The sequence below is a fragment of the Lytechinus variegatus genome, chromosome 12 (assembly GCF_018143015.1).
Source record: "Lytechinus variegatus isolate NC3 chromosome 12, Lvar_3.0, whole genome shotgun sequence".
Lineage (NCBI taxonomy): Eukaryota > Metazoa > Echinodermata > Echinoidea > Temnopleuroida > Toxopneustidae > Lytechinus > Lytechinus variegatus.
Window position 1 is genome coordinate 34611427 of NC_054751.1, and position 288358 is coordinate 34899784.

A 288358-nucleotide genomic window follows, 5' to 3' on the forward strand; every position below is an offset into this window, starting at 1 on the left:
GTAGTTTTGAGAACTAGAAATTTAGCATTATGTTAAAAAAATAACCTTAATGAGTTGCGTTGTATTTGTATCATCAAAGGAAATTCGATAAGCAATTCAAATTTGGGAAAAAACATCCATGTGTATGTATGAATATCCATACCCTTTTTTCACTTCATGGAAAATTATGGGGTGATTCCCCTGCCCCCCCCTTGGCGCCAGCCTTGTACCACATATAGTGTCGAGGAGAACATACTACTTTTATTACAATACTACTACTACTACTACTACTACTACTACTACTACTATAACAACCACTACAACAATAATGATAATAATAATAATTCCACTTCAAGTACTACTACTCCTAATAACAAAAGTAAAATTGAAAACACAATAGAGAGTAATCACAGTAAAATATTCACAATGATTACAATGCTGGTAAGAAATACTTTTAACTGACACATTTTAATAACCTCATCATTCATCCATACCAGTGCATCCTATTTAGATTCCATCTTGTTCTTCTTGAACACCATACTTATCAACACCATTGACGTTCCTCGATAGAAGAAATACGTCAAACGTTGTCTCAGGGTTACCGAACACATATTAACCTCCTTTTTTTATGTCAAAGACTCCAAGGCCATTGTGTTTCGTCATATTACACCACAGTGTGGACAACGTTTGCACAATACTTAAACTAGAAAACAGATGAAACAAGGTGAAACTAAAGCAGAATAAGGCAAACAACTCAATGTGGGAGAAAAATTCCAGTGTGGGGGAGGGGGAGACAGGATTGACGGGGGGGGGGGGGTGCAGTAATGAATGATTGGCAGGCAACCATGAACAAAAATTAACAGGTTATTGGTCACCACCGTATAAGCAATTAGCGAATGATATTGATAACCCTTGCCCCCTCAAAATAAAAAGTGGTAAAAGGCTACTAATGCCCTTTTTACACAGGATTTTCTTAACCCCGGACTATCGCTAACCCCGTACTTTCCTTAACCCCGTACTATTTTTTTTTCTATTTCACACATGCCAAATTGTTATTGCTAACCCCGGATAAGGAATGCTTGCTTTTTACACACGAAACTCGCTAACCCCGGACTAGTGGTTTTTGTCGATCATTCGTAGTACAAGTGCTTCACTCGTACACTTTTTACACACGCTACAATTTCCTTTACCCCGTACTATAGGTAGGGCCAAATTGCCATTTAGCCCCACCTATAGTACGGGGTTAAGCTTAGCCCACTTTCGTTTTACACATGCGATCTTAACCCCGTACTATTGCTCTTAGCACCGCAATTGGTGGGATAACCCTGCTTTTTTGCAGGGCCAAATAATCCCGTACTATAGGTGGGGTTAGCCCACTTTGCAAAAACGCTGTGTAAAACGAAAGTGGGCTAAGCTTAACCCCGTACTATAGGTGGGGCTAAATTGCCATTTAGCCCCACCAATAGTACGGGGTTAAGGAAATTTTAGCCTGTCTAAAAATAATTGATCTGAAATATTGGCAAGCAAGCAAAAAAAAAAAAATGATAATAAAAATAAAATGGGGAGGTGTGGGGGGGCGGCAAGGTCACCTAAGACCTCTGGACCGGTATCTGTCTGGATCCGCCACTAAAAATATATTTCGATTTCATAAAAAAAAGTTTCGGCAAGTTGTAAGCTATAGGCCTATTTGTCTTTAAGAACCGTGTAGTGAGAAGCACAGTAAGCGTTCTTTATCATCTCATTAACGACGTCATAAATAGTTCCAAAATACACGTATGACGCTTGCCAAGAAGACGATATAATATCCCAGTCTTCCTCTTTTATAGAATTCCATCCAAGATACATTACAAGGTACATCCTATTCTAGCACAATTTTTTTTGGAGGGTTTTGACGTAAAGTTTAATCAAGGCACCGTTTGTCTAATCTTAACATTGTTTCAAATTATTCATTAAAAACAACTAATGTACCAATTACAATAAAAAGTATCAAATATCTCTTATTTCAGGTTTCTGGCATATTTTGCGTGTAGAAAATGAAAAACCGCAAAATACCATTTAAAATTATCGAAGGATTGTGAAAGTATCCAAAATTATGAAACGAAAAAGAGGAAAATGATTAAAATACAACGAGAGATAACGAAGGATCTCTTTTAGTACTTTGACAAAAAAGTATTCATGTAAAATGAAAAACAAAAAAGATAAAATTAAGATTCCGCAAAGATTCTAAGATTTTTTATTTCTCACATGTATTCAGTTAGCTGATAGTGTCACAAATCTGTCACATACGTTTTGAATGAAGCAAAGTGTGAAATAATACTCTCCTAAAAACGAGGAAAATGCATATAACATAAAATAATGGCATTCATGCTACTCTGGACAAAGTTTGCAATAATACTCTTTTGTTTCTGCAAAGCTGCTCTAATCTATTTTACCATAGTATTTGATTATAAATTGCACTGTTATTAATGTTTGTAACATTATGAATGGTCAGTAACTTTATAATAATTACTGCATGAGGTTTTTTTCAAATCATCTATTGATCATATAGACAAAGGTAATGAACGTAAAACCCGGGTTAACGGTTCTTATTGAACACGATACAGGGTGACAATACCATGTATAATGATAATACCGCTAAAAACGACAGCAAATAAGCTTCACGAATATAATAGTCGGTTTCCATTGAAATAATTATTTAGTCTTCATAAATATGCATCAATTAGTTCAAAGATATACACTTGCCCTTATAATAATTACATAACAAATTGCAAATTGAACCGTCGCTCTTTACGAAGAAAAGAGGGTTTCTATTGTAAGACGTGGGACTGAACAAAATGTTAGATTAAATGAAACAAGTGAAATTAGCCGTTTACTTTTAGCCAGGCTTAAGTGCCAATGCACACATGATATCTCGAGAAGTGCCAATTGGGTAAACCTCAAAGCCCAATAGCAAATAAAACAAGCTCACGAGCCCATATTAATTTCTTTGCATATATGAAATATTTAGGTGCTGAAAGTAACTCTGTGCAAAGATTTGTGAAAATGACATGGACTTTATTTCAATTGTGGAATGTCCTTAACAGTTCCCGCACGCCCGAAATTTTATTGACACACACACACACACATACGCTTGTCCTATGAACTGGTACGTATAATTATTGTTGATTTTTCTTTGATCATAATTGATCAAGAAATACCCAGTAAGAGTGTGTGGTTGTTTGGCCTTAGGTTATTTAATCAATTCTCATGACATTAATTTGAAGAGATCTTTCCTAGCTAATACCCTGGTATGAATGTACATGTATTTTGATGTTGGGTTGCGAGTATAGGTCTAGATCTAAGTTAGATCGAAATCGATGTAACTTATATCTAGATTATAAGTCATTTTAAAGTCAAAGAGATGATAGAATATCTATTTCTAGTCATTTAGACGTCATTGTTTAAATGGATTAAGATACATTGATCCGTTGCCAAATAGAGTTAGGCCTAAAACTTGAGGCTTAACTTAGATCTGGAATCTACTCGCAAGCTCTCTGTAACCGTCTGTGGTGAGTCCATGCAACATCAAACGCACAATACAAATTGAAAAAGGTCTTTCAAATGTAAATATTGTAACAAAAAATACTCAGTTACTTTCATTTATGGTTTGTTTTTTATTATTAGCTTGAGGATTTTTTTTAATTACAGTACAAGTCCAAGTTGTCTGGGAAAGGAAAATTTAAATGAATTACTATAGCCAATGGGCTTACCTATTATTTCATCATAAATGTTGTCCCACTATGATATAAAATAAACTTAAAGTTGATAGAGTTACATAATATCTTCTTTATTAGCCAAACGATATATATTTAAGATATGTGTGGCATTTGTGTAAAAAAAAGGAAACAAAAAAGTTGTACACAGGCAGCAATGCAATAGTTTCAACTAATCACTTGAAAACTGACACATCGCACGATAATGATTACCATAGTGCAAGAATCCACCGGAATTGGTGTCTAAGGTGTCTTAAATTGGTTTAGCTAAACAACCAACCTAGAGTGTTCCACAAATAGTTAAGCATATAAAGTGCGACAATAAGCCAGGCTTAAGTGTCAAAGCACACATTGCTTAGTACGTCGCGTCCCGCGAGCTACATCTGACTAAGGTAGTGAGGGGTTATTCATCAATCGCTATTGCGAATTTAGGTTTTATTTTTCATTTTCAAATCACTCTGCGACATTTTTGAAACGCCCCTTTGATATTACTGTTCTCTGCCATCTAATCGACGCGTCGGTTTATCAATTATAGAATAAAAGCCAATGGAATTGATTCACCATAATAGATTTCAGACGTCAAATTGCACTTCCCACAATCATATTGAATTATCCAATCATACTATCATTTAAAAGAACACAATTCAGAAAATGAGACGTAATTGAATTAGGGGAAAAATAAATAAGGGTCAGATGGTAGGAAAGAAAAGAGAGAAGATAAATATAAAAAAAATCAACTATAAAATAAATCATGAAAAACGAAATTTAACAGAGAAGTCTGGCATTTTGTCAGTGAACAAAGATGGAATAGATCAGACAACTCGTAGAAACCGTAATTTCTTTTTTTACGGTATGGGGCGGGTAATCTACTCCAATTAGATATTGGCTAGATGGAAAAGATCACCAAGTGACTCTGAAGTTTTTTGTTTGTCATTTGAACAATACAGTTCTTGACACGGAGATAAACCCTACAACAAAGTTCTTGAGTCCGGACGTTGTTCAGTCCGTGCCATACATCAGCGGACTTTCATCGCAGCAATCTTCGATCCCTGATCCGTTATCGGAGAGAGTTTCAGCACTCTCATCCACATGACTGCTAGATGGGACATCTCGAGGAGAGGTACAGAGGTCTAAATCGCAGGAGCGGCTTTTATTGGATGCTTTTAAGGATTCTCGAGGGAGGGATTTATCAGTTACTCTTGACGGCCTTTCATCATCGGATGAGCTTTCTTGAGAATATCGAGCAGGTATGCTATTCACAGAGCCAGATGAGCTAGTTGATGAAGAGAGCATCGGGGCTCCTGCACTAGCTGATGCTGAGCAGGTTGAGGGCGCTCCCTGGGCTGAAGCAGATGTCTCAGAGGTGCTTGACGAACTACTCGCGACTTTTCCTCCGTGGACATTCGACAACCAAGGTTGTAAATTCTGAAGGGCATTCAGAGACGCGTTATGTGCACACAATGGGTCTGGTGGTGGTGGGTCTTGCATGTTCTTCATCATCATTTCATGTTGAAGGGAAAACATAAAACGAGCTGCAGCCTGTCTCTCAGCTTCACGCTCTTCTGCTGTTTGTCGCCTGTAGAATTTGAAACAGAAAGGAAGGACACAAAAGTAATCACATTATAGTTTGTTCACTATCATGATTCTCGTGAGGAATTATTAAAAGCAACATCATTTTGGTCAACGAGTACAAATACCATTGGTCAACCACTAGCCAATTGAAATGATGAATAAAGGAAATATTGGTTACAACTACCAATGTCTTTGCCATTGGCTACCCGATCTAAAGTATGATACTATACTAAACAAGAATTATGTAGGGGCCGCGGAAGTGGGGGGGGGGGGGTTCTTCAGCCCTCCACTTTTTTTCCCAAATCGTGTACAAAAACGTAAAAATGACCATATGATTGGGATTTTTTGCATGGTCAACCCCCAACTTTTGGCTCAGCCCCCCCCCTTTGAAAATCGTTCCGCGGCCCCTGTTATATATATGTCATAGGTGATATTTGTTATACTTCACAGGTCCATATTAAATTTGTCGCTCGTCTCTGTGGATTCTACCTTCATCTCGTAGAACATAGATATATGCGAGAGAGAAACTTTTTTTTCATCCGATCGCTCTTTTTGTTATAAAATACCATGTAAAACTCCGATATTCTAAGAAAACCCCATCCTGAAATGATAAATATATACGAAATGGAGTTTGAACATTATTGAACAAAATTACAATAACAATTAGGTATAGGTGTTGAACTAACATCAGGAATTTAAGATTTAATAGTTTGCCTGCCCAATTTGTTTGGACACTTTTGTTTTGTGCTCTTCGATTATTGAAAAGCTGTCGATTCATGCATTCCTATACGAGGATTATGTTTGGATTAATTACAGAGCAATATCTTAGGATTAGTTATTAATCATGGATAACTTCCACTTTTAAATGTCGATTAGGCATAACGGCGATAATCATGGTCATAATCCGTTTGCAGTCCAGTAAAGTGTCACTCTAAAATAATAACGAACAATGGGTGATTTCAAGTACGGTGTTCGGTGTTGGTGTTGGTGTTGAGAGCGTAAAAAGTCCGCTGAACCGAGCTCCAACACCGAGCTGAGTTCAGAAGAACGATACCGGTTGCGTTTATCGATATCACATGACGTCACGCCTCTGCGCTGCGCTGCTAAATCATCTCAACTTCACGCGAGAAGTCTCGATGACAAAAATGAAATCGGAGAGAAATGCATTAAATTCTCATCGTACAGAATACCGATGCTTTAATTAATTTAAGAATTCGAAAGAGTGAACATCATTCTTCATCAAAATACAGTATATAAAGCTAAAATAATTTGAACTCATCTTAATTGTAAAAGCTTATTTTACGGGGATGTTTCATCGCGTTCGCCGCCTAATCACGAGCTTAAGATTGCCAACACCAACACCGAATTTGAAATCATGATTTTCCCAATCCCTGGGGGTTGGTGTTGGTGAATGGGAGAAATTGCACGTAGATCGTCAACACCAGCCGCAGTGCTGGGTATAGCAGACGACATTTAACACCATTCTTCAACACGAACTGCCGGAAATACGTCATATTTTTCGAGGTCAATCCCAACACCAGCCTGATTTCAAGTACCGTGTTGTGGCTCGTGTTGGTGTTGTCACAACACCTACACCAGATTTCAACACCCTACTTGAAATCACCCAATGTCTCTCTATTTGGGTACTATAATTTTTCACAAAGCATTATGTGATTTATCGAAGGTAACAATGCAGATCTCTTTTTATAATAAAAGTGTATTAATTGAATAAAGATTGATATCTGCATTTGCAAAAGTGCTCATCTATTATTGGTAAGAGCCATTAAGCCCACTCAGGAAATCATTCGCTCGTCTTTGAATAGTCTTTTTGTATAATTAGATACCATATTTTAAGTACAGCAGACATGCGTATTGGTCATTCCGAATAGAAAGACATTTGGCATGGTTTACTAGCGATATTTCTCCATAAATGAAGGCAAAGCTGAAAAAGTATGTCATTCTGGTTGGTATTGTTTATGGTTGAAAAAGATGTAATAGGACAACGATAGAACATAGATGTTGCGTGTGCGCGAGCACGGATGCGTATGTGGGTAAGGGTTATTGTGTGTGTGTGTGTGACTGTTTATAAATGAAAGATACGATGGGGATGGATGACATGGAGAAAAAAAGAATGAGCAGGGAAAGTGTGGAAAGGTTGATAATACATGACTTAGCAAAAGAAAGACAAAGAGTGATTCTCTAAACCGTAAGAGATGTGTGCTACTTTTTTTTAAATATGGAAGATGGGGGCGGTGGCGCTGGGTTAAGGGTAAGGGTGAGGGTAAATAGATGCAAAGTACTCGAACTTTATTTAGAGCCTGTTTGGCTTAGGTTAGAAAAATATTTGATTGGGTGAGTAAACTGGTCTGTCTTTCTAAAATTCCAATCACTAAGATAGTTCTAAGATCCTTAAAGGACAAGTCCATCCCAACAAAAAACTTGATTTGAATAAAAAGAGAAAAATTCAACAAGCATAACACTGCAAATTTCATCAAAATCGGATGTAAAATAAGAAAGTTATGGCATTTTAAAGTTTCGCTTCAATTTACAAAACAGTTATATGCACATCTCGGTCGGTATGCAAATGACGAACTGATGGCATCACTCACTCACTATTTCTTTTGTATTTTATTATATGAAATATTGTTATTTTCTCGTCATTGTCATGTGAAATGAAGTTTCATTCCGCCCTGAACACGTGGAATTCCATTATTTGAACATTTTGTGCTTCAGGCAAGGAGGTCCCAATCGTCAAATTCGTAAAAATTGAAATATTGTATAATTCAAACAATAAAAAACAAAAGAAATGGTGAGTGAGTGACATCATCGACTCTCTCATTTGGATGTAAATGGCTCGTTCGCATAACTATTTTGTTAAAAATAAGCGAAACTTTGAAATGTCATAACTTTCTTATTATACATCCGATTTTGATGAAATTTTCAGCATTGTGTTTGTCTGATTTTTCTCTATTGATTCAAATCAACATTTTACTGAGGTGGACTTGACCTTTAATAATTATTATCTTTAAATTTATGAACACAAATCAACCACATCTTTTTAGAAGTAGGCCTTTATCTTATAAGTAATTATTTAACATGTAACTGTGTGATTCCTTGATACTTGAAATTGCTCATAAAGATGTTTTCATATATATTTTTCATACGAATTTAGTTATAGAAAATTCATTCTGTTATATTTATAATATCTGATTTATTTACTTGGTTATACCTAATTCGACTTTTATGACATATTAAATTTTATTAGACTAAAGGCATGGTCACACCGCCCGATCGTTGTTGGAGCGGTCGTGGAGCGGAGAGAAAAAATCATCACCGCTCGCTATCGTTCACTATTTTTTATTTCGATTTTTTTTTCTTTTCGATTTTTTCCCCAATTTTGTGAGCGAAATTCGACCCTCTTTCCCTTCCGCTCCACGACCGCTCCAACAACGCTCGGGCGGTGTGACCAGGCCCTAATGTGATTGTATTTAGTGATTCCGCTGCATTCGCTATTTTCTTCGTAAATATTTCAGCTCTTTGCTGCAAATGATTTGAACTTTACTACTACTACTACTACTACTACTACTACTACTACTACTACTACTACTACTACTACTACTACTATACTACTACTACTACTACTACTACTACTACTACTACTACTACTACTACTACTACTACTACTACTACTACTACTACTACTACTACTACTACTACTACTACTACTACCACTACCACCACCACTACTACTACTTCTACTACTACTACTACTACTACTACTACTACTACTACTATACTACTACACTACTACTACTACTACTACTACTACTACTACTACTACTACACTACTACTACTACTACTACAACAACACTACTACTACTACTACTACTACTCCTACTTCTACTACTACTCGTATATAATACGACGTAAGCCCACACGAAGGATGTATACCGAAGTCTGTGTTCCATTTAACGTTCGACAAAATGGTTTTAAACCTAAAGTGACATAAAAAAATCACCCTTTTAAAAATCATATTAGCTGTAATATTCGATCATGAACATTAGACTTGAGATTGCGTCGTTTCATTTTATCTGACAATGAATTCAACGGGAAGATTAATAATCTTTAGATATATCAAAACTAACTACAGGCTTTAAGTAGTTTTTGAAGTCAATTCTACGACTGGGTGGCCAGTGTTTCGTTCTTATCACCTATATGTCTATTTGACAAAGTACCCGTTACCCTAAGATGACTCCGTTCAAGAGCAGCTCATCATCATCCGCATTTGAAAATGACGTATGTGACGTTTCTTTAAAGAGGACTTGGATCTTCCGAACACCAACGAGTGTAGTCTGATGGGGTCAATGTGATCTATGACCCTTGAACCTTCAGATGAGACGTTAGAAGGTGATATCACCTGTCTTTACCACCCAGGATGAAAGATTGCCTGTCTCCTGGATAATGTACGTACTTTAACCTGGGGAGCATGTAATCAAACCAATAGTCAATTATTTTCATTGACAATTTTACCTTGGACCAATCAGGTTTCAATCGCTTACTGTATATATCATGCAACGCACTCCTCTAATACTCCAGGTACTGCAGATTTACAGAATCTTTAACCAATTAGATGAAGTTAGGTTCCTGCTCAATCACTGTACGTAGATATTATTAAGTTGTTTGGCGTCATTATTTTCATGTGGTTGCATCCGTTAAAGATAAATTGTGTTAAACCATTTTAAAGCGGGGGAGACGATTACTGCTAGAACTACTACAACATATCTTCCTACTATCACACCAGTAATACTATTAAGAGGTAACTCACTTGGGCCTATAAAATGTATATGCTGATAATGACACCATTATCCACATCAGTTAACAAGGTCAGTTGGTTTAGAGCAAGATTTTACATCATTATTCACAATTTAACAAGAGAGTGCAAAGTACATTATGACGTATCACGCTTCTTGACGAATGCCGGTATGTAACCTTGATAGTCAGATTATCTCGGATTCTCGGTTATCGGGATCGAACTATGTCCTTCAAACTGAGTGATCGAGAAATCTCTCTAAACTTCAATGTTTTGAGGATCTCCAAAACATGGTAACCCGATCCATGTCGATCATGGCATTGTGACGTTTTTGGAGACGGACCTTGATTACCCTGCCGAACTGGACTTTGATCTAAAGAATCACTGAAAAAATGGCTCGTTCAGGACTGATCCGGGGCTGATCAAGTTAAAAGATCGGATCTTAAAACCGAGTGAACATTTCGAATGGATGTAATATTTTCACGGTTTAAAACTAACCGCGTTCTAACTAATGGCACACATCTCTGTATGCGAGTATGTGGTCTCTTTGCTTCACACACCATAAATACGCCATGAAAACTCTTCCAGTGTATGTATGTGTATAGTTTCCCTCATAATGTAAGTACATAAATAAGTGAAACGTTGCTTTGGTCAAATTAACCGATACTGTATACCGAGTTACGATTTTTGTTGATACGGTGAACTTATCAATTATCAAGGAATTTTGGTTCGAGTGAAAGAAGTGAATAAAAATCCACAATAATTTTGATGAATAATTAATATCATCATAGAAATATTTTCATAATTCAATATTTATTTCATGAAAGGTTAAAATATCAGCAGTAATTTTGGTGAATGTTAACTGAATCATAGAACATTTTGTAATTAGCATTTTAGTATTTGAAACAAAATTTAATGATTGTTCTCTAAGCTTCAAACAATCTTAAGGGCCCTTGTACAATGGCAAATTATGCACTAAACACAATCATAATTTTCCTTTTCAGAATTATTATTTTTGATGCTGAATGAATGTTATTATTGTTTGACTTTGTTTAGGAACTTTGCTTACTTAACCACGATACGTTTACAAAACTGTTCTTTCCTGTACAAAATTATTTCAAACACATACCGCTTCATGGGTTTCGATTGTCAATTTTCAACAAACCGAATAGATTGTACTTAGGCAATTCGAAATCAAGATATGTATTTAATTTGAAATTGAGCTTGCTGAACAGTGAATGATAATCAAAAGTGTTTAATCACGAACATTACATGCATTTTTTTCATAAACACGCCTGATACCCCCGAATGACCAAAATACCGTGTCCCTTTTTATGCTCTTTAACGCAGAACTGGATGGATCAATTTCACTTCACATATTATTATCATTATTATTATTATTATGAATAGCTGTTGCGTAGTAATACTCCTAGATTATTTTTCTGAAAACATAATAATATGGAAGGCTAGTTTAAAAAAGGGAGCGAACTGTTTACCGTGGTCATTTAATTGAGAGAAAACTGCTCTCCTTTTTAAATAGTTGTATGTTTTATTGAACAAATCTGAAGAATCGATTAAACGGCTCGCATTTCTTCGAATCATTTTTTGTTTTTTCTTTGTAATTCCAAGCTTTCGGATAATCTGAAATTATTCATGACACCAAAGAATGAAAATTACGTATAATAGCCCACCCCCCCCAAAAAAAAGAAAAAAAAAATGGCAATGAATTAATCAGGGGAAGTAGCATTTAAATGTTTGTTAATGGTAACAAACGTCTGCTTTCAAAGACCAGAGCGAGCGTTACAGTAACTTAATAAAGTAATAATATCGATATCCGGCTTGTTTGCATGGGTAAATGAATTGTAAAGTGTTTGTGAATTATTAAACGCAGATAGTTTTTTTCCAAGTTAAAGAAGGCGTTGGAGATAATTAAGAGCACATTGTACTAAATTTTCAGAAATTAAGTTCTAAATATCTTATTTAAACATCAAAGTGGCAAAACCAATAACACGGCTCTATCATATTAAATACAGATTGAACAGGCGCGCCAATCAAATCTTCCATTACACTTCTTTAATATTCGATTGACGAGATTTTATTTTATTTTTAATTGATTTGCGGTGATTATAATCTGGTTATAGTGATAGCGAATATACACGTGTTACTTCTGCACGCTTCATCATTGATTTCATATTGCAACATTCGTTTTTCAGCTTCCTCGATAGCCAAGTTTTTTCTTCCTTTAGTTTCGAGATTTTATCAACCACATCTCTTTTATAACCTTCATATCAAAAGGTAGGTTTGGGGTTCAAACTGTAGTTTGAGAACACACCATTGGGAAAGTAACGTGACCAAGTGGCGTACCATGGGATGGGGTAACTTCCAAATTCGTCTATTGCCAACTAGTCCACTCATCACATGGTATACCGTCATTAATTATAATGCAATACCATCCATCAACATTTCGTCTAAAAACCATTTGGTCCAATAATCACTTCGTCCATATACTCACCAGTTCGTCTATGAACATTTTGTCTCGTAAAAAGTTGGTTTAATACCCAATTTATGTTCGTTCGTTTCGCCCAATTAACACTTTAGTCCAATTATACCAAATGGTATGGAGACTAAATTGCTATTGGACGGACTTTCGTGTGTCTATTCAGGCACCTTAGACCACTCAGCTACCTCACCTCTAACATATCCAAAAATGAAGCATACGGAATTAGTCCATCTCGTTTTAAAAGAAAAGTTGGTTTTATCACTAAGAATGAAGGAAATTATATACATGCCATTGGAGACTGCACTTAAAATAGGCAAAGCATAAAATCGGGCAGTTGTAATAAGCCAGTGAGGATATAATGCTGTTGTACAATATTTATATACATTGAAGATATTTTTGTGCTTAGTATTTTCAAATAGAGCATTTAGCAGAAAAGGACTAGATTATACCTAAATTTCTTACGGTTTTGGTGGAATGTTATTTATTCAAGAATCAAATATCATGTAAATATGGGTGCACTTTAATAAAATTAATGACTGGTTACTTCTATAACTATACAGAGGCAAATCTAGGATTGACCAGAGGACATTGGTGCTCCAAATAATTCTGCCCTCCAAAAGTACGAAGGTTACCACCAGAGCCGATTAATTGCCAAAGAATATTGAACCAGAAAAATGGGGTAAAGGTGTGGGCCTGGATCGACCACTGCAACCATACTCCTATGAGCATAGCTGCTGTACTAAAGTTATGGGAAGGCAACATGTATATTTCTTATGTTTACTGTGATCTTCCCTCTTGCTTGAATGTTGAAGAAAACCATCTTATGCCAGCCTGACACTTGCACGATTTTGTGTCACGCATTGGCACGACTCAAGTCGTGCCAGTGCGCAAACTAGTCGTGAACTGACGTGAAGTGTGCGTAAACACGTCGTGACATGTCGTGACTGCGTGCCATGTCGGGACGAGAATTTTGAAATGTTCAAAATTTTGGTCACGACAAAATTTAGCGACCGGGTCGTGAACTATGCGCAGACTGTTCGTGAATTCGTCGTGAACTCGTCGGGATGACGCGGGAGGATGCGTGCCAGTGCGTGGCAGTGCGCGCCATGCCACGACTGTCACGAACAGCTCACGTTGTGTTCACGAATAGTTCAGCACGACACCGTCCGAATTACGCAAACTCGTCGTGCCAATGCGAGAAGTGCGTAAACTATGCGCAAACTATGCGTGAACTCGTCGCGCCAGTTCGTGTCAATGTGGACACTGACGGGCACGCATTCGTGAACTATTTGTGAACTCGTCGTGAACTTGTCGTGAACTATGCGTGAACAAGTCGTAAAACAGTGCGGGAGCCTCCCAGTTTGTGCCCTAAAATGGCACGACTTGCCACGACAAAATCGTGGCCAAAAGTCGTGCAAGTGTCAGCCTGGCTTTAGTTATCATTCCCAGACAGCTCTGGATGACGCGAGTGCGTGTCCTGTTTTGTCTTTCCGTTAATGCCCACAATCCTTATATTGATTATTGTGACAATTTAACGTCAAGGTTGACTTGACCTGAATATTTTTGCCAGGATTGGCAAGTGCAATACACCGGATGAACACCCTACTCTTTGACGAATAGTGTATTGGTTTTAATGTACATAGGTTGTGACTCTCCATTTGCTTTCTACCGATGGACGGAGTATTTTCCAACTGCATTCACAACTGCACTAAATAAAGCTTACAAGCAACGCTCGGTTGAAACTTGCACGCACGTTCCCGCATAGTTTGTGCATGGGCACGCACTCTTGCGGTCCAATGCGCGAACTATGGGTGCCAGCTCTTGCGGATAGGTGGTGGCAGTGCGTGATATGCGTGCAAAAATTTTGAACATGTCAAAAATTTTGGCACGCATCACAAATTCGTGAACTGTTCGTAAACTATGTTCAATCCAGTCGTGCCACTGCGTGTCATCGAAATAGAAATTTCTTTGCGCAAAAAAAAGAAGGCACGCCCCCTGGGGGAAGTGGCACGCAGTTCATGAATAATTCACGATAGAGGCGCGCATATTTTGCGCATAGGCTAAGCATACTTCACGAATGATATGCGTAAAATTATGAGTGCAGACCACGTGATCAGTGTAATTCTTCCTAATCACCGAACGGAAAGGGCGTCAACACCATAACCGAGGAATCTGCGCTAGATACGTCACAGAATAGAGTGTCGAGACTATTTGCCAAAGCACTTCGGGACAGTGCGTGAACACTGCGTGAACTATGCGCAAACTTGTCGTAAACGTGTCGGGACAATGCGTAAACTGATACAGCCTAGTCGTGCCATAAAGTGTCCCGCAATGGTACACATCAATTGGCGACAATGCGGGCACACAATGCGTCCAAGTGTCAACCGACCGGTTATGCAAGGCTGACATTTGCACGACTTTTGGTGACGATTTCGTCGTGGCAAGTCGGTCCATTTGGTAGCATGAACTCGGATATTCCCGCACTGTTCACGACTAGTTCACGACGAGTTCATGAACAGATCACAAATGCGTGCCCATCAGTGTTCACATTGACACGAACTGGCACGAGTTTGCGCAATTCAGACGGCGTCCTACCGACTTGGGCACATCATTTGATTGGCTGTGGAAGAGACAACATGCTGAATGTTAGGGACACAAACATTGTAGGGAAGAAAAGATGCCTGTACCCGGCCGCTGCTCCAGCCATTTTAGAAGAGAAGCAGGAATGGGTGGAAGAGGCAGAGGAGCAAGATAAGTCAACCCCACCTCGAAGAAATCCACAAAGGAAATAGTGGGTCAGGGAATTAATGACTAGAATGCACGAGTTTGGACAGTATGACGGTCTACTGACCTGTTCCAAGAGATGGCTTAGAAGTTAATCACTGCAAACAAATAATAAAGAGAAAGGGAAACTTAAAAAAGAAACAGAAAGGAAAAAAAAGACACACAAAAAAAGAAACAGAATAGAAAAGGGGGAGGAGAAATGAAAACGAATAGGCCCCTAATAAAAGAAATTAAATCCCCTACACACAAAACAAAATGGGGAAAACGAAGAAATGAAGCAAACGAAAAGAGAAATGAAAAGGAAGAGAAACGGAAAAGAAAAATTAAATGAAAGAAAGAACAAATTGATTTCAATTTTTTTGGGGGATGTTGGTTTTATTCGTTGTCCTTTATTTTTTCGTTTCTGGAATTGCGAGCAGTGTCCAGGAAGCCCTATACCCCTTGACCGAAACGAGCGCCACTGTAGCGCAGTAGTCCTGAACTGCTCGTTAACTCGTCGTGATGCTCGTGTCATGCACAAACTATTCGTGAAATGTGTAAACTAGTCGTTAACTGATTGAGCATCAACGTGTGAAATTCAGTTTGATTCAACCTAGGCTTATAAAATTTTGTGTGTATGATACAAGCATAAATCCCAGGAAGCCTCTTGATTTTAAGGGCAAAAGATCAAAGGTCAAGGTCACAGTGACATGTTTTCATCTTACCCTTCTGCAGTCCTTGTAAACGCGATAATTCAGTTAAATTTATCCTAGGCTCACAATATTTGGTGTGTGTGATGCTAGCATATATCGCAGGGAGCCTATTGATTTTGAGGTCGAAAGGTTAAAGGTCATGTTCACAGTGACATGCTTTCATTTCATCTTTTCGAAGTCTGTGTAAACGCGATAAATTCAGTTTAACTTATAACCTAAGCTCAATTTGGTTTGTATGATACTAGCATGGATCTCAGGAAGCCTATAGATTTTTAGGTTAAAAGGTCAAAGGTCAAGTCGCCACGTTTCACTTTTCTTGCTTGATTTGCCAATCATCAATTCAATAAAAAAAAAATGAAAATTATTAATCATGATATCGTGAAAATTAATATTATTCTGGTCAATACTGCAAAATAAACATCTTCCGCAGCTCATATTGGAATGGTCTTCTTGGACATGGCCGTACGCACATTTTCTTTTTCTCGGCGGGAGGGGGGGGGGCAAGATGCCTTTTTAAGGACACTCAAAAGCGAGAGAGCGAATCAATCAAACTTGTCATGGGGGACTTTTGCATTTTATAAACTAAATCTGAATAATATATTACGTGTAATCTGTTCTTGGATTTTGTGAAAACAAAAATCAACATTTTCCTTCCCGATGTAAGCGCTGTACAAAATATATCATTATTATTACTTGAACATAATCATTTCAAAGAGCGTGTATATGAATGGATCGTAATCTTCTGCTCTCGTAATAGGATCATCATAAACAATGCAGTTTACATACAAGAGCAAACTCAATCAGTAATAAAATGAGAGAGTGAATATTATACATTCTCCTCCTCGAATGGGAGAAATTGAATACACATAATTTTCGAGAAAAAAATGATGGAAGCCTTTGAAAAAAAAGTGCATGAAAGGTTTTTTGTGGACAAATAAATTTTAAAAATCTAGTTAGAAAAATTGATTTTGCATATCAGTAACGTACATCCAGTGAGAGTTCAAAGCTTGTATGCATAAAGCTTTAGAAAATGTTTTTTTTATGTGAACTGCATTTATTGTAAAATAAATTTACAAAATATATTTATTGACATTGATAATCAATATCCAATGATTGATTCTTCATATAAAAAAAAAATCGATTTAAACAGCTGATCAGATTTACGGCTCATACTTAGTTATCTTTCGTAATAAAATGGACAAGAGACCTTAAGTCATCTTATAAATTTAGTCAAAAGATTGTACATGCTTTTTGTTCTGATTTTTTTTGTCTTATCGCTTAAGAATTTTTTTGCACCAATAAGAGAAGAAAATTCCTTGGCATTCGATACTGTATAGATCCCATCTTGTTCGCATATACTAATAAAATGATTTCAAACTTCAATAATGAAAAATATATATTTTTAGCAAAACGTATTAAGTGTTTAAGAAAAACTGCACTCGCAATGACCGATATAGCTCTAGAAATAAATGACCACAAATATCATCAAAAAGTGATGGTTTATTGCACAAAATTTTATGTTATTGCATCATTTTTTTTTTGAAGGGGTTGCCTCATCACAATATTGTGCTTGTACATATTTCTTATTTATATTGGGTGTTTTAGAAATTTGCAGATTTTATAATTGTTTGCCGTTTCCTCGCTTACATCCCTAATATGCTGTGCACTTGAAATACTACATTGATATAGATTTCTTTTTTGTTCATGATTCATAAAGATTGTTTTTCATATGAGCGCATATGAAATATTATATCTTTCATTGCACTGGTAAAGTCATTGAGATTCTCTAGAATTGCATTATCATGATTATATACACTGTGAAAAATACTGGGTAAATTTTTAACCAGCACGAGGGTAATTATGTGTCCAACCAATTTTGGGCAGTACTTTACCCAATGTGGGAAGCATATTGTCCGATAAGGTTAAAAATAATAAGCAGCAATTACTTCAGAATTGGCAAAATTTTCATCACACTGAATAGATAAATAAAAATGCACAAAAGAAATGCCCAATGTTGGTTGGACACATAATTACCCCATGGAGAAATTTTACCCAATATTTATTAGAGTGTAGGGTTTTATAAACGTATGCCATGTAATAAATAATAAATCTTACAGGAATAAAAATGTGAAAAAGGGTATTCAACTTTCAATATGTTTCTCTTGTTTTGTCAAATGCAAAGTCTGTTGCCCTTCAAAATGACAAGTTATTTAAAAGAATGAACATTAAAAAAAATATATTCACAGTGAATATTTTTAGATTTTATTCATTTTCATTCAACAGAATGCAATAAAAGTAACAATACATAGTGAAAATATCACAGTTCTATGGTAGTACATAAAAAACATGAGAAAGTTAAACACGACCTGAGGTGAACTACAGTGATACTTTATGGGCAGTCTACAGGGCGGTCCAACAAAATGTCTCTGTGACCATGATGACATACGGCTGAATCATTTCTGAAATTAGGTGTATTCTCTATTAAAAATGAATAAATAGAAAACCCATTTTATGTTGTAACATTTCATTGGTCTCGCTTCAGCAATCATCAACAAACTTCATGCTGGACACTTCTTCCGTGATTTAATGAGCTTTGATCAGATCAGGGAAATTTTCCGATTCAGATCCTTGATGTTAAAATGTGGTTTATCATACTAGATTCAGCAGTGCTGTAAACTTGGAATGCATGGGCTGAAATGCACCACTATTACATAATCGAATGTGTATTCAAAACCGTCGAAGCGAGACCTATTAATTTTTCATAAATAAGAAAATGAAACGAGCTTTCTAGCTTTGTGCATTTAATTGAGAAGAATAACATATTTTGGAATTTTATTGAGCCGTATGCCGGAGGAACATTTTTTGGGACGCGCTGTATAATTATTTTTAATAAAGATCTTTTGCCCAGGCATAAAACATAAATAACGCTATAATGAAGTAAAATGAAATTCATCCATTAATTAAAAATTTATGAAATTAGAATACACTGAGTACATTGCCCTTGCTTGGATTAAGTCATAAAACGAATCTTCTCGGTTTTTACATTTTCTGAAAACAAGGTTACCTCCCATCAAGACCCCTCTCCTGTTATATAGGGCTATAAGATCTGAATTATGTATGCGTCTAAAATATAACAAGGATTAAATTACAACAATGTTCATTGTCCCCTAGGTTTTGCCTCGTATTAATGAGCAGAAACAGAAATTAAGGGAGATGGAAATTGATAATTACACCTTCATCGATATCTCTTTTACTTTACCTTTAAATATATTTGAGATATTCAGCATGTTTAGAGTTAAAGGATTGCTTTTTCCTATTTTTCTTTTTTGGTAGAGGTTAGAAGACCTGATTTCAGTACAACACTAATTGTAGAAGCATCGGCAACAAAATATTATCCTCTTGACTATTCACTGTTTTTTTTAAAGCGTTTTATCTTATACTTCCTACAATTAACGCAATTACCATTTTCAAATGAGGTGAATCAGGTAATTCATTTCTATATCATCGACAGTAACGTTTGTCTAGATACTCCCTTATTTTATAATAATGATGGATATTTGAAGGCTATTAATCAGTATTGTCATACTTTACCACGCTAATAAAAGTAAATGTCGTACCGCTGACATATTTGAATACAATCTGTCCGTTTAGGAAGAGAACAATAAAATGGCAGTTTGATCGATGTTTTTTTTAGTTATTGCACGATGTAAATAATGCAAGTCTCGTGCCTTGTGTCATCGCTTGTATTCACCACATAATCGGTATCTGGGTTTGGTCTAACCACTTGATAAAGAAATTTAATATAGGTTTTTGTTTAAGGATGATAATCTTTTCTAACATAAGGAAAAATAATATGTAGGTTGCAACATATTGATAAAATGTATGGCAAAGAAGATATCCGGTATATGAATATTTGTCTTTCAGTAATTTTGATCGTCTGTTTTATGAGAATTGATTTATGTGATGTGATACTTAGTGAGGATAATAAAGAAATGTCATTCTAAAATTGTCACGGTTGTTGATTCGTTGTGAAAATGAAATTTATCTCTACTTATATCTTCATCGAAAAACAGTATTAGCTAACGACAATCAGCGTTATTTTAAGTGTGTGATGAATCCAATGTATCATACCTTGGAAAATTGTCCTCAATTGGCTTGTGATGTAAAATCAAATTTGAGTGTTTCCTAGAAACCTGTGATGGCTGGTTTGTCATCTAACAAACCCAACCACAAAATATTTCTCTACCTTTCGCATTCTCCACCATCCTTTTAAATGATAATAATAATCATTTAAAAAAACAATTGACAATGAAATTCTTTCTGTCTTACCTCCATTTAGTGCGCCTGTTTTGAAACCATGTTTTCACCTGAGCATCTGTCATTTTGAGGGATAGAGCAAGGCTGGCTCGTTCGGCGGAGGCGAGGTACTTCTGCCGGTGAAATCTTTTCTCCAGCTCGCAGATCTGGAGCCGAGTGAATGAAGTCCGCGGCTTTTTGCGTTTGGACGGCGTTCGATTCTGGTAAGGGTGCCCGATCCGACGCGGTACCACTGCCATGGGAATCCGGTGAGGATGGGTGGAATGGATGAGATGGCGAAGAGGAAGAAGGAAGAATACATTATTACATCTAGTAAGAGTGATTCTATTGATGTGTTTTCTCCCTATCAAAATATTGGTTTGATAATACTAGACAAGTTTATCAAAGGTTTCTACATTTATCTATAACATTTCTGAGTCTGGATACATTTTAGTAAGTAATAAAGGTGAAATCCAGGGGTACCCATTTTTTCTGTCGGTTAAATAACAAACTAGATTATTTTCTTCTCATTTCAACTAACACATGGATTTGCGATACTAATTCTTCATTCCGATTGAATGTTTCACTTAACTATTATAATTCTAGAAGAAAATACATGCTTTTAAATGTTTGGAAAGAAGTAAATGGTCATGAACACAAGATGTCCGATTTAGATAAACGAATATATCATTTATTTAAAAGACATGAAATCAAAATGTGAAAAAACGTGTCTGTCAATAACTGTGTCAAACTATAATAGTCAGCTCAATTAAGGTTAATGTATGCCTCTAAACATAATCAACAGAATGGGATTTCAACATAACTAGCAATAAATAAACTCATAAGATAAATGTTTGGCGCGTTTCTTTGACAACATTTGTTCAATAAACAAATCACAAACATAAAAATATAACCTAAATATTATTGCACACTTAAAAAATGTCTACATCCTCTGCCTGCAGCAGATTAAGAAGAAGTGCTGGGATTTCATTTTAAACTAAAATAAATGAAAGAAAAGTTATTGAAAACCCAAGTATCCCAGTGGTTTGTGGCTTGAAGATTCGCATTGATATAAAACAAATCTATCAACACATAGCACTCTGTGGACTTATAGACAATAATGTTTAACTGTTTTTTTTTTTACTGATGTTCTGATCGAATGCAGAAAACTTTCAGAATGTTTCGGTATTTGTTTTCCTGTAAAAAGATATATGTTTTAACAGTGAACATGCGTACTCATTTTCATAGCTTGCTTACACGAGATGATGGATAAGGAAAATATCAAAGTTCATTACAAATGAAAAGAAATAACATTAATTGTACGCTATTAAACATCGAAATAGACATGAGTAAATCAACAATTCATGATGAATTCATTGCTTATACAACATTGACAAATGGTTTTGAGGTAGAAGACTAAAATAGAGACAAAAAGATGAAGATTATAAGGGTTTGGAAATTCCTAGAGACTTCCTAAATGCTCTGGGTTTCATCTAAACTTTCCCATATGATTCCCATAATTCCCACAGCGTTTCAACCTATGACACAGGAAGTAATACGCTCTTCTGTTTCTGCTCGAATTAAATGTTCTTGGATGCTTTTGTAGAGTGCGAAATGAGAAAATTTGTGGAATATAAACCTATATGCACTTTGTGAAGCGAGCGTTCAAAATAATGACTTTATCTTGCCATATTCAGAAGATATTACATAGTACCGGCCATTGTTCAACATGTAATTTTCTTTATATCTTTTTAGATGAAAAGCATCGATTTCACTCATTTATTTTGGCCGACTTGTAAAAACATTTGACATTTTATCTGGTTTTCGTTTTATTTTTTTTTCCGCAATTTTCGACGGAACTAAATAGGAGGCACAAAAATGCCTCCAATTTCATTTCAGATGGCAAACTTCTATCAAGATAAATGATTTATGTTAAAGAATTACAGATACAAGTAATTATTTCATTTCATTTCTCACAAATGATTACCAAACTATACCTCTGATTTCTATTTCTACAACTATTACTTCTGCGAGTGGTATTTCTCAATCATCACCACAGCCACAAACATTGCAAGTTCGTACAAATGCATCATCAACAACAACAGCAACAACTACTACCACTACTACTACTACTACTACTACTACTACTACTACTATTACTACTATTACTACTACTACTACTACTACTATACTACTACTACTACTACTATTACTATTATTACTACTACTACTACAACTACTACTATTACTACTACTACTACTACTATTACTATTATTACTACTACTACTGCTACTACAACTATCACTATTATTACTACTACTACTACTACTACTACAACTACTACTATTACTATTACTACTACTACTACTACTACTACTACTACTACTATTACTACTACTACTATACTACTACTACTACTACTACTACTGCTACTACAACTATCACTATTATTACTACTACTACTACTACTACAACTACTACTATTACTATTACTACTACTACTACTACTACTACTACTATTACTACTACTACTATACTACTACTACTACTACTACTACTACTACTACTATTACTACTACTACTACTACTACTACAACTACTACTATTACTACTACTACTACTACTACTACTACTATTATTACTATTATTACTACTACTACTGCTACTACAACTATCACTATTATTACTACTACTACTACTACTACAACTACTACTACTACTATTACTATTACTACTACTACTACTACTACTACTTCTACTACTATTACTACTACTACTACTACTATTACTATTACTATTACGACTACTACTACTACTTCTTCTACCACTACTTCTATTGCTATTTATACTTCTACATCTACTACTAGGCCTATACTTTTTTTTCTGAAACTACTACTTCTAGGCCTTCTCTCTTCTACTTTTGGAGAGAAAGTGAGCTTCTGTGGATTTTTCGATTTTAAAAATTGAACTTTTTTATGAAGAAAAGAAAGAACGATAGTGATGCCCACAGTTCTCGGCCTAGAGAAAACAATATTGAGAGGGAGTTCTTATTGAGTATTTCTATGATAGTGGAGATATTTTACCACACAGTTTTGAACATGTCATATTTTAAACATTTCAAGGTCAAATAAGTTAATATTTTTGAGAGATCGTACAGATAAAATTAGGACCAAAGACAAAGTAATTTTTCATTGTACAAGGCTTTTTATTGGAAAAATAGTCAATTTGAGGACACCAAAATTTGACATGCTCAAACATGGTATACATGTGATGCAACTTATTTCATATATATTTTGTTCTCATTTGTCGTAATGATGTTGCTACCATGTCAGGTATGCAGGGAATTGCAAAAAAAAATAAAAATAATAATGCACATACGTTGTAACTAAAGGTTTCAAAATGACTGATTTTCCATAAGTGGAACACGCGTTACTTTTGGTGTCCACCTTGTTTTTTGGTAACAAATGTTCCGCAGCACAGATAGAATGGTATAGCAATGGGTGATTTCAAGTCCGGTGTTGGCCTCGGTGTTGGTGTTAGTGTTGAAATTTGGATTGCTTTCCCTGGCTCTAAAACTTATTTTAGAGTTCGCAAAACTGATCCAGTTCACATTATTAACACCTAAACAACTAGTGAATTACTTTTCAGGAGCATCTTCATTTTATGTTTGGTGTTATAATCGTGTGAGAATTTACTAACACCAACACCAAAAGGTCAACACCGTACTTGAAATCACCCAATGAGATACCCAAGAGTAAACATTTCTTCAATTCTAAGAACTCACTGAATAATGAATAAACAATGGAACATTGCTTTCAAAATCTACTAAAAGTAATGAATTTTGGGTACTTGAAATTAGGGGAAATATTTGGTGTCCATCGTAACACGCGTTCTGCAGGCATTTCTCAGGGGTCATAGTTCTGTCATTAAGTTTATAACTTGCAATCAATGCTCATAAACAGAAATCTATAGCACAAATGTCTATAAAACAGATGAATAAAATCAATCCAAAAATATATTTTTACAAAATGTGGCAGCCATTTTCATTCTGGTGTCCACGTTTGGGAATTGTTTAGCAAATGTTTCATGCATTTTCAGAGGTAGGAGAAATCTGCAAAGAAATGAACACAGCCATGTTTAACTGACAGGATATAATTATATGTAACCAAAAACTGAGAACTTGGAGATGTTGAAATTTGCATAAAGAAAATACGCTAATTCTCTAGCTTAACATTATGGTGGATATCAATCATATTTCATAAAATTGCCAATAGAAACTCATACGTAAGATTTTTTTAAAAATTATGTTCATATCATTGGGGACTGTTTGAATTGTCTCCTCTGATAATATGGATATTGTATGAATGTTTATTGATTACTCAGTGTGTTCAGAGCATTTCATAAAGGAATTTATATTTTCAGTTTGATGTCATACTTTCCCTTCCCAGTATTGTAAAATCACTCATATAAGAAAGTTCAGGAAGTAAAAATACACAAGTGAAAGACAGGTATAAATAAAAAGAAAACAACCCTTGCCTATCAAATCGATAAGGTAATAATGTACTTTGGTTTTAATTTACCTATACCGATATGCCAAAATGTAATTCAACATTACGATTGTCGTTTTTTTTGTATGCTACTGTAGTCAATGCTTTTCCACGTCTTTGGATAAGTTTACTGATTAAGTTGATCAAACTCATTGAAGACTTCTCATGCTCAATTTATTCACTTCCAATCAAATTCAATTAAACATTTGTTTTCCTCAATTTCACAAATTTCTACGCTTTTGGAAACATAAATTCATACCAAATCAATTTATCGTAAAGAAAATAAAAATGTGCAAAAATCATGTGTAAAATGAATGGGTGCGCAGACATTTGGCACCATTTTTTTGTGTGTTCAGTCAGAAAATGACCACCTGAGATTTTCCCAAGAAAAAAATAAATTTCTTTCATTTTTTAATGAGATATCTGGCACAATCACTCATAAGAATATACATGGGGCCCCCTATATACATGCTATGTTTATAGAATACACTAAGAGAAAAGGCATGTGGTGGGATACGCCTGTATACATAAATGCAATACGGTAAACAATTTAAAGAAAATATGAAGGGCTAGAAAAGGGCAGGTAGCAGAAGAAAATAATTCAGTAGTTTACAATCCCATGTTTGTATTATTTACAAATGAACATTTGTGTAACTTTTCTCTGATCTACTATGGTTACTGTATATGCTTTCTTTTCTTTAGTCTTATAGGTGGTCTTATTTAGTCACAATTCGCCTATTTCTTCTTGTTTCATCAACCTATTCCAACTCATTTCCATCTCTCCATCCCATGGTTCATCATTAAAAAAAACATATCTCTTTCTCTTATCCTCTCTACCTCCTTCCTTCCTTTCTTTCTTTCTTCCTTTCTTTCTTCCCTTCTCTCTTTCTTGAGGCTACTCTTTCCAACCTTTAATTGTAAGTTGTAACGAGACTTAATATGTACATCACTGAATTGAGTCTATTATTGTTCGACTCTCCAAATGTAAATGTCATTGTGTAATTGATGTTGAATCATTATCAATGAAAACTTCATGAATTTCAGCCTTTGGGCTTTCATGTGTTGTTTGTTCGAATAAATACAATCTAACTACTTAGGCCTACTACTAACTATTGCATTGTTATTTTTTCTGATAAATGCCATTACGACATGAAATCCGCCATCTTGAATGAACTCATATAATTGATATTCAATAAATAGCTTGCTTACCTGATAACCTGTCTCGAGGGAATCGTCTTGTCTCCATCCATGGAAAATATGTCCTTGGGGTCAGTGGGATTGGACGATGAGCAGGGACTCGTATTAGGGTCCCGGAAGAATGAGAAACACTAACGCTATTCATTCCCTCAGATTCTAGAACCATAGACGAAGGTATAGCAGACGTCGTCGAATGGGTCAACGATCCCGAGCCCCTGCTCCCGCCTCTACCGCTGTTAGCACTCGGGACGGTCTCGGGCGGCCGTCGGGCTACATTATCGGAGGTGGTACCGATACGAAGAGATGAATAGTTACGATGAAGTGGGTTATTGTTTTGGAATGTATAACCAGGGAGACCAAGTATCCGATCGATACTGAACGCGAGTGGTCTTTCTGCTCTAGGAGCACCGGGTCTTTCCACATCCATCTCGCGCCCTTCATCATCGTCCATGTTCTCATTCTTTTCTCGACCAGCAGCCCCTTCACTCACAATCTCTACATGAGCTCCATCATCCCGATCCGTCATCTTACAAATATCCATATCAAGGCCTGAAAGCAACATTTATTCTCACCGATTCCTATATTTAGAACAAAAACATAGAGAGTGCGTTTTCCACTCAAGTTTTTTTAATCGCTCTGTTCAACTTTCTCTCCTGATTTTCACCGCTGTTTTTTTCTTTTTACCCTTTCACTTTGCAACTCACGCCTCTTTCTGTTTCCTCTAGAACCCCTGCTACCGATTTAATCCAATTGATAATGTTTAAAAACTTGGTATATGGATAAAAAAGATGACGTGAGCATCACGTTGAGTTTTAGCCACGTGTGCCGTATGTGTCGCTCATCCTTGTGTGTTAGCCGCGTAGCGTGAATCTTCCGCACGAGGAAGAAACCTTTCTGAGTGGTCTTGCTAAGATCACGCCTCCACATAATAAGAGACACCAATCAGTGATTTAGGAGTACCGTTTTATCAATGAAACCAACATCATCCTTACATCCCTGACGCACACACAGTAGACGGCGCGTAGTATTGTTTTCAACAACATCATAGCAAAATGTGATGTAAGAGAAGAATTAAATGCTAGAGAGAGAGAGAGAGAAAGTAGAATCGAAGGAGAGGGGAAATATAGTATGCTTTTTTCCTGATATAACAACGGATAAGCATCCAATGGCTAAAAATAGCAATACTTTATATAGTTAATCGTCTTCAGTTGAAATGGGGATCATATTTGTTTATATTCTTTATAGTTAGTAACTAATAGTTACTAATAACAAGCTGTTATTTTTGTTCACTTGGTAGCATTACCCAACCTACTTTGATTGAATATACAGATGTCCATAACTTGTTCAAATAAGAGAACCAATGTAACTATGCCTGAATTGTAAGCATATATATAAGAACGATATAACCATTTCATTTCTTGCCGTTATCATGTGAATCAATTAATGTGTTTTTCGTTTAATTTTTGTATCACAGTTTCTGTTTCTGTTTATGGTAACTCCCGTAGAATTTGATTTTGTTGGTTTAAAGCCAGGCTGGTATATAATCGATTTTATAGGAAACATTTTACGACTTTAAAAGGTCCCCTGACATACAGTTCATGTCATCTTCGGTTAATGTGTACGATTCTCGACTTCACTAAATCATTACCGCTTGAGTTTAGATGTGTATCATATAATTTTTAAATATTTTTTCATTTCATTTGTATTATACTTAGCCCCAACCCATGAAAATCCACTCTGTAATTTTTTGCCTATTGTGATGTCACAGGAGGCAGATATAAGCATAACAATGCACAATGGTATACAACTTGCATCTACAACACGAGTGCCTACAGCAACCAATCAAACTGTCATTTAGTTACTGCTTTTGAGGTGGTATTGTATGAAGACTTGTAATTGTAAGCAATGGTAGAAAGTTATGGTAGGTTACATTGCATTGCGTATCGTTATGCTTATTACTGCCTCCTGTGACATCACAAGAGGCTACACTCTAAAAAATGAAGTGCTAATTCAGCTCTTAAAGAGCGTGTATAGTGACTGCACATCGGAGTGCTGATTTTTCTCGTTCAAATTTGAACTAGACAAATCAGCACTCCGAAGTGCAGTCACTATACACGCTCTTTAAGAGCTGAATTAGCACTTCATTTTTTAGAGTCTAATAATGATCTAGTGGATTTTGAGGAGGCGGGGCTTAGTATACTGCAGAGAAGTGCAAGAAAAATGAAATGAAAAAATACTGAAATCATATGATGCACATTTAAACCAAGCTGGACATGATTTGGTGAAGAAAGACTCATACACATTGACAGAATCATGTATTCAATATTTTCAGTGGCTTACTTAATTAGTGACAGAAATTACTCTCAGCTCATCAAAGTGGAGACAATGGCCGAGCGAGATATTGAACTTACAACCTTACAATTATGAGTCCAATGCTCCAACCACTATACCACACGACCCGTGCTTCAAAATGAAATATTATATATATATATATATATATATATATATATATATATATATATATATATATATATATATATATATATATATATATATATATATATATATATCATGTATATATTTGATAATTGTCACATAATATGAAAATAAAAGCAATTAAAATAATAATGTAACTACCGACCCTTGTATTTATAATGAAAAGCTGTACAATAGAAATTTAAAAAAATAATTAGGGAGATGAGAAGGAAGAGTAGTACATTTAATTCTTTTAAAAGATTTTTAAAGATTTATTTCTTGTATATTTTGCATATTATTATGTACTTTATAATTTGTATGTATTTGATTAACAGGGCCCGATTGCAAACCAGCTTTTTATCTTTGTTAATGTTTTTTATCGTGTATAGCTGAATTGGTTACCCTGTATAAAGATGTAAATAAATAAATAAATAACATCAAGATTGAGCTTAAATTGGAAACATGAGAACATTGGTGCGACAAAGAAATAAGAATTGATAAAATGTGTATAAACTATGATACGTATCATTATGATGATAATAAACAGAAAGAGAATGGAAATGTGTTTATAAATGCTATTTATCTGTCCTTGGACTCTCAAGTTATAGCATATTTTAATTTCCCTTTTTTAAATAGCAACATTAATAATTCCTTTATGTCATAACCAAGAAACTTTCAATGTTTTATGGAAATGCATCATAAAAAAGAGTTACCAACACTTCCTAATATTCTGACACATGCTGAACCTTATGTCACCATGGTTACATGTATTTTACTTATGTAATTCAGTAACAAGACTGATGTTTGTTCAAAATGATTCGACCTAGTATGATTGGGCTGCTAGGGATACTTGAGCACCAACATTCCTAGATTTAAAAAAAAGGAAAGAAGGAGCAAAGAAAGAAAAGGAAGGGGAAGAGGGTGAAATGTAATATATTCTAAATATTAAGGCATAATCTATCCATATATTAGATTTTCATTAAAAAGAAAGCATTTCTTCATTTAATCACTTTGCTCGCTCGCGACGAATAGGAAATTTTGCCCAATAAGTCACGTTGCGCGTCCCTCAATCTTTTGGTCAGATCCGTTTACATTATTATACACACTTAAAACGTTTGGCAACATACTGTCCACTGTGTTGGATAATGTATGTAGGTAATATATTTTATATTCTGGGCAATTATTATCCAATTTAGAAATTTTGATTACCCAATTATTAGTTTTTATTATCAAATTTGGACATGTAATAGTTGTGTAGACAGAATGTTGGCCAGTGATGGTTAAAATCTGGGTCTTTTTAAGAGTGTAGCAAGCAGGGTTAGTACAGTCAAATGGGTATGGAATGAGAGCAAAATATAGAGTGAGTCTTGTTTTTACAAGATTAATGCAAAGCGATTCTAACATTTGTTTGCATTTGTGCGGCTGTAATCACGAGGCCTGTAAACTTTCTTGACTGGTCACTCCCAGAACAATCTGTAGACCTACATTCATTCATTCATTCTGATTTCTGATTCAAGATTTCTACCTCTGCACTGCAAAAACTATGGTGTTGATTTAACTCCAGCCCTGAATCTATACACCAGAGAAGTGTTAAAAAACACCAGTTGGTGTTTATACAACACCAATTAGTATAAAAACAGCATCGGTTTGATTCCAAACTGGTGTTGTTTCAATACTTCTCTGGTGTGGATATATATAAATTTAGATTCCGAGCTGGTGTTAAATCAACACCGGAGTTTTTGCAGTGTGGTGTTGAAAGAATACCGGACTTTGCTTCCAGACCTTTCCTTATTTTGTCCTCGCTCTAATAGAAGCCTATCTCTAGAGATGAACCACAAGAAAAAAAACCTATATAAACTTAAGAACAGCATAGAGGATGAGAAAAAGCAAAGACCCCTTTGACCTCAACGACCTTCTAGGCTGCGGACAAAATCGTGGCAATTGACATGATAAAAAGTCAAACCGAGTTAAACCGAAGATGAAAATCGCTATAAGTTATACCCATTTGAAAAATGGAGATCAATTAGTTACTAATAATTACCCGCTAATATCTTTGTTTACTACGTTCTCAAATTTTTTGAAAGGATAATCTATGAAAGGACAGTTGCTTTTCTATAAAGATAGTATTATATGTAATAATTCGGTTTTAGAGAGAACATAAAACAACTCATGATATATTGACATTAATAAATAAGATATCTGCTTCTTTTGACAATTCTGATCATACCGTTGGGTTGTTCCTCGACTTCTCAAAAGCGTTTGATACAATAGATCATGAAACACTATCATATAAGCTATCAAATTACGGAATCTGAGGGACAACTTACAATGGTTAAGGAGTTATCTTACTGATAGAATTCAGTTTGTTACCCGTAAATGAACCAGAGTCTCTGATAGGGCCAGTTGCCTGTGGAATTCCACAAGGTAATATTCTTGGCCCCTTGCTATTTTTACTTTATGTCAATGACATAAAAATTCATCTCATGTTCTCTCATTTATTCTCTTAGCTGATGACTCAAACATTTTCTACAATTTGGCAAAGATAGTCATTTTAGTAACTGTTTGAATTAGCTTTTTGTAAATCTTTTATACGGGGAACCAAAAGTTGCAATTATGAATGACTTATCCTATACACACGATCCACCATTTCTTTCCAGTTTGTGCCAATAAATTATTGCTGAATTAAAGGTAGAGTTAGAAATCACTGACTCTGATTTTGTGCATCGCAAAAAAAAATCCATAACCACCTGAAAATTTGGCCAAGCCGATGAAGTGGACGACCAGGCACGGGTACATCCTGATATAGGAAAAATCGAGGCAAGTTGGATCCGTGGCCGTCTTGATACGTTCAACCTTTACAGTTGCAGACTATAGATATTACACTGGGAAACTTTGTATCTTTTTGGAAAGATACAACTTTGTGCCTCTCTTGATAGTGCAAATAAGATCATTTGGGGGTATAATGCTGCACCTTATATGTTTAACTTTGCACCTTTCAGAGAGGTGCAAAGTTGGAGCTTTCCAAACGGGTACAAAGGTCCACCTTAAAGGTGCTCCCAGTGTAACATCTGGTCTGCACCTTTAAAGGTACAAAGTTGAACCTATTTTTCTCAGTGTGGTTGCGAAAGGGATGTTGGCAGACTAAGACATTTTGTTTGACTATTTTTGTTTTTCGATTTCTGTGAGGGATCAATGAAATTGTGCGACGTAAATTTGAAATTTAAAGAATAAGGAATAAATAAATAGAATGGCCTATGTATGTTGTAAACGGACTAAGTACGAGTAACCTAAAAATTAGGAATCAGAAACCTCATCTCTACTTACTGAGATATACCTTCTCATGTTTATAGGCTCATGTACATTCGTTAGATATAACGAATGATCTTGAAACTGATCACGATATCCATGCCTTATTATATAATATTGCATTATATTTTGTCGATATTTATATATTACACACTAGATGTAGACGGTTCACAAATATGGAAAATAAGTTATGCAGCATGGATTTTTACATCAAAAGGTTACATAATATTCTTACCTAGTTATATTACTGAATAAAAAACGGCAATACTTAACTTTGGCATAACCACATTAACGTAGAACATCGTATGTGAAGTATGTGTTAATTGAAAACGCATGATCTGTAGGATGTCTAAAGATGTGTTGGTGACGTGATGCCCCAATTACTCATGCCCCTCACAAGATCATGGAGATGTGGAGGTGTCGTTATGGTTGATAAATGAGATATGTTGCTATCATAGAGACAGGCCAATTCCACTTCATCATCGTCATCATCATCATCATTGTCATCGTCGTCAAAACCTTCACCACCACCACCATCATCATCATCATCATCATCATCATTATCATCATCATCATCATCAATATCATCATCATCATCATCATCATTATCATCATCATCATCATCAATATCATCATCATCATCATTATCATCATCATCATCATTATCATCATCATCATCATTATCTCCATCTTCATCTTCATCATCCCATTTTTCTATTAGGGTCTTGCCTCTCATACAAGCCTTGCCTTTCTTCAGCAAGCCCTCTGTTTTACTTTTAGATACAAAACAAAATGAGGAATTTTTATGCTTGAATTGTGTTCCTTAAATTTGTAATTTTGTTATAAATTACATTATATTCTTTTAAACAGAGGCGGCGATCGGGGGGAGGGGCTGTTGGCAAAGTGCCCCAGACTTTTTGTAGCACTGAAAAAGTGCCCGTTTTAGGTGTTACCAAGTGCCCTTTATCATATAAGTGCCATTTTTTCTCCAAAAAATGCCTCTTCACAGACGTGTTGAGTGCCACTTTCACTTGGGAAGGACTCGATATATGTCTGAGCAAGTGCTCCATCTCAAATCAGTGCCCCTTTTTACCCAATAAAAGTGCCCGTTACGAAAATGTCCTGAGCCCCTTTCACCTGAGAAGGATTCGTTTTATGCCGTTAGCAAGTGCCCCTTTGACTTTTTATAGGCGCCCTTTCTTTATTAATGCCCTCTTACATTATCTTACCTAAGAAAAGTGCCCCCACGAACATTTTCTGTGCCCCTTTCACCTGAGAAGGACATGTTCATGTCTTAACAAGTGCCCCTTTGCCTTCTCATAGGTGCCTGTTCTTCATATCAGATAAGTTGTCCTGAAAAAAACCCACTCTTCATGAGCGCCTGGGTTTTTTTTTTATTGAGCGCCGTTCTACTTCCTTCTGCAAGTGCATAATACATTAATTCACCCAAACTATGCACAAAATCTATCAATTTCACTTTATAAACTGCAAAAAGCGTCCCAAAAAATAAGTTTGGTCGCTTTGCTCAAGTTTACGTATCCTGTCCCCCCCCCCACAGCAAAAGAAAAATGGTGCCCTTTTCCCTGTGCGCCCACTTTCAATTTCGCTCTGCCTCCCTGCTGTAAAATATTTGACTTTGTTATGCTATGTCTACCATATTATGTGAAACGGAAATTTCTCCTTAATCATAATCTTCATCATCTTCTTTCTCCTCTTCCTTTTCTGGTCCCCTTTGTTCTTCTATTCATCCCACTACTACTACTACTACTACTACTACTACTACTACTACTACTAGTAGTAGTACCACCACTGCAACTATTACTACTTTTACCACTACTACTACTACTACCACCACTACTACTGCTTCTGCTGCTGCTGCTGCTGCTGCTACTACTACTACTATTACTACTATCACTACTACCACCACCACTACTACTACTACTACTACTACTACTACTACTACTACTACTAGTAGTAGTAGTAGTAGTAGTAGTAGTAGTAGTAGTAGTAGTACCACTACTACAACTATTACTACTTTTACCACTAATACTACTACTACCACCACTACTACTGCTTCTTCTTCTGCTGCTGCTGCTGCTACTACTACTACTACTATTACTACTACCACTACTACTACCACTACTACTACTGCTTCTGCTGCTGCTGCTGCTACTTCTACTACTACTATTACAACTATCACTACTACCACTACTACTACTACTACTACTACTACTACTACTACTACTACTACTACTACTACTACTACTACTACTACTACTACTACTACTACTACTACTACTACTGCTACTACTACTTCTTCTACTACTTTTACCGCTACTACCACTATTACTACTTCTACTTCTACTACTTACTACTACTCCTACTACTACTACTACTACTACTACTACTACAACTACTACTACTATTACTCCTCCTACTACTACTACTACTGCTGCTGCTACTACTAATCTACTGCTAGATCAAGTACTAATCCTTCATACAAGTATTTTGTATTTTATTTTTATTTTGGTGTGACGTAGGCCTACCAATTTTTATTTCTGTAAATGTTGTATAAGCTTTTTAGAGAGCAAGTGGAGGGAGTGAAGAAAACAATTCAAGTCTAAAACTGAAAAAAATCATGTTTATATGAGGTAATACAATAGTGAAACAAATGCTGAAAAGGGAAAAAATGTGTAGAACAATTGAATCATGATAGCAATATTTCTGATAAGAAATGCACTTATGATAATGATTATGGTAAATAGTAATAACTGTAATAATGATGATGTTAATGATGGTAATGATGATTATAATACCACAACAATATTAGTAAAAATAGCAATAATGATAATAATCATAACAATGGGAATGATAATAATGTTGATAATGAAAATAATAAATGCAGAAAGAATTATTTCAAACGAAAATTATCATAGCAATATAAAATTCCAGCAAAAGTAAGAGATGATTTGTGTACTATTTAACATATGGACGTAATAATTTTAATTCTTGTTTTTCTGGATATTAACGACTCTTGCAAAGTTATAATAATAACAACGACAAAAACAACTGAAATTTAACTTGAACATCAAAATAATACTTCTATTCCCTTCTTTTCCTTCACTTTCTAGTTTCTTAAGAGGTAAGAAAAGGTGCGATGAAACTGAACCAGGTTGGGATTACGATGAGGCTCGCACTTATTGACTATGAACCCCAAGACAAGATATATTCCTGGATTTGTTTGGCATTCGGCTATCGTCTTTTTGTAGCCCATTTGAATTTAAAGCAATCCCTTGCCCCATGACATTTTATCGAAAGCTATTAAGACGCTATCATGACAATACAGACAAGCTCTGATAGAAAGTATAGTCAAAATATCGGGGTAATATTGACGTATTTACAGTGGGGTTTGGGGGTGTTTGGGCAATCTCAGCTATAACGATTAAAGAGTTATTACTTTGGTTGTATAATAATTACCGTTTAGTTTGTCCTCAATCGTTTTTTTTCTAGGATGTGATGTATACATTTGGATTATTATCAATTGAATATTGTAATGGATTCGTTATGACCATTAGCCTTGATAGGTCACAACTTTCTAGGTCATTACAAAATAAAAAAATAATGCAGGTAACAACCAAAAAAATCGAGAGATCAAAAACTTAATACACTCAGACGTTTAGGAGTATATTGTACCAGGGCCAATGATAGTGGGCCTGGAAAATAAGCTTCGGCATTTCAGCAGTTTAATTTCAACTCGCTTGATTCTTATTGTTCTAGTTAGTAAGGACTTAGAAAATGATTGTAATGCTCATAACGAATTCATTGCATTATTCAAATGATATAATCCGGATGTGAACATCGCATCCTCGAAAAAAAAAACCGAGGGTAAAATCCCTCTGATGTGATGCCATTACTTTAATGGGGCATCCAAACCTGATGCGTACTTGCTTAGATGGTTTCTTTGAAAACAAAATGAATTTAGGATTAATCGGATAGAATGCTATCATGTTTATTGAGAGGTACTATACTATACCTCTTACTATTACAATATTTATATGTTCGGGATTTTTCTTCATTTATATTATTTCAGGATAACTAGCTGCACGTGGGAGAAGTCACAGTGGCATGTGTGATATGAAGAAGTATTTCATCCATCGTTTTCACTTTTGAGATACTATTCATTTTACTGTACATGCATTACTCCTTCTTATGAACATTTGGTAGTTATTCTCGTAATGATTTGCATCTTATTTGTGGTCATTTCGTATTGTCGTTACACAAACACTTGATACAATGATACCTATTTATCAACTTAAAAAAAAAAGATTGTTAAAATAAACATTGCTTTGTTGTTTCCAACTCGTAAATGGTAAAATAAAAATAATAAAGACCCCCCACTATGCTATCTTTCTTTTTTTTACATTGGAGTGATAACCATTTTAGTGTCCAATCTTTATCTATATAGATTTTTGGTTGGTTACATTTTCATAAATATGTGAATGTTTTTGTTTTGACCAATAAGCAATATTTTCGTAAGAAAGGTAGTGTTGGTGTACGCGTGCGAGGGTGGTTGGTGGGTGTGTGTGTGTGTTTGAGAGTTGTGTGTGTATATGAAGTACGCATCTGAAGCTACTGGACTGTTCAAGTTTGAAATAAAATAAAAAGGTCTTCGATAATGCGTCGTATGTTAGACAGGCGTATATGACTCGAACACGATTATTTTCACCCCTTTTAAAAAATATATGCAGGATAGTTCAAATAATCTCTGTACAATTGTTTTTAATAACAAAGAAGAAATTGTAAAGATTTGAATTTGTAAGATTGATAAGGAAGCAAGTGTAAACTCACATGTCAATTTCATCACGTGGTTTGAGCTCACTTGACGTACATCATTTTGTATTATCACTAGTTTGGTTTGGTTTCGCATCACCTTCCTCAGCGAAGGTCACTTAGAATCAGGTTCAGCTTTGTCGATGCGAAGGGATTTACGAATTAAGATTTATTTCAAAATGGAAACTTCTATTTTCTCCTCTATCAGATTCAACGACTTCTTTTACTTAAAAACATAAATGAAATCCCTCTTGGAAGACAGCAACGTTCTACTTTTTCCCCGATGAATAAATCCACTTGGTCCATATAAGAAATGTTTACAATCTTCGTCTGAATCGTTCGAAGGTCAGATTGAAAATGGGTTATTTAGCTAGATACTACTGACCTAGTGACTCATGACCACATGAAGGCTTATATATATATATATGTTTACGATAACGATTGCCCAGCAATTAGTTTATCTTGACTTTATATGATTTGATTTGATTTGATTTATTTCCGTTCAAACAAAAGATATAATCCAAGTTCAGTGTAAATACATGTTCAAAATAATACATACTCAAAATAATACATACAATTCTATAACATTTCATAACAAATATTGAAGATAAAATTATCTGAACGGAGGGACTTGCCAAGAAAAGCAGAGCTTGTAAAAAAGGCAAGTCCCCAAACATAGTACATAAAATTAACGTTATAACTATGCGTTTATCTGACATTGATGGTCAGATTCATTTTAAAAGTTGTGAGAGTGTGCGGGGTGTGTTTTTTCTGCATACAGCAAGCGGAGTTGTAAATATGGGTTTGTCAAGGTGTGTATCCGTGCAATAACCAATAATTATGAATTAATATCAGTGATGAAAGCTGAAACATCAGAGAAAGAAATCTCTCAACATCTTCCTTGATTGATTTATAATGTTGAATTGAAACAATTGTTAATGAATTTGTATGTGTGATGGTGTTAATAAGATGCTGTGCATGTGAAAGTGGGGTGTGTGTGTGCGCGTGTGTGAATGAGTGGGGTGTGCGTGTGTGTGCAGGGATGTGCGTTCCTTGTGCAGTCTAAGTGAGAACGGGTGAGAATGTCCTATATGCTGGTGAATTGGTGTAAAAACAACAACCAAACATTAATAACGTTTAAGCACAGTTTGGTAATTATTTGCTTAAAGTGTACCAGAACTTTGGGTGATTAATTTTTTGTTTGTCGGACGCATTTCTTACCTATTCATTGAAGAAAAACGTGTCTTCACAGGTATTTATATATTCTTTGCCAGAACTATTGATTCATTTTTCTTGTGAACTTCTAATTTCTCATATTAATTGCTCATTTCTCACATATATGTAAGACTGTATAGAAATCAACTCGATTGGCTCATTCAATACTGATATTTTTTGTTTACACGAAGAATCTTCGCTGGTGAAAGAAAGCTAAAATAAAGAAACATTAAAAGCTACTTTACAGTCATTTCATATTTTGTCTCCGAAACAGGCTATGTATACTCGATTTTAGATTACAAATAGTCCTATTAAGCCTTCCAATCTTTTTGTCTTCATCAGGTCGACTTGAAGAGATTTAAATAGTTCAAATAGTATTCTGCATTTGTTTTTTGTATTTATATTGGGCAAACTGTATTCATTGGTTGGTTTTGCTAATCTTTTGCCATTTATAAGTTTTTTTTATCAACAATAATTATTGTTCAAAATTTCAACCTGCAATTAGTCACACTTTCCCCGAAACATCGTTGATCAGCATTTCCAAACTTTTTAGTTTATCGGATACATGCGCATCATGATAAGGCCCAGTCTTATACTCCTCATTCTTTGTTTTTTTCGAAACAAGCATCTGTCATGTATATGATGGGTAAATGATTATCAGAGCAAAGACTGCTATCGACAGTGACCTGTCGGCGGCGATCGTCTCTCGTGCTTCATTTTTGGCTTGCTGCTGCAGCGATGTGACATCACAGGCAATTGTGCAAGTGAATATTTCATGGGGAGAGTAAATTAATGTCCTTTCCTGTATATTTCTTTATGGGATTTAGTAACAGAGCATATTCTTTGTGAATTGAATTTTCCTAACCTTCAGAGAAAGTCATGCTCCCATTAGGAATTAACGATCAATCTTGAACAGATAATTTTTTTTAGAGAGAAAACGTTAAAAAAGCATTTCTTTTAAAATGTTTCTCCGTCATGTCCGTGTGCGCTTCATTTTCTTTTTACGAATAATAAAATTGTACAGGATATATTCCCGAAAGATCCTTTATGATTTCCAGCAGAATAACAACTCATAGGAAACTGCTTACATATTAGGATAACTCGGTCATCTGTAAATATTATGGAAAGCAAATTATTTACTTAAATTGATGGATTGAGCAGTGCAGAGTTTAAAGACACCGGCAGACACTTTTGTGTGCGTGTGTGTGCGAGGTTATGGATCGTCCAGGCGCCTGGTTAGAGCGTAAATCCCGAGCGTACCTTTGAGTCTATAGGCCAATCAACCGTCACCTGTGTGTTAGCTTACGGAGTCAGTGACGCGATAACATTGTCATTAAATTGCTGACGAGTTACACTAAGAATCGTCTGATGCATTAAATCATTATCTCTGTTAATCTCTTGAAAACTACCCCTAAAATCGCATGCACCCCTATTCCAGATGACAGCAACTTTTAATGACCCAAACTCGACAGTGATGAGAGGGTCCACGGTCAAATGACGATAACGTACGGCCTAGCAGAGAAAGCAATTGCCGATGAGCTAATATGATGTGAATTAATTTCGGTTTAAGATTTCATCTCTTCTTATACGCGCACACATTGAGACGTCCATTGGGACTGATACAGTGTTGAAAGTTAACCCTTCTCATTCTGTAAGTAAATCATACTCTGCTGATTACTCGACTTGGCATGCACTGTATATTTCAATATATACATTTTCCCCTCGAACGTCTCCAAATAATTGATTCACGGTTAGACCTGACAATTAAAAAGAATGGGGGTTGCACGCCTGGATTATCATTGCTCCAATAATTCATTGTCAAAAATATCATTATCATATACCTTCTAAAATTTTCAATAATGATTGTGTAGATGTAATTCATTATCAAGATTACGAATATGGAGTATATATATTTATATATTTATGGTTAGAATTAATGAAAAATCATGTAAAATTTAGAAAAAATAAGTATTTTCGAGCCAAAATCTGAAAGCAGCTAAAAATCTGTGGTACCTTTATCTTCAGATATTTCTTGAACCGACTTGTGCGAGTGTTTTTGGCTGTGTTTCCTCTGTTCTCCAACGAACATTCGTCTATTCGAATCGTTGAAATCTCATGATCATAATAAACTTTTATTGTGAAATCATGTAGTTTATTCAAATAAGGCTGTACAGATATCCGCTTGAGGCGACTAAACTTCATTTTTAGCAAACTTCAACAATGACTTCAATTAGAGTGATCGTCGGCACAAAAACTGTTTTAAGAACAAGGAATAGAAAAAAGATACTCGAAAGCGAGCAATTTTGAAAATTTAACATACATGTTCATACATACATAACAGGTACTTATATAGCGCTTTACCAAAAATATGATCAAAGCGATTTACAATAGATAACTAATAATAATAATAATTACATTAAACAACACTGAAAATATATCTACGGGACTGGTGCCTGATCTTAATGCCCTGTTCACCCGCAGTTTAAGGAACTTGCCCAGAGGCAATCCGGCAGGTACATAACTCACAAGGGCTCTAAAAACACCAGGCCTAAGCTAAACCCTAACAAAGAAACAGCTTACGAAAGAGAACTAAACATGAATATTTAAACCTATAGTTCGCAAAAAATCATATAAGGAGAAAAAAATCAATGAGCAAATAAATGTGTTTTAAGCAGAGATTTAAAAGTTTTTAACTTGTCAGCAGGTCTTACTGTTACAGGCAGTTTATTCCATAATTTGGGCACAAAATTAGCAAATGCTTTATCACCATATGAACTAAAACTTCTTCTGTGTTTAAGGAGGTATTGGTCAGCATGTGATCTAAGGAATCTAGTATTGCCCATATGAATATAATTACTAATTATGTCTGATAGATAACCAGGAGCTTCCCCCATACGTGCTTTAAAAACAAGAGCAAGAATCTTGAAAACATCTTTCATTTCATATTTCATAACGTCTTTCATTGGCACGTCAACGAAAACGCTTTTTAGGAGGAAACTATAGATGGTGTAATAATAGCAGGGCCCGCTGGGAGAACAGTTGTCAGAACTGAAGTGGATTCCCTGGGTAAATATACCTATATTATTATTTTAATCATTCTGTTCGTCAAAAGATTTACTCCAACAAACATTTGATATTTATGAGAGTATGTATATGACACCCGAATGATATCGCATACTTGCCATTTAATGTGTCGTAAATATAGATAAAGATGAAGTAGTTTAAACTTTATTCACAGTATAGAAAAAACGCACATTAATTAAAATATACAAATCAAGAAATATGAAAAATTTCATATAAAGTAAAATATTACATATGTGAAAACATTTACAGGAATAGGGGAATGATCATTGAGAAGTAGGCAAGAACTTATAAATTGATGCGCATACATTCGTAATTCCGAAGCTTCGTTATTCCGAAGGTTCGGATATTCCGAAGATTCGTTATTCCGAAGGTTCGGATATTCCGTTGGTTCGTATTTCCGAAGGTTCGTTAGTCCGAAAACGAAATGAGGTTCGTAATTCCGAAGGTTCGTTAGTCCGAAAACGAAATGATTAACAAACCTTATTTCGTTTTCGGATTAACGAACCTTCGGAACGTCTAACCTTAATCCGTTTTCGGATTATTGAACCTTCGGAATAACGCCACAAATGTTCGGATTAACGAACCCTTTTACGTTTTCGGATTAACGAACATCGAGGTATAGGCAATTTACGTGTTTCGAAATTACGAACCTTTGGAATTACGAAGTGTAACCAAATTGATGTTTCTGAAATTACACACTAATCTAAAATAAAACAAAACAAAAAACAAACACAGATACACAACTTGGAAATCTAGCACAATCAACACAACTTGGAAATCTGGCACAAATATGAATATGAATGAAGCTATATCAGTGTCTATTAAAGTATAGTTTTGCACTGTTTGATATATTGTGACAACTTTTTACAAATAATGGGGCCATTGTAAACATCAAAATGTATTGTTTGAAAAAGAATAATGACCATAAATTGCACGAGTATCTACTGGAATCTAATATCATATCTATGTAGGTTATAGCTATGTGGTATGTCATTACGCAATAAACAAAAGTAGGTCTATTCTCATTATGTGCAAGACATTTCGTTTGGATATATCATGATGTTCTATTTCATTTTACTTCTCGATAACTTTATATTTTTACCTTTTTCAGTATATTTTCATATTGTTTATAATTCGCAATGGCAATGGAATTCTAAAATCTGATAATTCGTTAACTTCATAGCGGAGATCTTTTTTTTATATTAAGAAATATAAAAAATTATGAAATCGCACTTTGTGTAAGAAATTACCAAATATATAGAAAATATATGAGGATGCAATTTGTATTAGGGGGACTTTGGAATGAAAATAGTAAGTTTTTAATGTACAGTATCAGGTAAAAATGGCAGTGATATATATTTACCTGATTTTTTTTAGAGGTTGAAAATATATATGTAAGAAAATTCAAGTAATGCATAACTTCCTTCGGCATTAGTAAAGCCAACTCCAATTAGGCAAATATAACTATTTAAGACACTTATTACTTAAAAAGCAAATGTTTCCCAATTAACGCCTTATTTACACGATACAGGAATATTCATAAAGAGCAACAAATGTTACAATTCTTTAGATACTCTCATATATCTTTGTTTTAGATTATGGTGAGCAAATATTTTTTTATGAATTAAAGAAAGAGCAAAAGTGAATAGTCACTCATCTGAAAATTTTGATTTTTTTTTAGGTTTTCGATAAAATTAATGTTCTCACTGGATGCACCGATTTGTATGAATATAAATGATCAAGCTTAGTTATGTGACAATGCAATGAATAAGGTCTAATAATTGGATAAAAATGTCTAAAGATGAAGTCGGATGATTAAGTAAATACCATATAATTTTTTACAGTGTAGCCATCTATATGTGGTGTATTAACTCTGACATTTTATCCCATGAGGGTGTGAAACCAACAATTTTTACCACTGTCATTTTTGCATCTGGCTTTCATTTTGTTACCACCGCCAATTATTTCTTCTGTCATTTTTACACCGAACCGAATACGCCAGTGTAAAGGTCCTTATACAATGTATACGATATTTAGTGGTTGGTGGTCATGTTATTATGTAGTAAGGAACTCACCATTTTTCTGGTTATAAAAATGCTTAGAATGTTCAGTTTTCTAGTTGGAATACCATAAATTTCTTGCTGCGTTAATTATTTGGTTACATAACCATCTTTTTCATGATAACGAGAACTGCTCGGAATATTTACTTTTATTTTTTTATTGAACATGGTGAAATGTCCAAAAGTTTGAGCTTGCGATTAGTGCTCGCAACATCTAAAGCGGGAAGCCCTTTTAATAGTACGGTTTAATTAGCCCCATAATTGACCAAAAACGTGAGATTTAGAACTTCGGATTTGAAATTTCTTCCAAACCGCATAAGAAAACCCTAACCGTATAATGATAAACAATCATAAATCACTGAAAAAAAGACCTCGCTCAACTTAATTACAAGAAAACACACAACGACATCACACAGATCCTGACGTGAAAATATCACCTAAATGCCCATTTTGACATACAAGTGCCCATTTTTGGCTTTGCCCCCAAGGAAAATACGTTTGGCCGCGCCCCTACCTTCTCACCACATAGCAATTGAAATTGAAATGGTGTTTCTACCCCCCCCCCGTCCACCACGCCTGTCCTTCCGGTATTCCCGACTTCGCCACGGATTATGTCATTTTTCGGATTAACGAACCTTCGGAATAACGAATCGTATTTCATTAAAGGGGAAGTTCACCCTGAAGAAAACTTTGTTGTAAAAATAGCAGAAAAAATAGTAAAAAATATTGGTGAAGGTTTGAGGAAAATCCGTTAAAGAATAAGAAAGTTATTAGAGTTCAAAGTTTTGGATTTGTGACGTCATAAACGAGCAGCTGCCCCATGTGTTATGTAATATAAAATGCATGAATTTCAAATTTTATATGGTTGCTGATGACTTAATTTTGTTTTCTATTCATGTTCGGGTGTGAAATGATTTGTCTATTGATATACAAAAGGTACAGTAAAAACCATTTTCAATTTTCTGAGAAAATGACATTTCACTGATTTTTTACCATTCGCTATGTAGGAATGCTGCTCGCATATGACGTCACAAATCAAATAATTGAAATTCTAATAACTTTTTAATTATTTGATGAATTTTTCTCAAACCTTCGTCACTTCTTTTTATTATTTTTTCTGCTATTTTAACAATAAACTTTTTGTCAGGGTGAACTCCCCCTTTAAAGGATTAATGAACCTTCGGAATAACGAACCTTATTTCGTTTTCGGGCTAACGAACCTTCGGAATGACGAACCCTGTTTTGTTTTCGGATTAACGAACGATTCGTCTTCAGAACGACGCTACGAATGTTCGGATTAACAAACCCTTTTTCTTTTTCGGATACACAAACATCGAGGTATAGCCAATTTACGTGTTTCGGAAAAGTGTAACCCTTCATTGACGTCTATAACTCTTTGCTTGCGTGTCTATAGTAAAATCTAATTATATGACACTTCAACTACTCATCTAAAATCAATGGTTCTGGAATCGAAAGAATGTTGTTTCTAATGCCTTATTACAAGCAGGAGTTGATAATGAAAATATCCATGCTCTCATTTCTAAAGATAGCGAAAACAGTTTGGTTATAACTTAAAAGGTGAATGAGCCCTCGTCAATTTCCAACAATGATAACAGATACTATTCGTAGAGTGGATTGTCTTGACAGCTCCCATATACGATAGGGATTTTATCCCAAACGATGATATATTTATTGGTTTGTATCATGAAGAAGTCTTGAACATGATAAATTGCCAGTCAGCGATTGAGTCGTTAAATCTCACAAACTTAAACAGACAAGGGGTGATGGTTTTCGTCAAATTGAGCATGTTTGTAATTTTTGGAGAACCGTTTAGACTAAAGAGCGCTGAAAATATCAATCTTATTTGGACTTTGAAAATCATGTGCGCTTTGCCCACACACGAACTTACAGAAGTATCACATTTTTATTTGAAAAGGAAACATGTGAGAAAATATCCTGTAAATCTGAAAATTATGAAGGATTAAAAAAAAATATCATAATAAAATCATATCATTATCATGATGAGATTGCGCCTTATGCTTTACTTTTGCTGGAAATGTTAAGCCAATATTGTACAAGCAAAACGGCTGAGTAAAAGAATCGTTAACTTCAGGTTCTCTGATCTTTCCAAAAAGTCGCCATCATGACTTTGTGATGAAAAACTCATTAGAAACCCTGCAATTAAAAACAGAATATTCATGATATAGCTGATCAAGGGTTACTTGCGTATAATCAGCAAAATTGTAGCTCTATAACCCCCTAATGTCTTTTCATATACGCCTAATTTGAACAAGAAATAAAGTTTCTCTTTTTTCTTAAATATCTACTTTGTGACAATGTTCCATTTAATTTCTTTTATTATCAATGGTAAAATATCATCATTAAAAAAGTTGAATTTAATATGAAAACTGATAGGATACAGTATAAAATCACTGATACATAATGTCCTTTAACTTGAGTCGGGCTTAGAACAAGAAACAAAGTAAGATTCCCTGAAGTCTCTAAATTTCGTGGAGTGTCAAAACAGCGTTGGCCAGGGTGTTTTTATGAGTCTCAAGTTCAAAAAGGTTACAATAACTGCATATTGTGTTTCGATGGCGAGCTTTATCCACTAAATGGTGCTATTTAGATATTTACGGCGCGAAGGGCGAAGTGCGACCAATTTAAAGTAAAGGATAGAAGCTGTCGTTGGTCGGAAATGTAATATTTTCACAATCCTTCTCTGATGAATGCAAGGATAGTTTACACTTGTCATTTTACAGGGTGCCTGTCATGTTTTTCTTTATTGAATAAATATTTTTGTTTTGCGAAATCGCCATCAAGAGATAATAAATACACGAATGATGTAAACATTGTAGAATGATAATCGTTCGCCAGACAATAACCGTTAACGAACTATAAATCTAGATTTCTTGATTGTTGGAAACACAAGCAAAATTCTGAATATGTATCTAAATTGTGATTGACTCGGGCATGTGTCTTTTGCATGGTTTGAGAGATGGTGGGTAAATTATCCTTTGATGTGAAACATTAATTAAATATGAGAATAAAATCTTGAGAAAATTTATACAAGATTTGCTAAAATCTTATATAAAAAATTCATAGCAATAATTGTGCCGTACGTATTGCGAATAAGTTAATCAAAAGATGCGATAAAATTATAGTATTTATATTTTTCAACATTATATTTTCGTAAAAATTCTTGAAAGATTTGGCAGAATTAAGTATTTTTACACACCCATATTTTTGAATATATAAATATAACGCTGGTAAAACATTTTGGAATTATTTCTTGCACACTTAGTAAAAATAAATAGCTGTAATATACACATTTCCCCCTTATTTTGTCAATTTGCAGCTTTAATGGTGTCTTTTGCGTTCAAATGTTCAAATTTGCATTTCTCCTTAAGAGTACAATTCTCATCCGAAAATGGCACAAAATGTCGCTGACTGCAAAAAGAGCTCCTTGTGTTGCATTTTAATGGGACAGTTTCCACATTTTTCTTTGTGTACACGTCCAATTTTGTTTTTCTAGATAAGCCAGTGTTATTTTATTATGCTGGCGACACATATATCCTCAAACGTCTGCTCCTAAGGCAAAAAAAAAATAACAACATTAATTGTGGTTTTTATTTTTATATCAATATTCCAAAGCACCACATTTGTATCAAAGATTGGAATTAATCAATCTAAAGATTTAAGAAATATTGGAGTTATTTCATAATAAAAACAGGAATTCTATATCCGTTTGTGAGATCTATTTTGACTTTGACTTTGTCTCTAATAATCAATGTTGTTTCCTTCATATAGTTATGCTTGACACACCGTTGTGATACTGATTTGCACTAGAAGGTTAACCGAATGAGTGTTACCCCATATTTCCCATTCGTGTTATTGACTGATATGTGCTTATATGTCAACTTAAAATTACAATCGGATGTCAACATGACTGGACTGAATAGTTCGAGTAGATTGAAAGGGTTAATCAATTCTCCAAACGGAATCAAAGATGTATGTCTGAAAGAAATAGCGTTTTAATAACGGGAGGTTATAGTCGTTAGATTGCAGTTCACCGTGAACACTCCCTCAGAGAAAATAAGGTGTCATTATCCCGTAATAACTTATGGGGATTACCAATACCCTCGAGTAGACGTTACCACTGCCAGTATAAGTCCGGCAGTTGTGATATAGACACAGAGAGCTCTAATGTCTAATGCGGGTTCCATAAAGCCCATCACATTCATCAACACGCCAGTGAAAATGTTGGTCGATAAATAGACAAGGCATTGTAAAAAAAAAAAGTAAAAAAAAACAGGCCGAGGTATTCTTAGTCGGGCGTTACAGCTGCGAGTTCAAGTGAAAGTGGTGCGGAGTTGCAGGGCCTCAAATATTTACCCACATACTTACTGGCAAAAATTAGTCATTAAACAATGTTTATTTTGTTTTATGGATGATTTTTATCATTTTCTTCAAAATCAGATCAAACGTAGAAGTATTAGCTTTCTCATTAGGACGATTTTCCTAAAGGTAATTAAACACTTCTCCCAAATTAATTGTAATTTGATAAACAATCAATAATCAAGAAAACCCTAATTATTCACCATGCTCATTGCATCATTCACATCCGTCAAAATATCTACATATTTTAAAAATTACACTTGCATTAGTAATTCATTTTAATTACAAATTTGTTCTGTTCCATGAAAGTATATTAATTGACGTAAAATTTAGAGCTTCCAACGCCCTTAACGTCAATTGAGGTCAAATTGTCAAAAAAAAAATGATCCGACACGACACCTGGTTGAAAAATAGCCAGGGCCCTGATGGAAACGGTTTTCAATAGGGGGTTCTAGTTAAAAAAAATCCACTTCAAAATGAAAGTGATTTGGGTCCGGAAAAATCTGACAAGCTCCCCCCCCAAAAAAAAAGTGTGGTGACTTCAAAATAAACCTGCTTCGGGGCTAAATTTCTACTTTTTGGCACACGTTTGGTGGGGAATCAAAAAAAAAAAAAAGAATTCATGATTATACTGGGACTTAGGTATGAAAATGATAAAAGTTCATGTAATTTGCTGAATCTCCAAACCCCGAGACTAGAATACGAAAGTTAAGCCTAGATTTTGTTAAGTCTTTATCAAAACACCCTTTGTGCTCAAACTCACTAACTCCAAAGAAATATCGCCAAACAACTCCGTCAGTCTCATCTATGAACAACTCCAATGCAGAACGAAAAGATTCCAAACAGTCCACTCCCCTATTTCATCGATATCTTGAATGGCAAAACATAACATTGACTACCCTATAGTTGGTTTGGTTCGCCCACACTCTAGCACGGATTTTTCCCCAAACCTTTTAAATTTAAACTTCTAAATATATACATTTACATATACACACTTAAATTTTGGGCAACATACGGTCCACTCTGTTGGGTAATGTATGTTGGTAAATATGTATATATATTCTGGGCAATTATTATCCAATTGAGCAAATTCAATACCCAATTATCAGTTTTTATTACCAAATTTGGACAGATTTTAACTAATGGTTGTGTGGACAGTATGTTGCTCAGGGCTGGTTAAAAGTTGGGCCTTTTTGCTCAACTATTTTAAGAGTGTATACTGTCTTGCCGACCTCCTTAATTAGAATCTGCTTTCCATTATTCTCTTAAAAATCCAAATGCATTTGCAATTTTGTATTAACCATAATGACCATTTATGTGTTGCCTTGAATATATCATTCCATTGATTTACACAATATGTACGGCAACATACATTAATCAGAAATAAATCATCATTACTTGATATATAATTAAATTGATTTTGACCTGATAAGTATAATTTTATTTTCTTTTGCCAGTTGATTTCATTAAATACATTATTCCTGTCTATTTATGCATTATTTGAAATAATGTGATTTATTATCCACTTACACTCAGGACTAATTTACGTAATTTGATCTATCGTAATGAGTATGGGCGACTCCAATAAAAACGGACATTTTCTAAAAATATTGTTTTGGCTGTATTTCAAATCTGGATCAACTTTTTCAATTAAATGGAAAATTCAAAGATACAAAATGTGGTCAAAATTAGCGTATTTTTTTCTCACGCATCTCCTTACGGGGAATCAGAACCATAAAAATCATATACATGGAACTACAAAATCACATTTTTATTTTTGTTTTACCTAATAACGATTTAGCAGAAAACTATTGCTTGTTTTGTAATTTTTTCAGGTGGATAATCTGGGGGTCATCATTTGACATCACATTAAAGTAAAAAAAAATCATATAAGATGCGGGAACGGTTAAAAACATCAAATCTTTGGTGCCAGAAAAAGAGTAATGCGACTGACCGTAATGCAACTTACAAGAGTTATTGTATTCACAAAAGAAAATCGACGTCGCTTCCCAAAATCATATATATTATATGAAACTTATATACGTAAGTAATCTTCTGCAGGTTCTGCAGGTACTAAAATTGGTAAAAGTCTTTTAATTTGTAAAAACTATTAAAAGAGTCACTTATTTTCCATGTCCTTTTCGTGTACAGTGTGTAATGCGACTGATCGATTAACGGGACGTCATGGCGTCTACAATATACAGCATAAAAACTTTCTCTATGTATCGTTTTAAAAGCCTTGGATGTCAATATAAAGTGACAGTATAAACTTGACAGAAATACATTTCCCTGTAAAATTGACAGCACCAAGTGTTAAAAAAGACACGTATAAGTGTAATGCGACTGAACGTGGAAACGCTCATATCTTTGTTTTGTGTAATTTTTGTATTTAATGCTTATAATTTTTTTTTATTCGTCTACTCTTTGTATAATGTTATTGTTATTATGTCAGGTAAATATTTCAGTAACTAGCTGTCAATCATGTATTACCAATGAACTATTTTCTATTATATTTCATTCTACATATTTCAGGTAAGAATTCTCCGGTGGCCAATGATTTGTGTGAATTTAGCTTTAAAAGAGCTAGATAGATTAGAATTTATTATCAAATAACTATAAACACGTAAAAAAAATCAACTTCATAGCTTGCGTAGCGAAAATAAACCACTTCTACCCAATGACGTTTGTACTGAAACATCACTTATGAATACAATTACACGTATGTCTGTTTTTTCAGCAATTTAAACGGAAACGTTTGTGTGTGTGGCCTGTGTGGTGCATGTGTGTGCTTTGTGGGGGCGTCCATAGGCGGCGGAAGCGGCGGGGGGGGGGACAGGTCCCTCCCTAATTTTTTCCCTAAATTTTTATTGATAACCTTTTTTTTTTGGCTTGTCAATTTTGTTTTGCGTCCCTCCCTAAACCCAGGTGGACCCCCCTCCCCCTAAAATGTTTCTGTTCCCCCCTAAAGTTTCGGTTGATGACTTTTATTTTTGCTTGTCAAATTTTTTACCTGTGTCCATCACAAAATTTCAGGTGGCCCCCCCCCCCTCTAATTTTTTGGCGTCCGCCGCGGGTGTGGTTGTGTATGTGAGCGTGTATAACTTTGGTCGGGTTTTGTACAACGCTGACCAACGTCTGTCGCATTCACTCTCGTGGCGCCCTTTCCTACATTTCGCATATCTATCTATAGTTGTTTTAATTGAAAGACTGAGTTGGTTTATACTACAGCTTAGTATAAAACTTTTTTTCATTATGAAAAATAAGAGACATTTGGCTTCCTCCTGCTCGTACGCACGGGCGTCCGTCGATATAACACATGATATTTTTATGAAAATATGCACCCTTTTTCTTCAAAGTTGATGGAGAGGGGGAAAAATTAATCGTATCAAGTCGGGGTATTCAGTAATGAGTACAGGAGAAACTATATTTCACTGATTTTTATGATTCATCCCATTTGATTAACTCATCTATTCGTGTTTTGGGGCTAATCTTTCCCTTACGCATTGCTTTTTGGCAGAAGTTCTATGGAAAATGCACCTTTTTTCACACAAACTTTGAGACACTCTGTATTCATTCCCCCATTGCTCGAGAATGAATGGGCAGTTAACGACGGGGTTAAAGATTTATTGAAGAATGGAGTGTATATTTCATGAAAATGATAGCCATTTCCCCATTGGATGTTATCTTCAATACGTGTTTTTTAGATGAAGTTAGTTGTCGAATAGGCTCTCCTGGCATTTGAGGTCTCTATCGGTGACGTCACTCAGGATCGTCATGCCTGAACCATCGGCCGGGCAGGGGTCGCAATGGTAGTATGATTTATGCATAATGCACTCGATATATACAATAATCTTGTCCTCCCGTTCAAATGAATGTGAAACTCATATAATTTTCATCAGAGCATTCAACAGGAGTACTGTAGTACACATTTCTTTGTTATAAGTGAATTAAAGTCCCTCCAGTGAGTTTGATCACCCCTATTGTGAAAATGTATCACCCCTAAGTTGTAACACAGTCAGCTGTTTGCACTCAGGGTCACTCCGTGACCTGTGTGTGCGTTCAAGAGTTGTACACGATTTTCTGTCTTATTTAGGCAGAAATCTTTCATAATGTGTAATCATAAAAATAAAAATAGTGATTGCAATAGCAAATTTTGCATTCGTTTTGTCGGTATATCATTTCAGGCACTATAATCAACCCCTACATTAGTGGGGCATTATGATTTAGTTGTTTATGAACGTTTCTTATCAATATTTCACGTGAATATTTAATCAAATACAATAAGACCATTGTCTTTTATTGAATATGCATTGCTTTTTCTCTTAACTACATGGAATATATTTCTTTAAGTGTCCTCTTCTACGACTACGTATATGTAATTAATTGTAAACATTATAACTTTTACATCAATTAGGAATAAAGACACTACAATGTAAATTGTATTAAGGGTTTACTCTGCTCCCCGAACAGAAAAATATTTTCGACGGTGTTTTACTTTTTCTGCAGGAAAAAAAAATCCTCCTCTGATTTATTAGCCCTCTATCGACGGCTCTATGTGGTGCGCAAACATGCAGAGTTTTATACATCCTGAACATGCTGAATGGCACCTACACCCGACACAAGGCAGGGCTTCAATAATGATGCATGTGCTTAGTTTCACACGTGAAGTTTGCACAAGACACGTGTTATTTTACCAGTGATCTTCGGCTCGTTTTATACCATTCACTAAGAAATAAAATTTTACTTACGCAGGGTACTTTGAACGACTTTTTAATAGGGGTACTGGTTTGAAGAAAAAAAAGGCAAGCAAGAGAAACAAAAAATCCACTTTAAAATGGAAGTGATTTGGGTCTGTACAATTGATTTCCAGTTAACATGATCAATACCAAGCCATTCTAAGTTCAAGGAATACATACCGGTCATGTTGGCTCAGTGGTAGAGCGTTCGCCTCATGAACGGGAGGTCGTGGGTTCGATCCCTGGCCGAGTCATACCAAAGACTTATAAAAATGGGGCCTTCTGCCTTCTTGCGTGGCGCTCAGCATTTAGACTGGAGAAGGGTAATAATAACATATTATGTTATGCAGGCCCGCTGGAAGAGCAGTCTTATGATTGAAGTGGCTACCCTGGGTAAATAAAACGTTATTATTATTAAAGTAATTTCATTTGACTCCATAAGAGACGGATACAGTTGACTTCTCGCTGATGAGCTTTCAACTTTAATCAGACCCATCATATGACTGCTTAATGACTGTGTCTATATACGGAGCTCTTTATATAGAAAGTATGAAATCTATTCGCTGGCCTGTATTTCATAGTTACGTAATTTTTATTCTTCAAACAGACACCCCCCACGCCCCCTAAACAAATTGTTGCTAGAATATGATCCCTGAACAAGTTTTCCCGCTTCCCAGGGTCGTTGCTTGCAATCGGGAGAACCCGAACATTTTTCGGAAACGAAGAGGAAAAAACCCCGAGGGGAAAAAACATACCATAAAAACCTTTGGCTATAAAAGCTTTGGAAAAAAAACATACCCTAATACGTTTGACCCCGCGGTTGACAATTGACCAATCTTTCAAAACCACCCTTTTTTGAAAATCTGTGTTTTTGCTACCCTTAACGAGTGCACACGCGGCCCGCGTCCAAACTGAAAAAAAAACACCCCTTTAATTGCGTTTTTGGGGGGACACGCTTGTGTACAGCAATATACTTGACTGCCCCCGGGGTCAAACCATCTTATTTCATACATCAAACATATTTCAGATTTATTATTCATTTATGTCCGATTAAAATCGGTTCATTAGTCCACATGTATCAATAATTAAACTTCATTGGTCTAGTTGATGTGTAGGCAGGTAGGACTATTGTAATTTAGCTTTCAAGTATATTGTACAATTTCAATACGTCAGATCGTTCATCGCCATTGACCTTTACGTATAGATACTTCAAAATATATTTACCATATTATTCGTTTTGATTTGAATGTCTCGATCGTTTTATGCGATTTGTATCATTTTTTGTCACGGAAAGAAAACAAATAATTATTATGTAAGCTTTCTCCCACGGTATGCAATAATTTGTGTGAATTCATTTTAAAAGAGATAGATAGAATAGGATTATCAAAAAATGATATCTAATCAAAGTCATCTTCATACTTTAGCTTGCATAGCAAAAATAAACCACTTCTATATCGCTTAGAACTACGCAATGACGTTTGTACTGAAAAGAAAAATAGTTTACAGCAATTTAAACGGAAGCGTTTGGTATATAATATGTGGCCTATGTGGTGTGTGCTTTGTGGGTGCGTTTGTGCGGATGTGTGCGTGTATAACTTTGATCGGGTTTTGAACAACGCTGATATCTGTCGCATTAACTCTCGTGGCGCTATCACCCTTCATTTCGCATAGCTTTTTTGACATGTTTGATTTTTTTGGAGGGGGGGGGGGGTGGAGGGGAAGGCTGAATTGGTTTCTATTACATCCAATATAGAACTATATAAAGAGATTTTGTAAATCATAGAAATAAAATAGATAAAATAGATTGAAAAAGCATAGTTTTCATTCGTTTTATCGGTCTATCTCCTTTTTACGCACTCATATCAACCTCTACATTATTGGGGCATAATGATTCAATTGCTGTATAAACGTTCCTTATTGTTATTTCACATGAGCTATATTTCTTTGTGAGCCCTCCTCTAGGACTACGTATTCATTGTAACTTTTACTCTTGTATGTATATCATATTGAACAGTATAAGAATAAATAAGAATTCCATTTCATATCTGCTCAGGTAAATGTTTCATTCAATGTTTCGAAAATGGGAGGGACATTTATTTACATTCATAAGGCAAAAATAAAATAGGGCCTATATAGGGCCTACAGTGTATTATAAAGGGTTTTCTCTCTTCGTACCGAACCGTAACCCACCCCCTAAATATTTTCGATAGTGTTTTATTACGTCTGCAGATTCCTGCTAGCTAAATCAAAAGAAAAAAAAATCTCCTCTGACTTACATTTAGCCCTCTATCGACGAAGCTAAGAGGTGTACAAGCCCGCAGCTTTTTATGCATCCTGACCAGTTAATGGCACCAACATCCTCCACAAGGCAGGGCTTCAATAATGATGCATGCAGGCGCGGATCCATGGGGGGGCCGAGGGGCCTTGGCCCCCCCCCCTTCGGCGAAAAAAAAAGAGAGAGGGAAAGAAAGAGAAAAAGAGGGGAAGAGGGGAAAAAAGAAGAAAAAGAAGAAAGGAAGAAAAAAAAAGAGGAAAAGGGGGAAAGAAAAAAGAAAAAGAGAGAGAGGAGAGGGGGAAAAGAAGAGGGGGGAGAGAGAGGAAGAGGGGGAAGGAAGTAGAGGGGAAAAGAGAGAGGAAAGGGGGAAAGAAAAGAAGAAAAATGGAAGAGGGGAAGGAAGGGAAGGAAAAGAGAGAGGAAAGGGGGAAAGAAAGAGAAGGAAAAAGAGAGGGAAAGGAAAAGGAGAAAAAAAGAAGAGAGGGGAAGAGGGGAAAGGAAGAGAAGAAAAGGAGAGAGAGGAAAAAGAGGAAAGAAAAGGAGGAAGAGAAGAAAAGAAAGGGGGAGGGAGAGGGAGGAAAGAAGAGAAGGAAAAAAAAAGAGGGGAAAGAAAAGAAGGGAAAGAAAAAAAGAGGGGAAAGACAGAGGAAGAGGGGGAAGGAAGAGAAGAAAAAGGGAGGGGGAGGGAAAAGAAAAAAAAGAGGAAGAGGGGGAAGAGAGAGGAAAAAGAAAAAAAGGAAAGAGAGGAAGAGGGAAGAAAAAGGGGAAAGGAAGAGAAGAAAAGGGAGGGGAGAGAGAGGGGAAAAAGGGGAAGAGGGGAAAAAGAAAGAGGAGAGAAGGGGAGAGGAAGGAAAGAAAAAAAAGAGAGGGGAAAGAAAAGAAGAAAAAGAAGAGGGGAAAGAAAAGAAGAAAAATGGAAGAGGGGGAAGGAAGGGAAGGAAAAGAGAGAGGAAAGGGGGAAAGAAAGAGAAGGAAAAAGAGAGGGAAAGGAAAAGGAGAAAAAAAGAAGAGAGGGGAAGAGGGGAAAGGAAGAGAAGAAAAGGAGAGAGAGGAAAAAGAGGAAAGAAAAGGAGGAAGAGAAGAAAAGAAAGGGGGAGGGAGAGGGAGGAAAGAAGAGAAGGAAAAAAAGAGGGGAAAGAAAAGAAGGGAAAGAAAAAAAGAGGGGAAAGACAGAGGAAGAGGGGGAAGGAAGAGAAGAAAAAGGGAGGGGAGGGAAAAGAAAAAAAAGAGGAAGAGGGGGAAGAGAGAGGAAAAAGAAAAAAAGGAAAGAGAGGAAGAGGGAAGAAAAGGGGAAAGGAAGAGAAGAAAAGGGAGGGGGAGAGAGGGGAAAAAGAGGAAGAGGGGAAAGAAAAGGAGAGAGGGGAAGAGGAAGGAAAGAAAAAAAAGAGAGGGGAAAGAAAGAAGAAAACAAGAGGGGAAAGAAAAGAAGAAAAAAGGAGAAAAGAAGAGGGGAAAGAAAGAGAAAAAAGAGGAAGAGGGGGAAGGAAGAGAAGAAAAGGGAGGGGAGGGGGAGAAAAAAAAGAGGAAGAGGGTGAAAAGAGAGAGGAAAAGGGGAAAAGGAGAAAGAGGAAGAGGGAAGAAAGGAGAGAGAAAAAAGAAAGAGAGAACGGTGGAAAGAAGAGAAGAAAAGGGGAGACGAAGAGGGAAAGGACGAGAAGAAAAAAAAGAGGAAGAGGAGGAAAGAAAATGATGTTCGAACCAAAAGGGCGCTGAAATGATGTTCGAACTGGGGGCAGAATTGATGTTTGAACGGGGGGGGGGGGGGGGCGAATTAATGTTCGACGTAGGGGCGCCAAATTGATGTTGGAACTGGGGGGGTCAAAGTGATACTCGAGCTAAGGGGGGGGGGGCGAAATGGTATTCGAACTAGGGGCGCCAAATTGATGTTGGACCTACATGTAGGGGCGCCGAATCGATATTCGAACTAGGAGGGCGCCGAAATGATGTTCGAAAGGATGCCAAAATCATGTTCGAACTGGGGGCCGAATTGATGTTCGAACGGGGGGGGGGGGGGCGAATTGATGATCGACCTACATGTAGGGGCGCCAAATTGATGTTGGACCTACATGTAGGGGCGCCGAATTGATATTCGAACTAGGAGGGCGCCGAAATGATGTTCGAAGTGGGGGCGCCAAATTGATACTCGAACTAGGGAGGGGGGCCGAATCGATGTTCGAGGTAGGGGGCGCCAAATTGATACTCAAACTAGGGGGGCGAAATGATATTCGAACTAGGGAAGGCAAATTGAGTTCGAAGGAATGCCAAAATGATGTTCGAACTGGGGGCCGAATTGATGTTCGAACGGGGGGGGGGGGACAAATTGATGATCGACCTACATGTAGGGGCGCCGAATTGATATTCGAACTAGGAGGGGGCCGAAATGATGTTCGAAGTGGGGGCGCCAAATTGATACTTCAACTAGGGAGGGGGCCGAATCGATGTTCGAGGTAGGGGGCGCCAAATTGATACTCAAACTAGGGGGCGCCGAATTGATGTTCTAACTAGGGGGGCGCAAAATTAATACTCGAGCTAGGGGGGCGAAATTATATTCGAAGGGGGGGGCCAAATTAATGATCGACCTACATGTAGGGGCGCCGAACTGATATTCGAACTAGGAGGGCGCCAAAATGATGTTCGAAGTGGGGGCGCCAAATTGATACTCGATCTGGGGAGGGGGGCCGAATCGATGTTCGAGCTAGGGGGGCGCCTATGATACTCAAACTAGGGGGGCGCCGAATTAATGTTCAAACTAGGGGGGCGCAAAATTGATACTCGAGCTAGGGGGATGATATTCGAACTAGGGAAGGCAAATTGAATTCGAAGGGATGCCAAAATGATGTTCGAACTAGGGGCCGAAGTTATGTTCGAGCGGGGGGGGGGGGGGGGGGGGCGAATTGATGACCGACCTACATGTAGGGGCGCCAAATTGATGTTGGACCTAGATGTAGGGGCCCCGACTTGATATTCGAACTAGGAGGGCGCCGAAATGATGTTCGAAGTGGGGGCGCCAAATTGATACTCGAACTAGGGAGGGGGGCCGAATCGATGTTCGAGGTAGGGGGCGCCAAATTGATACTCAAACTAGGGGGGAGAAATGATATTCGAACTAGGGAAGGCAAATTGAGTTCGAAGGAATGCCAAAATGATGTTCGAACTGGGGGCCGAATTGATGTTCGAACGGGGGGGGGGGACAAATTGATGATCGACCTACATGTAGGGGCGCCGAATTGATATTCGAACTAGGAGGGGGCCGAAATGATGTTCGAAGTGGGGGCGCCAAATTGATACTCGAACTAGGGAGGGGGGCCGAATCGATGTTCGAGGTAGGGGGCGCCAAATTGATACTCAAACTAGGGGGGAGAAATGATATTCGAACTAGGGAAGGCAAATTGAGTTCGAAGGAATGCCAAAATGATGTTCGAACTGGGGGCCGAATTGATGTTCGAACGGGGGGGGGGGGGGGACAAATTGATGATCGACCTACATGTAGGGGCGCCGAATTGATATTCGAACTAGGAGGGGGCCGAAATGATGTTCGAAGTGGGGGCGCCAAATTGATACTTCAACTAGGGAGGGGGCCGAATCGATGTTCGAGGTAGGGGGCGCCAAATTGATACTCAAACTAGGGGGCGCCGAATTGATGTTCTAACTAGGGGGAGCAAAATTAATACTCCAGCTAGGGGGGCGAAATGATATTCGAACTAGGGAAGGCAAATTGAGTTCGAAGGAATGCCAAAATGATGTTCGAACTGGGGGCCGAATTGATGTTCGAACGGGGGGGGGGGGGACAAATTGATGATCGACCTACATGTAGGGGCGCCGAATTGATATTCGAACTAGGAGGGGGCCGAAATGATGTTCGAAGTGGGGGCGCCAAATTGATACTTCACCTAGGGAGGGGGCCGAATCGATGTTCGAGGTAGGGGGCGCCAAATTGATACTCAAACTAGGGGGGCGAAATGATATTCGAACTAGGGAAGGCAAATTGAGTTCGAAGGAATGCCAAAATGATGTTCGAACTGGGGGCCGAATTGATGTTCGAACGGGGGGGGGGGGCAAATTGATGATCGACCTACATGTAGGGGCGCCGAACTGATATTCGAACTAGGAGGGCGCCGAAATGATGTTCGAAGTGGGGGCGCCAAATTGATACTTGAACTAGGGAGGGGGCCGAATCGATGTTCGAGGTAGGGGGCGCCAAATTGATACTCAAACTAGGGGGCGCCGAATTGATGTTCTAACTAGGGGGGCGCAAAATTAATACTCGAGCTAGGGGGGCGAAATTATATTCGAAGGGGGGGGCCAAATTAATGATCGACCTACATGTAGGGGCGCCGAACTGATATTCGAACTAGGAGGGCGCCAAAATGATGTTCGAAGTGGGGGCGCCAAATTGATACTCGATCTGGGGAGGGGGGCCGAATCGATGTTCGAGCTAGGGGGGCGCCTATGATACTCAAACTAGGGGGGCGCCGAATTAATGTTCAAACTAGGGGGGCGCAAAATTGATACTCGAGCTAGGGGGATGATATTCGAACTAGGGAAGGCAAATTGAATTCGAAGGGATGCCAAAATGATGTTCGAACTAGGGGCCGAAGTTATGTTCGAACGGGGGGGGGGGGCGAATTGATGACCGACCTACATGTAGGGGCGCCAAATTGATGTTGGACCTAGATGTAGGGGCCCCGACTTGATATTCGAACTAGGAGGGCGCCGAAATGATGTTCGAAGTGGGGGCGCCAAATTGATACTCGAACTAGGGAGGGGGGCCGAATCGATGTTCGAGGTAGGGGGCGCCAAATTGATACTCAAACTAGGGGGGCGAAATGATATTCGAACTAGGGAAGGCAAATTGAGTTCGAAGGAATGCCAAAATGATGTTCGAACTGGGGGCCGAATTGATGTTCGAACGGGGGGGGGGGACAAATTGATGATCGACCTACATGTAGGGGCGCCGAATTGATATTCGAACTAGGAGGGGGCCGAAATGATGTTCGAAGTGGGGGCGCCAAATTGATACTTCAACTAGGGAGGGGGCCGAATCGATGTTCGAGGTAGGGGGCGCCAAATTGATACTCAAACTAGGGGGCGCCGAATTGATGTTCTAACTAGGGGGAGCAAAATTAATACTCGAGCTAGGGGGGCGAAATGATATTCGAAGGGGGGGGGCAAATTAATGATCGAACTAGGGGGGCGCAAAATTGATACTCGAGCTAGGGGGGATGATATTCGAACTAGGGAAGGCAAATTGAGTTCGAAGGGATGCCAAAATGATGTTCGAAGGGGGGGGGGCAAATTGATGATCGACCTACATGTAGGGGCGCCGAACTGATATTCGAACTGCTGCCTTGTTGTTGGCTCATTGTTCCATATATTGAAAGTTTGAAATGCCTTGGCCCTGAGGTTTTAGGCATGGCCTTGGGGATTGATGCCTTGGTCTTGGGTATTAAAGCCTTGGCCTTGGAGGTTTGAGCCTTGACTACAACACTGATGGACATATTGATAGATATTATTTACAGAAATTTTGAAGTTTACTTGCAAGCACTAAGAAATAAATGTTCAGAATTGAACCCCGAAGGGTTGATGCAAAATCAGCACCCTATGGGTTAAAAAATTGAACCCCTGATTTGGGGTTCAAAAATTGAACCCTGCGGTTGCGGTTCATTTTTGCACCCTGCGGGTTCAAAATTGCACCCCTAGGGGTTCAATTTGAAATTTAGGGGTGCAGTTTTGAACCCGCAGGGTGCAAAAATGAACCCCAACCGCAGGGTTCAAATTTTAATCCCCAAATCAGGGGTTCAATTTTTGAACCCATTGGGTGCTGATTTTGCAAGAACCTTTCGGAGTTCAATTTTGAACCTTTATTTTTTAGTGTGCAATAATATAAATGATACTTTCATTGTAATGGTGAAAGTTTCGGATGCGTTTTTTATTTTTTGACGAATCGTCAAATACTCAAATAACTGAAATAACTCTATGGTTTATATCGTTCCTATATTTTTTGTTTCATATAGTAATGCGTATATACAGTTGATGATACGACACCTTTTCTTTTCTAACCTACAGTGGGAAATCACGTTTTATTTTTTTAAACGAATTCCACTGAAAATATTACGTGGATTTACTCAGGCCTAAACTGCATTGCTATCATTTACATTTATTGTTACATCTTGAAATAGTTGATGTATACAAGATACATGGGACCTTGGAATTCATGTTTCACTAGTATTGTATGAAAGAGAGAGATAAGAACTTATCGTCCAAAATGATGCGAACTTAAGAGCATTGTTTTCATATTTATAAAGACACTGACAATAAAGTATATTTTTACAGTAATTTATCTTTAGTATCTTATATTCTTTTTATATACACCGTTTACACGCATTTTGTTTCTTTTGAAAATCTATTTGGAGTATATAAAATTTGAGCAAGATTATAAGATGCATAACCTTTTGATACTTATATGATTGTTGCAAGAGCGGAAGAGCCAATGTTTGCTGATTAGGATTGACAAGACAACTCACTGTTTTGAATGGAATTCAAGCAAATAACAAAAGATTATATAATATATCCAAACACTTACAGATCAAAGTAGGCAGTGCACGCTGAGTGCTGACTACTGAATCTACCTCACCTTTATAATAAAAGACATGTAAATTTATATCTTTTTCAAGAATATCTTACCCAAAATAAAATATTAATTTTCTTTCATGCAGAATATACAATTTAGTTATTGCACAACCAGTTTTCATACGCGGCGATACAGGGGCGTCATCCCCGTAAGATTTTTCAACCCCTGAAGCAAAAAGTAGAAAAGAAAAAAATAATGGGAGTACCCACAAGAACGAAGAATGCCTACAATGCAAGAGAGGTTTCTGTGAGAAGTAACTGAACTAGACATTACCCATTCGGCAATGGGAGTCAATATTTCGGAACGATTATTACTTGACTTGAAATTAGGGCCCCCTAAGAAATCCTGGATCCCGCTCACATAATTCTAGCAGGGCCTACTCTGATGAGAAGTTAAACGAATTGAAAGCATCAAATGGTTAAAATAGAAATCGCTCGAGTTTCCCGCTCGCATCGATTATTTGTTAAAGTGATATTACATTTATTCATGAACACATCATTATAAAACCATTATTCAATTGCATCTTCTTCATGCATAGGCGGATCCAGGTGGGGACCCGAGGGGCCCGGACCCCCTATTGGTAGAGCAAAAAGGGGGGGGAGAAAGAAAAAGGAAGGAAAAGAAAAAAGAAAAGGAGGAAGACGAATGAATAAAATAAGATGAGAGGAAGACTTGGAAAAAATATTTTATGTCACTATATAAAATTTTCGCTCGCGCTTCGCGCTCGCATTGCCTGTTAAGTGATCAAAATATCTTGTTCAACACGGAGCTTGAATATCAAGTTTGGAAGTCAGTATACAAAACATATTTCTCCTTGGAAATCGAACTTTCATTAATTTTTGTGATTTACATATTGATTTTTAAAACGTGCTCTGTAAAAATGTTAGTTTTATGGTCTGAATATTAACATTTTCCAATTGCGCTGCGCGTTCGCGAATTTGATTTATCAGGTACCTATTATTTTCATTATATTATATCCCTTTTCAGGTCTGATTGTCAAAACGCATCAGCTAGCGCTGCTATGCTTGCATTTTTGATTGGCAGGTTATGTATGTCTCAATATTGATTGTATAACAAACTACTTAAAATCCCCTTTTCATGACAGTTTATCAAAAATTTCTGCTCGCGATTTGCGCTCGCATTAATGGTTAAAAATATATCAACTAATTAATGATGCATCCTATTCATGAATAAAAAGGTGCTTGAAATGTTCAGTGTTCAGGCCATAATATCATCAGATTCCGCGCCCTCATTATGCATTAATACTAAGATATCAATTTAATAATTAAATTGTCACTTTTGTTTTATCTCGCGCTTAGCAAGATGAATAGGAAGATATATAGTCATCATATTCATATGATAACGTGTCCTAAGGATGTCAAGGTCCTATGTCTCAAAATTAAAGTAATAATGAAACATATCAGCTCTTTATCAAGTGCGATTTATATCCACCTTACAAGTTTCCTACAAAGTGTTTGAAATATCAGATCTGAATATCAAATATTTTAAGCTCGCGCTTCGCGCTCGCTTTTATTTTCATGATAAAAGATTGTTTAGAATGCCTAGATTCTAGGTGTAAATCTGAAACACGCGCGCGCATTTTCATTCAGTTATCCAGTTTCAGATCACAATATCGAAAAATTCTGCTCGCCCTTTGTGCTCGTATTAGGAAGATCCCCTTTCTCATCCCTTTCATGATTTACAAAACACGAATAGAGTTTCCCGTTCAAGGTCGAAATCTCGAATTTTTTTTACGCTCACACTTCGCGCTCGCATAATTTGATTGTGAAATATGTAATGTCTTCATGGCTAAATGCAAGCAGTCCTTAAAAGGCACTTTTCGATCAGTTCAAAACGCACTTCGCGCTCGCATCAATTTTTTAGTTACATAGCTATCTTGTTCATGATTACAAAAACTGATTAAAGTTTTCCATTCTTTATGTAGAAATGTCAACAATTTTGAGCTCGCGCTTCGCGCACGTATTTATTTGATTGTGAAATATGTAATGTCTTCATGGCAAAATGCAAGCAGTCCTTAAAAGGCACTTTTCGATCAGTTCAAAACGTGTACAAGCATTTTTCTGCTTGCGCTTTGCGCTCGCATTATTAATGTAGGAAGATCCCCTCTTACTCATCTTTTTCATGATTTAGGAAACATGAATAGAGTGTCCCGTTCTAGGTCTAAATCTAGAATTTTTCCGCTCGCACTTCGCGCTCGCATCAATTGATTTGATTTGATTTATTGTTTTCTTCTGCATCCATAACATTCGTATAATACATTTTTCACAACATAAAAAACATAATATGTTAGCACTTTTGGCATGAATCATAAATAATGAGTACTAAAAAAATAATTCCAGGCAAAAATGATTAACTATATGATATTCACAATTTGCAGGAGGATTGTCATCATAAGCAGATTGCTTGAAAAAATGACAATCCCAAACTTATACTAATTGAATTAATACATTTATAAAGCAGAATTGGCATATATTTTCAAATACGAAACATGAATTCATGCAATGTTAAAGTATGAAGATGAATATGATAAAGCTAAGGGTGACGGTGATATGATGATAATGTTGATGATGATTATGATGATGATGATGATGATGGCCATGGAGATGATGGTGGTCATGATGAAGATATTGGTAATGACTAAATCGAAGGAGGAATAAATTCACGATAAAAAGGATATGACACAAAAATTTTACTTCAAATATTCTGATAATAACATAGATTTAACGTTTGCCTTAAATGAGTGAAGAGACGAAGATTGTTTTACAGACTCTGCTGGTAGAGAGTTACACAAATCTGGACCTTGGTGTCTTATGGATTTCTGCGCAATAAGCAGTTTGGGGTTGATTAAATGGAAATTTGAAGTTTCGGGTAGGGTATGAATGAATAGATGTATTCAGAAAATAAAAATTGTGGAATGAAGGTAGGTGGGAGCATGTTATTTACGTACTTAAACATAAGTAGTAAACTTTGAAGTGTATTTATGTCAAATACTGCATTAGAGTCTTTAGTTTATGGAATAATGGATTTGTGTGTGATAAATATTGGGAATCAGTACAGATTCGAATTGCTTTTTCTGTAATTATAAGTAAATTGTATTAAAGTTTTCCATTCTTTATGTAGAAATGTCAAAAATTTTCAGCTCGCGCTTCGCGCTCGCATTATTTGATTAATGAAATATGTAATATGTAATGTATTCATGTCTAAATGCAAGCAATCCTTAAAAGGCACTTTTCGATCAGTTCAAAACGTATACAAACATTTTCTGTTCGCGCTTTGCGCTCGCATTACTCATCTTATTCATGATTTAGGAAACATGAATAGAGTGTCCCGTTCTAGGTCTAAATCTAGAATTTTTCCGCTCGCACTTTGCGCTCGCATCAATTGTTTAGTTATACTGTATAGCTATCCTGTTCATGATTACAAAAACTGATTAAAGTTTTCCATTCTTTATGTAGAAATGTCAAAAATTTTCAGCTCGCGCTTCGCGCTCGCATTATTTGATTGTTGAAATCTTTAACGTCTTCATGGCTAACTGTATGCAGTCTTTAACAGGACTGGTAGGCCTACCTTTCCAATCAGTTCAAAACGTTTATCAAAAAATTATACTCGCGCTTTGCGTTCGCAGTATTGCAGGCACATCTTTTTTTCAGAATGTTCAAATTTTAGGAAAAAATACATACAATTTCAAAAAAAAAATTGCTCGCGCTTCGCGCGGTCATTATAAAATAAGGATTATGATATTATACATTTATGTTGATTTAGAGAATAAAGCTAAGAGGTGACTTATAGGACTACCCCTTCAAAGAAACAAACGAAAACGAAAATTGGCGGCGGAAGCCAAAAATGTAGGGGGTGTGCACTGATGGACACAGGTACAAAATTGGACAAGCGCCCCCCAAAAAGGTTATCAACCTAAATTTTAGGAGTTGCTAAACCAAAAATTTTTGACAAGCAAAAAAAAAGGCCATCAACCTAGGGGGGGGGGGACAACACACGTTTCAGGGGGATTCCACGTGAATTTAGGGGGGAACCAGGAAAACAAATTGCCCAGCCCAAAAAAAAAAAAAAGTTTATCATAAACAAATTTAGGGGGGACCGTCCCCCGTCTAAAATTTAGGAGGGGACACGTCCCCCCCCCCCCGCTTCCGCCGCCTATGGGGGCCGCCATTTTTCCGAAAAGTACACAGGGGCGCCAAAATCAGGTCGAATTTGGGCCCCCCTCCCTTCGAAATCCTGGATCCGCGCCTGGATGCATGTGCTTAGTTTCACACGTGAAGTTTGTCATAAAGGCACGTGTTATTTGACCAAGGTTCTTCGTCGCGTTAAATACCTTTCACTATGAAATAAATTTCGTAGCGAAGTAAACATGATTAATTCGGCGTCAACAAGTCAATATAGATCTGAGAGTATCATAATTATTTCCTACTGAAATGTCGTCCGTTCACCTTCATCCCGCGGGCTCGTGCATCCCCATAAAGAATGCATCGAGTTTTATCAAAATAATAATTTTCTTAAATGAAACTTTACTGGAAAGCCCCAGAAGTGTATCTGGAGTACCTTGTCTGGAGGAACAAACAAAATTTGATGACAAAAAAATGTTCCACCCCCTCTCCTCAATATTAGGCCTATAGGGGTGTGAGCTAAACAACAAAGATTATCTTTTTGATAAAAATTCTTCTCTCATTTTTCTACTTTTTAAAAATTAATGATTCCTACTTAAGACACAGAAAATGATGATATTGTATAATAAAACTAACTTTCTGATACTTTCTCTTGTTTTTTTCTAATGATTTGAATAATCATGGGTACGGATAATCGTCCCTATACCCCTTGTGTAATCGCCCCTGTTATGAAATTATTTTGTAAGGTGAGATATATAAGAGTATTAAAAGTGCACGTAAAGGGTAAAATACAAATATGTTTTCCCTCTTCTCTCTCTCTCTCTCTTAGACGTCACTGAAACGGAAGGGGGAGGGGCTGCAGCCCCCCTTTTCAATAAACATTTAGGCCTATTGTTAGGTGACTCAGTGTACGTATGTAAAATAACGTTAATATGACAATCTGTTTTTATTTCAAGTACGCTCAGTACGCCCCCACTTTCAAAACCTTACCGCGGCCCTCCCTGTCCTCAATTTCCTTCTCTCTAGTTTAGGAAAATTCCTACTGTTTTTCTTCATCTTTTGAAACAAGAAATACCTATCGGCCCATTAGAAGGCGTACTCATGTCTCTCCAAATGATGGAACTACATGAGAAATGATTAGCCGGAGTTTCGCCCTAAATATGTTTTGTTTTTGTTTGTTAAAGTATGCCCTGCTTCCTTTTATTATTGATCAATAAACCACTTTTCTTTGCAGATATACAATGTCCACTTTTGTTTGCCTTTTTACACTTTTGCATCGTATTGCTTGTTAATTTTAACCATCAAATAACGAGAAATTATCGGGCATCTGAACTAGAGCACTTTTGGCATGTTTTCTGGGGAACATAGCTGTACAGTAAAAGCATCCTTTGAATAATGATGTAGAAATTCATATCAAAATTTATATCGTATTAGCACGGATTTTTCGATGATATCTATAGCCGGAGTGAAAATGAAATATTTTATATACATAGACATTGTATGAGGAAGAGGGGAATGAGGATATAGAATGAGTGAAAGAAGAAGAAGAAGAAGAAAGACCAGGGGAAGAAATAAAGCAGTTAAGAATATAAATAAGTCAATATAAAAAAAGTCTGGCCAAAAGAAAGACATAGAAATGGGGGATATGCAGAGTATTGATAAGATGAAGAGAGTGAATTCAGAAAAACATACAGAAAGAAATGAAAAAAAGAGAGGAAAGAAGGAAGAAAGAAATGAAGGAAGGAAGAATGGAAGGAAGGAAGGAAGGAAGGAAAGAAGGAAGGAAAGAAGAAGGAAGGAAGGAAGGAAGAAATAAAGAAAAGAGAAAGAAGAAAACAATAAAGAAAGAAAGAAAAAAAAAAGAAAGAAAGTGAGAAAGAAAATAAAGAAGGAAGAAAGAAAGAAATTATAAGAAACACGAAATATATGATACTCTATTAGGCGCGTAGCCAGGGGGCGATGGGGGCGATCACGCCCCCCCCCCAAAAAAAAAAAAGAAGGGGAAAAGGGAGAAAAAGAAAAAGCGAAGGGGTATAAGAAGGGTAGAGCTTTGTTTTTTTTTTCTTTTTTGTCAAAAAATAAAAACCTAAACGAGATGTTCTCTCTCTTCTTACAAAATTTTTCTTCCGCGCTCCGCGCGGGAAAAATATCAAACTTGCCTGTCCCCTTTGTTTCCCACACCTTATTTCTATATACTCGGTTTTTCCCCTTCCTGGCCATGGGAATCGCATTCTTGCCACAAATTATAAAGTATACATGGGTGTAAAGAGTATGAGAAGTATTTTTTTAATTGCGTTGACAAAAAAATAGGTTCTTCTGTTCAGAGCGGGTAAACTTTTATACCGTCAGTCAATCCCGAAGTCCCCAAATGCTATTTCTTCCGCTTTTCAGCAAGAAATTTCTTTTAGCAAAGTATCTGCCCAAAGCGGGAGCATTGATTCGTGCCGTGCTATATGCAAACGTTGGTGCATTGAAACTTTATTCTAAATTATATCGCTGCATATCCATCTCCTGTCCTGTTTTGCGCCATTTATTTGGAATTTTTTCATATCACAGAAGTTTCTTAATTATTTTCTTCCAAAATAACTCACGGAAGTTTCCGTGCTTCGCGTGCATGGGAAAGGAAAGTCCCTCTTCAAGCGTGCATCATCCCATTCATATTTTGAGCTACATTTGTCTTCGTATTATTTATAGAAATATCAAAATTAGAACAGGTTAAAGTTTCAGAGAAATTTCTAAAAGTCAGAGCTTCAACGCCATTCGCTAGAATAAATAGTTCCTCTCTGAATACACCCGCATCTACTCTGTTTTGCAAGTTAAAGAAATCTAATGTGGCTAAACAATCAATCAATTTACAATCAAATCTGATGTGACCAAGGTAGGCATTTTATACCACTTCTGTTCTCAATTTCTTTTTATAAAAGAAAAAAAAACTCTTTGCTTTCGCGCTTCGCGCGGTACGAGGAATTATTTTGAATTCCTCAATCTTTTCCCATTTTGGGGCGCTCATCTTTTGTTTTGAAAACAGGTTTTGTTTTTAATCACAGCAAGTCGAATGAATTCGAATTATGCTGCATATACCGTAGAGCGCTTAGAGACTTCTTACAAAGTAAGTATTAAGCGCTATATAAGCAAGGATAATTATTCGAGTTGATAAGGGTATTAGAGACGTAAGAGACGTCTTCTTTTGATTCAAATTTGATGAGATATCAAAAATTTCGCGCTCCGCGCGGGAGGGGGAAGCTCCCCCTCCCTACACTCTGCACTCTCCCCCCTAGGGAGCGCGCTCTGCCTGTGCTGGCACTTACCACCATCACCTCCACAATTAAATCCTGGCTACGCGGTTGTATCATTTCCATAATCATGATCACGTAAAACGCCTTTCCCCATTCCGACAAACCGTTATGACATTTAGACTTCGTGCTGATATGATGTCATAAACTATCCGATGCTTTGTTTTTTAAGGGGAATCTAACACAAATAACAAAAAAAAACTTGTTTTGGAGGGAAAAGAAAAAATCTGACAAGGTGATAGGTGAAAGTTTGAACAGTATCGGACAAGTAATAAAAAAGTTATGAATTTTTAAAAATTGTAAATATTGGTAATCACTGTACCCATGGATACTTCAAATTTGCTGCATATGATTGTGATGGCATAGTGATGTAAGCCAAGGAGCACTCTTCCTTGCACTCAAATGCATGAAATTGAGTAAATATATATTTTTTCAAACGTTTTACTTCAAATTACATTTTCTTTCTTGAGGATATCAAACAATAAACTAACTGGATTATATCTTGATTACTGCCCCAGGGGAAGAGATTCTTAGGAGAAAACCACAAATCCCAGATGATTAAGTACATGGTCTATGGGAAAGTCGTCCTTGCCCCTTGTCTTAATTTACTTACCCATTTGCCAATTTGAAATCTACTTAGTCTTAATCTCAATTTTAAAAGGATGGTCCAGGCTAGACATATGTCTATCTTAATAAATAGAGTAAAATTCAAAAAGGAAAATGCCGAAAATTTGATTAAAATTAGATAAAAAATAACAAAGTTATTGAATTTTGAAGATTACATCATTCCGGTGAACAGTTCAAGGCATGTCTTTATGAATATTCATTAGGTGGGCTGATGATGTCATATATCCCCACTTGTGCTTTTATATTTTATTATATGAAATTAGGTTTATTCAAATTTTTTTCTACCAAGAACTAAAACAATTGGATTGACAACTGTTAAAGTGCTTTAGTTATTTATTGCCACCATTATTTCATCATAATGGAGACACATCATTTACATATGTATGAAATAAACGATAATTTCATGATTTCATGTAATAACATTAAGTGGGAATGTGACATTGTCAGCCCACCTAATGAATATTCATGACGATGTGCATATAACTGTTTTCACAAAATATTCATAAACTTTAAAATTCAAAAACTTCGTTTCTTGTTATCCAATTTTGATGACATTTTTAGCATTTTACTTTGTGAATTTTGCTCTATTTATTTGGATATAAATATTTTCAGCATGGATCATCCTTTCAAAGCAACCATTAATTTTTTATTGTCTATATCCGATTTTTCATTAAAGCTTTCATCATTCTGTTTTATTATTTTTTTAAATCGTTAATGCCCAAGGCTGGATTCCCCTTTAATAAAATAAAGAATTTAATGTTTAGCCTTTGTCTTCGGCTTGGGTTTCCACACTGCAAAAACTCCGGTGTTGATTTAACACCAGCCCAGAATCTATATATGTCCACACCAGAGAAGTATTGACACAACACCAGTTTGGAATCAAACCGATGCTATTTTAATACTAATTGGTGTTGTATAAACACCTTTCTGGTTTTAGACTAATACCGAAACCGGTGTTGTTTAACACTTCTCTGGTGTGGACATATATAGATTCCGGGCTGGTGTTAAATCAACACCGGAGTTTTTGCAGTGCAAGAGGGCGGTACCATAATGTTTTCGGGGGGGGGGGGGTTGATCCAAATGTGTGTTAGTTTGATACGACCAAGCAATATCTTTTACAAAGTATTCTACTTTTTGTACTGTTTTTCTTTTCTCGTCCCCCTCCCCGTCCCGATCGCTTCAAAATTCAGGTCTTACCATTAAATGCCGGAATCAAAGCGCCATGAAATACATATTTCGCCCCCCCCCGCCGGGCTTATTTCCACTTCCGTTTGCCCCTTAAGTGTTTTTTTTCCGGTAAGGTGAGAAAGGACGCACAGAAAATATCAACACCACTATTTGTTGAAGTAAGCCGATGATTCTTTTATTTCATTTATTAATGTATCTATTTGCTTATTTCTTCTTCATTATTTTCTTTGGTAAAACAATTTTACCATGCCTAGATTATAACGTTTTTGATAAATCACTCATTCCCTGAGAGGGTGTATCTCTGTGCCATGCTCTTGCTAGATTGTTTAATAATAATACCAAAACCATAAAAGTTAATTGAAAACCAAATACCATTATACGTTTCTGTATATGCCGTGTTGTTGACATGGACTTCTCGGTATCTCTGTAACCTATATGATCTTCTTTTGAATAAGGATTGCTTCGAAATAGCATTATTGAATATTTCATAAAGACAAGTTTTTTATTTGCTTTTAGTTGGTTGTTAAAATGGCAGTTGTTGCATATCTCTAATCTCTGCATAGGTCGTGATATGATTATCTTTGGAATTTTAATCCATGCGTATTTTACCCCGACGAGATGCCTGAACGCGGCTATTGGTGTGTTGTTGCTTTGACAAAGACCAGTGGCGTATAGATGGGGGGGGGGTAGGGAGGAGGGGGCTTGCAGGGGCTCTTGCCCCCTCCCCCCCAAAAAAAAAAAAAAAAAAAAAAAAATTTGGGGGGGGGGCAACTGTGGTGTTAAAACTGACACAAATTGGTGTTAATAGAGGACCACACCCCGAGGTGTTAAAATTACACCCTAGAGATTGAACATAACACCAAAGAGTGTAAATATAACAACCAAAGGTGTTTTAATAACACCTATAGGTGTAAAACTAACACCACCAATTTAACACCGGTGATAACTGGTGTGGTCCTCTATGTACACCGGGTAACACCACAGTTTTTGCTGTGTATAACAACCAAGACAAAATGGGAGAAAAGGAAAGAGAGAAGGGTAAAATATCATATCATTTTTAGTCGATCAGATTACTCACGGGCGCGATTTTAACGATTTTTTAATGTTCAGGGGTGGTATTCTGAGATCCATTTTATCTCAGATAAAATAAAAAAATTTATCTCCGTTAAAATCAGTGAGATAAAATGCCCTTAAAATCTCTCCAAATTGGTATTCTGAGAACCATTTTATCTTCATTTTATCTCTGTAAGACACACCTACTTTTTAATCAATATCCAATTAGAAACGCGCTTTTATAGCTCTTTCGTGTCAGTCAACCAATGGAAATCCATTCCACAAGGAGGTGTGGCAAAGGAGTGAGATTGCGTTAATTTTTGACTTCAAATACGCTTGCACTATACGCTCGCGCGTCTTTACAGAGATTTCTTTTTAACAAAAAGGACAATGCTCTCATCTTTTTCGAGGTCTGTATCGCATCTTTTCAAGCATCATTTCAAAGACAATATTAGTAAAGACAAGTCTTATGAAATACTTTCTTATTGTACAGGAATAACGTTAAGGTGTTATTCTTAATAAATATATAATTTTTCTTCATTTTCATGTCAACATTTGGGTTAATTCACCTAGAAATATTGGTGAAATCAACGTCGCGGAGATAAAATAGCCCCTACCCTCTTTTAAGTTTATTTTATTTTTTTCTTCAAACTATCTTGGGCGCAAGCACATCATCTGCGTTGCAATACCCAGATACGCGATGCCTTTGTCTACGCAGGCACTGTTTTGTTGCGTATCATTAAAAGTTACGCAAGATAAAATTTATACGCAAGATAAAATTGTAAATTTTATCTGAGAGATAAAATGTCATCTCAGAATACCAATTTCATTTTAAGAGATAAAATAAAATATTTTAAAGATAAAATGACCTCAGAATACCACCCCAGATTTTTCGGAACTGATGAGCGGTACCATAAACTCACATAGTGGTCATTATTTTATAATTATATCATTACATCAAAACTATTGTTCACATACTGATATAGTACTAAAATATAACTGAAACTGTTTGACAATATCGTCTGTCTCACGTTTTCATTCAACCAAGAACATCCTTTCTTTTCAATCTATCACCTGGCAATGCGAAGAAAGGAGACAGTGACGGTGTAATCACTATTATTAGACTTGTCAGTCAAGTGTAATCTTAAAAAAAGAGGCTCATAAATTATGTGTTTCTACTGATGCACGTTATATGCCTAAAAATGTACTGATCTGCTTGTCAAGGGATTATCAGCATTGTAGCGTAAAATTAATGTCCCATTTTTAATGTCCCTTCTCGCACGCTTTATGTCTTATCCTGAGTAAAGAACAGCATCTATTATCGAAAACGGAGAAAACATCATTTGGCGATATATTAGGCATAAAGACGGAAATCTATTCACTCTAAACATGGTCAAAGAGATTTAATCAAGCAGATCGTATCCGCATTGATTCGTCGGATGAACAATTTTCAACAGCACCTTGAAATTGTTTTTGTCACCTCTTTAACGAGATTTTTAGGAGCGACGTGAAAAAATGGCGAGATTTGAGACAATGACAGCTAGGGGGTATCGATATCCATAGTTGAATCTTTTCTTTATGAAAATGGGCACTAATTTGTTATTCCATAACCATAGCATTTACCTACTTAGCTCATAGCTGGGTCTAGATCTCAGAGCCTGTGATTGAAGAGGAGGAAATTTTGTTACATAATCAGATGGGAATTTAAATATCCCGCTGGATTTTATGCAGTCATTCACATCGGTCTATATTAGACACAGGAATTGTTCATTTATTTATTTATCTTCATGTCATTGTACAATACATAATCATACAACAGTACATTTCGATATTACAACCGGGAAAGAGAAGAAAGATGATGTGACCAGGAGAAGCAGACTTGTAAATTATATAGGTCCCTCAGAAGATCACAACTAATTACTTTGTATATGGCTTAAAAACAACTAGATAAATCTACTACATAGAGCTAACATATCTACAACAGGCACATAAAACATAAAAAACATGTATATATAATATGTTTAAGTGATTAAATAAAAGGAAAAAAAGAGAAGAATAAGAAGAAGATAAGCAATGAGACAGTTTAAGTTGTTTGTTGGTTTGTTGTAAAATTATGAATGACTTTTATTACAAACTACTGAATAAATGAATGCTCATATTTGCTTCATGAACAGGGGTCGGTGGCCGGGGGAGGGGGCAAGAGCCAAAAATATCCCGGTCCGACAGGCATGGCGTAGTGAGGCAAAAAAATTTGAGGAGGCTAGATTTGGCGTATCAGGCAGAATTCTTTTAACAAAAAAAAGTTACGAGAGAGCAAAAATTTTAATAGTTGAATTACAGATATCAAATTTTGTGATAGATTTTAGAAAATATGTATTTCACCCTTCTCTCTTTCCCTTTTCTCTTTTTTTTTCTTTGGGATGTCCACCACTGTAAAAAGGTATAGGTAGCGTAATGAGTGAAAAAAAAGACGAAGACAAAAAAGAGGGGGCACAGTATAGCGCGTATGGCAATTTAGTTTCGCATATTGCAACATGGGAGAATAAAAAAAAATTCTTGGAGTTGATCTAACCTCTTTTGCAACCAGATTCTCAGTGAAGAGCTCATTTGTCAAAAGGCCGGGTTAGGTCCACTTTTTCATTCATTTTATTGTTTTCTGTCTCAAAACCTATGAATTTTTAGTCACTGTGATGATACCAAAGAAAATTTGAAATTCGCAATATTTACGTGAATAAAAGCGATTTGATTCATTTAAGTTTGCTTGCAAAATGGGTTAGGTCCACAATGATAATTGTTGAAAGACTACATTGCATAGAAAAAAAGATATTCATTCGAGCTAACCCATTCTCAAGTTTCAAATTTGATATTGCTGATTGACAAAAATTATTGACAATCTAAGACTGATTAGGGAGGGTACCTACTGAACTTCTTTTTTTTCAAATTGGAAAGATACATCACTACTTTGGAACTATTATTTTACTGGCGGAAGAATTAGGGCCATTTTACCAACACTGCTTAAAATGTTAATATTTTAAGCAGTGTCAGTACACGTATAGTAAAGCATATGTTTTTTTTTTATATCTGGGTCCAATGTGGATCCCATATGGGACCCAGATATTCCAGATAATAAAAAACAGATTCTTTTCTACTAAATGCGATCATAACCACGCCTAGGCCTATCTAAATAAGCAATAAATGCGATCGAGCATAAAACGCGACTTGAAGTCTTTTTTCTGACCTCAGTTAAAAAGGAAAGCCTTAATTAATGTGACGTACTGTTTGAATGAATCATGAACATCTCACTTGTAAACAAATTGAGAAATACATAACTCGCCAATCAAAATGCGAGCGTGCAGCGCTATATACGTTTTGACAATCGGACATGAAAAGGGATAGCTTTGAAAACTATGGATTACAGGAAAATAATTCCTACCTGATAAATCAAATTTTGCGAGTGCGCAGCTCGAGAAGAAAATTTTAATATTCAGACCATAAAACTAACATTTTTACAGAGCACTCACTTATTAAAAATCAATTTGTTCAAATCACATAAAATAATGAAAGTTCGATTACCTAGATGAAAACTCAATTCTATGAAAATCACCTAACAGGCAATGCAAGCAGTGAGGCGCGAACGAAAAATTTATATAGTGACATGAATTATTCTTTTTATTTTCCAAGTCTTCCTCCCATCTTATTTCATTCACGTCTTTAATTCCTCTTCTTTTTTTCTCCTCTCTTTTCCCAATTTTTTTTTATTTCTTTCCCTTTTTTTCTTTTTTTGCTCCGCCAATAGGGGGGGGGGGGCGGGCCCCCGAGCCCCCATCATATATCCGCCTATGAATAATGCGAGCGCGAAGCGCGAGCGGAAACTTTTCGATATCTATATCCAGGCCTGAAAAGCGATCGAGGGACACCTTTTATAATCACCCCCCACTCATCTATATGTATATGCCTATATTGTCTTCATGACCACACTAAATCAATGGAAGCTCGTAGTGCGCGCAGAATGTTTTTAAGACCCCTATATTAAAGGTCAAGTCCATCCCAGAAAATTGTTTATTTGAATCAATAAGAGCAAAATCCAGCAAGAATGATGTTGAAAATTTCAAAAATCGGATGCCGAAAGCTATTTTTGTTTGGGTGGTCTCTATTTCAAATACAAGGTTAAAAGATTTTTTAAAGCGCCCCGGAATCTTAATATTATGAAATATTTCCATTGAATTTGAAATGAAATAAAGCTCAAGCTCATAATATATCGCAGCTAGCTAGCTAGTATAGTGAGTTTGTCGTCTGTCGACGTGGTGCGCATGCGCATGTCAGCTCATATACTCGTCGTATCGCCGATATAGCCGTAGGCCCAGAAATCATGCATCCAATTCCTAAATCAAAGATCATTTTACCAATGGATCCAGATTCCCCGCTGAATAGAGTAAATATAAATCGTTCGAGAATAGAGATTGAATTTGCCTTTGAATGATATTTGTGTGATAGATCTATAGAACCACTGAGTTTATCTCGAGCCCAAGGCCAAGAAATCGCCTTTGACTTCCAAGTTAGAATTTCTCGCTGGTCCCACACGTTGACATTTGTGACAGGTCCTGCCATAAAATGCAAAATATTGCAATGGCAATGCAGTTTACCGGCCGACTTCGAGAAAATTTTCCCGGAATCCCCGCCAGTTGACACACTCTTCGTATATATATATCATAGCAAGTCTCTCAGTCTTAATCAAATTTCATGGTCAACATACCCACTGCTTTTCCGAATAGGCCTATAATGGAGATGTAATATTTCATCTCGAGAGTCAATTTGAGAATTTTTATTTTTACTTTACTCTTTAGCCCGTTTGGAGTACGGTATATGCCTCAGTCAAGTCAGTCAGTGCAACCACTCATTCAATGAACAAGTTTATAATATAACCTTGTTCTCAGTTATATCTCCATTTGTGGCAAAATAAGGGTGGCAATGTTTGGGATGGCTTATTTTCTCTTTTTCTTTGGGGCAAATGCTTGATTTTTTTACACTGACAGTTTCCATTACACCTATTATTCATACAACTTGGCTCTTATTTAAATTTGATTCTTTAAATGATTTTTTTCTAAATTAAAAATAGAGATCAAAAATGAAAATTTTCTTGCCATATTACTTTCCACCAATAGAGGGCGTACACAAAATATGCCTAAAATTCAAGTTTTTGAGCGCTCTGGTGAATACAAAAATTATTCCCAAGTTACTAATGAAAAATAAATTGCAACTGTATGGAAATTAGTAATTTTGGTCACAAAAGTGATATTTTAATGATGTTTTAAAGTGTGTGCTCTGTACAACATTGGCATACCATAGTCTTGCCCGGGGACCCCGACACGTCTTCAGACACAGTACGTGTTCGGGCTGCCGCAGTAAACCATAGTCCTACCTAGCTGTAGATTCCCCACAGGCAGGGTGGTAGCAGTGAACAAGTGGGTGGTAGCAGTGAGTGAACAAGTGAGTGCAACTGTAACATTGGTGCAGAGATGCCAAGTTCAAAGACCAGCTATGCGTGAGATTTTCTGAGAATCTGAGTGAGATCACAGACATTGTGTACAATGTAAATGGGGATAGGCTGTGATAGTTGCATGAGACAGAGATTTGAGGGGATGAACAAGAGTCCAAAATGCGGGAGTCTCACGCATAATGCGTGAGACTTGGTAGCTCTGTTGGTGTAGCCAGGAGCTACAAGTAAAAATCATTTACTAACTTATGCTTACTCTCAACGAAGCCAGGAATTGCTTCCCATTCATCTGCGTGTACCACAAAAACCCTGAAAGTTTGAAACTTTTGCCCTTGCCCCCCCCCCGTAGAGGCACATGGCCAATATTGTGATAAGCAGATTCCTCGTGAAAAATTACCCCAATTCTTTATCTGCTTTTGTTTTGATAAGGATTTTTGTTGTCAATCACACACAAAACTAATGGGCTTCTGAACTCAAGTGAGACAAAATTTTGGGTGGAAAAAATCTGCTTTTGTTGGTGTTGTTTCTTTTGCCGTTTTGCAAAGCAAGTCTCCAATATGGGAGATTGTTTCCCATATTGGCGTGTGCCTCTACTGCCCCCCCCCCCGGAGATTTCTACTTTCCTTTCAAATAAAAGACGTAGCCCTAGTAATACTATAGGCCTAGGCATACTAATACTAACCTCGCAATATGTGTTTGTGGCCCTAATCATATACATCATGGGATACGACTTCATTTCAGACATTTCTACGATATTGATTTCATATTTAAACAATAATTACCCGGTAATCAAGAAACAAGAAAAATATTAGGAAAAGATGGGAAAAACTTGCCACCGTGTTTACGTCACCATCTTGATTTCATTGTCTTTCGCCCTGGTCTTTCGCTTGGCGACAGTACGCAAATCGCGCAATTTGCGTGTAATATCAAAAGAAACCATGATATATAACCTAAAGAAAATTGTGGGCCAACATTTGAAATAATATTTCATTTCAAATGCTAAAAATCTGGATATTTTTTTCTACCACAGTACAGTGGTGGAGGGTTTTTCCCATGGGGGCTCGCGCTAACGGATTACCATCAGGGAATGGGATGACAGTAAAATGTCAGAAATTGTTTAATAAATCCCCCAAAACAACAGTTATTCCAGTCTAACAATGCCTAAGCTTGGCTTGGCCGCTCGGCTTCTTTAGTTATGATGTGGACTGAAGTTTGCGACCAAACGGGAGGGGGCAAATTGTTGCATTTTCGATGCTGGCCTTATATGTAATCTTTACTTGCCTTTTTATGTCTGTATGTGTTTATTTTTATCTACATTTAGCTCTTTTTAAATCTGCATTTGTTTTTTTGAAAATTTATATTTTGATACTTTGATCTGTGATATTTTTAATTCTTTGGACATGAGCTTGTTCTTGCTGATTTTTAACCTTACTGATATTGTACATTTCAGTGAAAAGATATGAATGAACTTGAAGAACTTCAAATGTCCTTCAGATAGATATTTCATGTTATAGGTAACTTCAACTTTAAGTTAAAATCAAACTCTGAACGTAAACTTGATTTCTAAATTTTTTTTTAAAGGTAAAGAAGTGAGTATAGGTAGCAGTTGGCCAGGGCACGTGTAATTATCCTGCAAATATACCACTTGGCATTGATCATCCGTAAATGAAGAATTAAAGAGGATCCATGCATTGGGGAGTTTGCTTTCACACTGGTCCTCTGTTGACAAAATTAAACACAATCATACGCTGTTGATTTCAGATAATATAAGTCAAAATAGTATGTAAGGGTGTACCAGCAATTTTGAATAAATTCTGTATGAATTTTTATTATTTTGATAAATCTATTATTTGATATGTATCATCCAATTTACTGGGTGCCTCATTGACAATTTTTTACTACAGGTATTCTCTGTTTTCATTGTCTTTATTATAGGCTCATCAGTGTGAGCGGAAAGCAGAGAGAATGATAAATAATGGACATCATGATGCCGCTCTACACTGCTATCAAAGTGCATCTGGTATTGACAATTTATTGTTTTACACCTAAGTTACAATACTTTGATAAATGTGGATATTTTGGGGGGATAGGTTTATGCATTTCAGAATTTATAGGTTTCGAAATTGAACATTATCATGCAAGACTCAAGGACTCCTAGAATAGCAAGGTACTGTGCATAACCCTATAGGCCATAAAACCATGTTAGAGTGCAAAGATAATACCCGGAAAAAAAAATCATACTTAAATTTCCAATTATGAAGTGTCAAGGCTCTCGTATTGTATTTAGGCCTATGGCAGGAAATTCACTTTATTCTTGAGTTCAGTGTCCCTTTAGAAATGAAAGTGACCAAAAGCCACTCTCCCTTTTTTTATAGAATTTGTTTTGCTCTCGACCACTTAAACACTAAAATTTACACCTTTATTTTGAAGATTCATCTTATTCCTTAGTTAATCCTCTCTGACCACGTAGAATTATGTGATGAGAATGTGGGTAGCCAAATGTATATCTTTGTACTACAAACTATGATCATTTAAGGATGATCATAGTTTGATCCTAAACACTGCAATATTGCAATAAGTGTCAAATGGCCTTTATCCAAATTGTCATGATGCTCAGTATTTGATGTTATATTATTTTATCGTTTCTTTCAGAGTATATTGTGAAAGCCATGGAGAAAACCAAAGATGCAGGTGCTCTTCATTCTCTGAGACTCCAGAAAGAAAACTATGACAAGATGCCAAATCTTGTCAACAAGAGGAGACAACTTGATGAGAAGAAAATGAATCTAGAGAATGTTCAACTTGCTGTACCAAAGCCTGACAAGAACGGAGTTGCAGAAAAGCCGAGTGAGGTGGACGAAGAGAAAGCAGACGATGTTGATGGAGGGCAGGAAAATGATGATGAGGGTTGCTTGAAGAGCATGGAGCCAGTGTCCTGCAGAATGCCAGGGGTTCTACAGGCAAAGGAAGAAGAAGGTAGAGGTAGAACTGATAGCTTTGAGTCTCTCCCATCTGTAGCATCAGAAGACACTGATTCTTTGCTGCAGTGTTTGAACGAGCACTCTGAACTTGATAGGAAAGACTTGAGGACTTTTTACCGTCCTACAAAGGTTCTTCAAGCCTTAAGAGAGTTCGGTAGTGGGACTGCCAAACCAAGTCTGAAAGTGCATTCTCCACACCAGCAACAGCAAGCATGGAGAAAGATGGAGGTAGATGACAAAGTGCTTTTGGAGGAACTCTCAATAAAGACCATGGAGATGAGGAATCATGTGGTGAATCTATTGGAACAGATGGAGCGGTGTCAGCAGGAGAATGACCACTTGAAGAACAAGGTCAAGGAACTCCAGCAGGAACTTGAAACACAGAAAAGTCAGTGTAGAGTACAGCAGTCAGTCCACCCTCCAACAGACTTCCGCAATGAGTTCAGTGTTCCTTTCAGCCTATTAGCACCCTCTGAAAATGGAGTGTCAGATTTAAATTCAACACCAGGGATAATCATTCCACAGACTCCACCTGCTCTTGCTCCACTAGAAATGCCAAACTTTGATGATCAGTGATAATGCCAATGTTGGTTGAGAGGAAGACCTGGGGATGTTAAAGCTGTTCATGTTAAAGCTACAAATGACTTTCTAGACAACTAAATGATTGAGCTAAATGATATATCCCTGATCCCTCTGTAACATTCAAGATTATGTTCCAGTTGTGCCAAAGCTGTGTAAAAAAAACATTCATGAAGAACTCTAAGAAACACCACATGGAATAATCTAGGTCATGTATTAAAGATATTACAGTCATAAATTTTCAGCCCTCTGATCAACTTGCGCTACCCTCTATGCTCAAGAAATAATACTCTCTTTATAATGGCAAAATTTGATGTGACAATGTCAAATCAACTTTTTCTGCTGTGCAATTTACTTACATGTATGTGCCCATGAGCTAAACACCATGGGCAAAGTTTTTACCTGGGGACTGAATAGTTTGTATTTTCCCAGTTCACTATTACCTGCAAAAAAAAAAATTCAGTTTGTTGCTTTACATTGCCGACATATAGCGTACATGTACTTCCTAGTAAGTATGCAACGTGTTCTGTTTAATAGTACCACAAGAATGAATTAACTGCCCCAAAATTCTAAATGCAGTCAATTCTGGGCAAGAGAAGGGGTTTAACCCTAAAAAGACTGGGGGGGGGGGGGGGCTGATTTAGCCCCCCCTAGACATTTTTCAGGATAAATCCGCTGCACGAAATTTTTTGACCGCGTCCCTCACTGACTTTTTACATTCAAGTCTCACGCAACTTTTGAGACCAAATTTGCGACCCCCAGGTACGCGGTTCCGAAGTTACGCAACATTTCGTAAGTGCATGCAGACCCAAAATTGCACAAAAACGTGAATTTGTGTACAAATCCAATGCAACTAGAGTTTTTAGCCAAAATTCATAAATGTATCATTATTTTTCCTTTTACTGATTGAAATCAATTCCATCTTATTTATGGTCCAAATAAAGTCCCCAACAATTTCCATTGAAAAAACAATAAAAAACAGAAAGTCGAAAAACAATGAAATACATAAGAAACTTAGAAAACAATAAAATACATAAGAAAATAAATGTGATTTTGATTTTTTTTTTCTGTACATTTGATCAGATTCATATGAAGTGTCTGTGTACCCAAAATTAGCATTTTAGGGGCATTATTTAGTTAATTAAAGCGAAATTTTGATTTTACGCATAAATTAGCATAATTAATGAGCAATGAGATTTTTCGCAAAATTTGATCATGTAGTTTTGTAGATTATGCCATGGGTAACGCACGTTCCAAGCTTCGTCGCGATCGCGTGATCGACGGCTGAGATCATAAGGGGGGGCTGAATCAGCCCCCCCCCAGTCTTCTTAGGCATTGAAATAGCCCAGTCTATTTAGGGTTAAAAAGATAGTGAATGTATTAAATGTAGGCTGCTTGATGTACTGTGGTTTTGAATTCAAACTGGCATTCACAGTTTTTCATCCCATGTAATTACATTATTTTTTTTATTCACATCCAAATCACCATTGTTTTTTTCCTTATTTTCACAGACATGTGCTCTGTTTAGTGCAATGAAGACAGCTTTCTAATTTTACGTTTGTAAATAATAAGATCCATCAAAGTGGTCCATAGGTGTGTATCATTGATGATGACATGATCCTAATCATTACAAGTAATATCTATGGAAATCTGTACTTCAGAATAGAAGGAAAAAAAATTGTTTTTGTTTTTAAATGATTAGTTTTTAGCCTTTGGTATTAAAAGCAATGTATGTTTCTTGTCAAACTTTCCAATTGTAGCTGATATAGCCCATCTTGCATTTTCCCTCACTAACATTCATCTCAAAGTCATAAATATGCGGTTTTAGTTTGGTTATTATGGTTATATATTTCATATTTGTAAATAAATGATTGTAGACAAACTTGGGTGGTGGTGTAAGAAAGCAAAATTGCACTTCTTAGATAAGAAATTCCATTGCAAGTAATTTTCTGTGAAAGATAAGGTTCAGGAATGACAAAATCAGTGGTTTGGATATTTGTACTACTACTCTGTCAGCCAGACTTTACTGAACTTAGAAACATACACTGATGTTAAAACATAAATTTCAAACACGAGAGTTTAATTTTAGCAAAGAAAACATGTTCAGAAAGACTGAAATATAAACAAAAAATATTGAAAATGTATGTCATATTTCAGTCAATTGTAGAACTGATGAATGTTCTGGATGTATATCAGATAATCTCTCACATTGATCCGTTTTTTTGAATGGATACCATTTGAGATTCCTTGTTTGTTGTATTTAATTTATATTCATGCCAATATTCTTATTCCTGAACCTGGTTTTTCCTGTATTGGTATGAATACCTATATTTTTGCCTTTTTTAAACTCCAACTTCATGGATTTTCTGATAATACATACTGCCTTGAATCATAAATGCTGCCATGATATCCATATTTTGTCTTTAGTATCGCTTTAAAGTAACAGATAACAATTAGGAGTGCAATATAATATGCATTATGTCCTTATTTTTCATCTTGCCAAAATATATTTGTTCCATATATTGTTCCATATTTTGTCATGTTGTTTTTTTCTTTTTATCTTGACTAATTCTTTTCTTAAATTTCATTCAGCTCAGTAAGTTTTAATATCCAATAACCATATTTGTACCTACATGTAGGAATCAGCGTATGGGCTGTCGGTCGGTCTGTTGCAAATCTTGCGCACCAAACTATTTCCTCAGTTTTTAACCAATTTTCATGAAACTTGGAACAAATATTGGTGTTTGGGTGAAGATGTGCAGGACACACTTTTCGCATGTGTCGGAAATGTGTTGTCATGGTAACGTATACTAGTATTTTGGCAAAAAATAAGGTAAAAATCTCGCTGTTCAAACTACTTCCTCAGTTTTTAACCAATTATCATGAAATGTGGTACACAAACTGGTATTGGTGTAATGAGCAAGACATTAATTTTGTGTGTCAGAAATCATTTTGCCATGGTAACAACATTAAAGACAAAAATTAGGTAAAAAACTTGCAGTTTCAGTTACTTCATTAATTTTCAACCAATTCTCATGAAATTTGGCTCACACATTGTGTTCGAGGTAGAGTGTGTGAAACCAATATTTTGTGTGTGTTGGAAATTGTGTTGCCGTGGGAACAACATATTATAGACCCCAAATTAGGTAAATATCTATCAATTTGAATTACTTGATTAGTTTTCAACCAATTCTCATGAAATTAGGCTCACATATTGGTCTTGAGGTAAAGATGTACATGACATATTTTGGCATGTGTTGGCAATCATGTTTCCTTGGTAACAATATATTAAATGAAAAAATTAGGAAACTGTTGGCATGGTAATGGCATGGGGGGGCGGCGGCATGAATCACCTTCAGTGATAGTTCTAGTTTTGTAATGTAGTAAAACTTATAAAGTGAAGAGCTACACGGCATTACATCTCAAGAATATTTTTTTTTTTTTAATGTGTATATAGATTGTGGAAAAAGAAATTATTTCACAATGCAGCCACGAAACCACCCATTAGATAACTATTTCCACAATTGTATGACATAATTACTGCAGGTACTTTAATTCCAAGGCCTTTAACCCTAATTGTTGGTACTTCCTAATGCCTCGAATATTTCGAAACAAGATTTCATGACTTTTTATTTTAATACCAAATTTATGGCGATCAGGGGAGTGTTTCATCAACATTTTCATCCGACAAGTTGTCAGATCTGACATCTTTCTCTGATGTTGATTGGCTGAGAGGTACTGTTACTATGGTAACTGTCGGATAAAATTGAACTTGTCGGATAAAACGTCCAACCAGTCCTTTCATGAAACGCCCCCCAGCAGACCGACCATGCGGGTGTCGGATTATTTACCCAACACATGTCACTGAAATTTTGCTATTTCTCTATGTGACTGTGTATAACCCTATGGACAAAATCAAGCTTTTTCAATTTATGTAAATAATTTTCTAGTAAGTATAATTGTTCCAAATAGTGTAAATAATTACCCCACACAACACACCCTCTAACACACCCACACATACGCATCTGAAAACGCTTGATACAAAAATGGGAAAACAATAAAATATAAGAAATAATTACCACAAAAAATTGTTTTTCTTTCAGGAATCGATGAGGGAGTTATGAAAGACATTTGTACCAAAAATTCCTACTCCTGAGGCTTTATGTAGTGAGATATATACAAAATCTATGATTTCTTGCATAAATCAATTGATTAAAATAATATAGCTCTACAACTTTGTAGATTACATAATTCTTGACCCTTTGTGCAAAATTTTGAGGCAATTGGGCGATCCATGGCCAAGATCTCAGGGGGGGGGGCATAATGGCCCTCCCCGGTAATAAAAAGCTTTGAAATACCCCAGAAGTATTAGGGTTAAAGGGGAATGAAACCCTGCAGAAAATCCATTTTAATGAAAGGAAAGAATAGTTGTTAGAGTGTCCATCTCACAACCAGAAGGCCAGGAGATCATATTTTTTTTTAAATATATTTCTTTTTATTCAAGCCATGATTTCCAACCCTATTTCCTTCAAAGTTTCACCATTCTATTTTTGTTCAAACTTCAACACAAATCATTTTCTAATAAAAGACTAGATCCTTTTTTTAATATTAAGAATGTTAATACATACACCGGAACTTCAATGCTAGGGAACATGTCGTTCATTTTTTGAGAAATTCTTCAAAGTTCTGTAAAATTAGTTCTTCATATGCAACAAGAAGTGAATAAATGACCTCTAAATCATTTGAGTATAGTTCTTGTTTATTATTTAATATCATACCAACTGTACAAAAATCTACAAATTTACAAAATATAACATTAATCAGTTCATACTGCACACATAGTGTTAAACTTGGTTAACAGAAAATTAAAAAGTAGATAGAAGAGTCATACGTATGGAATTCAAACTGGATGACTTTCATTTCTTCCATACTAAATCGGTTAACTTATGAAAATGCAACACAAAATTATCTCTTGACATAGGGAAAAGCTTTATTTCCTTTATAAAGGTATATTAGAATATTTCTACATTTTTGTACATATATCCATGGACATACCACTCTAGGTCCATGATGTATGTATCCAATCATTATTTCTCCCTGACACTGAGCTATGGAACAAGAATTTTTCCTGAAGAATGTCAAAGAATCTGAAATGCTGGAGTTTTAATTTATAAACTTTGAAAGGATGTACCAGATCAACCAACCCAGGGAAATGATGTAGAGTAAAATAAAAAAAAAATAAATGAAAAAATCTAGCTTTTAATAATAATAATAATAATTGTAAATTTATATTGCGCAATTTCTATTTGGATATACTCAACTGCGCATTACAATACATAACAGATAAGCAGAAAAACAATTATTAACAGGATACGCAAAAATTTAGTTCACTAAATTAATCGAAGAAAAATAAGTAAAGGTTAATTATTTCTACAAAATACATAATCAAAAACATGAAAAAGTGACTTATTAAAAACTATCTTGAAAGAGGTGGGATATCAGTTTGGTTTTAAATAAGTTGACAGAGGATGCATTTCTTATTGAGGAAGGGAGACTATTCCAGAGGTTAATGACCTATCAAGTTAGAAATACAAAATAAATTCATTAGAATTCATTATAAATTCTTAAAAGATAAGAAAACTCAAAAGGTAAGCATGATTTTTTTTTACTAGGCATACCTGGTTCCCATAACAAAAAGGTTAGCGATCAATCGTACGCTTGATTTCCACGATTGATTGTACATTGTAGTCAATGCAATCAATTGTAGAAAATATGTTCAACGATCATTGCTAAGCTTTGTGTTACGGGTCCCAGATTGCCTACAATAATCAAGTAACAAGGTCTTTGGGAATAAGGGAAGTCTGTATCCAATGAAACGGGTGCTAGTTAAAAACTACCAAAACCACAATTACCTATGAGCAGCTTTATCAGATTGATTTGTTGGTTAATGTTATTATCCTATAACAGCCATTACTATTGCACTTAATTTTCCTATAGCTTGAAGGTTAATCACATTCTAATAAATGATTATAATTACAATGGCAGAAAAATAGGGGGGGGGGGGGAATTAAAAGCCTGAGGTGATCTGTGTTATAAACATTTTCTTAAGGCATTTCAATCAGTGGTCAAATTCAGTTCTTCGGTATGCTATATTGTGAAATTAACCTAATAAATACAGGACTGTTGAAACAAATTCTAGCCAAAAAAAAGTTTGAATATTCCCTCAATGCATATTTTATAATTTTTGATCCTTTTGAAAACCTAAATATGTCGTATTCAGCAGTGATTTCATCCTTGCAAAGTAAAAGCCTGCTGCACAAAATGTGATCCAGTTGCAACTTAACTTTAATACAAATGGCATCTTGCATTTAGATTCGACACTTAAACAATAGCCAAAATTCTGTTTTAGCACAAGCCTTTTGGCCAGAGTAAAGTCCAATTTAGATTCAAATCATATTGGATTGCTAGCCTGCTATGATGTCACTATGAGCTTGGAATTGAATTTGTTCTTATATGAGGGATTGCATAGCCTTGCAATTTTATTAGAATATTCATACCGTTATTCAAAACATTGATTATTCATATCAAATACTATTTGTACATCCTCAGCAAAATATGTACAATGTACATGTAAATATAATTTTATAGAAATGACGGTTTTTACCTACAACTGAGCAGTCTTCATCATCGCTCTGCTGTTGGCCTGACGGTTGCTCCAAGTTAAAATAGACCTGGGGGGTGTTTCACAAAGATTTAAGTATGACTTAAGTTGCACTTAAATGCAGACGTGTACATGATATGCAACGCATGATCATAATGATAGATACGATACGGTCAAGCCTTTCATATCATATGCAACTCAGTATTTAAGTGCGACTCTAAGTCATACTTAAATCTTTGTGAAACACCCCCCTGGACTAGGATGTTTCACAAGGTAAGCAAACATGAGGGTAACCGTGAGGATTAATGTTAGAATTCAGATTTGATTGCATCCCTCAAACAAAACAAAAAAAATGATTATTCAGAATTGATCCATCTATGACTGACCACATAACCTGCTAGCAACCAAGATGATGATCCCACAAGATAACAGTATGAATCTAGTTTAATAAGATGATATCCAAGATAATTTCAAGTACACTTTTTTCCTTCATCATGACTCAACTTTTCTGATAAATTCATATTTATTTATGTACATCTTCATACACCTGCATTGTCAACAATTCTGTGTAAACTTTTTTCAACCAGAAGAAACATACACATCCCTGTATGCTTTTCACACTGAACATAATGACATCAATCCTGTATCTACATCTTGTCTCCTTGACAATACCACCCTTCTCTCGTATTGTCTCTATATAACATCTGATTACGATAAATATAACAATAATATTTACATGTATATCTTTTGCTTTTTCTTATTCATTTGTTGAACTTGAGAGCATCTTTAATCCTATACGGCCAGGGGGGGGGGCTCGAAGGCCAACGGCTGAGATCACAAGGGGGGCACGGGAGCCCCCCCCCCCGGCCATATGAACTCCCAAATGTAATTTTTACAGTTCAAAATAAAACAAAGGTACCAACCTAACAATCAACAAAATCACTTTTGTGAGCTTTTCATTTTCTTTTATTGCATTAAAATTTCTCTCTTCCTGTAGACCAAAATAAAAATGCACATGCAATAGAGAAAAATAACCAGCATAGGTCTGCACATGATAATCTTGGGACTTGTGTGACTCCACGTAAATCATACTGAATGTGTATCAATTGCAGCACTGATGCTTGCCAAAACAAGCAAATTTTAAATACCTAAATCTTTCCATATGAATATTGACATTGTCTGTCAGTCACCATAAAATCCACTCCAAAGAATGATTCCTTCAATCCAGGACCTCTCGTGGATAGAGTTGTATTTTAACACAAAAAACTATTAAAAATGACAGAAACAAGTTTGGAATACTTGCTTCTGATAAGGGGAGTCACCATGATATTTTGATAGGAGAGGTAACCCCGGTAAGAAAAAAACTAAAGGTTAGATGTTTATCAATGGAAAAAATTGGGTCATTGTACAGTGCATCCTTCCCCCCTCAAGAAAAAAAGGAGAATTATCAAAAGATATATCATAACTTAATTACAAATACAAAAAAAAATACAATCCACGAATCAATTTCCAATACCCACCAATAAGTTCCTTTTCGGATTCATTCTTCAATTTGTTTTTACTCAATCGTGCAAGAATATACGAATAACACATGTAAGCATGTGCATGCAGGGCTGAATAATGAACGATGTGCGATAAGCACAGAGTTCATTATTTACGTCCTCTATGCACAAGAATGAGTGCATTGTTTATTTTATACAACCCCTCCCCCTCCCCCATGCTGAGTTTCCCTGAATGCTATATTTTATCTAAATTCTAGATAATTCTAGTAAATTCCAGACCTCGGATAGTGCAGGATAGTGAATTTGGTATGACGTCAGAGTGCAGGATAGTGCATTTTGGATGCAATATGCCAATTCGCAAAATATCATGTGATCCGATTTGGACCAATCAGATTACAGTATATTCTTGGGAGTTGTATAATGAAGAATGTTCTGAGTTATACCAGGTGAAAGAGGAGATTCTAAGCATTACATTGATAGTAAATGTGCCTGTCTATTAATAATAATAATAGGTCCATTTATATAGCGCAGCTACTATGTACATATACTCTACTGCGCTTTGATAATTGGTATCATATTATTAGGATGCGATTAAGTTATGATAAATCACTGATAATTCCCAGTGTCTTTTTCACAGGGATGCACTGTATATTTATATGACCAAGATTCCTCTTTATCATACTGTTATCTCAGATTTTTCCTCCACTACTTAAAACAATCATAGGGGGTCACCCCAGTGCACTTGTAGCGCTATCCCTACCTTTGACCGGTTGAAATCAGTTGTTATGGTTTCTCTTACTTGCATTGGAGTGCAACTCGTATTTCCAACAGGGCACATCATCTTTAACCCTTAAAAATGACTTGTGGTAATATGTTCATTTGGGATATAACCTGACTAACTACAAAAGCATCCCATATGCATGATCCAACCAATGTAGTAGTCTTGTGTGTGAATTTGAATTTTGTCGGACGTGTATCAATCAGAAATGATTATTTACGTCTGGGATCGACCTTTAACGTCACCATCCGAAAGACGTGACCAGGGTTAGAAACTCGAACCTCTGCATCAATTTGTAACTTCCCCACGTAGCTTGGATTAAAGGCAACCGCCACAACGCCCAGTTGGTAGAGTAGATTCCTTACAGTCTTATCTTGATATATTGCGTCAGTTACAAATGAAGCTGTTTGGCATCATTTGGTGAAGATTCTACTGGACAATAAGGGCATTTGATCCTGGATATAGAAGAGATTAAAGAACATGGTCAATTATCATTCATCTTTAATTTTCAATACTGGAAAACATTCTGTCATAAAAATAAAACATATAAAAATTTGAAGTACTAAAAAATTAAAATGAAATTGACGCCCCAAAATAACTAAAGAATTAATCCAAGTTTGACATTTTGTAAACAGTAATTTTGGAAATGCTTTCCACCAACTTTTTGCGAAAGATTTATTATCAAGTGGCACCTTTTTATAAAGCAAAATGAATAAAAAAAGAAAAATACATGCCTTTCACTTACATAATCCATGATAATAAAATACAAAAGAATTTTGTCATCTTGCCTCTAAAATATATGTACAACAGCACCCTACAGCTGTCTTAATGTACATGCAAAATTGTGCCTCGATCATGAACTTTTCAGCTGAGGACAAGGGGGGGGGGGGCGGGAGAGTAGGTTGATTTGACACCCTCCCCCTCCCTGTACAAGCTTGGTCTGAAAATCCTGGTTATATAATAATAATAATAATAATAATAATAGGCATTTACATAGCACCATCTATCTAGAAATATTCTATTCCGATGCGCGTTATTATTATTACCCCGGCTTTAGCTCGAGCTGCCTCTCAGCGCTCATGCATTCAAGGAATTAATCCTGGGGTTAAATCTCTGTATTATCGCAGAAAATTGTATTATTTCTTTATTATTAACAATGATTACTATAATTATTGCTATCATCACTTGGAAAAAAAGATATGAACTAGATATATAAACCAGTTGTTATATCTCAGTTAAATGAAGCAGACTTACTTGTTTCCATTGATGAGTTTATTGAGTGAATCTCTTGAGATTGCATGACCACATGCTAAACGCATTGGAGGGTTGTTTTCTGAGGCTTGTTGTCTCAGGATGGGGCAAGCAAATATAGAGTGGTAGCGTTGTCTTGGCTCAAGCTCAACTTCAATCTGAAAGTCAAGACAAAACTCATCAATCTGACATTTGTAAAACAAAATAATACAAGAAATTAGTGAACAAACCACATGTGTCAATTAGGGCTGGGACTAAAACCCGGGTACCCGGGTCCCGCCCGTAAGCGTCGGGTACCCGGGTAGAAAAATCAATACCCGATACCCGAAAATTGCTCACCAGTATAACGTACATTTGATTTGTATTGCGTAGTGTAAGACATTATTGTAAACTCATCACAAAAGTACACAAGTCTCATTTTGAATCTCACCAATTACCCTCGAAATATCCATAAATATACTTGTTTTTCAAGTGATGATGATGTGACTAAGATCGTTCAATCGTCGCCATGTTTCTTTTGCAGCGCAGTGACGTCATCCAGCCACTGCGACGCAAGCCAATTTATGAATGAAAATATAGTAAGCATGCGCATTGCAAGCCTTAGCCCCACGCAGTATTCTGTCAAAACAAGTCTGCAATACTCTGTCACCTCGTACCAAAATCGACCTAGAATTCCACTTTCCTTTATTTCATATGAATTATGAAAGGTATTCTCAGAGGATTCGTTTTCTCACCGATACCACGCAAGTAAGCAAATTTTATTACTTCTTGCTTTTCCGTCAAAATCTTACGAAGTAGCGTCGATGTTGCATCGTGTTTGTGAGTTTGTAAAATCTATCGCTACGTGAACAAAGTCAATTGATTTCCGGGTTTCGGAGCATACGAGGCGCCAGCCAATCACGTTCTTGATACCATTTTCAGTTCATCATAAACCGAAAATGGTAACACGATCGTGATTGGCTGGCGCATTTGACGCTCCGAAACCCGGAAATCAATTGGCTTTGTTAACGTAGCGATAGATTCTACAAACTCACGAACACGACTAATATCGACGCTATACTAAGACGCTAAAGCAAGAGGTAATAAAAATTTGCTTACCTGTGCGGTATCGGTGAGAAAACAGATCCTCTGAGAATACCTTTTATAATTCATATAAAATATAGAAAAGTGGAATTCTAGGTCGATTTTGGTACGAGGTGACAGAGTATTGCAGACTTGTTTCGATAGAATACTGCGTGGCGCACGGGAGGCTTGCAATGCGCATGCTTACTATATTTTCATTCATAAATTGGCTTGCATCGCATTGGCTTGATGACGTCACCTATGGGGTTTTTCCACCAGTCATATTTCGAGCGACATGATTTTCGGGTACCCGGGTACCCGCCCGAAAATTACCACGGGTACCCGAAAAGAAAAAAACCCGAAAGTCCCAGGCCTAGTGTCAATGTAACTATTAGGGTGGCATCAAGTGAGTAAAAAAAAGCCTCATCGGGAAGTAAAATCTAAAAAATAATCATTATGAGATTAAAATTTCTTTGCATGTTACATAGGAAGACTATCATTGTGAAAAGTGCTTTGAACAACTAATTAAGAAGGGAAGTATGCTATATAAATCATATTCAATAAGATCCACTACAAATGATTTCTTCCCACATGCCCTGATATACAAGTTATGCAGGCTTGAGTTTAGTGTTTCGATGACCCAAAATCTTATTGTAAGAACATACATTGATTCTTAGAGGAATTGTGATCATCATTTCTTTGTTATTACTTTGCAGTAGTTGGGATAAAGAGAGATGGGACTGGAGCGAGAGGGAGGCAAAGAAAAAAAGGAGAGATACAGAGAAAGGAAGCAGGGAATTGCAGACCTGCCAACCTCTAGGAATGAAAAATTGTAAACTGTATTTTATAATAAAATGTGTGGCGTACTCGCTCATCGCGGCGCTCAAGCTGCACACAAGCTAAAATGCGCACTGCTCATGCAGATGAAAAAAAAAAACATTGAAACATGTGTATATCTCTCACCCTGGTTTTAAACAAAATGATTGAAAAAAACAAGTTACCTGAAATTACATTGATCTAACAACCATATTTGTGTAAATTTTATGAAATAGAGACATATAGAGATGATTTTTCTCAATAAATTATGAAAAAAAAATTATTAATTTTTTTTCTTCACAAATACGCCTTAAAACCCCCCCCCCAAAACGTACTGCTGTATTTTGGTTGTAAAAACGTAGTAAATACGCCAAAAACGTACTGGTTGGCAGGTCTGGGATTGGGAGAGAGTGGGAGCAGAACAAGAGAGCAGACAGAAGCACTGTGTAAATATGAAAGGAAAGAGAAAGGGGAAAGATGGATGACTATAAAGATATTGGAAGAAGAGACAGGGATATACTCACTGGCAGTTCATCCTTAGCAGTCCACATGACATGGCACTGTCTCTGTTGCATAACCTGTTTGATCTTCTGAAGAGCTGGCAGTGCTATGGTACCTGCTGAAACACTGAAGTAATAACAGAAAAAAAACAATGAGCATGCTATTTGAGATTATAATCCCATCTACCTATGTAAATGATGCATAAGATACATTTTCTAAATCTTTTACGATAGTCATTACTCTAATATTTACATAATATATAAATATACCAAGACGCTCGAGGATCTGGCTGAAAATATTCACATCGAAGGAATATAAAATAGAAACATTCTGCAGAGGCCCACTGCCCAAGGGAGAAAGGTAACATTGACCTGATTGTGAATAATTTGAGCTGATTCTGAGAATGAGTCATTGTAGTTTTAATCAGCCCCTTCCCCCAGTTACTTAGTCTCCAATGCATAAACAAGTGGAATGCCTCTGGCCGTCTCACCTGCATCACGCGGTTCAATATAGCAGCAGTGCTGACTTTGAATACTACTCTAACTCGCACAAGATGTTCAGTGATACATGGTTACTCTTATGTCCACTTTTTATGAACTAGACCAATAAACTTACAGAGATATGGTTATTCAACAAAAAAACCCAACATGGCCAAAGTTCATTGACCTTACATGACCTTTGACCTTGATCATGTGACCTGAAACTCGCACAGGATGTTCAGTGATACTTGATTACTCTTATGTACAAGTTTCATGAATCAGATCCATAAACTTTCAAAGTTATGATGGTAATTCAACAGATACACCCAATTCGGCCAGAGTTCATTGACCTTTGACCTTGGTCATGTGACCTGAAACGCGCACAGGATGTTCAGTGATACTTGATTACTCTAATGTCCAAGTTTAATGAACAAGACCAATAAACTTTCAAAGTTATGATGGTAATTCAACAGATACCCCCGATTCGGCCAAAGTTCATTGACCCTAAATGACCTTAATCATGAGACCTGAAACTCGCACAAAATGTTCAGTGATGCTTGATTACTATTATGTCCAAGTTTCATGAATCAGATCCATAAACTTTCAAAGTTATGATGGGAATTCAACAGATATCCCCAATTCGGCCAAAGTTCATTGACCCTAAATGACCTTTGACCTTGGTCATGTGATGTGAAACTCATGCAGGATGTTCAGTGATACTTGATTAACCTTATGTCCAAGTTTCATGAACTAGGTCCATATATTTTCTAAGTTATGATGACATTTCAAAAACTTAACCTCAGGTTAAGATGTGATGTTGACGCCGCCGCCGTCGGAAAAGCGGCGCCTATAGTCTCACTCTGCTTCGCAGGTGAGACAAAAAACTTAGTCTTTTATTGAGGTCAAGTAAATACAAAATTAAAAATTATTAAACATAAGTCATCCTTATCCCTTCCCCAATTTCTTCAATGGATTTCAAATTTTCATTAGATATTTCCCCTTCTCAAAACAAAATATAAAACAATGATAGATGGGAGCAAGGGTGGTGGCAGGTTATTTTGATAGGGTTAAGATAACCTTAAGCTGACAGCTTTTTTTAAATTGAATAGGGGTATTATAGTTACAAGACTAAGACTTTTTTATAGCATTTTTTTATTGTTTCTTCCCTTTCTCTCTCATGGTTTTCTCTTTTTTTTTCACAAAATAACAATGGGGGGGGGGGGTGAAGTGCCGCCCTTTGTCTGCCATTATCCCTGCATCGTAGACCTACCCCACTGTAAGAGGACTTTCAATAGACAAGCCCAAGAGGGAGCAGGCATCCTGGGTAAAGACGTCACATATTTCCAACCAGTTAACAGGATCTAAGAGACGTGCGTAAGGTGAGGCTTCCAAGCCTTGACGGATGTACAGGAAACTACCCATCAAGACCTGCAATTCTGTTGTTCAAAATGGGAGACAGAATAGATCAATGTGGTAAAATTTTTATTGTAATTATTGTTATTCATTTTACCAATATAAAAAGCACAAATACAATACAGCAAAGGAACAAGTACAGTAAGTGTCAACATAATGTGGTTAGTAATTGTGACTCTTTAAACTCAATGCTTCCATGTAGCACTCTCTAAAATGTTAAGGGGAATTTCACCCTGAAGAAAACTTTGTTGTAAAAATAGCAGAAAAAATAGTAAAAAATATCGGTGAAGGTTTAAAGAAAATCCGTTAAAGAGTAAGAAAGTTATTAGAGTTCAAAGTTTTGGATTTGTGACGTCATAAACGAGCAGCTGCCCCATGTGTTATGTAATATAAAATGCATGAATTTCAAATTTTGTATGGTTCCTGATGACTTAATTTTGTTTTCTTTTCATGATCGGGTGTGAAATGATTTGTCTATTGATATACTAAAGGTACAGTGAAAACCGTTTTCAATTTTCTGAGAAAATGACATTTTATTGATTTTTTTACCATTCGCTATGTAGGAATGCTGCTCGCATATGACGTCACAAATCAAATAATTGAAATTCTAATAACTTTTTATTTGATGAATTTTTCTCAAACCTTCGGCAATATTTTTTATTATTTTTTCTGCTATTTTTACAATAAACTTTTTGTCAAGGTGAACTTCCCCTTTAATGGTGTTGTAGTGACGAAACACCATTTTTCTACCACCTTTGCGGATACTGTAGATGCGGATTAATTAAATTGAATACTTGAGTGAAATGTCATTGAAATGGAACCATAAGGATTTATTTCTTCTTAAATAAAAGTTAATGGAAATTATTGTTTAAAAGGAGTATTAATGAAATGAAAATTCCCTTGATTCACCAAAGTTATAATATATTTGTTCAGTTCAGCAGAATTGTTTTTATGTTGTTGGTTTGAAAAAGGAAGTATATTGGAAGAGAAATGCACGAATACTGATGCTGGTTGTTTTTGGTGACGCGTTGGGCCACACCCCACGCTACACCTTCATTGGCATACCAGAAATAGCAGCTGACAGGCGTCTGGGCACTTAACGCATCTTAACGCTAAATGCTGTTGGCATAGCCAAGTTTTTTTTACTGTTTTGAACATGGTATGTAGCAATTCATTAAACTCACATTAGCATTATCAATTGTAGCGATTATTAGTCGAAAGATATAGTAATTAAATTTTGTACAATTTGCCTCATGTGTAGAATAATTGGGTTTATATAGCCCTAGTTTGTTCCAAAGACAGGGGGCAAGAGATTGAAAGGAGTTGAAACCAGACCGTTTTCTGGATTTTGGAATGACATAGGAAGGAGCAGCTGTAGAACAAAGATAGTATGTAGAATCCAATCAAATTACCCTCAAAGTGTTTGTATGAATTAGAAATATGTGCCAAAGTCATTCTGCTTCAGGCAAGACAGCAGGGTTTTCTTTTAAAGCAATATTAAAACACTGTCCCACTTATGCTTATCTATGTTCATGATATCCGGTATGACTGTTTTTTTTTTAGTTTAGATTTCATTGATTCCACCAAATTAGATCTAGATCTACCATGATATGGTTACAATAAACCTTGATCTAAAAGGGGAATCAAACCTTTGGAAAAAGTAGGCTTGTGTCAAAACAGAAAAATCAAATAAATCAAAATAAAGTTTGAGAAAAATTGGATAAATAATAAGTTATGAGCATTTGAATATTTCAATCACTATTGCTATGGAGATCCTCCCATTGGCAATGTGACCAGGATGTGTGATGTCACATGTGAACAACTTTCCCTTTGATGGACTATAAAATACCCCCAAAATGTCTCTTTTTTTGCTTGTTCTTAAGGTGATACAAACTCTTCATCCATGATGTATTCTTTAAAAATCTGTATTACATGCCCTCCTATAAAAAGAGTACATGACCTAGATGTGACAAAAGAGGCAGTTTAAGTGAAACAAGTGGAATGCCTCTGGCGTTCTCACCTGCATCAGTAATGGGGAGAGTTGTTCACAGGTGACATCACACATCTTTGTCGCATTTCCAATATAAAGATCTCCATAGCATTAGTGATCGCAATATTCAAATGCTCATAACTTTCTCGATGCAACTATTTTCCTTTACCTTTAGAGGCTGCCTAAAGGACTCTGAAGGCTGATAAAGTATGGATAAATGTATCTTTGAATGGTAATAGTTTCTCAATGACTTTAGAACATTTGAATCATATCCTACTTTTACATTTGCCTTCTCACCTTTTTCATGGGCTCCTGCAAACTGTGAGAAATGACGTGCATAAAGGAGAGCTTCAATCTGCTTCTCTGGACCTTGCCGTATGAGCTCTATGAAGTGTAACCTGTGTAACTTGAATTCCAGTGAACTGTTCTGTGACCTGAGTTGCTCCCTGTGATTTGCTGCCCATCTGAAAAAAGAATAGTCGGATAAAATACATGTAACTTTGAATTTACTATAAAGGAGAAAACTAAAATCTGTAATCACAGTTCTAGATAAACATGTATGGCCTTGAAACTCATTAATCTAGCTTATTGGATCACTGAATTGCTAATAAAAAAAATTTAAATATTCAAAGTAGAAAAATTTCTGGATTGTCCCTTGTAAAGGCATGTTTGATCTGGTAAACGAGTTGGACATCTAAATATGGCATCTTATTTAATGACTACCTTTAAAGAAAAGTGACTTCCCATGATTTCCTTCCATAATAAAATTACTTTCACTTCATCAATATGTGCAATGGCAAGCACTAGTAAGCATTTAAAGGACAAGTCCACCCCAGCAAAAACTTGATTTGAATAAAAAGAGAAAAATTGAACAAGCAAAACACTGAAAATTTCATCAAAATCGGATGTAAAATAAGAAAGTTATGGCATTTTAAAGTTTCGCTTCATTTCACAAAACAGTTATATGCACATCTCGGTCGGTATGCAAATGAGGAACTGATGACATCACTCACTCACTATTTCTTTTGCATTTTATTGTATGAATATATGAAATATTTTGATTTTTTCGTCATTGTCATGTGAAATGAAGTTTCATTCCTCCCTGAACACGTGGAATTCCATTATTTTAACATTTTGTGCTTCAGGCAAGGAGGTCCTAATCATCAAATTCGTAAAAATTGAAATATTGTATAATTCAAACAATAAAAAACAAAAGAAATAGTGAGTAAGTGACATCATCGACTCTCTCATTTGGATGTAACTGGCTCGTTCATATAACTATTTTGTTAAAAATAAGCGAAACTTTGAAATGTCATAACTTTCTTATTTTACATTCGATTTTGATGAAATCTTCAGCATTGTGCTTGTCTGATTTTTCTCTATTGATTCAAGTCAACATTTTTCTGAGGTGGACTTGACCTTTAAACATAAATGCCCTGGTTTATCAAGAGAGATTTAAATTTGAGGCAATAGTAGTGTAATGCCGTACAATCTTTTCAAGCTGTAATTTACATGTAACTTAATCCATTAAGTAATGCCATTAGATTTCATCATTTAAAAAAGGTGTATTTATTAAAAACTTAATATTGGTTGAGTGACAACTTATAATCATTCTTTTTATAAATTTGTTACCTTGGCTTATGCAAGAGAATTCACCAAGAAATATCTTGTCAAAAGTGTTAAGCATCTGTTCTCAGAAATTGTCTTCCTGAGTTCCCACTATATAAACCTATGCATGGTTTAACAAATATAACTATTCCATCATAACTAATAGTATCATGGCCAATTTCTTACTGTAATGCTGGTTGCAGATTCTTCTCCTGCAGTGCAGCAAGGATTCTGTTGATTTCTACAAATGGTTCTTTAGCAGAGTCTGACACATCAAGATTGGATTCCTGGATAAACCGAAACAAGACAAGCCATCATCAGTAACATTTCACTTGTCAAATCCAATAAATATACATTATTTGCATTTTTTATACTTTACTTTAAATCAACCTTGCTCCATAGGATTTATATTCTAAGTTCCTGATTAAAGTGATATTGGGCATAATATAGCCTTGTTCTCGTCATGAAAATGCAATCCAAAGATCTGAAAACAAAATTATAATGGTTGACTGATTTCACAAAATACCAAATTTTGATTTTTCAACTCTTACTCTATTCTATTGTTTTTTATTTATTTATTTATTTATTCATTAGAACATATTTAATCAGGTACAAAAGATCAGTATAAAACTGTTTTTCATCAATGACCTGACGAAAACATAAAGAATAACATGAATCATCACATCATACATGAAAATTAAGTCAAAAATCTAAATCAAAGATAACAATACTTAGTACCATAAATAAACAAATATCGTTACTTAAATGGTAATATTAATCCAACTAAAATATTTCAAATCATTAAAAGGGAACAGTAACTAACTTTAATACTACTAATTGTATAATTTATTCGCTGATAAAAACAATGAACAATGAAATAATTCTGGCACAATAGAAAATCGAGTGAAAAAAAATGGCAATCAGTTATAAATATATGTCTAAATGTATGGCTCTTATCAATAAAACTTGAACTTAACTTATTACTTGTTTTTGATAAATATTTCCAAAAATAAATATATCATCAATCCATAAATGTGGTTATGATTTATGACAGATGTAAACATGTAGCATAATAAGCTCACCTGAGATAGATTTTCTGCAATGTCTAGCATACCCTGCCTTAGAAAGTGTTCAAAGATGACTGTATTGAGGAGTTTCATGCGGTCTTCATTGCCATACGTTGGGTCTTGGTTCAGGTCTATCAATTCACTTACAAAATTCTGTTACAGAGATAAAAAGAGCATTTGACAACATCGTACATGTAAAACTGAATTAAAAAAAAACATCCCCAAAAGAAAAAAAAAGTATCTGATATCAGTACATAAACATACCATAAACACATGAACATTAATGAAGAAATAGAAATAAACTATAAGATTGCAAATTTTCATAAAAATACAACTGACACAAAAAGGGAATACATTTCCACTTAAATACCTATGATCTAATAAACATTATTGGAAACAGAGATAGAGGCTTGTTCATATTCTTGCCATTTCAGAATACATGCAGTCCATGTACCCACCCCCCCCCAAAAAAAAGGGAAAGAAATAATAACAAGTGGAATGCCTCTGGCCGTCTCACCTGCATCACGCAGTTCAATATAGCAGCAGTGCTGACTTTGCATACTACTCTAACTCGCACAAGATGTTCAGTGATACATGGTTACTCTTATGTCCTCTTTTTATGAACTAGACCAATAAACTTACAGAGATATGATGGTTATTCAACAAAAAACCCCAACGTGGCCAAAGTTCATTGACCTTACATGACCTGTGACCTTGATCATGTGACCTGAAACTCGAACAGGATGTTCAGTGATACTTGATTACTCTTATGTACAAGTTTCATGAATCAGATCCATAAACTTTCAAAGTTATGATGGTAATTCAACAGATACACCCAATTCGGCTAAAGTTCATTGACCTTTGACCTTGGTCATGTGACGTGAAACACGCACAGGATGTTCAGTGATACTTGATTACTCTAATGTCCAAGTTTAATGAACTAGACCAATAAACTTTCAAAGTTATGATGGTAATTCAACAGATACCCCCGATTCGGCCAAAGTTCATTGACCCTAAATGACCTTTGACCTTAATCATGAGACCTGAAACTTGCACAAAATGTTCAGTGATGCTTGATTACTATTATGTCCAAGTTTCATGAATCAGATCCATAAACTTTCAAAGTTATGATGGGAATTAAACAGATATCCCCAATTCGGCCAAAGTTCATTGACCCTAAATGACCTTTGACCTTGATCATGAGACCTGAAACTTGCACAAAATGTTCAGTGATGCTTGATTACTATTATGTCCAAGTTTCATGAATCAGATCCATAAACTTTCAAAGTTATGATGGGAATTCAACAGATATCCCCAATTCGGCCAAAGTTCATTGACCCTAAATGACCTTTGACCTTGGTCATGTGACGTGAAACTCATGCAGGATGTTCAGTGATACTTGATTAACCTTATGTCCAAGTTTCATGAACTAGGTCCATATATTTTCTAAGTTATGATGACATTTCAAAAACTTAACCTCAGGTTAAGATTTCGATGTTGATTCCTCCAACATGGTCTAAGTTCATTGACCCTAAATGACCTTTGACCTTGGTCATGTGACATGAAACTCTAATAGGATGTTCAGTAATACTTGATTAACCTTATGGCCAAGTTTTATTAACTAGGTCCATATACTTTCTAAGTTATGATGTCATTTCAAAAACTTAACCTCAGGTTAAGATTTGATGTTGACGCCGCCGCCGCCGTCGGAAAAGCGGCGCCTATAGTCTCACTTTGCTTCGCAGGTGAGACAATAAAAACAACCATGGATCCTACTGTAGTAGGATCCATGAAACAACTAAATATTAAAATAAATATGTATATAAATAAAATGAATAAAAAAAAATTTTTGGAAAGAAAAACCCCCCAAAAGTTTCTCAAGATGAATTAAAAATGGCATGGGAGGATGGGAAGAAAATGAAGAAAAAGAAGAATAGGAATAAGTGTTAAAATGAGGATGAGGGAGAGCAAAAAAAAAGATCCTTGTAAATGCAAAAGAAATGAAATTTGCTACTTACTTTGTCTATTGATTTTCCTACTTTGGAGACACTACTATGAATATCTTTATGTTCATTACTAAGTCTGGATGTTATCTCTCTTACACGCTTTATACTGGATGACAGCAGGTGATTATGAAACAGATTGAATTGGTCATCATGGGGAGCTGAAAAGAAAATAAAAACAAAATAAACTTAATTTACTTCTTGAGTCAAAGAATATCCTGTGTTATTAACAATATAGTTTATAAGGGAAAGTGGTGAAAATCATATTATTTATCATGATAGTGGCGACCATGGAAACATTGTCTTGCACTGAATGTGTGTGATTTAATTTTTAGAGGTCTGCGTGTAACAATAAGATGCATGATTATTAATTAATGACATGTATGTCTAGGACCAATATTTAACAGCACCATCTTCTAAATGCAATGGTCCCCTCCAACACACCAGTACGACAGTACACCAGACGGTGGACTGTACTGTTTCCAGAAGAACAGAAGGAAAAATAAACCTAAATTTCACAGAAAAGGTATACCCAGTTGTTGTGTGTCCAGACGATCAATTTTAGAAAGTCATTTGGAAAAATTTACAAGCGAAGTTTCATCAATTTTTAGTACAAAATGTTAGGAAATATTATAGAGAACAAGATGATTACTTCCATTGAATTCACATTTTTAGTGTAATCCAAAGACAAAAAAGAAGGCTTCAAAAATATAAAATGTCCGGACACCTGACCCCCCCCATCCTACACTACACTTACACAGCGCCAGAGGTGGAAAAAAGGTCTTCATAATCGTATCATTTGAATTGTTATATAGTTAGGCCCTATATACGATTCAAATTTAAGTTAAAGGCATAAAATAAAATATTTAATTTAATCTATTACAAGATCTACAGACCGGTACATGTAGTTGTGGCATATTCGATTTGGTCTAAGCCCACTGCACTGGCTGCACTCAGTAACAAAGCAACATAGCCATAGGCCCTACATGTACACAGCACAGATAGACCACTCACACGCATTGCGAGGTTAACACAGCACAGACAGACTGGCGTGAGCAAGATAGACAAAGCCAGTGACTGTTGTTGTGCTGTACAACTTCAAGTGTTAATCATGACACTAAACCAAGGCGCAGTGTTTTGTTAGACTTTTGGATCGGATCTACTTACACTTTGACAATTCTTCTTGCACAGATGCAAGGTTTTCTATTAATTCATCTAATGTTCTCTCAGCATGATTCAAAACACCGTGAAATTTCCCAATAACTTTATCAGCTTCTCTCTCGACATTCATGCAAGCTTCCATTTTCAACAATCAACAATATGTAGTATGGAACGCCTTTCTTGTTTACAGGAATTTTAATTTCGTTGACTTGGGAAGGGGGGGGGGGGGGGGGGGGGTCTGGTACCGGGGGCTGGTAGGCCCTACTACTTATCTTAAAACACAAAGCAATGATGCAATTAATTCACAGCAGATTGGGAAAGTCTCAGATCAGTGTAAAATATAGATAGATATTTATTTTATTTATTTATTAGAACATAATTAATCAGGTACAAAAGATCAGCAAAAACTGTTTTTCATCAATGACCAGATGAAAATATAAAGAACAACATAAATCATCATATCATACATGAAAATAAAGTCAAAATCTAAGTCAAAGATAACAACACATAAATAAACAAATATTGTTACTTAAATGATAATATGAATCAAATTAGCCAAAATATTTTATCAAAAGGGAACAGTTACTCCTTTTAAAACTATAAATTGTATAATTTATTCGCTGATAAAAACACTGAACAATGAAATAACTATTGCATTATATTAATGGCAATCGGTTATAAATATATGTCTAACTATAAAATATAGATAGATAGACAGACAGACAGGCAGACAGACAGACAGACAGACAGACATACAGACAGACCCGGGAGACAGACAGACAGATAGATAGATAGATAGATTAGATAGATAGATAGATAGATAGATAGATTAGATAGATAGATAGATAGATAGATATAGAGAGAGCTTTGCACCCCCGGGTTTGCACCTATAGGTGATTTAGGCCTACACAATTATTTTGCTCAATATACATCAAATATTGAAGTCAATACGCATTTCAGCTCGGCAAATCGAACTTTCAATATTTTGTTTGATTTACAAATTGATTTTCAAAAAGTGCTCTGTTACTGAATGTTTAATGGTCTGAATATTAACATTTTCTACTCGCTCTGCGCGCTCGCAAAATTTGATTTGTCAGATACCTATTATTTTCCTGTAATTTCATAAAGTTCAAAAAAATTCCTTTTCACGTCAGTGTTTCAAAACGTATCAGCTAGCGCTGTACGCTGGCACTTTGATTGGTGCGTTATGTATATTATTCAATATTAATTCTATAACAAACTACTTAAAATCCCCAGTGACAGTTTAAAAGAAAAATTCGGCTCGCGATTTGCGCTGCGCTCCGGCATTGATTGTTGAAAATATCGGGGAAAGTATTTAGCTCATGCATCTTATTCATAATTACAAAAATACTTTAAATGTCCAGTTTCAATATTGTCAGATTTTGCGGTCTCATTTTTTAGGCATGTTTAGGCTATTTAACAATCAAGTTGTCCTTTTTTCAGAATGGAGATACATCGACAAGTTTCATCTCGCGCTTAGGAAGAGAAATAGGAAGATAGCGGAAGATAGTCACCATTTTCATATGATGACAGAATGTTCTTAGAATGCCCGATCCTATGTCAAAACTCAAAGTAATAATAATGAAACATATCAGCTCTTTTTTTAACTGTGATCCATATCCACCTCAAAATTTTCCTACAAAGTGCTGACCCTTCTAGAACGGAATTAAGCTCGCGCTTCGCGCTCGCTTTATTGATTTTCATGATAAAAAAGGTATTTAGTATGCCCAGATTCTAGGTCGGATCGGAAACACGCGCGCGCATATTTTTTAGATTCATATTTTTAAATGTTTTTTATTCAGATACGCAGCTTGTTCTCTACTTAAATCATCCTGTTACAGATCACAATATCATTTTTTTTTCTGTTCGCGCTTTGCGCTCGCCATTTTAAAGTCGGAAGATTTCCCAAATTACTCATCCTTTTCGTGATTTCGGAATCCTTAAGTTTTGATTGGCTGTTGATCATCATTACCATATAGTTATACAATTGGGTGGCAAAGTTACCGTAACGCCTTATAACGGGCCCTGATGCGGATACGCGCCTGTAATATCTCATATTTATTAACAGATAGAACTTTCGAGAAATGTCAATTGATTGGCATTTTTATCACCTCATCGTTTTTATCATACAAATGATTGTTATTCTAACTTATCATTTATTGTAATCGTCATATTATCATCAATGTTTTTTTAATGAATAAGATTGTTGATTTTGTTAAATCGTCTTTAGATTATCATCAATCATCGTCGATCATCATCATCATCATCATCATCACCACCATCATCATCATCATCATTATCATCATCATCCTCATCGTCCTCATCATGTCACTCATGTTAGTAGTATAGCAGGATAAGGTTCACAATCCTGTATGAAGCTAAAAGAAAAACAAAATGATGTAAAATATTTTTTGGCCTATTCTTTTTTGTTTGTGTGTGGCAGCAGATCCCTAGAACTAAATTCGTGAGAAAAATGTTTAAAAATAAACATTTTTCTCACGAATAAAATCCAACATTTTGCTTACCATAACAATGAGTAAATACGGAAGTAATCACGTGATCGATGACGATCTCATTTTTTTTCTGACTTTATTTTTATGAATGCATTCTGGACAGCTGTGTGTATCGAAATGGGATGGGTGAGGCAGACGTTCATGACAGATAATTTCCTTGAAATCATAGAGTTAGAATAAACTCGATTGATTTGTTGACACTGCAAAGTTTCACAAATTCAAGACATATTCACGACTCTGCTCAGCGCAGCTCAGCCTCAGCGGGGGACGTGGACCGAGTCTCACTGCTGCTGACTGATCCTGTGTCATCGGCATTCGGTCGTGACGTTCCAGTGCCAACGGCAGTGCAACCCAGTGACAGCAGTGCAGTGGAGTCGTTTGACGTCACCTCATCCTCGGGCACGGGCCGCTGAGCTTGGCCTGGCCTGGTGCGGCCTGGTGAGTGCCTGAGTGGTATCTGGTCTATGGATGGTAGTGGATCGTATTACCGAACACTTTTCATGACTTTGATCATATCAAACACATTACCGTATTCCAATTAAATTCACCAAACTTTCACCATAAATACACAAATACTGCTACCTACAAAATATAAATATGCAGAAATTTTGCCTAACGTTAAATTGTTTTTCATATGACATCAGTTTCCAATCGGACCTCTCTTCGCAAGTGAAATATTTTGGTCACTTGAAAAAGGTATCGTACATGTATTACCGAACGTGTGTTTTCTAATTCTATGGGAAAACAAAGTCACTGATGAGCAATTTTGACCATATTTTACTGTTCTGAATTTGAGGATATAAAGACTTCGAAATTGTGTTTTTAATTATTTTTCATCATTTTTCTATTCAAGTTCCCTTTGAAAGGATGTTGCAAAGGTGTGAGTGTATTTGATTATTTTCTGACGCATATGATGCGCGCATTCGGTAATACAATCACTATACTGTATGGTTGGAACTACCCCTTATCGACCACCTAATCTTCTAAGCATTATATCTGCGAAAATATTCATCAATTTTACCCAGTTTTCATCTCATTTGTGCAGAAAATTGAGCAGATCAGATTCCCATGTTTCTCACGGCGACTCCGATTCAATCAGCTTATATATCGACGAACAACGAATGCGACGATTTTACATTTGCTCATTTTTGTTCTCAGTTACATCTCCATGTGTTGCAAAACAAGGGTGGCAATTGTAGCTTATTTTTTTTTTTTCTATGGGACAAATGCTTGATTTTTTTACACTGTCAGTTTCCAATACAGCTATTCATTATATAACTTGGCTCTCATGTAAATTTGATTCTTGAAATCATTCTTTCTTAATTAAAAATAGAGATTGAAAAATGAAAATATTCTTGCCATATTACTTTCCACCAATAGAGGGTGTACACAAAAATATGCCAAAAATTCAAGTTTTTGAGCGCTCTGGTGAATACAAAAATTATTCCCAAGTTACTAATAAAAATAAATTGCAACTGTATGGAAATTAGTAATTTTGGTCACAAACGTGATGTTTTAATGATTTTTTAAAGTGTGTTCTATGTACTGCATTGGCATACCATAGTCCTACCTGTAGATTCCCCACAGGCAGGATGGTTGCAGTGAACAAGTGATTGACATCTTGCACAGGCCTTCATAGACATGTAAGAGAACAAAGTAAACAAAGTTGGATTTCCGTAGGAAGTAGGAAATCCATCTTTTCATAACAATCGCGTGAATTACGTTTATTTTATTAATTTCTACACCTTCCTACGCCTAATGCATAGAAAGGTTTTCAAAAATGTTAGTTAAAAATGTAAAAAAAAAGGTTTCTTACCGAACTGATACCGTGTAGACCCCTTGATTCACATGTAAACAACGGAAATACAATAGCGTCGACCCTTGAACCGCTTATGTATGACGTACTTCTGGCTAGCAATGCCGTCTTGAAGAACAATTTATAGATAAAAATTACTATTTTACAAATACCAAAATTTATTACATAATTATAAATGTTAGTATCATACCGATTCTTTATAATTGAAAAAAAATATAATTAAAAAGGTTAAAAATGAGAGGTTTCTTACCAGACCGATCTCGTGTAGATCCCGCAATCCATTAGTATACACCGTACATACAATAGGCTTGACCATTGAACCGCGTTATGACATACATGTACGTAGCTTCGGAAAGCCACGTTACAAAATGCCGATTTGAAGAACAATCCATAGATAAAAATTATCATTTAACAAATGATAAAATTTAAATCTTGATTATGAATAATCATTATTGTAATATTGTTTAATAAGTGGTAAAAATTGTTAATTTTATTTTATTGTAATCCTTTATGTTTGGTGTTGAAATCAATAAATGAACTTGAAACTTTATACTTGGTTAATTCTTACTTAGCCATATTTCTAGAGTAAAAAGTGGCTTAGCTCAATTTTAAGAAGCACGGTCACCGAGAAATGCGCTAAAAATGCAGAAATCTATTTATTCAACAAACGCTTTTTAACAAATGCATATTTCATTTTGTGAAAAGACATTTTAGACCTAAAAATATTGCAGAAAAGCTTAACATCTTAAATTATGGGCAGGTTATTGATGATGTCCAAGATATCAAAGTTAATGATAATTTTATGTCTTCCCATTTTCCATGAGGGATCAAACCCAAGTTTGAAGGAGAAAGAGAGAAATATTTTTTTTAAAAGAAAACATTATTGTGTGTGTCATCATTGACATCAAATTTGCCTATATTGTGATTTTGCATCAGGAAGCAAGTATGTTTTATATGTGTGTAACTCTCTCTTTTTTAATCTCAATATTATGAAATTGTGAATTTTATGCAAGCTTGTTTCATTTTTTCTATTCAAATCAAGTTTATGTTAGGTGGACTTGACTTTCAAAGTTTTTATGCTGTGAAAGTGTGAAGTAACAAATGCGAACAAGTACCATACAGGTACACACTGTATATACCATGTCATGTAAATTTTATAAATTCATTGTTGGGAATAACAATATTTCTCTTACAATAAAAACACGCATGATGAAATGATTTTACCCAATAATACATTGAAGGTAGATAGAGGCAATTCAGAAAATGACAATTGATGGGATTACATCAAAATTACCTACATGTACTATACATGGGGAGAGCAGTCACAAAATGAATTTAAAAAAATTGCCAATTATCGTTCTTCCTATTTTTCATGCTTCATTCAAATAAATTCATTGTTGGGATGAGCTTCTCCTTAGAGTATATTTGTCCCAGTGATGAATAAAATCTATCATATGTGCATAATTTATATATTTTTTTCTTTATGTCCTCCTACAGGGTACTATAACATTGATTGCCAATGGAGTGCTTACATATTGTTTAGAACATGGAAGATCCAGGATTCATAGAGAAAAGTCCCCCTGAGCCGTTCCATACACCAAGTGACGAGACCAATAATGACAACCCTCTTGGGAGCTTGGATAACAATGACATAATGAATTGTGAGAACAGTGAGGCTGGATCTTCTGCTGGGCCAGAAGTGCCTCCACTGGTTTTTGCAGGTGACCGAGGGGAAACACCTAATCTGGAAAACGAAAGTGATACAGTCATATTGGAAGGAGAAGGTGGTATAGGTAATACAAATCAGAGTAACAATGGAGAATCAATATTGGTGCCAGACAAAATGGCAGATCGTTTAGAAACATCAAGAGATGCCGAAACAATTTCTACAGATGTGTCATGTCCCGAAATATCTGTTGGAGAAACTGATTTACATAGAGGCAATTCAGAAAGCAATATATGTGAAAATGACAGACTCGGAGGGGATGAAACGTCTATACAGTACTCAGAATCCGATGGAACAGATCATGAAGAGACTAATCACACTGATAATAACAATACAAACTGCAATGGAATTATGGATGGTGTTGCAAGTGTTGAAGGGAGGAATGAACCAACCAAGACGTCAGACCTTGAAAGTGAACAGAATGTAAATCCTCAGCCAAAGAGTTTGTTGCAATCCAGTTCTGTTTTCAATGAACGAATTAGTAGTGATGGCGGGAGTGTAGAAATAGCAGAAGAGGCAGAAGAGGAGTGTAGTGTCAATGATAACATTGGTGACAGGATAAGTCCTCCTCTGGATGATGGCAATAACTCGGAAAACAATATCCAACATTCCAAAGAAGTCTCAACATCTTCCTCTTTAACTGTAGAAACTAAAGATACACTTGAATCTTTGCCAGCAGTTGAAAGCTCCGTTCTTGTTTCCCACCCGAACGACTCTCAGTCTACACTGATACCGACTAATGAAGAACCAGCTCTGAACCGTCCTAGCTTTGATAGCAATGGGGACAATGCAAAGTCAGTTTTGCCCAATGGCTCAGAACTCACACAGAGCAATGTCAAGACTGCTGCCGATGTTGAGGATGATTTGCTTTCAGAGTTGGCTGCTGAGCTAGATGAAGTTGTTCCAGAGCAGAAAGTTTGTGATGTTGCGGTTTCCGAAGATCTTCCAAGTAGTGAGATGGAGAGTAGTACTCAGGGAGATGGGGATTCTTTTGATGTGGGCGATGACATCATGAAGATGAGGAGACTTGTTGGAGAGTGGAAGAAGAAGTACTGTCATGCTGAAGCAAAGTTGCAAAGGTACTACACAGTTATCTGCTCTTGCCTTACAGGGACCGCAGATCAATTTGTTTATGGGGGGGGGGGGGGGAGAGGGCTGAACATGCATAAAATCACAATCTGATTGATGGTTATTTTCACCTATTGTAGATTGTTAATTGAAAAAGGTGGGTGGAGGTGGGGGGGGGGGTGAAGCTGAAGCAGGTCCAAGACCCTTGTCGATTGTACAAATTTGGAGTTGTACTGGTACATCAAAACAGTATGTACATGTAGGTTAGTATGACATTTTATTTTACATGACAAAGACATAACAAGGCATTGCTTTTATTCCTTAAATTAAACCAATAGATATTTGGTGAATTTAAATATTCGTTTGATTCCTTATCACCACATCATGTACAAAAGTTTGTAAAAAATGTAAAATAATGTCATGTACATATAGTTGACAATATTGTTACTTTCTTTTTTTGATAAAGACATTAAGAGTGTGCCTAATATCTTTAATGATACGATTAAAATTGTACACGAAGAATCAGTAGTAAAAAAAACCTTATTCACATTGTTGCACCTTTACCAAAGCTCTGAATTTCAGAATTTATACCATTTTCCCCCCCCAGCCTCCAAGCTACTGCTACTGCTAAAGCTCATCAAGATGATGTTATCAAAGAGGAACGTGCAAAGGTGGCAGAGGAAATCAAGAAGGAGACGGAAGCAGTAAGGAAAGTACATCTTCTCCGGATACAAGAGGTTAGTCATAGGATTGGGATTCTTGGGTATTTTATAAAGCTATTTTTATCTAGTTTATAAAGGGATTCATTATCAACGACTGGAATATGCCACTCTAGAAAAGGAAAACTTGTCTTTAGTTGCATTAGATTATATATTCTTCATTATGTATGTTTCATTTGTTTTTCTTTGTTGCACCAGTTCTAACAAATTTGACTACATGTATTCCTCTACACGATGCTGATTATGCCCAGTGATTTGTGGCAGGACAAAGCACAAATTTGTGTGTAAGCATGTGAGGAGTAAAAACATTGCTTTTAGGATGCAGTGATCAGTATTCAAATAAAGTTCAAGGAAGAATGAATGTTGTTATATTTCTAAGATTTGCCATAGTTCTGGAAGTTACGGTACTGTACATCCATTATTCCACTTTAACTTTAGTTTACATATTAACTCTTGGCTTCATTGTTATGTCTGGCAAACTTATATTAGGTTTTCATGATGTAATGACAAATCTCTGCTTGAAGTGCATTATGTATTGCAAGGCTCCACATTAACTTTTTTTGGTGGTGGCCCGTTCGGGCCACCAAAACCTTCAAATAATTTTTTTTGGTGGCCCACTAATAAAGTTTGGTGGCCCGAAAAATATAAAGAAAAACATTAATTAAAAATGAATAAAACAAACTGAAATATTCTGCAATCACTAACACGTACCACTATTCTTTGTACATCTTGTATATAAATTGTGCTTGCTGTTATTTTACTTTGCATAAAAAACAAAAGAAAAAATGAAGAAAGAAAAAAACAAAGAACAGGTCATAAAAAAAATTTGAGAAAAACAAAAGAAAATTTAAGAAAAATAAATAAAACAAAATTATCAAAAAATGGGGAAAATTATTATTCAGTAGAAACATGTTCTTTAATCAGGTATTTTCAATGGGAAGGGGTATAAATGGTTTAATCACTGAAAAAAATGAAAGAAAAAAATAAAATGGCAAAAGTTATCTGGAAAAAACAGTGAGACAATTCCTTCCCTATATTTGACAAAATGATGGAAAAAAAATCACATGTCACATCAATGAAATGCCTTCCCAAAGTATTTACTTCCTTAAGAGTGGTTTAAGAAGTCATTTGTAAGCAAGAAAGAAAGAGCGGCCTATTTATTTTTGGCTCAAAGAGACACAGCTTCGAAATAAACCAAATATCAACATACATACAAATGCACATATGGGACTGTGATGTACTCACCTATGTGTATTAATGCATTTGGAAATCGGTCTTTTTGAGTCAAAAGAGAGGTCATAATTCCTCCTTTTAATGCTTGCAATTAATCAGGTTTCAGTAATATGGACTGTAGAAGGGCATTTCATTGGTGTAAAATGTGACTTTGACGTAGATTTCCAAAGTTCTGGGGAAGATTTCTTAGCAGTAACATTTTGTATCGCAGCTCCCTGGGTCTGAATAGTCTGCTCGTGCACAGCTAGCTGCATTGGTTTCATGCATGCAAAGCTCAGCCAGACAGCCGGCGCGGCCGGCTGAATAATAGGTACTGTATGCTAGCGGTAGGCCTACATACTGTCATGACTATGCACTCTTTGTGTGTGTGTATTTGTGTGTAGATTAACAAAAAAGGCGCATGACGAATTGGCTTGCAATTTTAACTGTAGAAGGTTGATAAATGCATGCAAAATCGGGAGAAAAATTGCGCTACTTTGAAAATTATTGGTTGCCCGATTCGGGCCACCAAAACTTAACATTTTTTCAATAATGGTTGCCCGAGATGAATTTTTGGTGGCCCCGGGCCACCGGGCCACCGCTAATGTCGAGCCTTGTGTATTGATTTGATGAAGGTCATAATGGGTAGAACAGGGGACCGTTTCATCAATGTTTTTGTCTGACAAGTTGTCAGATCTGACATATTTCCTTGATTCTGATTGGCTGAGAGGCACTGTTACTATAGTAACTGTCGGATAAAATGGGACTTGTCGGATAAAACGTCCGACAAATCCTTTCATGAAACGCTCCCTGTTGATGAGACCTTTGTCTGAATTGATAATTTATGTAAATTCATATAAATTCATACTAATAGTAATTCAGAGGCCACATTATTCGGGATTTTTCAGCCCCCCCACTTTTTTTCAGTAAACGTACATAAAATATGAAAATGACCAATCTGGACTCGGTAACACAAAGATAAGCGATCAGTCGCTAAATGAACTGACCAATCAATATCAATATTACGCACGCATTAGGTTTAAAATACTGACCAGGGACCAATCAGTGCGGTACTTTCATATGCGCGATTTAATGCAAACGTTTTTGTTACAGAGCCCTAATTATGATATTTTGCATGGCCAGCAGGGAGCCCCCCTCCCAATTTAAAAACATTTCACAGGCCGTGTAATTGTCTTCATGGTTTTCAAATTTTGCACAAGTTAGTATAGAGGATGAATGGATGATATATGCATTTATAAAGTACTTGAACTACAAAATATCTATCTTTTTGTCTGCACACTTTTACATGATGTATGCATATAGGGCAGATACATGTGTATGTTAGCAAGAAATGCTAAAGATAAACACATGTTGTGTCATACATAGACAGCACATATTAAGTATGACAGTCTATGAAGTGTGTATAAGATCCCCTATTACTTTGTTAATGGAGCACTATAATGAGAGATTAACGGATCAATAATGAATAATAGAAAAGCCTTTACACCTCCATACATGTAGATTGTTATGATGTGTAGGTCCTGGTATGTAAAGCCTCCGGTGATCAATCTATAGCACACTTACATGTATGTTATAGACTGTGGGATGGACAAGGAAAATGTCTCTAGTTTTTCATTTCCTTGGGGCGGCAAATACAACCACGGTTCTTGGACATGATAATATGTAAAATATTATGAGTGAATACATGCACAATGTTGCCATTGGTAAATTCTGCTCCTGACCTCAAAATTAAAATAATAATGTGCGAAATCGTACCATTGACTCGACTGGAAATTCCGCCATTCACCCTGTGTGTTAAGGACTTCCGCGAAAGCGCGCAAGCATGCACAATGCATGTAACCTCGTTCGCGTTTATTATTTTTTATTCGCTGTACATGATATACGTTATATACAGAACGTACAATGTTGGATAAGATGTCGTCGTCTTCGTCGTGTTTTGACAGCGAAAATGACGATTTATCACAAGCAAATATATGCTACATGCACGTCTTACCCAAGGAAAGAGGGCCAGTAAATTCCTTTCAAGTAAAGAGCTAGAACAAATTTAAGCCTTTGCTGCATTCGTTGATGTAGACTACCTGGGACTTCAGAATAAAAATAGCTATTCGTGCAGCAGAGAAGTTTGCGATTGACTTGCATGCAGCCCGGCCCAGGGAGCAGTGGCTTAACAGTGCAGGGGGGGGGGCAAGCTATCCCCCCTGGCGGAGTTCACCGGGAACTTAAAGGGGAAAAAAGAAAAGGGGGAGAATGAAAGGGAAAGGGGGAAAAAAAAGAGGAACTGGAAAAGGAAAGAAAGAAGAACAGATAGATTGTCATGAAAAGGTGATTTTATTTTTAAAAAATAAGCATGCAAAATCATAAACAAAATCTTGTTTACCATGGCGTACAGACCAAGAAAAAAAAGGAAAAGGAAAGAGAGAAGGGTGAAAAATATGTTATCTTCTTTAACATTATGTCAAAATCTAAAATTGGATTTTTGTAATAAAAATGTAAAATTTTTTGCTCACTCGCATTTTTTTTTTTACCCGATATACATATCGCCCCTCAAAATGTTGCCTCATGACGCCATTGCCTGCCCCCCCCTTTTGAGAAGCAAAATACTAAAATTTGTAATGTAAATATGCCATTAAAACAAAGGTGTGCCCCCTCTTGAAATTGAAGACCCTTTTTTTCGTGTACGAAATATACTTCATTTGTGGGTGAAAACCTTTATTTTTTTTTTTTTTTGCTTGTCAATTGGTTGAAAAACTTTTTTTTTTTGGGGGGGGCTGGTCGAAACTTTCCTCTGAAAAATTCTCCCCCTTTTGGAAAATCCTGGATCTGCCCCTGATAAGACCGGAGATTTTTTGCTCTTGCCCCTCCTGGCCACCGACCCCTGTTACGCTCCTGCCCAGCCCGACCAGCATTGCAGCAAGATCCGAATGGATCAAACTAACGTTATAGATGTAACGCGTTACATCTTGCTCAGAGCCAGGTCAAACATCGTTCGTATCATTTCACCAGCATTCCAGCAATCAAGCTATCGAAGGTGAAAAAGATACAGAGGATGATTTTGAGATGGTGATGCCAAAATTGTTTCACTTTGTGCTTTTGCATTTAATTCTCTGCAAAAGTGAAACAGTACAAGCTTTGATGATTTTTGTATAGGTCTAGATTTCTTAATTGAATCGATACATAATGTGACTCAAAAAGTCTGGGGTTCGATCCCCGGCCGCGGCAGATATGCCTGTGAGCAAGGCATTTAATCTACAATGCTTTTTTATCCTGCTTGAAAATAAATGGAAATGCTATATGCATTAATGGAAAAAAAACTCATGTCATGACTTACTTCACCCCAAATTTACAAGCGTATGAATAGAAGACGAAGTTAGTCATGAGTCACATTATTCATCGACTTAATTAAGAAATCTAGATTTGTGGACCTCTACAAAAATCATCAAAGTTTGCACCGCTTCACTTTTGCAGAGAGTGAAATGCAAGAGCACAAAGTGAAAACAAATTACCTTCGATCGCTTGATTGCTGAATGCTGGTGATACGAATGATGTTTGACCTGGCTCTGGGCAAGATGTAAATTAAGTTAACGCGGTACATCTATATTTATTTTGATCCATTCGGATCTTGCTGAAATGCTGGTCGGGCGTCGGGCTTGTCTCCCGGGGCCGGGCTGCATGCAAGTCAATCGCAAACTTCTCTGCTGCACGAATAGCTATTTTTATTCTGAAGTCCCAGGTAGTCTACATCAACGAATGCAGCAAAGGCTTAAATTTGTTCTAGCATATATTTGCTGTGATAAATCGCTATTCTCGCTGTCAAAACACGACGAAGACAACGACATCTTATCCGCCATCATACATTCTGTATTATAACGTATATCATGTACAACGAATAAAAAATATAAACGCGAACGAGGTTACATGCATTGTACACGCTCGCGCGCGTTCACGGAAGTCCTTAACACACGGGGTGAATGGCGGAATTTCCAGTCGAATCAATGGTACGATTTTGCATATTATTATTTTAATTTTGAGGTCAGGAGCAAAATTTACCGATGGCAACATTGTGCATGTATTCACTCATAATATTTTACATATTATCATGTCCAAGAACCGTGGTTGTATTTGCTGCCCCACGGAAAGTCACAATTTTAGCGACCATCCCACAGTCTATTACAATAATTCATGGTGAACAAATGTAATTCTTGATTTAAGTGATGATGTTCAAGAGCTACATGTAATGTGGTGATTTTTTTAACTGTTAAAAAAAATGCTGGACATCCAAATCAACATTCTGCTACTTTTCTCATGAAATCACCTGTTGTCATATTTCATATAATAAACTACAAAAGAAATTGTGAGTGAGTGATGTCATCAGTTCCTCCTTTGTATCCCGACCGAGATGTGCATATAACTGTTTTGTGAAATGACTTTCTTATTTTACATCCGATTTTGATGAAATTTTCAGTGTATGCTTGTTGAATTTTTCTCTTTTTATTCAAATCGAGTTTTTTGTTGGGGTGGACTTGTCCTTTAAAGGAGATGGAAGCCTCAAGATCATGTTTGGATTTTTTGTGTGCATTGCTTCCAAAATATGAACCTGGTTCAAAGAATATACATGTAGCAACATGAAAGTGCATGTCAATCTTCATACATACATGCATATACAGTATAATGTACTGTACATGTACAATACATTTGCATCCTAACAATGGAATGTATAGTACTTTGCTTTTTGTTTCAATGTAAACAGTCCCTGTTATGAAAGATCAAATTCTAATGTGTGACTACATGTAGTTTAAAATGTTTGCCCAAGAGATTATTAACCCAATTTATAATCAAAGTTAATCAGTGATTCAACCCAGACTAAACAGTTGTGCTAAAAAATTAGTGAACCTCACGTCATAATACACTCCTTCATGTTGAGTGTTGAATAGAGACAACACTAGGGCTCACAGGCCTAATTCATTTCCCATAGACTTGTGTGTTAAAGTGGCAGTTAAAAAGAATTCATAAAAAATAAGCAGGAAATTCGAGGGTTGAATGTTTACTACCAGTGGATAGGATAAATGTCCGACATTCCATATCTGACCAGAAAAGGGTACCTCCACTGGCTCATTTTAAAAATACATCAGCATTTATGAAGACTACACCTGACATGACCAAATTCATCACGTGAGAGAGTAAAATGACCGTAATTCTTCCGCCAGTAAAAATATAGTTCCAAAGTGGTGATATATCTTCCAATTTGGAAAAAAGTAAGTTCAGTAGGTACCCTCCCTAGAATCAGTATTAGATTGTCGGTCATATTCATTCATTTTTGTCAATCAGCAATATCAAATTAAAAAAATTGAGCAATGGGTTGGATCGAATGAATAACTATGGCATGCCAGTTGTGATTAGGCCCGTGCAACCTACAATGTTATGGCAAGCCCAGAGAATCAAACTTCATTGAATGTAATATTTTATCACCTGATTTCACAAATATCTACATTGTAGAACATGGCAGAACTTGAATACTTTAAATGTGTTCTTTTTTTCTGGTGGGGTTCAATAAGCTTTGAGCACCACTGTACCTACATTAATGTACTGTACGTATATGCACATGTAAGCTTGTTAACAGGTTTCTGAAAGAATTGGGGGAAAACTTCCAAATTGAGTCCAACGAGTGAGAGTCTATGGGAAATAGTACAAATTTGAATATACAAATGCATTACACTGAAAGTGAAACCTTACATCAGTTGAAAGTGAAATAATTTTCAATGGGGTTTGGACTGAAATACAAATGCAGGGTGTCCAATGCTTTTAATTGATTGATTGATACAGGGGCGGGTGTTTCATTATGCTGTTTGCCTGTTTGTACTAGTTATGCAGAAACATAACACGTTATTGGTTAGGGGCATCAGAATTGGGGGCTCAATTGCCCCCCCTACTTTATTTTTTACTAAATATGATTTGCCATGTACAGTTTTGTAATTGTGATTTTTTTTGTTCATCCCCATGCCTCACTTTTGTCCCCGCCCCCTTTAAAAAATGCTCCTCATCATCAGCCTCCATCCCCTGGGGGCATATTAAATGTAGTTAGATGTACATGTACATCATTCAATTTAACATGTATCCTCTGTTTATAATTGAACTGAATTACCCACTTACATGTGCCCTAATCATTTTGTGTTGTTAACAACAAGAATTTCAATCTACAAAGATCAGATTTCAACTTAAGCTGATGGGAATCAAACTGATTGAACATAATCTGATTTACATACAGCATCTAAGAAAAAATTCCATCCATGTTTTAATACATGTGATTGCATTTATATTTTTTCAAATATCCTCCAGAAAACCAGAAAATACTGAATGGTTATGATCATATCAGAGTGTACTAAGAGATATTTAGCAGTTCGTCTGCTTATCCAGCATGGCCGTGGGAAGTTGGGCTGCATAGGTTGCTGAAGCACCCCTAATATTTATCTGGGGGGGGGGTGTTGCGTGTGTTCTCTGTAGGCAGCATGTACGCTCCTGGAAATCTGGTAGCATCAATGTAACTAAAATGACCTACATTTTGTTGTGGAAATTTTTTTTGCTTGTCAAATTGAGAACAGGATCCTGTCTTCCAAAGAGTTGCGATTGATCCGATCGATTGCAACTATGGAAAGCCAGCAATGTCAACATATATAGTGTAATGCATGTTTGTTCAAAGAATTTTCTAGATATGAATGGATATCCATGAATTCATTGATTTCTTGATATTTTTTTTGTGTTCTGCTTTGTTTACAAAGGACGCTTTGCATATTTCCTGTAGAAGAAATTATGACACTGATGGATTTCCATAGAGTTACGATTGATTGGATCAATTGTAACTCTTTGTAAGACAGGGCCTGGCACCCTCTGTTAAAAATCATTCCCAGGGTCCTCTCATCCAGAATGCACTTGGGAAGAGAGGAATTATTTGTTTTGCATATTCATTGTCTTTATTGAGGTTTAATGAATAGATTTTTTTAAAGGACAATTATAAGTTTTCATGATACAGATATATTTATTCATTTTTACTTTCTTGTCATGATTTAGCTTGAGAAAGAAGTAGAACAGAGGAAGAAAGAGAATGCTGCTGCAAGGGATCGTCAGATATCACATGACACAGCAGCTAAGAAAGCTATCAACAAATTACAACATGAGATGATTCAAAGAGTTGACCAGGTATGATTGTTATAACTCCTTTTTATAGTTTTTAACATTTTCCAAATTTAGCTTCCAGTGAAGAATGAAAGAATATGTCCATCTTCAAATTGTATTGCAGTTGATATTACATGTACATGTATGAAGAAATAAACAGTGTATAAATAAAGCGATTGAAGTAAGACCAGGATCCCTTCTTACAAAGAGTTTTATGTGATCAACCTCAAGTATTCATGGAAGACCAAAAGGGTTGTTACTTTTATTTTGCTTGTCAAATTTTCCAGCCCCTGATCCCCCTACCTTTGCAGACAGATATCCGCCGTTGATTCCCCTCACTTCTGTATCATTGCCATACTGTACATTGGAATTCATTTTATCACAGGACGTATTGGACTGTACCTGCTTTTACTATGAAAGTACTTAATCTATTGAAAAGTCAGTTTAAGGTCATGGTTGTAAATCAAGGAAGTGAGTCATCGGCTGAGTTCTATTGAAGACCATCGTATCTTAATAGATGAGATACATGTACTAGGGACCTCTCTTTTCTAAAAGTTATTTCAGTTCCACATACTGATGAGGCTGAGAATTTTTTAGTAATAATGATGATGATGATAATGATAATAATAATGATGATGATGATGATAATGATAATAATAATAATAATAATAATAATAATGATAATAATAATGATAATAATAATAATAATAATAATAATAATAATAATAATAATAATAATAATAATAATAATAATAATATTTAATAATAATAAGAAGAAGAAGAATGATAATAACAATAATTATAATAATAATAATAAGAAGAATAATAATAATAAGAAGAAGAATAATGATAATGATAATAATAATAATAATAATAATGAATAATAACAATAATAATAATAATAAGAAGAAGAAGAAGAAGAAGAAGAATAAGAAGAATAATGATAATAATAATAATAATAATGAATAATAATAACAATAATAATAATAATAATAATAACAATAATAATAATAATAATAGTAATAATAATAATGATAATAATAATAGTAATGATAATGATGATAATAATAATAATACATATGGTTTATATAGTGTCTTTTCCATTTTGGTTAAATGCTCAAGGTGCTTAGAAGAGAGCAAATATATAAGTAAAGAGAACTATTAAGAGAAGTACAAGAAAGGGTATATACAAATGAGGAAAAGTGTCAGTGTTTCAGTAATACAGAACAATAACTACAAGCTGATTTGAAAGTATCTTATTTTATTGAAATCTATTCGTTCATCTAATTGGTTACCCGTATACAATGTAGTTGATCATGTTGTCCAGTTGTTACAATTGACATCAAATGAATTCCAGAAGAAAATGGGTAGTTGCAGAGTAATAAATCAAAATAAGGATCATATTTTGTCATTCATCAGATTTATTTATTTCTGTTTTGGATAAGAAATAGGTAGTTTCATTGTCATTCTCTTGTGCATGTAATATGTAGTCATGATTTGGCCTAGAAATAGCTTTAAATTCTCGTTCTTTTGCAATGACTCTTATCATTGTTCTCTGATCTGTAAAGTGTAAAGTATCTGTTTCAGTTTCACTTATCATTTCTATGCACTTTACATGTCTTTGTATAAAATTTCTCTTTTCATCGCACTTCAGGTGAAGCGTATGTACGAGGATGCTGTCAAGGAGAAAGAGAATATGGTCATCCGCTATGCCAAGAGTGAGAAAGAAAATCTTGATTTGAAGAAAGCTAAAGAAGAAGTAGAGAAGAAGAGGAGAGATGCCGGTCAGGGGTTAGAGGTCATAGCATCTCATAATAAACAACTCAAAGCAGAAAGGACCAAACTTATAGGAGATTTGGATAACAAGGTATTATTGAGATTCTACAAAGTAAAATTGTTTGATCAGGGGGTTATCCTTTCAGAAGTTTGTTGGCTCTAAATACTCTAATCTTGATGACAGAAAGAGTGTTTTGAAACACACTTTAAGAATATTGTACTGTATTGTATTCTTTTTCTTCTTTCTCCCCCTCTACATATCCCACTTTCTCTTTTTTCTCTTGTTTTTCTCCTTCTCATCTTCCTCTTCTTTCTTATAATTATAATATATTTAGCTCATCTAGCCCGAAGGCCCAGATGTGCTTATGCCATGGCGTCCGTCGTCTGTCGTCCGTTCACAATTTAAAATTCTTCTTTGTCATTTCAAGTCCAATTTCAATTCTGTTTGCTTTTACTAGATGGGGGATTCAAAACTTTGACACAGAATTTTGTAACTCATTAAATATGCGCATTATTCAACATTCACAAAAACATGCTACTTTTTCTTTATTTGTTGACCGATTTTTTTGCTTCCATGTGGCAGAGCTTCATAAGGTTCACCAAACTTCTACAGAGAATTTTGAAATTTTGACTAGAAAATTTTTTATGCTAATTTATGCAAAATGTATTCATAAAGCACATAAAATACCTCTTCTTATTTGTTGACCGATTTTGATTTGTTTTTTCCATCTGGTAGAGCTTCAAGAGGCTCACCAAACTTCTACACAGAATTTTTTAATTTTCAATTATATAGACTCCTTTCCATACTAACCAGGGCCTTGATGCACCTGATATTGATACAATGTTTAAAAGTTAATAAAATTTCAACTGACTATTATACAGATATTGCCTACCTAGAGTTTGAATATAATTTTTCCTCTCCCCGACAGAGGTATATTTTTTCAAAGGGATTATATTATGCCCAGAGCGCAGCGCTGAGGGAAAATATAGCTTCAGAGGGGAGTTGAAATGTTATTCATTCAAAAGATAGACCAAGCAATATCTGTTATATTATATGGTCTATAGGGATTGGCCATCAGAGTGCCATCAGAGATTGCATTCATCATCAGGCTCTAATCCAAAATTCTTGCTACAACTCTGATCCATCTACGTCATAATAGAAAATTTTTGGAAAATACATCAAGCGCGTTCTTCATACAATTGATGCATTAACATTTGCACGTACATCAAATAAACTACCTGATTACGCAACTTGTACGCAGCGAGTGACGTCACCTTAGTGAATATACCGCCGCAATTGACAATACAACACAGTTATATTTACCGAGCTGCCGTCAAAACCCAGAATATATAAATTCGATCCTCACAGCGATGATCACTTGATGGCTTATTGACTTATCACTGATTCGAATCTACATAACCTATGTAATATATCTTGATATGGCTCAGGGTGTCATCATTAATATAATATAAATATTATATTTTCATGTTTTCTTGTGTCATCTCAGGACATGGAGATTGCCAAGTTGCAGAAGGAGAAGGAAGAGATGCAGGATGACGTATCATCAGTTGGTATCAAGGTCAAATGGGCTCAGAATAAACTCAAAACTGAACTAGAAAGCCATAAGGTATGCATCCGTAAATTTAGATTTTTTAAACTCTAAACCAATAGATAACTTTCCGGGTAGTGGTTGGTATTTTCTTTCAAGTCTTGTGAAAAATAAAAATTAATTCAAAAATTAATTTTGCCCAATTTATTGTGGGCCCAGCAGCCACTGTGCAGCGCCAGATCGAATTTGTTCTATCCCTTAAATTGTTGAATGCAAAACAGGCTTTTAATTTATTTTTGATCTGATGCGGCTAGGGCTTGAACCCCTGACCTCCTGATTGTGAGATGGATGCTCTATCAAGTGAGCCAACACAACGGTATTAAAGGTCAAGTCCATCCCAGGAAAATGCTGACTTGAATAAATAAAGACAAATCAAACTAGCATAGTACTGAAATTTCATCAAAATTGGATGAAAAAATGAGAAAGTAATGACATTTTAAAGTTTCGCTTATTTTCAACAAAACAGTGATATGCACAACTTGTTAAGTCAGTCGATGATGTCCATCACTCACTATTTCTTTTGTTTTTTATTGTTTGATTTATGCAATATTTCATTTTTATAGATTTGACAATAAGGACCAACTTGACTGAACCATATAGTATAAAACAATGCTAATTCCACATGTTCAGGGAGGAATTAATTGTATCACTTGACAATGAGGGGGAAATTAGAATATTTCATATCTCATATAAAGAAATAGTGGATGACATCATTGTCTCCTCGTTTGCATACCAGCCAGGATGTGCATATAACTGTTTTGTTAAATTAATTGAAAGTTTAAAATGTCATAACTTTAATATTTTACATCTGATTTTGATGAAATTTTCAGTGATATGCTTGTTGGATTTTTCTCATTTTATTCAAATTAACTTTTTGTTGGGGTGGACTTGTCCTTCAAAGAAGTATAGTAAGAAATTTGAGGTTGTTATCTTGTTTTAATTTGTATGATAGGAAACCAAGTTGAAGCTGACTAAGACAGAGCAGAGACTGCAGGAAGCGAAGGAAGAGACAGAACAAATCAGAAAAAATTGTCAAGAAATGATTCGTACATACCAGGTATAAAAAAAAAGAAATTGACAATTCATATGGCCATATTGCGTTTTATGAAAATTTTTAAATGTATACTGCAATCACTACTTTAGATAAACATGTGTACATATATGTATATAGGAATATGCATTATTATTCATTTCCACAGGGTTTTCTTATTGAAAAATCAATATGTTTGATCTTTTTTTCACAAAAATTTGTTTCAGCTTAAGCATTTCACAAAAGATTAATAGACATGTAGTCGCGAGCCTTAGATCACACAACCACAGCATCTCCTGGTCAGAAAACTTGCCATTTTGGCGAATATGTGACTAATGAGAACTTAACTGTATATTCATACTATATTATATTCATGACATGTACAAATTTCTATATAATAATATTAATAAATTTTTTCTATATTATTAATAACTTAATCTTTATAAAGTGCTTTCATGAAATTCATATTAAAGAGTTTAATGTAGATAATTTGAAATGTCCAAACAAAAAAGAATTAGAAATTATATTAAAAAAAAAGATATTAAAGTAACTGTAAATGGAGCGATGTTGAATATGCTTTTTTCATCAGATAAGTCTTTGATTTTAGATCTGACAGTGTGATTTTACTTGTTGTTTGAATTACTTCCAGGAATCTGAGGAGATCCGATCTAATTCGCTTGATATACAACTCAAGGAGAAGGAAGAAGAACTCAAATTACATTTTCAAGAAAAAGAGGATCACATGGAGGTATTTTTTACTCTAAAATTTGATTTTGGTCGTTTTCATTTTCATTTTATCTATTTTTGTATTTTTATTCTTGTAGTGTACCTTATGTTAAATACTTATGTTAGATATTTAATTTGATCATTGATACAATGGCCCGTATTCTGAAGTCAGGTTTAACTTAGACCATGGTCTAACTCTGTGCTAAGTTTATGGGAAGCCAAAAGTGTCAAAATATTTATTAAGTTGTATGTTTCTTATGTTTGCTGTGCTCTTTCCTGATTCATTGATGGTGAAGACAGTCATCTATTTATACTTCCTAGACAATTATGAATGATTTGAGAGCCAAATGAGCTGAAATGTAAAATATCTACCGTTAGTGATTTATGTAACAATTGGCTTTCCATACTTAAACCACAACTTTAAACCTGAGTTTAAGTTAAACCTGACATCAGAATACGGGCCACTATGTTTACAAATACATTTGTTATGTATATTATGTTATTTGCTTTAAAAGTGGAATAAATAAATTAAATTAAATTAAATTTGATCAACATCATAATAGAAGTTTGTATAGTGCATTTCACTACCTTGGCATCTCTATGCGCTGAGGAAATTATACAAAATATTTAAAAGAAATAAAATAAAACTGTTACGTAGACTGTTGAGAACTGTCTGAATAAAAATAATGCTTAAACATATAAATGTATGTTTTGAGGCAACTTTCCAATGTTATATTTCATTGTCATATCCAAGTGTTAGAGTTATTATTCTTTACGTACCAACAACTCACATTTTAAACACTCTTTGATTATTTAGAATTTCAAACTTGATCTGATCTGGTTATTTTATTTTACCTCTAATATGCAAAATGGTTTGTTGTATACCCTTGTACATGCTATATTAAATTTTATGCTTACTTTACAGTTGCATAATACACGTTTAAAAGAACTGACTGCGCTGAAGAAGGCACATCATGATACTTTAGCAGAATTGGACTCGTTAAAAGTCAAGGTAAAAATTCAATCTGGTATTGTATAATATTAGTGGTAATACTAGTACAGAGCTGTCAAGTATTACTGATTTTCCATATTTAGTACTGAAAATGAGAAGAATAATGATGGTTTCATGCAAAATACTGATTTCTTAAGTTTCAATTTTATGTGTTGTCATAGGGTATTTCTTTGAAATACAGACTTCTCACCAAAATACTGATTTTCAGCTATAAGAATACTGAAGTGTTCTTGTTCAGGTTGGCAGCTCTGCTAGTAGTTTAAAATATTTTATTTACCAAGGGTCTCCACCCAGTGAATTATTTTTGTTCCCTTGGATGATGAGTTAATTATGAAACTGCTTTACCAGTGGGCTTTGCATTCCATAACATGGTATTCTTACTATTCTCAAATAGTAATCTTGAACCCATGACCTGGCATTTGTAAGGAAGGTGGTCTACCATTATATGGTGCCATATGAATTTATAAGAAAAGTATAAGATTCCATTCTCCTTTAGCAATAAACAGTTGCAACAAGTGTGAATAAGATAAAACAAATCTTAAGGTAAGAAAAGAAGCTCAGTCCTATTTCACACTTATTTTCATTCATGAAATTTGATAAAAATAAGAACATTAAGTTCAATTTTACAGTTATTCGTTTCTACACCACTGTTTACAGCATATTCTAGGAATGAATACAAATATTTTTCCTGCACTGGTTTTAAATTCAGTTGAAACAATAAAAAATATTACTAAAAAGTCAATTATATGGGAGACAAAATATTTCAAATTTTATAGAGGGTCTTCACCATGAAATTATGAATTTATTCAATATACAGCATCAAAGCGACACAGTTTGTCATAAAATGTTTAATTTTAGAAATGACTGATTAAGAACTGTGGATGTTTGAAATAAGAGCATTATCCAGGATTTGATAGGATTTATTTCAACAAACAATTTTTTTTAGCACTGTGAGAGTTAAACTTGTGATTTATTTTTTAATTTGTTCTTTGAAGGCTACCTGTCTTGAAGATGAGAGACAGCACACTGAGAGTTTACTAGCTCAGTTCAAAGGTTTACTCAACTCACAGAAAGAAGAGAATAGGAAGCTTACCAGGCAGATGGATGAACTCAAATCACTCAAGAGACAACTAGATGAGTAAGTTATTCATTGAAATAGGCGGGGGGGGGGGGGGGGGGGTCTTAATGCTGCTGAGAAGCAAAACCTTTGTCATCAATTGATTTTCATAAGAAATATCCTCAGGATGCCATGAAAACTTGCCCACATAAATATAATGTTGGCGGTACTCATACTCTTTGATACTGTTAATAACCACAAAGTAAGGCAATTTTTCTTTTTGCTGGAATCCTGCTATAAAAGTGTGAGGATTGGTAAGGGATGATGATGATGATGCTCAGCATTTGTATAGCGCCATATATCTGTCAAAGACATTCAAAGGCGCATTGGAGGAGCCAGCCAATCTGGGTCGCCAAGAAGGGCGCGCACACAGAACTGTGACCCGCAGGTCTCTCCCGATAAATGGTTCGGGAATGCAGGTGGACCACTACACAGGGGTTTCCCCCTACACTTATTCAAATAGTGCAGTGGGTTCTTGACGTGCAAAGGTGGTGATTCTCCTCTTCATGGGGCCTCTATTTAACGTCCTATCCGAAGGATGGAGTGTTTTCCACTGTAACATAGCCTGCATCTATTAAAGAGGGAGAGACGTTTACACACAACGCACTGGCTTCAGTCATCCGCCCAGGGAGGACTCGAACCCACGATCTTTGGTTCGACGGGCACACGCTTTACCGACTGAGCCAACTTTGCTCTCAGGGAAACCTGCTTGTCGGATTCTTGCTCGAAATTTATCTTTCGATGAGATGCCTTTGTTGAAATACATTTAGGCCTTTGAACAATTTTCTTCATCTCTTTCTACTAAACCCCTCTTTTTCACAGATCCAAGGAGAATGTTGAAGTGCTGGAGAAGACGATTGCCTCCAGGAAAGAAGATGAGAAGGACCTGGAGTCAGAGCTTGGGAGGAGTAGAGAGAAGGAATCTGAGCTCCTGCAGTTTACAGAGAGAATGACAGCAAAGAATGCAGCTCTTCATTCTGATAATAATCTACTTAGTGCTAAGGTATCCTTCACTATCAATATTGCAATCTATATCAGACCTGCCAACAAGTACATTTTTGGCGTATGTAGTACGTTATTTACGACCAAAATATGGCAGTATGGTTTTTCATTTAAAAACGTTTTTGTAAAAATATTTTAAAAAATTAAAAAAATCGTAATTTATTGAGAAAAATCATCTCTTTATGTCTCTATTTCATAAAACTTACACAAATATGGTTGTTAGATCAATGTAATTTCAGGTAACTTGTTTTTTTTCAATCATTTTGTTAAAACCAGGGTGAGATCTACACACGTTTAAATGTTGTTTTTTTTCAGTGTGCATTTTTGCTTGTATGCAGGTTGAGCGCTGCGATGAGCAAGTGCGGCACACATTTTATTATGAAATACACTTTTTTAGGGAAAAATACATTTTTTTGTATCAAAGAATACAATTTTTCATTCCCAGAGGTTGGCAGGTCTGCTATATACCGTAAGTAACGGTGTATTAACCGCACCCCCAACTTTGGACAAAAAAAAAAGAAAATCCTCACATTTACATGCATATTTAAGGTACGAAGAAACAAAATCTAAATTTTTAAGATTTCAAAGTATCCAAAGAGATTACCGGTATGCGGAAATCTGCTGTTCTTGATCAATTCATCTACAAATGTTAGAAAGAAAGAACGGTCCCGACAATATTGGCAACTTACACACTCGCTCACCTCACAGTCACAGTGTACACACACATACAGCACTGCCATTACATTGCAAACTACGATACAGTACCAGTCATGCCAGTACATCTTATCAAATTATGATCTGTACGTGTCTTTCCCAGCGTAGGAGGAAGAAACATTCACATTTCTTGCATCACAACCTCACAATCACTTCTCAGAAATTTGATGTCTTAGCATGAATTTTGGATACGGGATTACAGGAAGGTTCAAGAAACAAAGAAATTGACATTTTTTCCAGTTGTTTTTTACGGCTTCGTGCCGTCTCTCTCGTGCGTGGTTTACATGGTATCTTATGAAAAGCAAACAGGAAGGAAAAAAAAAAGCTGGCGCGAAACGGGACTTTGAATAGCGCCAGCTTAAGTCGCACTATAACCACATTACAACGCAATCTCTAAGCTCACTCAACTCTCGCTCAGCGGTGACAAAATATTACCAAGTATGCTTGGCGTCTCTTTTAAATTAGCCAGGGAACTTCACTACTTTGAATCGAGAATAAAGTCAAAATTAGTGTCATGAAGGTGGGTGCGTTTGTTATGGACAATATTTAATTAATATTGTAATAATCGCTTCCCATTACCCGCGGCTCATACCCCTCTAAACGACATTGCCTGGGCGGCTACGCCCGGCCACCCGATGTGTTGTGAACTGGCAGACATCGAACATGTACGGGAGGGGTTACGGCGGGCTGGCTCAGACCCGTCACCGTGTATAAACCGCACCCCCGACTTTTGCTTCTATCCCGCCGAGAAAAGGTGCGGTTAATACACTGTTACTTACGGTACTCTGATAAGAATGACAAATGATGACCGTCTAGCTTTATACCAAAGATATTTGTCTTTGGTTTTCCTAAATAACTATCGGGTCCCAATATAAATGTCAATTAGTCATGTGTTATGGATAATAGTCTGTGGTACTTATGAATAGCAGCCCTTATAATAAGAAAGCTTGATGTCCCTCTTTCCCCCAAACCAATGGTTAAAAATGTCACACCTCTCTATTCTGATTGTTGGGTTTTGAATTTCAGGGTTTCCAGGTACTTAATCATCAGTTTCAACCACATTTTGATTTGAATGTATTTTTTTTTCAGGTTGATAAGCTGAGTGAAGAATGCAGAAAGTTAACATCACAGTTAGAAGAATCAAATTCACAGAACTCTCAGCTGGTAAGTAGATAACTTTCTCTCTTCTATCTGACTATTCTGTGCATTAATAAGGCAGCTTGAGATTAGAGAGCAAAATCAAAATCTGAAGCTCATGATCAAGTCCAGAACTTCTGAAATCAAGATTAAATATTGAGATTAAGCCTAATGTTATCATTACTAATGCAGATCTTACGACCAACCTCAAGATCAAAACCAATCATGAGATTCTTACCAAATACCAAAACTTGACTCACAAAATAAATGAAACATTATGATTGCAACATTGAGTTCTTTCATTTGATTCTTTCTACCTTTCAGTTATCCTTGGGCCTATATGCATTGATTCACCCAGCAAAGCTGTTTTGTCTTTGTTTTTATCGTTTTGTAAAATTTTAAAAATGTTTTCCATTGTTATTATACAAAATAACAGCATTGATCATAAGAAACATTTCTGAGAACAAGTTTTGAGATGAAGATGAAATTTCAGGCCTACACCTTGAGATCAAGATAAAGACCAAACTCAAGATATCTAACAGAGCAGTGGACTTAAACAGCATTGGTTTTCAGTTATCATGTACTAATTGAATGGGCCAGGCTGATCCAGGAATTGACCTGGTTGGAGTTCTCCATTATTTTTACTTTTGTTTATAACGATTACCCGAAGTCTAAATAAGAATAATTGTAAAATGGGAATAGTACCCATCATATTCTTAAGTTCAGTTCATTTCAACTTTATTCAATTCCAATATCAAAAACATTTTCCAACACATTGGATAAAAACATGCAATTCAAAATAAAATAAAGTAATTCAATAGTATGTTCATGCATATTGGTATAGAAAAAGTATTGAAATTAGGTATTGCTGTAAAAAAAAACAATTAGGTAGGTTACATGTATTTGCACCAATACCCATTCGTGAAAGATGGATCTTTGACTGAAATTCCCACACCCAAAGTACACTTTCCAAAGGTCATTACATGAAAAATGAACTGGTAGAATGTTGCCCAAAGGATGAGTAAGCCTTGGGTGATCTAGCCAGCTGATTGTTTAGCTGGTATGGCGAATCCCTCTAGTTCACCTAGTTTCAGCTTTGTCATTCCGTTTATGTTTGTACTAGACTGCTGACCTAAATCAAGAGAAGCAGTATCGTGAGAGAGAGGCCGCTCTCCTATCGGCTCGGCTCAGTGAGAAGACCAAAACGCTAGATCAGGTCAAAGTTCAACTAGATGATGCCAAAGATGAGATGAAGACACTCAAGAGAAAGAATGCTGCTAATCTCAAGGTATGTGTGATATTTAAGTGATTATGATAATAATGATTTACCTCGGGTAGCCACTTGAGTTGTAAACCTGCTCCACCAGGGGACCCTGCAGGACATAATGAATATAGCCAGAAGTAATGGGAATGTGACCATTTAGGGGTTATTTTCAGTTGATACTTGTAGCATATTTACATTCAATTCAAGTTATTTATTTCCACTTAAAGATAAAAGCATTTCATACATATATATATAAACAAAAATTTTAATACAGATATCTTTGGTGGGAGGATCATAAAGAAGCACATAAATGGCTTGTTGGTAATGATCCTCAGAAACATATAAATCAAAACTGGCTTGAACTAAAAGTAAAACATTAAAATTGAAATATGATTACAATGTACAACATATATATGCAAAATAAGGACAGGAATATAAGACTATACAAAATGAATGTTATGAAACCTTACATTTCATGAAAATGTCCCAATCTTAGGACCTTACTCGTCAGCTGCATCTTGCTAAGAAGAGGATAGAATCCCTTGAGAGTGATGGTAGTGGTGCTCCTGTCAACAAAGACACCTTCAGCTCCGAGTCTAGGACCAGCTCCACAGGATCCCTGGATACCTTGGGAAACAGCGCCCTCAATGGTGGTACTGTGAACATCTCATCGGGCAGCAGCGGTGGAGGTAGTGTCGGTAGACAGGAAGACTCTCCTCAATCAAGCCAGGTGTGTTGGAGAAACAAGCAAATAAAGAGAAAATTCCCTATTATGTTTTAAATTCATTGGTGGCGGAAGCCCCCCAAAATAAGGGGGGTCAACCTAAAATTTTGTAATGGACACAGGTAAAAAAATTGACGAGCAAAACAAAAAAAATTTAGGGGGGACGAGAGACATTTTAAAGAGAAATTCCAGTAGTTGCAGTAAACACTGATTTCATGAGAAAGCCTGTAAAACCAGGCTTAATTGTCAGTATATCATCGAGGATTTAGATCTGGTACAATTACATAAACTGAACTTTGTGAAATCTTGAAACCTACGCTGAAAAATGATCACACTGAAGATCACCAACACAGATAGGCACACGTGGGACAGTGTATTAATATTGCTGGAATAAAGACCCGACGGAAGTGACCGAATCCGCACTTATTTTGCTTATTTCTCAGCAATTACACAATTTCTTCCAGAATCCTTTGGCACATATTTTTTATTCATACAAACAGACACTTGGGTGGTCATTATATTAGATTCTGTAAAAAGTCATTTTGAGATAGTTACCAAAACTGGAATTTATCTTTAAGGGGGGTCCACCTGAACTTAAGGGGGGACGTAGGAAACAAAATTGACAAGCAAAAAAAAAAAAAATGAGATTATCAACAAAAAATTTAGGGGGGGGACCATCCCCCTCACCTCAAATTTAAGGGGGGACATTTCCCCCCCCCTTCCGCCACCTATGTTTAAATTACAGAATTTGTTGGTATCAACATAAGTGGGAAAGGGTGATGTTGGCCTTTAGACAAGACTCCACTATGATGTTTGTGTTTTTTCCTCCATGAAAAAGCAATAAGCAAAAACGATGAAGATTACATAATCATGAGCCTTTGTATCTCATTGATTGGAAAAACATGTATATTAATCACTATTGGACACAAACTTACGGCAATTGACCAATCAAAATGATCGACTCTTCTGCTCCACATTGTCCATTTGTAATATTTGTAAATTAAACTGTTAACAAAGACACCTAGCTGCCTTCTAACTTATTGGTAGCAGATAATCAATTTATGAAGAGCTTGCTGTACTCGATTGCTCATTGCTTTACAGCTTGTGAGTGTAGTTTTGAGAATCAAATCGTATACACTATTCAGGTATATAATTGTATAATTATTTTCCGTTTGTTTTGTATGTTTGCTGTTTTCAGGACCACACAGTAGCGATAGCAGGGGGTAATGACTTCCCTGGTATTGACAAGGCCATGCTGGTAGATAGGATTGTCAGGCTTCAGAAACAGATGCAGAGGAAAGCAGAGAAAATTGAATTTCTTCAGGAACACAATAGCCAGCTCATTGAAGAATTACAGAAGAAATCGAAGTAAGAATGAGGATAATTTGCATGCAGAGGGGCTTGGGGTTGCAATGTCTACCCAGACTGTGAGAATGTTAGGTTGTATGTCATCAACAGTAAAAGAAACCATTTTTACATGTTTTTGTGTTCTAGCATGGTATTCCACCTTGTAAAGGCAGTGCTCCTCCTGCCCTCAAAGAAAGATTCTTTATTCCACTTGTATCTAAACATTTCACAAAAATATGTTTACTCTAAATACATATCCCATCAAAATGTAAAGTCCGTCAAATCAGGGGTGTGAGAGTTCAGATTTTTAGCTGATTTCAGATTTTTGTTTGTTTTGATTTTCAGCTTAATTTCAGCCTATTTTGGCTTCCCCCTGTACAAAATGTATAGGAGCTCTTTCTATTTCAGACTTTTTCAGCACTCTTCATCTTTTTTTCAGATCTTTTTATTTGTGACCACTCACACCCCTGTCAAATGCAACACTTCTAGGTGGAGTTAGTATATTAAATTATGTGTTGATCCATATCTCATTTACAGCTAATAAAATGTAACCATTTTATTCATCAAGACCCTCTCCCTTTGGCTGCTGTTCACAATTTTGGAGGAGGATGTGGGAAACATGCATAAGTTTTTATTGTATTATTTTGTTCTTTATTTTATTTTACAGGATCATTCAACAGTACATTATGAGGGAGGAGGCAGGTGCTCTCGTACCAGCCGTTAGTGATGCAAACAAAGTAAGCTTCTCTTTTGTTCTATCCCATTAAGCATTTATTCAAAGGTTAGCATGAGGATGAAATCATTTATAACATATCCTTCAATTTGGGAATATTGTGCTGCTTATGTTGACTGGTATCTAAATTCAAATAATTGACAAGATATAATTGGGTGTTTATAAAGATATAACATTTGATTAAACAACATTAATTTTGAAATTTCACATATACTGCCAATCTTATAGCATCAACATTCCTAGCCTCTCACAACATACGAATAAAACAGAAATAGATTGCAATTGTAACTAATAGAGGTCCTCTTTTTCTATTTGTGTAGGATCTAGTGGTGGTGCAAAGGATTCCCTTCCACTTTTATTTTGAGAATCTCCCATTTATATTTCAATATACATTTTTAAAATTCATTTATCAATAGCATAACCTGATAAAATTGTAAATCGCACCCCCTCTATTTTGATATCCTGGATCTGCCACTGCGCTAGGAATAAGTTCCCAAGCCAACCTTAACATATGTAATGATTTCACCTAAGAGTTCGCACACTGTAAACATGTCGGTAAATGTACATATTTTCTTGCGCATGTATTGTGACTGGGTCCCATATCAAATGAAAATAACCATGTCATATATCCATCCGTTTCTGTATTGTCATTCATTTGAAGAAGGGATATCATATATAATACATTTTTTAGAGGGGGGGGTTGATATTGATACATTAATTTTTAAATGCTAAATGATAAAGCCTCTCCCTGATTCACTATCAGTATGGAATAGAGAATCAGGTGGGTGTTTCATAAAGTTGTTTGTAAGATAGGAATAACTGTACGCATGACTAGTGATCCTTTCTTGTGCTATGTGATATCCCTGTATAATTGATTCATAACCTAAGAACATGTTCCAGTCATGCATAAAGTTGTCCATAACTAAACAAACAGCTTTATGAAACACCCCCAGGGGGCCGTTTCATAAAGCTGTTCGTAAGTTACGAGCGACTTTAAGAACGACTTGTGAACCTTTCTTACGCACTAAACTATAGCCAGTGGTGTATACCATTTTGAAATGATCACCAGTCGTTCTCAAAGTCGCTCTTATCTTACAGACAGCTATGAAATACCCACCAGGTACCTTTAGGTAGCATATACTTCAAATGTAAAAACTTTTTTTTTGGGGGGGTCTTCAAAATGTTATTAATGTAAATTTAGAACATAAAACCTATGTAGCAGGTCCTACTTCAAATTTTCTTTTCAAATATTATCTTTTCATTTTCGGTTGTATGCATGCCCTCTGGTTATTATCTATATCTGTTATGTGTTGATAAATCTGAGTATCATGTTCCCCAGAAAACCTTGCAAATTGAATGAAAACAAGATTAATGCATGAATCAATATACCAGCTGTGCTGAGCAATGCTCTGTATTTGTTTTCAATTTTCTGATGTTGCTCTCAAACCTAACATTCGTTCATGCAAGCGCTATCATATTTACAGTTTACTTAGTGTACTGGTACTCTCAGTTATTTTGGCAAGGCAAAGAGATGCCCTTTTTTTTTCAAAGCTAATTCCTTCCTGTTTTTATGATCTAGCATATGTGTAAACCCTATTTCTTTATCTCAATGGTTGAAGAAATGAAGATTAACTATAAAAGAGTAGTTAATTTGCTTATTAATAAAGTCAATAGAGGATTAAAGGTGCTAGACTAATAAGAAATATATTTTTGTGAATGTTACATTGTAAGAAAATAGTCCAATTTATTTAATAATTCTTTGTTTATGTATTAAGTTATACCATTCATTTTTGTTTTTCTTAAATACTTGTATGAAAGTATGTCTCCTTTTCTTTTCTCCATCTTTAACTTTCTGTCACTCTTTCTTTTCTCAGTCTGAACTTCATTTTCTCATTCTCATTTCTTTCATTATTCTCTCATTAATCACATATTATATAACATTTTCACGTCATATATTATTTTAAAGCTTGGCATTAATATGAAAATCAAATAGAAAAGATCTTGTTCTCTCTTTCAATCCCAGTGCACAAGATCTTGATTACATAATAGCAAGTGTATCGATACAAGTCCAAATTATTAGAGCTTTAACAAAGATTATTGCAAACACCACTTCAGAATACTCAGAAAGAATCTGTGGATGTCAACAAATATATTTATTGATTTCATTACAAGCATGATCGGTTAAAATGTATTTAATCTTAGAGGACTTGAAAGTTTTGTAATGTGTATGCCTGTATCACCACCACCAGCCGTCATCTTTTCATTTCTTTCTGTTATCATGATATTTTATTTCCCTAACTCTCTCCATTCGTTCCATTACTTTGCCTGACATAGCAAAAACTTGTGCGGAAAACCATGGTAAGGTCTTGTGGGAATTAACCATCATGTTTCATTTGATTTTTTCCTCGTATTTTCTTTGCATCTTTTAGCACTTGGAATGTTTAGTTTTCTTCTTACCACTGATTTTACTTTGTTCATAATGAATAGTATATTATTTGAAAGATATACGTATTCTTTCTCTCTGTTTCTGTCCCTTTTCCTCAGTTTTTATTTCTTTTGTTTTTAATGGTAGATTGCTAGAAAGAAAAGATCTTTTGTTAATTGTTCTAATAGAATATAGTTTTAAAAAACTCATGTGGAGTATGAATATGGTGTGAACATATATTTTTTTGTTTATCGACAAAGAAAAGTGAATGACAGAAATTGTGGGAAACAAAATAGATTCTTCAATGTAGTATCAGCATACTGAACCTCTGCCATTAAAATGACAAAATTTTACACAGCTTTTATTGATCTATTATCTTTGAAATACGTTTCCTGTGAATGTCTTCAAATGTTTATTAGATACAGTTGTAGGATTGCATGTTTTTGCATTTTTTCTTCAAAACATTCCCCATCCCTTCTCCCTTTTTTTGTCATGAAGAAAGATGAATGATAGATTGGTAATTTATCATATTAAACTGTAGAAACTGTTCAAACCCTGTGCTGAATAAATTGGCCTTTAAATTTTTATATGTGTGGCCATGCAAAATGCAATTATTTGATTTTATTTCTCCCATTTTTCATGAATACCTGGTGGCCCCTATTAATGCTGTGACAAAAAATATAATCACAAATGGATCAAACAAAATGCTCCATGCAGCTTAAAGTATGTTTTAATATTTTGCATGTCTGCATGTACACATACTTAGATTGCTTGTTTTGACTGCTTTTGTGATTATTCCTCTGATTTTTTTCCCTCAACACTTGTGTTATCTTTTTTCATATCTCAATATTTTCTTGTCCTTGGTTTGTGTTGTTTCCTGGGTTTCATGACATTTGCTCCGGTGAAAATTGTTTTGCTTAAAATTCCACACATTAATGGAATGACCAACTTCAACCCTGGATTTAACACTATACCCTACCCTAAACCTAACCTAAAACACTATTGCATCCATAACCCTACATCTTAGACGAAATTAAGCCCGGAGTAATTGTCGCAGGAGCAAATGTTGTGTCACCGTTTTTCTGTGTTTTTTGGCGTTTATGTAAAGAATGTTTGCCGTTGGGATGTAACTTCCGAACAATTAAGTGTCTTTTCTTATTGAAAAATTGTTTAAGGCATGATTATGTTATAAGACTATCAATTTGTATTTTTCTTGATCTCAGTTGTATAAGGAAGGCCAGAAGCTCTGATTTCATCATCTAGAAAACATGAGATTATATATAGAAAGGAGACACATTATTACTTTAGTTGACCAGACATTGCTCATTCCTTTCCTTACCTGTACTGAAAATCATGCACACTGTGTATATGATCTGCATTATACAGATGACAAATTCCATTATCGGTTGCTTTCCATAATTTGAATCAGTTAATTGTGTCACATCCATATAATCATATTTTGAAGTTCTTGGTTTTTGTTTTTCAAATAGTATGTAGATATGGATATTTGCTTCAAGGTTTCTGTCACTTTTCTGAACAGGGGCCCGAACACAAAGCTTAGCTATGATCGTAGAACATTTTTCTTCAATTGATCCCATTTACTACAATGTGCAATCAATCGTGAAAATCAAGTGTACGATCAATCACTAACCTTTGTGTTACGAGACCCTGGACTCCAAATGAACTAGTTCAGAAGGTCAGCTTGTAGAAAGCTTTAAATTCAGAGTCATACCTTCAGCAGTCATACCTTCAGCAAGCTTTGTCAATCCTGTTATACAGTGCATATCAAAAAAAAGTTTACACTTAGAGTAAATCCTGTAAAATTATGAATTTCTAATATCCTGAAAATTTTTCCACATTTTTTATTGGTACAGATCCATTTAAGCAAATGATGATATTACTGTCGAAAGATATTTCCGTTTGAGTGAGCACCCCTTACTTTAAGAAATGTTTTGCAGGGTTAGTTTGATCTTGCCCTTTTCCCTTTGACATGGCTTGAAAGCGAGCATTTCTGCGCAAACAGATTTCTACGAGCTTTACAGAAATGGACAGTGCTCACTCAAGTGTAACATTCTGTCAAAACTTTAACTTTCATTGGATAGATGAGACCCAAACCCAAGAATATATGTGAAAAAAAATACCCACATGTTGTATATTTTTGAATTCCCAGGGCTTTTTCAAAGTGTAAACTTTTTTTTTTGATACACACTGTATAAATTATATGAATGCTCTCAGTGCTGGGCATTGGGAGTAAAGCTTTGTGTAGTATTTTGTGCTTGTCCTTGTATACACTACTATTCAAAATATACCATGCAACAAACTACAGTGTTGTGTTTGAATTTATCTGCGTTTTCATAAAGCAATGTGATACTGAAATTTTATATCAAGATGTGGTCTTTGTGAATGGGTTTACATTATCAAGTGAACTCTGATATCCCTTCATCAGTTAAGTATGAACGATTGAGGAAGGTGGCTGTGAAAGGGAGCTATGATCACTGCTTAGCTATCCAGAATTAATTCATCTTTATTGATGTAATGATTATTATATTTTTAAAGTTTTTCAATAACATTTGTGTGTTTTCAGCTTTGACTAACATTGACTAATAATGTGTACAATTTGGGTTATACATGTATGCTTATTTGAATCTCCAGTTTCATTTCCATAATATTTCATTCTCTTTGATTTTGTCTTTTCATTAATTTTCTTTAATACAAAGCTTTCCATGATTTGTTTGTTTGCTTTCAAATTAAAGGAATGCTCAAAGTACTAAACATTGTAATTCAGTGCACAGACATTGAATGAGCCCAAAATGTTTTTCAGTAGAGGTCTGAGGACTTCCTTACTTTGTTACATTAGATGATTTTGTATTTCTTAATTTCATTGGATAGCTTGTGCTTTTATTTCTAATTTAAAAAAAATAAAAACCTTATGGTTTTAACAATTTATCAATCATGATGATCTTTCTCTTCCTTTCCCCTCTTCAAACAGGCACAAATGTCCAAACAGAGTGGGATTATGGCCTCTGTATACCGGTCACATTCAGTTGACCCCAACATGACCCTTGACCTTTCACTAGAGATCAATCGCAAACTTCAAGCAGTACTAGAGGACACCCTCCTCAAAAATATCACACTCAAGGTAAGTGAAAGTTTCAATCCCATTGCTCAGTACGTCATCCAACTGTGACAAGATAGACAAATTTCATATTGGATAAGGTAATGCATAATTCAATAAGTTCAACTTAATGTTTGGTTCAGGAATGAACATAAGGGTACTATACGAAAATGAATTTTGGTTAAAGACATACATGTAAGGGGTTATTTTAGGCGTGTGAATGAAGTGAAAATCAATTCATGATGCAATATCAAAATATAGATATGTATTGTTTCATGTTGATACCCAAAACCCCTAAAACCAACACACATTTTGTATGAAAGATGTTTGGTTATAACCATAGAATTTTAGAAAATGTGTACATTGTCCTCGTAAGAGAAAATCCGTAAGAACTTCTGGAAATATCATATGTATTTCACAGACATCGGCTAAGATTTCAACTTGTTGAAATACTTCCCATGGATATGAAATTTTGATACATTTTGATGTGCCCGTTTCAACTGTCTGCACACCCTTTTAAAAGTGACAAACTGAGTTTTTTCAAATCTCGAAATTATTGATAATTTTAAAAATGTAGTTATACATCTGACAATATCAATTTCATAAATGTAAAATTAGCTTTTTGTATTGTCACTGTTGTGTTTCTTTGACTGTTAGATATTAAGATCTTTATATTTATTCCATCTGAAAATATATACATATTTTTTATTATCTTCACAGGAAAATATTGACACCTTAGGCCAAGAGATAGCAAGACTATCTGAGGAAGCACAGTTCACCTCAAGGAAGCGACAAAACAATAGTCGGATAAAATGATTATGATTTCTTTCTTCAAATGTAAAGAAATAGCGGCTAGTGATAAGGAACCATTCAGTAGCAGTCTACAAGTTCAGCCCCAAGCTATATTGGTTGTCTTGCAAATGTAAACATGGATTGTGAAATGAAATCTGGAAGATGGTTACTTCAACTTAATTTATATTTTGAAAAAAAAGATGGAGACAGCACTATTTATATCCCCAAATTCAATCACATCATGTACGCGTATGCCTGTTGTCATCACTTGAGATTAAAAGATAAAATAAATAAATGTGGGTTTTATTGGCAGGTCTGTTTTTTTATCAGGGTTTCAAACTTTAATGATATTTATACAAGCTATAGAAGAAAATAATGGAGGGAGTGGTTCTTTTTTAGATAAACTAAAGGACCTTAAGAATAAATAGTCATTTCCCAATAACGTAGAAGTAGGATTTCCATTCCTTGAAAATTCTCTCATTTCTTAACTTCTACACTTAACCACACTCATCAGTTGGAAAACCTCTTGACATATTGCTTAGATTAATCTATTTACAGCATTCCATTTTTAATTATTCATATGACTACATGTCTGCTTGCATATGTACTTTGCATGATACAAAATTATTTATTTTTGCACTTTTTTGTTCTTGTACCTGTATTAAATATGTACAAAGTATTCACTATTATGTATGTATGATTTCCTTAAGAGTTTGCTAATCTTTTAATGAACAGATTTTGATTGCCTATCAGTAAGCTTATTGAATGAGGAACAGAAGATAACAAAAGGATATTGATTCTGATAGTTTACCAACCAAAATGAAACCATTTTGTACATGCTACAAAATTTTCCCAGAACATCATTGATGGTTATCTTTAATTCTGTCAGCGGTCCCCTTTTTGCAGTAGCTGAGTTGTTGTGTTATGCTTATTCATTTGAAGTCTTTCTTAATCCATACTCTACAACAGCTAATGCTATCAAGAGTGAAGGGAGATAGATAGTTCTACAGAACAACAGAATAATTCTGTGCTTTGTTTCTTAGAATGGGCTTTTATTTCATTAATTAAAAATTGACAGTTTAAAATCTAGCCGAAGAAATTTCTTCACTGATCACAGAAGCATTGTCCTCTCTCTCATTATAAGATGGGCCACTAGCTTCTCTCTGAGCCCGAAGTGGAGAGTTGAGACAGCATTAAATCAGCCCACTTTCTCTTACGGAAAGCTATAGGGCAGTGATAGTTGTATTCTGAGTCCGATTCATCCTCAATATGAAAAGAGGAAGCATAAACAGCCGGCTCCAATCGCTGAGAGCTGGTGCTTCTCCGACGAGCACAGATTTCTTCCATGTCATGTTTTCTTGGCCATGCTAGCTCTGCCGATACGGTGTCATACCTTGATGGTCCACCAGGCGTCGGGGTCTGTAGAGCTGTAGAAAAGCCCAGGTGAATTAAAAAAAACTCTGGAGGGTAAGCGCCATAAACCCTAATGGTTTGGGTACTGGCAAAAGAAAGGAAGTGAGCTGCGTGCGAGAGGTATTAATAGTAAGCTGTGTTTCCCCCTTGTCGAGCATACTCTTCTCCTTTTATATAAAAAAGTTTCTTAGCCGGTTTATTCAAGCGTTGCAATCGAATAGCATTTAAGGGAATAGGTAAATATGACGTTTCTCAAGTAGATATGGAGTTCACTGCTGAACAACATAATTTTCTGTGTCCTTTCCTCTTATTTATTTACACAATAATTAGAGTTATTTACTTTTATGCTAGTTTTGAATGTTCTTAGTGTGCCTACCTGAATATTGTACACATACTTTTAGCAGACGAATGAAGGGGCTTGAACCCTTCGTGACTCCTGACAAGTACTCATGCCAAAATAGCATGCCTAACTTCATATGGCTAAATACAATTTTTACACAGTACTTTCTATTCATTCAGATTATTGGAAATCACAATTATTTGTGTACACCATACCTTTATGGGTACTGCTCACTAATTGAGGGGAAAATGGAAGTATGATACTTTGAATGGACAGCCTAGAGGAGCGACAAAAATGGGATTGTTACTCCTGGAGAAGGCTGGGAACTGCATTTGAGGGACAGCATGACCATCAAAGTTAAATAAAACAATGAAACACTTCATAGAATGCCCATTTATTTTCTTTGTTAGTATGATGCTGTTTGTGGATATCTGATAATGCCTCGATGTGGATAAAGAAAGCAGTGTTTTATGTAAGTGGCAGATATTGAGGAAATCATTTTCAGCTGTGTACAGTATTTATTTTTTTCATTTAGAAGAACAAGTGGACCGAGTTCAGTTTAGGTTTAAACAGATGGAACAATGTGTTGCTGGCTAGTCCTGGACAAAAGTATGCTTTCATCATATTAATTACCAAGTAGCGAGTTGAGATTTGATTTAAAATACTGACCAAAATTATCAAATCAAAGGAGGAAAGATGACAAGGTATTTTGATGCATTGTGGAATGAATATATATTTTTGTTAAATAAATTGCAAATAAAGTGCAAATTACATGTGAGCGTTGGTATTGTGAATATATATTATATTGTACTTTCATTTTAATGTATTGTAATGTACTTACAGTATGAAGCTATCTGTATTGAAATACTGTTTTAGCACTCCATAGTCAAAGCATGAATATGAAGAGCTGAACATGTTTGGGGAGAAGGTTTTGAATATGTTGGTGTAAAATGATTATTCATCTTCAAGAGAAAGCATGGAAATTTGTGTCCTTTCATAAGATAGTAATATAATTTTTCAACTTGTCAGTAAGTGATCTGACTGGTAACTAGAACAAGGCTGGATCCTACATGTTGCTGAATTCATCCAACCTCTTAAGAATTATCTTTTATGTAAAATGATATAAAGAAATAATCACATGCATCAATGTCATGTAAGTTAATTGCAAGAGTTCACAAATTCTTTCTATTACGAGGTCATTTTATGCACCACATTTATATATTGATGTTATTTAAATAGCATAAAAAATTTCATTTTAAGATTTATATTCATTTATTCGACCATATTTGGGATATGTGCAGTATTATAGTGATTATCATTTGACAAGTGTTTACTATTATGGGTTCTTGCGATGTATTCTTTATATATTATTTTGAGAATACGATGAAATTGGCAGAAGTCCAGGTTGACTGTAAAGACCACTGCACAGTGGATGGTTTGTCTATAACTTTTTTTGTTGAAAATACACTAACGTTTACAATTTTTTTTCACCCGTGACAAAATATTAGAACAGTAATGATATTATAATTTATTAATCTCCCTTATCTATTCTGTAATGAGTATTGAACAAAGTCCTTATTTACTGTGAGACTAGCAAAGCTACTGCGAGGCACCTTATCAATTCAAAATATGCTTTTACTAGGAGCTGAAGGCTTGCATTTCTCAAAATTTAGATTCAATAATTCTGCATTTGTCTTAAAAACCAAATAAGATAATGTCATTTAAAATTTCTTATTAATTGCTATTTGTTCAAAAATTTATTTTCAAATCTAGAATTATGGAGCGGAATATACAAAGGTGATCACATGAGACTACCCTTGATCTTCTCAGTTTCATCTTGTTAAATCAGATCTGATTTAATTGAAAACAGGTAAAAAATCATTCTACAATTTTCCTGACGTAATATTGGTTCATCATTCTATTTTATAGTTCAAAAAATGGGCATGCAGGGTTAATTGATAGTAAAACTGGTTGAGGTATTCAGCTTAGCAGTGTGGATTGATATACATGCATTGGTTAATTTTGTTGTAATGACAGACTAATTTATTCACATCATTTTTAAAAGGCACTTATTTTGGACTTAAATCTAGATGGTAAATCAGATTGGTACATGCCCCATGAAATTTACTTATTTCTTGTATATGCTCGCGATTCGTTAGAATTTTTAGGTATTAAATATGACAATTTTTTGTCACTGCATGTGGCACAGTCTTTTGTCTTGATTATACATGCACATATATTTGATTTTATAGTATTTGAGTCATGTCATCTGATTTCTAGTTTTCTAGCATGAAATAGATATTAAATGTAAGATCTTCATTATGGTTAGACCTGGATACTGGTTTGTAATGAAAACACAATTCTATTTCTTTGATGAAGGAATTTGAAGGCAAGGATTATTGTTTGTGACTATTTTTGCTCAGTCTGTCTGTGTTATGCATTCCTATAACGTGCAGTTGGAGCACCAACTGAGTTGGCGAATGGCATGAGGGGCAAATCTCCCCCCGTTTGCCCTTCCAGCTCTTGAATTATAAGCATGTTGCACTACCAAGCTAAGGGCCCAGCTAGAACATTTGCATTCCATTTGCCCCCCCTCATACTTTGAAAATCTTTGTGATCCTTCTAATTAATTTTAGCAGCCACACCATTGAAAAACAAACTGAAGTCTGAACCCCCCAAAATGATTTCATATTATCAGGCAGTATCATTTAGTCTGAACTCACTATCAGTTTTCTGTCTTTGATACAAAGTCCATTGGAGAGGATGTTAAGCTATTAGTCCTCTGAGTCCTAAGCATACATTTGCTTTCTTTAGCAATCATTGAAAAACAACTATCCAGCACTGCTTTTTAAACGTTATTTGAAACATGTATAAATGATCTTTACAAATCTTTCAGGAGACAAGACCTTTTATTCAGTATTCATATTTGTGTGAATAAGACCAAGCAGCATCGATATATTCAACTTCTCTGTTCTCTTGATCCTTTATGGATTGTTATTTTTCATATGTAAAAGGTGGGTAGTCTCCAAACATAAGATCCTTAAGACATTTGTGAACCTTAACAATGTCGGAGGTTCTTTTTTCTGTTTTAGTGAAGTCTATAGTGAACCCTCACAATGGGTACTACCTGTTTTTATATCTGACTTGTATTACAATTCAGCATTTTTCAAACTTTCAATAAGCCAGATATTTGATTAAAGTTGAATTGTGTGAATGAGTATCAGAAATTACTTCATTATCTCCGGAAGTGTTTTTGAAATTACCCGACTATTTTTCTTCTAGACAGTCTTTAAAAAAAAAAAAATTGATCTATCCAGTCTGAACTACGGATTCGTCATTGATGGCATCATCCCATATTTATTTTTTTTCCCCTACAGAATGTACTTGATATCACAGTCACTTGTGTATTATTTTGCCCAATGAGCATCTTCCTTTGTTTGTTAAACGAAGGAATGGTGCTTACAAATCCTTCATGAATAATTCTGACATTGATGATTTGTTATAGTTGAGATTGATTGAATCACTTGCTGGTCTTTGTAAGACAGGGACCTGTTAAGATACATATGGCAATTATTATGAACCTTTCCCTCCTTATTGACAATAATGAATGTATAAATGATTCATGAACTATGGTTTAATTATGTGAAACTCTATAGAGATTTATGATAACTTAATGATGAATGAGTACACATGTATATGATCTGTTTCAATTCCAAATGTGGATGTTAGAATTTAGTCATTAAATGATCTAGATTCAGAATAAACCATTAACTATGTTTCAATTTTGCTGGAGTTTGTTAGTCACACCGTTTTTTTAGTAGAGCTTCGAAAGATGACTGTGTAGCCATGACTTAAAATCATTTTTCTTCATCGGGAGAGGGGGTAAGGAGGAAGGATGATGAGAAAGATAGGTGTTGACTAGGGGGATAGTTACTAGTAGTTCATTGAAAGGGGAAAGGGAGAGAGGGAGAGACATGTATGGGTGGGAGGAAGGGAGAGAGAGAGACGTCGGGGGGGGGGGGGGAGGAGGGAGTCGGGAGGGAGAGAGAGTAACGGAGAGAGATAGTGAGATAAGAATAGAGAGGAACTGGGTCCCATCTTACAAAGAGTTACGATTGATCCGATCAAACGTAACTATGGAAAGCCATCAGTGTCATAATGTTTTATACAGGAAATGTGCGCAATGTCCTTTGTAAACAAAGAGAAGCACATTGGATTTTCAAGAAACGATGAATGCATGAATATACGTCATGGTTGAAAAATATTTTGAACAAACATAAATACTAGATGTTGACGTTGCTGGCCGTCTATAGTTGTGATTGATCGGATCAATCGTAACTCTTTGTAGGATGTGGCCCAGATCCGCCAATGCTAGGGTTTTGACCAATTACAGTCCCTGCCAACTTCCCATTTCAGGCCTTTCCCAATACTTTAAATTGTCCAGCACATTAGGACTTTGACGTGCCCTAGCTGGTTTCTTTTTAGGCTAATTGAATAAATCTGACTGGCATTCTTGAGAAAGAATGAGCAGTGAAGAGAGGGGGAAGAGACAGCAGGAAAAAGAAAGGAGGTAAAGGGTTAAACAGTTGGAATGTACATGGTTATCCTGGAGAACATCAAATATCTGTATTGAACAGGCTAACACACACCCTATAGTACCTATATATAGAACCCCCCCTCCATGACACACTCTCCATGCTGATGACGTTTCTAACCAGGTTATTACTCTACTCATAAAACTTCGTCAAAAGGCTGAATTTCCGCATATTTTTTTTAATAGAACCTAATGAGGGAGAGGAGTGACCTCATGATCCTCTGCACTGCTTCAACCCCGCCCTCCAAGAAAAAAAAGCCATCAAGTGCACACTCCATCTCTTAACCCTGCATCAGCGATCCATCATGATGAGAAAGGAATAACCAGAAGTCAGGCATCCTGATGGTATTTAGTCTAACTGGAAATGAAGGCTCTATGGTCTTTTCTCAACGTAGGCTGGATGATGTATAAATAGTGTATTGACCCCTTCAATGACGTCATTGAAAGCTGTCTCACCACTCCATCACGGTCATGAGTGACTTAGAGTGCCGTATCAATTGCATCATCTGTTAGATGCCTTCTTTCAAGATAACATTCGATTCATGTTAAATACAACATGCAGGAAAGGGCAAGCCTTTGACATAATACATAAAAGAATAACACACTCGAAGCTACTGCTGCCTCTTAATGGCATCAGTCCCGCCATCAGTAAGTAAAATGAAAATATAATCAGACTGCGGGACTTAGGCCTGATCTAAGTTCTACGAAACGTTTTGTGCAGACAATTAAAATAATTAATGTCATAAGCTACTTGGACCCCCCCCCCCCTCCCCTCTCGGGATTACCCTATTACACTGTTAGAAAATTTATCCTCAGAATAAAAGAAGTTCCTGCAGCAGAGTCTCGAGAATACCTGTAATCTTACCAGATTGCGTTATGTTACAGGAAATTGGTATTTGGTGTACATGGTGTATGGAATCTTACAAATTTCCTTAAATAAAACACCATTTTCCCCCTTTTAAACAGACCTGTTCTGTTAAATTGAAAAACAGAAAATCCAGTTTTATGAGTTTACAGAATAATTCTGTTATTGATTACTGCAAAATCTTCTTTTTCTGTAAAATCCCGTTTTTAACAGTGTTTTATGAGTTGTCAGTTCATTATCCCTACAAGTAAACTTCAAGACGGCATAGGGAAAATTCAAACAAACTGCACCCACCAACTCCCAAGCCCCACCTCATCTCCCCCAATTCCGAATTCCACACTTTTAATTAGGGTCTGCTAAAAATCCTAAACAGCAAATATGTTCGGATTTTTTTCCTTAGCGAAATTATAAATCGTTTCATTTCCAATCAGGGACAGTGTTCCAGGGCGAGGGTGCTTGTTCATTACGATTTATTTTTTCAATATGGTGACCCAAAATAGGACAAATAAAAATACATAATAGGAAGAAAACGAAAGTCTTAGTAAAAGAACTCTACGCTCTTAGAAAGGATTGGTAAAAAAAACATTTTCTTGGTGAATATGTGTCCGAACAATAAAATTGGTGAAAATTAACAAAATTCGTGGGAGACCTTAACCAATAAACAATTTTTTAAAGTATACATTACCTCTATTATCAAAATGGAAAAAAAATAATAACACATTTAAGTCGTCTTGCCTCCCCCCTCTATAAAAAAACCCCTCTGGTTTCGATTTATAAAAACACCCCTTCATGACGATTAAAATTGTTTGCTATGATTGGTCCACTATCAAACATTATTTTTTAAAACAAAATGTTCCCTTCAGGCCATTTTGAATGAAAACAGAAAGAATATCAGGACAACAGACCCAATTAACACAACTTCACTATCTGATACAAATCTAACTCTTCCTTATACCCTTTTTTATACGAAATGATACAAAAAAATAGACTCACGTTTTGGTTCTACAAAAAAAGTTTACAAAATTCATGGAAAGTTATTCCAAAATCTATGTTAGATTGTAATGTGTTGTATCGCCTGCTCTCGAATCAAGATATAAAAGCCATCAATCTCCGGCCAAATGATACTCTCGGGGGTCTATTCTAAGATATGTGATGTTTAGAGCCGACATGTTCATGTCTTATTTAGCAAGGGAATAACTATTCTGCCAGCTCTGTGAATAAACTTAGATTTTAAGATTGTACACCGATCCATCACGACACTTTCAAAGAAATGCAAATTATAATGTAGCTCACTTTTCAACGAGTTCATGCTACCTAAACACAATGGTATCTATCTTTAGATCGAGGAATGATCGACAAACTTTAAGTTTTCCAGTACCAATTTATTAGAAAATCGGTTTCACTCGGAATCTACAGGGTTATTCACATGATTGTGGAAAATGAAAATAATCTTTAATTCTTCATTCTTGTGATATTTTATAGACTCCTTTAAATTTAAATTGGTGTTCAGAGTGAGAGTTAATGTTGTCGCATGGAATGGAAATATCGAACCAAAGACGGAGAAACATCAAATCATTAAATCGGCTCCTTCGGCTGTTAGGGGTCCATTTCCAGTGCTCTTCCTGTTTAAGAGAATGGTCGATCATTCTTACGATTGGGATAACGTTTTTCCAAATGCAAATGCTAATAGGCCTATTTCACAAAGAGGTTTGTCGTCTATAATCCTACTATGCCCTCCGGATATCCTTCCATGTTCGTACTCATGTAATCAGGTCGTAGAGGTACATTAGGGCTGAGAGATCGACAACCTCGGCGTCATCCTTGCCATTTTAGGAATTAGATGCAAGCTCCCTTTTGAAAGTGGGTTATCTCTACGAGATCGAGTAGATGCTTTGAGATAAAGTTCGTATTAAACGTTTATAATGTTCCTATTACCAACCTCTTTAACCAACCACAACACATTTCCTATGTATAAACGCTGTTATTTCAACGACCAATTACCATTATCTCTTTATATGCATCCGAATTAAGTCATCTCACATGCTGAGCAAGAAAGGTGAAAATTGGTAAAGAAAGGGGCTGTGAACAGGAAAGCGAGAGGTAATGAGATGGCGGGGGATGAGAGGGGTAGAAAAGGAGAAAGGGAGAGAGCGATCGAGAGAAGGTGAACGAGGAGAGGGTGAATCAGAAGTGCTGGTCGCAAGTGTTTGTGTTGTGATGGTTTGTGAAAGAGGTGTATGTGCGTGTGTGAAATGTGTGTGCGTGTCAGTCTTGCATTGTCTCCACAGACCTGTATTAAAGATGAGGACATTGTGCAAAAACAATAATTCGAACAGAATAATAACGGTATATAACCCAACATTTCTATCTATAGGCCTAATGTACCGGCATTTATCCTTAAGAGAAAGAACACAAAATCACAGCCAACTGATGATATACATGTACACAATAAAATATTTGATATATTTGCAGAAGATTATGAATGTCATGCCATTTCAGTCGGAAGGTGACAAATCACAATAAAAATGAAAGAAGAAAAGAAAAGTTTAAGCTTGCCGTTTTCACCGAAAAACGATAAAAATTGTCCAATCTGAACGACAAAGGAACTAAAATTTTCTCCATTTCGATAGTAAGCCAAACAATAAAAAAATTAATAGATTCTCTTATTTTTCAAAAAGTTATTTTTTTTTATTTTATGGATACACTTGCACATTATTACGTTCGTTGTTGTTTAAACATGTTAAAATGGACTTTGGATAACTTTATAAGGTTATTTTGAGGCTAATTTCATAACATTACCCTAACAATCAAATTTTTGCCAAAATGACAAGAGGAGTCTGTTGATTGTGCATCACCCCAAATGATAAGAAATAACATTATGAAAAATAACCCTCATAATAAAATATCATTCATAATACCGCCCTTGGAAAGTTTACTGGTTACTTATAAATAGTCAATTGTCAAATTCGGATTCACATTGGACTCTGGGGCTAGATTCTAAAAGCTCTTGGTTTTCTCCGTTATTTTATGCTTGTTTGTAATGCTACCATAGTACATCACTGAACATGATTACAGTAAACAAAAAATGCTAAAATAGTACGAATTTGAGGAATACCGTAATAAATAATGCATCAGTCAGAAAACCCATTTAAAATTAGAGATTTAATGACGACTTTTGTAAAATGCTACTGCAAACTTTTTTTAGTATGCGAGCAAATTCTCCAAGATTGTGTTAGTACTGAATTTATAGTGATTTCACAGGGTTTTTTAGTAAAATTAAAGTGTGTCATTTTTTGGTAATACAATTATCAGGTCATCAGTATTATGTAGTAATGTGGATGAAAGGTTTTTAATGTATTTTTTAATCCCTTTAACGTGGGAAATATATAAAAAGAAAATTATTAGTAGATCTATATGCAATACAAAACATCGACAAAAAATGATAAATGCACAAGAATAATTCAATAAAAACAGGTACCAGAAATAGAAATGGATTTATAAATGGGTTAGACTTTCTGATTTTGAGAACGAATGTAGAATGTCTTTCACACGGTAAAATACAACTGTGTGAATAGTTTTGGGATGCCACTTGAAACCGAGAAAATGAACAAGAATTTTTTTCGACATCAGAAGAAAATATAGTGTGAATGAAGAGAGTAATAATAAATATTTTTGAAATATTTGCACTTGATTGCCAGAATGTTACGTCAGTGCGCCCGTATCATTCGACTCAAATGGATTCGGCGCCTGTAAGTTTCTATTTACTAATAAAGTGGCGAAGACGTAGAGGAAATGGAGTCGTCGCAACATAAGCTTTCTTAGATTCCATGAACTTGAAGAATGATATTGCACAAGGGATGTCTTCATTTAACTAATATTGCCCAAATCTGCACAAGATTTATTTCATCCATAAGCTATAGTACGAACATGTGGTGTATGGAATCCTAATGTACTGTCTACCATATAATATAATTCAATTCTTATTGATTTTCAAAATGAAAGTAGGCACAATTCTTTGTAACAAACCAGAATTCATATCACTATAATTACTGTATTGTTTATCATGCTCTTGAAAGCTTGGCGCGACGCAGCTCAAAGAAAGGGGATGATATATCAACTTTATTGAGCACTACATAGGGGCCTACTTGGTGACGTTCAAAATGAGTGGCGTTGTTCTTTTTTAAGCTTGAAATGAAAAATGCGCTGCACCATTTACGCGCACTTTGTGATAATAATGATAATAAAAAGGCTGATGTGGGCAGTAGCGACATGCCAGAGGTGAAAGGAGTGCAATCTGAAAGATCCCTTCAATGTCATGAAATAATTATTGCATCTTAATATTCAACATTTTTCTTTATCCAAGATAATCTGTATATCTATGTCCACATCGGTGTACAATATGTCTCTTTCAAATATGGAATGTGGATTAAAACAGATAAATATGCATTTAATTGCTTCATAGTACTCCAGCACCATAATATACAGAGTGGATTTCGCGCAATATATGTACAATTTATAATTCCTGATTCATTACTATAGTTGAGCCACCAGAAATATATCAATTCAGTTTGAAAGACGATAGACGATAATTCATACAACACACTGTGTTAACTCTAATAGAAAAAATCCCAATGCTTGCTGATAATTAATCTAGAAAGACCTTTCCAATTATTCTTCCTCATGAGTCCCTTCTGGGGAGCGTTTCATCAACATTTTTGTCCGACAAGTTGTCAGATCTGACATCTTTCCTTGATTCTGATTGGCTGAGAGGTACTGTTACTATGGTAATTGTCGGATAAAACAGAACTTGTCGGACAAAGTCCCTTCATGAAACGCCCCCAGAACCATAATTATGAGCTTAGTGAACCTGCTATACATGTATAATACCATCAAAATAGAATGATAAACCAGTCCACGTATACCAAGTAATCCTCTCCTCTTCTTCATTGTCATCTGTATATTTTTATATAATCTTGACCACAATACCGTACCAGATAGAATATTCGTGTTAGTTGAAGCAAGGAGATGTCGTCACTACGAACTAGGCGAGAGTTTATGTTTGCGAACGTGACCGAAATCTTGTGGCATCGCGAAATATTATCGATCCCATTTTCCCCCTGACCACCAAGAATTCGATTTCGCAGATAAGAAGGGGAAATCAAACACCCGTTTTGGTCCATATTGTAAGCGTTGCTATGGTTAGTGAAAATGGAAAGGAAACAAACGGCGGGCACACAAAAAGGAAGGATAAATGTCATTTTTTTTAAAACCATATTTCTCATTCTTTGTTGGCGGATCCAATATCCAATTTTCAAAGATAGCCTAGCGTATACGACAACAATCTTTTTTCAATAAAATTTGGCAATATATTTTCCACTGGAAACTCGAAAAGATTATATGCTAATTGACAGTTTTGTGTTGATTTTCTTTTTTTTCTTCATTGTCTATTTTTTTTGCTTGACCTTCGATTTTCATGAGCTTACTTTTTTTCAATTTCAAATTAACATTTGTTTTCCTCCATTTTACAACATTTCGTCACTTTTGTTAACAAGAATTCATATGAAATCAATTACCATAAAGAATATAAATATATACAACTTATGTGTAGAGAAGAAGGCGTAGGTCTTTAGAAGCACATGCTTGTGGCGGGATACGCCTGTGGACATATATACAATACACAAAATACAATACAAAGATAAGAAGGGATAGAAAAAGAGAAGAGAAGAAAACGAGAGAGGGAGAAGTGAGCAGGAAGACGGGCAAGAGTTACCGAGTACCGAGCAATGTGAAATTTGAAATATTTTTTTAATGTACATAAGAAAATAAGTTTAACCATGGAAAGTGGAGTTATTATATAATTGTCAAAAACATACACTTAAAGCGTATCTCCACCCGTCAGTACGGGAGGAACATGATTAATTGACAGAATATAAAAAAAATTCAAAACTAATGGCAGCGGTGGGATTCGAACCCACGCCATCGAAATGACTGGTGCCTTAAACCAGCGCCTTAGACCGCTCGGCCACGCTACCTTGATAAAATATGACCCTAATCCATCTTAGTCTCTGGTTAATCTTTAAAAAAAAAGAGTACATAAAGTTTATATAGATCTGATTCGGGGTCTATGTTATTATTTCTTTGCAAATAAAATAAATATTAGTATATCGTGGTAGAAGTTTAATGATTTCATTATTATAGAAAGCATGTGAAGTTAGAAGTAGATTAGGAATAACTAACAAAAAATGTGTTGTAATAACCATTAGCGAGCATTTTAAACTTGAATTAGTCAGAAGGACGTGAACATTTTAAAAACATTACATTTATGAAACAAATTAAAGCTAAACTGGATACACGAAAATCAAACTTATGATGAAGATACAAACATTAGACTTAGCGATGAGATACCTATTTTTCCAATACTTTTCAATCGCCGTGATGAATCAGACATTTTTTTTTATAAATCTAACTTTTTGATTTGATTTTATTGTTTACTTCTGCAATTACATCATTCGTATATAATACATTTTCCATAACATAACAAACATAGTATTTGAGAACTTTTTTTGGCATGAATCATAACTAAATGTACTAAAATTATCATTACAAACAAAACTGATCTCATACCAAATTAGTTAACAATTACATTTACAATTTGCCATGCAAGCAGTCAAATGAAATAATTAAATGAATTAAAAAATGTTGAATGCTACTGAGAAGAATGTATTTTTCTTTTTAGTGGAAATAAAGTTTATATTTTACTTAGCCATTAACTTCATTACCCCCCCCCCCGAAAAATATGGATATGAGATCATGCATAATACTATCATTAGATCGAGTTTTTCTTCCCGCTATCTATTACGAAGTAATATCTTCTATTTGAACGTTTGTCCGACAATTTTTCAAAACCTATGAAAATATCATGATGAAATTGAATAATTATTTAAAATAATATTTAAAACTTGAAAAAAAAAAATTATGGCAGCGGTGGGATTCGAACCCACGCCATCGAAATGACTGGTGCCTAAAACCAGCGCCTTAGACCGCTCGGCCACGCTACCTTGATAGAGCAACTTCTCCAATCACCACATTGTCTGGTACGTAAAAGATAGTACAACAGGTTACCCAACAGTGCTGTAAGAGCTTAGATACCGATTCGATTGTTTCAATGTCAAATCCGGAATCAAATATGTTCTTAAGTTTGCGCAAATAAAATAAATGTTCGTAGCCAGTTGTGGAAATGTAATGATTGAATGATTAAAGAAATAGGAAAAGTTAGTCGCATATTGTAAGTTACGAAAATAGGTGGCCTAATTATCAAAAGCGATCACGAAAACTTTAAATAGTGAGATTGATGTGAACATTTCAGAACATTAGGTATATGAAACAAGTTACCATGATTCAAGCTATAGTAGATATACGTAAATCAAAACTATGGAGAAATTAACAATTTATACTTAAGGACGAGATATCAATCATTCCTGTTTGGATCATTTTCAATAATTATTATGTATAGGGTTTTGGAAATATCAATTATTTATTCATAGCTATCACGCACAAGAAATTAAGCATTTAAAACAAAAATATCAAATGCAACTGAGAAGAATGTACCTTTCCTTTCCATGCGTTCATTAGAAGTTCATTTTATATGAAACTAAGCTGTTTACTTCATTAAATCACACTTTCCCATAAAATGGATATGAGAAAATGCATATATACAGTTACAAAACATTACCTTCTGTTTCCAAATTAATCCGACTTTTTCCCCAAAAACACAAATGGCAGCGGTGGGATTCGAACCCACGCCATCGAAATGACTGGTGCCTAAAACCAGCGCCTTAGACCGCTCGGCCACGCTACCTTCACATCGTACCAAGATAAATCACCCTCCCACGTTAGTCCTGCATTATCTGATTAATCTTTAAAGAGTATAAACGATATTTCAGCATGTTATCCATCAGTGTGGCAAGAATATAAATATCGATGCTATTGTTTAAAATATCCAATCTGGAATTAAATATGTTCTTGATATTGTGCAAATGAAATAGATATTCGTATATAATGATTTCATCATTATGTATAAAAGGAAAAGTAAGCAGAAGGTTGATAGTTACAAAAATGAGTGGTGTTATTATCATTAGCGACATTTTGAAATTTAATAAGTCAGATGGCTGTAAACATTTCAAAAACATAAGTTTTGAATTAAAGCTACATTAATTAAACTTAAACCAAAATTTTGACAAAATAAAAGCAACTAGCGATGGGAGACTTACTATGAAAATTTCCAATTACCACGATGACTTTTAAACAAGCAATCAATATTTCTACCAACCACTCAAAGAAAATAAAATGATCGAATGCTATTGAAAAAATACACCTTTCTTTTCTGTAGAAATTCATTTTATATTAAACTCAGCCAATAACAGGGGCTAATTACTTCATTGAACCACCATACAGTTACAGAACATTACTAGTTTCCCTCACACTTTTCATTACGGATTAATATCTTCGATCTGCATAATAATCAAAAGATTTTTCAAAACTAATGGCAGCGGTGGGATTCGAACCCACGCTATCGAAATGACTGGTGCCTTAAACCAGCGCCTTAGACCGCTCGGCCACGCTACCTTGATGTGGTACAGTACTAAATACATTAGTCTTTATATTGTAGAGTACATAAAAAAGATCTACAATAGTCAGGGGCCTTAGCAAAATTTTGGGGACAGGATTTACAAAAGCGCAATTTTTTGCATGTGGGTCCCTGGTATCAAAAGCATTAATTCTAGATAGGGTGCCCTGAAATCGGTGAAGGGCACCATATTTTAAAATGCTAATTTATGCAAATTTTATGCAAAAAACTCATAATTCACCTATCTCACTAAAAATAAATTTCTCATGCCCAATTTGTGTGCATTTGGGTTTTCTTTTGCTAAGCATTTAACTGCAGGTCGATTTTTATAAAATTGGTGAGTATGAATCAATTTTTAAGGTTAATTTATGCAAATTATATGCAAATCACATGTAAAAACACATGTATTACCATATATCGACATATAGAATTGTCAAAATCACAATTTTTTTCCACATGTGTCACTGGTACCAAAAGCATTAATTCTTGATAGGATGCCTCGATATCAATGACTGGAATCCTTTTTCATAGGGCTAATTTATGCAAAATTATGCAACATCACACTATTCACCGTGAATTAATGTATATGTATAGTACAGACCTAAACTTTTCTATAGAAGCCTATTTCTTTTCTTTTTTTTCGGGGGGTGGGGGTATTTGGGATTTATTTTGACGGGGCATCAAATCTAGATTGATTTCTGTACAGCTTCTGAATAAGAATCAATTTTCAATTTTAATGCAAATTTATGCAAAATTTATGCAAATATGTGTAAAACTCATCAACTATCCTTTTTGAGGTTTTAAACCGAGGGACAAGCACATAACACTATGCATATGAGACACTGTTACACAATTCATTCATTACATGGTGACTTTCTATGCGACCAGAGGAGAGCATCATGTTTAAAATTCAAATTTATGCAAATTATAAATCCTGTGCATATCCCTTTCACAATTAAAAAAAACCCGAAATCATATGGAAAAGATAAACAGTATTTCATCTTTCTTTTCAAAGCAATTACCGGGTCAGATTTCTTTCCCAAGTAGAGTTTTCCCCTGTCAGAAAGAGGAGGGTATGTGGATGGTTCTCATGGCAGAAAAAGCTGTTCATGTCTGCCCCTCTGACAACTATGTACATTTTTTTAGAACAGGGACACATAAGATTTGAGCAAAGAGACCTGATCCTCCTTCTTTTTCTGTCGTCCCTTGATTGAAGGTGACTTGAATAATTTCAGTGATTTTTCTTTATTGGCTTATGAATTGATCTCTATCTCTAAAACTAAGGTAACACCAAGACCAAATTATCCAAATCAACTTTGGGCTGAATCAGAGTCGAATCTGTCTGGAATAGGTCCCGAATCAGAGCTATCGATTTCCCAAAATAATTGTCCAAGTGCCTCCCCAAAATTAATTCAACCGAATTCCATCCAAATACATCCTAAATGTGGCTCAAAAAAATGTGTCTTGGCCACATTCTGGAGCATTTCGGAGGATATTCGGCTGGTTTTAAAATTTCCAAGACAAGCAGAATCTCTCCACGAATGTTTCCGTTGGGGAGGGAGAACAGAATAGTCCCGGATCCTTCCGAAGCGATTCCGGGAGCTCCCCGAATCCGAGATGAATAAGTACCGAATCCAGGCCATTTTGGGCAGAATTGATCCGACTTTGTTCGGGAGAATTTGGTTTTGGTGTAACCTTTTGCTTAAAGCTAGGGTTAGAACGGAATCGAATCAGCTGCGAATCCATCCATATACACGTACTCTGGTGGTTTCAGGAATATTCTGTTTTGCCTTTGTAAATGCAAGAAAATTTGGGAACATTCGCTGAAAAATTCAGCTCATTTTGAAATGTTCAAAACCAGACGAATACCCTCCAGACTATTCCCGAATGTGACCACAACAAATTCCATTCGGGCCACATTCGGGATGTATTCCGATGGAATTCGGTTGGATTTTTGGAGGCATTTTGGGGTATTTTGGGAAGACTCGATTCGTATCAGTCGTAGAGTAATTAAAGGTCCGACTCTTGCCCCCCCCCCATATCGTACGAATCATTACTCGAATACACAGAAGAATATAGACGAATGAGATGAATGGCCAGAAAAATGGCATCCAAAAAGCTGCCGAATCGGTAAATTATAGCCCATTTCGAAAGAATCTGGCACATTTTCGGAAAATTCTGTGGCGTACTTTGCAAATTCGGGCATAATCGTTCGATTCGGGTCGTTATTCAGGTCGTCATTTGGCGAAAATCGGAGGATTCTGGCCGCTCTGGCTGGACTTTTGCCACTGTTCCGGTTGGAATACGGCTTTATGCTTTATATGATTAGTCAATGGAATACAGCTTCATACATAAATTATTGTTAATTTACATAATATAACACACTTTTGCATGGAAACAGGATTTTCAATAGCATACAATTGAAGATTTGAATTGAGTGATAGATCTACTTCAACAGTTTGGCCCCTTTTCCACTGTTAAACCCACTGGAATGGGACTAATTTACACATATAAAATAATTGCTAATTTACATAAATTAGCATATTTTGCATGAAGACGGGATTTTCAATAGCACGTTTGATAGGGAAATTAAATCTATGGATCTGATAGAGATTTTCTTTAAGTTTGGTTTCTTTTTATTCCTTTTTACTAATTTTTACTATTCATGCATAAATCAACTGCTAATTTACATAAATTAACATATTTTTGCATAAAAACATGATTTCAATATCATGTTTGATAAGGAAATTTAAAGCTATTGACCTAAAAGATACTTTCTTTGGTTTGGTATCTCTTTATTTACTTTTATTAATCAATTCCTATTGGCATATGGCTTCATGCATAAATTACTGCTAATTTACATAAATTAGCATATTTTTGCATGAAGATGCAATTTTCAACACCATGTCCTGTGGGAAAAATTAAAGCTATTGACCTGATAGAGACTTTCCTAAAGTTTGGTATCTTTTGAAAAAAAAAATATTAATTGATTCCTAACGGCATATGGCTTCATGCATAAAATACTGCTAATTTGCATAAATTAGCATATTTTTGCATGAAGATGCAATTTTCAACACCATGTTCTGTGGGAAAAAATGAAGCTATTGACCTAATAGTGACATAGGGAAAGTTTGGTGCTTTTGTAAACTCTGTCCCCAAAACTTCAAATTTAAGGCCTAAGGCCCCTGACTACAATGCATGGTCCAACTTTTAAACTTCCAAGGTGAATGTGTTTAAGATCCAAATTCTATTCGGTACAAATTAAATAAATGTTCGTACATATTTACGGAAGTATAATGATTATATAATCATAAAAATGAAACGAAGATGAAAACATATTGATTGAGAACTACGAAATTGTTTAATTGCAATCAGCAACCATATGAATGTTGAACAGAGGGGTGTAAATGAGTCAGAAACATTACTGTTTTTTTTTATAAAACTTATGTTTTTGACTCTTCTACACCCGTCTGATTATGAAACTAGGTACATTGGATATACATTTATTGTATGACGAGTAAGCTATTAGGATATTTTTCAATCACCATGAATGTCTACCAACCACTAATAATAATAACAACAATAATAACAACAACAATGATAAAGATAATGCTACTACTAATGAGAGCAACAACAATAATAATAATAAGCATAATGTTACTGAACATGAGGAGTTTCCATTGCACCTCGAATACGACTTGATATCTTATATTTGAATATTAGTCCAAAGATTTTCAAAACTTATGGCAGCGGTGGGATTCGAACCCACGCCATCGAAATGACTGGTGCCTAAAACCAGCGCCTTAGACCGCTCGGCCACGCTACCTTCACATCGTACCTAATGACATCACCCTCCCACATTAGTCCTGTAGTCTCTGGTTAATCTTTAAAGAGTATAAAAGATAGTTCGATCAGCATGTTATCCATCATTGTGGCAGAGATATAAATATCGATGCTATTGTTTAAAATATCCAATCTGGAATCAAATATGTTCTTGATATTGTGCAAATGAAATAGATATTCGTATATAATGATTTTATCATTATGTATAGAAGGAGAAGTGAGCAGAAGGTTGGTAGTTACAAAAATGAGTGGTGTTATTATCAGTAGCGACTATTTAAAGCTTAATTCAAATTCAAATTTATTTATTTCACTTCCATCAAACAAAAACAAATTGTATACCATATATAAACATAAATATTTGTATCCGTTGCAAAAAAAAATAATAATACATATGTTGTGAAAAAAAACCACAAAGACATTAGTCAGATGGATGTGAAAAATTTCACAAACATAATTTTTGAATTAAAGCTACATTATTCAAACGTAAACCAAAATTTTGACAAAATAAATGCAATTAACGATGAGATACTTACTATGACGATTTCCAATCACCACGATGACTTAGATTTTTAAAATGGCAATCAATATTTCTACTAACCACTCAAAGAAAAAAAAAGATCGAATGCTATTGAAAAAATGCACCTTTCCTTTCTGTCGAAATTGATTTTATAGTAAACTCAGCAAACTACAGGGGCTAATTACGTCACTCAATCACCGTACATATACAAAACATTACGAGTTTCCATCAAACTTTTAACTACGGATTGATATCTTCGATTTGAATATTAGTCCAAAAATTTTCAAAACTAATGGCAGCGGTGGGATTCGAACCCACGCCATCGAAATGACTGGTGCCTTAAACCAGCGCCTTAGACCGCTCGGCCACGCTACCTTGATGTGATACAGTTCAAAACGACATTAGTCTTTACATTTGATATAGTACATAAAAGATTTACAACGCATGGTCCAACATTTAAACTTCCGAGGTGATTGTGTACAAGATCCTATCCGGCGTTGAATAATTTCTATTTGGTACTAATGAAATAAATGTTGGTAGATATTAACAGAAGTATAATGATTGTAGAATGAAAAGAAGATGGAAAGAGATTGATTGAGAACTACGAAAATATTTAATTACAATCAGTAACCATATTAATGTTGAAATAATCAGAGGGGTGTTAATGAGTTAGAAACATTACTGTTTTTTATAAAACTTATGTTTTGACTCTTCTACACTCGTCTGATTATGAAACTAGGTACATTGGATATACATTTATTGTACGACGAGTAAGTTATAGGATATTTTTCAATCACCATGAATGTTCACCAACCACTAATAATAATTATAACAACAGTAACATCAATGACAACAAAATAATGATAATACTAATAACAATAAGAACAACAACAACAATAATAAAGCATGTTACTGAACATTAAGAGTTACCATTGCACATCGAATACGACTTGATACCTTATATTTCAATATTAGTCCAAAGTTTTTCAAAACTAATGGCAGCGGTGGGATTCGAACCCACGCCATCGAAATGACTGGTGCCTTAAACCAGCGCCTTAGACCGCTCGGCCACGCTACCTTGATAAAATATGACCCTAATCCATCTTAGTCTCTGGTTAATCTTAAAAAAAAAAGAGTACATTAACTATATATAGATCTGATTCGGGGTCTATGTTCTTATTTCTTTGCAAATAAAATAGCTAATGAGAAAAATGTACCTTTCCTTTCCATGCGTTCATTAGAAGTTCATTTTATATAAAACTAAGCTGTTTACTTCATTAAATCTCCCTTCCCCATAAAGTGGATATGAGAAAATGCGTGCAGTTACAAAACATTACCTTCTGTTTCCAAATTAATCCGATTTTTTCCCCAAAAGACAAATGGCAGCGGTGGGATTCGAACCCACGCCATCGAAATGACTGGTGCCTAAAACCAGCGCCTTAGACCGCTCGGCCACGCTACCTTCACATCTTATCATATTAAATCACCTTCCCACATTAGTCCTGTAGTCTCTGGTTAATCTTTAAGGAGTATAAACGATAGTTTAGCATGCTATCCATCAGGAGAAGTAAACAGAAGGTTGATAGTTACAAAAAGGAGTGGTGTTATTATCACTAGCGACTATTTGAAACTTGATTAGTCAGATGGATGTAAACATTTCACAAACATAATTTTTTAATTAAAGCTACATTACTTAAACGGAAAACCAAATTTTTTTCAAAATAAAAGCAATTATCGATGAGATACTTACTACTATAATGATTTTCAATCACCGTGATGACTCAGATTTTTAAAATAGCAATCAATATTTCTACCAACCACTCAAAGAAAAAAAAATGATCGAATGCTATTGAAAAAAAATCCATCTTTCCATTCTGTAGAAATTCATTTTATATTAAACTCAGCCATTAATAGGGGCCAATTACTTTATTAAACCACCATACAGTTACAAAACATTACGAGTTTACCACACACTTTTTACTCCGGATTGATATCTTCGATCTGAATATTAAGTCCAAAGATTTACAAAACTAATGGCAGCGGTGGGATTCGAACCCACGCCATCGAAATGACTGGTGCCTTAAACCAGCGCCTTAGACCGCTCGGCCACGCTACCTTGATGTGGTACAGCTTAAAGCGATCTTAGTCTTTACATTTTATAGAGTACATAAAAGATTAACAACGCATGGTCCAACATTTAAACTTCCGAGCTGATTGTGTTGAAGATCCTATCCGGCGTTGAATAGTTTCTTTTTGGTACAAATGAAATCAATGTTGGTAGATATTTACGGAAGTATAATGATTGTAAATGAAAAGAAGATGGAAAGAGATTTAATTACAATCAGTAACCATATGAATGTTGAAATAATCAGAGGGGTGTAAATGAGTTAGAAACATTACTGTTTTTTATAAAACTTATGTTTTGACTCTTCTACACCCGTCTGATTATGAAACTAGGTACATTGGATATACATTTATTGTACGACGAGTAAGTTATAGGATATTTTTCAATCACCGTGAATGTTCACCAACCACTAACAATAATAATAACAACAATAACATCAATGACAACAAAATAATAATAATACTACTAATAAAAAACAACAACAACAATATTAATGTATAATGTTACTGAACATTTGGAGTTTCCATTGCACATCGAATACGACTTGATACCTTATATTTCAATATTAGTCCAAAGTTTTTCAAAACTAATGGCAGCGGTGGGATTCGAACCCACGCCATCGAAATGACTGGTGCCTAAAACCAGCGCCTTAGACCGCTCGGCCACGCTACCTTCACATCGTACAATTTTAAATCATCCTTCCACATTTTGTCCTGTGGTCACTGGTTAATCTTTAAAGAGTCCAAAAACGATAGTTCAGCATGTTATCCATCAGTGTGGCAAGAATATAAATATCGATGTCATTGTTAAAAATATCCAATCTGGAATCAAATATGTTCTTGATATTGTGCAAGTGAAATAGATATTCGTATATAATGATATATAATGATTTCATCATTATGTATAGAAGGAGAAGTAAGCAGAAGGTTGATAGTTACAAAAATGAGTGGTGTCATTATCATTAGCGACTATTTGAAACTTAATTAGTCAAATGGATGAGAACATTTCGCAAACATAAGTTTTGAATTAAAGCTACATTATTCAAACGTAAACCAAAATTTTGACAAAATAAAAGCAATTAACGATGGGAGACTTACAATGACGATTTCCAATCACCACGATAACTCAGATTTTTAAAATAGCAATCAATATTTCTACTAACTACTCAATGAAAAAAAATATCGAATGCTATTGAAAAAATGTCCCTTTCCTTTCTGTCGAAATTCATTTAATATTAAACTCAGCCAACTACAGGGGCTAATTTCGTCACTAAATCACCATACGTATACAAAACATTACGAGTTTCTCTCACACTTTTTACTACGGATTGATATCTTCGATCTGAATATTAGTCCAAAGATTTTCAAAACAAATGGCAGCGGTGGGATTCGAACCCACGCCATCGAAATGACTGGTGCCTTAACCCTATCTAGGCCGGGGGGGGGGGGGGGGCTCGGAGGCCCCCCCTCAACAAATCGCGTGATATTTTTGTCGCGCGAAATTTTTTGACCGCACCGCTCGCTGACTTTTTATTTTCAATTCTTGCGCAACTTTTGAGACCAATTTTGCGTTACCCAGGTACGTGGTTCCGAAATTACGCAACATTATGTAAGTGCATGTCAGACCGAAAATTGCTCAAAAACGTGATTTCATGTACAAAGTCAATGCAAATTGTGTTTTCAACCAAAATTCATAAATGTATGATTATTTTTAGTTTTTCTAGTCTAAATGTATTCATCTTATGCTTTTTATGATCAGAGAAGAGTCCCCAACAAATTTCATTGAAAAAACAATGAAAAACAAAAGGTCAAAAAACAAGGAAATACATAAGAAATTGCAAAAAACAATATAATACATAAGAAAATGATTTGATATCACAATTTTTTTCATGTACACTTGCTAAGGACACCACAAAGAGTTTCTATACCAAAAATTAGTACATTTGGAGCTTTATTTAGGGAGTTAAAGGGAAAAGTATGATTTCGCATACTAATTACGCATTAATTAGCATAATCACTTAATAGCGATTCGCATGAAATAAATTACTATACAATCTTGTAGATTATGCTCCAGGCAACCCGCGTGCCAATTTTCGGCGCAATCGCGCGGTCGACGGCCGAGATCTTGGGGGGGGGGGGGCCTGGGAGGCCCCCCCCGGCCATAGGAACTCCCAAAATACCCCGGCCTAGATAGGGTTAAACCAGCGCCTTAGACCGCTCGGCCACGCTACCTTGATAGAATATGAACCCTTATCACCACATTGTCTGGTTTATAGAGTGCGTAAAAGATATGACATCATGTTACTCATCAGTGCTGTAAGAGCTTAAATACCGATGTGATTGTTTTCAATATCAAATCCGGAATCAAATATGTTTTTAAGTTTGCGCAAATAAAATAAATGTTCGTAGCCAGTTGTGGAAATGTAATGATTGAATAATTAAAGAAATAGGAAAAGTTAGTAGCAGATTGTGAGTTACGAAAATAGGTGGCCTAATTATCAAAAGCGATCACGAAAACTTTAAATAGTGAGATTGATGTGAACATTTCAGAACATTATATATATGAAACAAGTTACCATGATTCAAGCTATAGTTGATATACGTAAATCAAAACTATGAAGAAATTAACAATTTATACTTAAGGACGAGATATCAATCATTCCTGTTTGGATCATTTTCAATAATTATTATGTATAGGGTTTTGGAAATATCAATTATTTATTTATAGCTATCACACACAAGAAATTAAGCATTTCAAACAAAAATATCAAATGCAACTGAGAAGAATGTACCTTTCCTTTCCATGCGTTCATTAGAAGTTCATTTTATATGAAACTAAGCTGTTTACTTCATTAAATCACCCTTTCCCATAAAATGGATATGAGAAAATGCATACAGTTACAAAACATTACCTTCTGTTTCCAAATTAATCCGATTTTTTCCCCAAAACACAAATGGCAGCGATGGGATTCGAACCCACGCCATCGAAATGACTGGTGCCTAAAACCAGCGCCTTAGACCGCTCGGCCACGCTACCTTCACATCGTACCAAGATAAATCACCCTCCCACGTTAGTCCTGTAGTATCTGATTAATCTTTATAGAGTATAAACGATAGTTCAGCATGTTATCCATCAGTGTGGCAAGAATATAAATATCGATGCTATTGTTTAAAATATCCAATCTGGAATTAAATATGTTCTTGATATTGTGCAAATGAAATAGATATTCGTATATAATGATTTCATCATTATGTATAAAAGGAAAAGTAAGCAGAAGGTTGATAGTTACAAAAATGAGTGGTGTTATTATCATTAGCGACATTTTGAAACTTAATTAGTCAGATGGCTGTAAACATTTCAAAAACATAAGTTTTGAATTAAAGCTACATTATTTAAACTTAAACCAAAATTTTGACAAAATAAAAGCAACTAACGATGGGAGACTTACTATGACAATTTCCAATCACCACGATGACTTTTAAATAAGCAATCAATATTTCTACTAACCACTCAAAGAAAATAAAATGATCGAATGCTATTGAAAAAATACACCTTTCCTTTCTGTAGAAATTCATTTCATATCAAACTCAGCCAATAACAGGGGCTAATTACTTCATTAAACCACCATACAGTTACAGAACACTACTAGTTTCCCTCACACTTTTCATTACGGATTAATATCTTCGATCTGCATAATAATCAAAAGATTTTCAAAACTAATGGCAGCGGTGGGATTCGAACCCACGCCATCGAAATGACTGGTGCCTTAAACCAGCGCCTTAGACCGCTCGGCCACGCTACCTTGATGTGGTACAGTTCAAAACGACATTAGTCTTTATATTGTAGAGTACATAAAAAGATTTACAATGCATGGTCCAACATTTAAACTTCCAAGGTGATTGTGTTTAAGATCCAAATTCTATTCGGTACAAATTAAATAAATGTTCGTACATATTTACGGAAGTATAATGATTATATAATCATAAAAATGAAACGAAGATGGAAACATATTGATTGAGAACTACGAAATTGTTTAATTACAATCAGCAACCATATGAATGTTGAAATAATCAGAGGGGTGTTAATGAGTCAGAAACATTACTGTTTTTATAAAACTTATGTTTTTGACTCTTCTACACCCGTCTGATTATGAAACAAGGTACATTGGATATACATTTATTGTATGACGAGTAAGCTATTAGGATATTTTTCAATCACCATGAATGTTTACCAACCACTAATAATAATAACAATAATAACAACAATAACATCAATGACAACAAAATAATGATAATACAAATAACAATAAGAACAACAACAACAATAATAAAGCATGTTACTGAACATTAAGAGTTTCCATTGCACCTCGAATACGACTTGATATCTTATATTTGAATATTAGTCCAAAGATTTTCAAAACTAATGGCAGCGGTGGGATTCGAACCCACGCCATCGAAATGACTGGTGCCTAAAACCAGCGCCTTAGACCGCTCGGCCACGCTACCTTCACATCGTACCTAATCAAATCACCCTCCCACATTAGTCCTGTAGTCTCTGGTTAATCTTTAAAGAGTAGAAAAGATAGTTAAGCATGTTATCCATCAGTGTGGCAAAGATATAAATATCGATGCTATTGTTTAAAATATCCAATCTGGAATCAAATATGTTCTTGATATTGTGCAAATGAAAGAGATATTCGTATATAATGATTTTATCATTATGTATGGAAGGAGAAGTAAGCAGAAGGTTGGTAGTTACAAAAATGAGTGGTGTTATTATCAGTAGCGACTATTTGAAACTTAATTCAAAATCAAATTAATTTATTTCACTTCCATCAAAGAAAAACAAATTGTATACCATATATAAACATGAATATTTGTATCCGTTGCCAAAAAAAAAATAATACATATGTTGTGAAAAAAAACACGTAGACATTAGTCAGATGGATGTGAAAAATTTCACAAACATAATTTTTTTAATTATAGCTACATTACTTAAACGGAAAACCAAAATTTTTAAAAATAAAAGCAATTATCGATGAGATACTTACTATGACAATTTTCAATCACCGTGATGACTCAGATTTTTAAAATAGCAATCAATATTTCTACCAACCACTCAAAGAAAAAAAAATGATCGAATGCTATTGAAAAAAAATGCATCTTTCCATTCTGTAGAAATTCATTTTATATTAAACTCAGCCATTGATAGGGGCTAATTACTTTATTAAACCACCATAAGTTACAAAACATTACGAGTTTACCACACACTTTTAACTACGGATTGGTATCTTCGATTTGAATATTAGTCCAAAAATTTTCAAAACTAATGGCAGCGGTGGGATTCGAACCCACGCCATCGAAATGACTGGTGCCTTAAACCAGCGCCTTAGACCGCTCGGCCACGCTACCTTGATGTGGTACAGCTTAAAACGATCTTAGTCTTTACATTTTATAGAGTACATAAAAAGATTTACAACGCATGGTCCAACATTTAAACTTCCGAGGTGAATGTGTTCAAGATCCTATCCGGCGTTGAATAATTTCTATTTGGTACTAATGAAATAAATGTTGGTAGATATTAACAGAAGTATAATGATTGTAAAATGAAAAGAAGATGGAAAGAGATTGATTGAGAACTACGAAAATATTTAATTACAATCAGCAAACATATGAATGTTGAAATAATCAGAGGGGTGTTAATGAGTCAGAAACATTACTGTTTTTATAAAACTTATGTTTTGACTCTTCTACACCCGTCTGATTATGAAACAAGGTACATTGGATATACATTTATTGTATGACGAGTAAGCTATTAGGATATTTTTCAATCACCATGAATGTTTACCAACCACTAATAATAATAACAACAATAACATCAATGGCAACAAAATAATAATAATGATAATAATAATAATACAAGCAACAACAATAATAACAATAATGCATAATGTTACTGAACATGAGGAGTTTCCGTCGCACATCGAATACGACTTGATACCTTATATTTCAATATTAGTCCAAAGTTTTTCAAAATTAATGGCAGCGGTGGGATTCGAACCCACGCCATCGAAATGACTGGTGCCTTAAACCAGCGCCTTAGACCGCTCGGCCACGCTACCTTGATACAATATCATCCTAAACCACCTTAGTTTCTGATTAATCCTTAAAGAGCATGTAAACTATAAAATTCGGCGTCAAATATGTCCTTGTTTTTTACAAACGAAATAAATATTATTACATAGTGGTGGAAATGTAATGATTTTATCATTATAGATAAAATGTGAAGTTAGTAGACTATATAGAAATAACTAAAAAAGGGGTTGTAATTACCATTAGCGAGCATTTTAAACTTAATAGTCAGGTGGATGTGAATATTTTATAAACATTACATTTATGAAACAAATACTAGATATACGTAAATCAAAATTATAATGAAAATACAAACATTAGACTTAACGATGAGATACCTATTATTTTCAACACTTTTCAATCGCCGAGATGAATCAGGGTTTTTTTGAATAAATCAAACTTTTTGCCAACCCGTCAAATAAAATAATTTAATGAATAAGAAAAGGTTAAAGGTATTGTTTAACTTTGTGAGCAGCCGATTTAAAAAATTCTCAAACCAAGATGAAACATGTGTACAAGTGCATGTATTAGAACTAATAAACCATGAAAACAACCATTATTGAGAATAAAAAGCTAAAACTACAAGGCAAACCTCGATTTTGTAAATACGCGTCTTATAGACACCTAAATAGTACACATAAGTGTATGAGATGAAATTAAGGTAGTGTTTCCGGTCACTTTATATTTCAATTTTTGAAGCACTAAATAATCATTTTCGAACGCAATTTTTTCTGGGCTTCATTTTTGGAACATATCACAGACACAGGTGACAAGTTTGACCTTCTAGCTCAGATTTGTTAAAAGACAAATCAATGTTAACCAATCACTTTAAATGGTACTGAGAATGTATTTTTCTTTTCAGTTAATAACTAATGTTATATCTTACTTAGCTATTAACTTCATTACCCCCCCCCGAAAAATATGGACGTGAGATCATGCATACTATATGATTATAGGAGTTTTTCTTCCTGCTATCTATTACGAAGTGATATCTTCTATTTGAATGTTTGTCCAACATTTTTTTAAAAATCTATGAAAGTATCATGAAGAAATTGAATAATTATATAAAAGAATATTTAAAACTTGAAGAACAAAATATGGCAGCGGTGGGATTTGAACCGACGCCATCGAAATGACTGGTGCCTTAAACCAGCGCCTTAGACCGCTCGGCTACGCTACCTTGATACAACATCATCCTAAACCACCTTAGTTTCTGATTAATCCTTAAAGAGCATGTAAACTACAAAATTCGGCGTCAAATATGTCCTTGTTTTTTTGCAAACGAAATAAATATTATTACATAGTGGTGGAAATGTAATGATTTTATCATTATAGATAAAATGTGAAGTTAGTAGACTATATAGAAATAACAAAAAATGTGTTGTAATTACCATTAGCGAGCATTTGAAACTTAATAGTCAGGTGGATGTGAATATTTTATAAACATTACATTTATGAAACAAATACTATATATACGTAAATCAAAATTATGATGAAAATGCAAACATTAGACTTAACGATGAGATACCTATTATTTTCAACACTTTTCAATCGCCGAGATTAATCAGGGTTTTTTTGAATAAATCAAACTTTTTGCCAACCCGACAAATAAAATAATTTAATGAATAAGAAAAAGGTTAAATGGTACTGAGAAGAATATATTTTTCTTTTCAGTTAATAACTAATTTTATATTTTACTTAGCTAGTAACTTCATTACCCCCCCCCCCCAAAAAATATGGACGTGAGATCATGCATACTATATGATTATACGAGTTTTTCTTCCCGCTATCTATTACGAAGTGATATCTTCTATTTGAATGTTTGTCCAACATTTTTTCAAAATCTATGAAAGTATCATGAAGAAATTGAATAATTATATAAAAGAATATTTAAAACTTGAACAAAATATGACAGCGGTGGGATTCGAACCCACGCCATCGAAATGACTGGTGCCTTAAACCCGCTCGGCTACGCTACCTTGATAGAGCGATTTCTCCAATCACCACATTGTCTGGTTTATAGAGTACGTAAAAGATAGTACAATATGTTACCAATCAGTGCTGTCAGAGCTTAAATTCCGATGCGATTGTTTTCAATATCAAATCCGGAATCAAATACGTTCTTAAGTTTGCGCAAATAAAATAAATGTTCGTAGCCAGTTGTGGAAATGGAATGATTGAATGATTAAAGAAATAAGAGAAGTTAGTCGCAGATTGTGAGTTACGAAAATAGGTGGTCTATTTATCAAAAGCGACCACGAAAACTTTAAATAGTGAGATGGATGTGAACATTTCAGAACATTTGGTATATGAAACAAGTAACCATGATTCAAGCTATAGTGGATATACGTAAAAAAGTCAAAACTATGAAGAAATTAACAAATTATACTTAAGAACGAGATACCAATCATGCCTGTTTTGATAATTTTCAATAATTATTATGTATTGGGTTTGGAAATATCAATCATTTTTTATAGCTACCCAACACGAAAAAATAAACATTTATAGGAATTATCAAATGCAACTGAGAAGAATGTACCTTTCCTTTCCATGCGTTCATTAGAAGTTAATTTTATATGAAACTAAGCTGTTTACTTCATTAAATCTCCCTTCCTCATAAAGTGGATATGAGAAAATGCATACAGTTACAAAACATTACCTTCTTTTTCCAAATTAACCCGAATTTTCCCCAAAAAGACAAATGGCAGCGGTGGGATTCGAACCCACGCCATCGAAATGACTGGTGCCTAAAACCAGCGCCTTAGACCGCTCGGCCACGCTACCTTCACATCGTACCAATTTAAATCACCCTCCCACATTAGTTCTGTAGTCCCTGGTTAATCTTTAAAGAGTATAAACGATAGTTTATCATGTTATCCATCAGGAGAAGTAAGCAGAAGGTTGATAGTTACAAAAAGGAGTGGTGTGATTACAGTGGCGTACCGTGGGTCACGGCATTGGGGGGGGGGCACCAGCAATTTTTTTTAGGCACTTAGGGACCGCGCGAAGCGCGCTCAGTTGTCAGGTATACTGACCTAACAAGATATTTTATGGACATGCAGTGCCATTAAACGGATATGTATCTCACTGATTAAATAATGCGAGCGCGAAGCGCGAGCTGAAAATTTTTGATATTCAGAGCTAAAAAGGGACATTATAAGCAATTTGGTTTAAATCACGATACGTTACTGTCTCGCTAAACAAACAGTGCGAGCGCGAAGCGCGAGCTAAAATTTTTGTGTATATATTGACCCTAAACAGGGAAATTTTAAGGACTATATGCCAGAATCCATTAGGAGTATAAATATCTCACCATAGTCATCTAATGCTAGTGCCATCCTTTGCTGATTTTGTTAGAAAACACATGAAGTACTTTTTGAAGTAATTGTAATCATGATTATCATACGCATCTCACTAATCAAATACTGCGAGCGCGAAGCGCGAGCTGAAAAATTATGTAGGAAATTCAGACCTGAAGAGGGGCATTCTAAGGCTTATTTGTGGACATTCACTAAGACACTACGTATTTCACTAACCAAGTGATGCGAGCGCGAAGCGCGAGCTGAACATTTTTTATATTCAGATGAGAAAAATCAGACGTTTTAAGGACTGATTTAAGTTCATGAAGAGCAGAAATCTCACCAATCTACTTATGCGAACGTTAGCACGGACAGGAAATGTTTTATATTAAGACCTTAAATTAGGGCAATCACAAGAAGTCATAGAAAAGAAGAATATGTCACTACGTAAAACAATAATAACTCGAATTACGAGGAAATATATTTGTTGTATATTAATTTGAAAACGGGATGTTTTAGTACAACAGGATTATTTATATAGTTAAACAGTCTATGCTTGCACCAGGAACAACACGAACAATGAAGACATGCACAATGAAGCAAATAATGTTTTATAAAGTTATGAAAAAATGCTTCTTATGTAACATAACATAACATTATAATGAACAATAATTTCTTCTTTCCCCACTACGTTTCTTTTCCCTTTTCCCTCTTTTTCTCCTTTTCCCCGTTTTTTTTTTTTTTTTTTGGCCAGCCGATTGGGGGGGCACGTGCCCCCCCATGCCCCCCCCCCGTAGTTACGCCACTGTGTTATTATCATTAGCGACTATTTGAAACTTGATTAGTCAGATGGATGTGGACATTTCAAAAACATAAGTTTTGAATTAAAGCTACATTATTTAAAGTTAAACCAAAATTTTGACAAAATAAAAGCAACTAACGATGGGAGACTTACTATGACAGTTTCCAATCACCACGATGACTCAGATTTTTTAAAATAGCAATCAATATTTCTACTAACCACTCAAAGTAAAAAAAATGATCGAATACTATTGAAAAAATGCACCTTTCCTTTCTGTCGAAATTCATTTTATATTAAACTCAGCAAACTACAGGGGCTAATTACTTCATTAAACCACCATACACTTATAAAACATTACGAATTTCCCTCACACTTTTTACTACCGATTGATATCTTCGATTTGAATATTAGTCCAAAGATTTCCAAAACTAATGGCAGCGGTGGGATTCGAACCCACGCCATCGAAATGACTGGTGCCTTAAACCAGCGCCTTAGACCGCTCGGCCACGCTACCTTGGTATGGTACAGTTCAAAACGACATCAGTCTTTATATTGTAGAGTACATAAAAAGATTTACAACGCATGGTCCAACATTTAAACTTCCGAGGTGATTGTGTTTGAGATCCAAATTCTATTCGGTACAAATTAAATAAATGTTCGTACATATTTACGGAAGTATAATAATTATATAATCATAAAAATGAAACGAAGATGGAAACATATTGATTGAGAACTACGATAATGTTTAATTGCAATCAGCAACCATATGAATGTTGAAATAATCAGAGAGGTGTTAATGAGTCAGAAACATTACTGTTTTTATAAAACTTATGTTTTTGACTCTTCTACACCCGTTTGATTATGAAACAAGGTACATTGGATATACATTTTTTGTACGACGAGTAAGCTATTAGGATATTTTTCAATCACCATGAATGTCTAACAACCACTAATAATAATAACAACAATAATAACAAAAACAATGATAATGATAATGCTACTAATAATGAGAGAAACAACAATGATAATAAGCATAATGTTAATGAACATGAGGAGTTTCCATTGCACTTCGAATACGACTTGATATCTTATATTTGAATATTAGTCCAAAGGTTTTCAAAACTAATGGCAGCGGTGGGATTCGAACCCACGCTATCGAAATGACTGGCGCCTATTAAAACCAGCGCCTTAGACCGCTCGGCCGCGCTACCTTCACATCGTACCTAATTAAATCACCCTGCCGCATTAGTCCTGTAGTTTCTGGTTAATCTTTAAAGAGTATAAAAGATAGTTCAGCATGTCATCCATCAATGTGGCAAAGATATAAATATCGATGCTATTGTTTAAAATATCCAATCTGGAATCAAATATGTTCTTGATATTGTGCAAATGAAATAGATATTCGTATATAATGATTTTATCATTATGTATAGAAGGAGAAGTAAGCAGAAGGTTGGTAGTTACAAAAATGAGTGGTGTTATTATCAGTAGCGACTATTTGAAACTTAATTCAAATTCAAATTTATTTATTTCACTTCCATCAAACAAAAACAAATTGTATACCATATATAAACATAAATATTTGTATCCGTTGCAAAAAAAATTAATAATACATATGTTGTGAAAAGAAAAACACGTAGACATTAGTCAGATGGATGTGAAAATTTCACAAACATAATTTTTGAATTAAAGCTACATTATTCAAACGTAAACCAAAATTTTGACAAAATAAATGCAATTAACGATGAGATACTTACTATGACGATTTCCAATCACCACGATGACTCAGATTTTTAAAATAGCAATCAATATTTCTACTAACCACTCAAAGAAAAAAAAGATCGAATGCTATTGAAAAAATGCACCTTTCCTTTCTGTCGAAATTGATTTTATATTAAACTCAGCAAACTACAGGGACTAATTACGTCACTCAATCACCGTACATATACAAAACATTACGAGTTTCCATCAAACTTTTTACTATGGATTGATATCTTCGATTTGAATATTAGTCCAAAGATTTTCAAAACAATGGCAGCGGTGGGATTCGAACCCACGCCATCGAAATGACTGGTGCCTTAAACCAGCGCCTTAGACCGCTCGGCCACGCTACCTTGATGTGGTACAGCTTAAAACGACCTTAGTCTTTACATTTTATAGAGTACATAAAAAGATTTACAATGCATAGTCCAACATTTAAACTTCCGACGTGACTGTGTTTAAGATCCTATCCGGCGTTGAATAATTTCTATTTGGTACTAATGAAATAAATGTTGGTAGATATTAACAGAAGTATAATGATTGTAAAATGAAAAGAAGATGGAAAGAGATTGATTGAGAACTACGAAAATGTTTAATTACAATCAGCAAACATATGAATGTTGAAATAATCAGAGGGGTGTAAATGAGTCAGAAACATTACTATTTTTTATAAAACTTATGTTTTTACTCTTCTACACCCGTCTGATTATGAAACTAGGTACATTTGATATACATTTTTCGTACGACGAATGAGCTATTAGGATTTTTTTTATCACCATGAATGTTTACCAACTACTAATAATAATAACAACAATAATGATAATGCTACTACTAATGAGAGCAACAACAATAATAATAATAATAAGCATAATGTTACTGAACATGAGGAGTTTCCATTGCACATCGAATACGACTTGATATATTATATTTGAATATTAGATTAAAGTTTTTCAAAACTAATGGCAGCGGTGGGATTCGAACCCACGCCATCGAAATGACTGGTGCCTTAAACCAGCGCCTTAGACCGCTCGGCCACGCTACCTTGATGTGGTACAGCTTAAAACGATCTTAGTCTTTACATTTTATGGAGTACATAAAAAGATTTACAATGCATGGTCCAACATTTAAACTTCCGACGTGACTGTGTTTAAGATCTTATCCGGCGTTGAATAATTTCTATTTGGTACTAATGAAATAAATGTTGGTAGATATTAACAGAAGTATAATGATTGTAGAATGAAAAGAAGATGGAAAGAGATAGATTGAGAACTACGAAAATATTTAATTACAATCAGTAACCATATGAATGTTGAAATAATCAGAGGGGTGTTAATGAGTTAGAAACATTACTGTTTTTTATAAAACTTTTGTTTTTACTCTTCTACACCCGTCTGATTATGAAACAAGGTACATTCAATATACATTAATTGTACGACGAATGAGCTATTAAGATTTTTTTTATCACCATGAATGTTTACCAACTACTAATAATAATAACAACAATAATGATAATGCTACTACTAATGAGAGCAACAACAATAATAATAAGCATAATGTTACTGAACATGAGGAGTTTCCATTGCACATCGAATACGACTTGATATATTATATTTGAATATTAGATTAAAGTTTTTCAAAACTAATGGCAGCGGTGGGATTCGAACCCACGCCATCGAAATGACTGGTGCCTTAAACCAGCGCCTTAGACCGCTCGGCCACGCTACCTTGATACAACATCATCCTAAACCACCTTAGTTTCTGGTTTATCTTTAAAGAGTATATAAACTATATATAATTCGGTGTCAAATACGTCCTCATTTTTTGCAAACGAAATAAATATTGTTTTATATAGTGGTGGAAATGCAATGATTTCATCATTATAGAAAGAATATGACGTTAGTAGACTAGGAATAACAAAAAATGTGTTGTAATAACCATAAGCGAGCATTTTAAACTTGAAATAGTCAGAATGATGTTAACAATTATAAACATTACATTTATGAAACAAATGAAACTAAACTGTTTATATACGTAAATCAAAATTATGATATATGATGAAAATACAAACATTAGACTTAATTATGAGATACCTATTATTTTCAACATTTTTCAATCGCCATGATGAATTGGGCTTTTTTTAATAAATCAAATTTTTCCCAACCAGTCAAATAAAGTAATTAAATGAATAAAAAGTTGTTGAATGCTACTGAGAGGAATGTATTTTTCTTTAAAGTGGAAATAAAATTTATATTTTGCTTAGCTATTAACTTCATTACCCCCCCTCCCGAAAAATTTGGATATGAGATCATGCATAGTATGATTATATCGAGTTTTTCTTCCCGCTATCTATTACTTAGTGATATCTTTTATTTGAATTTTTTATCCGACATTTTTCAAAACCTATGAAAGTATCATGATGAAATTGAATAATTACATAAAAGAATATTTAAAACTTGAACAAAATATGGCAGCGGTGGGATTCGAACCCACGCCATCGAAATGACTGGTGCCTTAAACCCGCTCGGCTACGCTACCTTGATAGAGCGATTTCTGTCTGGTACGTAAAAGATAGTACAAATCACCCTCCCACGTTAGTCTTGTAGTCTCTGGTTAATCTTTAAAGAGTATAAACGATGGTTCAGCATGTTATCCATCAGTGTGGCAAGGATATAAAAATCGAAGCTATTGTTTAAAATCTGCAATCAAATATGTTTTTGATATTGTGCAAATGAAATAGATATTCGTATATAATGATTTCATCATTATGTATCAAAGGAGAAGTAAGCAGAAGGTTGGTAGTTACAAAGATGAGGGGTGTTATTATCAGTAGCGACTTTTTAAAACTTAATTAGACAGATTGATGTGAAAAATTTCACAAACACACGTTTTGAATTCAAATCCGGAATCAAATATGTTTTTTAAGTTTGCGCAAATAGAATAAATGTTCGTAGCCAGTTGTGGAAATGTAATGATTGAATGATTAAAGAAATAGGAGAAGTTAGTCGCAGATTGTGAATTACGAAAATTGGTGGTCTATTTATCAAAAGCGACCACGAAAACTTTAAATAGTGAGATGGATGTGAACATTTCAGAACATTAGGTAAATGAAACAAGTAACCATGATTCAAGCTATAGTGGATATACGTAAAAAATCAAAACTATGAAGAAATTAACAAATTATACCTAAGGACGAGATACCAATCATGCCTGTTTGGATAATTTTCAATAATTATTATGTATAGGGTTTTGGAAATATCATTCATTTTTTATAGCTACCCCACACGAAAAAATAAACATTTATAGGAATAATCAAATGCTAAAGAATATACGTTTCCTTTCCATGCGTTCATTAGAGGTTCATTTTTTATCAAACTAAGCTGTTTTCCTAATTAAATCTCCCTTTCCCATAAAGTGGATATGAGAAATGCATACAGTTACAAAACATTATCTTCTTTTCCCAAATTAATCCGAATTTTCCCCAAAAAGAAAAATGTCAGCAGTGGTATTCGAACCCACGCCATCGAAATGACTGGTGCCTAACCAGCGCCTTAGACCGCTCGGCCACGCTACCTTCACATCGTACCAAGTTAAATCATCCTCCCACATTAGTTCTGTAGTCTCTGGTTAATCTTTAAAGAGTATAAACGATAGTTTAGCATGTTATCCATCAGGAGAAGGGTTACACTTCGTAATTCCGAAGCTTCGTAATTCCGAAGGTTCTTTATTCCGAAGGTTCGTAATTCCGAAACACGTAAATTGCCTATACCTCGATGTTCGTTAATCCGAAAACGAAAAAGGGTTCGTTAATCCGAGCATTTGTGGCGTTATTCCGACGGTTCGTTATTCCGAAGGTTCGATAATCCGAAAACGAAATAAGGTTCGTTGTTCCGAAGGTTCGTTAATCCGAAAACGAAATAAGGTTCGTTGTTCCGAAGGTTCGTTAATCCGAAAACGAAATAAGGTTCGTTTTTCCGAAGGTTCGTTAATCCGAAAACGAAATAAGGTTCGTTAATCCGAAAACGAAATAAGGTTCGTTAATCCGAAAAGTGAAAACCGGGAAAGCAGAGGCAGAGGCAAGGGGGAGGGGGCGGGGGACACTGTTGCCGTTCAATTGTTATGAGAATGGGAAGGCAAGGGCGGCCGAACGAATTTTCGTTTGGGGGGTAAAGCCAAAAAATGAAACTCGTACGTCAAAATGGACACTTTGGTGATATTTTCACCTTAAGATTATCATCTGCTTGAAGTCATTGTGTGTTTGATAGTGATTAAGTAGAGAAAAACCTTTTTTGAAGTGATTTCTTATTATGGCAAAACGTATATTTAGCCTTTATTTTTCGAGAGATCCCGGCGGATCCAACTTTCGACAAATAGGGGGGGGGGGCAAATTTTTTTTCAGCCATATTTTCCTCGATCGGCAGCTTAAAGTTGATTTTTGTTTGTTTCTTTGAAAGGGTAGTCCTAACGGTCAATAATTAGCTTTATACTTATAACATAAAGTAAACATGTAATAACATGATAAACACTTTTTTAAATAATGCGAGCGCGAGCTATATATTTTTTTAATATGATGGGCAATTATGTTTGTGATCTTCAAAACGCGATGCCTATATGTGTAAATTTAGATAATAACTGCGAACAAGAAGCGTGAACAGAAATTTTAAATATATAAGCTCTGACCTGATCTAAAGGGGACATTTTAAGAACTTTTTGCAGTTAGCCATGAAGACGATGCGTGTTTCAACCAGTGGCGGCGGAACATATTTTCCTGGGGGGGGGGGGCAAAGCCAAAAAAGGGGCCAATAGGGGCAATTTGGTGCAAACATATATTTTCACCATGAGATTATCATCTGTGTAAAGAAGTTGTGTGTTTTGTAGTAATTGAATTGAGCAAAAAAATTTAAGTGATCACTGATTGATAAATTATATATTTACGTTTCATTTCTGCGAGCGTAGCGACCAAGCGGTTTGGGGGGAAAGAAATCAAATATGAAGATGTAAAATTCGCCTTTTTGGTCAATTACTGTTAAAAGGGCATCCTTGTGAGATGTTGCGAGCGAATCACGTCTTCAAACTTTTGGAAATTTCATGTAGGCCTAGAATGATATAATGATACAGATATTATTTACCCAGGGAAGCCACTTCAGTTCTGAAAACTGTTCTCCCAGCTATTATTATTTTTTTACAAGAATGCTTAGAATGTCCAGTTTTCAGGTTGGAAAATCGGAAAATTTTGGCTCACGTTTCTCGCTCGCATCAAGTATTGTTTATTGAGGAACTCATTCTATTCCTGGTTACAAAAAAGTGTAAAAGGTCCAGTTTTCAGGTGGAATATCACAAATTTTAAGCTTGCGGTTCGCGCTCTCATTATTTAGTTCGTGAGATATATATTCTATTCATGAGTCACTAAATGCAGTCCTTAAAAGATTACTTAGAAGCCTGTTGCATAAAACTTTTTACCTGAGAAAACTCTGGTAAAAACTGAAAACTAAGGTTAGTCTGATTTCCGCCATTGACTTTAGCACAGGGCAAAAACTCCGGTAAAAACAACCTGAGTTTTCTCAGGTAAAAAGTTTTATGCAACGGGCCCCTGTCAGTATATAAACAAATTACAGCTCTCCCTCGAGTTAATTCTTTAGAAAGATACACATCTTTCTCACGATTACAAATAATGCTCAGAATATTTAAGTTCACGTCTTGTTACATGAAATGTCTACTAGTTTGAGCTTGCGATTCGCGCTTTCAACATCTCACAAGGATCATTATTAGTATTATTTTTATTTTTATTACCAGCAGAAGCTGTTATTAAAAATGACATCCCCTCCAATACAAATCCTATTATCTAGAGGTTACACGCACGCGACCAACACACTTGATCCCATGCATCTTTAAACCATTTGCTTAGGCAGCAATTGCTCAGATAAAATCGAAATTAGCCTATGCTTGATCAGGGCGCCTATTCTTAATGAAATACATGCTTTTGGCCACAACACACGCATGTATCATCGATCGTTATTACTATCATTGCATAATATCGTGTAATCTTGTAATGACAACACCGTTTTTTGTTACCAAAATGAATAATTTTCATTTTCGGAAATACGAACCTTATTTAATTTTCGGATTAACGAACCTTCGGAATTACGAACCTTATTTCGTTTTCGGATTAACGAACCTTCGGAATTACGAACCTCATTTTGTTTTCGGATTAACGAACCTTCGGAATTACGAACCTTATTTCGTTTTCGGATTAACGAACCTTCGGAATTACGAACCTTATTTCGTTTTCGGATTGACGAACCTTCGGAATTACGAACCTTATTTCGTTTTCGGATTAACGAACCTTCGGAATTACGAACCTTATTTCGTTTTCGGATTGACGAACCTTCGGAATTACGAACCTTATTTCGTTTTCGGATTGACGAACCTTCGGAATTACGAACCTTCGGAAATACGAACCTTCGGAATAACCGAACCTTCGGAATTACGAAGCTTCGGAATTACGAATGTATGCGCAGGAGAAGTAAGTAGAAGGTTGATATTTACAAAAAGAAATGGTGTTATTATCATTAGCGACTATTTGAAACTTGATTAGTCAGATGGATGTGAACATTTCACAAACATATTTTTTAAACTAAAGCTACATTACTTAAACGTAAAACCAAAATTTTGAAAAATAAAAGTAATTAACGATGAGATACTTACTATGACAATTTCCAATCACCGTGATGACTCAGATTTTTAAAATAGCAATCAATATTTCTACCAACCACTCAAAGAAAAAAAATTGAAAACATGCACCTTTCCTTTCTGTAGAAATTCATTTTATATTAAACTCAGCCAATAACAGGGGCTAATTACTTCATTAAACCACCATACAGTTACAGAACATTACTAGTTTCCCTCACACTTTTTACTACGGATTGATATCTTCGATCTGAATATTAGTCCAAAGATTTTCAAAACTAATGGCAGCGGTGGGATTCGAACCCACGCCATCGAAATGACTGGTGCCTTAAACCAGCGCCTTAGACCGCTCGGCCACGCTACCTTGATGTGGTACAGTTCAAAATGACATTAGTCTTTATATTGTAGAGTACATAAAAAAGATTTACAATGCATGGTCCAACATTTAAACTTCCAAGGTGATTGTGTTTAAGATCCAAATTCTATTCGGTACAAATTAAATAAATGTTCGTACATATTTACGGAAGTATAATGATTATATAATCATAAAAATGAAACGAAGATGGAAACATATTGATTGAGAACTACGAAAATGTTTAATTACAATCAGTAACCATATGAATGTTGAAATAATCAGAGGGGTGTAAATGAGTTAGAAACATTACTGTTTTTTATAAAACTTATGTTTTGACTCTTCTACACCCGTCTGATTATGAAACTAGGTACATTGGATATACATTTATTGTATGACGAGTAAGCTATTAGGATATTTTTCAATCACCATGAATGTCTACCAACCACTAATAATAATAACAACAATAATAACAACAACAATGATAATGATAATGCTACTACTAATGAGAGCAACAACAATAATAATAATAAGCATAATGTTACTGAACATTTGGAGTTTCCATTGCACATCGAATACGACTTGATACCTTATATTTGAATATTAGTCCAAAGATTTTCAAAACTAATGGCAGCGGTGGGATTCGAACCCACGCCATCGAAATGACTGGTGCCTTAAACCAGCGCCTTAGACCGCTCGGCCACGCTACCTTGATAAAATATGACCCTAATCCATCTTAGTCTCTGGTTAATCTTTAAAAAAAGAAAACATAAACTATATATAGATCTGATTCGGGGTCTATGTTCTTATTTCTTTGCAAATAAAATAGCTACTGAGAAGAATGTACCTTTCCTTTCCATGCGTTCATTAGAAGTTCATTTTATATAAAACTAAGCTGTTTACTTCATTAAATCTCCCTTCCCAAAAAGTGGATATGAGGAAATGCATACAGTTACAAAACATTACCTTCTTTTTCCAAATTAATCCGATTTTTCCCCAAAAGACAAATGGCAGCGATGGGATTCGAACCCACGCCATCGAAATGACTGGTGCCTAAAACCAGCGCCTTAGACCACTCGGCCACGCTACCTTCACATCGTACCAATTTAAATCACCCTCCCACATTAGTTTTGTAGTCTCTGGTTAATCTTAATCCCTCACACTTTTTACTACGGATTGATATCTTCGATTAGAATATTAGTCCAAAGATTTTCAAAACTAATTGCAGCGGTGGGATTCGAACCGACGCCATCGAAATGACTGGTGCCTTAAACCAGCGCCTTAGACCGCTCGGCCACGCTACCTTCATGAAAGGACCACATGAAATGTTCCGGAAGAAGAAATCTTTGAGTACCGAAGCGATGACGTCAGTTGCCATGGTGTCATGGCGGCCTGGTTCTAAACAAATGAACCCATCGAATGAAAGCAAGTGTTTTCTCACAGGACAAAACATGGACCTGGGAAGCGGGGATACTGAAGCACCCTCAAAATTTTCATCGGGGTCATTAGGAAAATACCCAATTACCCACCCTTTTTCTGATTTACAAAACATGAATAGAGTGTCCCATTTTTAAGTCTGAAATCTCAATTTTGTTTCCGCTCGCGCTTCGCGCTCGCATCATTACAATAGTTATGCGTCTATCCTGTTCATGATTAGATAAGTGCTGAGAATGTCCAGTTCTTAGGTCGGATTTCAAAAATTTTCAGCCCACGCTTCGAGCTAGCATTATTCAATTGTTGAAATATGTACCGTCTTCATGGGTGACTGCAAACAGGTCCCTTTTCGATCAGGCCAAAAGGTATGTACAAAAATTCTTCTCGCGCTGATTATTTGTTCCATACGCATCCTGTTCAGGATCACAAACATTGCTCAATATGTTCATTTTCAGGACGAGCCAAAGTCCTTTGCATGTGTACAGACGATCGTCAGCTGCGACTCTGTTTAGAACCAGCCCGCCATGACACCATGCTGACGTCACACTCCGGTATTCTACAGTGCGTATCAAAAAAAAGTTTACACTTTGAAAAAATCCTGTAAAATTATACATTCGTAATATCCTGAAGATTTTTCCACATTTTAACATTGGTACAGGTCCATTTAAGCAAATGACGACATAAATGTCGAAAATTATTTCCGCTTGAGTGAGCACCACTTACTTTTGAAGAGTTAGTGAAAAATGACTTGCGCAGAACTTTGAAATAGTTATGCGGATAAAAGTAGACCCTGGTCACGAAGAACACGTGGATTTTAGCTAGTAAAATTGATTTGAAGATATCTTCTACCTTTTTAAACTTGTTTCCTTGCCCAAAACACTTCGAAGAGAGCATTGCGCCCTATCCACTCCCCCACACACCGAGGCCATCGTGACGATATTTGCCTCACACTGAGCTGTGATTTACATGAAATGGCTTAGGCTTGATTTTTATTTTGTTAATCATTGTCAAGTTTGGGAAAAGTGTGGAGAAACAAGTATTACATTACAAATGAAATGTAAACCCACTTTAAATGATAAAAACTTAGTGAAAAATGCTGGATATATCTGCTATAAACTTTTGTTCAGATTCAGTTACGTCCTCAGATCCAGCTGGCACAAAAAAGGGTAAAGTTTGTGCTTACTAAGTGTTGAAATTTCAATTTGGGTGGCAAAATTGTTACAAAATGCTTGAATGTATTCGTTTTATGTCAATTGACTAAAAGTGCAAGGGAAATGTATGAGAAATGTTTCGCAGGGTAAGTTTGATTTCGTCCTTTCCCCTTGACATAGCGTGAAAACGAGCATTTCTGCGCAAACAGATTTCTGCGAGCTTTACAAAAATGGACAGTGCTCACTCAAGTGTAACATTCTGTCATAATTTTTACTTTCATTGGATAGATGAGACCCAAGCCCAAAAATATATGTGAAAAAAATACCCACATGTTGTATATTTTTAAATTCCCAGGGCTTTTTCAAAGTGTAAACTTTTTTTTGATACGCACTGTATACTGCAGCTCAGCATTATTTAGTCATTACAACATGTCCTCCATCAGTGTTGCAAAGGTCGAAAATCCGATGTAATTATTTTTAAGATCATACTGTTCACAATCGCATGCAAAAATACTTAGATATCAGATATTTGTAAGGAGTTATTACTAGTATGACAGTGAATGAAATAGTTTTGAATAGTAAAAGTAAATGAAAAGTTGAGTTATAAATGTAAACCCAACTTTCTAACTACGACTCAAATAAAATTATTAATCGAATAAATTTGAATGTTTAACATTGATAAGAACGCACTTTTCATTTCATTCAATAGATATCAAGTTCATATTCTAGTTAGTTACTTACATCGCTCAATCAATCTTTCAAAACGTATATGCATATTATGATGTAACAAAATTTTCTATACGAGTTTCCCTTGCACTGATCTGTTATAGATTTGTTTAATGATTTAATACATTTATAAGTCACCGGCAATCGATTGCTGCCAAGTTCACCATTCCATACACTTTTTGCATTCTAGATGGCTTGATGCCTTCTTTATTTTCGCCTTTGGCGATCTTGCAATCTTAGACGTCAATGCGTAGTAAAATCTAATATTACAATGCAGGTAGACTCGGTTGAACTTGTACAATCGATTATAGGTAGTTTCATTATTTTGCTTCTAATAATTTGATTTGATTTGATTTGATTTGATTTTATTGTTTACTTCTGCAATTACATCATTCGTATAGAATACATTTTCCATAACATAACAAACATAGTATATTGATAATTTTTTTGGCATGAATCATAACTAAATGTACTAAAATTATCATTACAAACAAAATTGATCTCATACCAAATTAGTTAACATTTACAATTTGCAGGAGAAGGATTGTCATCATAAGCAGATTGCTTGAAAAAATGACAACCCCAGGTTAAAACTCATTGATTAATATAATACATTAATACAGCAGAATCGATACACAGTACATTTTATGAAAAACAGCAGTAATCTAATTTGAGCATTGAAGATGGAGATGATAAGGATGAAGATGACGGTGAAATGGTGAAGATGAAGGTGATGGAGAGGATGATGATGGTGATGATGCTTTAATGACACAACGACACAGAAATTTTACTTCAAATATTCTGATATCAACATGGATTTAACGTTTGCTTTAAATGAGTAAAGGGACGTGGATCTTTTTATAGATTCTGGTAGAGAGTTCCACAAATCAGGACCATGGTGTCTTATGGATCTCTGCGCAATAAGCAATTTGGGGTTGATTAAATGGAAATTAGAAGAGTTCCGCGTAGGGTATGAATGGATAGATGTGTTCATAGTATAAAAATTGTGAAATGAAGGTGGGAGCATGTTATTTACGTATTTGAACATAAGCAGTAAGCTTTGAAATGAATTTATGTCAAAAATAGTTAGAGTCTTTAGTTTATGGAATAATGGATTTGTGTGTGATAAATATTGCGAATTAGTACAAATTCGAATTGCTTTTTTCTGTAATAAATATATTGTATTAATTTTAGTTTTTGCACACGTTGCCCAAACTATATTGCAGTACGATATATACGGCAATATCAATGAATTGTAGAGTAAAACGAGTGTAGTATGAGGAATTATGTTTTTCATTTTGTAAAGTACACCTACGTTTCTGGAGATGTTAGTAGTTATACAACGTATATGTTCATTCCAATTTAAATTTTCATCTATTGTGACACCTAAAAACTTTGTTTCTTTTTTCCTTTTGAGTGGAATATTATCTATGCTTATGTCGTATGGAAACTCAGTAATATGTGAACTTGTATGCTTAAAATACATAAAGTTTGTTTTGTCTATATTAAGTGATAGCCTATTACATTTAAACCATAAAGATAGTTTAGGTAATTCACGATTAAATGTATCTACTAAAGTTTCTAAGCTAGTGTGTGAACAAAAAATGTTTGTGTCATCGGCAAATAATACAAATGATAATAAAGGCGTTACAGTAGTCAAATCATTAATATATATAAGGAAAAGTAGGGGGCCAAGGATCGATCCTTGTGGAACTCCGCATTTTATTGTCTGAAAATTAGAAGAAATATTATTGTGAGTGACATATTGTTTTCTATCAGTCAAATAACTCTCAAACCATGATAGTGTGATTCCCCGAATTCCATAATTTTCAAGTTTTTTAAGTAAAATCTGGTGGTCAAGAGTGTCGAATGCTTTGCTTAGGTCCATGAATACTCCTATTATGTGTTCTTTATTTGTCATTGCATTTGTAATTTTATCGTATATTTGTATTAAAGCCTGATCAGTTGAATGCCCTTTCCTGAATCCATATTGGTTTGAATTTAGAAACTGAAAAGTATCTAGGAACTTATAAAGTCTTTTGTAAATAATCTTCTCTAATATTTTGGATATGCTGGGGAGAATAGAAATAGGCCTATAATTTGTTATTTCATGTGGATTGTCTTTTTTTAAAACAGGATTTACCTTTGCAATTTTAAGGGGATCTGGACATTTACCGGTGCTGATCGACAAATTAAAAATATGACACAATGGAGTGACAATATAATGTATGATCTGCTTAAGGAGGAAAGTACTAATTCTATCATATCCCTTTGATTTGCTGGATTTGAGATTTTTTGTTATTTCAATTATTTCCTGAACATTTGTGGGGTTAAAGAATAGGGAAGAATTGATGGGTGTGGGAAGAAATTTTGCAAAACTTTGGTTTGGTCTGGCAAGGTTGTTTGCCAAAGAGGGTCCTATGTTAACGAAAAAGGAATTAAAGGTATCAGCTACATCATCTGAATTTATTGCAGCAGCATGAACTGTGAAATTGTCTTTAGGTAATACTTTGGGTTTCTTGCCAATCAAATCATTGATGATCTCCCATGTGGCTTTCATGTTTGATTTAACTTTGTTAAGTTTCTCGGAATAAAACAATTTGCGAGAAGCCCGAATTATATTGGTTAGTCTATTTCTATAAGTTTTATATTTATTTTTGTTTTGAATAGAAGGGTTCTTTAAAAATGTCTTGTATAGTTTATTTCTGGTATGTATGGATCGTAGAATAGCTTTAGTAATCCATGGCATTTTTGCTTTTCTTTTTTTGATAGGTGATAGAGGAAAATTTTTATCGTAATATTTCTGCAATTTTTGGTTAAAATTTGTGTAAGCAATATCTGAATTTGACTCATTAAATACATCTAACCATTCCTCAATCGCAAGATCACTTTTAAACGATTCAATATTTATTGGGGATTCTTTACTATACATTGTAGATTTAGGTGAATTTTCTTTTGAAATATCATTATCACATAATAAGAAAACCGGTAAATGATCAGCTATATCAGATATTATTAGTCCGCTGGAAGTATCTCTGTTTAGTATGTTTGAAAATATGTTGTCGATAAGTGTTGATGAATGGCTATCAATTCTGGTCGGTTGATCTATGTGGGGATAATAACCAAATGAATGCATAGTATGTAGGAATAAATCGTTGTCATTATTTTGGGATAACAGGTCAATGTTAAAATCACCCATTAGATATATTTGTTTATCTTCTTTTGTTATGGTATGAAGGCATATTTCAAGCTCTTCGCAAAATAAATTTGCATTGCCATGAGGGGGTCTGTAAACTAATCCAATAATTATATTTTTGCCTTTCGGCTTCATGATTTCTAAGAATAGAGTTTCACTTTGTTTTAATGATATTTCTTTTCTTATTTTAAACTGCAAATGTTCATTGATGTAAAATGCTACACCACCTCCTCTTTGATCTTCACGATCTCGCCTTATAAGATTATAGTTTTGCAAGTTGAATATGTTAGGTGAATTATTATGAAGCCATGTTTCCGTGACACCGATAATGGAGAATTTGAAATTATTTAGAGTAAAGAGTAATGATTCCAATGATTCAAAGTTTTTGTTCAAACTTCTGGCATTAACGTGAAGCAAACTGAATTTGTGTTCTGTGTCTCTAAATTTAGAAGTAAAATCTTCAGTTGAGTAATATTTATTACATGATGCATTGTTTGTATTGAAAATAGAAAAAATGTCTATGTCATTACTCGTGAAGAAAAAACGATATTACCAAGATTTTAAGATCGAAGATATGATAACTGATTTGTATGTAAATTTTCTGTGCCGGAACAGTATGATGATGATGATGATGGTGGTGGTGATGATGATGATGATGATGATGATGATGATGATGATGATGATGATGATGATGGTGGTGGTGATGATGATGATGATGATGATGATGATGGTGGTGGTGGTAATGATGATGATGACAATGATAGCAAATCATACGGGAGGTCAATGAAGTCCTAAATGGATACTAAATATAAGTGACGACATTTTCTAATGAGTTGTGTTATATTAATCAATCCGCTTTATTATATAATCATATTAATGCAGAATGGATTGTTCTAAAAATATATATCTTACCAAGCTACCATCATGAAGCACCATCAGACAAGTTTAATCGAGACTGACCAAAATTTCAGCATTTAGTGTATTGATTATATATTGCTCATCATTTCCGTTGAAAACATACCTCAATAAATTTATATCTGTAAAGGAAATTGATCTTACCATGTAGGCGATTCGACTTATTTTCAATCAATTCTATTCTAAATTTTTATCAATATAGAATATATGTAAAGTGAAAAGTATCAACTTACCTGTTGTGATGTTGCCATGTGTGCTTTTCGTATGATGGTGAATTTCTCAATCTTTTTTACGAAATGGTCTATATTTTTTTAAAAACCAAAAGAAAAAAAAATTATCCAGGATGTGTGCCTGTACATGTTTTGGATTGTTTTGGTTTTAGCCTGTTTGCCGAAGTAAGTTTAATACTTCCAATCGATTACTAGCACTTATAAATTTACCAACGAAATTTACATCAATATAGTGATTAAAAAGTACCAAGTTATTTTTGTAATGTTGCCATGTATGGGTTTCGACTTATGGTGAATTTCTCAACCATTTTGTATTGAATGGACAACATTTTTCATTCATTAAAGTACATAATGATTCAAAATATGTAATGACTGAAGAAATACTTACAATCGATTGCTGGAATTCACTCTTGAGAAAATAACTTTCATGATTAATGGCTTACTATTTGATTTCCAGCAATCGATTGCTGCCAAGTTCACCATTACGTACACTCTTTGCATTCTGGACGGCTTGATGCCTGATTTATTTTTTGCCTTTTGTGATATTGCAATCATTTAAATTAATACATACCAAAATTTAACATTACAACACAGGTAAATTCAGTCGAACTTGTGCAACCGATTACAGGTAGTTACATGTACTTTGCTTTGTTTATAATAATGGATACTAAATTTAAGAAAAAAAATCAATGTTAAAGTGTCAGTGACCTTACTCATTATGATATTTTTGTGTACGTAATCGTTGAATGATCTATGTAGCTATACTTGTTAGGTACTGTATATAGCTAATTATTGTAATGTTGTAGGAAAAAAACAATTTGTCTAATTTATTTTCAATATACGAAAGAACCTTTAAATACTTTTTGCTGTCAATATTCTTGCATGTACATGCTCAGTGGTATTTATTTTAAATCACTTTAGTATATAACTGTCTCTGTATCCATTTTTCTCAAAGGCATTGTACTAGCCTTGCCTCGCACCACATGTTTGCTTAATTTCGTTAATTGTAATCCAACAAGATATACTCTTTATACCTGTACTGAATTTAATCGATCTGTTACCCGCAATTTTACACTGCATGTATTCCGATTTTTACTATTCTTTTTAATTTATGTTTGGTTCTTTGACTAAGGTTTATCGATAGATTTTTATAGAATTATTTAGACAGGTTTCATTTCTTTATTCACTTTTGTGATTACAACAATTCTGGTTCTACTTTCTGTTAACGTTAAGGTGGCCAGATGCTCGCAGGTTAGGACTTCATTGACCTCCCGTATGATTTGCTATCATTGTCATCATCATCATTACCACCACCACCATCATCATCATCATCATCACCACCACCATCATCATCATCATCATCATCATCATCATCATCATCATCATCACCACCACCACCATCATCATCATCATCATACTGTTCCGGCACAGAAAATTTACATACAAACCAGTTATCATATCTTCGATCTTAAAATCTTGGTAATATCGTTTTTTCTTCACGAGTAATGACATAGACATTTTTTCTATTTTCAATACAAACAATGCATCATGTAATAAATATTACTCAACTGAAGATTTTACTTCTAAATTTAGAGACACAGAACACAAATTCAGTTTGCTTCACGTTAATGCCAGAAGTTTGAACAAAAACTTTGAATCATTGGAATCATTACTCTTTACTCTAAATAATTTCAAATTTTCCATTATCGGTGTCACGGAAACATGGCTTCATAATAATTCACCTAACATATTCAACTTGCAAAACTATAATCTTATAAGGCGAGATCGTGAAGATCAAAGAGGAGGTGGTGTAGCATTTTACATCAATGAACATTTGCAGTTTAAAATAAGAAAAGAAATATCATTAAAACAAAGTGAAACTCTATTCTTAGAAATCATGAAGCCGAAAGGCAAAAATATAATTATTGGATTAGTTTACAGACCCCCTCATGGCAATGCAAATTTATTTTGCGAAGAGCTTGAAATATGCCTTCATACCATAACAAAAGAAGATAAACAAATATATCTAATGGGTGATTTTAACATTGACCTGTTATCCCAAAATAATGACAACGATTTATTCCTACACACTATGCATTCATTTGGTTATTATCCCCACATAGATCAACCGACCAGAATTGATAGCCATTCATCAACACTTATCGACAACATATTTTCAAACATACTAAACAGAGATACTTCCAGCGGACTAATAATATCTGATATAGCTGATCATTTACCGGTTTTCTTATTATGTGATAATGATATTTCAAAAGAAAATTCACCTAAATCTACAATGTATAGTAAAGAATCCCCAATAAATATTGAATCGTTTAAAAGTGATCTTGCGATTGAGGAATGGTTAGATGTATTTAATGAGTCAAATTCAGATATTGCTTACACAAATTTTAACCAAAAATTGCAGAAATATTACGATAAAAATTTTCCTCTATCACCTATCAAAAAAAGAAAAGCAAAAATGCCATGGATTACTAAAGCTATTCTACGATCCATACATACCAGAAATAAACTATACAAGACATTTTTAAAGAACCCTTCTATTCAAAACAAAAATAAATATAAAACTTATAGAAATAGACTAACCAATATAATTCGGGCTTCTCGCAAATTGTTTTATTCCGAGAAACTTAACAAAGTTAAATCAAACATGAAAGCCACATGGGAGATCATCAATGATTTGATTGGCAAGAAACCCAAAGTATTACCTAAAGACAATTTCACAGTTCATGCTGCTGCAATAAATTCAGATGATGTAGCTGATACCTTTAATTCCTTTTTCGTTAACATAGGACCCTCTTTGGCAAACAACCTTGCCAGACCAAACCAAAGTTTTGCAAAATTTCTTCCCACACCCATCAATTCTTCCCTATTCTTTAACCCCACAAATGTTCAGGAAATAATTGAAATAACAAAAAATCTCAAATCCAGCAAATCAAAGGGATATGATAGAATTAGTACTTTCCTTCTTAAGCAGATCATACATTATATTGTCACTCCATTGTGTCATATTTTTAATCTGTCGATCAGCACCGGTAAATGTCCAGATTCCCTAAAAATTGCAAAGGTAAATCCTGTTTTAAAAAAAGACAATCCACATGAAATAACAAATTATAGGCCTATTTCTATTCTCCCCAGCATATCCAAAATATTAGAGAAGATTATTTACAAAAGACTTTATAAGTTCCTAGATACTTTTCAGTTTCTAAATTCAAACCAATATGGATTCAGGAAAGGGCATTCAACTGATCAGGCTTTAATACAAATATACGATAAAATTACAAATGCAATGACAAATAAAGAACACATAATAGGAGTATTCATGGACCTAAGCAAAGCATTCGACACTCTTGACCACCAGATTTTACTTAAAAAACTTGAAAATTATGGAATTCGGGGAATCACACTATCATGGTTTGAGAGTTATTTGACTGATAGAAAACAATATGTCACTCACAATAATATTTCTTCTAATTTTCAGACAATAAAATGCGGAGTTCCACAAGGATCGATCCTTGGCCCCCTACTTTTCCTTATATATATTAATGATTTGACTACTGTAACGCCTTTATTATCATTTGTATTATTTGCCGATGACACAAACATTTTTTGTTCACACACTAGCTTAGAAACTTTAGTAGATACATTTAATCGTGAATTACCTAAACTATCTTTATGGTTTAAATGTAATAGGCTATCACTTAATATAGACAAAACAAACTTTATGTATTTTAAGCATACAAGTTCACATATTACTGAGTTTCCATACGACATAAGCATAGATAATATTCCACTCAAAAGGAAAAAAGAAACAAAGTTTTTAGGTGTCACAATAGATGAAAATTTAAATTGGAATGAACATATACGTTGTATAACTACTAACATCTCCAGAAACGTAGGTGTACTTTACAAAATGAAAAACATAATTCCTCATACTACACTCGTTTTACTCTACAATTCATTGATATTGCCGTATATATCGTACTGCAATATAGTTTGGGCAACGTGTGCAAAAACTAAAATTAATACAATATATTTATTACAGAAAAAAGCAATTCGAATTTGTACTAATTCGCAATATTTATCACACACAAATCCATTATTCCATAAACTAAAGACTCTTACTATTTTTGACATAAATTCATTTCAAAGCTTACTGCTTATGTTCAAATACGTAAATAACATGCTCCCACCTTCATTTCACAATTTTTATACTATGAACACATCTATCCATTCATACCCTACGCGGAACTCTTCTAATTTCCATTTAATCAACCCCAAATTGCTTATTGCGCAGAGATCCATAAGACACCATGGTCCTGATTTGTGGAACTCTCTACCAGAATCTATAAAAAGATCCACGTCCCTTTACTCATTTAAAGCAAACGTTAAATCCATGTTGATATCAGAATATTTGAAGTAAAATTTCTGTGTCGTTGTGTCATTAAAGCATCATCACCATCATCATCCTCTCCATCACCTTCATCTTCACCATTTCACCGTCATCTTCATCCTTATCATCTCCATCTTCAATGCTCAAATTAGATTACTGCTGTTTTTCATAAAATGTACTGTATATCGATTCTGCTGTATTAATGTATTATATTAATCAATGAGTTTTAACCTGGGGTTGTCATTTTTTCAAGCAATCTGCTTATGATGACAATCCTTCTCCTGCAAATTGTAAATGTTAACTAATTTGGTATGAGATCAATTTTGTTTGTAATGATAATTTTAGTACATTTAGTTATGATTCATGCCAAAAAAATTATCAGTATACTATGTTTGTTATGTTATGGAAAATGTATTCTATACGAATGATGTAATTGCAGAAGTAAACAATAAAATCAAATCAAATCAAATCAAACTTTGACTGCGGATCATGTCGTAAGATAACTTAACATTTCGTACGATTTATGGCGTGTCGTAGACTTACGACGTGTGTATTCACATTACCTGGATCGTTACAGATTTCGCGTTCTGGTCGTAAAGGTATCCTGAAATGACCCTGCGGTCTACCTGGCCATGTGCATCTTACAGAGATCCTTTTTTTAATCAAGCGCTGTACAAAGATCATGCAGAAGCCATGCAATCTCCATATAATTTGTATATACTTTGTATACGTATACCCCCAAATCGTGTGATCACTGTAAAATCTATTGAATAACCTCTCGCTATGATCGTTAGATGCAAAGTTCGATATGTCGAAGGCCGAGATTTAAGCATATGGGCTCACGATTTTGAAATTTATTAAACACTTGATAGTAGGTATTAGGTATTTAGTAAGTGCTATGGTAATGATATTCACTTCCTTGTTTCTAGAAATATCTTTCATTAATTAAAAACTGGTCTTCCATGGAGTACAAGAAAATACCCCAAATCAAAGTAATTATGGAGTTTCGTACTGCCACTCAGAACGTTTTTAAAACATAGAAAAAACAACATGACCTCCGAAACTTAGGAGTGAGGACAAACTGTTGTTCCGGTTTACAAAGACCTCCCAGCTTCCATTATTTTGACGGGCATTTTCAATCATATTGACCGCGTTCGATAATTTGTTCTGATCTACAAATTCTCAAACTTGATATTAACGATCATGTAGCCTACTATCATTTTGAAGATGAAAAAGAAAATATCAATGCCTTCCAAAATATTTGGCAGCGGTGGGATTCGAACCCACGCCATCGAAATGACTGGTGCCTTAAACCAGCGCCTTAGACCGCTCGGCCACGCTACCTTGACAAGACGACCTTGGAATATTGTTAATATTGTATTCTCATCCTTCGAATGCTCAAGCTATTCATTTGTTATCAAAAATAGATATCGAACAACAAGAGGTCGGAAAGTTTAAGAGCTTTCAAAAAGTTTGTGGCAGCGGTGGGATTCGAACCCACGCCATCGAAATGACTGGTGCCTAAAACCAGCGCCTAAGACCGCTCGGCCACGCTACCTTGATAAAATATGACCCTAATCCATCTTAGTCTCTGGTTAATCTTAAAAAAAAGAGTACATCTGTCTGTTGTGATTAATTGTTATTTTCATTACTTTGCAATGTTACTATGATAAAACAAGTGAAAGAGATTTGAAAGTCCGAAGACCCTCAGATTCCGAGGCCTTCATTAAATACATTCTGAAACATAGGTCACCATTCACCTTTATAGAGTTGCCCCAATTTTAATGAAACTATATATCACCGTCCAAATGCTAATTAATAATCATGCAAATAATATCACATTTCCTCCGAATGCAACCTCTTTTGTTGTTATAAAATTCATTTTTAAGTTCTTTCCAATTGACATCAATCATAATATTCGAAAATGGCTTTGTGATGGCTGTGTTTGTTTCATACATGTCATATGCAATTATTTCATGACATAACAGTGTTTTTATGGTTGATTTTCATCAGCACGAACTGTCAATGATAATCATGAATTTATTGTACGGTATTCAATGTAGACATTATTTTGGTGAATACAGATTCCCTTGTCAATCATCCGATCAGACCATTAGTTCAAGGGTACTTAGAGGCTGTTCTCACTACGTTCCTAAAACTAATTTTCTGGAAACTAGTTTAGTGGAAACTATTATTGTGTATATGATTTATCCCTTTCTTCCTCCCAATGCATCCGTATACAATTGCGTATTTTTTTTCTAATTAATTTCTCATTCAACAAATCATCTATGATGACTGATCTATGATTATGCTGACCGAAAGCAATTTCCAGGTTAGCAACTATACTCTTTCATCAATTTTTTTTTATCATTTCTACCTGAAAAAATACAGATCTTAAAAAAAAATCCTGTTAACATTTTTTTATAAAGTGCATTAGGCAAAATGTAGTCTTTGACATGTTCTAATCATATTTTTAAATTAAGGTTCAAGTAAAGGAATTTTAATAAGACGGTCAGAGTACTTTACTGGTGTAATTGTTGCCTATTTGATTGGTCATCCTGGTCAGTGGTATTGACCTAACACCATTACATTATTTGACGTCTGCGAAGCTCAATAATAAAATCAAATATTTACATTGCAATGGTATCTTCAAAATAACCACAGTAGTATCATTTAATCTCCTCAGCAAGGAAAGGTTATGATTTGACATTGGTTGTGAAGATACGGGAGCATTAGACATATTTCCTAACACATTTGAATAGAAATGGGCAAGGAAGGGAAATACTGATCAAAGATTAATGATAAATGAGTCTATAACAAATTTTCATGCCTACTAAATTTTTATTGTCGAATACTGCATATTTTATCACAATTCCTATGAGCTTGCGAAGACCCCCTTTCTCTCTCTCTCTCTCCCTCCCTTCCAGCGCTTAAGAGCACACTCTTAAAAAGGGTTGGGCAAAAAAGGCCGAATTATTAACCATCAGTCACTGGGCAACATACTGTCCACACAACCATTGGTTAAAATCTGTCCAAATTGGACTATATTGAATATATGTATTTTTTACCAACATACAATACTCAACACAGTGGAAAGCATAATGCCAAGAATTTTAAGAGTGCAGATACTACCTATGATTTCATTTCTTCAACCTAATTACTTATCAAATTCGAGGTCTGACATCCTTCTCAAAATTTTAGTTTTTCTAAAGTATAACGCGCTATCAAACTGAAGCATTGGCAAGAGCGTCTACATATTTAAATATTTTATATACATAAAAATTACTTAGAGATAGTAAAGAACATTTGATTGAAAGTCTTGACAAAGTCATTAATATGTTAATTAAATACATCCATTTAGTCTACGGGTATCCTTTGTGTCATATTTGAACTCCATGAACATAAAAAAGGCGGATTAATGATAATGGAAAATCTAATGAAAGTATCAAATATTTACACTTGCCCGCCATTCTGGAATTACTAATATCTTGGCGAGCCTGCTTTGAATGAGGCAACTGGTTAATATACATTATCAGTATTGGGGCATGAGTAAATATGCGACCAATGAGAGACTTTTGTGTATGAAATCACTATAACCAAAACTAATTTTGGATTTTGTCGAAAAATGAAAGCTTCTCAATTATTATTATGACTGAAATGGCCATTTTAAACAGAAAAAATATCAATGGGGGTTAATGAATGAAATTCTGAAAATTCCTCATCTTCTGAAGGTTGGGGATTCTGGAAGTTATTTTTTCAATATTATCAATTATTAATGGTTAGTTGAATAAACAACCATGGCACTGATTTGATAATTAATTTCACTATTTGTTCATGAAGCAAGTATATGCATACATGAAGCAAGTATATGCATACATAATTCAACTGGTCATGCTCAAGTTGGTACCTTATTTTTTTATATGCTAAACAACTGCAAGAATATTTATTAGGAGGCTGCACTCTACAAGCTCCGCTTTTTAGCAGCCTCCTCCATTTTCAACCTGATTTGTAATAATCTTGAATATAATTTTCTGTACAGGAATAATTGAAATATGTTTTGTTATTTATATATGTCAACATGTACAGAAGAAACTGTAATTGTTGAAAATGGAAATAAACGAATGAATGAAATGAAATACCCTGGGTGCGATGCGAGTGCGAGATAGTGTGACCTGATGAAATGTTGATCTTACACACTTTTATATGTAGTATAACTGCAGATGGTTCTACATGTTTATTTTCTTGTTCCTGTAGCCCCCTGTATATTGAGGACTCTTAATATACCTTGAAACATTTCGCTCATCTTGTTTCTGAACCTAACTGGTTATTAATTACAATACATTTTTATGCCACGAGCAAAACGTTTAAATTGTAATAATCTATTTGTTATCCCTACCCAGCGATAGTGTACCGGTACTTAAAAATCAATCGATAAAGCAAAATTGAAATTGATCAGCGACGAAGCTCACCACACTAAAATCTCATAGGAACGACTATCCTTCCGGTTACATTGGGTACACCTGTTTTTAATCACACACTTACTCGATACATTTGGGAGGTAACGACCTAATTGCGGAAAGTGTTTACTCATTTTTCATATGTGAACTTATGGTGCAATGGGCAGAGAGGTGGACTCATATTCATGTAGGAGGCAAGTTCAAAGACCATTGAATAAGCGAGTTCCTTTAGTAAATTACTAAAGGACAAGTCCACCAACAAAAAAAGTTGACTTGAATAAAAAGAGAAAATCCAACTAGCATGACACTGAAAATTTCATGAAAATCAGATGAAAATAAGAAAGTGATGATATTTTGGAGCCTATAAAAAAACTGTATATAAGACTGGAGAATGTTATGATATATCAATGTTTATTTATCTTGTATCTTGTCTAACTGGATTCTTCTGCAGAGGGTCAGCCCATGTTTTTTTTTTTTTCCTATTGTATTCTTTTCTTGTGTAGGCCTATCTTTTACCTTTGTCATGTTTTGTTCATTACTTTACTATTTATGTTATCCATACTTATTTCTTCTTCCATCATATATCCCTTAATTATATCATATTGTTGTTAGTTTATTAGACTTCATAATTGTACATTCAAGCAATGTATTCTATTTTTTAGTGTGTTTTTGTCATTGATTAGTTTTAGTTTGTCTTTTTTTTCTTTTTTTTTCTTTTTTTTTAAATTGTTGTTGCTTTTTTTAGTTGTTTTTGTTTCGCTTGTATTTTTAAGGATATTACATGTACACACTGAATACTATTTAGTCATGTACTTGAAACAAAGGAGACCCTAGCCTTACAAGCCTTGCTTTTTCAAGGGTTCTCCTTGTCTTTCTCTCAATACGTAATTAGTTATTTGCTGTGTTTCTTTTTTTTTCTCTACTGTAACAATGATTTATGGTTAATTGATTTTCATTTGTAGAATGTGAGATCACACTTGTAAGATAATATGTATGTGCAGACAGAAAGACGAATAAATATCTTATCTATCTAAATTTCGCTTGATTTCATAATAGCTATATTGCACATCCTGTTCGGTATCCAAATGAGGAGACTGATGACATCACTCACTCACTATTTATTTTGTATTTTATTCCATGAAATGTGAAATATTCTAATTTTCTCTCATCGTCGTGTGAAACAAATTTTTATTTCTCCCTATATACATGTGGAATTACCATTTTATTGTTAAGTCAAATTGGTCCTTCTAGTCAAATCTGTAATAATTGAAATATTGTATAATTCAAACAATAAACACAAAAGAAATGAGCGAGGGACATCATCGATCTCTCTTTTACTAGCATGTGACATAATTTTGTGAAAAATAAGCGAAATTTTAAAATATCATAATATCTTATTTCACATCTGATTTTAATGAAATTTTCAGCATTATGTTTGTCTAATTTTTCTCTGTTGATTCAAATCAACATTTTTCTTAGGTGGACCTGACCTTCATTACATTTTTAACACGTCAATTGGGACCCAAAGGTTACCCCTATTACTTGCTAACAAGCCTTAACACTTAATAACACTCAAGTAATATCAGCTACTAATAAGATAACGAAATTAAAAGCCATGAAATTTAGCCTGGTATTATAGGCCTATAAAGAAAACCTAATCACTGCACAAATATTACATGATGTATGAATTGAATCAAATAAGTATGATTAAATCAAACAAACAGAGTAGAACTTACGAAAAAGAGTAGGCTGATTGTGGATGGTATGCGTTATATTCTCAGTAAAAAAAGAGGGATATGTTACTTTTTTGTTAGGTAAAACAACCCTTCTCTAGAAGAATCAGGCGCAGATAATCTCTGACAGTTCTTCTGGAAATTGTGTCAACTTGGCAGACTTACATCAAGCGAGTCAGATCACCCTCTCCCAGAGAGGGTTGATATGCAACTCGACCTTATCTTTTACTTATCCCTCGTGGTAGTAGCTTTTCGGACGAAGAAAAACAGTCCATCATTCGGAGAATTCGATACAGAGGATTTTGTCATGCATTAACAAACGGATATCTCCTAGAGACAAAGTTCTCTTTACACTCATGACAATACCTGAGTGAAGTTTACTTCAAACGGGTTAAACTTTTGAAATAATTATCTTTTATTTATGAATCTATGTAATGTATTTTCGGGGAAATTGTCTGGTTCGTCTAATGACATTATTAAGGTCGTAATAATCATTATTCAAGCGTCGTTTTACTACCAACAAAGTTTTAGCTTTTCCAAGATTTCTCTGAGAATAGTTATCTTTAAAAGCACTCTATTCATTACATGCTTTTTGGCTTTTTAATGATAGAATGTGAATACTAGATTAGTGAATACAGTGAGTCCCACAAAAAACGAAACCGAGATTTATCGATGATTTATCATAACTTAATCACAAATACAATAGACAAATGACCTACCATTTTAAAGCTTAGAATCTCCTCTTTCATCTGAAATTACTTGAATTATTTCTCATTCACACATGAGTGAGCAAAAACAATTTGAAAAGGGGATTCCAAAAAGTCACTTGGCGGGCCGTATCTTGGTTTTAAAAAGAAAACCACATTGTTAAAAGTTCAATATCTGCTCTTTAATTTGATACCTCAATTACAGAAAATGGTCAAGGAATAACAAAGTTCTGGTCATTTGAAATAAGGCTTGAATTTCAATAATTTCATAAAATGAAGAGGTTTTACAGGCTAGCGTTCAAACTCACTCGACGCTCCGTTTTGTTGACGATCAGCCATGCATTAACTCTTTTGTTACCGTGCGATAGCTTCTGTGGGAAACTGGTGAAAATACGTCACGTTTATTTACTGAAATTATGGAAATACAAGCATTGTTTCGAGGATCATAACCTTTTTACTTCTTGACCATTTTTTGTGATTAAGGTATCAAATAAAAGAGCAGATAGTGAACTTTTTAGTCATGTGACTTTCTTTTTGAAATTTAGATACCCCCCGCCAAATGAGTTTTTGGCATCCTTTCTTTGAATTGTTTTTGCTCACTCATGCGTGGATGAGGAATAATGTTAGTAGTACCAGATGAAAGAAGAGATCCTAAGCTTTACGTTGGTAGGTCATTTGTCTATTTTATTTATGATTAAGTTATGATAGATCATCACTAAATCTCGGTTTCGTTTTTTCTGGGACGCACTTTATATATCGACGTATCATCGTAGAGTGAAATCAAAGTTATGGAAAAAAAACCTTTATCAGCGATCTTTACGGACCAAATCTATTAAGTTTTAAGTCAGTGGATAACCAAACACCAATCGACCATTTTCAATGACTACTTAGGCCTACTATAATGACAAAGATTCTATTTGAAAAAGTGATAAGGATGTTCTTTTAATATTTTGTCACCCATTGTTTAGTCAAGTCATGTTAGTTGAAAAGGAAAACAGATTTTACTATTTTTTTTCTTGAAAACAAATAATCACTGACGCTAGACTATAGTATTGCTAATATGCCGTTATGAATATATATTTTCCTTTTCTTTCTATTCCCCTTTCTCTCCCACACCCTCTTTTTCTCTCTTTTCTTTACAGGACCCCGCGTCCAGGACGTGAGGTTCTTGAAAAAAAGAACTTTAATTTACCTATTTTTCTTTGGTCATTACCTATGATTCACACAAATTACTGCTTCTGCATGCACCCTGAACAAGTTATTAGAACAAACTGGGTATGAATATGTTTCACTTTTTTGACCCTCCTGGCAAACGGGCTCAACCACCAAAATGTACGATTAAGCGTGACAACGCCAAGGGAGCTCTTGCTACGTATGTCTAGCTGTAGTTTTGCTGGAACTAATGTAATGGGTTAGCCGCCCACATGGTGCGAAAGAGCCACTTGCTTCAGTCACACAGAGAAGAAATGGAACTGCGATTATAATCGAAAGAAGATCGAGAAGTAAAGATTTCCTGTGAAGCAAGTCTTAACCCTTTGAATAGATGCAGCTCATTGAATGGTGCGTATCTATAAATTTCCACAGGGGGGCAAATTCGTCCGCCTAAAAATTTGACAAGAAAAAAAAATAAAAAGGTGTTCAACCACAAATAAAGGATTTCGTACCAGCAAAATAAATTGACAAGCAAAAAAAAAAATGGTCTTCAAGTTCAAAGGTGCGGGCCGGGATCGGTTGTGACTTTTCAGGGGGTTCAATCCAGAGGGACGTTTAGTCCCTAGCTGCCGAAAGTACATTCCCGTCGAGTATTCTGCCCAAACAGTAAGTTCAATTCACAATATATTCATTATTCATATTCTGAAGTATCATTTTTTTTATTAATTAAGTAAATATTGAAATATGGGTGCAGAGTGTTGTGCCATTTGTGGCACATTCATTTGAAGTGACCACCATCTAATAAGGTTTATGCAATCATGATGTAACATACAGAGGGCAGTGTATTATGTACATATATCTCATAATGAGCCATTAATAATTAATAAATATTAATGGGTCTGAGAGTGAGAGATCATTTTTGGCGTGTCGCAATGTTGGTAGCAATTTGAAGGAGAAGGGAAGCTGCAATTTATAAATAATTGAATCCACCCTTTTCATATAAGTTCATAAAAGATACTGTCGTGTACAGGATGAAGGTTTGGGTAATTTCTCAATTTGTTATGATGATTTTTTTTTATTTACCGATTGAGGGCTTATTGCTATAATGTCAGCTCATGGGAAGCGTGTCGCTTGCCCATAGTTATTGTTAATTTCCTTATTTTGGTGATACGAGCCCAATAACGTGAGTATTATTTGTTTATCTTAAAGTTTATGAGTTATGTTATCAGATAAGCCGAGTGGCATGCTGAAATATGGTTCTTAAGTAATGAAATTAATGTGTCAAAGTTATATAGGTCGAGTGAATTTGTTCAAATAAAAACGCCGTATATGTGTACACCGTCTATGCATTACGTAATAGAAAGCGTGCAGTTGTATGTGGCGTAGTTGTGTGTGGAAGGCAAGAAATTTGAATTTGGCGCCTTGATGAATGCAATGTCATACACCATGTTAACGTGTGAAAGAAGTAAACATAGACGCTTTTTAAAGACGTATTTAATTTATTTGCAGTTAAGAAAGTTGTTTGACAGAAAAGGGTGAATTTTAGGTAGATTTAATTAGTGCATTACATGACATTCAGTATAGTAATTGATATGACATTGAAGCATGTCAAGTTTACTCTTAGTTGTCGAATCGATTTTGCAAGTTATTCAACAATGCAGAGTGCGAGTCAACATTTACTTGTTTTTGTTTAGGAAATCTGAATATTATTATTATTATTTGTTTGGCGTCACCTGTGCCTGGGAGGCCAAAAGCGAACTGAATCACTATGACCCGCAGGTCTCTCCTCCCGATATAACTGATTGGGGGAATACAGGTGGACCACTACAATGGGGATTTCCCCCTACTCTTTTACGAAAAGTGCAGTGGGTTCTTAACGTGCAAAGGTGGTGACTCTCCTCTACACGGGGCCTCCATTTAACGTCCTATCTATGATACAATAGACATAATTATTTCTATATGAAATATTTCTATATGACATGTTTACGCTCAAGTCCATTTACTGTCAGTATAATTTTACTATTGTTTTCTCTATATCAAAATTGCAGATTGAAACTTTCACACTGTCTGCACGTATACCAACATAGAGGAGTGGTCAGATTCTTGGGTACTGTTTATTTGACGTATCACACGCCACAGATACATTGAAAAAATGACAGATTACGAACATTCATGAAATTTGTTAAGGAATTTAAAAAGAAATGATAATTAGGCTATAAACAATTTTCTTAGCTTGGATGCATAAAATTTGAAATAAAACGATAATTTATAAATTGACATGAATTTATGGAGAAATATTTTCGCATGTGATATTATTTTTTACATTAGAATAAAAAATTATTTGAACCGATAACTAATTCATCTTTTGCAATGAAGTGAAGTTGCAATTTAGCCTGTGCTATGCATTTATGCAATAACTCTAGAAATTAGTTGTAACCGTTTTTGGTAGGATCTGTGAGAAAACTTGAATTCTGATAGATATAGAAATGAAGTCAAACATCGTAGATTTGAATACATATAAGTCAATATATGATATACAGTATATTCGAATATAACTTTAAATAATCATGTCTCAAAACTTGAGAAAAAAAAGAGTTACACATTTTTTATATAAAAGTGAACCATTTATTGAGGAATAATTGGATGACTTCAGCATTTTCTTGACCATTGTTGGTAAAGTAGTTTGTAGTTTTGCTTGTGTGGTGATCTCTTATGTGTGTTGAATCTCTCTTTATTTTCGATATTTTCAATTGAATCTGGGACTTAATTCGCCCCATTGATATATGGATTGTATCACCTTTGTGAGATTGACTTTTATTAACCATGTAACATTTTCCTTTCATCATTGGAGTGTAAACCAGGAAAAATCATGTGGAAGTAAAACTTTCTGATCTGTTGAATTTGATCTACAGTCCCATGTATATGATCTAGTGATATGTTCCAGTAAACTTGATATCTTCTTGTATGTCCTGAAGGTGATCTTCAAGTTCATTGCTCTTTTCTCATTTGAATATCACCACTTGCACGTAATAACCATTGTTATCATTATCTGTGCTGAACAAGATTAGTTGAGAGTGAAAGTCTAATAGTGTATTCATTCCAACACTTTGTTGAATAGAAAGTACTACGGGCTTTATTCTGAACAATGGCTGGTCCAGCTCCTGCTCCAGGCTCAATGAATACCAGACAAACATGCAGCTGTAACATGCCAAGTGATTAAAGACCTATTACAAAATGAAGAGTTCCGTAAGATTTTCATCTACCTAAGCCAAGACTCTCATCTTTTAAAAACTCAATTTTATTTCAAGGACCACAACTCTGGAATTCTGTTTCTGTAGATATCAGGCAATCAGTTTCATTAAATGTTTTTAAGTCAAAATCAAGGCAAATTATCTTAAATAGTTATTCATAAAGTTTGTTTGTATAAATTTAATTTAGGCATATTAGGCAACCCCCCCCCCCTTATGTTGTAGTTTAGTGATTTTTTTTCTTTGTTATTAAGTCTTTGTATGATTATTATGTTATAGGTTCAGCTAATCACAAGGCTCGTTCCTTTCTTGCTGTCCCTCTCATATTTAATCCAATGTTTATTTCTATTTGTTGTTGTTTTTCTATTTTGTTAATACGATGCTTTGTATATGTTGTGTTTTTGTATGGATTTTTATGAGAAAATAAATTGAAATTGAAAATTGAAATTAATTGAATAAAACTGAACAAACCTCAAAGGTGGCCCAAGCCATAGACTCTCTGTCCAATATGAACACCTAATAGGCCCAATTAAAGTCAGTGTAATAGCCTTGATCATAACCCTTTGGAACCAAGCCAATACATTGATCATACCATGGAGCTATAATAGCTCTATCATCGTACAATCACAATTTTCGGGCTAACATGGACCACCCCGCCCCCCGCCGTGGTTACGTGTGTTTTCATTATGCTCCACCGAGATATGATACCAAAAATTGATGGAATCCACAGAAGGAATTTTCTGAAGTCATCACTTAAGTTTTCTATTTTGGTATACCTTCATGAAAGTAGTTGGTTTATACTTTGTTGCCCTATTACATTAAAATATGGAAATTTTACATAGGCCTACGAGCAAACAATGGCATTTTAATGTGCATACGGTCATCTGCAGGAGCTGCGGAACGGTTTTCAAAGTGGGCGGGGGGGGGGGCTGACCATGCAAAAAATCACAATCCTATGGTCCTTTTTACGTCTTTGTATACGGTTTGGAAAGGGGGGGGGCTGTACCCCCCAGCCAGTGGCATACCTAGGATTTTCTACAGGGGGGGGGGGCAAATTCGTCCGCCCAAAAATTTGACAAGCAAAAAAAAAGGTCTTCAAGCTCGTCAGGGGAGGGGGCAGGGATACGTCCTTTGAATGGGTTGTGACTCGTCAGGGGGCAGACTGCCCCCTCCCCCGTAGGTACGCTAGTGCCCCAGCCCTCCCCCCCCTCCCCGCTTCCGCGGCCCCTGATCTGAAGCTTCCATGGCCGCTTAGCCCTCGTGATCGGATGAGTGATATTCTATGTGCTACAAAAATTGTTGTCCCTGCCCTAAACACTGTCAAACATAAAAAAAACCACCGTTTGCAGTGATAAAGACTTTGACTCGAAGCTATTCTCGTTTCGTATCAGGTTTCCTTAAAAAAACCGTTGTGTCGTAGTTGTGGTGCTAAAATGTTTGTTCCTGGAAAAATATTGAATAGATAACCTTTCAGAAAAAAAATGTCTCGCAGCCTTTTTTATTTATTTCTTTTGATTCGTGGTAGGTCTCCTGATCACGCTCGTGGACAGACGTCCCAATTTTCCTCTCCCCGTCAGAGATGAAATGGAAATGTCACAATGATTGATTGTAACAGTCGTATGGAATGCTAATGGTCCGTATGTTAGCACCAAGCTAACTAGGGGTGTCTGCTGATAGATGTGCATGGAGAGTAAACTTAACTCGGGAGCATACTTCCGTAAGAAGCATTATCACTGATAATGTTCTATGATTTGTGTCAGATCATAATGATAGAATAAGATTAACTTTTGGCAAATCCGAAGAAAAATTAAAGCTGGAAGTCTATACTAGCGGAAGCCAATCTTACCTTATTCATCTTTGTTATGGTTATGGCAATTAATCTTTAATTATCATTCTTGAATTTTAAAGCATAAACCATTGTCTATAAATTGAAATAAAAACGTAGAAAGAGATAAAGCTCGCGCGCCAAAGTTAAGCCGCGAAATTAATTCTTCACAGCTTCTAAAAAGTCTTATCAACATGATCAAAGTAGTTTTTTAGTCATTGTTAAACATGTAACATTATCTCGGGATATACATATGAAGAAGTTAGACGATTAGAAGCGAAAGAGTTTTGCCCGAATTTACAAAGATGGATTTTGCAAACTGATCCGCCGTTATGAATTCGGGCCTTTCATTGGGATTTTCGCTAAACGTGGCATAAATTCATTACCAAAGGTGCCTACTCGCCTGACACTTTAAATAAAAGTGAACGAATACAAAAGGGTAAGGACAAGACACGTGCCGCCAATGTCTCTAGTTATTTATAATTATCTCAAAACCTGCATTGGGATTATCCCGATTCCTTGCAGAGTCATACATTAATCTGATGTGATAGTATTATCCATTACTGAAAATCTTTAATTTAGAATACTCGGAACAGTGGCGTATCTAAACTACAGCGCATGGGGAGAATGTGAAATTACTCCTCTTCCTAATTCCAATAATAAGAATGGAATAAAAACAATACATATCTTTCTTCAGTCGTTGATCGAATCAATACAAAAATAAACATTTAACTTTCTGTGAGTAATGAAAGTAACTTAAAGGTTTGTGTTCATTTGCCCCTGACTCATACCCCTTGCTAACCAAATTTCATGAGGGATGTTAAATAATAAATGGAGAAGTGAATATAGAGATTTGAAAGATCGTACTTGATTTATCATGTAGTTTGCCTTAACTTTATTCAAAGCTTTGAACATTTTTTGTTAGAGATAACCATGTCTGTAACGTCTGTCAAGTCAATGTTCCACAGGACTTCTTTGCCAAAATATTCTGATAGTAATATCTTTTTCCCTGTAATATTTTGTTGGTTCCGGGAATTTCAATTCATGACTGTTGAAGTGAGATTTTAAGCAATGAACTTCGATGCAACTATGATTCAAGAACGTTTTGTGGCCCTTAATGAAATGGTATTTCTGCACTTCCTTGAGAATTCATAGCATTTCGGTTAAAATCTTACCCCGAATCGAAAATTCCTTTCCTATTCCACCCATCATTAACCAATTAATAGCTGAATTCTCTCATTCCAATAGATTTTGAATGCTTTCACCAGGTTTCGGTAAGCAATGGGTTAAAATGATCATCGGGGTCTATCATGATTGATCTTGCCATCTTCCAATCCCGATGTAATTGCATTCTTTGTGATTTGGTGACGAAGAGAATCTCACCTAGATTGCCAAAAGAAAGGGCAATGATCACCCACTATAATCAATCTCACTGATTAGTTCTTTTGTAGGTTAAGACGACTGGAGCTGTAAGTGCAAGGTGTGAAGCGTGGTTGGTGTAGCATGTAGGCGGCGCCACAAGGGGGGGGGGCAGCGGACGGCTACCCATAACATATATTTTTATGAAGTAAGGGGGAGGAATCAAGAAAAAAAGAAATAAGGTAATAAAAATAGGACATATACAAATCTATTATACCTCTATAATCTAAATGATAGGAAAAAATGTTCGTTGAATAGATGTATTTCTACCCCCCTCCCAACGAACGAAATATTCTGGCATCGCCCTTGGTCTATAGGTCACGATGAAATTACCAAAGAAAGTGTGGTCTGTCCAAGGGGTAACCAGTCTTAAGTTCCCATGGCAAATTATCTGAAAAGTCTCCATCGAGAAAACCACGGTGGTTTTCAGGTGTGTAAACGTATTAATAATTCATCGGTTAAAGTGGCATCCTGACATGTGATATGATTATCAAACATGCTATGTATTTCCTTTAAACTACGATGAAATCAATATCGATTCTAAATAGTTGACGAGGATTGTTATGCCAAAGAAAATACAATAGCACTATCAACTCTAGATATATTCATTTTCCAAAACTCAACTAAATTTTTGTCACAAGATAGTGTGAACCAGGAGGATTCAATTTACTATTATCGATACATTACATTTTATCACTGTCATCCTGACCTTAATAGGCTTACTTATATCTATCGTTTATTATTGAAGGGCAAGTTTCTTTTGTTACCTGATGTTAATGCGCTAAAAGTTTGTTATTGGAAAAAATAACTTATTTTGATATAAATGTAATTTTGAAATAAAAATAAGGAAGACAAATATGTTTCTATCAGCATTTATTGGAAGTTGGTGTTGAGCTTTTCAAAAGAGTCAGGCGCTCGGTGTGAATGTCAATCATTTATGACTAACTTGATATCATAGTATCGTTCATCTGAAATTGACGTCAAAATGTGGTCAAACAGAACTCAATGAACTTAGAACGACACACAAAACGCATTGTCCATATTTAACGAGATGGGATGTAAATGTATTTCGACTTGACTTTCAAAGACAATACAATTGCGCTAGAAACATACCACATTTCGTTTTACTAGTCTATCGTGTTTAAGGGGGAAAAAGGTTGATGGGAAGCGAACGAAAAATGATCTCAAGATAGTAATGGGTTCTGCTTCCGTCACTTATCATTCATTTGATTGCTATTCTTTTTTTTTCTTTCATTACAAGCGTTCTCGAAAATTTTCGAATGAAAGGTCATCAATCTAAATTTTTACCTCGAGACTTCGCCAAAAAGGTGACAGTAGCTACCTTCAGCACGTTTTCTTGCGGAAATAATGTTCATCAGCCGTCTTTCCCAGGGCCCTGGGACCGATTTTTTGACCAGGGGCGCTGATGTAAATTTGACAAGCAAAAATATTATATGAAAAAAATAAAGGCTTCACGCCTAAATGAAGGTCATTTCCGTCCCGAGAAATTTGACAAGTGAAAAAAAAAGGATTTCTATACAAAATGCAGGTCATTTTTGTTACATTTCTCCATTTTTTTGTCACACCTTCCAGAATTTCTGGGGGTGCTACATATGGAAAATAAAACACGCAGCACCCCGCTTCCCAGGGCCGTGGTCTTGCCAGAAATTTCTTAGAACCAAGCTTTCGTAGAGAAAGATTTTTTTAAACGTTAGCCAATTTCAGTTAGTTTCCTTTGTTTTGAATATAAACTAGAAAATGAGTTCATTCTCAAGATCATAAGGGATCATGCGTTGGTCCATTGCCTTACATAGGACATTCGTGATGGTTAGCTGGAGTAAACTAGAAACTGGCTCCAATATACAGGTATTTGTTACCTACACCTACATGGAGTCGTGGTCTAGTGGTTATGACTGTCGTCTTTTTAAATTTGAGGGACGTATCATAATATGATAATTGAACCAAGCCTCAATTATGATGAAACGATCATTTGATAATGAAAATGATAATATTTAATTAAAGCGTGTATCACTTGCATGATCAGAAGTCTTTAAGCATTTCTTTTTAGAACTTCTTTATAAGAAGTCCATATCTACCGTAGATACACATAGATCTGTGATTTTACGCATGCTTAGTGATATTTTCTTACGTCAACAATGATAAAAAAGAAGATTCTCATTAGTCTATTTTTTATATTAACCCAGGTGTGAGACTAGTATTTCAACCTAAGTTAATATGAATAACCTTATTAGAACCCGATTTAGCACCCGAGAATTATTAGTCGCGTGTAATGGAATGTTCGGTAATGAAACTCATAAATATATGTTTTCCTTGCACCATTATTGCTCCCTGTGGTTAAGAGCTTTTGACATTCGGTTTATGGTGATTTTTGGTCAATATACTCCCATTCAATAGTTGTAATATGTAGGGTCTTATAATTTAACTTTTTTTATTCTCATTTACTTATTCCTTTTATTTGTTTTTAATGATTGTTTTTCATGTTTGAACAGGCCCCAATTATTTTCAATTTCTTGTAAATAATGTGACTATATATGATTTGAATACTAATAAAAGACACGATTTAACAAAAGAGTCGACACTTGTGCATTGAGTCGTGTTTTAACTTACGATCAGCTTTATGAAACATCACCCAGCACATATAGTTAGGATTGAATTAAATTTTATTGGCTTGATGACGTAAACAATTATTATTAAATATGTTAACTTGATATGAGATGAGTTACATAGACATATGATCTGCATACATTCGTAATTCCGAAGCTTCGTTATTTCGAAGGATCGGATATTCCGAAGGTTCGTATTTTCGGATGTTCGTATTTCCGAAGGTTCGTAATTCCGAAGGTTCGTTAGTCCGAAAACGAAATGAGGTTCGTAATTCCGAAGGTTCATTAATCCGAAAACGAAATGAGGTTCGTAATTCCGAAGGTTCGTTAATCCGAAAACGAAATGAGGTTCGTAATTCCGATGGTTCATTAGTCCGAAAACTAAATGATTAACGAACCTTATACGAACCTTCGGAACAAGGAACCTTATTTCGTTTTCGGATTAACGAACCTTTGGAACAACGAACCTTATTTCGTTTTCGGATTAACGAGCCTTTGGAACATCGAACCTTATTTTGTTTTCGGATTAACGAACCTTCGGAATAAAGCCACAAAAGTTCGGATTAACGAACCCTTTTACGTTTTCGGATTAACGAACATCGAGGTATATTCAATTTACGTTTTATCGGAATTACGAACCTTCGGAATAAAGATCCTTCGGAAATACGAAGTTTAACCAAATGATCATACCCACGACTGGTAACCAATGTAAATAAAAACTGTGTTTTGGAGATGCATTATGTTTTGTTTAATAATCATAATCTTCAACCCCTTATCCATGTTATCTGACATCCCCAACGTTGTACATGTATATCCAAATTGATATAAATCACATCAATGGAACACAATTAATCTAGGAAATGAATGGTAATTTGATTATACCTTTGAAGGCCATTTTGATGTTTCTTCCCGGCAACCGTGATTAACGTTTGATTTGTACATGATTAACCGATAGTGCTGCGTTTACCTCCCGAAACACGAGTGCATTGATTAAGAAGCTGTTTCGAAGTGACCCAAGCAAAGAGATTCGGAGGAAAAGAAGTCACATAATTGATGTGAGAAAACTCTTTAGAAAGATAGGGGACGAGTTGTACCCTCATTTCATTTGTTTGTTTGACTTTTTTATTTATCTAATGAAGATTTATTTATTGTTGTCGTTTGGTATAATTCTCCCATGCGACTGGGCAAACTTAGTTACTCGCAAAGTTCTGTGCTCTCTAGGTGTCCATTCTCTACTTATTAGGAGTGTTGGTGACGCATAGTTTCCCCCTAGTTCGCACACACGTATGTGTGTGTGCGTAAGGGCGTGTATGGGACAGATATGAGGAAGTGTGTGTGTGTGTGTGTGTATGAGTGTGTGGATGGGAGTGTGCGTTTGCGTGCTAGTGGGTGTGCGTGAGGATGTGTGTTTCTCCTTTAAGTTATATATGATTTATGCTGGTTTTTAAGTTAGTGAAAAATGTCCAAATATGAAATGTAAAATATTATGTGTTTTGAAATGTTAATTTGAAATGTTATATATTTTTGTTCATGGAATCAGAATAAAACAATATGAAAAAAAAAAAAAAAAAAGTGTGTATAATATGTGCGTGTGTTAAGGGTTAACATATATGCTTATCAATCTAATATTATTCTTGTCTGACAACCGATCTTATACGTCACAATAAGACGTCACATAATGCACACAAAGAATTAGTAGTGAATTTCATCATTTATTTCTTTACTGTTCAGTGAAAAATATATCATGATTGGTTGAACGAAAACTATAACATCTTTATGCATGGTGCAACCTGTATTAACTGTTAGTGCTATACTTTTTGTAAGGCAGGTGAGCAGGTAGGCAGGATTTTGTTAATTACTCTCATGATATAGAATTTGCAATTTCATTTTTTCTCTAACCAATGTGATGAAAAGGTTCTAGGTAATGATTTTCGTGATTTTCAGGTCATATATATAATTAGAAAGGTAGAAAATAATATCAAAAAGAAAACGACGGAGAGGAAAATTTATATAATTTCCTCCGAGATACCTCCACTTGATAGCAAACATCCCCTTTGTGTGAATTATTTTTAGTTCACAGCAAATTTTTCTGGCTTGGGTTTGCTGTGCCATGTGGAAGAGCATTCACGAGAAGGTTTATGAGACAGAGATGCGCGTATAATATACATTAGAATTTGGAATAGATGTATATATTCAGTTAATTTAGAAAGTTGTTTTCAAAGGCCACAATATACTTCTATTTCAATTCCCATTCTCACAAAAGTATAACAAAATCATATTGTCTATAAAAAAGAACAGGACATTTTGTAGCGAAGAATTCATATTCATTCTTTACATTGTTGTAAATGACAGTTCTGAAATTTGAAATAAAATTCTTCTCTGAAAAGGGAGATTTATTCTTATCAAGGACATGTTTATGCTTTCAGACCCTGAAAATTTTCTTTAATTTCAAGATGTTCCGAAAATGTCTTTGTTTGGTTTTCATACGTTTGAATCCTGTAGATGCAGGCCATCATAAGAGTTAATGAACAAAGGTAAGTAAACGATTACAGATTTTTCTTTGAATTTAACCGAAAAGCCACATTTTATTTCATTGGATATTAAATACAAAAAAAAAATCTGTATTTAGGGAGAATCACAGTCATACAGATTGTCTGTCATAAAACAAATAAACTGTTTTCCGAAATTCGCAGCAAAATTGAAACAATTTCTTTCAAGGATAATTCTAAAAAAAAACACTATTTTGAAAAGTTTATAGCAAGATTGCGATTTGAAAATATCACTCACACTGCCCTCGCAGCTGACTATTGGTCTAATAATTATAATATAGCTTGTTTTTTTTATGAAGGTCTTAAATTATACTTTCACAGGATCTTTAGACCAACAAATACGCCGAAATAAATAATACTTATCATTTTTCATTAATGGATCAGCACCACAATTCAGTCTTTCATTTATCAATTACTACAGACCAAGCAGGTCTATGCGCTCATCTATTTCTGGCTTCCTTGTTATTCCGAAAACTTTCAAAAACTTCGGGGGAGGGAGATCATTTGCTTTTGCATGCACCACTTTGTGGAATAGCCTTCCTGAACACATTAAAAATGTACCTCTGTCGAAAATTTCAAAAATCTTCTAAAAACTTTTTTTTATCTAACTCTTAGGTCTTTATGCGCCTTGAGCACTCTACAGAGTGGATTTGGCGCTTTATAAGTCACATTATTTTTATTCTTATTATTATTATTATTATTACATTATATCCTTAACTACAGTATTATTGTTGTTGTTGTTGTTACATTGATTTCACACCAATGAAACGGATTCCTGACAGGCAAAGTATATAATTTTATTACCAATCATAATATATCTTCAGTTAGTTTTGAGACGAGTTCGTTGATGTGATTGTGGTACGGGAATTGTTTATTTTCTTATTTTCTATTTCTCCCTTTGTTCAAGGAATGATAATAAAACCCCATCTTAATAACATATTTTAATAAGATACTTTAACGCAGATGAAACAGAAATGCTTACTAAATAATCCACTGAGATGATGATTAAATTAAATAAAAACTGAATGCGTTCATAATGGAAATCCTGTAAGTGTATATAGGGGTAAGAAGTAGGAAATCCAGAGATAAGGTACCCAAGAAGAAAAAGATCCCTCACATAATCTACCCTTAAATATTTTTCAATTTACGCAGTATGTAGATGCAGTAAGTATTCTATCTTCAGAATATCCTTTTAATATTTAGTCTTGGAATGAAAAAACGTTCGGGAATAATGCAAACCCTGAAGAAAATGCGATAGATCATAATCCTAGTAGAGATTCAGCCAGTCTCTTATAGAAATGGATCTGTTCTTCTTTCATTCCCCTCGACCGTGAAGTACAATTCAGGTCAAGGATTATACTACATCGAGCGTTTATCATATATAGAGACAGACACTCATGGTCTGTAATGCCAATGCAGAAACTGTTGCAAATGTGGACAATAATGGTCTTCATTTGTATTCCATTTGGCATGTCCAGACATTCGCGTCGAGAGGAGAAAACGAGGTTTACTTTGTTAGGTCTCATTATTGTCTCGCCAGCATAGCAAAGCTAGACTCTAGGCGCCGCTTCTCTTACTGCGGCGCAGTCAACATTGAAATGTTAACCAAGGTAAAGTTTTTAAAAATTTGTCATAACTTAGAAAGTATATGGAACTAGTTCACTAAAAATTTGGCATAGGGGTAAACTAGTATTGCTGAACGTCCTGCCTGAGTTTCAGGTCACATGACCAAGGTCAAAAGTAATTTAGGGTCATTGAACTTGAAAATGTTTGGGGTATTTGTGGAATTTCATCATAATTATAGGTTCATGGATCTAGTTCATGAAATTTGACATGAGAGTAACCATGTATCTTAAAATATCTTGTCCGTGTTTCAGGTCACATGACCAAAATCAAAGGTCGTTTAAGGTCAAAGAACTTTGACTGTGTTAGGGGTATTGATTGAATTGGCATCATAACTTAAAAAGTTTATGGATCTACACAGGTACTTCATGAAAAATATACATAAGAGGATATTTTTTTTGCGCATGTCTTAGGTCACATGATCATGGTCAAAGGTAATGTTGGGTCAATATTTTATTGTCATAATTCTTTTGTGAATATTTAGTCAATAGCTGTCTTTAAAGTCAGCACTGCAGCAATCTCGCCTGCATTTATACGCGATTTGATATAGCAGCAGCTGCTGCTGCTATATCGAATCGCGAAATGCAGGCGAGACTGCCAGAGGCGTTCCACTTGTAATAGGAAAACACCATCCGTACAAAATGAATGTTAGGTGACGGAGTGATCTTCAATATGTTGGACGTTTAAGAAGTCTAGTTCTAACATGTATTAGATGATCTAACATCTAACAATGTCTAATTTATCGTGAAATCGAAATGCACAATCATGGATTATATAGTTACGTGGAATTTCTTCCTTTGTTTTATGGATTATATAGTTACGTGGAATTTCTTCCCTTGTTTTATCTGACTTGTTATTATTAGGATACAATATAAGCACGAGAGCTCAGATTGTTAAGTAATGATCTCGTCATTGGTTAAGGCGGGAACCACGTTGATTCGGTAATGTAAAAATTCGCAACACAAGTTGAAGCGTTCGGTTTTGTGATCATTTATGTTTTTTAAAATTAAACATTATCGTGATTATATATCACCTGACTGATTTGATTAAAAAATATCTTTAGTGTCATAAAAACTGCAGAGTTTTGAATGTGCTATGTTGTATCTATCATTACGGGCTAAAAAGGGATAATACTGGCATGTCTTAATATCGGTGTTGCTTGACCTGGATATCGGTATAGACCTATCATTTATCATCTTTTGCTTGAAACTCTAAGTGACCCCGGTAGAGATGAGCACAGAGTAGATCATCTAATCCTCTTGTCTTGGTGAGAAATCTCTTAAGAGGGTCACATGTCTCCTTCTTCTCTTTGGCAAATACACTGAAGATATGTTTGGCTTGCTGAGGGATGTTTGGCAGCCCAGAAAACATGATTTACCCGGCGTCTCTTGTATTCCGAGCACGTATTGTAGTCATCAGGGTGCAGTTGGCAATCGGATTCCTTTAGGTGAAAGCTTGGATTTGATCTTTAAATACTTTGCTTTTAACCTATTTTGGAGCGTTAAAAAAGTGGAGAGAGTTTTTGATCTGTTTCGCTGTCAGGTACCCTGTAGAATTATGGAGTGGAAAATGATTAGGTTTACGTAACTATGAAAACATTTATATATTTTCTTTTCTTGCCTGTCTGAATGGATGTGTTTTAATACAATATTTTTTTTCTATCAGAATTTTAAGATAAAAAAATTGCAAAATGCATACGTAAAGCAAATTATTTGAAGGAAGGCAACGATTTCTTGGTTATTAAGACATATATCATATGTAGAAGAAAAATATTGTTTTACGAATGTAATTTAATCAAGCGAAATAATGATAGCCAATTTTTAGTGTTTATTCATTTTTTCATCAAATCGATTCATAATTATGTTCATTGTAATTAATAGACCCACCTTACATCTGATAATATTTAATTTTCTTCAAGAAAAGATGATCTATTTACTATTAAGTTAATGGTCTATCAAGGTATACATGTTACAGGGGGATCTTCATATATATAGTGTTAAATGGCATATTTCTTAGATAAATTTTTATCAAACTACAACATTAGAAAATATATTTCATCAAGCAAATCATGTTCATCTAACATGAAGTATTCAAGCTCTTTGATATATCTGCTTCTTAGAATACTCGATTGTTAAAATTCCCAAATCTTGCTTTATTCACACGTAGAGCAAAGTAAGTCCATTCCATTTCAAGCAAATGAATCGAGTCTCCCATGTTTTGAGACGCTCTTCCTAAAAAGTCCCCATTGTAAACGATTTTATGCATGGGTTATTGAGATTATACCATGGTGAATAGCTTTTTCATCCCTCATCCCTGAGGCGCCATTATCATATTTCGCCGCCACCATGCTTATTACCTTCTGTTGTTTCTCTTACGCTGTCAAGATACTGCTTATGGTGACCATCTCGCATAATTGATTTGAAAGACTGACCCGTCTTCTCTTCCTACTTCCAGGGGCGGTCATTGGCATCTAATATCATTACCAACTTCCTATCCAGGATTTGCAGAAAGTCCACCGTTGTCGAGATCGTTGCAAACTGAAAACACCACCGAAAATACCGTGTATTATACGGTTTCGACCTTCAATTCGACGTCACAGTCCTAATAGGAAAGTTTTTGGAGGGAAACTATTGGAGTAGCTTTTTCGATCCATTATTTCCAAAGAATTACAGCAATCGAACAAAACGAGTGACCCATAGGTTGAGGTATTACAATTATTGATTTCTTTTAAAATCTAGTATGCATAAGGATAAATCAGACAAATTCCAAAACAATGAAAATGTTGAAAAATAAAATACCATAAAAATACCACTTTTGTATCAAAAGAATTAGTGATGTATTAGCCCTGTCCGAATAAACATTAAAAGGGGAGAATCTGATATATATATATATATATATACAGGTCTTTACTGCTTAAAAACAAATTGTATTTTTTATATTTCCGATTGAATATTTTGGTGAAATGCAGGTTGAACGATGCGATTTTCACCAGGTTTTCACCAACATGTTTTTATCAGCATGTTACTATGCTTTTATAAAGTCACTTGTAGCTGAAACCTGTAAGCAATACACTTCATCATGCGCACAAAATCCTTTTTCGCATTAATCGCAATATTTGCACGGTACGATTGAATAATACATGTGATTGCGAAAGACAACGCACGAATTACGGACGGACCTGGGAGAGTAGCTAGGCGTGCGAACGGGCGGGCGGCAATCTTAAGCTCTGATTCACTAAGTCGTCAGGATGGTAGCAGCTCACTTTGTTGTTGACTCGGCGTAATACAAGGCTGGTGTGTTCTGAACTGCTTAGCATTTGTTCAAAGTTATTCTTTGTCCTTTTGGACATTTCCTCTCTCTTGAACTGAAACCTTTGGATTCGATTGAAAGCCTGTGGATTCTTATACACTTGCAGTTCCAGTAAGTTCATTACACATTTCATCTTATTTATCATTGGCCTATGCAACTAATGTTTTAGGGGGTTTTAACGTCATTTTTTTTTTTTAGCTACATGCACAATGTTATCCTTTGAGCTGATGGGAATAGGCTGTTAAAAAAACTTGTGTTTAACTCTAAAAACGATTGTTGAATGTTAAAAGGTCATATTATGCCAAGTAATTACTTGAAACTTGGTTCGAGATAAGCATTCGTTTATGAGTTAATGTTTATACCAATTAAATAACATATTTTGGTAAAAGTTACGTTGAAATTTGCCACTCTCCACCCAGGTGTTAAATGGATACCCAATAGGATACGAAAGCCTCTGACTGTTGTATGCCTTGCAATTGAGTCTTATAACTCTCGTTAGAATGCTCCCCAGTGAGAGGAGAAAGTGTGCGGGCTTGCAATGCAAGGATCCGATGTAATAATAATTATGTAAACGCGCTTCGAAACAAAGCATTAAGCACTATTTATGTGTATAGCTATCATTAATAATTTTTGTATCATAATCACCACCATAAGTATTATTAATAAAAAAATCCATTATTCGATATTCTTATGACACGACTACGATATTTTATGACAGTGTTTGCGAAAAAAAACTTTGGCGACTTTGATTCACAGTATGTACATGAATTCAATTTGGAACGTTTGTTTTGAATGCAGGGAAACATTTTAAGAAATAAAATAGGTAAGAATTTATCATTCAAGATCGTATAATCCATTGTGTCCACATATTTTAGGTTCAAAATATAATACCTCTCTTATGAGCAAATAAAAAAATACATTTATAAAGATCATAATTTCGGGAGGTTTTATATGATTATGAAACCCAAGGTCCTTTCGATATAATACCTTTTTTTATTTGTTCATATCCGAGTGTTACGTAATGATTTGTAATTGAGTTCAGAGGTTATTTAGTAAAATGGTTATATAGAGTTTCCGCGAAATTCGATTGCTGAAATTAAAAAGAAATACGTCATGATATCATTTTACTGGAGATGTGACTCGTTATGACGAGCAAAATTTAATGAATCCCATGCTTTATGAAGAAGGAATTACATTGATAGAGAATTGTGGAGAAGTGGGGTTTGCGCCTAATTGGCTGAGGCGAGCAAGGCTGAGCAAGAAACTACCATTTTCAATTTCGAAATTGAACAAAGGGGTAAAATCTTCCAAGCATAATCAAATATACGCCTGTAATAAATTTGATATAATTATCAACGTGTGATGTTTCCCTATACCATACAGTCCCGATTCAATATCACCCCATCATCATTATTCAATGAAATGAAGACTGTGTGTGTGAAATAAACATGTAGATGACAAGCTCGAGTTTGATTGATTGTATTAATGAATCTTGGGAGTCATGACTTCCCCTTTTCTGATGAAAATTCCATTAAACTGTCCCTTCGTAAATTTCTTATTCTAAATTCTATAAAATTAACCTAGTTTCAAAGTGAAGCTTCCCCCGATTTAATAGAAAAAACCTTCCACGTGATTTGGCATTTTTATGGAGCTCTGACAGTATTTCTTCAAAATGATGAACAAATGAAAATACAAAATAATGAAGTCCTGGTTAGTCGAAACACGAAACCATAGAAACTAGATATATGTCATGGACGAATATGCACCATTGTGTAAAAATTTCATGTTAAGGACTCCATAGATGAATTAAACAATATTATCATGTTAAGGATTCCATAGATAAATTAAAAAATATGTCAGTTGTCAGATACTTTTGACGGAGTAGATTTCAGAAAATTGCAAAAGGGATTTTTTTGGCGAGTATGTATAAGGGTTGGCATGGTTAGAATAGGATGGGGTAAAAGTTGTTTCCAAGATGAATCTAATGGATTTCACTTTCTCCTTTGCGTGACAACAATATCCTGTCAGCATTCAACAGAAGACAATATTTTAACGGTAAGCTATACCTCCTATCTGATGCTCGTTGGCGCTCGTAAAAAAAAGAGCCACTCGTGGTTGGCTAGAGGTCACGTGATCCATTCGGGATGCACTTCTGACTTAAGGCCACCGTACAGAATTACCAACGCCTGGGGTTTTATAGGAAGGTGTTTTTCTTAGCGCTATGCCAACCTGTCATCAACGGGTAACGATCACATAAGAATTTATGGGTGAATGTGACTTTCATGTGTTTACCGGGAAAATTGGTCATAATGTAAAGGCCATGCCAGTTTAATCAATCCCCAATAAATACACACACATGCACATGGCTTGTAGTTCATGCCTTGACCCAAATCCGCATAAAGCTGTTTTTCCGTGCGCGGAAGGTAATTTAGAGTACAAAGGTAGTTCGCTATTGTTTGCAGATGATTAATTGATTTGGGCAGCAATGATAGGATAAACAAACAGATTACCATCTTCGTGTGATGAGCTATAGTTTCTTAACTGTATTAACTGCCTATACGGATCCTGCATAGCCTTTCTTTACACTGGCTTCTCATTAAACCACATTTTCTTTTAATTCCTAATGAAAAGGAAAATGTCAACATATGAAATTGAGGTTCCATCCCATATGCGCAAGATTATACAAGGCTTTTATAAGACGTATATTTAATTTGATGCAGAATCTTAACCAACGCATAATTTGTTTTTAATCAATAGGCTTCATCGGGAAGAAAACTACACTGTATTTTCCTAACACTTTACTTTGATTCTAGTCATAAATTTTCCAAGGCAGGTCTCAAATTGGTATGATTTTCGGGAATTTTTTTTTTTCAATAACTCAAATAAAGTTATTTCATATCTTATGAAGATTGTACAGAAAAGCGAAAAAACACACCATGCATAGTTATTATCTTGATCACACACACGCGCGTGCGCCCACAGATACTAATATTCTATCTCTCTTACTTCTGTCTATCTCTGTCTTTCCCCCTTCCTCTCCATTCCTTCTTTCTCATCACCCCTTTTTTGAACCACTACTGTAGTAACATTTTATTTGGATTCTTTATAATCAAGAAGTTACATATTCAGATTCAAATCATGTTCGTCCTATCCCCACATAAATTCTTTTAAAGGATGAGAGATATCAAAAGGAGTGGGGGAGTATGGGACAGATACGCTATCGCATCAGGAACATCTGTCGCCAATCCAATTCCCTTTAACTTATTGTTTAAATGTTTTCCTCAGGATTGTTTTGACTTTGGCATCCAACCCCAATTGATAATGATTGATAACTTAAAGAAAGTTAACAAATGAATAATGATGTCTTATTATATTGAGGTTCAGTTGCACTGTTCTATGATATTATACCTTATGTGAAGTTGTGAACTCTATGAAATTAATTCATATTTTGAAATGCTTCATAAATCAGGCATAATGTCATTTGAACCTAACTGTGGCATTCGCTTCTTTTTTTGTGTGAGAAGCTGGGAAAGTAAGTTCTAGATCTTTTGTCAGACATGTTGAAAAGTCTTTCCGATAATTCCAGGTTATCATATTTCCTATGATACTTATCTGAAATTTATACAGACGTTGATAAAAAGTATTTACCTATTGTCTCAAATTTGAAAATGTTTGCTATGGACGAGGACTGATTGTTGCAAAGGACACTCATCACAATAATGAATCGTATAAGTATAATGATATAACAAGTCTGAAATGACGCATTGAACGTAATTGAGAAGGAATGAAAATTATCTGATCTTATATAAATTGTTATTTCTAATTTAATGTGAACATGTGTTTAATGGGCATACTTGTGTTTATTCGAAAAACACATCGGAAACGTTCTCTGAAGGATGAGCAATAATTGGTCGTTTGATCACCGGAATGACTGTAATCTGATATAAAAAGGTGTATATTAATCAGAATGATTTGTGTTATGACGATTCCAAATGGCTGCAATTCAGAAAAAATAATGCGGTCAAAGTCTTTCCCCAACAGATGCAATCTCTTAATTACTTTAAGGCATGGAGCAAAGGAGAATTTTTTTTCTAATATGATAGGTTGTGAGGCATTAGATTTTATCACTGAGAGGCTGGCTATTATTGAAGTCTGAAAAATTAATCACATTATGATATCTATTAATTATTCTCTACGCATTGCTTTATAGGTCCAAAGATACATTTTAAAGATTTAAAAGTTTTAACCATCGCTTAAAGTTAGGCCATGAAAACAACAATAATAATACAAAAGATAATATAATAATAATAATAGCAATAGCAATGATAAGGATGATAATATTAATGATAATGATGATAATATTTAAATAACAAAAATGTGTTGAAACAACAGAGCTTACGTACCGTTATACCAACCGGCCAAGCGTAATCATATCATAGGTAATTTCCCATCTTATGGCAGGCAGAAATTTCCAATTCAATCATTGTTCAACATTGGTTGGCCAGAGATCGAACCCACAACCTACCAGGTTTCATCTTAACCAATGAACCAGCCATGAGAAGTGATAGCAGGACATTTTTTAATAAGTAACGATAAAGATGATAGTACTGATAATTATGATAACAATTATTCCAATATTAGCGATAATGATAATCATTACAATTTGAATATCACACCCCAGAAGAAATAAATACATAAGACGTTATATGGTATTTATTTCGCATCTTTTTGTATTTCCCTTCTTTTAAATGTATATTGGATAAAAGCCGATAAAAGCTGTTCCTTACGTCACCTGTGGTTAACATCGGACATGGTAATAGCGTGATAGAACCTCGCATTACTATACGGTAGATAGTCCAATAATTTATGTCTTGTTTGGGAATCGAACCCAAGACGTCAATTTCTTATTAACAGTTTTTTTCTCGGTCGAAGCACTATAAAAAACAACTCAAATGCCACAGTTCCTCTTATCAGACTTAGACACGTAAACTTGTTGTTTGTTTTCACAGAAAGATTCAGAACTTGTATTTCAAGGAGGATGTTTTTACAGGATAATGCATCGTCCACTTAAAGAAAGACAAGATTCATCTTTTTGATGGAAACTTTTCGAATCCTCGAGAGACATGAGTCGTACCCGATTTCACACAAGCACTATACCTGAATGTTGATGTTTTTAATCCTTTCACTCTTTAATTTCCTCTTCTCTTTCCGCAATCTTTTGTCATGATTTTTTTAATCTGAAATATATTTTCTGATACAGAAAACTTGAGATTCAAAGCTAAATATGGCCCTTATAAGATTTGAGCGTAAATGTCGTTTTAGAATTTTTTTCTAAATCTGAAATAGTGTCTTTTCTGGCACATAAAACTTGAGACTCAAGCTTATTATTGCCCGCAGAATTGAGCGTGAATGTCAAAAGAGAATACTATTACACATATTCGTACATTTACATTCATTTATCTTGCTTCATTTAAAATGGTGATTACATTCAGGTAATGAGACGACTTCAGAACCGCCAATACATTAATAATATGCTACTTCCAAGTCGCGATAGATTACCCCATCACATCTATTTGCCAAGTACAGCATCAGTATTATTGCATTGATAATAGAGAAAGTAAATTTCAATTGTCTATTATTCTCCACAAAATAATGGCCATGTGCACGCAGTCGTCTCTAATAAAAATGTTCTTTGTGGTTCTATATCTTTCAATGAAATTCACATCTTTCAAGATTGTTGTCAGCCTTCAGTTCTTTAACATTCCTCTGTTGTTGTTTTTCACTTCGATGACGCAATTTCCCGGAGGAGATGTTGTTTTTACATTTTGGCGGGAAAGTATACCGTCTCCATTACAATAATGTACAGACGGTGCTTCCCCTCTCTCTTTCAAAGTAGATTGGCCCGGTATAAGTGACAGATGGACCACTATTCGTGAATAACTTGGGTTCTATGATGCGACGCAGATGGTACGGTGCTTTTAAGAGCTTTTTTGTCATTAATCTTCTTTACACGCAAAAGACTTGAAAGAGGAAAGATGGAGAAGGAGGTTGGGAAAGACAAATAAAGAAAGGGACAGAAAGAAAAGTTGAGATGGATTGGGATGGACCGAAATAGAGATAGTGGTCTTTAAAAGAGAGAGTGACATTTGGAGAGAGGGGGAGATGGTACGGAAGAAATTGACATCATGGTTAGGAGACGTACTGATATAGAGTTCATCGAAACAGATGGGGGGGGGGCAGAGAAATACGTAATATGTAGGTTAGGAAGACGGGACAGAGGCAAAAGGAATAGGGAGGAAAATGTCACTGATCGTTGAGTGAGAGATGATGATGGAAGAACATCGATAATAATCTGTGCACATGACACATAATATTGGGTCGTATTATTTTGAGTGGGAATAATAATCATAATAGCCAATTTTTATAAAGCGCTTTTCCCAGAATGACCCAAAGCGTGTTACAGCATATTATTACCCCGGTCATTTAATTCATTTCAATCAAGCACGAAAAGTGCACAATTTCCACTCCCTGTGGAGCATTCCTTGCATTCATCGCAGCCTCATTATGGCGCTGGCAAAATCAGACATACAGTATATTTCGCATTCTACCGGGTACCCATTTAGCACCTGGGTCGAGAGTGGCCAAATGTGGATTAACGCCTTGCCAAAGGACGCTAGACCGCTGTGGGATTCGAATACACGACCCTCTGTTTACAAGGCGAGAGTCAGAACCACTACACCACGGCTCTTCCACATGAATCATGCATTGAACATGTTGGAAGATTAATAGGTAGTTCATTTCAAGTGATGGTTGTGATCAATTATATGTTGGGATGCCTTGATTCTTGTAATGGGCATATCCTACAGATTGACTGAAATTTCTACACGGATTATGCAATGTCTTTGCGTTTAACTGTTCAGTAATTCACAAGCAATCGTACCAAGAAACCATTAGTGTCATTCACTGAAAGATGAATAAAATTAATACTTATGACAATGCTGGGAAGTCGGCGACCTCTTGACCACCTGCAAGATATTGATATTAACATTCGACGTCTGTGTTTATACATGCGATCAATAGTGAGCTTTTCTTTACTTATTGCCATGATCATTATTATTACTTTGATACAACAAAATCATGTTTAAATATAACATTCAGAATTTCTGACTGCTGCTTTCGAACAAGCTATGCCACAGAGTATGATCAGGTCTCTCATTTAAAATACGACCTTCAAGAATTCTTCAGTCCCTTGCAATGCATGAAATGCAATTCATGTTTAGTAGTACCCTTTATTCCTACGGTTAATCTTTGACGGCACGGTGCTTGCTATTTTGATGGGGTCAAATAGAGACTCATCTGTCATCCATAAAATAGTAACATATCCTAGTTGGCTTCCGGGCATCAATATCAGAGATCAAACTTCGAAATCATTGAGGAGATTCACAGCTGTCTTCAAAATAACCCTACTAAAATGTCAATACTGCCCTGCTCGTTTAATAAGAGAGAGAATCGCAATTCAAATTGCACTTCACTCCCGAATACCACACCTCTGATTAGTTAACCGCTGCTTTACCACAACATGCACAAGGATCTGTTTTGTCTCCATCCATCAACAAGTTCATAATGTTCAAGTTGAACATTATGAACTTGTCATGTTTTTAATTGCCATAAAGAGAAATGGATTATGAAACGAATGTCTGTGTTTTGAGTGAATTGATTTGATATTATGCAAACATTTAGAGGGACATTATTGAAATCATGTTTTGGATCCAAGCGAAATAAATCTTAAAAGACCTCATTTCAATGCGATGCATTTATATTCCCGAATGAAATGTATGTAGCCAAGTAGATCTAAGTAAGATATCTAACTTGGTATGTCGCAAATAGTTCGTAAATCCTTTCAATATCTGTTCTGTAATATTATAAGGAATATTACAGTGGCTTTATGCTATCGGATGCCATCTTGAGATTTCATATCAGTGAAATTTCGAGTTATATAAAGAAGCAGTAATAACAACAGGTGTATACGCAGATGGGGAGTAATTGGGTTTCATTTCAAATGATATTTTCGACCTTCCAAATGTATTTGAGATTAAATTAGACTCCTAAACTGATATATGCATGCATGCGGAGTATGTGGAATAAATTCGATTTGCAACTTATTATAATGTCATCTAAGAACATCATCTCATATCAGATTGTATGTTACTTTACAGCTAATCTTGATAGTCTTTCTTATTATGAAGGAGTAATATTAGCATTGCGTGTACGCCCTAATTAAATACTAAATTAAATTTTATCAAACTGACATTTCATTTTTGACATCCGTACGTCAATTCATAATCTTCTTAAGGTGAATATTTGTAAAAAAAAATTGAATTATTCATTCTTTAATCTTCATTTCCCTCGAATAAATATCACATCAATAAATCTCAGTTTTATAAAAAAAAAACATTTCAAATTAAAGGTTAAGCTATGAACCGACATTGATCTCTGTTATCTCCAAATGCAAAATGATTTTCGTGTTGTTGGATGATCGCAAATCTAATGGAAATCCCGAAGTTTTCGGGATTAATTTCCTGTCATTTCATGGGAAAAGGCTTTACGTATTTCTGATATTTTAAAGGAAAGTATTAAAAGGCTTGTCATTTATTTATTTTTTACATAATTGTTTATGAATAATATTCAGAGTTGTCGATAAGTCACTTCTAACGGCCCAGTGAATCTTCGTTCTCTAGACGTATTAGCTATTATCTCTTGCTGGTCACTCGCAACACTTAGAAAATGAGGACACAGGACCTGGTGATTCCTAATTATTTTTATTATCATTGTTAATACGAGACTCGAAAGAAGGGCGTAGCAATTGTAATTTATAAGACATCGTATGTTTCTTTAACAAATGTTTGATTTGTTCAGGAAGTGTGATACTAGTAAGTCACTGACGGGATTTAAGTTTGTATATTTCAAAGGTAAGACATTTAATAATAATGTTTTCAAACACAATTTATATGAAAACTGAGAGCCATTGTGTGACAAACAAATCGACTTCGCGCGCCCGTCTATCCCCTTTAAACTCATGTAGCAACTTGGCGGCCCCTGACGCAATTAATATATGACACCAACGATATCATACTCAATCAGTTGCAAAAATCATCGACATGGCTATAGCTCAGTGTCGTTTCAACTGGATTTTTATAAATGATTTGTTTAGAGATACTCGGCAAATCTTGATCAGTATATGTATACATATTAATTTCTGAAGCCCTTAAGTTAAATTAAGGATCGTTTGGTGTTATCGATTTTTTAATCATTTCTGGCTAATCGTAATAAATGACATATTGTAAATGTTAAGTGGAAACATATGTTTTGATATTTTCGCAGCAATTTATTTATGACGAGTATCGGTGAGTATTTTGAAAACATCTTTATTTGCAATGCGCATAAAATATTCTCACAAAATAATTCGTTTACGAGTATTGAAAAAAAATCCTTTTAAGAAATCACCTTTTCCAAATTACCAATTTGCTATAACTCCTTATTTTGGCACCCGGATGAGAGCCTTGAATGGAGTCTGACGGGCAAACATGATCTTTATATGGTGTTTCAATTTCTGATGAATTCCAGACAATGAATTCGTGTCAATCATTAACGTCTTGCATGTCAAGGACGATGCTAAATAGGTTAAATATATCTCATAATCATTAAGAGGATATCATCATGTCCGCAGATTGATCAATATTGAGCTATTAAGACCAACTTCCATCCTTTATATTTCAGTCACATTTGCTCTACGGCGGCTGTACGGTGAGTCGAAAACAGCCGTTTTGACATTTTTAGGGTACCAGATTACATATAGGTGGTTTGAATAAAAATAGATGAAACGGCTGTTTGCGATTCGCCGTTCGGCGCCCGTAGAGTAAATGTGACTGAGGTATTATTCATAAAGACGTAGTAGTAACCAAGCCATTGTTCGAAGTTCAACAAACTGACCATGAACGTCACTATCTTCTTATCGTGGTAAATAGAAAAGTGACAGATAATAGAGATCCTGCTTGAGTCCAATTAATGCGCTGTAAATCAGCTTCTAAACCAATAAACTGACCGTCATTAATGCGTGTATATGTAATTATAGCTGTTTGTGCCTTTTCAAATTATCATAATTATGTAAGGCTATATAGTAGGAAATGACAACGACTCTCATACTTCATAATAATAATTGTTTAAATTTCAGTAGCAAGAGCAGAATTACTTTATTATTTTCATTGCTACTCTTATCACTCTTGTTATTGTTATATATCACTATTATATGTAATACTATATTGGTGTTATTATTTTGAAAAGTAGTAGTAGTAGTAGTAGTAGCAGCGGGAGTAGTAGTATTAGTATTAGTAGAAGTAGTAGTAGTAGTAGTAGTAGTAGTAGTAGTAGTAGTAGTAGTAGTATAGTAGTAGCAGTAATTTTTGTTGTTGTTGTTGTAGTATAGTCGAAGTAGTGGTAGTATAAACACCAGTAGAACTAGAACACCTTTCCTGAAAACGTAGGTTAGGTCCCTGAAAGATTCATACCGAAGACACTTTCTTATGGTTTGGTCGTCAACATGCACACTTTCCCCCGAGGATAATAATATAAATGTTATGACAAAAGTCCTGCAAATAAAGCAGTTTCATAGCCGTAGAGGGCGTTTTGGCTGGCTAAATGAACGCTATGGACACTTTATCCAAAGAAATAAATCAGTTTGGGGACATAGGACCATTCTGACCAATGCTGTAGTGTAAGTTGATGCCGAGATCCACAAGTGCTTCTACGTGGTAACCCATTTCTGGGCACGGAGAAAACAGGCAAGCACGCACTCCTTCTTTTCGATATGCAGTTGGCATCACTTTCTAACCCTACAAGCCGATAATCAAAAGATGGGCTGAATGAGATTCGCGGGTTTACAACACAGGGGTATTTGCTTTCTTGAGATTGGTGTGTTATCTAGATCGCATGAAGAAAGTACAAGCACTGTCTTTTATACCCTCAAATACAGAGTTTTGATCAGAAAATGTTATTTAGGTCAGTGTTATTGCACGTTCACAAGGCCGCAGAATTAATAAATATATCGCCACTCCCCGTTTCTGCTTTCTCTTCTTTCTTTTATTTCCCCCCCCCCCCGCATCAGAAAATCATAACCTCTTTTTATTAGGAAATGGACATGGAAATCTCAAATAATATATGCATCCATTCCTTTAATTTTTAATACGTAATCAGCTGGGTTTTTTTCACTGTTCCTAGTCACTCGTACGTATTTGCCCACCCCCCCCCCCGAAGACTATTCTGTATTGGTACAAACATGTCATGCATGTGCAGTATTGTGTGCCCTACCTATGACTTTCATCATAATGTACCCCTCATCTTATAAAAGTAAACTAGTGTATTCTCTGGATGAAAGTTCACATGCTGAAACCTCCAGTCATTTCACATCTACCGCTGATAGGAACAACAGGAAGTGTTACGTAATCTCTAAATACTCTCTCCCCGTTCGATAAAATTTCAACCTACAACGAGTCTCTGTTATGAACTGTTATATTTTCTATGAATATTTTTAATTCTTTTCATTTTCAATAAACTTCTTTAGTTGAAAACATTATAAAAGGAGGCTTTTCTTAAGAATTTCAGTTTGTATTGAGTCCATGATTAAACAATATACATCAATACTCATCCTGATATATGCCGATGGCTGACATTAAAAGCATTTGGTCTTTCAATTTTCTACTTTCTTTAGATTAGCAAAGCTGAGAAAATAAGTGCCATAAGCGTCCATTAAATTAGTGCCTAATGGACTCCACGATGCATAAGACTTAAGTTTTCCTAATAATCACGAAAACCGCCATCAGCATCATCACCGCGGTCGACCTCATCATTATAAGCATCATGTTCATCATGTTTGAACACGACGTCACATCTCTACATTCGTAATTTTCCTAAGCACACATGGACAAACTTTAGTCCCGATATATATCATTAATCAAAGTTATCATAGGAATAACATTATGAAATCACTAGATTCAGGGTAAAATTCAAATATTTATTTATTTCCTCTTCTTCTATTTTCTATTTCTTTATTTTCCAGTTGTTGTTTTTTGTAAGGGTATCCACGAGGATTTAAAGTCGAGTAGGTGTGTCTCAAAAATTAAAACCAGGGATTTTACTGAAAATATGTTAGATATATAGGCCTATACTAGTATGCAAGTAAACCTTGGATGGAGATGACAGAGAAAGAATGAGGAAAATCACAGCTCCAATCCTACACCCGTACAGGAGTATAGGGCTACGTCTGTCCAGTTGATGTGAACATCAAAGTCAGTGAAGTCTCGAACTTTCCCGGAGACAAGACGCCTTTAAATCCTACCTACCTTGGGAGACAAGCCCTTGTAGGATGGAACGTGATTTTGGGTGAGTTTGGGGAAAAATAGATATATGTATTTATCATACATCAGGTTTTGCAATAAAAAAAAGTTTCATGTCAAACGTTTTTGACAAATATTTTCCATCTTTTTTATAACAAAAAAAACAAAAAGAAACCTGATATGTTAAACCTTTCCTTAAGTTCCAATGGGCAGTTCTAAGTCCCCTGAGACCTCAAAATCGAATTAGGATATAGGTTTTGTATCGGGGTATTATACAGGGATCAAAGGATACTAGAGTTTAACCCAATTTAATTGAATTCTTTTATTATCTTATTAACTTAACCCAAATTCAAGAGCCTAACGTATTGAAGCAATATGGGTCACATCGGCCACGAGTAGCTGAAACTAGCTGTTATTAGATTAAAATGCAAATGATAATGCTCTGAGCTGAATTAACTGACCAGGCTGACGCCGTATCGGTTTGAAGACTATCGTAACGCATCACATCTTCATTATTCAGATATTCCACTCCATTACGGACTCCCCCCCCCTACATCAGTGTTTTATTATCTTGACAAAGAATAAAAATACCCCCCCCCCATAAAATCAATATTTTTCAATTTTCACGCAGAACCAGATGCGGTCAGCGTATTTGCCTCACACATCACAGTAATTGCGTCACCTAGTTGCGTAACCTCGCACACCGCATTAATGTTGCCCAGTGGCCGATCAGGGGGGGGGGGGGGGGGGCTGAAGGGAGAAATGCTATGTTCTTTTTGAGAAAAAAAACAGGAGTGTGTGACATAATTCAAGTGTCTTCTTCCTTCGTCAAAACGATTTTTTTAATTTCAACAACTTCTGAATTTTTTTGCTTGTCATAACAAAAATCGACAGGGACTTTTGCCAAAGTGTTTTTTTTAATGTGACGTGTTGCACTTTTTTGTGGCTTCCAAATATTTTCGGGAAAAACATGGGCCGCTTTTTGGCCCCCTTTTGCCCACTCCTCTTGCCAATCAATCCTGGATCCAACGCTGGCTTCACCTTAGGACGGTCGCCAAATACAATGAATAAATGAGTGGTTTAGGTTTATATTTCAATAATTTTGCTTTATAAAGCTTAAACACTGACAAGTAAGAAGTATGATAGTGGTTAAGCCCCTTTCACAATAATTGACCTAAGACCATTTGCGACTTTTTGGTCGTGCGACAGGCTGCAACAGGCATCAATCGCTTGTCATCTCATAAGATCGCATAGAGGCTTTCACAGTTGCAACAGCTGTCGTTCAACAAAAACAACCAGCTTCTATTGTGCTCGTGCGATCACATGCGAGTGTTGAGCGACTGATTGCATAGTCGTGAGTGTGTTAAATCTGGTGTTAAATCAACACCAGAGTTTTTGCAGTGTGAGTGAGTTTTGTGCAACTTGCTCCATTAGTCGTCGCTTTGTTAATCATCCATCCATCAAGCTTTAGTTTTTCACTTTGGTCTAATCGTCAAAATATTCTCCATATTTTTTTCCTTTTATTTAACTTTATATCGATTTATCTGCTGGAAGTTTAGAACTATCATTCATCATGCACCATATACCTTGATCCTTTTTATGTTCAAAGAATCAACACAATCAGTTTTGCACCAGCCTATATCTACCACGACTAGTGCATAATGCAAACATTCGCGGTGGTTGATAAATCACTTTATTAGAAATGCGATGGTTATGGGAGGCTTTTAGCAAGGGAAATTCATATCAAAAGGGGAATCTTAAGAAGCGATGTGCCTTTGGTGTATTCTCTTATTTTCATTGCTTTATATATGGCTTAAAATCCATTAAAGCTTTAGGAATATGAAAATTAATATTTCAAAAATGTATGGACCCCCTACGAAAAACACCTTGCTAATATAGGGTGTTACATCCCACGAGAGGTAAATGAATAAAAAAAGGGAATTTCCAAAACAGAGCTTTCTGCCTTTGTGTTTTTTTCTTTCATACTTTTCAGTATTTTGTTGGATACAGTTTATTCGATCATTGAAATGAATAATTCGATATCATGTATATTATCTCAACCAGATTTAATTTCGAGTTTAATTCTTCCATTTACTGTTTCATTTTATGTTGAAATCAATTTCATTAATCTCCGTTGTGATTCATCGCGACGTTATCTACTTTTCTATCTACATTCACTTACCCTCTGGTTCGAAATCCACGACAATAATAATAATAGTTTTTGGTTGATCAAGTTGCCCACAAGAATAAAGAAAGGTACCAACCATTTTAGTAAAAGATTCATAGTATAATAAGAAAATGATATTTTAAAGATAAATGAAAGTAGTTGCAGTAAACATTGATTTCACGAGAAAGTCTGTTAAACCAGGCTTAATTGTCATTATGTCATCGAGGAACTAGATCTGGTACAGTTACAAAAATTGAACTTTGTGAAATCTTGAAATCTACGCTGAAAAATGTTCACACTGAAGATCACCAACACAGATAAGCGCACGTGGGACAGTGTATTATTATTGCTTTGAATGTTGGGCCCGACACTTGACCCGAATCCTGTGCTTATTTGCTAATTTCTCAGCAATTACACAATTTCTTCCAGAATCCTTTGGCACGTGTTTTTTTTATTTATACAAATAGACACTTTGGTGAACATTTCGTTGGATTCTGTACGAACTCATTTTGAAATCGTTACCAAAACTAGCATTTATCTTCAAGTAAGGATTCAATCATGTATAGTAAATAAACGTGCTTACGACGCAAGCTCGACTAAACTTTTAGCAATCCGGTAGAGAATGATGTCAACGTTTGTATCCCATTTTCATTTGACTAATACCTCGGTCACATTTTGTTATACGGTGGCCGTACGGCGAGTCGAAAACAGCCGTTTTAACATTTTTGTTCCAGCTACATATAGGTGGTTTATAGAAATTATTCAAACGGCTGTTTTCGACTCGCCGTATTACTGCCGCACTAGAGCAAATATGACCGAGGTATAGCAACTTCAAATTTTAACCGAATGATGAGTTTCTTTTTTAGAACAGAATATTTTTTTCACATTTTCATTTTATGAGACCAAACTTCTATTTTTCTAATTACAATGTTAGAAAATTTGTCCTTAAAATACAAGAAGTTCCTGCAGCAGAATCTCAAGAACACCTGTAATCTTACCAGATTGCGTAATCTATCTTGTAAACTTAAATGAAATTTGTATTTGGTGTGTGGAACCTTACACATTCCCTTAAATAAAACATCATTTCCCCCTGTTAAACAGACCTGTTCTGTTAAATTGTAGAAAAAAATCCTGTTTTATGAATAATGAATCTGTTATTGCTTTCTGAAAACTTTTCTATAAAATCAGGGTTTTTTAACAGTGTACAGACACAAAGATCTAGCGGATTTCATTTAATGTGACTTTATTTGGATTATTTTTATTTCCTGGGACCTGACCCAAAAGTCCTAAACCATTTTCACATAGCCTGGAACTTTAGAGATCGATTCAAAGTAAGAAAGATACAAGAAACGGCATTCGAAGGGTTTTTGGCCGCCTGTAATAATTGTGAATCCCTTTATAATTCGATGAAATTGTCTTCTTTTGCCTGTACAATAACCTATACTCTACTACAGTACACCCTACAAGACACCCTTGATCCTTAGAACCTTCGCATTTTCCCATTGGTCTTACATGGCATTTTTTGTTTTAGAAATGGTAAAAGCGATTTACAAAACTCTGTACTGGATACAGTAATAGTATAAACCATTCCAGTTCAAGCTCTTCATATTCAATTCAATTCTTTTATTTCATTTCCATTCAAAACATAATACAAAGTAATATAAAACAATACAAATCAAATACAATTTTACAGAAGGGCATTCTTACTTCGTAAAAAAAAACTGTATAATATAGAGCATAAATGGATATGGAAATGAGGGGGATCCACTAAAAAGCAAAGCTTGTAAAATTGTGGATCCCCCTTGGAAAAGAAGAAATTATAGTCGACTTACTATATGCGTGGTGGAGGAGCCGTGGTGTAGTGGTTCTGACTCTCGCCTTGTAAACAGAGGGTCGTGTGTTCGAATCCCACCGCGGTCTGGCGTCCTTTGGCAAGGCGTTAATCCACACTTTGCCACTCTCGACCCAGGTGCTAAATGGGTACCCGGTAGGATGTGAAAGTCATTGTAGCTTGTCCAGTATTGTGTGCGCCTCACAGGCGACTGACTGGAATACTCCCCAGGGAGTGGAGGATGTGCACACATTGTGTGCGGGAATGACTGATTGAATCCGATGACCGGGGTAATAATATATCTGTAAAGCGCTTAGAAACGTCGTTCCGATGGATTAAGCGCTATATAAAAGCGGATTATTATTATTATTATTATGCGTACATGCATGTATTACAGGAAAGAAAAAGAGAAAAAGAAATCATATTGACGGAAACATAATAACTGAACAAATGCAAAGCTTTTCACACAAAGAGGTCTTCGTTGTAAAGGATATGTTGCGCAAGACAGGAAAAAAAACAGAGAGAGGGGGTGACAAGACGTAGAAGACAAGACAAAACAAGAGACAGGACAGTAAAAGACAACTAATTTCTAAAAAGGAGTAAAACTAAGAATGGGAAAGGGCTGATCATGAACCAGCTTGATCTGGTGAAATAACAAAAGATATGACTGGACAATATAGATGAAAAAATCATAAAATAAACGTGAAAAAATGTAAGGATTATAATCAAGATAATGAAGTGTTAGTTCCGTTGCGAAGAATTATAGGAATTAAGCAGGCCATGCATGGTGAAATGTAAGGAGTTATTGTAATGAAAATGACATATTGTGTTGGCACTCTGTAGAACTGGGATTCATAACCATCATAACCAAAATGTGCTCTTGGACTATTGCGTGAACGTGATCTTTAAGATTTACCGTTCATCTGAAAATTTTACATGCTTCAAGTAAAAAGATAGGATAGGATTTCGTCCTCGAAATAATGTTCTGGTGTAATAAATATGTGAGAGGCCAATTGAGATCTACTTGAGCAGACAACATTGACTACTCATGAAGTCAGCCGCTATAAGTTGAAGCCATATATCCCAGTCGTTGATAAAGGTCATACCGTCCGAATCTATACGAAATCTCAGACAATAACAATAATACTGGACAGACGGGGAAAATGAATCGAATAAATATTAAAAAAAAAACGAATAGGCGAACAGTAGCACTGATCAGGAAAGGGGTCTTTGTCTTTGTCGAGTTCATGCATTTTGCATTTTTGCATATTAGCCACTTATTCACATTTAGCTTGGATTGCGTCAGTAAAAGGTGAATTATACAGATTTTTTTTTTTTTTTTGGGGGGGGTTAAATTATTTTCTCCATAAGATAGCCCAATGATATTAATAGACTATATAGTCAGGCTTATTATCAAACCATTAAACGCATTAAAATACGGCAAAGCCGGCAATGATAACCTATTTTAAGTTATATATTGTATGTTGAATCCTTATGTAGCATTACTCATTTTAAACACACGAGACACGGGTGATACTTAATTAGAGATATCTTCGTTTTGAAGAAAAAAATCAATGTCATATTTGCATTCAGTCGAAATTTTCCTATAAAATGATCGACGCGTGTTGAGTGTCATAGAAAAGCTTGTCTGCAATGACCCCCACATTGAGTGAATGTAAAACGCCTTCGTTGAAGGGTATGCATTGTGGGAAGTAACGCGACACATCCATTGACACTTAAACAAATAAAAAAACGCAATGTTGATATGATATAATAATAATTAGACATCTCTTTGTAATTGGAAGTAGAGAAATCAAAATGCTTTGCATTTGTTGGAGAAATTCCCCGTCAGAAGAAAGAAAAACAAAAGCTCATTACACATTAGCTATCTTTCAAAAAATAACTTTAACTTGCAGACTTCCTCATTCCCATTATATCATTTCAATGCTCTTCATTTGTTGCACTCTTTTGCCATTTTGGTGGAAATACACCGATTCTTTTAATAGAAAGATCAAGATTGTAAGTGTCTCTCGTTGTAATGCCTGTGCGAATTGAATGCACTCTTCTCCAGCCACCCGAGATCTAAACTGATATCATCGCCGTCCCCGCGGGAAACCTTCCCCGTTATCTTACTGATTTGTATCACCCCCACGATGCCCTAATGCAGAAGAAATAACAATCAACCTCAAGACAAGGTATGAAATACAAGTTGATTTTCAGCTAATCAGAAGAGTGCATCCAGGATTGTGTTTGATAATTGTTTAATTTTCTTTTATAATTCGACCCTCTACTTCGCATCTCCTCGATCACGTGCTTTCGTTGACCCCCCCCTTCCCTGTTCTCTCTCAGTCCTCGTCTACCTTCCTATTCGTACCTTATATCTCCCCACTCCCGTCTTTCTTCTCGCTCACTCCCCCCCCTCTCCCCCTCTCTCTCACACACACACCTCTTCATCCCATGCTTTCTTAACATATCCGCCTTTCTTCTTTCCAGTCACATCAATCATACATCAATTTGATTTTTCAATGAAAAATCATGTCCCTCTCTTTCATATACACCAACCCTACCAGACGCTTTCACATCACACACATTATTTGATGCCAGTTTTCATCTTATATTAAGTATGCTTTTTAAACTTATCAGGTTAATGTAAAGTTGTTTCGATAACCATGGGAACGTCAATACTGAAACAATCGATACAGGAAATCTAAGTAAAACAGAAAAACACTTTTCGTTGCCTATTCTCAGAAAAAATGAAAGAACGCGATATTGAACATTGCATTGCATTTACAGCAATCTCAAGGATGCAGTTAAATACATCTCTGACTCATCCTCTACTTTGATTTCATTGTTCAATGATTAAGGTTCAGAAATGGCTTTACGATATTTCCTGTTCTGACGTAGTCAACGAAAGATGTTGAATTAACTGCTAAGGATAACATAAATGGTATTTAGGATTCCAGTAGAAAGTAATGTATTGTGCGCTTATACAAACGATTTTAAGATGCAAACTTTCATGAATGCTCATTTAGAAATCTATGTATCATGATACAATGACGCGAGAGCAATTACGTCGCAAATCATTAATGTTAGAATGGAGAATCGAGTTATGATTTTATCAAGTCTCATGTGAATGGTTGCTGACGTTAGATCCCGCGCGAAATGCAAGCAAAATGTTATATCGCAATTTGCCAGCAGTCTCTGTTGGAAGAGAAACTTCCAATTGTGAATATACTCATTTTTATAAAACAATTTTAAGAAAGCACAAGTCCATTAAGATTGTTTTTATTGATTTACAATGTTTTACATGACCCAAAAGGATTGCTGCTCAAACTTTCAAAGAAAAGGGGGAAAAACCGTCAGTGCCGTTTGAACATTACTCCTACTGCGCTATTGATCCTGTAAACTTTTGATATGATTTTTTGGATGAACTTTCCGATCTGTTATTCTTTTCGATTATATTTCATTGAAACAGTAGAATACGTAATGACTTGAGGTCAACGAACTGTCTGATTTCAATTCTCCTTTTTTTATTCGATAGTTTAAAAAAAAAGGAGACACTGGCAGATAAAGGGGCAAAGCCGCCGCCCCCCCCCCTCCTCTTTAAGAGGCACGATTAAAATTTGTAATGTAAAATGCCATTAAAACAGAAGTGTGCCCCCTCCCCTTGAAAGTTTTATTTTGCTTGTCAAATTTTCCTGGGGAAAATGTCCCCCCCCCTGAGAAAATCCTGGATCCACCCCTGAGTAGAAAACGGCATTTATCAATAAAAACTGCTTCACGTGTAACCATACACTATCACATGACCCACACTCATACCCACAAATCCCTTACAAACCCTTACATCTCTATGTGTGAATCTCATTTCTGTTATTGTATATGTATGTCATGTATGTTGAAGCAGTTGTGGGGCAAAAAAATACCAACTTTTAACCAATCATATTGGGCAACATACTGTCCACTCAACTATTGGTTAAAATCTTCCCATATTAGGTAATAATTTTGCTCAATTGGATAATAATTGCCCAGAATATATCTTTTTACCAACATACATTATCCAACACAGTGGACAGTTTGTTGCCCAATATTTTAAGTGTGTGTTCATGCAAACTCAATTGCGATCAAAAGGAAAGTTAAGGATACATCTATAATTGCTTTCAACTCTTTTGGCCTCAAGATTCTCCCTCTGCGGATTTCATCACCTTCAAACTCTTGAGCCATGGGAATTTGACTGTCTACGTCACGAATCCGCGACGTGTGACTGAGAAAGAAGATAATATCAATCAGTCCTGAATTTGGCATCTCATTCCCAAGCATTACATTGATTGGAACAAAGACTGACTTCCCAAGAGAGAGAGGGAGGGAGATTCCTGTTTATTTCTTCCCCTTCCCCATCTATAGCTTTTCTCTAAATTGGGTTATTTATTTAGAGCAATGAATAAACTGGAGTAAACTGGAGATACGAATCAACAGGATTCTACGACAGAAATTCATGATATTGTGGACTTTACTCTAGAAGTCTCCGAAGAAATATGTCATGATATTAAAAAATGAGAATTCATTAATATAATTCTATGAAAGGACTATTCCTTTTGTGATCAGTCAATTCACAGAAGGTAGAAATGTGCTTTACCGTTGCGGTAGTCAGAGTGTCTTATTCAATTACTTACTTCTTTACTTAGGCCCTATATAGCACAGGCTATAGCAATTATTGACAACATGACGCCCTCGCACACTCTTTTTTCCGAAATAAGAGAAATATAAATTGCCGAATTATATTCATACCATTACCACCACCATCATCATCTGTTTTTCTGTATAGCATTACTATAATAAACATGATTTGTATCATCATTTTCAATGATTTTATTGTCTTTGATGTCATTATTATTGTTATTTCCTTTTAATGAATAACATTTTTACTTACAGTTGACAAAAAAAATCTAGATCTATGGATGTTTTTTTATGTCCATTTGTCTTTTTTCCAAAGATATGAAAAGTAATTCCAGTGTAATTTATTATTACGTTCGTAACATGAAATATATTGTGGCATTAGTATTCCTGCAAGTAGAAAGAAAATCAACTCTGTTAAAAAAAGAGATCAATATGATGACCGTGATTTTTTCATTATGACTTTCTAAGGCTGGTCTAAGGGATATCATTGCTTCTTTTTAGGACCTACAAATCGTAGCATCTCTTTGTGAAAATATATCATCCAGATATTGGATCTAACAATGGCTACTTTTTATTTTGTCCATTTCCTGATGCAGTTGGGAAGTTTATTTATTCTTCGATAGTGATTTTTATCCTGCATGTTTTTCCCACCGCTTCTGTAAAGATGTTCGATCAGTTTATTGCCCTTCATGAAATAAGAAATGACATTGTAGTTAATGCTGACAGAGGATATTTGCATGCTCTTTCCAGATATGAGAGGCATTCGGGAAATCTGATCATGTAGGATTTATACTAACGAACTATCACTGATCTTGTCTTTTAGACACGATTTTAGCTCTAAGGAACTTGTCAAATGGGTCCTAAACAACGATATCCAACCCGAATCAGTCATGGATCTAAGGATGAATGATGCCTGGATTGGTAAACCTAACGAAAATAAGCGAAGGGATGTACGTTTTTAAGAAAGGGTTGCGTCCATTTTTAATGATATACTTGGAGCAAGAAGATTACTGTCAATTCCGTTATATTTATATCGTAATATCTTATTACTCAACAAAAATAATGAAGTTGTGACGTTTAGCGCGTTATCAGAGACATTTGTAGGCTTATTTACAGTCACATGAACACTGAACAGTGAGCTAAGTAATGCAAGTTCTTATTTAACGTAAAAATGTCAATAACCTTAAGTACGCACCCCTCACCCCCCACACACACACACACGCACACAAGACCAATACAGGCTTTAACTTTTACATCTGACAATTGGCAAGCACTGTCACAAATCACCTCCTGTGACATAAAGTGGGTCCATGGCATGACACATTTATTAAATACAGATGAAAAAACATGCTCTCTTAACGCAAGATAAGATATAGAATGACATTAATTCGCTGTCAACAAGGATATTTCAAACAAGGTAGTAGATCATCAAATAACATGAACGTTTTTCAAAGCCTGGCTCAATGAAATTGCATCGCGTGCGCAAGGATTATCTAATTTTTAAAACAGAGTGAATTCAAGAAATTTACCATGGAATAGATTTGAACACATTTAACTTCAAAACGAAGTAAAAAAAACACCTGACCAAGGCGCTTATTCATTTCCGACGAATTCCTGTATCTTGTTCGAGCTATTTCTATCTTTGGTAAATAGTAGCTCCATGATTTTACTAAAAACTCGTTCCCATTGTCTGGCGATCCGTTGCGAACGCCATGATTGGCATTTCGTAGCTGATAACGAAAATCTTTATAGCATTCTAAATGTTTCTATGCTAAATACGATTACTCCACTATAAAGACCACGTTTTCAATCACGACATAAATCGTAACAATAAGAACTAGGTATTACTGTTTTCATGGAATCCTCTTTCTTTCGTTATACTGTTTCCTCATATCCGTTTTTACCCCATTTTGATTTCATATACAAGGTATATTTTTGTTTTCATTGTCACTGCGAATGCGATGTGTTCTATTTTGGTTTCTGCCTGGAAGCTCGTTTTTAGATTAGACTCCTACGTTCTGATCAACCACCATTAGCACGGAGACCGGGCAATGTTTTAAATGTGTCACCAAAATCATTTTTTTATTCAAAAAGGGGGTCATGGGAGACGGTTCAATTAGTGCTGTCGGGAAGGAGTCATCCTTCAAGAATTTGCTCTATTTTTGGAACCCATTTTATAAACGGAAATTCTACCAATTCGACCTCTTTCTGTAACATCATTTACATTGATCTTATTGAAGAGTTCAGATCACGGGCGGTCAATTAGTCTCTTCAGTACCTATCTCTCTCTCTCTACCCCTCCCCCTCTCTCTATCTATATTCTGGTTAAATGGAATCCCATTTTCAATTGTAGAAAGCAATTGTTATCCGTTTAATGATTTCAAAATAGATTTTATGAAACATTGATTAAAATGAAAATAACGAAATTAGGGCATGTTAATGCATTTTCTCTCAGAAGTAAATGAAGCTAAGCTATGGAGTGGCAATTTCACAAGCCTATTCATGTTTTTAATTCTATTATATTTCACAATGAAAAAATAATTCAATTCAGCTCCAAAAGTTAATGAATGGTTGCATTCATCATGTAATTTATAATATAATTCATTTTGTTGTAAGGAAGAGTACATTGATTTGATTTTATTGTTTACTTCTGCAATTACATCATTCGTATATAATACATTTTCCATAACATAACAAACATAGTATATTGAGAACTTTTTTTGGCATGAATCATAACTAATTGTACTAAAATTATCATTACAAACAAAACTGATCTCATACCAAATTAGTTAACATTTACAATTTGCAGGAGAAGGATTGTCATCATAAGTAGATTGCTTGAAAAAATGACAACCCCAGGTTAAAACTCATTGATTAATATAATACATTAATACAGCAGAATCGATATACAGTACATTTCATGAAAAACCGCAGTAATGTAATTTGAGCAATGAAGATGGAGATGATAAGGATGAAGATGATGGTGAAATGGTGAAGATGAAGGCGATGGAGAGGATGATGATGGTGATGATGCTTTAATGATGACACATCGACACAGAAATTTTACTTCAAATATTCTGATATCAACATAGATTTAACGTTTGCCTTAAATGAGTAAAGAGACGTGGATCTTTTTATAGATTCTGGTAGAGAGTTCCACATCATCTATGTATTTTTTTAGATTAATGGAATGGTGATCATTAATATTGTGTCAATGACATCCATTTCTAGTCTATAGCTTTCTCATAGTTGCTAATGCATTTCAGTGGATCTCGAAGAATTTCATGACACTGTTTATGGACATCGGATAGATATAATTCATATATCAAGATAAAAATCAATGTGGAGGCTTGGCGGTAAACTATTCTCTTTTCGGCATACTTTTGGTCCTGGAACAATTACAGTAGCCTCCACAATGATTCAATCCTCGCCATCATAGCATTGGAAACCTTTCAAACTTACTCCTGGGAAGAAAAAAAAGGCCAGATAACATATTCTCTATGTGGTACAAATGCAGGTAAAACGATGACTATTTTTAGTTCTCCACTTCTTGGTCACTGAACGCTGGGTGCATTTCATGGCCTGCAGAAATCGAATATATCTTCACTTCTGCATTGATCTTTTGCTCCTCGGGCTTTTGCTATGAAAACTGACAGATTTGATTAGTCGATAAAACGCAAATTGCTCTCGGGGGTTTCCATGATTGTCTTGTTTTATTAACACTTTAGTTTACCCTAATTTCAAACACTTTAAGTTTCCGTTATAAATGGGCAGTGTACGATAAACGCTTCGTTTTGTGCCTAGAGGTGGATCGAAGATTTTATAAACATGCATGGGTGCATATAATGTTGGTCAATAAATACATTCAGAATGTTGTGACTAGCAAAAAAAAATAATGACAGAGTTTTGCATGCCCCAAAGATCCAGTCCCTCCCCCCAACAAAATCAAGTAAATTAATAGAAAAAAAGTTCTCATGAAAAGAAAGAAAAAACTAACCAACTGAAAAGAAAGGTTCTATATATTCCTACCCCAGGATTTTTCAACGCTTGTATGAGTGTATTTTAATAAATAATCTCCAGGCCAACTTTTATTTGCCTCTTAAACGATATACTTCTGTCAATTTTGTCAAGTTTCGTATAAATCATGATAGCTTTGATCTTTATCGGATCTTGTTTATATAATTTGGAGTCATCTATTAATACTTTTTTAAATTTAAGATTGACAAGGGTCTTGAATCATTTGGGGTGGATTGTATGACTACGTGACCAAAATGGTTAATTTGGGTTATGAAAAGAGAATTATTTGGGCATTTCTAATCTGGAGATGAGGCTACTCTATAGCTGCTGTATATCATTAATATAATTATAAATCAATGCGTACAGCATAGCTAATTTTCATTTGTGAAAGGTGGCGATAAGGTATTAAGATGTTAATTTGCACATTTAGTGTCATTAATTGAAATAGAATCTTTCCCAAAGGGCTACACAGTATAGAATACGGCGAATTCTCTATGTATTAAATGTGAGGAAGGTGATGATCTTCCTCCTTGGTAGGTACGCTTAAATGGCAGATGGAATTCATGATTTGATATTTTCATAACGATCTTTATATTGTAATTTGCTCTCTATTCCTTCTGTATATGGCTTGTTTGGTTTGGTAAAGTATCACCATTTCAAGCATATTAACGGGTAAACGTTCTGTGAAGCGTAATGATGGGTAAAACTATCTGGAGTAATATAATTTGTATGATATTGATTGGCCTTGACGGGATCACTTAATACCAACTCCAACTTTATGCCCCAGGAATCACGTAAATTGATGGTTTTGGAGACACCATCCGCTGGGGAAAAAAGAGTATTTAAAAAAAAAACAATTAGGGCAATGCATGAAAAATGCCTCCAGGTGAAGGGCGTAATTTGTTTGATAGGCACCCCCCCCTCCAATCTACTCAAAATCACGAAGGGTGTTTATTATCTTGTGTACTGGGTGTGTCGTAATAACTGGCATGATTTCATAAGAACTTTCGAATTTGAAATCAAATTATATCCCGGAAGTCAATCGTGTAATACATGTATATCACACCACGACCTGTTTTTTGCTTTTAGCATGTGGCATAATCTCGACGTCGAGATATTGTATTTTCGCCCGATTTGGACGGAAGTTAGATCTCCCTATCAATTTCTTGATCCAACGATCCCCGATCCTTTCCTCGAAAACAGTCTTCAATTTCAAGTCACGTCGAATTATTTTCTCTATTCAGGAAGTTGGTTTCCTGCATGGTTTGCTCCATTAAAAAAAAGTTTGAACTTGGTTGGTGTGGAGAGAGAGACAGCTTTCAGGTGGAGAGTGGTGGTTTGGCGTGCTTAAAATGCAATCCAATACTAGCGGGCGCTGCCACAGGATATAGGTGCCACCACCCCTACTATAGTTTGTAAGGAGAAGAAAAAAAGGCAGAGGAGAAAAGCAACAAAAAAGAAAAACCGGAAGAAAGGAGAGTATCGAGAAGATCTACTCTGATATATTTCTTTATATTACCCTTATAAATCTATGAATAAATATAATATCGTCACCCTTAGCCCCCTCCCCTTTCATGAAAGTGCACAACCGCTGACTTGTCAATTAACCATTGACCGATATCGAAATTTCATTAATGCAGTGGTTTTAATCCATTCTGCTATCATTTACTGGCGCTAGTAGGGTTTGTTGTTGTTGTTGTTTTTTTTAACCTTTTCATGAATTTCCGGTTTCTCTATTCGGTATTCCCCCGCAACTTCGTTAATCGTTTTCCTCTTCTCTTCTCTCAGAGTTTTATTTCAGAGTGTGCAATAAGAAACCCCATTGGTTATAAATATTGAGACATGCCTTCTCAAATTACCATGAGCGAAACACAGTCCACCTAGAATCATTGCTGAAAAGATTGTACACGTATTTTTTCAGAAAGTAGTTACTGCAATTTGTTTTCTTCAAATTTCGAAAAATAAACATTTTCAATAATGAGTGACTAAACCGGTCATTGTAAATGGCGAACAAACATCATCTATCCACCGTAGCCAGTAGGGGAAGGCGAGGTAAGTTGTGACACGTTTTGCTTTTTGCATGTTAGAATTGATATGATTAATAATCTTGACGAAATAAGTACCTTGCCTTAGAATGTAATTCTTCTGAAATATTTTTCACCTATATCTAACTTTCTACCCCCACACTGAAAGTCACTGTCACCTTTGAAATGAGATGTCAAATGGCTCAACTTGCTTTTCGTTGTTTCAAAACGAAAAGTTCTCTCCTTCTACCCCGTTTCGATCGGCCATTTTGTAACAATTCATAACAAAAATGGCCGATCGAGACGGGGGTAGAAGGAGAGAATTTTTCGTTTTTTGAGGTTCCAGTCTGTGCCCAGATGTCAGGAAAACTGCCACTCGTTAGACCTTCATCCATACAATCATGGTAAGTGCATAATTTCTCTTTTCACAATTCATTTGGAGAAATATTTAGACCATAAATCACGTTAGTCCCGTGAGTATGGTCAAATACACGTTAAGACCCTGGGCTCCCTGGGTTAGGGTAAGTTGAGCCACACAAAACAAGGGAAAAATGTATGGGGGAAGAACCAGCATGTAATTTTTTTAATCTTAAGTCTTTTCACTTGCTATTTTCACTATAAATACCAATATCCTCTAAAGGAAAAGAACAGTAATATAAATTTGCTCTTTTCTGCCTGCATATCGATGGCTTTGAAAGGTTTGTTTTTTATATACACATTAAAATAAGAATTACCATGGCTCAACTTGCCCCATATTTTTTGGCTCAACTTACCCCGGTCCTTACTTAATGCGATAATCTCGCATCCACACATTTCTTATGCACCCATTATGTAAGAAACTATGACAAGAATGAAGATCCATACCTTGACTCACAGTGTTGTTCTTATGTCTTTATTATATTTAAAGACGTGTGCGTGTAAAAAGCACTTATCTATTTCACACCCTTTTTAAAACTTTTTTTGGCTGAAAATTGTGTTTTTCCCTCTAAAAAATATTTTCTGTGTCAACGTTGAAAACAATGTGGTGGGGTTAGGGGTTATATGCAATGGGTGATCAATACATGACACCACCACAATGTCTGACTCACTCATTATTAGCCTGGGGGTGATGGCTCAACCTCCCCCTATGCTCATCTCACCACACCTTCCCCTATACATATTTGGGTTAAACTTCGGAATTCCGAAAAAAGGTAAATTGCCTATACATATAAATAAGGTTCGTTAATCCGAAAACAAAATGAGGTTCGTTAGTCCGAAAACGAAATAAGGTTCGTTAATCATTTCGTTTTCGGACCAACGAACCTTCAGAATTACGAACCTCACTTCGTTTTCGGAATAACGAACCTTTGGAATTACGAACATCATTTCCTTTTCAGACTAACGAACCTTCGGAATTACGAACCTTCGGAAATACGACCCTTCGGAAAACGAACCTTCGGAATATCCGAAGCTTCGTTATCCCGAAGGTTCGGATATTCCGAAGGTTCGTTATCCGAAGGGTCGATGTATGCGCATATTTGTTGGTGCCCTATAGATTGATGGATTCAATAGTGAACGAGTCGTTTCTTTTCCTTGCTAGGAGGGGACAACTCGTAGGGCCTTTATCCCTTATTTCCCTCTTAGTACAGACATTGAAAAAAGGTTCAAGTTTACACTAGCATCATTTTTCGTTGCAATCTTGCACCCTACGATTTTCAAAGTTGGCAAAAAGAAGCTGCTGAAAACTGCTTATCTAAAAAAAGAGCCAATGGAGTAAATTAGAGAGTCAAGAGGGGCCTAAGCTTTCGATCCTAGCAGATTCTGCTAGGATCGAAAGCTTAGGCCCCTCTTGACTCTCTGATTTTCAAAGTTGTAATGCTTAGGATGCATAAATTATGACGTTTATAACGTGCAAATTTTGCTCTTTTCCTAAATAGCAAAATTATGCACTCTAAAAGAGTGTAAATTGTTGCTCTTATAAGTTGTTTAAAAAATTCTGATACTGCAACTTGACAAAAAAAATCCATCCTAAGAAGGTTATTTTTTGTTGTTGCTTTCTAAGGTTGCAAAGTTTCTCCTCAAAAGGAACCCACAATGAAAGAAGAGGTGCAGAATTGCAGTTTTTTTCTTAGTTTGTATATATAATCTAAATATCTTTCTTAAATGTAATAATTTTATTTCCGCTTTAATTTGGAATCGAAATAAACCATTCAAACATCGGCGACACTCATGACGTCTAGCCTTAAGCCAGGCAATCATTCGCTTACTACTCCATTCACACTTGAAATTTCAAGAGTCAACATTATGTCTCACAGTCAAGGTTGTCCTAACAGTTTCAATTTCACGAAAGGGCTTCAGATGCCAACGCAAAGATATCAGATTGTGACTTCTTCTAAGTGGGAACTGACATCCGAAATCACCTTTCCGAGCGCCGTGTTTCCTTTCATTACTATCGAGTTACATTCTTTCCAGGCAAACTTGTATTTTTAATCTGATAATTCTTCAACAAATTCAAAGAACATAACAAATTCAATTCCTTGATTCGCTAATGAAATGAGCTCTCCGGTTCTCTGATGGAGACGTAAGACCAATATAAGGAACAAAAACTTTAGTTTTTCTTTAAATTACTTAACGTCAAAACTTTCTCGACGCCGAATTCACCCACTTTCGACGTATGTGTATCATTACCTTTTGATGTGAGCATATCGTACATTACAAAAGCTTTTACAGTTCCGGTAATATCAACGAATGCCCAATCTTTGCTAGGGCATATTTTCTCTTCAAATTTAATAATCTTACAATACGTTAGATTTAACATGGAAATTTTGTTTTCATTTCTTTTTTATCTGGTAACTATTTGAAGCATACAGATCCTAGGCCTGTCATGGGTAATTCAATGATTGACATTCTTAAATGCAAAGGCGGTGTACAAAATAAGGTAGTTTTCATTTATGATTTAAAGTATGAGAAATTATGTGTTCCAGTCTTTACAACAACAAAAATGACAGACGTTTACCGACTTCATTAGATAAATTATGTTCCTAGAACGAGTGTATTCATGGAACGATGTAGAAAACAATCTTTGACTTGAGCAGATGAAAGGAAGAGAAAGTTTTGGTTCCGGTAATATCATTCAGGGTCTAGCTTCGCTCGTGCATGTATTTGAAGATCGAATCGTTCAATCTGTTGTATCAATAATGGGGTCGTTTAATAAAGAGTACAATTATGGTAACTTTGCCATCATAATAACTACCATAGTAACATGACTCAGCAGCCAATCACAGTTGAGGTGGCTATGTTTTAGTTACAATAATGCCAAACGGACCCCTGGTCTGGCAATATGTTGAAATCTTGAATTTACGCAATCAAGAATATTTATGCTTTTTGGTTGATCCCAGTAACTATTACTTTCGCATTACCCAGTGACGTATAGATTTAAAAGGATTTCGCTTCGTGCGTTGTTTTACAATCAAAGTTATGAAGGCTGATACTATACGTCGGGGGATTAGCCATCAAATTGTATGTTGCGCTAAGTCCTAGATATATAGGGTGTTGTATTTCGTCATCAACAAAGAGATTAGGTTCCTTTCATTTAAATGCAAATTGCTTTCCAGGGAGCTAAACCATGATCCCCGGATCTGCATTCATTGAAAAAAATAAGTCTCCGAAGCAGCATATGATATTTTGCTATGGGCTTGCATGTAAGGGACGCGCCATTAGTTACCCGGGGGGGGGGGGCTGGAAATTTCGGTTGATGCATTTTTTTCCTTTTTTCTTTGAGTAATTTTTTTTCATAGTCCATTGAGACAATTAGTGTTTGCCCCTTTCAGATGATTTGTCAGAGGACCAAGTCAAATTTTATTTTTGCATTTTTGCTCATATAACAAGCTTTTTTTTTTTTTTGGGGGGGGGACTTCCATTTCCCCTGGATATCTAATGGTGCATCCTTAATGTTCTCTCATTGCCTATCGGGGGCTTATTGCTTGATCTTGAGATTTGAGGAGGAATTCGCATGAATACTGCCCTAAAAAAAATTCCGGTATACGTCAAAGATTTTTGTAAAGTCATGAATTTCACTTTGAAATGAGAATACTTGATTGTTCACACCTAAGTATTATATATTAGTTGACCTTTTATTAAGATGCACACTATCACGTGGAAGCGTCGTGGTGTAGCGGTTCTGACTCTCACCTTGTAATCAGAGGGTCGTGTGTTCGATTCCCACCATGGCCTAGCGTCCTTTGGCAAGGCGTTAATCCACACTTTGCCACTCTCCACCCAGGTGTTAAATGGGTACCCGGTAGGATGTGAAAGCCTATATGTAGTATGCCTAGCAATTGAATCTTGGAACTCTTGTTGGAATGCTCCCCAGGGAGTGGAGAAGGTGCATACATTGTATGCGGGCATGCAAGGATCCGATGACCGAGGTAATAATATGTCTGTAAAGCGCTTAGAGACGTCGCACAGTGGGCCGGGGCGAGACAAAACTGCGCCAAAAGTCATTTTGGGCGATTTCAGATTTTTAATTTTTGTCATGCCCAGCTGAAAGACAATACTTTGAAGAATATTTCAGCAAAATATTTCATATCGGAATTTGCATAAAGGTTGTTAATTTCCTCCCTCAAATCGTAAAATGTGAAATTTTGCGAAATGTCGCGTATATGACATCCTAGTTGAAAAACAGGCCATTTCACAGGAGGCTTTTCACGTAGGAATCTGAAATGGCTCCCACATAATCCTGATATATTCTTTTTTCGTGTGAAAGGGTTCAAAGAAGATACAAGACACATTTTAAGAGGTTTATAGGATGATTTTTCCTCGAAATAGGCTGAAAAATCCATGTTTTTTGCATTTACAATAGAATAGTTTAGATTTCCGTTGATTTCCGTCTAAATTCTATAAACATCATTTTCCCCGATGTCTAAGCTTTAAGTCGATTCCAAATTTAGCTGCCCGTATTTGCCCGTTTTTATATTAGAGCCGATTTAACTTGACACAACACACCAAAAACCTGTTCAAAAACGGTCATTTTTATACCGCGCAGTCATCTTTAGCTCACCGCATGGGGGTACATTGCCGTTCGCTTTTGCGCGGCGAGGACGATTCCCTTTCCATTCCATGAAAGTGACATGAATTCCGGGCTTAATTTAAACAATATAAATGTTGCTAAAGCAAATAAGGGCTATACCCACAACTCTTCCATGGAAAAAACTTACTTGTAGAATAATTTCATCCCAAAACCTTCGTAATAGTGATGCATTCGTGGTGTTATATACTCTGCGTTTTACACAAGTCAACACAGCTTGATAAAGCACGGTTAATATTTTTCAGATTTTAAAATTTTTGTTTATGAATGTAATTAATAATCATTTTGATGCAATAAAAATTATTTTCGGCATCTCTTAAAACACTTTTTAGGCATAAACTAACATTCACTCTGGCCAACTTTAAAGTCGCACATAACATAAAGTTTCTATACTACACTATGTAATCTGTGTTTTCACAGATATTTCAAGTAGCCAATCAAAATTTGGTATCAAGGTGACGTCATATCGGCTTTAAATTATGTTCAGTCGATTCTACGCCAAAAATTACCCATAATCAACATGTTAAAGTAAAAATCTAACAAGGAATATAATTTTGGCGCACTTTCAACCCATTCTGGCCCACTGTGCGTCGTTCCGATGTATTAAGCGCTATATAAATGCAGAATATTATTATTATTATTATTGAGATAATAAAAAGCGCTTATGTCGAGTTATCGCTCAGGGACGCGTTATGGATCCTACAACTCAGATAATGCATTGAACAGCATGCAAGTCATAGCTTGTCTTGTCTTCCTGTTAATGTCCACAATCATTATATTGATTATTATGGCATATGAACGTCAAGATTGACTTGACCTGAACTTGACATGAATAAAGACTTCAGTGTCATGAAGGGCACATAGATTATGCACGTTCCACAAAGTGTCTGCGTATCTTTTGCGAATACCCCCTAATAACTTTGACTTTGTAGCCTTCGAATGAAAAACAACTACAGCTTTGAGAATATTGTTTGCGCCAAGTAAGATTACAGTAGTGCACCAATATAGGCACATGAGTGGTTTAATTTTGCACCCTTAGGGTTAAAGAGCTCTACCATTTAACAGCTAGGGCGTGAGTTAGCACCCCAACCAAATGCACCCATTTCAGCAGCGTTTGTGACGACGCGCACGACGGGCGTGCCAACCAGAGGACCTTTCTTGATGCGAACGAGTTGGCGTATTCCATATCGTAGATGTGGTGCAAAGTGCACCTCTAATCATCAGTGCGTTGTCTTTGACATGCATTTCTTACGTAACATTGACGGAATTCTTTTTCTTCTTCTTCTCTATCTTTATTTTTATTTAATAGCTCGGGCTGGTAGGATGATCAGTCCATCAAGAGTCAAGGAGGAATGAATAATCCAGTTCTTTGCAGGAGCCAAGTTCATGAAATGAGTCTAGAGAAACATCTTCTGAGATCGAATCATAAATTATTATAAAGCTGATAAAAGAGTCGCTCTCCATTCCATTTCAATAGGTAAGTGACAAATCGTGTTTTACTAAGTATTGAATTCATCCTACCACATGTGACAGTATATTCCACTTGATCTGCAAATGATCGATATACAGTGCATCCCACAATAAAACGAAACCGAGATTTATCGATGATTTATCATAACTAAATCACAAATAAAATAGACAAATGACAAAAAAGACAAAAGAGGGGATACCAAAAAGTCGCTTGGCGGGCCGTATCTGGGTTTCAAAAAGAAAACCACATTTATAAAAAGTTTAATACCTGCTCTTTAATATGATACCTCAATTATAGAAAATGGTCAAGTTCTGGTTATTTGAAATAAGGCTTGAATTTCAATAATTTCATAAAATGAAGAGGTTTTACGTGCAGGCTAGCATTCCGACTCACTCAACACTCCGTTTTTTGACGATCAGCCATGCACTAAGTCTTGTTAACCGTGCGATAGCTTCTGTGTGAAGCTGTTAAAAACACGTTTATTTAATGAAATTATGGAAATACAAGCATTGTTTCGAGAACGTTTTTTTTTTACTTCTTGGCCATTTTCGGTAATTAAGGTATCAAATAAAAGAACAGATATTGAAATTTTTAGTCATGTGGTGTTTTGTTTTTGGAAATTCAGATACGCCCCGCCAATGAGTTTTTTGTGTATCCTTTCTTCAAATTGTTTTTGCTCATTCATGCGTGAATGAGGAATAATCTAAACAATTTCAGATGAAAGAAGAGATTCTAAGCTTTACATTGGTAGGTTATTTGTCTATTGTATTTATGATTAAGTTACGATAAATCGTCGATAAATTTCGGTTTCGTTTTTTGTTGGACGCACTGTACAGGTAAACATTAACTTGGTGCGTAATCTGAATTGCGGAAACATAATAAAGAGAACTTATTAAGAATATTCTTACAGTTAAGATTTAATTACTCTTGGGATTCGAATAAATGACAATTAATCCAGATGATGAACCTTTTCGAGAAGCATAACTGGAGCTGATTTAGATCTTTGATGTTTGTGAGATTTGATGGTAAGTCAGGTGCCAAGGTACAGCAGTATAGCAGGTTGGGGATAGAGAGAGTTTTTATTTGTTTTTAAGAAGATGGTTAGTCGTTTTTCTCTATATCTCTATGCGTCCAACCAGGTTCTTGTCATGGAAGTGCAATTTCTTTATCTGTCAAATACCAACGTTGGTATAAACACAATTATGAAACAGCTTGTCCGACTTTTGACAAACAAGGGTTTGGCAATAGTTTTTAACAATCGATGGTCGAAATTTTTACCAACTGTTGATCAAAGCACCAAAAGATGGCCCAAATTTATCCAAATCCAGCGTTTGTTGTTAAATTTATTAATAGATTGATTAAAAAAATTGCACAATGTAAATTCGAGACGAAACGTTTAACATTTTCTTGTGCGATATTTGATTTAAAGTTTTCGAGTACCTAGAAAAATAAATTACTTTCCATCTGTCAAACTGAATCTATTTCGTCTTCAACTTGATCCAAGATTCTATCGAGTGGAAGTATTATCATTTTCATTTATATAGTATGGACTGTCACAGAGAGAAAAGTGATTATTTTCGAGTTACTGTCATTAGGTGAGGGTAGAAGAAGTAGTTAAATCTTGTTGCAAACTATTGAATACGCAAGGACCCTCCACGCCCCAAAGCGTGCACAAACAACCGCGGGGATTTAGAAGGTGAAAATTATCGGCAGGGAGCTTCTGCAGACAATATTCTGGATGGATTTCAACCTTTCCGTCGTCTCATTTTCCCGCCAATTTGATAACGATCGGACGACCAGAGCGTCAACAATTCCAGCCCCATTTCTCTGAGGGTAGCGAGTAATCACATCAATGTCAAACTGTGTTATATAGCTTCGGGTATAGCAGTGTAATAATTACACTTTAGACAATACAAAATATGGTCAGGTATTTTTTCGGCTGTCGTATCAGACACATTACTTCTAATCTGTCAAAGCTGCCTACGTGTTAATTTCATGATTGCCAATGTCTTACTAGACCCCGTGAGCCAGTTTGTTAGATGACGATCGACGCATAGAGGACCCACTTTTCTTATTCCTGATTATTTGTAACTGACAAAGTATTATAATTCATAACCCATAATTCTTTTCGAAAGTCAGGTAAGACGGATATTTTATAGCAAACAAATATACCTTGTCTCTTTTCAGCAATTTTTTTTGTTTATAATATTTACATTTATCATGTTTATAGTAATGCATGTGGCGGTCATCGTTTAAAAAAGCCTCAATGTGGGTGAGTCGTGGTCAAGTGGTTCTGACTCTCGCCCTTGAAACAGATGGTCGTGTTTTCGAATCGTAGCCACGGCGTATTTTCCTTCAGCAATAAATTTATCTACACTTGCATGCACTGAGCGCTGGTGATGGTAGCTCGAGCCAAATCCGGGGTAATAATAGCAGCGCTTTGTATCCTCTGGCAAAAAGCGCTTCATAAATCAAGCTATTATTATTATTATTAAATCAGAAGGTGTCCATAATACCATTGCTGGAAGAGTTGGGTTTAACAACAGCTCAGAAAAAATCACATGTAGGTCCTTGATGTGTGCCTATAATAGGACGAAAACAAGTTAAAATCAAATGTAGAGTTGGACAGCTTTATTACAACTCTTTGTGCTACTAACCCAAGTCCCAATGTGAAATCACACGCTACAAATTCACTCAATATAGTATGTACGTCCTTGAAACCATAAAATTACTAATTTCACTTTTGAATGTATTTAATCTTAATAACATCAATTAGTAAAGTAAAATCAAATTTTATTCGTAAGGTATACAGTATTTGTCAAATTAATTATTCTCTGATGCACTCTAAAAAATGAAGTGCTAATTCAGCTCTTAAAGAGCGTGTATAGTGACTGCACTTCGGAGTGCTGATTTTTCTCGTTCAAATTTGAAGTAGACAAATCAGCACTCCGAAGTGCAGTCACTATACACGCTCTTTAAGAGCTGAATTAGCACTTCATTTTTTAGAGTGTACTCTTAAAAATGTTGAGCAACATATTGTCCACGCAGCAATTGGTTAAAACTTTCCAATTTTGGGTGGTTTCAAACCAATAAAGTGTGCTTTGGATGAAAACTGCAAAGTATTGGCTGAAAACTATACCAAGAGTTGGATAAATCTTTTAACCAATTGTTGTGTGGACAATGCGTTGCCCAATATTTTAAGAGAGTAGACACTTCTAGGACATCTTATCTTTCATTAAGTTCATTTTGTTAAACAAACACGATGAGGGCATTCGAGTATCTGAACAGAAGCCCCATATTCCCAAATAGAATTAGCACATCTCCTTCAGAATGAAGGTTCAGATTTACAATAATAGATTAAGCTGCTCGATTTCCTTGTTCATGAAGATATTTGTTCGTTAAAAAAACACTCTGGCCCGTATTCTGAAGTCAGGTTTAACTTAGACCATGGTCTAACTCTGTGCTAAAATTATGGGAAGCCAAAAGTGTCAACATTCTCATCAAGTTGTATGTTTCTTCTGCTTACTGTGCTCTTTCATGATTCATCGATGGTGAAGACAATCATCTATTTTTACTTCCTAGAAATTATGAATGATTTGAGAGCCAAATGAACTGAAATATTATATCTCTACTGTTAATAGTTTATGTATCCATACTCAAACCACAACTTTAAGCCCGAGTTTAAGTTAAACCCGACTTCAGAATACTACCCACTGGATTCAGCATTTTGTAGGTTAGAAATAACATTTGGATAAGGTTGTCGCTCCTTCAACCTTTCTTTTGCTGATTTAACATTTCGCTTTTCAGTGTGAAGAAGCATTTTCACTTTTTTGTTGAACACAATATGAGGGGTTCATGTAATTCTTTAAAAACAGAATATTACAAAATACTCTGACCTGAAGTTTCCAGGTTGTCTGTGAAATCAGGTTCCTCGATCAATTGTCAACATTGCGTGGACCGAATGCATGTTGCTTTCCGATTCCTTGATTTTTGTTACTAGAAGTAATTCTTCATATTGACTACTGACCCCAAAATAAATTTGAATGGAGTCACCCTTGCCTTGGGGTTTTTCATTAGTTGTTTTGTTTACCAAGATTGTATGCTACACACATTATTAGCCCCTTAGGGGAAAGGGCCCTCTGATATCTTTTTTTTAAACGGGGAAATGAAGATTTTCAAAAGAATGATCTCAATAAATCCATGCTATCCATCCTATTCTTTAATAAAATGATAGAATAAACCGGCCAACTTTTGTTCGTCTCGCCCTCATCCACTAACCCATATCCTGGCACCGTTCCTTGATGAACAAGAATGGGAACGATACCGGATCATCATAAGGAATATCAACGGTATTTTTTCAAGGACTGAAAAAAAATCGTTTTCATTTATCTGTGGATTTCATAGTAAATGTTAAACATGTAATAAATAAGAACATACTCAATATTGAACAATTCCAAGAACAGCCATTTCAAGTCTTCAATAAGATTATGGCTTTGCAAAAGTTGATTGGCAACTCAAAATTAAAAGGATCCCAGAAGAAAAAAAAATGTTATTGTATGTATAGGCCATGATATAACTCTAAATCTTTTTAAGAAAACCATGTGTTTCGTAATTTACCAATATTCCAAGCAACTCAAAATAATTGTTGACTCATTATTTTGCCTTTGAAATGTTTACGACATTCTTTTCGGACCCGACCCTCCACGGTTACCTGTTCTGGGTTAGGCTCACTTCTCAAATCACTTTCAAGCCTTTTTCACGCCGCAACGTTGACTAAAATACAAGCATCGATCGTCGAGATTTCCTGCCTAGCAACAGGTTGGTGTCTCACTCCATTCGTTGGTTTGTTTCCTGAATAATGCTCCTGAATACATAGCAGAAATCAATACTACATTAGAGATCTTATGATGGATACCCGCGAGACTGAGAGGAGAGAATCTTCGGACAAATTATACAAGACATTCACGTTGTCCATGCATGTCCAAGCAAATTTAAGTTGAGGATCGTTGTCTACCGCAGTTACACGCTAGTAAAATGTTTTGATGGAAGTGTTCATCCTTGCGTTATCGTTAAAAAGTTTTCCGACCCGCCTTCTCTTTCACAACACTATTGCATACAATGTAGAAACAAATTAAATGAATTTAAAGTAGAGGATAAAATTTTCCTTAGATTCCTTAGGGGATATTTTTGTGTAAAAAAATTATTGGAAATTGATTTTTTTTTTTACATCATAGTTCATGCGAGAAGTTCGCCTTAGTCCGGTTAAAGGTAATGAATTGATATGTATTACGGCATTTTAAGGATAAGCATATCTGCGGAATAGTTCCCCCCTTTTTGAGCTCGTTGATCGTGTTATAATTTTATGAGAGGAGCTTTGGAAATCGACTGGCTAAAATTCTTAGTTCCCAATTCCTCCGATGTTCAAGATGTAGCATTATTGCATTTGCAGTGAATAATGGAACGACTGCGGCGTAGGTATACGCTTTGATTTTGTTGATATTACCCTGCGGTATAAGTCCTGACAAATGGGTTTGTACCTCACGTCTTCATGGACTCGCCTTTTTTGTTGTCGAGTCCCGACATTGTGGTTGATAAGATGTCTATGTTATTCCTGATTTAATATAATCAAGCATTGTTCAGCTCTCAACCCATTATGAATACATCTTCTAAAAACATGTTCTTCTTCGGATCTTCAATGTCTCAAATCTTACAAGAATTACAAGGCCCCTTTCTGCCGAGTCCTAATAATTGTCCATCACCGTTGACCCACTTTTTCGGCGGGTTTGGTCGAATGTATTTTGGAGCGATGCAATGTGATTATCATCATTATTGCCAAGTAGAAATTGGGATGGTTCCACCAGCCAGCCAATCACTAGAAGAAAACAGCCCGAGGTTGTGCCTCTGGATGTGGTTTCTGTTCATGCCCCATCCTGCAAACATCTTCATTTTCCAATCTCGGAGACAAATCATGCATGAAACGACAGATAACTATCTCGATTGGTGCGACCAAATTGACATTATTCACCCTAAAGGTTCCTTGGGAATGTCAAAAGTAGCATCTTTTCAACATCCCCGTTTCTTGCCTTTTACCTTGTCTCGTAAAACGGAGGCCATAATTAGGTTTCGTATCATGGTATGTGCCGATGTTTTCCCCCTGAAAGTATAAACCCTCACATTATTATGCTCCTCTGTTGGTCAGAAGCAAAATGATTACCTATGATCCATAAAGAGTTAGACGTAATGATGGATGTTCATTCCTGTTACATTATCTCACAACTTGATTGATTAAAGGAGTCCTCTTTATGAACATTAAGCACAAAAGTATATTATGTTGGTCACGAAATTTTATTTTTGAATGATGAAGCTAGATTTAAGGACGGAAGACGAACGAAACAACGCGTGCTTTTATTCTGTCAATTAATAAGAATATTCTGTCATCTTCATTTTCTAAAGTTGTGTTACTCTGGCAGCACTCGTATAATTATGCAAAATTATCATAATGATCGCATGATGACATGAACATCTGCCATCTTCTTAATATTCAGCGAAAATTTACTTCGCATCATCAAGAACTATTCCATTTTTGGACTAATTAATGAAAAGTTGTCCCCAATTATGAGGAAATGCAATGGGCTGCGTTAGGAAACCATGATTTTGCTTCCACGACACAAGACGCTTTCAAGGACATTAACACGTATGGTCAAACGCCCTTCGTGACTAAGCACAACTAAGAAATCTTTGTAGAAAATTGGTGTTTAAAGCATAGTTTCTCTCTGGACTTTGGACTCACGACATATTTTTCTCTTTTTTTGTCAGCTCCGAAACATTTGTTGACGAAACTGCTATTCCGGTTCACAAAATTTCGACAAAAATCTCCCAGTTGTTCTTTGTCATCTGACAGGCATTTCCAAAACATTTACAGTCAAAGTACTATTCAATCCGTCCCCGTTGCTTTCGCTTAAAACTCCCTATTCTGTATGGCGGACCAGTCTCTTCTGGGCTCGTTGCAGAAAGAGTTTGATATTTCGATAAGCGCTTGGTATTTTGACTTGCGTTTAAACGCAACTCTTTCTGCAACAGGCCCCTTAACTTCCTACACAGTCACTCACTGGGCAGGGAAAAAGTTGATACACAATTATCCATAATTCTTCCATTCTCTGCCCTACTGCTTGCAATACTATTAGTATTATCCATCTATCATCGCCATACAAACAAATCACTTCAGAGCCCCATGGCACAGAGAGGCAATTGCAAGTTTCACACAACAAAGATTTTGATTTTTTTTATAATCGAATTCTTGAAGCATATGCGATCATACCAGGATGCAACGATGATTTTTTTTATTGCACATTGCTTTCTTATGTAGATCTGATTTGGCATTTGTTATTGTGCATAAGACAGAAATACAAATAGAAAGACATAAAAAACAAAACATTGCGATTTATTGCAAACCCTTTACGTAGAGCTGAATTCCTTTTGACATAGAATGTACTACACATTGTAAATATAGGAATTGTTTCCATCTAGAAAAAAGTACTTCAAGGTTTATCAAATATATATTTCATTTATCATAAACAAAATGACCTTGAAACAAATTCGATTGTGGCCGTATAACATGAAATGGAACTTAATCCAGTATAGTGGAAGAGATGTCTGCTGATCTGTAAAAAGGGGAGGTTTTTCTACATCAATAAACTCGAAAATAAATCTAGCTGACACATGGTTTACCTTTGTGCCTCTGGTTTCAGAGGCATAACGTTATACCATCAACATGAGCAAAGAGACACTAGCTGTGACACTGCAAAATATCTAATGAACGCACACATGTATTGAAAGAGATAGTTCACGGGCAAAGGATTTGTGTGTTAGGGCCAAAAAGAACGAAATCAAGGGAATACAAGAGACGGTAATATTTATGGTAAGAAAACGATAGGGCGAGGCAAAGAGTTGACGGATGATCAAACACATAAACAACAAGGAAAATGATAGAAGAAGCTAGGAACTATGATTGGGATAAATTATGAGGAGGATGCGTTGGACGGGGTAGAATAATGATGAAATGGATCAGGGTTGTGTATGTCTGGGGCCTACACCAAACAAACAGAATAAATACTATTACTTGAGGAAATCACTCAGTTTGCGCTTGAATTAACCGGCTATTTGTATCGGATGTGAACATATGCATGAACTACCGAGATGTATGGGATGTTAGATGTAGAATATAGAAGCAAAGATCGTTCAATAAAGGTAGAAGAAGAGAAGATAAAAAAGAAGGTGCATGCAAAAGGGAAGAATAAAAGAAAAAGAAGAAAGAACATGAAGAAGATATAGAAGAAGAAGTTGGAGAAGGCATAGAGGGGAGGAAAAAAACTAAAAAGAAAATCACCACATTTCGCTTGAATTCAGATTGTGCACCTATACCATGTATAGTATATACCAATCGAATATTATAGCTTAGGGGCGAACATTATAAAACATGAAATAATGGAGGAAAATAAGGAGATTTACAAAAATGATGAAGGAAAAAAATAAGAAGAAAGGGAGAAGTAGATGAATGAGTAGAAAATGAAGAGAAGAATAAATAAATTACAAGGAGAAAAAACAAGAAGACAATAAAATTCAAAGGAGGATGAGGAGAAGAAGAAGGAGCAGGAAGGAATAGAGAGGAGAACAAGGAGCAGAAGAAGAAGAAGGGAGAAGAAAAAACAAATAAAATTACGAGGAAATGGGCAAGAAAAGGAAACAGAAGACATGAGAGAAAAACGAGAATTTGAATTTTAAAAAAATAAAAAGTAAAGAAGGGAAGGCAAAAATAGAATTAATGATACACTGATATATGAAACGAAGGTGACGATGGTTAATATACGAATTGTCGTGAACAGGTCAAATTTTTTCACTGTAATAATGGTTATGATTGTGATGATGATGATGATGATGACGATGATGGTGATGATGATGTTGATGATGATGTTGTGATGATGATGATGATGATGGTGGTGGTGGTGGTGTTGATGATGATGATACTGATAAATGATGATGGTGGTGATGTTGATGTTGATGGTGATGATGATGATGATGATGATGAGCATTATAATATTTTTAATGGTGCTGAAGAGAGGGAGAGACGATAAAACATAAAACTTAGTTTACACTTTATATTTCAAGAAAACCGCCCTCTTTCGCTTGAATTGATCACCTATCTAAAGTAGATGTGAATGTATTGCAGGATAATATGCATCATCTAGAGTACAAAATGTGTACGGAGGTGTACAGGAGAGGGAAAAAAAATGAAATAATACAAAGAGAATGAATTAGGGTTGAATAAGAAATATACAAATAATCTGAAGAAAAGGGAATGAAGCGCAAGGGAGAGAAGGAGAAAGAGAAAAAAGGGAACAAGAAGAAGAAGAATGAAATAAATAGACATAATATAAAAATTATGCAAAAATCTGCTTACCTGCTTCAGTTAAATATGTTGTTTTCATAAAGTGTTCTCTCTTTATCGTTTGTATTTTCCTCTTTCTCCCTCTTCCTTAATTTCTAGCTTATTAGTTACCCCTTCAGTATTTTCATTCCGCCTCAGTGTATAAGAATTTGACCAAACCTTTTACCATTAGTCGGAATACCCTTACATATATCTCGTCTTTATTCCCACTTTGACCGTTTCCTTCGACCAAAACTAGATTCTTAGTACTTAAATGACTGGCTGCTGCGATAATTAGGACTTTCTTGATTATAATGAACGTCGATCTCTTAACCCAGATTTATTGCTTAAAGAATACATTGAAATAATTTCTGCTTAAAGATAAATTCCAGTTCTGGTAACGATCTCAAAATGACTTTTGACAGAATCTAATATAATGACCACCCAAGTGTCTGCTTATATGAATGAAAAATATGTGCCAAAGGATTCTGGAAGAAATTGTGTAATTGCTGAGAAATAAGCAAAATAAGCTCGGAATCGGTCACTTCAATATTCATTCCAGCAATAATAATACATTGTCCTACGTGTGCCTATCTGTGTTGGTGATCTTCAGTGTGAACATTTTTCAGCGTAGATTTCAAGATTTCACAAAGTTCAGTTTATGTAACTGTACCAGATCTAGATCCTCGATAATATACTGATAATTAAGCCTGGTTTTACAGACTTTCTCATGAAATCAGTGTTTACTGCAACTACTGGCATTTCTCTTTAATATGCATGCCTAACGTTAGGTGTCATTGTTCTTTTCTTTTCCCCCCTATCTTCCTTTCTTTGTCACCCCTTTCTCGCTCTGTCTTTCACTCTCTTAATATTTTACTTTTTCATTATTTCCCGCATATCTTACAATCCTTTTATGTTTGATGGGGGTCGCTGCTTACTCCCGACCCTCCTCTGACCATCGTCTTGTTTTTAATCTGCTATTACTGCTCCCATTAAACGTGTGCTTTACATACCATGCAACTCTCTTATAGGTCTCCATTATAAGTAACTCACACCCCAAATTTAGTTTACCCGTCCATTTCATCATGTTTTATGAAGTTATCACCGGTCACTATGCCTCCTAACTATAGACAGAACATTCAATGTATAGACATGACCACAGATATTGCGGGTGAGGCAGATCCAGGATTTTGATTTTACACAAAGAGGGGCATGTAATTTCCTATTAAGCTGTAATGATGAGAGGTCATGCAGTTTCCATTGTGTGGCTAATAACCCTGTGGGTTAAAATAGACAATTTTTCTTGTTTTACCCGTGTGCATAGATTTGAGTGATGAACCCCCCCCCACACACACACACACCCTCACGCACACACACACAAACACGCACACACTTGAATAAAGACACGTCAATCATTTTGTCTACGCTCGTAGTTGTACCAATTGCCTTTCATTCGCGCTTTTTATATACAGTATATATATATATATATATATATATATATATATATATACACATACATATATATATATATATATATATATATATATATATATATATTGTCATGTAAATCTCAAATGATTTTGTATGTTTAGAGCATTCGCTTTAGTGAACTGCTCTTTATTTGTATTAATATCGTTTAGATATGTCTTTGAGCCGTATACAACCGACATGACCAACATTGTGGATTTGGGAGTGTGGCTGTGTGTATTTTCTTTTGTCGGGAAACATCGATTGTCCTTTCTATTTAAGCCTAGCAGGTTACATGACAATATTTCGGCAATTTATATTTTAATTGCGCAATTCAATGGGAAAGAATAACTTCCGTATTATAGCTTTAACGAAAAAGTCAGGTTACATTCCAGTCCCAGAAATCATTTCCACCATTTTAATATTATAATTATCGAAGAAACTCTTTTGCTGAAAGGATGCATCCGATTGTGTAAATACTTTTAATGAAAGATTTTAAAAAGCCTGGTCTTGCCATCCTCATTTAAGAGCTTTTATTCACTTCCAATTTATGCATGATGAGCTTCCTTCTCGTTAAAGATCAGACCACAAATAAAAATCAAATACCCTACATGTTTTCTGTAATGGATGAAATTAGTAAGTGAATCAGCAAAACAAAGTTTTCAAACTCATAACCCACAGACTATTTCATAAAATAGTTTGAAAATATTTTCAAATTGTTTTTGGTGTTATGATCTACAACTTCTCTCTCTATAATTGTTTTGTACCACCTTATTCCCCTCTCTCTTAATAGCTCTCTCTTTCTCTCTCTCTGTCTTTCTTTCTTCATTTCTTTAGTTTGTATTTCTTTCTTTCACTCTCCCTCTACCCCCCCCCTGTAAATCTTGTTTTTCATATTGAAAATATGAGCTCTTTCTGCTCACAATCTATAGTGTTATACCGTAAATGTACATGTGTTTGGTAATGCGTAAACCCATGAATATTAAGTATCGAAAGAACCGATTTTTACATAGGATAATCGTACCTACAAGTCGGCAAATATATACTAACTTTGATCATCATCTGTCGTTTATCGACGTAAACATTAAGGCTCAGTTTAAATTGGTTCGAGTTTAGCAAAAGCAACATTATTACCCAGGTAAGTATAATGCGGATTTACGTAAGACCCGATCAACTTCAATAACATCGAATTTCCACATTATTGTCTGTTCATCTTAAATCTGAATGAGGGTATCCATATATTCTGGTGATATAAATATCTCTATTAAACAGTAGGTTTCAAAGAGCCGCATTCATAATCCAAACTAATAAAACACATCTTAATTCCAAAGCTAAGTCATTATCTGTTCTAAGAAATAAAGCATGTATTTTTCTCCTTTTATGTTGAAGGTGATTAGCTAAAAGCTCATGAAGAGCAATCGGTGAAATCTGATATAAAATATTCTTCAACTGGTGATCTAAAACGAAACAAAGAAACCAACAAAAACGAAGATTCTTGCTCTTACTTGTTTTCTAAATCATTAATTGCTTTGGTCTAGTTTTGACATATGAGAGCGCCCTGTTATGGGCACCTCAGGAATGAAACTTAATTTCTATTGATCTCATTGTGTCATCGTAACGTTAAACATTCTATCATTATTTGATGAAATATTGAGTTTTAGAGCATGCTGCGTATAGAAACCATCCATATTGAATAACGTGTTACGGGGACAAATTGCAAAGAAAGGAAATAAAACCTTTTCTGAGGTAGATATTGATCAAAGTGTGACATAAAAAGGAACATGATCTATCTATTGTATGTACAAATTTTGAAATTATGTTTGACAGTACAAATACCAGTACCAAGCACAATCAGACAAACCAGATTTAGCCATATGCCAAAGATCTTTTGGCATTTGGTAAATAAAAATAAAAATAACTTTACTCGCTCGCATTGTGAATGCGTAAAATAGATTGTTAATTGTATTTGGAGTTCATATTTGTGCTAAATGCAGACAGAAACATATTTTTTTGAAAAACAATGTAAACGAACAAAGACCATCCCAACTTCCCCTCTCTCCCCTTCTTTCTTTCTTTCTTTCTTTTTTCTTTTTTCTTTCTTGCCTTCTTTCTTTCTTTCGTTCTTTCCTTACTTTCTTTCTCTCTCTTTCTTCCATCTCGGTACCATTTTGTGTTTTAAACGATGACATGTACATTATTCAAAATGCTTATGGAAGGTATTAGGTATATCTTTGCGGAGACTCTAAATGCTGGATTTTTATGCCATTTTGGGAGAAGTAAAATCTTAATTACAATGATAAATGTGGCAGCGTAGAATATATATAGTCACGAGAATACACTACTTCATCCTCGTAGAGTACAATGAATATTTTGTTCATGTAAATGACGGATAAAGTTTAATGTTTACTTATTCATTAAAAATTCAGGATTTCGTCGTCAAAATAAATCATCTTTTCTTTCTCCTTAGGCGCTTTTCATTTGGGAAATCCCTTTTCTGAGATATCGATGTTATGTTGAGATCAGATGACATGCCAGTAATTGATCATGCAATGCGAGTACTGGGCTCACACCAATATATTTTACTCTTTTTTATATATGTATATAATCAAGTATTCATTAAAATATAAGAACATAATCAACACAAAATTTACAAATAAATCACGATTTATAATTACATGCTCCTGTTATCCTTTCAGTCATTCACCTTCACTTGTTTACAAACTCCCCCAATGTCATCTAAGAATTCCGAAACCCCCAATACCATTTATACTCCTAAATCTTGACCATAAAAGACCAACCCTCAGTGACGTCAGTTAAATTCAAGGAACAGAAGTTCTAAGAAGTATGACTCACACTTCCAGCCCCAGTCACTTGCACAGAGCATCACCACGCCCCTTATAGCCAGATAACTTATAGCCAGATAACAGAGAAAGTTTGATAGATAGTTACATGTAGACCAATCAGATCAATTTTAGATCACTCCCACCTTAAATTGTTACACCCCCAAACTAATGACAAGACATCTGTTAGAGAGAGATATAATACTAGACCGACACTCATCCATATGGACCGACCGACTTCAAGACTTAGACGTCCATCCAACATTAATTTAACTTCAGAATCTTAATATTGTACTTCGAAATTGTTAAATTCATCGTATCCTGCTTTTCTCTGAATCTTCAATGATATCTTCATGTACTTCGAATTGTAAACTGTAGCTGATTATTAATTATTAAATACCCTGTGATTTAGAACTGTACATGTATAACTTTCTCCAAAGTTTCTTCATTACCCTTCCCTTCTAAATTACAATTACCGATCCCAACACGACAATACAGTGCATAAAAATTATACACAGAGAATGTTAAAAAATAAAATCTCTATTTACGTAATGAGCAGGAGCAGAAAATTTACCTTTCTTTATAGCGATGTCGTATTCAATTTCTTTGTTATTTATCAAGTAATGTTTAGAGCAAGTAATGTCAGGGATTCTATTTTGAAATTTGCAGAGACAGATAACAAACTGTTGACAATTCTTGCTTTGACGTTTCATGGTTGGTATTTGACTTTTAGACATAAATAGTTCCTGTTGTCTCTTTTTTTGCATTAAAAGATACTTATAATTTCAAAGAAACTCTAGTTTGACAGAATCGCGATCTAATGTTGTTAAGAATATACTCTTTCTCTCTCTCCCCTCTCTCTTTCTATCATTTGACTTTTCTCTTTCTTCTTTCTGGCTACATGTCTGATTAATTGATTTTATTCGTCAAGAATATCACAGGTGATCACAATGGATTTGAAGAATATCTTGACGGGATAGCCCATGAAAGCCGAAAGGTTTATTTTCGTTAGAATAAGAATAATTATGGATCTTTTGTAGATTTTCTTTCCCATGTCTTTTACATTTCACGTTTCGTTATTAATAAGGCTATTGTGAAACTCCCTTAATATATAGACTGACTGCCCTGATTTCAGTTATCGAATACTCAAATTTGATTAAAATATGAAAAGATGATTAACACGCCCAAGGCTACAGCAACCATCTGTCTATATTTCCACCATCTTCTTATTTTCAAAAGTTGAGTAAATGATATACAATAATGTCAAAAATATCTGTTTTCAAACCGAGCAAAATAATGACTGAGGCACAACTAACGATACATTATACTGCTCGGTTTGTATCTATAGGGAAAATCGAGTGCGACTTCCCAGATAAGATAACGAAAACAAATTTGTTTTCGACAGACTTTTAAAATATGGACACACTTATAGCATGCTGAGGGCTTTGGTTTGAAATATTTGATTTTCACTATTAAGAGTGCCACTATTCACTAATCCTTTTTTTACTTGGAATTATAACAAAAATAGAGTGAAATATAAAAGAACCCGTGAGAAAAATTTTTATAATTTTTTCTTTTTTAGGGTGGCCCTCGTTTTTTGCCCACGTCATCAATGCGTCCCATTCTGCACAAAAGCACAAAGGCGGGTTTCGATACATCAGTAACGGGAAACGGTCAATCCCAGGGGGCCAAAGGGGGAACCATTTTCCAGACCGAGACCCCCTTTCTGGTTTACCTGTCGATGTCGATTACAGGCAGGTACTTCTATCATGTTTATATTGTTTATGTTTTTCTTCTTTTGTCTTATTTTTTTTTTTGGGGGGGTATCAAAATCTGGGGGTAATTGTTTCTATTATGTCAACCTTGGAATTCTTTATTTGTATTTTTGAAAAATGGCTTGGCCGATGCTCCCCCAATACATAAGGCCAGATATATAAATCGGCCAATGGTTATTTCTCTACTTCCCCCCCCCAAAAAAAAAAAAAAACTCATACCCGACTCTATCTGAGCTGATTAGAACATATGGCCCATGGCAAATGTTGATATTTTAATACAGAACAATTAGAGACCTACCTGCTATTATCCCCATTGCTTGATTATTCCGCAGAGACAAAGGACAACATAGGTGTCAAGATTTTTGCTGTTATGATGCAGTTTGGGGGTAAAGTCCACAAGGATTGCAATCAAGGATTATTGATATGAGAAGACAATTCTACATAATTGTATGAAAAGGCAGTTACTGAATGTACATAAATATCATTTTAAATGATACGAGAGTATTCTTTATTTCTTTTACATCGTTTTTCTTTAATTATTGCTTTGGTTCGTTACTCATTGTTTTTTACCATAATTTGCAACCTTACACAGCAAAAACTGTTGTGTTAACCGGTGTACATAGAGGACTACACCATTTATTTTACACCGGTGTTAAATTGACAGTGTTAGTTTAACACATATAGGTGTTATTACAACACCGTTGGTTGTAACATTTACACTCTTTGGTGTTATGTTCAATCTCTAGGGTGTAATTATAACACCCCAGGGCGTGGTCCTCTATCAACACCAATTTGTGTCAGTTTTAACACCACAGTTTTTTCAGTGTATAAGGACCATAGTCATCAATGTTGTTACCCTCTTTCGAAGGACTGCGAGATCCATTGTGGATCTAACTTACCACAGAGGCATTTTAAATAAATTAGGGTGAGCAGCGCGAAAATTTCATCGCAGTCGGATAAAAACAAGACTTGAATTTTAAAGTTCAGCAATACTTTGTGTAAACAGTTATACGCTCGCTGTCATGAATATGCAGTGGGCTGATGATGTCACATCCCCACTTTCCTTATTTTTATTATAGATTATTATTATTTATTACCTGAATTATATATTATCCTATATTCAACATTCTTGGAGAAAAAAAATCATATAATAAATGAAACGCAAAAGAATATGTGGGGGCATGACATCATCAGTTTGATCATTGCGTATTCAAGAGGACATGCATAAGACTCTTAATTTCACCTAAATATTTCCAGCTTTTGAAAAGTCATAATACTGTTAGTACTTGTTCCGATTTTCGGTGTTTTGCGTCTTATTTTTATATGTCTGTTTGAATTAATTTTCAGCCTGGAATATAGGCCCACCCCTTTTATGTTGAATGTGTTTTCAATATTCAATCAATAAAAAGTTTATAATTGTTCTCGTGCGTACACCCTTAAAACTGTTGCTTCTTCCAAACTTGGAGTACAAACTGATTCAAACCTTATCTCCCAATTCTATGACGTTGCTACACTCACAGCCATTTCCTAAATTTATGGTGAAATTCCGCATTAAGCGGACAAAATATCATATCAGAATGTATTTGCGTTGCACGAACCAGTTTCGGTTATAAGATGGGAAATTTTCCAGGACATTTTAGACGTATTTTTTTGTTCATTAGAGGAAGAGGTTAACCTCTTTTTCCTTTCCTCCGCCCCATAAACAAATCGAAGAACAGATCGCCTGAGCCCTCGCAGCTGCCGGAGATAAGCGTGTATTGCCGTCTCGATGACCGGTGACAAGCAGCTTGCGTTGCGACCGACCTCGTCTACATTCACGATCGTATTAAGATTGCCACCGGGGAGGGAAAAAAAAATCATAGTCCCGCGCGATCTTACGAATCACGTGACCACGACGACCTCCAGAGGCGCCGTTGCAATGGTGACGATACCGTCAGTGTGTAATATTGGAATTAGATTGTTGATTTAATGCATGCAAGGACTCAATTTTCAGCTATAGACTGTGTAACGTGATCGCATGTCTTGTGTTAGTGTCAACTTCTGCGAGAAATGCTTTCTACAAAGCTGATAGACACCCCAATTCGGAGAGTAGCCATATCTGTCGAAATACAACAAATTCTTATACGGGTCAGCATCGGGGAACAAAAAAATAAACAATAATTCCTGTCATCGGGCTAGATTTGGTGCAGGAAATCCCTCCAAAATTTCTTTGATGTGAAGATCAATCAACTAAGAATAGTTTCTTTTTTCAAAGGAGGGTGATTGCCCTGAGATGATAGAACGTTTTCAGGTATAGATTCCGGGCAAAATCCAAGTATTTTCCACTGGGCAGCAGCCTAATGGCGAGAATTTTTCACGTAATATCATGAATATGGGAGATTCTTCCAAGAGACATTCACAATTACCAAACTGTTGATTAGAATGTATCTGACCAAAACCTCAAATTTATGTTGATCTTTTTTATAATAATGATGAGTCGTAATTATTGTGAGTCATGCATATTAATCTATTTAAAAAACATTTTATGTTGATTACCAATATCAAATACATATAGAGAAATGTTAGGGAAATTAAATATCTAGGTATTGCTTTCGCAAATCATGGATCCAGTAGCGTACCTAGGATATTCCACAGGGGGAGGGGGCAAAACCGTTCACCAAAACATTTGACAAGCTCCCCCCCCCCCTAAAAAAAAAGCTCGTCAGGGGGGGGGGGCAAAAAAGGTCTTCAAGCTCGTCAGGGCAGGGATACGTCCTTTGCATGGGTTGTGACTCGTCAGGAGGGGGGCAGTCTGCCCCCCCGTAGGTACGCTAGTGCATGGATCACCTAAAGAGGCCGTTAAAGACTTAGCTGATAAATCGAGAAGAGCATTGTTTGAATTGAACAAATCATTTGGTTGCTATACTCATAGCACTTAAACCTTGTTGCATCTTTTCGATGTATCTACACAACCGATATTACTATATGGATCTGATATTTGGGGTACAAATTTTATAGATTTGAAAAAAACCTACATATTTAGATGGGAAAAACAGAGCTAAATTTTAAACATGAATCTGAAAGGTGCACATTCAATTTTGAAAATATATTCTTGGGGTAAACCGCAATAATTTAGCAGAGACAGCTGAAGTCGGTAGATATCAAAAAACCTATCCAAATTGCCATTAATATACGGGATACTGGACTCGAATACGTAATATGGATGAATAGAACTTAGTTTATAGATCTTTTTTTGGAAAATTTAAATCCTTTTATTAACGTACACAATTTGTATTACCCCATGCAGTTCTTGATCCAGAAAACGTACCCATTTTGCAAAAAAAAATAATTCATAAAAATATGCAAAACCTCTCTGGAATGAAGAGTTGACGAACAGTTTAAATTTGATTTTTTTTAGAGAACCTTAAGACAATTTCATATGAGACAAGAAAATTATTATGTTCAAATATTATATTCAATACGCAATATAACCAAGCTCCGACTGAATGCTCATAATTTACCACCGATAGAACAGGGAGGTACAAAGGACCAGAGAAAATACAACCTAACCTAAGATTTGGCGAAGATTGTCATTTGGTCGGGGATGAGTTCCTCATCTTAATGACATGTAATAAATATAACGTAAAGATTTTTTTTTCATTATTGATACTTTCGACTTTTATGAAATGCCAGGAAAAAATATTATTTACATCATGACATTGGAAACTGAAGTTTTGTTCATTTATCCAAAACATAGTTGCTATTAGGAGTAATTTCTGATGACTCTGGAGGAAATATTTTCTATTTATGCTTGATATTTTTTGTTTGCGGTACTTTTCTTTGATTTATGATATGTTATGCTAGTGGAATTGCCACATAAAGTTATCATCTTTGAACGTCTGCATATGATAATAGGCATACAGTATAATTGTCCTTGTTATAATGTTTCTATAATGTTATCATCGTCGATATCATAAATTATAAATTATTTGTATATATAGAGATCATTGTTCCATAAGTAGATAAACATATACTTTCTTATACTAAATTTTAGTATTTTATTTATCTCTGTATATAGATGTATATTTATATTATTTTCCTTCAATTAATTGGAAACCTATTTAAATTGTATTACTAGTATGCTGCTGATGCATTACTGATATACCATGCATACGATATACTGTTATAATTCTTAATTTTTATGTTATCATTGTATTATTGTAAAACTAGATGTTCATTTCAGGTGAACGAAGTTTGTTAATAAATTCAATTCAATTCACACAGTGTAAAAACATTTTCATGACATCCTGATACTCGTCGGAAGTACAAGGTATTAGGAGGGAAAGATGAAATAGACCTTTTATGGTTGCATGCACTGATAAACAAGTGCACAGGCTACACGGGATGAAAAGTATGAAATATAGCTCGGATGCAAAATTATGAGAGTTTCCTCGGCTCATATCATCGCTCTATCATTTTTCTCTCGAATATTTTTTTTCGCGAATACGTAGTTAAAACATTTTTATTGCGATGAATCACATGCAACAATCATCAATTATCAAGAGTACTTTCATTATCGCCTAAAGGAGAATGGTGCATGTGTTAAAAGAAATCGGTCGATCGGCACGGCTTCTAGCCGACAAAACGTGATCATATCCAACTATTAGACAAATTTAATACCATTTTTATTTTTAATTCATAGGCCTTTATTTGCTATAAAAAATAGAATAGTTTTTTTTTTATTTCACGCTGCACCGTGAGAGTGTGGCATGTTTTTTATCATTACTATTATTTTTATTGTTGTTGTTGTTGCTACTATGATTATTATCATTATTTCTATTATTTTTTATTATAATTATTATTATCATTATTATTATCATTATTGATAGTAGTGGTAGTAGTGGTAGTAGTATAGTAGTGGTAGTTATAGTAGTAGTAGTAGTAGTAGTAGTAGTAGTAGTAGTAGTAGTAGTAGTAGTAGTAATAGTAGTAGTAGCAGCAGCAGTAGTAGTAGTAGTAGTAGTAGTAGTAGTAGTAGTAGTAGTAGTAGTAGTAGTAGTAGTAGTAGTAGTAGTAGTAGTAGTAGTAGAAGTAATAGTATTACATGTAGTATTGATAGCAGTGAGAAGTATCATCGTAATCATCACCATCATCATGAATCAGATATATACCTATTACGTAGTAGGCTACAGGATATACATTGCATACCCAGTGTACAATGTAGGATTTAGCAATAGGGGCATCGATGTTTATTCAAGGTGATATTTATTCAAGGTGATATTCGTAATTCCAAAGGTTCGTTATTCCGAAGGTTCGTTATTCTGAAGGTTCATAATTCCGAATTAAGGTTCGTTAGTCCCAAAATGAAATAAGGCTGTTTTTTCCGAAAATGAAATTAATTCATTTTTTAACAAAAACGGTGTTGAAATCTAAAAATAACGGGATATTATGCAGTAATAGTTTCAACGGAGGATTATATGTGTATATTGTGGTCAAAGCATGTATTACATCAAAATTGGCGCTCGGATCAAACATCTTAATTTTGATATTCTCTGAGCGATTGCTGCCAGATCGAGCGAATGTTAAGAATATTTGGGACCGATTCACATGTTGTAAAGAAGAATTTATAAACTGCCCCAGAGGAATTCGATCCTAAAATCTATCACATCGGTTGCCATAGCACGGCTGTTGTGCGTGATAAAATCGGTTTTCGATCCCGCGTCTGTCATAATCCTGATATTATATTTAAATTTTGAAAGTGATTTTTTGTTTATTTCATGCTGTTGCTGCACTGCAAGAGAGTTGGTGTATCTTGTTTTATCAGATAGCATTAAGATTAAGCATTGTCATACTTATATATTTATTCATTTTTATTCATCAGGGTACACCTTTCTACAAAATAATCTTCCATGTGGCCATAAAGGTGCATTTTAAGTACATATAAAGTGGAAAAAACACGTTGAAAATACGCAAATATGACATAGATATGACACATGCAGAAGGTCAGTGTGTGCAATGCTGGAGAAATAAATTAATCTACATAATAAGTTTCGATATTTACAATACTCAGGCTAGTTTATCTTTGTTCTTACGAAATAAAAAAAAATGCGATTAAACATGGGAAAGATAATTATTTCGCTATATATATTTTGAAAATTACTCTTGTTACTTTTCGAATTTCTGAAATTTAAATGTTGGCCCCCTCATGCATGATATAAGGACTGCATTCACTCTAAACAAAGGTTACCCAATATTGGGTAAAATGGGAGCGTGCATGTTTGTTGGGTAAAAAGATATATTTTTGTATTTTGTAAATTTTACGCAATGTTTCGTTGAAATTTACCCTTCAAACATGCATTTTGCCCAATACTGAGAAACCAAAATACCAAGGAAACATGCATATACCCTTTCTACTAAATAGTGGGTATATTTTTACCCTCTGTTTATAGGAGTGTTTTTGCTTACATTTTACACAGTAGTTTGCCAATAAGTGCAGGAAGGCTAGAATAAAGAAATATTGCTAAAACTAGTTAAATAAAAAGTCATGAAACTTGAATTCGGGGAAACGTCATTATGTAAGATTTATATCCCCTCTTCCTCCCTCTCTTTCAGACTCTCTCTATCATTAAATATATCGGTCAATAGTTCGAATAATTTTTGTCTCCCCTGCATAGCAGATTGAGCCTATAGGGGCCGCTTTTCCGACGGCGGGGGCGGTGTAAACACCAAATCTTATCCGAAGGTTAAGTTTTTGAAATTACACCATAACTTAGAAAGTATATGGACCTAGTTCATGAAACTTGGCCACAAAATTAATCAAGTATCATTGGACATCCTGTGCGACTTTCAGGTCACATGACTAACGTCAAAGGTCAATGAACTTTGTCCATGTGGGGGATATACATGTATGTTGAATTACCATCATAACTCTGTAAGTATATTAGTCTAGTACATAAAACTTATACATGAGAGTCATCAAATATCACTAAACATCTCATGCAAGTTATAGGTCACATGGCCAAAGTCAAGGGTCATTTAAGGTCATTGAACTTTGGCCATTTTATAGGATATTATTAGATTGCTGTCATAACTTTCAAAGTTTATAGGTATTTCATGTATAAAATGTGGATATAGGGGTAATAAAGTATCATTGGCAAGTTTTAGGTCATATAACCAAGGTCAAATATCAATGAACGTAGTATTGTATCATTATGGTGTTTTTTGTGAATAATTATTTCATAGTAGTTTTCAAAGTCAGCACTGCTACTATTATTGAATCGCGTGATGCAGGTGAGACCGCCAGAGGAATTCCACCTGTTTTTCTTTCTCCACTATGATTATGTGACATTGTTACAAAAAAGGTAATTAGGAACTGAGTATGTGAAAAGAATTTCACATACTGAATCGATAAGTTATACACCATTCAAATGTATATCCTTCAGTGAGAGATACTTATGATTCGAGAAGATGAAAATAAAATTGATCAATAGAGGGGGTAGTTTCCCACAATCTTTGTTTCATGGAAGTGCCGTGGCCGAGTGGTCTAAGGCGCCTGGCTATACCTAAAAAGTCCGGGGTTCGATCCCCGGCCGCGGCACCTATGCCTGTGAGCAAGACATTAAATGTGCAATGCTCTTTTATCCTGATATCAAATAAATGGAAATGCTATAGGCATTATTGGTAACTTGGTGTGCACTTTTTTTTAATAGGTGTCCTAAATAACTTCTTTTTTATATTGTATCTTATTTAAGTGATCATTGATTTCTTCCGTATACATAAGAAACTTGAACTTGAATTTTTAAAGCAGAGCATTATTCTGTTTGAAAGCAGCGCATACTCTTGGCACATTAAAACGCAAGGCGAGGCAATTTCATCGATGCCGCCACACAGGTACACTCTAAAAAAGGTTTACCCAATATTGGTAAAATGGGAGCATGCGTGTTGGGTAAAAATATACCCAATATTTTGTGAATTTTACGCAATGTTGCGTTGAAATAGCCCAATATGGGGTAAAAACAAAATGCCCAGCAAACATGTATGTTCCCTTTCTACCCAATATTGGGTAACATTTTACTCAATGTTTTTAGGGTGTGCCTATGAGGCCTTTTATGAAAATACACCAAGATTACCTTTAGCACTTACATTTCAACACAACTAATTTCTAAAAAATTAACCATGTTAACACACTTTGTGGTGACCCCCCTTTACTTGTGATATGTATTTGTTTTTGTTTTTTAATCAAGAACATATATCTTGTTTGAGGTTATATGAGGGAAAAAAAATTATTAAGAATTTATGTATCGAAGGACATTTTTATGGACAGGTGATAGCTAGGTTATGACGCTTATGCCATTCGATTTATAACAGAAGGAAAAAATAGATAGACGATTTGAACACGATGCTTGATATTTATCGTCATTTTGGGGCAAATAGAATAGCAAGTCCCAGTTGACTGTCTGGGTCTGGGTAAACATTCATCCATATTTAGAAAGGTGTGCGTCTGATGTATCGATTACTAACATGAATAAACCCTCGATGTTTGAAATGTCTGGCTATCAGAATACTTGATGGTGCTGTTGAAATACCAAAAAAGAGACAATTTATAAATTAATACATACTTGTAAGTATATAGATACTAGACTAGAAATTATTACGAGCCCAGTCTCATATTTCCTGGAAACCAGGTTGACAATTGTGCAGATGCGACCTTTATGTTTGTTTAATTCCACAAGTAAAAATATTGGCAATAATGGTGGCAATGATGATGATGATGATGATGGTGATAGTTGAAATGATCATGATAATCGTATGAAATAGCGATGATGATAGCGGGTAATGATGGCTGTCCCTAAATGGAAACGTTACTCTTTTTTTATTTAGAAACAATTATTGAGCTAAGACTACCGTCTTGGCTCAAAATACGCATTTCTAAATGAAAAAAAGAGTAAAATTACCCAAACAAGATGCTGACAATTTTATCGAATTCGGATAGAAGAAAAAAGAAATTAATAAATTGGAAAATTTTGCATTTTTATGTGAAAATTTGTATATGCGATGCCATGAACATTCATTAGGTGGGCTAATTATGCTGTCCTGTCCCCCATTCCCTTTTCAATATTAATACATGAAATCATAATTATTTGATATATTTATATATGTGTATCGAAGATGTCTCCCGTGTTACAGAGTATATTACAGCAATGAATATATTATGCATTAGATCAGTTTTTTAATCCGAACTCTTGCATTCTTGTGGACAAAATTTGAAGAAAAAAATATGTATTAAATAAATGGGAATAAAAGGGATTTGCCATCATCATCTTGCTCATTTCATATTCATGGTACACAGAAACCGAAATAACCTAAAGCTCTAAATTCCATAATTTTATTCAAACTCCTTGTCCGATTTCGATGTAATTTTCAGTGTGTTGTTCGTTCGATTTTACTTTATCTGTTCAAACCAAATTATTTTTAGCCTTGGTTACCAAGAGTCGTGTGACAGGTCGGAAATTCACCGTGATTTATATCCTGGCGACTTGTTGCACTAATTTTCATCATTACCTTTACAGCACACTGAAAACGCGTATTAAAATTTAGTAGGCCTAATGATATACAATTAATGCACATTTATGAGTGTGTTATGACGATGCAGCACACTCGAGGGTATTTACAATTATGCGAAAGCAAGAGGCGCTTGCGCCGAGTGCTTTTGCATAATATTGTGAATGCCCGAGAGTTGCTCGCATCGTCACTAACATCACGAATCTTAAAATGTGCATTAATTGTTTTATAAAACGGGTCGGCAAAATGAATTTTTGATGGAAATCTTGTTCAAATCCCTCCAACTTGTGTACGATCGCACAGACGAAGAGATCACAAGACTGTCAATTATGACATCACAGGCGTATCTACTATGCGCGCCTAAGTAAGCGCATCAAAATCCTAGCCAGCCTCTTACTGAACGCGTATCAGTTTTTACGTGCTATTGGAACTAATGCTGCACAAAAATTGCACAGTGCTGCACAAAAAATGCACAGTGCTGCACGAAAAATGCACGACTGGAAGGTTGCGCATAATTAAAGCATGAACACGTGACTTGAATACGCACTCACCATTGGCTACATCCTTGAACCCGTTTTATAATAGAGAATGGTAGCTAAAATTACACCGAATCGGTTTCAAAGTCTTGTAAAATTTACAACTTTCCATCATTATAAACTGGTTTACATTACCGCTGGTGGTAATTTTGAAGTTGTTTATCAATGTGTTCGAAATTTTAATCTACAAAAAAATTTGATCCCTTTTAATCTAAATCATAGATAATATTTTCAATATTCTACCACTTTCGGGAAACCTGTACTTTTAGGATTGAGCTTATAAGTAAATAATAATAAGTAGATAACACATTCTCACATTTCAAAGTTTGATGATAAGTATGGCACACCTGAATTGAGTTTTTAAACAAACGTGTATCAATTCAATCATGTATGATTATTTACGTCTGGGGTCGAACTTTCAATGCCATCATCCGAAAGAGGTGATCAGAGCTCGAATATCAATTCTCTCTACCATTTCGTAGAGCTTTTCCTGTTGCAGCTTAGACAAAGGCGCCGCCATAACTCTCGACAGTGAGTGAGTAGTCTAAGTTATACAGTACAGGAAGCAAATAGGAATACGTTTGTATATTTCGTTGATGGAATTATGCAATTGATATATTTAAGGATTAACCCCGACACACAATCACCCGTCCACATGCACGCGCATTTGGAAGAAAACAAATTGCATTTATTAAAGAAACAGAATACCAACCATGCCAACAGTTATTGGCACAGTCTTTGTTACATTGTCCTAAATTAACAAAAAAACGTACGATGTGACCACCATCACAAATATTGGGGTATCAATTATCTTCTCATCAGGGAAGCTATGATCCGGACACACGCACACACCCTCACACCCTCTCTCTCACACACACACTCAAGTACACTTATAATCACTTTCTAGTTCGACATGTGTGATTGGCCGATCGAAGTTCGTAAATATTCATGAGCACGCCCGAAGAAACTTCAACGAAAGGATGTAAACTAGTGGTTCATTTTGGCAAATACTACTTCGAGTGCCGATACGCAGTGAAGAAGCACGTTCGTTCCGGTTGGTGGAAAAAAAATCATAATTCGTTCTTACTTTATCGTTTTTATTCTCAGGTGTAATTTGGCCGATATTTTGTCGGTCATTCCTCAAGGCAGCGTTGGATTCGTGCTCACATTACTCCGGCTGTGGAACAGGCGTTAAACTTAGCTCCAGGGATTTTTAGACTATGATCAAGTGGCTGGGTGGACGCTGAATGTGAGTATGTCATTCTACTTGTATTTCACTGAACACAATTTTCAAAAAGGAAATATCACTTTCAATGTGGGTTTTCGTGGCGCCATTTTAGTATGCCTAGATATATTTTGCCCTCAATATTGCATCCGTTTTTCCTGAGTTACATTGTGAAAAAGAAATAATTTATTATTTTTTTCAGTTGCTGTCCCTTGCAGGTTCTTAATTTTGTGTTTTAGTAAAAAAAAATTGAATCCATTCCATTCGCATGTTTTATGTTAAGTAAAGTTCTCTATTCCCTTATCTAGTCCTTCGCAATAATATTATATCCAAATATCATGTGAACAGTTTCATATAAAAGATAAGTTCATTTATGATTTCGTCATCAAAGGTTTTTAACTACATAATTATTGTTGATTTACTCTTGAAAGTAATTAAAAGCTAAACTTATAGCAATTCTAGGTGATTCGATAGAGCCCTTCAGTCGCTGTTTTTGCAATTTTCAAATAATCATTTTATTGAATTTTAAGGGTTTTTTCTTCCACCATCAAAGGAGTATTAAATGGTATTGTAATGTGGTTTTACTGTCAATGTCTTGTCCTTTTCGAGAAATGGAAATAGATGTTAGATAGCGACATTCGCTTTCTATTTCACTTTTAATACATAAAAGACTGAATTTTATAAATCTTTATGTTCTAAAAGAAATACATCTCTAAACCGAATATTTTTATCGCAGTAATCTTGATATGGAGTACATTTCTTAAAGAATGACATAGTTGTGGTATTCAAATTTTTCATAATCAATTCATATTTCGTTTCATTGTTATAACACACTTGAATTTCAAATCTATAGATTCACAAATTACAGTACATTCAGATGCATACACTAAATATCAAAGTTATACTTCAGGGTTTTTCATCTTATTTTAAGACTGGTTTGAGGATCTTCACGGTGTTGCGCTTTCTCTTTAAATTGATGAAATAACCGTTACTTATCCATTTTAATTTTCGATTATTTGTCAACGAATATGAGCCCGAATAAAACGTAGTTCTATTACGCTGACTGATTAAGTAAATATCACCAGAAACAAAAGGTAGCTTCGGGAGAAAAGTTTGAAATGTAAAGTGAGACGAAAAGAAAATGAAAAGGAGAAAATTTTCCGGAAACGTGCCCAAAAGACATATCATCATGTTTAGTGTGAAATTGCGTGTACTAGCGACAATGATTACTTTTTCGGATAGCTTGAAGATGAAAAGATAGCAAGGAGTTTAAAGGGATGGACTTGGAACAAAACGTGTATTAAAACATGCTTGAAATATTGGTTATTATTATGATTATTTTCAAAATTAATTTACAGAAAGAAATTAAGATTATACAAACTTGATCGAAAATCCACGGATTTATCGTCCAGGATCCTATTCAAAGAGAATTAGTCAAAAAGGGAATATTCTGTATAGTAAGGAATCAATTGGATTAGTCGATAAACCGTTTCTAGAAACTATTAATGTGGTCACAAAATCATGTAAGGTAGAGTTGAAAGCCAACGGAGAAAGCTTTAGCTATGTGTTCGAAGAAAATGTTAGGGAATAAAAGTTTCAAGATTATTAAAAATGTTGTTATGTGTTTGGGTGCAGTCGTACAGTTTCTGCACGCTTTAAAAATATTAATCACGAACCATTAAAATGGCAAGTTATGGAATTCATGTTTCACGATGATTTATGGAGAAGCCGCTCATTCCCTATTGTACATCAGTTTTACGAAGTCGGACTATATAGTAAGTCATCACTTTATATAAGACATTAAAATCGTTCAAAAAGGGATGAATACAAACCTTTCAGAAAGAGCGCTTATAAGTAAACAAAAGCATTTAATAAATACATCTTGCTAATATAAACCTCTGAACCAACGAATTCTTTTTGTCAAAGGCCAACGATATTGATATATGTCATCTCCATCACCCACGTTGACACACCCTCCGTGTATATTGTACTGTTTAACCCTTTCTACCAGCGCTAATAATATCTATGACATATTGCGGGTGCCATTCTGTTAAGATTTCTTAGATCCATGGCTATAAAAATGTAGTATTAGTGATATCGTTAATGAAAAGTAAGATAACCTATTTGGCACGGCCGTCGCACTTGTTTCTTTTGTCAAAGTTTAGTGGAAAGGGATTTCACTTCAAAATATTGGAATATATTGTTTATCAGCCTAATAGTATGCACGCTAAAACATGATCGATAAGTCCGGTTCAACCGAATTGTATAAACTTACCCCGGGGCAAAATGCTGGACGTCCATAGAAAGATATATACATATCTGTATATATCTCCGTTAACAAGATGATATATCGTCCAATAGAGAATCGAACCTTGTGCCATAATTGGATTTTGAAGAAAAGAAAGATCAAATAGTTACCAGTTCAGAAACAATTTGCACTAAGCCAAAGTAGACTTTCACCAGTCCTTCCCCTATTCAAGTTGTCTTAGACTTGCCTATTTTAGAGGGATGGGTCTAGTTTAAACTTTCGCAAATGGAGGGCTTCGTGTCAATTAAGAAACACATTTATTGCCACACCATTTTATACAAGGAAGAAGAAATTATCTCTTCAGCAAAGGAGAGGGAAAGATATTCGTTGGATTTTTCAACAGCTTTAACACTGATGATGAAAAGTGGGTTTCGGATTGTAACTTTTGCCATGAGAAAGAAACTATCAGAATTGTTTATATGGGCAAAATGTTTATTCTTTTAAGATTGTTAACAGATGTTTGAGGTCAGTACTTTATGTATAAAAAGAGTCGAGATATATCTTCTTGCGTTGAAATATTAAAGCAAGCGGTTCGTACGGCCTGCATGTCTGCTGTGATCCACTCGATAAAGGGGTATTGCTTTATCATTTCACCCGTTACATGCTAAAGACCTCTGTCTCTTTCTTATCTAAAATCCGGGTCTAAAATAGCAATCCACTTCTAATTTTCTTTTTCTTCATTGTGTTCTAATATGCGCGTGCACTTCTATCGACGTTGTGTCGTTGCCTACTAACGTTAACTAGGTCACAACGTATATTGTTACCTAGGAAAGCATCTTTTGGGGGCATTGGTAATGATCACTCCAAGAGACACGGGAAAGTATCACACTAGATATTACCCCGATTCAAAAGCATTTTAAATGTGAATCCCATGTAAATTGTGACAGGGTCGTGTTTGCTCCACAGATATGCCGGTGAAATATCTGTCTGATAAGAAAACTTATATGGAGTGTCATGATACCATAACAGGACTGGTTTCACAAATTGAGGAAACTCACCATTAGACAGGGACAACATGACGGTTAGAAATGGAACGCATTTAGCTGTAGAGATAATAAACATTTCTACCTGACTTTGATCATGGAATTGATATTGTCCTTCAAAAATGTCTTCTCAATAATGGGATCGTCCACTGAAGACATGGCAAGATTCTGTCAGCTTGTCTCCAAAAACCACAATACCAAAGGGATGCGGTACACTTCAGGGATTGGAGCTCTTATCAGCATTGGCTTTTAAGGAAATCATCCGCTGATGGCTAGTAAAAAACATTAATTATCAAACAGCAATAACTCGCACGGAGTAACATGAGACTTTTATCTCGAGGACAAACATCCAATCCTCCTAACTTTCTCCTTACCTTGTCACTACTGTATAATGACATGGATATCAATTGAGACAAGTTGAGGAAATCGAATTGTAACGACCTCTGATGACCGAAAGACACCTTATCCATGGTATCGGCGTTTAGTTTCTTTTGCCCCCGAAAAATTGATTTTAAAAAGATGCTACTGTAATTTCTTCTTTTTTTTAATTGTTGTTTACCTTTTGAAATCCTTTCCCTTGACTGCGTATGCTATTTCCATGTCACTTCCCGGAAAGAGAAATAAAATCGTCACTTATAGCTTATAAAGATAGAAACGTGCTATATACTTAGTTGCCATAACGAAAATCGATGGTGTTCTTAAGAGAACAGAAGTTGTGACCTGATACAATGCATTTGAGATGGATTGAAATAGGACTGATTGTTTGGGCGGGCCTGAAAAGCGTGGCATATAAAAAATATCGACCGATTGATGTCGAGTTTCGATATCGCATCATGATGATGCTGCAGTGACACTAGCGAAATCGGTCTCCAGACTGATAAAAATCATGACGTCACTACCACTGACAGCCCATTGGTCGGTTTGAAGTCGGGTTCGTTAGTGTGACTGAGCACTACTTTGACAGGGAGACGATTCATTTAGACAACCCCGTTGGGATGTTGACGTGTGGAAATACATCCGGGTACCCGACACTGTAATAGATCCGTTAGTGCAAGCCGGTTGGTAAACTTATGACGAGATCTGAGACCGTATGGATGATGCGTCTTGTTTGATGCGTCTTGTTTGTTGTTCGATCGTGGAAGAGTGCATCTTGATGCTCAGGGAAGCACACGTATACCATCGGCAGTTTGATGATTAGGTTTGCATTTTGGTCATGACCCTTAGTTCTGATAGAACAATGTCTCAAAGTGATGGGAGATGATAGTTTGCGATGCATTATGATGTATGTGATTCCAACCCTCAAAATCGTAATAAATAATAATTCGTGAGTGGCTCCTACCGTTTCAGTTGCGCTCTTTAATCATTACATATTTTATTCTTTGGAGTTTTCTTTTACGACTTCCTTCTTAAATATCTTCAAAACACTTTAAAAGCTCACAAAGTTGTTTCTTGAAATATTCACTTCAGTATTCAAACCAACTCATTTTACTAGATTGATCGATTCCATAATGAAAGACTGTGCTCAGAAAGAATTCATCACTATCTGCTTTCCTAGAACGTTTCTATTCACATATTGTCATCCCATCTCATAAAGTCATGGATATGGAAATAAAAAATAAAATGATAAATTAAATGATAAATCCATATTTCATTGTTCGAAATAGACATGAAATGAAATACTCCGAAAATCTGCTTTGCCCAATTATTGATCGTGGGCCCGGCAGCCACTGTGCAGCGCCAGATCAACGAGGCTCTATCCCTTTAATCGTTGAACGCTAAACAGGGTAGCAGCAACCCCCATTTTTCAACGTCTTTTGGTTTGACGCGCCCGGGTTTTGAACCCCCGACCTTCCGGTTTTGAGACGGACGCTCTACCAACTGAGCCAAAACACCGGTACAATCGAGCATCTGTCATGTCTAGTGGGTTTCTATATAGCCAAATGAAATTATTAATACAGACCGAATATGCAAAGAGCCATGACTTGAAATTCCAATGGAACTTCAAAAATATCCCCTTTCTGTTAATTACTATTTGATTAAAGAAAGAGAATACGGCCCAACTTTCGATGTCATACCAGTGATTACTTAGGATAACTGCCCATTGCGTTAAGAGTAGACAAAATGAGCAGTTCTGAATTCTTTCTTTGTTTTCGATTAATCAGTTTACGGGTAAATAATGCACGACTCTACAAACGACAGGAACGTGTTTGGATACTAAACTGGTGTCTCAATAATTTGAAATATCATCAGCTTTAATTGAAATTTGGTATCTGTTTAAATTAAAACCGCTCCTCTTGACAAACTGTCCCACTTTATTTAAATCACCAGAATTCGAGGGGATCTCATCTATCAAAAATTAGTGCATGTATTATGTATATTATTCTGTAATTATTTCTGTTCTTTGCTATTTACTTGTATTGCAATGATTTACTTTTGATGTTGTTTAATATGGGAATTGAAACGAAATACACATTCCGTCATTCATCACAAGAACATGCAGGACGTTTATAAAGTCATGCATCCCTTACCATCAGGATCATCTTTGTGGAACGGCTCTTGAAGATTTTCTTCTTTAGAAGAGGATCAGCAGGCAGTTATTTCTACTGTAAGCTCATTTCGAAATCGAAGTCGTCCAATTTCTTTAATCAATCTTTCAGTCAAACTTTTTCAAAGTTTCCATTAACTTTGCCGAGTTATGGACACCATATGATGGGTCCTCCAGCAATCTGACACACTTGGGACGCTCTCGATTCACAACATCGGCACAAAGATTCCTTGATTTAAAGGGCATGTTTGCGTGTATTGATCGGAAGAAAGCAAGCAAGCAGCGCTGGCAGCTAGAGTTAATCGTCGAGAGAATTTAATGAACAGTCTTTGGGGTGTTTATTTTTAAAGAATACAAGATCATCAAAGAGAAGACACTGCAGATCACCCGCTGAGTATCGAGTGATCGAGTCGTCTTTGATCTACATATTGAACGTTGATTATAAGCAAAAGGGAACCTGTTTCGTCATATGAGCATGCCTTCACTAATTCGTTCAAATTGGGTACATGGGAAGAAAATACACTTTCCAATATAACTGGAGTCTATTGGAGATTCACAACAAATCTCTTCTTCATAATTGAAAAGGAACCTTCAAGAAGTTCTGGTTTATCAAATACAGCTTGATTTCAGAGTCCAAGCTTTCGTTCGAATGTTAAGCACCTGTAAAATTGGTTACCTAATACCAGGGCATAATGTAATATCTCCCTTACACTTATTTTGTTCGTCCTTCTATGATCAGTATAGGAGACATCGAATCTCAAGTACGTCTGCATTCCATACTTAGTTCCTTTTTTTGCAAACTGAGAGTAAATCATCATCAAAACAATTTCGGTTTTCATTCATTTGGTTCTTTATACATTCAATTTCCATTTATTCATTCACATATACCACTAATCTTCCCACGGCTTCTAAAATTTCCAAAAAGTATTTCGTGATTACGAAAATGAATGCATCAGGAACAGCTAGTAAGATAATGTTTATGACAATAGAAGGATGTATTGTGAATTTGGATACAATGGCACTTGGAATAAGTTTCGAGTAAGTAACCACATATCTTTCTCTCTCTCCACATCCATTAGCCAATTTATCTATTTCTAGAGATCTTCAACAATCTCCAAGTTTATTCTGGAGCCCAACTTTAATAATTTCCCTTTTATTATGGTAAAATCTCCAAAAGTTTGCCCTACATTTGTCTGGTTTTCCTTGCCCGCTCCTCTTGAGGCCTTTATCAATTTCAAGCTCTCTCTCTATATATATATTTTATATATATAGACACACAAACATATATTATGTTCTGTTATTTGTTTTAATGATTAAAAAAAGAAGAAATTCATCAGGTATGAATATATTTCAATTAAATTATTATACTGTATATATGCATATGTTATTCATTATGCCATTTGCTTATTGGAATGTTATGGTAAGAAAAAAAATTACAACTCTTGAATATACTTATGTTAATGGAATGTGGAAATAAATAAAATCAAGTGATATACCGTTAAATAGAGGCGCCATAATGTATTTTGGCAGGCGGCGAGATCACCTAAAAGTGGCGACATTTTGTTTTGGTTTGAAACAAAATGTGTGTGTGTTGGTAAATTGGACATAGATGTTTATCAACAAGATATGATTATTTACGTCCTGGACCGAACTTTAACAATATCATCAGAATGTCGTGACAGCGACTCGGACCTTGAACCTCATGCATCAAATTGTAAATTGCCCATGTTGCTGGAATTACAGGCGCGCGCCAAAACAGGCGCGCGCCAAAACGCACGCCACAAGGCCGAATGGAGGGGGCATCATAGGCCTCATTCCAAGATCCATACATCCTGTCTATAATGACTTCCAAACATCCTGTTTTTCTGTCTTATTTCTTGTCTTTTGACTTTCATTTTTTATTATTATTTTCATAGTAAAAAAATGCGACAGTCCAACCAAACTGACCGGTAGCACGTCATTCATAATAGCTTTTATTGATCGGGTGTCGGTTTTTTTCAGCGGATCTGTAGCATTGTTAATCTTGATTAACATTTCAGAATGCAGACTTGACATAAAATCGACTCCCCGGTAACTTTCACTTCACCAGCAACCTTCCAAAAGCAACTTACGTAAACAATCTTCTAGCACTCCCTGTTTTATCCTTTTTTTCAATAAAGATATTCCAAATCATCGTCCGATTGAATTACCAAGGAAGTCCGCCTGTCTATTCCGTGTATAAATTATTCAAAAGCTTTTCGTCTGACACGTGCTCCAGACATTACCTTGCTAGAGATAGAGATTAGTATGTAATATCTTTCCACTGATGGGTTTATATTTCTTATTCTATTTTCCGAATAAAATGGATAGAGATTGCAATGGCTGCAGGGTTTCTCGTATTCTTAATTAGGATTTAACCAAGATTTCAGAGTGTAAATACGTATAAATTTCATTCCATTCCTGCAAAATTCCAAAATGTTCTAATTTTCATATTTCATTAAACTCATGCGGCATTAGTACAAACACTGGTTTACCTCTGGCTCCCCGACGTGCGATCTCATAGCTTTACACCTGAATCGGAGACGCTCTTCTATATCTCTTTGACCAGTTGGCCAGGTATTAAAAGTACAATATACCTTGGCTATCCATCCTCTCCTTTACGTCAATTTCATGAAGATTTTCTTTTTTTACAGCTCTCAGTAAAATGGGAATAGCCGTTTAATACATCACCTGGTTGCGATTGTAGGATCGAGAAGCATAATGCCTTTTACAAAAGCTTGGGGAATCACAACGTAGTCCTCTCGTGAGGAGTATAAATCGATTTGTTTTCCTCTCTAAAACCTCATGAACATAAACTTTATCCGAACATTGCACCCCATGCCTCCTTATACACCCCATTCATGATGGAGATTAGATGTCAAGTGTTTTCCTTTTCGAGCTCCTCACACCTATAGAACATGGAAAACATGCTTAAAAGCCATGGTGATATATATATTTAAATGACTCTTAAACGACAGACTCAGCAATTTATATACAAAAAAGGCAGGTGGCATAAGGAGCTACAAATAAATGTTTTATTTTTTTAAAAGAGTTGTCGTTCACAAGAAACGACGTCATTGCCGAACATGATTGACAAGCAAACAAAAAATGAAGAAGATCATCATTGGTCCAGGATAGGTCTAGAGCATCCTCTTGTACAATAATGGATCATCAAGGGACGAAGCCCCGGACCACATCCACCCCTCCTTGTCCTTCGCTGATGTAGGGATATTTCTACATGGTATAAACATCCACCTAAGTATTTGATAGTACTTATAAGTGTAATATATGAAAAATAACGACCAACTGATGCCGAGTTTCGTTATAAGCTACAATCCTAAAGGCAAGTTTCGTTATAAGCTACAATCCTAAAGGCAACATTCACGTCGGCGAAACAGAATGCATACCAGCCATATTTACGATATTTCCAATGATATGCCATCGGTTTATTCATTTCATTGGTGGGACTGTAACATATTGCATGTGTCTTTTAAACAGACATTTGGACTTTAATCATTTTGTGGATCCCTAAAAATGAATACGTAAAATACCTTTCCCTTATTTCTTCGTTTTAATCATGTATTGCCTTGATATGATAAAAGTTTGAGAACCCACGGCTCACAAACACGATCAAGTATTTTGAAGTTTTTGAAACTTTTTCGAAGAAGCGTCAACTCGTTGATGGTGAAGATTTTATTCGACTTCACCTAAGAATGAAGTGGGCGTGGTATGACGGTAATGAAAAGAACTCAAACAAAAATAAATATATCGTTTATGGTGTATATATATTTTCCTTTTAAATTCTTTACATTTAAAAATCAAACTAAAAATCTTTCCCATTTATATTTTTCATTGTAAGCATTACTTCATATTAAAGCTGCTATTTAAATTGGGTCTCTCTTTTTTCATTGCGTTTGAAAATTCTATATGACCTTTGCCAGATGCATATCTGTTGCTTAAATATATTTCACAAAACAATTGTAAAGTAGATAACACGCAGTAGTTCATTACTTATTCGCAACATTGCAATGCCTATACACTTAAAAAAATTGTTTTTCTTATCTAGAGTCTTTTATGATTTTATATTCAAATCTATATCAGCGTTGATTTTAAAATTACGGACGCGCTCACGAAAATTCGTTTTCTGAATGTATTTTTGCTTGCACGTTTTCAAAATGAGCTTAGAAGTACTTATGTTTGCCTACAGAAATAAAATAAAACGGGTCGTACTTAAGGATATTAAAAGTGAAACAATGGATAAAAAGCAGTGGGTACACACGAAAACTTACACACTGTGAGTATGCATAACAATGTGTCGAATAACATTAATCGAATCAATATGCACAGGGGTCATGGAGAGATGGGAGGATAGATTGTATGTATTTTTTTAAAGTTGAACTGAACTGTATAAAGATTTTCAG

General features: G+C 35.3%; 5 protein-coding genes and 26 non-coding genes across 34 annotated transcripts in view; 3 read left to right on the plus strand and 28 right to left on the minus strand.

Annotated features, from left to right (window-relative positions):
• Nucleotides 1-4531: 4531 nt before the first annotated feature.
• LOC121425456 (T-cell leukemia homeobox protein 3-like) lies at nucleotides 4532-26732 on the minus strand. Its single transcript, XM_041621515.1, has 3 exons — nucleotides 26144-26732; nucleotides 20420-20639; nucleotides 4532-5307 (listed from the first exon to the last, which is right to left on the minus strand). The coding sequence occupies exons 1-3, from the start codon at nucleotides 26691-26693 to the stop codon at nucleotides 4731-4733; spliced, it is 1347 nt and encodes a 448-aa protein (XP_041477449.1). The 5' UTR covers nucleotides 26694-26732; the 3' UTR covers nucleotides 4532-4730.
• Nucleotides 26733-75773: 49041 nt separating this feature from the next.
• On the plus strand, nucleotides 75774-81006 carry LOC121425487 (nuclear receptor-binding factor 2-like). The gene is made up of 3 exons (XM_041621556.1): nucleotides 75774-75876; nucleotides 78874-78958; nucleotides 79591-81006. Exons 1-3 carry the CDS (start codon nucleotides 75814-75816, stop codon nucleotides 80493-80495), a joined length of 1053 nt encoding a protein of 350 aa, XP_041477490.1. The 5' UTR covers nucleotides 75774-75813; the 3' UTR covers nucleotides 80496-81006.
• Nucleotides 81007-89245: 8239 nt separating this feature from the next.
• LOC121424923 (E3 ubiquitin-protein ligase RMND5A-like) lies at nucleotides 89246-102955 on the minus strand. Of its 2 annotated transcripts, none has more exons than XM_041620813.1 (9): nucleotides 102797-102955; nucleotides 101645-101790; nucleotides 99642-99779; nucleotides 98746-98846; nucleotides 97249-97415; nucleotides 94819-94984; nucleotides 93093-93195; nucleotides 90694-90848; nucleotides 89246-89894 (listed from the first exon to the last, which is right to left on the minus strand). In XM_041620813.1, exons 1-9 carry the CDS (start codon nucleotides 102930-102932, stop codon nucleotides 89831-89833), a joined length of 1176 nt encoding a protein of 391 aa, XP_041476747.1. In that variant the 5' UTR covers nucleotides 102933-102955; the 3' UTR covers nucleotides 89246-89830. The 2 variants fall into 2 exon arrangements, with proteins under 2 accessions (XP_041476747.1, XP_041476748.1); XM_041620814.1 differs by lacking the exon at nucleotides 102797-102955 and adding an exon at nucleotides 102526-102664.
• A 2741-nt stretch (nucleotides 102956-105696) lies between these two features.
• Nucleotides 105697-139644, plus strand: LOC121424982 (coiled-coil domain-containing protein 186-like). 2 transcript variants are annotated; one of them, XM_041620894.1, is made up of 19 exons: nucleotides 105697-105752; nucleotides 108638-109945; nucleotides 110542-110671; nucleotides 118949-119077; nucleotides 120708-120920; nucleotides 122338-122457; nucleotides 123392-123496; nucleotides 124119-124217; nucleotides 125121-125207; nucleotides 126203-126345; nucleotides 127147-127327; nucleotides 129130-129204; nucleotides 130301-130465; nucleotides 130938-131171; nucleotides 132364-132533; nucleotides 133180-133249; nucleotides 135580-135603; nucleotides 138660-138809; nucleotides 139506-139644. In XM_041620894.1, exons 2-19 carry the CDS (start codon nucleotides 108687-108689, stop codon nucleotides 139599-139601), a joined length of 3450 nt encoding a protein of 1149 aa, XP_041476828.1. In that variant the 5' UTR covers nucleotides 105697-105752; nucleotides 108638-108686; the 3' UTR covers nucleotides 139602-139644. The 2 variants fall into 2 exon arrangements, with proteins under 2 accessions (XP_041476828.1, XP_041476829.1); XM_041620895.1 differs by lacking the exon at nucleotides 135580-135603.
• A 13095-nt stretch (nucleotides 139645-152739) lies between these two features.
• Nucleotides 152740-152821, minus strand: TRNAL-AAG. Its single transcript has one exon. It is a non-coding gene; the product is annotated as a tRNA-Leu (tRNA).
• A 944-nt stretch (nucleotides 152822-153765) lies between these two features.
• TRNAL-UAG lies at nucleotides 153766-153847 on the minus strand. Its single transcript has one exon. It is a non-coding gene; the product is annotated as a tRNA-Leu (tRNA).
• A 718-nt stretch (nucleotides 153848-154565) lies between these two features.
• Nucleotides 154566-154647, minus strand: TRNAL-UAG. The gene has a single exon. It is a non-coding gene; the product is annotated as a tRNA-Leu (tRNA).
• Nucleotides 154648-155332: 685 nt separating this feature from the next.
• Nucleotides 155333-155414, minus strand: TRNAL-AAG. Its single transcript has one exon. It is a non-coding gene; the product is annotated as a tRNA-Leu (tRNA).
• Nucleotides 155415-159159: 3745 nt separating this feature from the next.
• TRNAL-UAG lies at nucleotides 159160-159241 on the minus strand. Its single transcript has one exon. It is a non-coding gene; the product is annotated as a tRNA-Leu (tRNA).
• Nucleotides 159242-160068: 827 nt separating this feature from the next.
• Nucleotides 160069-160150, minus strand: TRNAL-AAG. Its single transcript has one exon. It is a non-coding gene; the product is annotated as a tRNA-Leu (tRNA).
• Nucleotides 160151-160771: 621 nt separating this feature from the next.
• Nucleotides 160772-160853, minus strand: TRNAL-AAG. The gene has a single exon. It is a non-coding gene; the product is annotated as a tRNA-Leu (tRNA).
• A 302-nt stretch (nucleotides 160854-161155) lies between these two features.
• On the minus strand, nucleotides 161156-161237 carry TRNAL-UAG. Its single transcript has one exon. It is a non-coding gene; the product is annotated as a tRNA-Leu (tRNA).
• A 572-nt stretch (nucleotides 161238-161809) lies between these two features.
• TRNAL-AAG lies at nucleotides 161810-161891 on the minus strand. Its single transcript has one exon. It is a non-coding gene; the product is annotated as a tRNA-Leu (tRNA).
• A 599-nt stretch (nucleotides 161892-162490) lies between these two features.
• On the minus strand, nucleotides 162491-162572 carry TRNAL-UAG. Its single transcript has one exon. It is a non-coding gene; the product is annotated as a tRNA-Leu (tRNA).
• A 2282-nt stretch (nucleotides 162573-164854) lies between these two features.
• On the minus strand, nucleotides 164855-164936 carry TRNAL-UAG. The gene has a single exon. It is a non-coding gene; the product is annotated as a tRNA-Leu (tRNA).
• A 684-nt stretch (nucleotides 164937-165620) lies between these two features.
• Nucleotides 165621-165702, minus strand: TRNAL-AAG. The gene has a single exon. It is a non-coding gene; the product is annotated as a tRNA-Leu (tRNA).
• A 621-nt stretch (nucleotides 165703-166323) lies between these two features.
• On the minus strand, nucleotides 166324-166405 carry TRNAL-UAG. Its single transcript has one exon. It is a non-coding gene; the product is annotated as a tRNA-Leu (tRNA).
• An 824-nt stretch (nucleotides 166406-167229) lies between these two features.
• On the minus strand, nucleotides 167230-167311 carry TRNAL-AAG. Its single transcript has one exon. It is a non-coding gene; the product is annotated as a tRNA-Leu (tRNA).
• A 628-nt stretch (nucleotides 167312-167939) lies between these two features.
• TRNAL-AAG lies at nucleotides 167940-168021 on the minus strand. Its single transcript has one exon. It is a non-coding gene; the product is annotated as a tRNA-Leu (tRNA).
• Nucleotides 168022-169129: 1108 nt separating this feature from the next.
• TRNAL-AAG lies at nucleotides 169130-169211 on the minus strand. The gene has a single exon. It is a non-coding gene; the product is annotated as a tRNA-Leu (tRNA).
• Nucleotides 169212-170733: 1522 nt separating this feature from the next.
• TRNAL-UAG lies at nucleotides 170734-170815 on the minus strand. Its single transcript has one exon. It is a non-coding gene; the product is annotated as a tRNA-Leu (tRNA).
• Nucleotides 170816-172564: 1749 nt separating this feature from the next.
• TRNAL-AAG lies at nucleotides 172565-172646 on the minus strand. Its single transcript has one exon. It is a non-coding gene; the product is annotated as a tRNA-Leu (tRNA).
• Nucleotides 172647-174164: 1518 nt separating this feature from the next.
• TRNAL-AAG lies at nucleotides 174165-174246 on the minus strand. The gene has a single exon. It is a non-coding gene; the product is annotated as a tRNA-Leu (tRNA).
• Nucleotides 174247-174853: 607 nt separating this feature from the next.
• On the minus strand, nucleotides 174854-174935 carry TRNAL-AAG. Its single transcript has one exon. It is a non-coding gene; the product is annotated as a tRNA-Leu (tRNA).
• Nucleotides 174936-175536: 601 nt separating this feature from the next.
• TRNAL-AAG lies at nucleotides 175537-175618 on the minus strand. Its single transcript has one exon. It is a non-coding gene; the product is annotated as a tRNA-Leu (tRNA).
• Nucleotides 175619-180859: 5241 nt separating this feature from the next.
• Nucleotides 180860-180941, minus strand: TRNAL-AAG. Its single transcript has one exon. It is a non-coding gene; the product is annotated as a tRNA-Leu (tRNA).
• A 616-nt stretch (nucleotides 180942-181557) lies between these two features.
• On the minus strand, nucleotides 181558-181639 carry TRNAL-AAG. Its single transcript has one exon. It is a non-coding gene; the product is annotated as a tRNA-Leu (tRNA).
• A 298-nt stretch (nucleotides 181640-181937) lies between these two features.
• TRNAL-UAG lies at nucleotides 181938-182019 on the minus strand. The gene has a single exon. It is a non-coding gene; the product is annotated as a tRNA-Leu (tRNA).
• Nucleotides 182020-194254: 12235 nt separating this feature from the next.
• On the minus strand, nucleotides 194255-194336 carry TRNAL-AAG. The gene has a single exon. It is a non-coding gene; the product is annotated as a tRNA-Leu (tRNA).
• A 132-nt stretch (nucleotides 194337-194468) lies between these two features.
• Nucleotides 194469-194550, minus strand: TRNAL-UAG. The gene has a single exon. It is a non-coding gene; the product is annotated as a tRNA-Leu (tRNA).
• An 83295-nt stretch (nucleotides 194551-277845) lies between these two features.
• LOC121424998 (somatostatin receptor type 2-like) overlaps nucleotides 277846-288358 on the plus strand; it is a 15514-nt gene continuing 5001 nt past the window's right edge. The window contains exon 1 of one of the 2 annotated variants that reach the window (XM_041620914.1): nucleotides 277846-278111. The gene's annotated coding sequence lies outside the window, so the exon portion shown is untranslated. The remainder of the gene's footprint in view (nucleotides 278112-288358) is intronic. The other variant, XM_041620913.1, reaches the window with a different exon arrangement.

Excerpts from the sequence above, each read along its gene's own strand:
- LOC121425456 (XM_041621515.1), bottom strand. The coding sequence starts at position 26,693 with ATGTTGCTTTCAGGCCTTGATATGGATATTTGTAAGATGACGGATCGG. Across the intron at positions 20,640-26,143 it reads CCCTCGAGACAGGTTATCAG|TGGTACCGCGTCGGATCGGG; the intron begins GTAAGCAAGCTA and ends TTCCCATGGCAG. Across the intron at positions 5,308-20,419 it reads AACAGGCGCACTAAATGGAG|GCGACAAACAGCAGAAGAGC; the intron begins GTAAGACAGAAA and ends CAAATTCTACAG.
- LOC121425487 (XM_041621556.1), top strand. The coding sequence starts at position 75,814 with ATGCATCCAATTCCTAAATCAAAGATCATTTTACCAATGGATCCAGAT. Across the intron at positions 75,877-78,873 it reads CAGATTCCCCGCTGAATAGA|GCTCATCAGTGTGAGCGGAA; the intron begins GTAAATATAAAT and ends TCTTTATTATAG. Across the intron at positions 78,959-79,590 it reads CTGCTATCAAAGTGCATCTG|AGTATATTGTGAAAGCCATG; the intron begins GTATTGACAATT and ends CGTTTCTTTCAG.
- LOC121424923 (XM_041620813.1), bottom strand. The coding sequence starts at position 102,932 with ATGGAAGCTTGCATGAATGTCGAGAGAGAAGCTGATAAAGTTATTGGG. Across the intron at positions 101,791-102,796 it reads GCAAGAAGAATTGTCAAAGT|CTCCCCATGATGACCAATTC; the intron begins GTAAGTAGATCC and ends TTTTCTTTTCAG. Across the intron at positions 93,196-94,818 it reads GAAAGTCCTCTTACAGTGGG|TGTTTCAGCAGGTACCATAG; the intron begins GTAGGTCTACGA and ends TTATTACTTCAG.
- LOC121424982 (XM_041620894.1), top strand. The coding sequence starts at position 108,687 with ATGGAAGATCCAGGATTCATAGAGAAAAGTCCCCCTGAGCCGTTCCAT. Across the intron at positions 126,346-127,146 it reads CTCAAGAGACAACTAGATGA|ATCCAAGGAGAATGTTGAAG; the intron begins GTAAGTTATTCA and ends TCTTTTTCACAG. Across the intron at positions 130,466-130,937 it reads AGAATGCTGCTAATCTCAAG|GACCTTACTCGTCAGCTGCA; the intron begins GTATGTGTGATA and ends TCCCAATCTTAG.